Below are 288,358 nucleotides of genomic sequence, written 5' to 3' on the forward strand. Positions count from 1 at the left end.
ATTGTGAAATATCCATATTTCTCTACAATACGTTTTTTATTCCTAAATAACTAATAGGCAAACCCGCAGTATGTAGAAGAATTTACTAATGCATTAATCACACGTCCGTAGCAACTTGTTGGGGAGTTGAATGGCGGACAACAAACCACGTAACATATCTCTTCATCTTTCAAGCTATATGTAATCAATAGTAGGTGGAATTATTTCAGTAAAATTATTCCGTGTTTTATTATCATATGTGCAATGATACTGTCCATCATTATTGTTTTTATCCGACCCATCTCTTTTTTCATGATCTCTCGTTTATAAGAGGCAAGAGGCGGTTCCATTTTCAACTTCACTGTGTTGGTAGGGCGGCCTGACTACCGGTCGTTCAGTAAGAGCAGAGCGGGCCAAACACCCTCCACCAGAGGTGTCTCAGGGAATAATTATGAGTGCGATTGTACATCACAGACTGCAGACAGCAGCATTTTAACCAAAAAGAAAAAAAAAAGGGGGGGGAGACAAATGAATTATTTTTTGTCGGTCAGAGGTCATAAAAGGGTAAAATTCGTGCCGTATCTGTGACATGCAATAAACCTCACAGGAATTAGCGAGTGAGGATACATGTTTGGCACCAATAAGCAGCTGTCATCACCAGCATCATGGCAGTCTTTTTTCCTCTGATGAATAGAGAAGACTAGATAAAGAGATGGTGATATAAGAATTAAATTAATGCTGAAGAGAATTATAATGAAAAGTAATGGATAAGGAATGGCTTGGAAAAAATAAGACAACAGACACCCGGGTTGATGAAAAAAAAAAAAAAAGTGGAATATTAACAGACAGAAGGGAATAGAGCAAATGGCTAATACAGGATATGAAATACTGATCAAAAGAAGACGGCAGGAGAGAAAGAAACAGGTAGAAGAAAGGACGGAATAATGCAGCAGAGCAGGTGACTTAAGCTGACAGAGTCCAGGCAAGGATGTATAAATTCTTAGCATCTGTGGCCTTCTTCCAGTCTGTATAAGTGTGTGTGTGTGTGTGTGTGTGTGTGTGTGTGTGTGTTTTCGGTCGGTCTGTCATGACCACCATTCATCACAGCACAAGCAAAACCCACATTAGCCTTCAACGTTTGGCTTTTGCTCTCACTGGTTCTGTATACGGGAAGGGAGAAGAGGCTGGAGAGAATGAATACCTGAATGCTGAGGAAGGACTGTATACGCTCTGTTCTTAAAACAGAGACCTCAAGGCCACAGACGAGCAGTTTTTATTTGTGAAATGCGAAAAGAGCTGCTCAACCTCGTTCCTAAATGCACTCTAATGTCACATGCCATATTTCATGCCCACAACTTTTTCGTAAGTGTAAGAAAATACTATCTTGTATAAACTTTCGCTTATTAGTTTTTATATTACGGCCACCAAATCCTGTGTAGAAGTATGTATGCTGTGGGAAATAGCGTCTTTAACCCCGTCAACCCGGCGACGTAATCTATATCCATGCTACCTACAGACGATGCAGACGATACTGTTCAGCTTAGTAGAAAGTTTTCGTTCTGGGAGAGGTTAGAAGCAGCCTTCATTTGCCTCTTCAGTACGGGACCGGTTTCTTAAGTTACAGAAAACTGTCCTACGGTAGCAAGAATAAAATATAAAATACTTTATCGTAGTGAACAAGTTGAATGGGAACTGTGGGAACAAGGACGACTGACATAACCCTCTAGTTCCCTCATGATTTATATTAGTTTTGCAAAGAGTGTTGTTCGTTATAGAAGCACAGGGCTACTAAAGAGAACTAATAGGGACTGAATACTGTGGAAAAGCCCAGTTACTCTTCTTAGTAATTGAAGAGAAGCTGGGGAAGACTCTTGGCTCCGTGTGGTGAAAATGAGCAATGGGGAAACAGTGGCTCTGTGTTCTGATGCCTCTGGGAGCTGGTAGGAAGATGCTCTGTTAAAGTTTTGAGCGCTCTATAGTTCTCTCTACAAAATACCATGGACTGGGAGAGACTCTAGCTCTTCATGGTATTTCTGGGTTGGAGATGACTGTATAATATTGTATGTGGAATTAAAGTATTGTAGAGAGACTTAACGCTCTAAACAATGACCCTCGAATATGTAGATAAAGCTCTCTTTATGAACAGCCGTCAAGTAAAAAATCAATCAGAGGCTTATTATGTTACGAGTACGGGATCAAAAACTTATAATTCGTTTTATTCATGTCATCTTAGATCTGTGGGACTTAAAGAAAAAACTTTTAATATTTGGGTCTTCGAGCTAAATGACCCCCCCCAAAAAAAGGGGGGGGGCCCTCCAGACATTAGGATCGTTGTTCTGTGAGGGTTATAAACTACTGAGGGAGGCGTTTTGGACCATGTGTATGAGACACTAATAATGGAGTAACATTTTATATATATATATATATATATATATATATATATATATATATATATATATATATATATATATATATATATATATATATATATACTCCTATTCTTAATGCATCATCCACGATCATAAGTTATTACTCTGTGCGTTAACCACAGTCCTCCACCTCAATGCTAGGAAAAGCAAAACAAAAGTTTAAGTGCTGGCGTCTGCAGTTCCTCGTTATTTTGCCCTGGATACTCTCTGGCTGTTTCTTTTAGCGGTGTGTGCGTGCGTGCGTGCGTGTGTGTGTGTGTGTGTGTGTGTGTGTGTGTGTGTGTGTGTGTGTGTGTGTGTGTGTAACGTTTTTTTTTTTTTTTTTTTTAGTCCAGCCCTTCCTTCAACGTTAACATTTTCAGTGGGTAAGGAACACTTCACCTCATTTATATGGTAGCTTCTTTTCTGTCGTCTATTCATTCCAACAGATAATCCCAATCCTCATTAGGGAGATCTCTTGTTGGGAATGGTTTACAAGCGGCTTTTGTTCATCTCTTTACTAAAATAACGCCTCGTATAATGACAAACGATTTACTCAGTGTGGAAGACAGCCATTGTATTAATGAAGCTGAGAGCACTATGCCTGTCAGCGAGAGCTTGCACAGTCTTCTCTCTCTCTCTCTCTCTCTCTCTCTCTCCTTCTATCATCGTTATCAACATCATCATCACTACTAACATAATGTAGTTTATCTGATTTTCTTTCATCATCATTATCATCACAACCATCACCACCACTAACATACTGTATAGTCTACCTATTTTCCTTCATCATCATCATCATCATCATCACTAACACAGTCTAATTTCAAATGTCTCCTCAGTTGGATTTTTGCCATTTTTTACAGCCATCTTCATCATCCTGTCGCCATCATCGTCAGTATTTTCCTGGGTGTCCCCCCCTCCTCTTCTTTTTGCTACATCCTATTTCTCCTCACATAATTTATTGTCTGAGAGAGAGAGAGAGAGAGAGAGAGAGAGAGAGAGAGAGAGAGAGAGAGAGTCTTGGGTCGGGGTGTCCTTTGAACTTATAACAAGGCGTCTAAATATTCTCTGAGGCTTTCATTGTTGCTGAATTCATCACACTGCCATTTCTTCAACACTCCTTACTATGCCCTCACCCTCTTCCCTTCCTCTAGGACTTGCAGCTACGAGATGGAAAATGCGTATAAGGCATTCTTTGTGAATTTAAGTACTTTACTGTCCTGCTCTGATGAACTGTATACGTATCTGGGATGGAGTGAGACTTTGTAGACCATGAATACTCTCATAGTGAACGAGGAACTATATGAGGAAATGGAGTGAGAGATTCTGCAAAAAGGAGCATGACTGATCGAGGAATCAAAGTTCGAGAAAGGAAAAGATGGAATGAAAAGTTGCTAAAACTACGAGTAGTAAGGGAGAGTGATGTGTCGTGTTGGAAGAAGAAAAACAGGAATAAGTAGGTGGAGAGATATAACTGAGGATTCTAAGAAAAGTGCTGGTGTTTTCTATAAGGAGCAATCGTTCCTGAGCAGGGTGGGAGTGCTTGGAGGTGTGTCGGGGTCAACTTTTCCAGGATGCGGTACCAAACAACAGGCAAATATATACATAAACAGCAGTCATGGTAGCAGAGACAAATGTGTGAAGTCCGAGTTACCGGTCTTAAACGAGGCGCTAGGTGGAGGGCTGGGCGTCTCGGCAGACACCACTTTATGGAAATTTCCACGCCGTTTAAAGTAACGATCCATCGGTAGTTTTAAAGATTAAGGCTCTAAGCAACACTCACAGAAATAATTCGTCAATAGTTTTATAGCCTGAAACATTGCTTAAAGTAATTATTCATCAGTAGTTCTAAAGAATAAAACTCTTGTTAAAACAGTGGATCCGTCATTCAGTAATTTGATCTTGAGGCGCTCCAGCTCAGTAGAAGGAACAGGGAGTGTCATTAGGGCTTTGCAGTTGCTTACCTCGATCTAACAGTGTTGTAGATGAAAAGAGGAGGGGGGCCCTATCAGAATATTTAGAAGTTAGGGAGTCGCTATGATTGAAACTTTGAAAACCACTGTTCTATCCCATTCCCTAAAATTCTCTCTCCTTGCTTTTGTTCTTTTTTCCTCCTTTCCCGTCCGTCCCATTCCCTCCCTTGATCCCTCCATGCTTCTATTGCATTTCCTTCTTTGCTTCTGTCTTTCCATACCATTCTATCCCATACCCGTGCATCCTTCCTTCCCCTTCCATCTCTTGTCTGTCTATTCTCCTATCCTGTTTCTTCATTTCACTCCTCAGTCCTAATATCCTATTTCCTCCTTCGTCCTCTTCATCTCTTGCCTTCTCCATCCCGCTTTCAAATTCCCTTCCCCTTCCATCCTCCTACTTTATACCTTTATTTTCCTCTAGCCCTCTGTCCCAGTCCTACCTTTCCAGCTTTCTCCATCATCACCCCTCTCACTCCCTTTTTCCCCCCTGTCAGTGTCTTTAGCTTCAGTTCCCCTTGGATAACCCCACCACCTTACTATAACAACAGGTGTTAAGTCCTCCAGCATACCATTCACTTGGCCTGTGTTTAAACTAGTGACGTGTTTAGTGTTTCTTAGTGTACTCTAACACCCTTCTCTCTTCGCCTGACCGTTCTCTCTCTCTCTCTCTCTCTCTCTCTCTCTCTCTGTCTCTCTCTCTCTCTCTCTCTCTCTCTCTCTCACACACACACACACACACACACACACACACACACACACACACACACACACACACACACACACACACACACACACGTACTCCACTCCACACGTCACTGTGCATCAAGATGACACACCACCAATTAGGCTCCAACACCCACTGTCCATCCACCTTAATTTGTGGTGGAGATCTTGGGGGGTCGGGGGGATGGGAAGGGACGCAGGATTAGTGGGGGACTGACGGAGCCCGGGCACGCTGGAGGAGAGGGGATGGAGAGATGAGTGAGGAAAGATAGAGAAATTACAGGACTCAGTGAAGACAGGTAAGGAGGAGGAAGAGCAGTTGATGGGACGGGGTATGAAGGGGAGTAACGAGGATGAATATTGAGGAAAAAGGATGAATACAACAGAAAGGAGAGGAATGAAGATGAGAACTGATGGGAAGAAAAGTATTTAGAGAATACAGGTAATGAAAGAAGAAAATGATGGATGAAGAGGTGCGATGGGTGAGAGGGGATAGAGGGACTGGAAAGGAAAGTGAGAATGGATGAAAGAGGAAGAGGAAAAGGAGTGAGGACAGGTTAGAATACAATATTATAAAGAAATTAGATTAAATGAGAGTGAGAGACGGATGACAAACAAATGAAGAACCCTGGCATATAATATAAAATAGACGGATAATGAGGGGTGATGGGAAGGAAATTGAGGACCGTAATGAACGGCAAGGAAAGACTGATTGAGAGCTAACAGGAAAGTGATACGAATGCAAGGATAGTGATGGGACGGGAATGGATGGGTTAACTGAGACAGGGACAGAGAGACAGGCCATGGAGAATGCAACCACACTACAGTACCATAATGTACATAGTGGTTCTTTGCTTTCCAATGTATTTATTTATTTATTTATTTTTTGAGGAGGAAGGGTAACATGGAATCAGGGTTTATACTCGTACAAGGCAAGGAAGAACAAAGTGAAGGTAGGGGGCAGGAAGGAGACAGAGTTAACATAAAGGGATGGTATGAGTTCGTGACTATACCCTTTTTTTCCTTCTCTGTATTGGCCCAATGCATGAACGCTCTCAAAGGAAATATTGAGCCGAGATAAACCGAGATGACCGCGGAGCCGATCACGTATGTAAACAAAGATCTGAGGTTCTGGAGGGGAAGACTGCAATCCAGGGAGCTGATAACATAGTAGTGGATGACGGGGCCTCGAACCGAATAAGATCTGGAACACTGAGCCATGGAATGAAACAGAAAAGGATGGAAAAAGGATGTGACGTAAGAGAGACTGATGTAAGAGGTACCGTAAAACTGTTGACGAGAAACACAGCTAAGATGATAAAAGACCTCATCAGGAGATAACTGGGATAACACAGATGATTTTAACGAACTGAGGACGAACATAACAGATGACAATGAGACTGCCTGAAGCTAAGCACTGTGTGTGTGTGTGTGTGTGTGTGTGTGTGTGTGTGTGTGTGTGTGTGTGTGTGTGTGTGTGTGTGTGTGTGTGTGTGTGTGTGTGTGTGTGTGTGTGAGAGAGAAGGTGTGGATGGGTGTCGGTGGGTGTGGTTGGGGGTAGGTGGGTGTTAGAGGGTGTAGGATTGTGCACTGGAGCAAGTGGGTCTTTGAGGGTGCGGTGGGTGCGGTGGGTGTGACTGGGTGTGACTGGATGTTGGTGGATGTGAGTGGGTGCGACAGGGTGAGAGTGGGTGTAGAATTGCGTGGGAGCGAGTAGGTGAGTTTTTGGGTGTGGAGGTGTGGGAGGATGGTGGTGAGTGTGAATGGGTGTGGGTAGGTGTGGGTAGGTGCTGATGGATGCGAGAGGGTGTGTAAGGTCGTTGGTGGTGTAGGAGGGAATAGGAGAACGTGAGTGGATATGGGAGAGTGTGTAAAGGTGTAGGCTAGTGAGTGTAGGAGGAAAAGCGAACGTCTGGAAGGGTATGTGAGAGTCTTGAGGGTATGTTTGGGATGGTGATGTTGGGTACTGGTGGGAGTGGGAGGGAGTGGGTGGGTGTGAGATATTGTAGGTGGGTTTGAGAGAGTGTGTGTATGTGAATGAAGGAGGGTGTGAGTGGGCATGTTTGGATGTGGGAGTGTGTGGGTGAGTGTGGAAGAGTGGGTGGGTTTGTGGGCGGTGGGTGTGCGTGACTGGATGTAGATGGTTATGAGAGTGTGTGTGTGTGCGTGTGTGTGTGTGTGTGTGTGTGTGTGTGTGTGTGTGTGTGTGTGTGTGTGTGTGTGTGTGTGTGTGTGTGTGTGTGTGTGTGTGTGTGTGTGTGTGTGTGTGTGTGTGTGTGTGTTCTTACCTACCTAATTGTTCTTACCTAATTGTATCTTTACAGGAATGAGTCAAGCTCGTACTGTCCCGTGTCTTAAACCATATTTATCGTACATATCCTTAAATTTGTGAATTGTTTTGGCACACACTATTTCATTCGGTAGTGCATTCCACTGATCAATTGCTCTGTTTGGGAAACTGAATTTCCTCACGTCTTTATCACCTCTCATCTTATGCAGTTTTTTGCAGTGTCCTCTTGCTGATGCTTCCCCATATTTAATCATTTATGTCTTTTTTCTCCTCCCCTGATATGCATTTATATAGCATTATCATGTCACGTCTTTTCCTTCTCTCCTGTAGTGTTGGTAGATTCAGTTTATTTAGTCTTTCTTCGTAGCTTAGATCCCTTAAGCTTGGTATCCATCTTGTAGCGGTCCTTTGAACTTTTTCAATCTTGTCTATGTGTTTTTTGAGATGAGGACTCCAGACTACTGATGCATACTCCAGGGTTGGTCTGATGAATGATGTTATTATCCTTCTTAGCATGTCTTCATTTATGTATGTGAATGCTATTCTCATATTTGCAAGCAGTGTATACATGTTCCGTACCTTCTCACTGATGTGGTCAGCCGGAGATAGTCTGTTATTGATAATCACACCTAGGTCCTTCTCTCTTTCTGATGTGTGTAGGGTTTTATTTCCTAACGTATAATCCCAATCAGGTCTTTTTCCACTTTTACCAAACTTGATTACATGACACTTGTCCACATTGAATTCCATTTGCCATGTATTACTCCATTCATGAAGTTTATTTAATTCTTCTTGTAGCTCTTTACAAGAGTCTGTGTTAGTAATTCTCTTTCGTATTTTTGCATCATCTGCAAACATATTTAGATAGCTTTCATTTCCAGTGTTAATGTCTATGTCATTTATATACACTAAAAACATGATTGGTGCCAGCACTGAACCCTGTGGTACTCCACTAGTCACTTCTTTCCATGATGAGTAGTTTCCCTTTAGTACTGTTCTCATTTCTCTTTTTATAAGAAAATCTTGCATCCAACAAAACACTTTGCCTCGAATTCCTCCATGATGGTACAGATTCCATAAAAGTCTTTGGTGTGGTACTGTGTCAAATGCTTTCTTGAAATCTAAATAGATACTGTCCACCCATCCTTCTCTTTCCTGTATTGTGTCTGTTACTATGTCATAGTAGCTCAACAGATTAGTAACACATGATTTTCCTTTTCTGGAACCAAACTGTCGTTCTGTTATTGTGTTCTTCTAGATGATTTACCTAAGCTTTTCTTATAAGCTTCTCTAATACCTTGCTTACAACACTGGCAGGGATACTGGTCGGTAGTTGAGTGGATTTTGTCTATTCCCTTTCTTGAATAAAGGGACAATATTTGCTTTCTTCCAAATTCAGGTAGTTTACCTTGACTCAAGGATTTCTTGAAAATTAAAAATAATGGTTTACTTAACTCCTTTGCACATTCTCGTAGCACCCAACATGAAATTTCATCAGGACCATTTGCTTTTCCTCTGTCTAATTTACTTAACTCCTCCTGTATTACTTTTTCTGATGTTTGTATATCTGGTAGTATGTGTGGGCATGCATGTTCCACATAATCCCTCTCAAAATTTTTTTCTTCTGTAAAAACTGATTGGAAATTCTTATTTAGTGCTTCACAAATATCTTTCTCTTGTGTATAGGTGATTCCCTCGTCCGTAATGGATTGTATTATATCTTTTACTTTGGTTTTGCTTCCGATGTAGCGGTAAAATAGCTTCGGTTGATCACTACTTTTATTTATGATATCCTCCTCAAACTGTTTTTGGGCTTCCCTCCTTATTCTTGTATAATTGTTTCTTGCCTGTTTGTAATTATTATATGCCCTTTCACTATTGTGTCTTCCGTATCAATTCCACAACAAATCCCTTCTTTCTTTTGATTTTTTACATTCTGTATTGAACCATTTCTGTATTTTCTTATCTGCTTCTTTGTGCTATGGGATGTACTTCTGGACTCCGATGTCATAAAATTCACAGAATTTTTTATATACAGCATTTAAATCTTGTCCTCTAGGCTCATTTTCCCAATCAACTTCTAAGAAATACTTCTTTAGGTCATGATTATTTCCCTTTTTATAGTTTAGGCTCTTTTTGTAACTTTCATTGCTGTTAACTATGTCATATGCTATCCTGAAGTTGCAATTTAGTACTGCGTGGTCGCTTTTGCCGAGTGGAGGGTGATATATTAAACTGTCAATATCATTTTCTTGCCTGGTAAATATGAGATCTAGCATTGAAGGTACATCGAGTCCTCTTTTTCTGGTCGTTTCCCTTACATGTTGCATTAGGAAAAGCTCTTGCACTAGATCCAGGAGCTTTTGGTCCCAACAGCTTTCTTGGCTTATTATATCTAGAGTATTCCAATTTATATTTGTATTAAAATCTCCAGTTAGTATAATTCTTTCCGATTTCTCTTCCATTTTATGTAGTAATGATCTTAAATTCCGAATTGTACTCTCTGCCAGGTCCTCATATTCGTCTCTTTCCCATGTGTTTGATCTGGGTGGCATGTACAAATTGGCTACAATTACTTTCCCTTCAGATGTGTTGATCGCTACTGCAATCAGTTCTATTTGCGGGGGTATATCTAGTTTTATTTCATTGATTTATAGATTTTTCTTAGTTAATATTATAATTCCTCCTCCTTTTTTTAAGTTTCTATCTCTTCTCCATATATTATATTCCTCTAAGTTTAGTATCTATATAGATAGATAATTTAGTATGTCATTTGATATCCTTGGTGTTAATTTTGTTTCAGTTAGGCATATTATATGTGGTTCATTTTCTCTGACATAATCATTCATCTCTAATAATTTAGATACCATTCCATCCACATTTGAGTACATCAACTTAATCATCTTGTTTATATACTTGTCATGACGTGGTTCTATTACCTTCCTCCTTTTTATTCCCTCCTGGTTATGTACCACTTTCGTACCTGCAATCCTATTACTTTGTAAAAAAAAAAAAAAAAATGTGTTCTCTTCTGATTTTCCCTCATTTTTTGTTTTTGCTTCCTCCCTCTTCTCTTTCAGTAATTCCAGTTCCTCCTGTTTCAGGCATCTTTTTATCCATACATTTTTGAACTCCTCTTTTTCCATAAGAGTCTTTGCATTCTTTAGTACCTCCTCCACGGTGTTCTATCTATCTATCTATTGCCAGACACCTCAATCCCGTTTGGGGTGGCCACAAACAAATCGCCTCCAAGTCGCCCTGTCCCCGGCCATTTCACTGCCCTGCTCCCAACTCACACCCCCCTCTCTCATATACCTCTCCACCCCATCCCTCCATCTCATCCTCGGCCTCCCCCTCCCTCTTCCCCCCTCCACCTCACTCACATACACTCTCTTCGTCAGTCTTTCACCCTCCATCCTCTCCACATGGCCAAACCACCTCAGTGTGTTCCTCATAACGCTTCCTATCACATCCACATCCACACCACAACGCTCCTTTATATCCTCATTCGTCAGCCTGTCTCTCCACGTGCTTTTCTCGTATTTCCCTAACCTTTTGTGATCCTCTATGTCTTTACTACAGATGTCCTCTGATACTTCTTCCAATAGACTCATTACATTTGCCATCTCCTTTTTGTCTCTTGAGATCTTGTTTTTTACTTCTTCCTCTTCTATACCAGTGACTACTATAGATTTGTTGATATCTACTGAATCTCTGACTAACTTTGGATTGTTTTGGATTATTCTTTTCACTTCCTTTTTAATGCTTTTTTCTTCCACCCTTGTTTCTAAGTCTTTCTTTACTTTCACCATTTCAGCATACGTGGTTTCCACATCATTTTTGTAGCTTTGCACAGTTTCATTCACCTGTGTTATCTTCTCCTCAATATCACTCCTCTGGTTTATCAGACTGCTTACTTGCCTAATTGTCTCTGTATCATTTTTGAACTCTTCCATAATACTCTCATGGTTGACTACTGTACTTGCCATTTCACACATTTTCCTCCTAAGTGCACTCACTTCCACTGTTAATTCACATATGGTTGTGTCTTTCTTGTTGACCTCCCTTCCTAGTTTTCCTATTTCTTCCTTTTGCAAGTGCATCTGCTTCTTTATTTCATCAATCTCATTCTGGAAGGCCATCTCCAGTCTGTGTAAACACTCTACCAGTTTATTGTGGGTTTCCATTTCAACTAGTTCTTGGTAGAAATCATCATCCTGCTTTCTACCTTTATCCTTTTTCTTTTCCAAATTTGCTTTACTAAAGTATGTGGTCATTTTGCAATACCAAAATCACAGAGTACTTACATTCCCTGGGGCAGTTGTAGTCTAAACAAACAATCACCTGATTGAGCGCATTCTTTCGCTACTCGGTTCTCTTTTCTGTTTGAACAAGTCTTGTTTAAACTTCTTCTTATATATTTTTTTTAAATAATAAAAACCATTTAGTTTAATCTGGTACAGAGCTTGACTCATATAAAGATACTAATTTAGGTAGTGCCACTGGCCGTGGTGGCTCGGTATGGAGCGCAGTCGGCCTGCGTCTGCACTCCTTGGTGTCTCCTTGGTGTTGTGTGTGTGTGTGTGTGTGTGTATTTCAGTGTATGTGTTTGGGGGGGGGTCAATTCCTTGCCCTTGATGCTTTAGTGACAGGGGCAATGTGTGGGGATTAGCAATGTTAGGCAGGGGAGAGCTCGACTACTGAATTGGCGGAGGGGGGATGTTGGGAGGGTAGAGTCATAGGTGGTAGGGTAGGGTAGGGTAGGGTTGGGTGGGATAGGGTTATGTAGGGTAAGGTAGGTTAGGGTAAGGTAGGTTGCGGTAGGGTAGATTAGGGTAGGGTAGGGTAGGGTAAGGTTGGGTAGGGTAGGGTAGGGTAAGGTAGGGTAGGGTAGGGTTTGGCAGGGTAGAGTAAGGCTAGGTAGGATAGGGTTATATAGCGTAGAGTAGGGTAGGGATGGGAGGCGCAGGCTAGGCTAGGAGAGGATATGGATGAGATTGATAATGCAGGAAAGAGGCTGCGTAGAGACAGGTTACAGTAAGGGTAAGGTTGTTGCTTCTGGCCACTGAATTATTGGTATATGGAAGTATTCCAGAAAATCAGCAGAAAGATGAGTATTGACAGAGCTTCTAAAACCCTCTAGCATATAGTTAGTTATTTTGCCTATAGATGGTAAAAAAAATAATAATAATAAGAAATATCGTTGCTGCAGGGAAGTAAACGACCATTAGATCATTGTTAAATAGAAAACTGGAGAAATTATCTAGAAAAGGGCCTGTGAGCCCAGCAGTATGGCCAAAGCTTTGTAGAACTAGAGAAAATAGTTATATTTCTTGCTACTAAATGTTAGAAATTTTTACTAAACAGAAATTTATATTACATCTAACACAAACACGTTAATTTGAATATATTATCTCGGGCACTATTGTTTGGATTCCGTTCGTAAGTTCTATATATATATATCTATATATATATATATATATATATATATATATATATATATATATATATATAGATAGATAGATAGATAGATAGATAGATAGATAGATAGATAGATAGATAGATAGATTTACTAAAGCCGACTATATAGGTCAACTGATTTATACATACTCTTTCTTGTACAATAATACCTTTAAGTATGGTATTTGTTAATCATTATGCAGATTGTTAGGATGAAAATTTTATGTTTTTCGTTTATCTGGTTGGGTCATTACTGGAAGGGAAATATGGGAGAAGAACTGTGGTAACAATAAGGTGAGCGTTGGTTGTCTGTTATTTTGGCTAATTTTTCAACTTATTCCCAAAAAGAATATTAATCAGACTAGGACAGCAACGAAATTACTAATCTGTGAATGGCTAAACAATAGTCACTACATACGAGTATGCTGACGACGAAAAAAGAAGAAAAGAGGTAATATCCTCGACTGGCTGACACTTGTGTTCCTTTAAACCCTTCAACAGATGACTATTTAATAATTTTCTACCACAAGACGACTTAATGCAACTTAGGAATGATGTTTTGTAGAGAAAGTGCTAATTAAGGCTACTTATAACCTCTCCAGTATTACAAATCTGGAATAAATAAAAATGGTCCGAAAATATAATAGAGAAAACCATCGGACTGAAAAGGCTACACACCCATAACCTTATTTTGTTCTTTTTTCTCATGTATGCAGGTCTTTTGTGGAATCAGATACTAAATACGATTGAATTGGATTCCTGCAGTGTTAACTGCTAGCCATAATAGGTATTAAAAAAAACTTTGGTGGATGGAGGAGTAATTTGATGATATAATGAAGGCTGCCAATACAATATTTCTTATCTTGGCACAGATTTCCGTCCTTCTGATGCTTTTTTTTGGATACAGTGCTATGGTTCTACATCCTTTCCATTGCACTTTTTAGTGACTAGCATCATATTTTGGCAATCTTGAGTGAGGCAGGACCTCCTAAGTTTGCTGTTTTTTTTTTTTTTTTTTTTTTAATTTTCTGAGTGCTTTTTGCAGTTGTGATGTTTTTTTTTTAGGAAATCTTAGAGACACAGTACCATCTCTTAAAAATTATTTGTTTTATCTACCTTTGAACTGATTCAGTGACTTTAAAAATACGTTTCAAGTATGACGAGGATTTATTGATAAACAAGGAAAATATGATTACACACCGGATAGGTTGGTAATTCTTAAAGGGACATAGAACCATCTTACTTTGCTGTTTTCTTTCTTTCTTTTCTTTTTCTTTTTTTCTTTTTTTTTTTTTTAGCTCACCATGGGATTCATCGAGTATTTTCAGAGTGCGTTTTCGTTTCTTTTTCTTTTTTTTTCTTTTTTTCGTCTCTTTTTAGCAACGAAAAGCATTTATAGTTTTTCTTTACAATCCCTAACGACACCCAAGACAGACGGACGCCACCTTGTGGTGCGTGAAGCCATTTTTTCAATTACCCTTGTCAGTGTCTACTTATCCAACCCAAACTTAAATTTTCGTAACTTACGCAGCCCTATTCTAACCTAACATTTTATGCTTACCTAACCAAACCTTTGCTAACCTAACCTACCCGCTATGTAATCATAATTACTTTGTTTATTCATGGATCCTCATCATACTCGAAAATGCACTTCTGCACACCTTGACAAAGTCACTGAATTAGTTGAAAAGTAGTTCTTTTTCTTTTTATAATACATGTTTAAGAGGTGGTCCTACGTCTCCTTAAGGATTACCGATAGATTGGCATAAGATAGCCTAAGTTTGGTTAGGTTAGCATAAAACAGTAATATGACGACCTGTAAAATGAATGTAACTGATTCGATGACATATTTTACAAAAAAGAACTCAGAAAATCGGTCCCTACTATCGTTCTTAGGAGCACACTGGTTGCCTCACCCTGTGACCCTGATCTACACCTGACTGCTCTCAGAATCAAGTCACTTCATTCTTGGTTAACCTTCCAACGGATTTTACCAAAATCAATTCAAAGCTGTTTGTTTCTGGGCCGAATCTTTGATCCTGCCCTGTAATACTTACCTTTAACAGATTGTATTCATAATCAAATAACTTTATCCTTGCCAGACACTCAGCCCTTCCTCCACCTCAATCACATACGTCCTCCTACTCAATCTCTCACTTGACATTCTCTCCATATAGAAAAATCACCTAAATGGGCCACGCGTAAACGAGTATTAAATCAACATTTGAAGGCAAAAGCCATGGTTAAAAACACGAAATACTACCCTCATCCTAGCCCACCCACTGCGCAACACCTTCACCCCTGATAAAAGCCTGATAGCTCTATATTACGCCCCCGAGAATACCCTTCCTATAGTCGCGGCTCGCGACTCTGAGGTTGTTATTATCGTGCCCTGGCAACCTTTCATTCAAAAGTGCGTCTGATTTCGTGTATGAGACGCATGTGTTTCGTGTATAATATGTTCGTGTATAATAATATTCGTGCATAATATATTCGTGCATAATAATATGATTCGTGTATAATATGTCAAGAAATCAGACGCACTTTTGAATGACAGGTTGCCAGGGTACGATAATGACAACCTCAGAATCGTGTGCCGCGACTATTGTGTGATACATATCGTAGGAACTAAAGTGCTAAGGGACACCGTGTGGTGGAATTCTTTAAAGCAGAACCTGCATCAGACAAAATCTTGGGGGTAAAACGCTAAAAACTACTAAAATATTAAATTACATTCTATATTATACAGATTGTTATGTCCCCACCCCACACTGTCACATGCTCCAACAGCAGTAGTACAGTACAGGAAGGACATTGCCCAGTGAGCTGTTCTTCCTATGGTCAGCCTTTAGGTAAACAGTACACAGGATTAGCTCAGGCGACGTAAATAAAAACGCTTCTTACGTTCATTGTCTTTATTTTTCATATAATTACACTTAATGCTTGCCAGCTTCACTATTCTCACAAGCACTGGAGCTATACAAACTATACGAACTGCAATAACACTTAATGCTTGACAACACTTCACTCTTTTCACAGGTTCCGATGATATACAAACTTCAGTAACTCTTTACTATATGCCAACAACACTTCACTGTTTTCACAAGTACTGAAAATATACAAACTACACTGACATTGCACCGACACTCAAACTGTACTGAAAACCAACTGAACTTCACTCAAATTGAACTGAAACCCGAGTGAACTTACTCTTTTCTCTTCCCCGTCTTTATATAAGCTTGCATTACCCTAGAAACTTCTACATCATACAAGAACAACAGTTGCCAACTCAAAGATATCCAAAACATGCCAGAGTTTTCTTACATTACATAACACTGTAAATTATTTAGCATATAAACTTAAATAAAATGACATGATTTAACAACCAATCACAAATAAAACATCATAAAGGAAAAGAGCACAAAAATTAATGCATAACTTACGAAACAACTACGCTCACAAACAGCAGGCAAACTGACAACTCTGACTCGTACCGGAGCTACTGTACGGGAAACGTCAAGAAACATCTCGGCTGCCTAACTAGCAAATCTCGCTCTCAACAATATTAGTAGGAACGACAAGTGCATTAAAGAATGGTTGCTGTGGGAGCATGATGTGTGGAACTAAGTACCCTATGGGCTGTAGCAGTGTATGGTGTGGCAGTGTGAGGTATGGGAGTTGAATATAGGGAGTGTCTGTGAAGTGTGGGAGGTGAATATCGGGCACAGCAGTGTGAAGTATGGAATCTAAGAATGAGGTGTGGCAATGTAAGATATGGGAGCTAGGTACTGGATGTAGTAATGTGAACTACTGGAGTTGAGTATGGAGCACGTTAGTGTGAAGTGTGGTAACTGAATAAGGAAGGGTGGCAGTGTGAAGTAAGGGAGCTGAGTGTGAAGTGGCGATGTGACCATAAGGTGTGGAAGTATAATGTACGATAGTGTGAAAAGTGAGGGTTAAGTATGAGGTGTGATAGCGTGAGACGTGACCATAAACTGTGGCAGTGTAAGATGAAGCAATATGAGGTTTGTCCATTGGGTGTGGCAGTCTGATATTGCAGCGTAAACTGTGGTATGTGTGAAGTGGTGATAGGAGGTGTTGAGTTTAATATATGGTGTGATAGCTTAAAGTGCGACCATGTGACCGTGAGGTAATGTGTGCAGTGCAGTGTGAGATGTGACCATAAAATGAAGCATTGGATGGCGTGGCATTACAGTAAATGGTGTAGCAGTGTGAGGAAATGTGTCTTGTGACAGTGCAAAAGATGTGCATGGTGTTGTAATGTGAGGTGTGGCAATGTGATTTTTTTTTTCAGCAAAGGAGAAAAAAACAAAAACAGAAAGCATCTGCGGAACTGTGTGGTGTGGTGTGGTGTGATGTGGCTGTGTAAGGTGTGACAATATGAGATAAGACAGTGGGAAGTGTGGCAATGAGGTGTGGCAGTGTAAAGTGTGAAGCATGAGGGATGGCAGTGTGTGGTGTGGCAGTGAGTGGTGTGGCAGTGAGTGGTGTGGCAGTGTCAGCTGCGGCAGCGTGAGGTGTGGCAGTATGTGGTGTGGCAGAGTGTGGTGACTACGTGGTGTGGTGGTGTGAGGTCTGACAGTGTGGTGTCTTGGTGTGTGGTGTGGAGGTGTTTGAGTTGGCAGTGCGAGGTGTGGCAGTGTGTGGTGTGTCAGCATGGAATGTGATTGTGTACGGTGTGAGGTGCGGCTGTCTGCGATGTGTTGCGTGTGTGATAGTAAGAGGTGTAACGGTGTGAAGGGTGTGACAATGTGATATGACAGTGTGAGGTGTGAGAGTAAGAAGTATGGCAAGGTAAGATGGGGCAGTGTGTGTCGTGGCATTGTGTGGTGTGACAGTGTGAAGTCTGGCTGAGTGTGGTACAGGTATATGATGCGTGGCAGTGATGTGTATGTGTGCTATTGCTGTTATTGTTCTCTCTCATGTCGTGTTTCCTTCTTGTTTTTACATTTTTTTCTTAAATTTCACCTCCACTCGCCAATGTTATTCACGTTTACATTCCTTTTGTTTGTCCTCGTCCCACAATCTTCCTCTGTCATTTTTCTTTGTATCTCCTAAATTCTTTCCGTCACTGGGTCATCTAAACAGGCCCCATTTGCTATAAATCCCGGTGAGAGCGACGGACAGGCTATTATCCCGTATCAATGTCAGTGGCCACCTTCACTCCCCCGCTGAACAAAAGAGCTAATGGATGTCTGTTACCCGCATCTCTGGCGCATACCCCTTCAGTCACGAGCCTCTTAAAAATTTTACATAACTGAAAAAAAAAAAAAAAAAGCCTTGCCAATACAGATTTTAGCTTATTCCGATCTACTATCTTTTATAATATTCTTTTTGTAAATACAGTATCTTAATTACAAATCAGACGGTGCTTCTTACTTTTACATGAACTGGTGTAGCTTGCGTACAGAAAAAAAGACTGATATTTTACTGGTATAATTTTCGAGAAGCAAATACCATTCAACACCCCCCCACCTCCCTGGTCCAGTGCATGACGCTGAAGCTAAGAGAATGTTTTTGCCATAAATGTTGGCGGTGAGACTTGTCATTACGGTATTCCAAATTTGGACAAAGATTATCTTGTACATTTGAGATTACAGCAGTATAGTTAGAGCAATATTTTGTATATATACTGTAGTTATAATTATAGAAACAACCATACATATCGTAATCATTTTTATATAATGCACAGGGGACTCTTCTCACTTTTTTCTGTTAGTTTCATTTGGAAAGACTGGTGTGAGCCTTCTGCTATACTGTCATAGCCAAGAACGAGCCAACCAGCCAGCTGCATGTGTCGTAAATGCATATCATTATAATTTTCACACATCTCATATGAATAGTTAGATCTATGTGTCTTCGGATCGTAGGCCTATTCATGCTGATTTAGGAGGCAACACAGCACCTCTCCCTTTTTAACGTATTTCACAAATAACATTTTCATATATTCTTAAATACGTTGTCTTTGTCTTTTAAATAATGGCACAGCCTGCATAAGACATGGATGAATACTGAGGTGCAACATTTAAAAAATGAAAAGGAAGAGGTATCGTTAGTCTCCTGAAATCAAGGGAAAAGTCTGCATACAACGACTGGGGGTAAGAGAGATAACATACTTTGGTCCTCTTAGGTTTACGTCTCATCTGAGGAGTGTTACAGTGACTTTTTGAAACCAACAAGAATAAAGTCTCAGCACCACGGCAGAGGGATAGAAACAGGTCTGGTTAGCTTTACGTCCTGTCTGAGAAGGAGTAGTTTGCCTTTTAAACTGATGAGAATACAGTAGTCTCTATACCACGGTAGGAGGGCAGAGAGCTGGGTAACCATATAATTTGTCTGAGAAGTGTCGTAGGTGCAGGGTGGAATTTATCAGCATTAATTTGGTCAGCCCAGTCACGCTAAGAATGTCATGTAGGGGAAGGGTGGACAGGTAGATGGAAGGGTAGGGATGAGGGTAAGGCAGTGAGGGGGGGGGGAGAATAGGGGATGGCAAGGAATGTGAGGGAGAGAGAGAGAAATGGAGGAAAAAGAAAGAACGAAGCAAGAAGGAAAAAATGAGGGAGACGTAAGATAAACTACGGAGGAAAGACTAGAAAAGAAGAGTGAGGAGAGACTCTAGGGAGGAAGAACAAGGCTGAAATAGGAGAGAGGAAAAGAAAGACCGATTGAAATATACACAAAAAGAGAGATGACGTGACAAGAAAAATAAAAGTGAGTAAATGAAGTTAGAGAACACTGAAATCAATAATACAATAACGAAAATGTAAAACAATAACAAAAGGAATAAAACGGGATAAGAGATAACACAAGTAAAAAGTTTCCCTGAAAGAGACAGACGGTCTTCAGGGAGTGCATGGGGGTACACCAGGCACAGCTGCAATCATTAGTTCCTTTACACCGACTTGAAAGTTTCAAAACCAGAGGTCTTGTTAGCTCCTTCAGGTACGATGACTGAATTATATTTTCGACAGCAAACGATTTTCTTCAACACTGGAAAGCCCTCTTTTACCGACGGGGTTCATGAAAGATGTATCTACGTCTTCTGAACCCTCCAGTTTGAAGTCTCTCCTGAACGTGCTAATATCTTAAAGAGACTGCAGAAAAAAAAATAATAATCAATACTTTCGTTGAATTAAGTGGATCGCGAAGAGATTACAAGAATAAAAAAAAAATATTCTTTGAATTAAGTGGTTACACTAGCCATCGACATACACTGGTTAATATCTAGCTTCATTAGTTCACATACTTAGAAATGTAAGAGATGATAAAGCCTAGCGAGATCGTCATTATTATATACATGATAAACAAATGGGTTGGAATTCCCACACACGAGTGTGGAACCCTCAAGTGTAACATGGAACTGAGAGAGAGAGAGAGAGAGAGAGAGAGAGAGAGAGAGAGAGAGAGAGAGAGAGAGAGAGAGAGAGAGAGAGAGTTGGCCTGATGGGAAATGTCATAAGAAGCAACCCACTCTCCCCACTCCCGTCACTCCCTTTTTCTTTATATCTTCTCCTTCCTCTCCCGGTTTCTCTCCTCTTCCCTCCCTTCAGCACCTTTCCCCCGTCCCTTCTCCATTTCCTATCCTCCCGTTTCCAAATGTAGTTCCCCTTTATATTTCTCTTTCCTCCTTCATCCCTTGTAACACTTTCCGTCTCTCCCACAACTCATTCCCCCTCTCTCACTTCAGTCTCTCCCCTTGCTTCTCCTCCTACCCCTCTCCTCCATTCATAACTTAGGGGGGTCATCATACGAAGCTGCATAAAGGATATCAGAGGAATGTCACCAACGCTGTTAAAGTTCATCTTTAAAAAGGGGTTACAAACGGGCTTAAAAGCTCAAATATCGCTAGAACAACTGCTAACATGTCTAAAATGCCAGTGTAATATTAATATGTCTATACAGTAGTGCAGGAGTATTAAAATTCTAAAAATATCGAGGAATAACATAATAAGTGTACCCAATATCACATACACATCACTAAAATAATTTAAAAACAGAGTTTTATAACTACGCGTTGATTCTGCAGTACGGTGATCTACAATGCATACATAATTCGACAAAAATAGTAAAATATCACAAAAAGAATATCGAAAGAAAATGTCCAGAATATCGCTGACCTACTGATTACGCTGTTACAAGAACCTTAAAACAGTGATATATTCTAGTTCCAAAAACTATATATCGGCATGCTGTGTGAGATGGCTGCTTTTCAAAATGGTTCGTGTCTGCTTATCGAGGCTGTTTTTTGTTTGGCTCTGAAAGTGGAGATGAGGAACGTAAAGTGTTCCTTGTGCATTACGGAGGTTATTCTCTCGGGCATGGATGCATGCATTTCTTTCTCATATTCTTTCACTAATGCATGAAAGCCTTAGTTTAATCACGCTTGGTCTAATGCTGTCCACAACACGGAGAGGGCCTATAAAAGGTACCAGAGCCAACCCACTCCTGAATCACATCTTTTTTGTGTTTCTGCCAGGAATCGTGCTAAGACTCTTCTTTGTTGTGCTAAAAATAATTTCATCCGTACTAAATGCCCTCAACTCTCCAACTCGAATTCTTCCCGCTCCTTCTGGCACATTGCCAAAAACCTTTCTAACAACTTTACCTCATCATCCTTCCCTCCTCTTTTCTACTCTGATGGCTCTGTAGCTATTTCTTCTACTGATAAAGCAGATCTCTTCGCTCTGTCTTTCTCCTCCAATTCCACCTTAGACGATTCCAGTGCTGTTCCTCTATCACTTCCCCCTTCTGGCTTCATGGCTGACATTAAAACTTCTTCAGCCGATGTATTTTCTGCCATCACTGGCCTCAGTACTAACATTGCATATGGGCCTGATGGAGTCCCTCCTGTTGTCCTCAAGAACTGTGATTCTGTGCTTACACCCTGCCTATGTAAACTCTTTCACCTTTGTCAGTCAACTTGTACCTTTCCTTCTTGCTGGAAGTTTGCTCTCATTCAGCCAGTCCCAAAGAAGGGTGACCATTCCTTACCCTCTACTTGTCGTCCAATTACTTTATCATCCTGTGTCTCAAAAGTTATCGAGTCAATTCTTAATAGAAAAATTTTAAAGCATCTTTCCTATCACAACCTTCTTTCTGATCGTCAGTATGGGTTCTGTCAGCGATGCTCAACTGGCGTTATTCTCCCCTACCTTTCAGACTCCTGGTCATCCTCCTTTCGGGACTTTGGCGAAAGCTTCGCCATTGCACTTGACATCTCAAAGGCTTTCGATCGAGTGTGGCATAAATCTTTAATTTCCAAACTGCCCTCTTACGGTTTCTATCCTTGTATCTGTGCCTTCATCTATAGCTTCCTTTCTGGTCGTTCTATAGCTGCTGTTGTACATAGCCATAGTTCTTCTAGCTCTATCAACAATGGCGTTCGTCAGGGCTCTGTCCTACCACCAACTCTCTTCCTTTTATGCATCAATGACCTTCTAAGCTGTACATCTAACCCTATCCACTCGTACGCTGATGACTCCACCCTTCATCTTTCCATGCGGTTCCTGCAACGTCCATCTCAGCAGTTACTTCAATAAACAAGGAATGAGGCTATGGCACACCTAATGTCTGACTTGGCTCGTATCTCTGACTGAGGTAAAAGTAATCTTGTTGTTTTTAATGCATCAAAGATTCAGTTCTTACATCTATCAACCCGACAAAATCTTCCACAGGACTACCCACTAATGTTTAATAATATCCAACTCAATCCTACATCATTCCTGAACATGCTTGGGGTTTCATTCACTCAGGGCTTATCTTGGAAAGATCATATTACATCTCTTGTCTTTTGTTCCTTTGATTTCTTCATAGCTTAGTGATAGGAAAATAATAGTAAAAGTAGATGATGTATATTAAAATTTCCACTCAATTAACGCCAGCGTGCCGCAGGGATTAGTTCTGGCGCCAACCCTATTTCTGGTTCATATTAATGATCTCTTATCTGTCACCCACAATCCCATTCACTCATATGCAGATGACTCAATACTACATAGTTCATTCACACTCAGATCTCCATTTACAAAGTCTAATATCTCCACCTCTCAACTTAGTACAGCCATCTCCATAAATCAAGATCTATCTACAATCAGTGAATGGGGACAAAACAACCTTGTCTCTTTTAATGCTAGTAAAACTAAATATATACAGTTTACTAATAGACAGATATTGCCAGATTTGTACATTACCTTCAGTGCTACTAATATTCCCATCTCCAAAAGTATTGAAATTCTTGGCGTCTCACTTAACAGTGCCCTCAGCTGGACCTCTCATGTCAGATCACTTGCTAAAACCGCCTCAAAGAAACTTTGATTATTGTACAGATTCCGTAACTTCTTCACTGATGAGACGTTCGCTATAATTTAAGAGTCATGTGCGGTCTCAGCTTGAATATTGCTCACCCTCGTGGAATGGTTGTGGAGAGGTTGCATTAAGACAACTAGACAAAATTCAGAACAAAGCTGTTAGAATCATCAACAACTCTGCCATTACAAATATACTACCTCCCCTGCAAGTAAGAAGGAATGTTGCCTCCCTTGCATTATTTTACAGATATTTTTTTTGGCAAATGCTCAGACGAAGTTGCGTCCATGGTGCCACCTCTCCATGCCTTCCCTCGTGCTACACGGGCATCTGGTAGTGCTCATGGCTGGAATGTCACTCAGCCATATTGCAAAACTTCTGCCTATCAGAATTCTTTCATTCCCCGAACTGCATCTCTCTGGAACGCACTTCCCCAGAGTTGTTTCCCTCCAAATTTCAACCCACAGCTGTTCAAGTCTAATTGTTAAAGATATTTTATGAACAGAGGACACCAGTAATCTGGTGTATGGATTTTTTTTCTTATTTAATCATTTGTTTTTCCTTCCTCCATTCTATTATTTATTTAAAAAAAAAAAAAAACTGCACCCAAGAGACTAGGTGTGCCAAGCCAACTCTGTTCCTTCTTTACCCCTGCACAGTTGTTGACTTTATACACGGGTTTTATTCGTCCCTCTGTAGAGTACAATTCTCATGTGTGGGGAGGCTTCCCACATACAGCTCTTCTCAATGGGGTTGAGTCAAAGGCTTTTCGTCTCATTACCTCTCCTCCTTGTACTCGGTCCCTTCAACCTCTGTCTCTTCGCCGCACTGTTGCATCTTCATCTCTTTTCTATCGTTGCTTCCATGGTCACTGCTCCTCTGAACTGTCTGCTTGTATCCCTCCACTCTATGACCGGTGCATAGCACCCGTCTAGCAACAAGCCCTCATCCCTTTTGTGTCCAACTCTCTAATGCAGGAGTTAACTGTTACTCCCAGTCCTTCATTTATGCAACAGGTCAACTCTGGAACTGTCTCCTTCTGTCTGTATTTCCCACTTCCTATGATCTCCAGTCTTTCAAACGCAGTGTGTCCAGGCATCTCAAAATGAACGGATCTTGAATTTGACTCTCTTTGGTATTGTTTGTGTTTTTTCTTGGAACAGGTTGCGGGCTCCTGCCTTTGGTTACTTCTTCCTTGCATTAAAAAAAAAGTAGAAAAGCAAATAGGAGGAAGGTTACGATAATATGACACAACAGTAACAACAACAACAACGACATCAACAAAAGCAACAAAAGTAGTAAAGGCATAACAACACTAACAACAGTCCATCAGTTAACCTACTCTGGCAAAAGCGGTAGCTGTAGTATGAGAGTAACATATTTTCCTGAAGCAAAGGCACTGTAAACAACAAATGGACTTTTAAATTCTGCCCTAATAATGAAATCTAATGTCTCTGCCGTGGAGTCCCCAACCATTTAATCAGGTAAACAAGAACATTAACAAATCACCAACACAAATCACATCTCAATAACTAATCAGTGAGTCAACCATCAGAATGTACTCAATCATACTCACCTCAAACTGAAAGCGTTGAGAAGGTGTGAAGCTGCAGAGATGGTTCTAAAAAAAATAAATAAGTAAAATGAAAAGGATATTAGTAGTAAAATATACAGCATTGCAACCCCAGTTCCCTCCTTTCCGATAAGACACAGGCAGTATTTTCCATGATATACCACTAATAAACACTACCAAACTGTAGCAAGACTATAAAAAGGAAATAAGGAGGGAAGGGGAGTTAAGAAATAAACATGAAACGGAAAGGATTCGCTAACTTCGTCAGTGACAGACAATACGCACAAAGAAAATATTTAATTTACTAGGCTAACACCAAAACCGGTAAAGTATTAGCAAAATCATGAACTCAAACTAGATTAATCAAGAGTGTACCAATTCATATGGTAAGCATTTGCAACATGACAGTGGTTGATGTAACAGTGGGGATATCACCAACGTTAAATAAACCTTTATTAGTCACCACCGATACTAGCACAGACCCTCTCTCTCAAAGTAAGCGTTATCAGCAAAGGTATCCAAGTTTCGCTATAGGTATCGCGGTTAGCAATTCCACAACCTACGGGATACCGTTTCACTACCTGAACATTTCGTCACCAGCGAGTCTGGGAATGGCTATACAAGTATGCACTGCCTGGAAAAAAAATAACGAATCTGTATATTACACTTAGGTATTATATATCATTGCCTTCAAGAGGTACATGGGGAGATGTGTGAACTATTACAACACACTCATAAACCTTCACCCTGATGGGATATATTTCTTTCTTTCTTGTTACCTTCAGACTTTTTTTATTCAGCTCATGAGACTTTGCGGACCTGAGGAATTAGTTATAGCCTTCATTATCCTCTCTCAACTCTGTGATGTCGCCCATAGCTGAATAAAATCATCTGGAAGTACCAGGAATAAAATGAATATATATGCCGTCAGACTGAAGAGGTTAAAGCAGAATAGAATAATTAACCCGGCTTAGGTAATCTGGGGTCTCTCTGACCCCAGGATACCTTTCCTTGTGTATTTCATATATCAATATAAGGTCTAGGGCAGTGGTTCTTAAAATATTTCACCCCAGATACCCCCAGATTCAGTTGGGAGTCAACCCAATACCCCGTCTCTAATATTGTTACTCCTTCAGCTTTCAGTTTCCTGTTAAAAAAAGAGGAGAGAGAATGGCTATGTACAAACAGTTGAATTCTATAATGTCTTTTTAAATTTTCAACAGAATAACGTTTATACACAGATTAGTTAGTCGTAGTTACCATACACGGAATTGTTTTTTTTTTTTCAGGATACCTTTCCGGATACCTCCAAGAAGCCATTTCGACATCTCCTAGGGGTATCGAGGCACTACTTTAACCCCTGGTGTCCACATATGCTGTCCGAGGGTGTAGGTAGATCGTGACTAGGGCCATAAAGGCGGGTGTCCGCATATGCGGTCACCACCCCCTACCCCCACACCGCGACCCCCCACCACTACCCCCGCCGCCCCCCACCCCCCTACCACCCTTCACCCTCACCGTCCCCACCACCCCCACCCCCCACACCCCAACCACTTAACCACCCAACCCCCACCCCCCCACCCCCCACACCCCAACCACTTAACCACCAACCCCCACCACCCCATCCTCCGCCACCATCCTACCCCCACACCATCTTCCACCACCCCACCATCCTCCCCACAACCCCATACGACCCCACCCCTTACCTGCACCCCAACCCTCCCCCACCCAACCCTCTTACCCCCCCGAAACGCCCCCACCCCCATCCCACAAACCCCACCATCACCCCCCCACCCCCACCCCCACCACCCCAACCATCCCCCAACCCCCTACCCCACCCCACCACCAACCTACTCCCTCTCCACCCCCTCACGACCCCCCGCTACAAACCCCCCACCGTATCGCACCCGCCGATTATGCCCGTCTTGAACTTAAGTCAAAACATTCCGATGTCCGTCGGGCTAAGAACACCTGGTCCAGGGATTTGACATTCCCTCCACCTTCCTGACTAGCAGAGTCGGTTTATATGGTGATTAGGTCATTTCCGGATCTCGCTGTATTTTTGCTCCATCGGGCCTTTGGGGTCCCATTTACTCCAGATTAGATGATGTGTTACCCTTACATGGGCCTGAGAGGATGCACCAGTTTTTAGATACATGTGCTTCTATCTTCTTTAACATATTTTTTAAGCATTGGTTTCCACCGTGCTGTGGCAGAGGACGGGTAGAACATTTTTCAGTTTTAGTGTAGTAGCCTTAAATTTAAGTAGGCAGTAATTTTCTATGTTTTTATGTTTAATATTCCCTAAAATTATTTTTCTTAAGAAATTTCATAAATTTTGCACAAAAATGTTGCGAAAGAGTTATATAACTAGCGTACAAAGTGTTGTTTCAATAAAACAAGTATGAGTATTTTTGGCGAATTTTTAAAAATTGGGGTCAGCCAGACCCCGGATTACCTAAACAGGTCGTTTTTATTTAGGATTACCTAACCAGGGTTGGCTTTCTTCGTCTTCCTCTTCCTCCTCCTCTTCTTCTTCTTCACCTTATCTCTTAGGTTCTTGGAGGCGGTGGCTGAATCGGTAGAGAGGCGGCCTGCAGTCCTAATGGACCCACGTTCGAATCCCGGCTGGGGCAGGGAACAGTTTAAGGATTTGAATTTCATAAAAGCAGACTTTCCTGATCTACCAGATGACCCGCCGACATGTCGTAAAAGTACCCCCGCTAATACCAATACACCAGTCCTGTATGAGACAGCCCTAGCATGTATTCAATATCGACGGTGGGTGTTAGCGCCGAAGTGGTGACATGTGGAGATGTAGGAGGACTACTGGGCCCCAAGGAGGACTACTGGGACTTGGGAATAGGCCCTGAAGCCTTTGCCCAGAGTCGGACACGTTAAAAAAAAAAAAAATACACTTCACCGAGATCACTGCATCTAACGTCAGCAAGTCTGAGAGTTCAGTAGTTAAGCAGGCATATCCAAGAGACCCCAGCACAACAGATAGTTCTCCTCTGTGACTAAGCTATGTTTCTGCAGGAAGTACAAAAGACAGGGAAATATTCTACACTTTGCCTTCTCTGTTCTTCCTATAAATGACAACCTCAGTTACAACACGGAATTGATCTAACTCTGGTTGTGAATGAACGTCCATCGCTGCCAACGGTTCCGTCCTCTAAACAGCGATCAAAGCTCCAGCATTTCCTTCTGTATAAAGCAATGTACTGGGGGTTGTTGGTTCAGTAAAGATGGAATGTACTGTGCGTGGAAAACACAAGTTCAAACTGTATGCGTTCCAGGGAATAGCACTAAATATATGAATTCTTTTCACCAGATTTCCCGTACCGTACACTGGGCGCACCATTCCACCATGAAACAAACACATTGTTAAACTCTTCAATTAAGAGGCGTATTATCCACTTAATTTTTACTATCTCCACATAATTTTATTCAACTTGGGTAGGATTTCTCGTGCTGAAGGAGTTAATGAAGGCTCTTTATACAGCCTCATGTTCGAAAAATCTCTACGAAGAAGAATGAAAGCGTCTAAAAGCAGTAAAAATTATATATAAGATGTATCACCTTTTCATGGAGCTAAAGCCTTGCGTCAGTCTTGAATGAAATATTCCAAGCGTATACCAGCCTATCTGTCTATCTATTAGTCTATCTATCTCTCTCTCTCTATATATCTCTCTCACTGAATAAAACATAATATTTTCTGGGGAGCTGCAAGGCTTGGTGGATGAGTTTGGGAAAGTGTGTAAGAAACGGAATCTAAAGGTGAATGTAGGGATGAGTAAAGTGATGGTCTTTGAGAGAGGTGAAGTCGGTGAATGTACAGCGAGGTTGGATGGTGAGGAATTGGAAAATGTGAGTACGTTTAAGTACTAGGGTAGTGTGATGAGTAAGGATGGAGGTTTGGAGGGTGAAGTGCTTGAAAGGGTACAGCAGGGAAGAAAGGTTGCTGGTTCTTTGAAAGCAGTGATAAGAAACAGGGAAGTGAGCATGGAAGTGAAAAAGTTACTACATGACAGTATTGTGATACCAACTCTAACGTATGGAAATGAAGCTTGGACGTTGTTGGAAGGACACAAGTCAAGAGTGAGAGCAGTGGAAATGAGTTATTTAAGAGGAGCCTGTGGAGTTACATGGAGAGACAGGCTGGCGAATGAGGATATAAAGGAGCGTTGTGGTGTGGATGTGGATGTGATAGGAAGCGTTATGAGGAACACACTGAGGTAGTTTGGCCATGTTGAGAGGATGGAGGGTGAAAGACTGACGAAGAGAGTGTATGTGAGTGAGGTGGAGGGGGGAAGTGGGAGGGGGAGGCCGAGAATGAGATGGAGGGATGGGGTGGAGAGGTATATGAGAAAAGGGGGTGAGTTGGGAGCAGGGCAGTGAAATGGCGGGGGACAGGACGACTTGGAGGCGATTTGTTTGTGGCCACCCCAAACGGGATTGAGGCGTCTGGCAATAGATAGATATATAGTTATTTTCTGGGAGGTGGCGGTAGGGTGGTACACAAGGAAGTGAGGTGGGCTTTACTTAATTCTTGACTCTCAATCGGACTCGACAATTTTATTTAGATTTCAAGTTTCATAAAAATCACCCAGCTGTTTTCGAGGAGTTTGATAGCAGTCATCGACATACGTGGGAGATATGCTCAATCTAATTCTTACTGATACCTAGTCAATTGTCTCTGTATGCTTAGCTGTAAGTTCCATCCTGACATTTAAAAGTTTCGTGACAAAAGCTACCCACGACAGATGGAAGATACGTTGAATATTCCTGCATGATGTGAGTGTATGATCTGGGGAAAATGATACTTTTTTATGTTTCCTGAAGGTTGTGTGTGAAAAGCGGCAAAAAATGGCGTTCGAGCACAAGACCAGACTACCTTTGTGTAAAATATATTGCATATGATGATCGGCAATTATTTTGACCATCACTTAGCTTATTGTCACTGTGCTTCCTAGAGCCAGTAAATCAGACTATATATCCCAAACACGGTCAAACTCACCCAGCCTTACCATTATGTGTCCTAGGGGTCCGTCACAGCCACTGCACAATACACCATTATCAACCACTAATGCCCTCCAGGTTCACCACTGCTTATTATCCCAGCCACTAGTATGTAGAATTAAGAAGGCTGGGTACAAGTCGAGATGACAAAGGGCATACTAGACCATTAACACATATATGGTAATATAGTGGTAAGCTCCCCCCCCCCATCCTTCACCTCTCGCGCACAGTTCCTCCCCCCTTCCCCCACACCACTCTTTCATCTTTAATTCTCAAGACCATTCCTCCAACAAACTCTCTTCTCTTACATTTTCTAGCCCATTTTTCCCCTTTCGGTACCCTTCCTCCCTCACACTTTGCTACTGTACATCATATTTCACTGATGCTTTCTCTTCAGAGATAAATAGGTGGATTAATATGATAATGATTAGATGTCTCGATGGACTAATCAGGTACCCTAATACAAGGGAAGCCAGATGAGGTGAGCATCAGGAGGCAGTAACAGTAACAGTTATAGTCTTTCCGCCTCACCACATTACCTCAACACACAGAAGGGTTAGATTTATGTCTACTGACCCCAAAAGGGTGAACAAGGCAGATGGTATATTTTGGCTAAGTGGCAATCGTCCCCTACAACACAACCCTAACAATCTTTTACATCCAGGTTTCCAATTCTACGACTGGGACACCACCTTCAACAATCACAACAAAAACACAAGCACCACAGATCACTCCCATGTTTAAAAACTGCCCACCAACTGACGCCAACACCGCCACAACAACCTATCCCTGTACGAGTATGGTTACCGGTTCAGTCACAGAAGTTTGTGAATGCAGCATCCCCAGGCGGAAAGGTATAATACTGCAGCTGTTTTATTCGTTGTGATGCGGATAATAGTGCTATAAAGGATATAATAGCCAAGAAGATTACCACCATCCATGGACTCCTGCCTTATCTGGTATAAAAGTGCATTCGGTTCAGTGTCCGTGGCTAAGCAGCAAGCACCAGCCATTTTAGTGGGACACACGTTTTGAACTTTAGAGTTGAAGTTGAATTTTTAATGGTTTCATTCATCTGTTGATGAACAGAACAGCTGTGTCCCGTTTTAACACTCACTTTGATAGGTCTGATGCCAGAATCTGCCAGTCCCAACCAAACTGATTTCTATCCATCCATCCATCATCCAATCCTACATTGCCCCATGAGGAACGTAGGAGCCCGGGGCTAAGCAGTTGGTCCCGGCATTTAAGATGAGAGTGACCAGCCTCACTCATCCCTGAGTGGCATTACATGAACAATCAACCCCAACCATTCCTTGGATATAAACCTTCACCGGTTCACTCCGATTGGAGCGCAATTACTCACTAAACCACCAGGCGCCAAAATTTGGTTATATGGTTACCACCCAGCGTAGTAAATGGTTTCCTGGTGTACAGGAAGCCATTTGGCTTGTCACTCAGTGTAGAGTCACCCACAGGCAGAAGGAAGAGGAAAGAATGAAGGATAGAAAGACAGAGGAGGAAGTGTATAGTTACCCGTAGGCAGAAGGACAAGGAAAGAATGAAGTAAAGGAAGACAAGAGGATGGAAGGAAAGAAGGATGGAGGAGAGGAAAGGGCAGACACCCGACAGCAGCACTACATCGAGTGAGTGGATGGTGAGCGCCCCCACCTACCACAAAACAGATTTCTAAAGATTTCTAAATGTGTGTATATTCCGTAAATATACTTCCTCCTAAGGACACCAGACCTTTCCTCAAATTTACCTGCACTTACCTCTCCCTCGATCTTTGTTTTCTTCTTCTTCCCATCACCTCACTCCTTTTGTCTCACACTCTCTCCAAGTCAGTCTCTGACTCTTTGTATAACTGAACCATTCTTTTTTGGTATTTACAGGGTTAAAAATATCCCTGGCACCTCATCCTTAGCAATTAGTTTTCCATACTAATACTCAAAAATTCTCTTGTTACATTTATGCCTAAGATACCGATATTTCAAATAAATGACCTAATCCGAGAATGTAACTGTATTAGATGCAATAAAAAATGTTAAGGAAAAAACGTGAGGGATCCTGGTGAGTGCTGTGGAACCTGATAAATCCCACAAGACTACGATCATGTATGCTCACCACCACATTCCTCACCATCCCTTTGATGAGTCTATTACCTCTTCAGGATGATGTGACTTTAGAATGTTGTTAGTGTTACCGCGATACAATTGCTTTCAGCTTGTCAGAGACATCTCGCGTGCCGAAGAACTCCCTTCACATTCGTCAGCAAATTTTCATTGTTTGAACAATGATTCATCCCTAGTCACACAGATCACCAACCAACTACATCCTACCTATCCTAAGACTATGTAAGTTAAACATAAACAGCTGCAAAACTTAACAACGAAACAGTCAGCCATGGTTATTCTTTCACGTTTTGGTTTATAACAATAAGGAAAGTTTTAAGAGTAAGCGTGAATAACTTTAAGATCAAGTTTGAATAGTTTGTGTGTGTGTGTGTGTGTGTGTGTGTGTGTGTGTGTGTGTGTGTGTGTGTGTGAGAGAGAGAGAGAGAGAGAGAGAGAGAGAGAGAGGTTCGAAATGGCAATGTGATGAATTTCCGTACATAACACGTCTGTGAACGAGAAACTTTACACAAACGCCTGATAAACATAAGCACTTCATTATACTCTCTATGGCGTGCTGTATTTTTTGGTTTGTCTCCATGAAGGTGTATGTAACTTTACACAAACACCTGATAAACATAAGCACTTCATTATACTCTCTATGGCGTGCTGTATTTTTTGGTTTGTCTCCATGAAGGTGTATGTTAGCTCAGTGAGCGAGAGGGCTTTACACAAACGCTTAATATATAAAAGCAATTAAACATTCCCCCTCTGAAGCCAATTGTTTTAGTTGTCTCTGGAAGGCAAAAAGAGATGGCTTTACGTAAACACTTGATATAAAGAAGGAATTAAATACTATCCCTCTGACGTCTGCTCTTGTCACAGTTGTCTCTGAATAGTATTGTGCGGGCCAGGAAAATGAAAGGTCAAACTCCACAAAGTACTAACCCAGGAAAGTCAGCCCGTGGAGGAGTACATGATGGAGGGTGACATGGAGTAGGGTCAGGGAATTTTGGTATGCTGTGATGAGAGTTAAGGGTCCGTATTCTCGTCGGTTAAGGAAGCTTCCTTATGTCATAAAGACTTTGTAGTTACTTGTAGAGAAGTATATTTTAGACTTGTGGTCGAGCGGCTTTTATATCTTGTAGTAGTTTCCCCACCAGATGTCATGTAGTGACGGGAGAGGTAAAGAATAGTATGGGACTATTTTTATTTGTCTTAGAAATATTAAACAGGTCTCTCACATGGGAAGAGTATAAGTCCCGGTAGCTACCTCCCTGTCTCGCTATCTCTCTCTCTCTCTGTTCTAAGGCTAATCTCCGTCTCGACCTCCCTCTAGGGTCGCTTGTCTCCTTCTAAACTCTCTTTCCTAAAATCTGGTGTAGCAGGGGTGTGTCACGTATGTTCCTCATGGTTACCAGATCTTTGTTCACGAGAGGACTGCTGACAGCTAACTGCATCATCTCCTTACTGGCCGCTGTCGTCAGCTTTCCTCAGTGTTAAGAGTGTGTAAGCATGTTTAGCACTGCTCGATTCTCGCAGACACAACACCTTCTCATCATTTGACTTCCTGCTTCTATCTGTCTCTCTATCTATCTCTTTATCTATCTATCTATCTATTATGTAGTCCTACACTAACATCTTTTCCTAAGCGATTTACTTTACTTATTACACTTTACTGTCCTATTCCGTGTTATATAAATCCTTCAAACATCGCCATACTCTGCATAAACAACGTACAAAACAACAATAACCAGTCATATCCAAAATAAAATCGCAAAGGAAGAAGTGTTAGGGAGCTTCTTACACGACGACTGTAAGTGAAATGGTGGCTTTGTAGAGTCTATCGTGGATGAACTCTGGGATAAGGTTTGTGATAAGAGATAGATAAACAACATAAGGGAGGGAGGTTGACGGTGGTGCCACCAAGGACTGTGGTGTTGTGGTGAGCTGCTCTTTGATGGGATTTTGATGGGCCAGGCGGATGAATTACAGGACTGGCTACCACTGCAAGACAGATAGATAGACAGATAGACAGACAGGTACAGTAGGTAGGTAGGTAGGTATGCAGAGAGAGAGAGAGAGAGAGAGAGAGAGAGCAATAAAATCTTCCCTCCTCACAACATCGTCTCCTAATGCACAACCATACGCGAAACATCTACTGGCCACTTCCATGTTTGCACTGGTATCCACGTCCTACCAACACACCCACAACTCCCTACCCTTATTTGTAGCTTGTCTGCTTATGGAGATTTTACGAATGGGTAATGTGTGGGAAGAAAAATATTACCTTAACCTTTTTATAGCTGGTGCAGATAATGGCGCGACAAAAGAGTAAACAGGAAGGAAATGATCACCACTACTATTGTGACTCTTGCTTTTAGTGGTATAAATTTGGCTTTAGTATAATATTAGTTCGTCATTAAGAATCAACAGTCACTCCCTGCCAACTTAATTATCACTTTAAAGTGTCTGGCAGGAAATTATTTTCTTTAAGACCTCCGTTCGTATTCTTGTTAGTTGAGGAAGCTCCCTAATACCTCTTCCTTAGTGATTTATCTCTTGATATGGAGGGTTAATATCCTTTTGTACGTTACTTATGCAGAGTATGGCAATATAGGAAGGATTTGTGTAACACAGAAGAAGACATCAATATGTATGAAACAAACAAACAAACAACAACAACAAAAAAACGCTTAGGAAAAGGTGTTAGGGGGCTTCCTCAGTCGACGAGAATACGTGCCTTGGAGTTAAGCTTTACATTAGTTTCCCTCTTTGGTCAAGAACAAACGTGTAACGGGCGTGTGAAAATTCTTAGTACTTCTCCCCTCTGCGGTCTGTTTTGCACAGTACATATTGGCATTCTATTTCTATGCTATATTTATGCTCTATTTTGCTACAGCATAATTTCAATAGTCCCTTACAAACAGGAGAGGTGTTCATTACTATCACAGCAATGATAATACACATCCTCACACGATACACCACCCTTCCTCATGCAGTCACCCATCCTCTGCTTCAGCCTCAATCTTGGCTTCTGCTTACTTCTTCCTCGAACCTTACTATCTCCTGCTATTGCCTCAATTTTGTGTTCTGCTGTCTTTTTTCCTTCCACCTTATCATCATCTGCTACTCCTTCAGTCATGACTTTTCTAATCTCCTTCCTTTCGTCTTCCCACATTTTTCCAAGTCAATCGCCCATTCTCCATATCACCGAGGAAACTCAAGGTATTTCCATTATATTTCGCATCACATCGCTCACCAAACCGCATTGCTCACGGGCCCATTCACCTATGTATCTGTCCTCTTTTGTTGTTTGTCCAAAGGCAGCCCAATGGTCTAGAGATTTCTGTGGAGGAGCATTTCGAGAGCGGTGAAGTCAGTGAATATACAATGAGGTTGGATGAGGAGGAAATGGAAAATGTGAATGCGTTTAGTACTTGGGTAGTGTGATGAGTAAGGTTGGAAGTATAGAGGGTGAAGTACTTGAAAGGGCACAGCAAGGAAGAAAAGTTGCTGGTTCCTTGAAAGCGGTGATAAGAAACAGGGAAGTAAGCATGGAAGTGAAAAAGCTACTACATGACAGTATTGTGATACCAACTCTAACGTATGGAAGTGAAGCTTGGACCTTGTTGGAGGAACAGAAGTCAAGAGTGAGAGCAGTGGAAATGAGTTATCTGAGAGGAGCATGTGGAGTCACATGGAGAGACAAACTGAGGAATGAGGAAATGAAGGCGAGTTGTGGTGTGGATGTGGATGTGATAGGAAGCGTTAGGAGAAACACACTGAGGTGGTTTGGACATGTGGAGAGGATGGAGAGTGAGAGACTGACGAGGAGAGTATATGTGAGTGAGGCGGAGAGGGAGGGGGAGGCGAAGGATGAGATGGAGGGAGGGAGAGGAGAGGTACATGAGAGAGGGGTGTGTGAGCTGGGAGAAAGGCAATGAAATGGCGGGGGACAGGGCCACATAGAGGCGATTTGTTTCTGCCCATCCCTTATGGGATTAAGGCGTCTGGCAATAGATAGATAGATAGATAGATTATTTAGTTTTTTAGCATCAGTAATTTATTTCATCAGAGAGCAGCATTACTCTAAAAGACCTGAAGGTTATGTGTGTTCTTACCTAATTGTTGTTACCTAATTGTATCTTTACAGGAATGAGTCAAGCTCGTACTGTCCCGTGTCTTAAACCATATTTATCGTACATATCCTTAAATTTGTGAATTGTTTTGGCACACACTATTTCATTCGGTAGTGCATTCCATTGATCAATTGCTCTGTTTGGGAAACTGAATTTCCTTACGTCTTTATCACCTCTCTTCTTATGCAGTTTTTTGCAGTGTCCTCTTGCTGATGCTTCTCCATATGTTAAGTAATCTTTTATGTCTATTTTCTCCTTCCCTGATATGCACTTATATAGCATTATCATGTCACCTCTTTTCCTTCTCTCCTGTAGTGTTGGTAGATTCAGTTTATTTAGTCTTTCTTCGTAGCTTAGGTCCCTTAAGCTTGGTATCCATCTTGTAGCGGCCCTTTGAACTTTTTCAATCTTGTCTATATGCTTTTTGAGACGAGGACTCCAGACTACTGATGCATATTCCAGGGTTGGTCTAATGAATGATGTTATTATCCTTCTTAGCATGTCTTCATTTATGTATGTGAATGCTATTCTCACATTTGCAAGCAGTGTATACATGTTCCGTACCTTCTCGCTGATGTGGTCAGCCGGAGATAGTCTGTTATTGATAATCACACCTAGGTCTTTCTCTCTTTCTGATGTGTATAGGGTTTTATTTCCTAACTTATAATCCCAATCAGGTCTTTTTCCACTTTTACCAAACTTGATTACATGACACTTGTCCACATTGAATTCCATTTGCCATGTACTACTCCATTCATGAAGTTTATTTAATTCTTCTTGTAGCTCTTTACAAGAGTCTGTGTTAGTAATTCTCCTTTGTATTTTTGCATCATCTGCAAACATATTCAGATAGTTCTCATTTCCAGTGTTACTGTTTATATCATTTATATACACTAAAAACATGATTGGTGCCAGCACTGAACCCTGTGATACTCCACTAGTCACTTCTTTCCATTATGAGTAGTTTCCTCTTAGTACTGTTCTCATTTCTCTTTTTATGAGAAAGTCTTGCATCCAACAAAACAGTTTGCCTCGAATTCCTCCTTGATGGTACAGTTTCCATAATAGTCTTTGGTGTGGTACTGTGTCAAAAGCTTTCTTGAAATCTAAATAGATACTGTCCACCCATCCTTCCCTTTCCTGTATTGTGTTTGTTACTCTGTCATAGTAGCTCAACAGATTAGTAACACATGATTTTCCTTTTCTGAAACCAAACTGTCTTTCTGTTATCATACTGTGTTCTTCTAGATGATTTACCCAAGCTTTTCTTATAAGTTTTTCTAATACCTTGCTTACAACACTGGTCAGTGATACTGGTCAGTAGTTGAGTGGATTTTGTCTATTTCCTTTCTTGAATAAGGGGACAATATTTGCTTTTTCCAAATATCAGGTAGTTTACCTTGACTCAAGGATTTCTTGAAAATTAAAAATAATGGTTTACTTAACTCCTTTGCACATTCTCGTAATACCCAACATGAAATTTCATCAGGACCACTTGCTTTTCCTCTGTCTAATCTACTTAACTCCTCCTGTATTACTTTTTCTGCTATTTGTATATCTGGTAGTATGTGTGGACATGCGTGTTCCACATAGTCCCTCTCAAAATTTTTTTCTTCTGTAAAAACTAATTGGAAATTCTCATTTAGTGCTTCACAAATATCTTTCTCTTGTGTATAAGTGATTCCCTCGTCCGTAATGGATTGTATTATATCTTTTACTTTGGTTTTGCTTCTGATATAGCTGTAAAACAGCTTTAATTGATCACTACTTTTATTTATTATATCCTCCTCAAACTGTTTTTGGGCTTCCCTCCTTATTCTTGTATAGTCGTTTCTTGTCTGTTTGTAATTATTATACGCCCTTTCACTATTGTGTCTTCTGTATATATTCCACAACAAATCTCTTCTTTCTTTTGATTTTTTACATTCTGTATTGAACCATTTCTGTATTTTCTTATCTGCTTCTTTGTGCTGTGGGATGTACTTCTGGACTCCTATTTCATTAAATTCACAAAATTTTTTATATACAGCATTTAAATCTTGTCCTCTAAGCTCATTTTCCCAGTCAACTTTGGGGGATGAAGTACGTGAAAGGGTACAGCAGGGAAGAAAGGTTGTTGGTACACTGAAATCAGTGATGAGAAATAGGGAGGTGAGTATGGAAGTTAAGAAGTCACTGCATGATGGTATTGTGATCCCTACCCTGACGTATGGAAGCGAGGCGTGGACCTTGCAAGAGGGAAACAAGTCAAGAGTGAGAGCAGTCGAAATGAGTTACTTGAGAGGAGCATGTGGAGTGACGTGGAGGGACAGGTTGACGAATGAAGAAGTGAAGGAACGTTGTGGGGTAGATGTGGATGTGGTTGAAAAGATTAGGAGAAATACACTGAGGTGGTTTGGACATGTGGAGAGAATGGAGAATGAAAGACTGACTAAGAGGGTGTATGTAGGTGAGGTGGAGGGAGGGAGAGGGAGGGGTAGACCGAGGATGAGGTGGAGGGATGGAGTCGAGAGGTATATGAGGGAGGGGGGGGTGAGTTGGGGGGAGGGGAGTCAAATGGTGGGTGACAGAGTGACTTGGAGGCGTTTTGTCTGCGGCCACCCTTTGCGGGATTAGGGCGTCGGGCTATAGATAGATAGATAGAACTTCTAAGAAATACTTCTTTAGGTCTTGATAATTTCCCTTTTTATAGTTTAGGCTCTTTTTGTAACTGTCATAGCTGTTTACTATGTCATATGCTATCCTGAAGTTATAATTAAGTACTGCATGATCGCTTTTGCCGAGTGGAGGGTGATATATTAAACTGTCAATATCAATTTCTTGCCTAGTAAATATTAGATCTAGCACTGAAGGTACATCAAGTCCTCTTTTTCTGGTTGTTTCCCTCACATGTTGCATTAAGAAAAACTCTTGTACGAGATCCAGGAGCTTTTGGTCCCAACGGCTTTCTTGGCTATTTATATCTAGAGTATTCCAATCTATATTTGTATTGAAGTCCCCAGTTAGTGTGTGTGTGTGTGTATTGAAGTCCCCAGTTAGTGTGTGTGTGTGTGTGTATTGAAGTCCCCAGTTAGTGTGTGTGTGTGTGTGTGTGTGTGTGTGTGTGTGGAGGTGACCTAAAGAGGAACTAACTGCATTACGACACAGACAGAAACTTAGTCAAATGGAAGGAGTCAGGTGAGACAGGTCACTGGCAGAACTGCAGAGTTCAGTGAGGAAGCACTAGAGGTAAGGCACTGGGGCGTAAGGGAGACATATCACCTATGGGAAGTATAACACACTGGCTTTCTCAGAGATATGAAAGAGTCGTGCATGGCAGTGGTGAGACGATCCTAAAGGTGATACTGCCGCCCCTGCTCATAAAAACTCCTGGATTTGGGCCCATATCCTCGACGGGTAAGGAGGCTTCCTGGCACCTCTTCCTTAGCGATTTATTTTTGGATATGGCTCGTTAATAACCTTCTGCACGTTATTTATGCAGAGTATAGCGACATTAAAGGATGTATGCAACATAGAAGACGTGCAATAAGCTAAATAAATCACTAAGGAAAAGGTGTGAGAGAGTTTCCTTAACCGACGAGAATATGACTTGGTCACTGTCATATTCAAAGATTTCAAGAACAGGGTGTCATTTGCGTATCAGTCACAGTAGCTGACCTACCACGGATGTGAGGGGAGGGGGGAGGAGGAGAGAAGAACATTTTCTAATCGTACTGTGTGTTGGAGGGAACTTGTCACAATTAGCGATACGAGTTTATTTGAAATTAAATGGGCTGTTGAATATTTCTTTAGAATCAGTTGTGTCGGTGTGGAAATAAATACTGATCCTACATCTGGAAGTAATGAGTAAAGAATGACGACGACGACAACGATGATGATGATGATGATAAAGAATGACGACCACGACAGCGGTGATGATGATGATGAATGGATGAAATGTAGAGTTGGTGTAATATTTAGTGGAGAAGGAGGGATATACGTCTTATGACAGAAAAATCCCCATGAATATCAAGTTCCTGTGGACACACACACACACACACACACACACATAATTTGCTGTCATAGCATATATGTACTCTCTCTCTCTCTCTCTCTCTCTCTCTCTCTCTCTCTCGTCACGGGTGTTGGAGGGAAGCTGCCAGCGATATAAGACATGCCAGTTTAAAGGCTGAACAAAGAAGAGCATTAGAGGTGATGAAAGGAAGAGGGAATGAAATGTAGAAAGAGAGAAGAAGGCAGGATAGGGAACACAGGGAGAGAGAAGAAAGAAGAAGGGGGAGAGCACGGATAGAGTAGGACAGGGGAATGAAAAGCATCAAGAACGGTGATCGTAGACGAATGCAAAAATATTATGAAAGTGGTCAGCAGCTGTCAACTTCACCCACCTCTCATGTTCTTGAAGGACAAAGAAACACTCTCAATTGGTGGAGCCGCAGACACCAAGTTATCTAAATACCTTATCTGGCCTACGACTGCTTAACTGGCCGATTGATATTTTTGGATAACAAGGAAATGATAACATCGATATTAACAGTATGCGCGGGAGTAGGTGAGAATGAGAGGGCAAAAGGAGTATGTATTGCTGTGTGCAAGAGATGGAAGGCGAATATATAAGAGAGTAGGGATCCTTTCTCTCTGTGCGCAAGATATGGAAGGCGAATATAAGAGAGTAGGGTTCCTCTGTCTCAAGGATTGTGTGGGTAAGATGGAGAGAAATACTACAAATGTGTGTGTGTGTGTGTGTGTGTGTGTGTGTGTGTGTGTGTGTGTGTGTGTGTGTGTGTGTGTGTGTGTGTGTGTGTGTGTGTGTGTGTGTGTGTGTGTGTGTGTGAGCGCGGGCGCGCGCCAAAGCAAGATCGTGTAAGAAGAGTGAAAGAAGATTCCTGGGCAAATATGGAAGCGTGCATGGAAAAGTTTGAGGTGGATGAAAGAGTGTTCTTAACTAGAGATATTGATGGAAAAGTAGGGAATGTGAAGGTGGATGGAGTAATTGAAGAGTGCGTTTGCCTGCATGAGTGGATGAGAATGGCAGTGCTCTAGTGGCAATTTGTGCGGGGGGGGGGGGGGTTGGTGATTGCCAGTACCCTCTTTAGGCACAAAATGATACACAGGTATACGTGGCGAGTGATGAGATGGGTGAGTGGTGAATTGAATGAAAGAAAGGCAATGACTGATTATGTGTGTGTGGATGACAGAACGAGGTGTGTAATGGATGCAAGAGCATACAGAGGTTGGGGGTGTGGAATTTCTAACCACCACATGGTGGTGGTGAAAGTCATAGTTCAAATGAAATGGAGGAGTAGAAGAACGGAAGAACAGGAGGAAGTAGTCCGTACAAGGAGGGTAGAAAGGTTGCAAGAGGATGAGGAAAAAAGCAGAATATAAGAGAGATGTGGACGAGCGATTGGGTAGGTATGATTTGGAGCAGATGGGGAGGTAGAAGGTGTGTGTAAGATATTCACAAAAGAAATTTGTGCAGCAAGTGAGGTGGTGTGTGGGATGAAGTGAAGACGAAAGAGGGGGCAAGGAACAGCATGATGGAATGAAGAAGTGAGACAAGCTGTGGCACAAAAGAAAAAACTATACAGTGAGTCGATGGGAAGCATGGACGTGGAGGAAGATGAGAGATAGAAGTGAGTTATGTGAAAAGGGGAAGAAAGGGGTGAAAAGAATGGTATGAGAGAGTAAGAAGAGGGTGGATGAGGAATTTGGAAGGAATTTGAGTGTACAGTGGAGGGAATGTAATAAAATGTTCTGGAAGGAGGTCTGGAGAGTTAGACAGGGTGATAAACAAGTTAGTCGGGGAGTGAAAGAAAAAAGGGTAGACTGCTAGTGGAGAAGGGAGAAAAATTGAACAGACGGAGAGGCGAATTTAAGGAGCCGTTAAACATAGAGAATGAAAGTACTCCGAATAGAAGTGGCTGGGGAATTGCTGGGGGAAGGAAGGAGGTGAGATGAGAGGAAGAAACCAGAAGGATGGATGTAATGGATACAATGAAGAAAGGAAAAACGAGAAAGACCCAGGAAATGATGGAGTGTGTGGTGAAATGCTGTAGCACAGAGGAGAGATAGCTGTAGAATGGATATGTAAGATATGCAGATCGGCCTGGGAGGAAGGTATACTGAAAGTCAGGTATAATTATTCCTCTGTACAAAGGAAATCGGGAAAAAGAAGTGTGTGGTAATCATAAGGGCATTTGTCTTCTTAGTGTAATAGGAAAAATATATGGGTGGATACGTATTGAAAAGTTAGGGAAATTAGAGAGGAATTAGCTGGAGAAGAACAAGGAGGTTTTAGTAGGGGAAGAGGATGTGAAGATCAGATGTTCATCCTTAGGTCTCTATTGGAAAAGTTTCTGAAGATGAGAAAGAAGTTGTATGCGGCCTTCATGGATCTGGAGAAAGCATATGACACGGTGGATAGACAAGGGATGTGGAAAATTTTAAGAATAAGGAGTAAATGGGAAGTTGTTGAATGCCGTGAAGAGTACATATGATGGGGTTATGGCTGCAATGCGTGTGGATAGTTTACAAGAGAAATATTTGATACTGCTACAGGTACAATACTATCCCAGGGCCGTCGACGGGCAGAGTGCTCACGGGATTTCCCCCTGGCTCTGCAGCAGATTAAAATCAACTATAACAAATAACAATTATACCTACCAATTTGGACTCAACTGGATGCGATTTAATCGACCATAACAATAACAAACTATTCCTGCCAATTGATCTCCACTGAATGTGGCATATTTGTCCTATCTTTTCATGTATGTGTGTGTGTGTGTGTGTGTGTGTGTGTGTGTAAGAGAGAGAGAGAGAGAGAGAGAGAGAGAGAGAGAGAGAGAGAGAGAGAGAGAGAGAGAGAGATGAAGCACCAATATCTGCTCCCGTGGCCTTTCTCCAGCCTTGTCTTCTACCTCCCTCTCGCCACGGGGGGTAAAGAAATTATGACTGTTTTACTCTAACTTCAGCTAACATTACCGTCTCTTCATGAATGCTGAGTTGCAAGAATACATTAGCACTACAATATGAAATGCTATGGAGAAGAGGTAGAGCGGTAGCACTGTCTTTTTCGGCCACAGAGCTACGTAAAATGAAATGCAAAAGGACGAAACTCCGGGCCAGGACAGAATAAAAACAGTATTGTGAGCACGATAATATGTGGACACTCCTGCCCCTCTCACAGCTGACATGGTTTGGTCACTAAGCCCATTGTCGACGAGCCCCAGTACTGATGAATAGGAACCTGTTGAAGGGGACTCTGATCCTGACTGATTATTGCGGGAACCGAGAGAAAAAAATGGAGAACCTGAATAGAAAGAATTACGTGGATGATGATGAGCAGCAGGAGGAGGATGGCAAAAATAAGATAAGAATGATGAGACGAAAGGAGCTCAGAAAGCCGTTGAATCCTCAGACCGACCCTTTCGTGAATAGCTGAAGATGAGAACCATGTCCTTATCTCCACGCTCAGTCCCTGTGGCGACTTAAGCTTGAATTTTATTGTTATTTTTGTTTTTTTTCCCTACTACGTGAAGACACCTTTACTCAGCTGAAGAGCCTTTAAACGGAATGTATAAATAAAGCCTCTATTAACACTTTTTTTTTTTTTTAATATGAATAATAATATGAAGTAACTGCAGGAATACAGTAAAAATGACGTCCTCGGGCTGAAGATGTTAACCCTTGCCTGCTGCTTGACCCCCAGGAACAAAAGCACAAAGGCAGGTGATTGTGGGCGCCGTGACCCTCTACTCCACCCCACCCTGACCCGGCACTGTGATGGTGATGTTATCTGGTTATCAGGGTATCTCTCTCTCCCTCCCTCCCTCCCTCTCTCTCTCTCTTTCTCTCTCTCTCTCTCTCTCTCTCTCTCTCTCTCTCTCTCTCTCTCACACACACACACACACACACACACACACACACACACACACACACACACACGAGATAGAGGAATAAAAGGTACATGGAAATTAGCTAAATACCCCCAGGTGACAGCATAATGAAGAGGTTAGGGATACCTGGTAATGCAGGTGGTGACTGGAGGGCAGGTGGGGATAAGTTGGGAGAGGGGGAGGAGGATTAAGGATCTACTGCCTAGCCGCCCCTTAACCTCATCCTTTAGAAAGATCTCTTCTAGGATTAATAAATTTACCTTCGACGGTATTAAACCCTTCAATCCAATGTCGTACTTATTTGGTTTTTCTATCTGCCCACGATTTTATTCAGATTAGAGTCACCTTTCCTATCCTGGGAAATAAACACAGCCATCAAAAAATTCTTCACGGCAAAATATCTTCCCTAAGCAGAGTCAGCTCTGCTACGAGTAGCAATAACAAAACGAACAATACAAGATCGTACTGAAGGTATTGATGGCGATAGTTTATGTCCCTTCACGACATCAATATAGGTTTCAGTGGATGTATTAAGTGGATAAAGTGCTGAGTCTTTAAATACAGCCATAAGTTTTGGCGGTACTCACCCACGGTGCGTGCTGTCCAACCCTAAATCTTAAACCAGGTGATGAACGAATTATGTGCTACGTCAGTCACTTCTATATCTCTGTAAATTATCGTTCCTCACTCACAATGAGATAAGTGAGAGATTTGATGCGTGCTATATTGGTAGTAGGGTGGTAACGAGGGCATAATATGCAGCTTTAGAACCGCTTGCATCCTGCCCACCCAATCCCAGTGTTTGGTGAGCTATATCCTGCTAATGTGTCGCTATGCACTCCCTGTACTGGCTATAACCAACCCGTCTCTGGGTATGTCGGGGGTAATGAGGCCCCCGATAACAAACAGCTAAATTCTGCAGCCCCGCCCAACAACAAGAGACTCTTACGAAACCTAGAGGCTCACAGCAAACTCAGATACCACCGGGAGTAAAACAAATAAATAAATAACAATAGCACCCTTATCCCTAAAACCGTCCTCTGTAACACTCGCGAGTAGTTTCTCCTGGACTCTCGCTCCTGCTATGCAGTTTATGATAGAACCATCTCTTCCTCCTCCTCCCGAAGAAAGACTGCGCTTTGCCCATTCTGTGAGTGGGATGAACAAGTAACTGCTCCACGAGAAGCATTACATTGACGACAACATCCTCCTGCAGTCAAGCGTTTCTGGACCTCCAGTGTTCCCAGTCTACATCAGTGTCAAGAGTCACTTTATCCGATCAGTTCATAAATCAGTGTGGCGTTTGTTTTAGTGGGCGATGGTAACACTATTTACCCCTGTCAACTGGGACAACTGACCACCATTAATGTGGTTTCTTTCTTTTACCGCATGTTCACCTCCCCCAACCCACCTCCCAGTGCCAATAATCTTGAACGCATTTCAGCGAGATGGTATCTTGGAGCAGAAGTGAGATGGATGAAGGACTGTCGGTCAGGCTGTGGTTGAGGGCCTCACCTATGGCAATTGTTGACTAACTGGGATTCTTTTTTTTTTTTACACCACTTTAACATCTTTAGTCAAGTGCAGCCTGATTGTCACGAATTCGCAAATGTAATTATACAAATTCGTGACATTGTACTTTGGTAAGAAAACCACGAACTCTAGTGGAATGCCCACTGGCCATCACTCAGTTCAACCGTCCTCGTATCCACTTCGATCGGGATGGTTTTCAGAACATTTCACTGTTTCATAAGTGACCATTCTTATGCATGACATTAGTGCTTTCACTGAGCGATTTTATTGCATGTGTATATCGTTCGCCCTCTCTTCGTTGACCGATGAAGTTAGGCCACGCCTACTTCCGGCGAACACGGCCATCTCTTACCCCCCTGCTCAGTTTGAACTTAGTCAGCTTTGGACCACCTCAAGAATAAGATCGTTTGTGCCCAGCGTAGAGGGCAACGTCTCCGTTGTACAGCGATTTCCTGGATCTCCACCTAGGCGGTGATCGGCGAAGTGAGCTTAGCAGCGTTTAGCAGCGCTTGGTGTTTCAACATGCAGACGCCCAGTCTTTCATAGCTTCAGCCTCGTTCTCTCCACTGACCAGTATTTCCGTTCGTTTTCTAGGCTTTAGTCTGATTAGCCTTTGAATGAGCGAGTGAGTGTATTTCCTTTGTATTTGAATTCATGAGTCCCTCTGTGACCATGAATTCCCCTTTTGAATTCATTTTGAGGCTCATAAAACGTAAATTTATTTTATTGTAATCAATAAAAATACAGTTCTTTTCTTTGAGCTTAAAATAATTAGAATCGTGTTTTATTCCTCCACATTAAGCTTACTTTAGCTGCCGCTCCTAATTTGCACAAACTCTTTACATCATTCACAACTGGTATTTAAGCCAGTTCTTCCATATGTAAACTTAAATCCGTTGTGCCAGCCAGTAGTTAAGCACCGGCAAGAACCTGTCCATTATTATTATTATTAGTTACTGATTGTCGGGAGTGGAGTCACTTTCTCAAGAGGCTAACAGTACTAAAAATCAGCACTTGTGAGCGATTAGTCTCTGCTGTGTACTGTTGAGAAAGTTTATAAAATTCTCGTCCTTAGGGAATCGGCTAAGTAAGCCGGCATAAAGTAAAACTTACTACTTAATTTTCACAAGTCAGTTCCTTGTCTCTACTTTCAAGTAATATTTGGCATTTTTAATTCTCAAATTCACATCCCCCCGTGACACTAATTAACTTATGTATCTCTCACAACTCAGTCTCAGTGATGGAAAAGAAAAGGGAAGGATGCAGGACAGAGAGGAAAGGAAAGGTGGTATTCATCATCATCATCTTCATTCCCACAAACTCATGGGTGAGTACTAGAGATAAGAAAGGACGAGAAAACAGAAAAGAACGATCAGGCAGTGTCCAGTAAAAAAAAAAAAAAAAATGTAGAATAAACATCCACTCATAACTTCTGCCTTCGAATTTTTTGGTTAGTCACAACATGTAAGGATATAGCACACAACAGCATGTGTCTCAACTGATACGTCAGGGCAGCTGAGAGGGAATGAGGTGGGCGAAATGGTGCATACACTTGCAGTCAACAGATTTTCCAGGTAAATACTGAAGGTAAGGTAATAAAGGTATTAATGTTGTTCATTGTGCTGCCAGCCACACTCACTTCTCCACACAGTCAGGCCTTATCACCACCCAGCAGGACACTCGCACCCGCATCTTTCATGCTGCCGGCGTCGTTAATAGTAAAAACCAGTAATGAGGGGCGTGTTTTCTTCAGCTTTGTTAAAAATGCAGCAGCCATAAACCGATAATGATACGAGCATTATCTCCGGCATCATCGATTCCTATGGGTCGTTAGGGCATATAAACACGACTGCCTGAGGAAGGGGCCTCTGTTGATGCCGCCTTGTGCAGCTTGAATTAGGAAGCTGCCACACCACAACACATTAAACCACACTACACCACACACCCTGCTACAACACACCACCCTCTTACATTACATCACCCTCCCACACCAAACCACCCTTTCACACCACACCAGCCTTTCTCAAGACACACCAAGCCACGTAAAACCACACCATTCTTCCAAATCAGAACCAACACACCACACAAAACCTCAGCACCTCTCACATTATATCACAATAACACACCATCCTCACACAGCAACTCACATCACAATACACCACATTAAATCACATCCCCTTCCCATAACACATTATACACTGAATATAAAAATATAAAAACATCGTGAATCAATTATCTACTTTTTTTTTTTTTTTTTACCTCCGCCAAGGAAGTTATGTTTTTGGTTTGTTTGTCTGTCTGTCTGTAGCAGTATTACTCAAAAACTTATGAACGGCGTTTGCTGAAAATTTATGGAGGGGTAGGATATCGCCCAAGGTACAATCCATTAGATTTTGGTTGTGATATGGATCATCATCCAGATCCAGGAATTTTTTGTTTCTTTGTTCACACGGTATCTCCAAAAGTTCTCAATGAATTTCAATGAAATTTTGTGAATGGAGGAGCAATTGGCCAAGAAAAAATTGATTAAATTTTGGGGCGGATCCGGATCCGGATCCTACAATGGCATTAGCAGAGGTATGAGCTCTCTGAGTGCTTTCTTGTCTTTTTTTTTTTTTTTCCCCTGCCACAAGTGTTCACAAAGTTTGTTTATGAGAGTCATTAGAAAAACATCTCTAACTTTATGGCTGTTCATCACATTTCCATCCGCAGCTCAAGCCTTTGTTTGTCAAATTCTCTGTCACTCAGTTTTGCCACCCAGAATTACCACCTGAATAGTATTTATGCCTAACTACAGAAAATCGACGTGGTGGCGTAACAGTGTAAGTTACTGTCACCATTTAGTGATTAAGCTCAGCACAGGATACAAATACAAACACACATACTCCGCAGACACACAAAGTAATCTTACAAAGACACATAAAACATTCTAGTTGTTTGTGGAAGGAAGGAGTGTCCCCCCCACGACACTGGCCATCTACCCAAGCACCGAGAAGAGACCGTACGGCTCTTTCCATGCCGATGCTTTTTTTTTTTTTTTTTTTTTTTTTTTTAATGCCAGGAGCCCGCAAATATTCCTTCCAAGAAAAAATAAAAACAATACAAAAAAGAGCCAAATTCAAGATCCGTTCATTCCGAGATGCCTGGACACACTGCATCTGAAAGACTGGAGATCATAGGAAGTAGGAAATACATACAGAGGGAAAGAGTTCCGGAGTTGACCTGCTGCATAAATGAAGGACTGGAAGTAACGGTTAACTCTTGCATTAGAGAGCTGGGCAGAAAAGGGATGAGAGTTTGTTGCTAGACGGGTGCTACGCGCCCGTTGTAGAGGTAGAGGGATGCAAGCGAACAGAGGAGCGGTGACCATTGAAGTAGCGAAAAAAAAGAGATGAAGATGCAACAGTGCGAGGAAGAGACAGAGGTTGAAGGGAGCCGTAAGAGGAGGAGAGTTAATGAGACAAAAAGCCTTTGACTCCACCCTATTGAGATGAGCTGTGTGTGGGGAGCCTCCCCACACAATATCGGTGTTAAGTGACTCCAAGACTGGAACGTTTAGCCATTAAGTGTTGCACCATTAAAGAACCAAAAAATCAAGCCAGTGGAGAGGGAAACTTCCCTCCATCAGATGGAGATAAATCAGGCAGGCAAGGGAAGTATGGGGCATGGCTGAGCACAGCCGCTGACAGAAAATCTATGTCACCTCCTGGAGCTTGATGGCTACAAGAACTCTCTACCACTGGTACTATCAAGGGACTGGAAAGGCAGGCCTCACTGTGAGTAATGGTGGATGGTAAGAGGCGTGACAGGGGCAGAGTCAGATGTTGTAGCCCTGTATGGCCACCTCATCAACACGGCACACAACAGACGTACATGGTAACAACCACGGTTCTTGTATTAATACCCATTCACTCCTACTCCTTTTCATAACACCACGCCTCTCTCCCTAACATACTACACCGTTCCATCTCTTCAGTCCTTTTTAGCGCTTGGTAATAACTGCCCAGATGGTAAGGATATAAGAGACAACCAGTCTGGCGAACCTTCACTGATGGAACATCATTTAAGAAGAAAAGAAATAGCTTAAGGACACAGTCACTGAGACAACAAAATAAAAAATAAACTACTTTAACGTAATACTTAGAAAAATAAAAAGTATTTAACACAGAGTAAGAAACTGACCAACAAGCAAAATAATCTTGTGTAATATATATTTAACAAAAGCCTGATACACTGCTAAACAGTCATGGAAAAACAGTAGACAATGTTACAACAAAGTACGTTAAGATATAATACCAATCAAGTTACAGATCGAGTTGCAACTGTCACAAAGAAAACAAGAGCTATCCGAGATTGCAAACCTCCGCCAAGGCTGAAGTGCAAGCATTGTAGGCATTATTTATTGATTTAGAAGCAAAAATGTTGAAATTGTCACTATCCCGCAATGGTAAAGAATCCTTTAAAAAATTCCTGGATCCGGATGACGATCTGGTTCACCAACAAAATCTAACGGACTGTTCCTTGGGCCACACCCTACCCCAAAAAAAATTTCAGCAAAATCCGTTCATAACTTTTTGAGTAATCCTGCTAACAGACAAACAGACAAAAACCAACACTGGCAAAAACATAACCTCCTTGGCGGAGGTAAAAAATGCGAATTACCTGACACCAGCGACTGTTTAGCCGTCAAGTTACGTACAACAAATAGTTATTTCTATAATTTACTTCCTTACCAAAAGACCCTATCTACCAAACTGATTTAGCTGATTTATTGACCATCGAGGTAAAGTCGCCTGCCCTGAAGGCTGGAACATGGGATTTGGCGCTGCTCAGTACATCACCAGAAGAATTTAACCCCATTTAATTAAAAAGTGATGTGATCCTGCAAGGCACTGTTTTACATTTGTCAGTGTTGAGAAAGTTTGTGCCCTTATCAATATTATTAAAGCTGCTATACCTTTGTGTGTGTGTGTGTGTGTGTGTGTGTGTGTGTGTGTGTGTGTGTGTGTGTGTGTGTGTGTGTGTGTAAAGTGCAAGTCATGCAGCCAGAGGAAATTGGTGATGGATGGGTGGGTGGGTGGACAGGGGGAATGGGCGGAGCTGGTGGGTGGCTGTGTAAGTGGATGGGCAGGTGAAGTGGGTGAGTAGATGGGCAGGTAGGTTGGTAAGTGGGTTGTTGGGTGGGTGGTTAGGTTGGTGGGCAAGGAGGGTGAGCGCATGGGTTTGGAAGAAAAGATGTCTATTGGAGAACAGGTCCATGGCTAGAATAGGTTTATATGGGGAAATAGGTCCATGGGAGAATATGCCTTTGGGAAAATTTGTGTAAGTGGAAATATAGGTCCAGTGGCTTAAAAAAAAAAAAAATCCATGAGGGGCACAGATTCTTGGGTGGTATAGGCCCATTTGGGAATCTGGAGTTTTCCTTTAGCAGAAAAGTCTATTTGGGGTTTTGGTTTCCCCTTGTGGAAAAAATAGATCCACGAGGAAGAATAGTTTCATCTGGGAAATAAGTCCTTTAGGAAATACGTCCATGGAGGTAAAATATGTATATACATGAAGAAATCAGGTCATGATAAAATAGGTCCAGGAAGGGAAAATATGTCCCAAGGCAAAACAGGTCCCTGGGGGAAAATAGGTCTGTGGGAAAATAGGTCAGCAGAGTAAAAATAGGTTCATGGGACAAAATGGTTCCATGACAGACACAGGACCATGGGTGAAAGTAGGTACATAGGGAAAATTGATTCATGGGGGAAACAGGTCCATGGAGGAAAATATGTTCACTGGGAAAATTGGTACAAGGGGGAAAATTGGTCCACATTGGAAAAAAGAAACCCAATTGGTTCAATACGTGCAGGGAGAAGAATGGGTCCGTGGAGTGAAATCAGGCCAGTGGAAGAAAATAAGCTGGTAGGGAGATGACCCCTTGCCCCAGGGGTTGTGGGCTCGTGCATATTAAAACAATGTTACATTAAGGTGAAAGTATAACAACGAAACGTATAGAATATTAGTAGAACTGCATGTTATTTCTATAACAGCTCTAAGTGTCTGTATTTAATGCAGTGTGCCATTATGTGTGTGTGTGTGTGTGTGTGTGTGTGTGTGTGTGTGTGTGTGTGTGTGTGTGTGTGTGTGTGTGTGTGTGTGTGTGTGTGTGTGTATGTGTGTGTGTGTGTGTGTGTGTGTGTGTGTTTCACCTCTTTACCTTATCTAAATCACCAAGTCTCGTCCCACCTACATCGCCACCCCGCTACTTATCACACCCACACTAATGAAGTAAGTTTCAGTGTCAAGCGACCATGTATTGATATACCAAAAGCGACCATGTACTGCTATACCAGGGATTTCTCGTTACTGTAGGGGATGCCTTGAGCTTTAGTTAATTTCTTGAGTTCTAGCGGGTTTCTTGACCATCGTGGCAGATTATTATGAACGAGTTGGCGGATGTCTCTGGAGTTTTGACAGTGCACGTGTACGTAATGATTTTAAATTAGATGCACTTACTGAACGCAATGGTTTAAAATTAGAATGGTCTGGCGAAATTCACTCATGTTATGTGGACACCTTGATAACGTTGAGCGATATCCTCTTCTTTTGGGTGATTTTATTGATAGCTCCACCACAAGTTTTGCTTTCATATCCTCCTAACTATGCTGTCATCTAACTGTTGATCTACCTATCCTCATGGGTCCAACAGCATTACTTCACTACAGTTTCTTTGTTTTCTTCCATCTTATTTAATTCTTTCTTCCTGTCTACTGGCATAAGAGAATCGAGAGAGAGTCGATGAACGATGATGATGGATGTCGGAACTACATAAGGATATATCTAAAAAGGAAAAATAGAATGCAGGAGGAAAGTGTTGGATATAAAAATGGTGATGATAGGAGCTGTAATATCAGTGAAGGATTTGGGAACGGTAAGAAGGTAAAAGTAGAGAGGGTGGGGGGATAGGGTAGTGAGACGTTAGGAGGGGAAACAGGGAAATTAGATAACAGTGTGAATTTAAGGTAAGAAGGAAGAGGGATGAAGTACGGTAAGTGATAAGGTAAACAGTATGGACACCTTCATTACAGCCAAATAACACAAGCTTGTGACAAGAACACTCCGTCACCCTTGTGGCATCAGGACATGATGGTACACACACACACACACACACACACACACACACACACACACACACACACAAAACCTGTCAACCTGTCATGTGTGATTCGGTATTTATGATCATTAAATTGATTTATTCCGTTCTTATTCAGCGGTTCGTCTGTATTTCTTCTTTTCCTTAAAAACAAATGTTGGTATTCTCAGAGGTTAATTTCCTCTGTGTAGTTTACAGACGAATTTTGCTTGCATTTATCAAGTTTACCTTTTCACTACTATAAGATATATATCTTATATAGGTCTGGATAACGCTATGATTTCATTTACTGATTTAAAAGCCCATGAACAACTCAAGTCAATCAATATAAAAGGTACATGTCTACGCTCCAGGATCGTATAAAATAATTTCAGTGAAGTCATGAAAGATTAATAATTCTTTCCTCCTCCTTAAGTGAATCGTATTGAACGACAGGATAACCCGAATCTGACAATGTAAAACCTCACTGACAAGAAAATAAACCTACTCCCTTTTCTCTGTTTACAGCCCCACCGCTAACCTGGGAGGTGGTGTTCTTGGCATTAACCATGCTCCTCCCTCACCAGTATTTGCTGCCATAACACACATCTAGACACACGGCGAGTAAATGTGTATTCAGGTTGCTTGTATATGTGTCTGCCTGTGTTTTGGGTGACACGGTGTGTGTATGTGTGTGTGAGATCAGTGTTTGTCTGCCTGAGTGGCTCTGTGCAAATGCTTGTACAACGGTGTGGTCTTACGAGCTGTGATACTATGTGGTATGTGGAGGGGGATGGAGCGTGTGCGTGTACGTGCGTGCGTGTACCTAAAGTATGTTGTCTAGAGTTTCTCAGCCGTAGGTTACCTTAGGAAACTCTCTTAAACGCTGTTAGTTTCACCTGAGGAATTCCACAATGTCCATAAATGAGACACGAACCTACCGTGATCTTCATCTCGCTCCCTCCGAGAACAGAACCCAAAGTTATACCTTATCCAGTCACAGACAAAGAAAAACCTACCCCGTCACAAAATGAGACAAAAACTTAACATTTTTTACCTTGCTCTCTCCAGGATCAGACACTGAGCTAAATCTTACATCCTGGCAAAACTGAATCATTCTGTTTTGGCTTGCCTACACCCTTCAACACATAACGAATAACCTGTTTTTTTTTTCCTACATTTCAAAAACATTCGATACTGTATATTGCTTCATCGTCAGTACTTTATCCAGTCACAACCATCTTGGCAAAGCCCAATCATTTTACTGTTTTTGCATGACACTGTAGTCTTCTCTTTCCTTCTCTCTTGCACCCTTCACCAGTCGATACTACATGATAACCACCACAGAAAATAACTTGGTTAACTCTTATCTTGTTAATTACTTATTTGGGCTAAACGTGTATTAAGTGAAGTGTTGATGCTATTTTAGCAGCGATTCCTCGGACGACCAACGGATACTTTCTTTGTCAACAGAACTGGAATACTGTGGAAATCTTTGACTATTTATAAGAGGTCAGATCAGCTTACTACCTTAAATGGAAGATCTTAAACGATTATACTTATCAGAGAAATACCCCCAAACAATTGCAAACTACAAGACGAATGTGGCAAGAATATCACATACAACATTCTGGAGGGGCATGAACTGACTAGTCAGATCACCTGAATTACAGTAGGCTACTATCACAGACAAGGGAGTATGGCTGGTCATTATTAAATATCACACCATGCAGTAAAGCAGTAAGGTATCCAGTGTGTGGGATTGGTGGTGGTGGTGGTGGTGGTGGTGGGTGTGGGGGTTGGTGTCGTCGGAATGGTGTGTGGTGGATGAGGTAAAGTGAGGTGGTGGCAGTTCCCAGAAACGAAGTCAAGGGCCTTGCTTGACTGAGACAGAGTTTGAGTTTTCTGTCCGTTGATTTGTTCATTAGTCCGTCTATTTGCACTCAACAGCCCGCAGTTAAGGACCTACTTTGATGACTGAGGTATCAGATGAAACCTTCTGTGCCCTTTCGGAATGGTCAACATCAAGTCAACCCCAAGGTCACAGTGACCAAAAAGAGTCAGACAGTGCATAAAACGACATTTACAGTAGTATAGGCACAAAACTGGTACCGGTATCGTGGATAAGGGCATTCAAGATACAGTATTATAATTCTCTTTTCATAGTTTTGACAGAACCCATTGAAAATTGGCAAACTGGAAAAAAAATTTGTATATGAGACTTCGTCTTCGGGATATTAGCTGCAACATGCAGCAAGAATCTTAATGATAAGAAGTGGTGGTGCTGGTCATGGCAGCTATGGTGGTGCTTGTAGCACAGCTGGTAACGGCAAAATGTTAATGGTTGTGGTGACAATAATCAGAGTAGTATGTGGCAGTGGCGGTCAAGGTTGATCGATGGCAGTGGTACTCGTTGATGGTGGTACTGTGGACACACACACACACACACTGTTTACACAAGCCAGGGGGCTGAGGACAGTTGGACTATGAAAACGGGGGGGGGGGGGACTGTTTCAAGATGGACCGGTGTAACGAGCTGCTACGAGTTGTTCTCTCCTCAGAGTCTGCGAGTGAATGATTCGTACGTCTGGCACATATCTGGCGGCCGACGGCGCATGCGCATAGCAGGGGGGCCACTGAACTCGGAGGGGACAAAGTACAGTCAACAAGAGTTCCACCTGGACCACCTAGTCGCAGGATATGGCTAACGTGGCACAGCGCGTGTGTGTGTGTTCGTGTGTACAAACCCGAGAATTTTTCGAATCATCAAACTTCGTCTTCTTTGCTGTGTTATATTTTTATGTGGTCATTATATTATGCTGTGATACTGGCTAACAAATACTGTGTGATTGGGATAATGAGCTGTGGGCTATGCTATTTATAAAGTTTGATTTATATAAAATAATTCTTCTCTTGTCTTGTGTTAAGAATAATATAGTATTCTGTCCTTTTTTTCTTAGTCACTGTCTAGTCATCACTAGTTTTCTGTTACTTACCAAATATCCATTTCTATTATAGGTATTATCCTAATGTTTGAGATTATTCATTTCTTGTCTTTTGCTTGAGATTTTTGAGTAATTAAGTATTGGTATAAATTTATTTGATTGTGTTGAGTCATTTGCAAGTGAGTTTAAAGTTGTAATAATACCAGTACTTATTTTCCAATGACTGATTTATGTACAGTCGGGGAAGAAAGAAGCTGGACACAATTGGCGGCCTCTGGCAACAACTCCTATAGTAAACACGTACGTGGTAGTAGAAATGCATGAATGGAGGGGTCATGTTTGTATCGTAGTGTGTGATTGGTCAGCGCATTGCCGTCTGTCATTGCCATGTAGTCAAATATTGGAGAGGGTTTTGAGTATGAAAAGGCCGTGGTAGACATAATAGATATTCACCCTGTGTCATAGGACATGTAATATCTTAATTATTATAGAGAATTGGCAAGTTAGGTATATTTATTGATGTTACTGATATTTAGTGCATTGTGCAGCTGAAAGTATTTGTGGAGTCAAGAGCATCAGTCTTGAGTGTAGGTTCAGTACGAGACCGAAGCCTCAGATCCTTGAATAAATCATAATTGTTATCAAGAGAAATACATAATTTATTTGCGTGTTCGTATGAATGTTTTATTAATGATTATGTCACTGAAATATGACGTTGGTGCCGATAATCTTTGAATATATTATGCGTCAGTAAAACGTTCCTCCCATGAACGTGGACAGAGCTTCATTGAGCACCATCCCTTACCGTGTTGGGGGTGGGAGGAACCGTGTGCACACACATTATTTCTTATTTTCTTCATCCAACTCCTATTGAATTAAATACTATGCAGTTACTAAAGAGATGTTTGCTCGATCCATAATAACAAGAGACTGCTGCCCGATAAGACAGATATCTCTGATACACAAAGTATTCCTCTTAGGTGATGTCCGTCGCAGGTTTTCCCTCTTGAGTTGAGTTGGTGAGTTGGCAGGGTGAAGTATAGCCTTTTCAACGGCACTTCTGTCTTGAGTGTTTCGCCCTACAACCTCTAAACTAACCTTACACGAGCATCCCCTCCAAGCCAGCCTCACACTAACACTTTCCTCCCGCTTCTGTTCCCACACCTAGCCCAACCTTTCACATAATCGACATGTCAAGATGATTCCTAACATGCACGTTAAGTAATGATTTATTATCCCACAGTTTAAATCAAGGAGATTCTAATGAACTTTTTTTGGAGTGAGTGCATTTTCAAGTTAGTGGAAATGTCCACACTCATAGGTTACATGTTATTAGGTGATACCAGTTATACACACTATCATAATTCATTCAGAAGACCTGATGAATATGTTAGCGTTTTATCCTAGCTAACGCTACACGATTCTAGTTCAATTACAGGGCATCGTTGCATATTTTTGGTTAACTCTTTCGCAGCGAGTATTCTTCCGGTGATGTGTCTGGTGTCAGAGTAAATTACTAGTCACGTGCGGTAAAGCCCTAAGCACTAAATGAAACGTGACGTAAGCTTGAGAATGTTACTGAAATTACAATAATTTCATTTAGCACTCAGAATGTCTTTCCAAATAAAAAGTAAATTTGAGATGCTGTAAACTGAGTAAAAGTGACACACATGGATTACAGTATATTCAGTTTCACCTTAGGTGATTTCACTCGAATAACATAGAAAATCCTTTACATTCGAAGCATCTTCTCCATAATGTATTTTTAAGTATATACTTGAAATATCAAAAGTTTTAATATAGTAATATGCTTAACAGTAGACGATTTTGCTGATACCTTGGAATAATCCGCTTTGAATAAGGACCATCCAAAGAATAAAGGTGATAACGATAAGGTTCCCAACAGACTAGTATTTTCATTGATACAGTAACGAGCTACAAAATTATACATGACTTCTCTGTTTAGATTATTTTCTTGTAATCATTATTATTATTATTATTTTTTTTTGTAAATGGAAGTTACAGTCAACATCACCGCATTGCCACATGTATGATTCTGTTATTTATGTTAATGAAAATGTCGCGTATGGGTCTTTCAACATTTATTGTAATTCACTCATGATCGGTCACATTTTTTCATACAATAACAGGCTGAGGTAATTTGAAGTTAGCAAGTCTGCAGCACTCATCGAACAGACTGGAGGAGTGTGCGTCCACCATGTATCCCAGGACAGAACAGGCGCAGTAGAAGCGTTAAAAGGGTACACACGAGTAATTATTAAGAATTATTGCCTTCCTACACCGGCCGGATTGATAGTGTGATAAAAGTTGAGCAGCAGTTTGCAGGGAATTATGCGGATAACATGTAAGCAACAGATTTTTAAATATTCCACACAGTTATGGTGCCGAGCCATCAGTCCTCTGCACAAACTTTGGAATCATGCTCTACCTTTGTTATTACAACAGTGGTGTCCGATTTGTTATGGGGCGATATATCTCGAATTACAGTCTTATGACCTGTTTTAATCCGTCATGTAGCTACAGTTCATTTGTTGGCCTTCATTTGGATTCATCAGTATGGTAAAGGGGAAATTTATTCACATGTAAATTTGTGCTGTTCTGAATGACATAAAGGTTCCAGTTAACAATATTATAACATTGTTACCTCCGCCCTTCTCACTGACATCCTGCAGCCATATGGGAACAGAAGTCACGTACTTGAAAGCTAGTTCAAGCTTCCTCCTTAGGAATTTCCATTCTCTATGGGCGTGCAGCACTAGTTCACGTGATGTTCGTTCTTGTGCTGGCACCCACACATAAACAATAATTGTCCATATGTTTTCAGCTGAACTGAGATTGCGTGCTTTGCTTGGCCAGTCGAGAAGTTCCACATTCCTCTGATCTTGAAACCATCGTCTGACGTGTCTAGCCGTGTGTATGGGAGAGTTGTCCTATGCAAAGATGATGCTCTCAAGGTAGCGTAGAGTGTAAATCTGCACAGAAGGGAGCATTACTCTTCAAGTATTTCTGTGTATTTGTCTGCCGTTTGGCGACCCTCGATGTCAACCAGCTGACCTACCCCGTGCAAGAAGATCCAGCCCCTTAAGTCTCCAGTGACGTGATTGCTCCAGGCGACCTCGTAGAAGTTAGAGCTGGCATACCTGGTTCATGATTTTATGTTAATGGGCTATTCTGCTATTCTGTAAACAGCTATGATATATAAAAGATGAACAATAATAAATGGATGGACAGTCAGTAGGAGAGACTTTATTTAACAATCACGGTACACTACATGTTATAACATTGACTTGTTCTGTAGTTAAGAGACACAGAGAAGGGTAGGACATTGATGGAAAGATAAAGGCAGTGTGTGTGTGTGTGTGTGTGTGTGTGTGTGTGTGTGTGTGTGTGTGTGTTTTAAAGAGCACAATAATTGATAACCACTGACACTGGTTAGAATGTGACCAGTGACTTCATCTACAATAACATTATTCAATAATGTTCTTGAAGATGAAGACGAAGGAATAGGTGAATGACAAACCATATAACAGTTTGCAGCCTCAGCATTAAATATCTTAGTCATACACTCTTACCTTTCAGTATCTCTGCGCAAACAATGAAGTTTCCCATGTGATGTTAAACAGAAGGACTTTTCATCTCACCAAATGACATGCCCCCAGAAATTCAGTCTCCCGTCGGCATACCGTTGGGCAAAGCAAAGTTGGTGTTCCCTGTGTCACTTTCTCAGCTTTTCTTTGATTGTGGGCGTCCGATGTCGTATACCATAATCATGTGGTCTTTTCTTCATTGTCGATGAAGTTATGTCGAATCCCAGCTGTTCCCTGATGGCGACAGCATTCGTTAAGGGGTCTGCTGGTGCTGCTCCATGTATAGCTTCATCCTCGGTGTAGTTTCTTGGGGTGTCCTGACTTTTGTCGATCATCAAGACGTTCTTCCTCATCACAATTTCACCACTTATACACTGTTGTGCGATATATCCCTAGATCCCATGACATTTCTGAAGGTGTTAGGCCAGATTCGGTCATACCCTTAATGTGTCCGCGTTGAGCAATCTCAGTCGAATTCATTTTGACAGCTGGTGCTGCCAAGGTGCGTGGAGCTAATGTTGGCATACCACTAGGCGACGGTCAAACGATACCAAGGTTTCTAATATTATGTTTTTCGCAACATTAAGAGACATAAATGTTTCGAGTACTTTGCAATTAATAAAAGTTTGAAGAAAAAAAACTTTTCTAAATAATATGGCATGTATAATATTGTAGCACATTACTGTATCACTGAAAATACTTGTCTGTTGGGAACCTTATCGTTATCACCTTTATTCTTTGGATGGTCTTTATTCAAGGCGGATTGTTCCAAGGTATCAGCAAAATCGTCTACTGTTAAGCATATTACTATATTAAAACTTTTGATATTTCAAGTATATACTTAAAAATACATTATGGAGAAGATGCTTCGAATGTAAAGGATTTTGTATGTTATTCGAGTGAAATCACCTAAGGTGAAACTGAATATACTGTAATCCATGTGTGTCACTTTTACTCAGTTTACAGCATCACAAATTTACTTTTTATTTGGAAAGACATTGTGAATGCTAAATGAAATTATTGTAATTTCAGTAACATTCTCAAGCTTACGACACCTTTCATTTAGTGCTTCGGGCTTTACCGCACGTGACTAGTAATTTACTCTGACACCAGACACATCACCGGAAGAAAACTCGCAGCGAAAGAGTTAACCAAAAATATGCAACGATGCCCTGTAATTGAACTAGAATCGTGTAGCGTTAGCTAGGATAAAACGCTAACATATTCATCAGGTCTTCTAAGAGGAATACTTTGTGTATTAGAGATATCTGTCTTGGCAGCAGTCTCTTGTTATTATGAATCGAGCAAACATCTCTTTAGTAACTGCACAGTATTTTTTTCATTAGCAGTTGGATGAAGAAAATAAGAAACAATGTGTGTGCACATGGTTTCCCCAACCCACAACTTGGTAAGGGATGGTGCTCAATGAAGCTCTGTCCACGTTCATGGGAGGAACGTTTTACTGACGCATAATATATTCAAAGATTATCAGCACCAACGTCATATTTCAATGACATAATCATTAATAAAGCATTCATACGAACACGCAAATAAATTATGTATTTCTCTTGATAACAATTATGATTTATTCAAGGATCTGAGGCTTCGGTCTCGTACTGAACCTACACTCAAGACTGATGCTCTTGACTCCACAAATACTTTCAGCTGCACAATGCACTAAATATCAGTGACATCAATAAATATACCTAACTTGCCAATTCTCTATAATAATTAAGATATTACATGTCCTATGACACAGGGTGAATATCTATTATGTCTACCACGGCCTTTTCATACTCAAAACCCTCTCCAATATTTGACTACATGGCAATGACAGACGGCAATGCGCTGACCAATCACACACTACGATACAAACATGACCCCTCCATTCATGCATTTCCACTACCACCTACGTGTTTACTATAGGAGTTGTTGCCAGAGGCCGCCAATTGTGTCCAGCTTCTTTCTTCCCCGACTATACTTGTTTGAATGACATGAAAAAATGCGGGATTTGACAAGATGGCTGCCCTTTGAATCAACCTCCTCTCTGGTGTTCTCGGTTTAGCTTAAGTTTCGCCACTGTTTATCCGACATTTCTGGTGCCCAGACCCGGGAGCCTTTAGATGACGTCTGCTAGAAGGTATTTAGCCCGGATTAGTTGCGAGAAGAATGGAGAAATCGTTGGAAGACTTGGTAAAGAGGAGGACGGCTGCCAAAGGTTGGTTGACTCGAAGCATTACTGAGTTAAGAGAGTTATTAGATGACGAGTCTACCACTCAAGAGTTATTAGAAGCAGCCGTTAGTGATTTTGATAAGCGGCTAGCAAATTTAGATGATCTTCAGGCAGCAGTGGAGTTAGAAGACCCTGCTGAGTTAGAGGAAGACATAGAGAAAGCAGATAAAGTTAGAAGGGCAGCAAGAAAGGTTAGAGCTGAGGCTGCCAAAAGACTCAAGGATGCAACAAATGATAATAGCACTGTATCTACATCTAGTAAAGATAAGTCAGAAGTTAAATTACCCAGACTAGAGCTCCCTAAATTTTCTGGTGAACTGACAGATTGGCAGTCGTTTTGGGACAGATTTGAGGCTTTAGTGGACCAGAGTGAGCTGCCAGTTATCAGCAAATTCAGCTACCTGCAATCATTACTTCAAGGAGAAGCTCTATCAGTCATCCAGGGGATAGCACTTACCACTGCAAACTACACTGTGGCCTGTAATCTCCTCAAGGAAAGATTTGGCCGTCCAGAGAGGATAATATTTGCCCATGTCCAGGGTTTACTAAATGCCTCTTTAACACCCAGAGTGAAGGGAACCAGTTACGTCGATTCGTTGTGGAAGCTTCAAGATCAGCTACTGAGGCATGTGAGAAGTTTGGAAGGCCTCGGTATCAATGGTAACCAATACGGTGTGGTGTTGACTCCAGTTATCCTGTCTCGTCTTCCACAAGAAATACATTTGGAATGGTCGAGGGAAAGTTCCGGACATGAAGGCGACCTGGAGTGGCTCCTCGAGTTTCTGCAGAAGGAGATCCAGTGTCGTGAGAGGTCTGAAATTTTCAAGGAACTGTCCGTGGAGAAAGGCAACCCTCGGCGAGAAGATAGCGAAAGGAGGAAGATTGGTTCTGCTTCAGCCCTGCAGACTACATCCGAGGAAGGTTCACCGCAGTGTGTGTTCTGCCAGAAGCTACACAAGTCTGAGAAGTGCTGGCACATCTTGAGGTTGGACAGACATGGTCGAGAGGGGAAGGTTAGACAAGCTGATTTGTGTTTTAAGTGTCTTTCCAGGGGCCATGTTTCTAAAGGTTGTAAAGGTAAAGTTAAGTGCACTCAATGTAATGGGTCCCATAATGTTCTCTTCTGCAACAATGGTAAAACTAATTCAGAGACTCACAATAAACCTTCACTTAAACAAAATTCTAGTCAAAAGTCAGAAGGTCAATCTAATGATTCAGTCAGTATTGTTGAACATGTTAGTATTTCTCATGATCGAAGAATGAAAAAGTCTACTGTTTTGCAAACAGCCAAAGTCAAAGTTTGTTCAAGTAGTGGTAAGTCTGTTTTGGCCACTGTTATGTTTGATTTTGGAGCAGATACCACCTATGTGAGTCATAATTTTGTCAGAAGGGTTAAACCTAAATGGATCACTTCAAAATACACCTCCTACTCTGCTTTTGGTAATCAGAAATCACAAGACAGTAAAGAAAGGAATGTGTATGACTTGAATTTAGTTGACATTGAGGGTAATAACCATTCTGTACTTGCAGTTGAAGTTATGTCTATTTGTCCACCTTTGCGACGTCAGAGGCTGCCTGATGATGTTATGCAGTCTCTTTCACAGCTACAGTTGGCTGAGGACTATGGACGTGACCGTGACCTCACTTTAGATATGTTGGTTGGTGTTGATAATTATTGGAAATTCGTTTCGGCTGATAATGTTATCAGATTTGATGACTTAGTGGCCCATGAATCAGTATTTGGTTGGATTTTGTCTGGTTCATGTTTGAGCGGCCATGTGGAGAGTGTATCTCATCAAATGCTATGTATCAGTGCAACCAAAAATGTCAATGAGTCAGATTTGCATAAGTTTTGGAGTCTTGAAAGTGTGGGTATTTATACTGAGAAAGATAAACCACCTAAAGACCCTGTTTTGGACAAATTTGAGGACACAATTAAGTATGTTGATGACAGGTATGAGGTTGCTTTGCCTTGGATAAGTGATGAGGTAAAATTAAGTCTACTAAATAATGAGAAACATGCTAGAAAGAGATTGTTTGTACTTAACTATAAATTTGACAAAAACCCTGATCTGAAAGAAGAATATGACAAGGTATTTAAGAGTTATGAGCAGGATAACATTATTGTTGAGGTTCCTTTCTCTGAGTTAGAAAGTCCTTATCCCACTTACTATATGCCACATAGACCAGTAATTAGAGACAGTGTTTCCTCTAAAGTAAGGCCTGTTTTTGATGCTTCTGCAGCAGGACCTAATGGTGTTTCACTGAATGATTGTTTGGAATCTGGTCCCTCATTAATTCCTGATCTTGTAGAAATTTTAATAAGATTCAGAAGATGGAATATTGCCTTGACAGCAGACATTACTAAAGCCTTTTTGCAGATAAAGGTACAACGCCCTGATCAAGATGTTCACCGTTTTTTGTGGCAATGTGGTGACATAGTTCGTGTGATGAGATTTGTAAGGGTGCCCTTTGGTAACACTAGTAGTCCATTTTTATTGAATGCCACTATCAAACACCATTTAGACTCTTACCATAATTCTGTCACAGTACAAGAACTTAAGGAAAATTTATATGTTGATGATTGGCTCTCAGGAGCAGATACTGTAGAAGAAGCCTGCAAAATGTTTAGTGAAGCTAAAAGTATATTGTCCGATGCAGGCATGACTTTATCCAAATGGCACACTAACAATGATTTTTTGATTAATCAGCATGAACAGTTTGAACATGAGGTTGGTGTAACAAAATTGTTAGGAATGTACTGGAATCCCTCAGAAGATGTGTTTTCCTTTAAGGGTCTCAACTTGGATAATAAGTTTGATTTAAATTTCACTAAAAGAAATGTATTAAGTTTCATTGCTAGACTGTTTGATCCTCTTGGCTTAATTAGTCCTTTCACTATGTATGCTAAAAATTTGTTTCAAGAGATTTGGCGTCTAGGACTTGGCTGGGATGAAATTTTGCCTCATGAGTTGCAATATAAGTTTCAGTGCTGGATTAACAGCATTCAGTTAATTAAGAATTTTGAGATTGACAGATGCTATTTTCCAGGCCTATCTTTGAATTCAGTAACTGGCTTGGAAGTTCATGCTTTTAGTGATTCCTCTGAGAAAGGATATGGCTCTTGTATTTACTTGCGGATTCCTAAATTAGATAATCAATTTAATGTTTCCTTTGTTATGTCTAGAGCAAAAGTTGCTCCTATCAAGCGGGTTACCTTGCCACGGTTGGAATTACTTGGAGCTCTGTTAAGTGCTCGTCTCATTAACTTTGTGAAATCTGCCCTACATCTGAGTGATGATGTTAAGCTAATTTGTTGGACAGATTCTAAGATTGCTTTGTCTTGGATTAAGGGGAATCCTGCTAAGTGGAAAATGTTTGTTGCCAATAGAGTAACAGAAATCCAGACTTTAACATCTCCAAGTAAATGGTTCCATTGCCCTGGTGCAGATAATCCTGCTGATTTGCTTACTCGAGGTGTGACTGGTGATCAACTAATTTCAAATGACTTGTGGCTTCAAGGTCCAAAATGGTTATCTGATTCCTCAATGAACTTGTTTACTGAGATTATTGATGAGTATGAGACAAATGATGTTGATTTTTCCTGTGAAGAATTCAGGGGAGAAGGCCTGGTTATGACTGTTGTTGAGGAAGCCACAGCTGCCTTAGATTTTAATAAATGGAGTGATTTTACCAAGATCATGAATATTACTGCATGGGTTTTGAGATTCATTAACAATTCTAAACCCAAAAGTACTAAATTTTCAGGTCCTCTCACTTATAATTAATTGAGTAAAGCAAAGGACAAAATTTTCATCTGTGTTCAGAAAGAATTTTATGAGAAAGAAAGAAATGCTTTGTCACTAGGTAAACCACTCCCTAGAAATTCTTCACTGAGGAACCTTGATCCATTTTTAGATTCTGATGGATTGCTCAGAATTAAAGGTAGGTTACAGAATTCTGACCTGAGTTATGACAGCAAACACCCAATAATTATACCAAATTGTCATGTGGCCAAACTCATAATTCTGTTTCAACATAAATTTTTGAAGCATGCTGGTGTTTACACGCTTATGTCAACTGTTAGAAATTCTTACTGGATAATTGGATTAAGAAGACTTGCTAAAAGAGTTTGCAAAGAGTGTGTAGCTTGCAAAAGGTTTGACTCAAGGCCTTGTAACCAACCAGCACCCCCTTTGCCAGAATTGAGAGTTAAATCTACATTCCCTTTTGCTATAACTGGATTAGATTTTGCTGGCCCATTATTTGCAGTTGATAGTCCTTCAAATAAATTGTATATTTTATTATTTACCTGTGCTGTCACAAGATCTATCCACTTAGAATTGACAGACTCACTTTCAGTACCTGATTGTCTGTTGGCCATAAGGAGATTCTCCGCAAGGCGAGGTCTCCCTTCAGTGATTTACTCTGACAATGCCAAAACCTTTATAAGTGTAGCAAGTAAGCTTCAGCAGTATTTTAGTCTATTAAGCCCTGAATGGAAATTCATCGCTCCCAGGTCCCCATGGTGGGGAGGTTGGTGGGAACGGCTTGTAAGGTCTGTTAAATCAGCTCTTAAGAAATCTCTTGGTACTAAATGCTTGACTAAATGTGAACTTGAGACAATTTTGGTTGAAGTAGAAGCTTGTGTCAATTCTAGACCTCTTACATATGTCAATGAAGAACCAGATGTTGCTGACCCCTTGACACCCTCACATTTTCTGATTGGTCGAGTTGCGGGATTTCAGCCTCATGTTTCTGATAAACCTTTGGATATAAGTAACAAAAATTTAAGTGAAAGAGAAATTGTTCGTAAGAGACAACTCAACCAATTCTGGAAAATGTGGAGTGATGATTACTTAAAGAATTTGCCTCCTACTGTGAAGGGATTTAAGGCTAATTGTAACCTGAAGAGAGGTTCTGTAGTTTTAATTAGGGAAAATAATGTCCCTAGAATGAATTGGCCTCTGGGCATAATTACTGATTTATTTCCTGGCAGGGATGGTGTAGTAAGATGTGTAAAGGTACAAACTGCCAAGGGTATATTGTGTAGACCTGTTCAGAAGTTACATGACTTAGAGATTTTTTATGACATAAATTGTGATGATGATTTAAATTCACCAGCTACTCAAAAAAACTTTGCCCAAAACAGGGATGAAAACAGTGTTGAAGTGGCTGATGATGATGATGAAACTGAAAGTCATGAACAGGTGAAGGTATCTAGAAGAGGGCGTATGATAAAGCCTCGTACAGTACTGGATTTGTGATTTATAAACTATAGCTTTAAGAAAGAGGATAATTTTGTAGTTTTGTAATTTGTGGAACTGAAGAATAGTTCATTTTCTTTAACATAAAATACTGTAGTTTTCTAATTTGCTCAACTTTGGATAGGAGCTAAAGTGCTCCTATGGTGGGGAGTATGTTAAGAATAATATAGTATTCTGTCCTTTTTTTCTTAGTCACTGTCTAGTCATCACTAGTTTTCTGTTCATTCATTCATTCATTCATTGCCAGACGCCATGTATCCCAGACGGGGTGGCCAAGGGCTTAGAGTTAATTGTTTTACAGAGAGGGGCACTAATCCTCCACCAACCCCACTTGACGTAGGGATGCCAACAGCATCTGGTGTTCCCAGGCGGTCACCCATCCAAGTACTAACCAGACTGTTACTTACCAAATATCCATTTCTATTATAGGTATTATCCTAATGTTTGAGATTATTCATTTCTTGTCTTTTGCTTGAGATTTTTGAGTAATTAAGTATTGGTATAAATTTATTTGATTGTGCTGAGTCATTTGCAAGTGAGTTTAAAGTTGTAATAATAACAGTACTTATTTTCCAATGACTGATTTATGTACTTGTTTGAATGACATGAAAAAATGCGGGATTTGACAAGATGGCTGCCCTTTGAATCAACCTCCTCTCTGGTGTTCCCGGTTTAGCTTAAGTTTCGCCACTGTTTATCCGACATCTTGTAGCGTGAACCACGGTACAGGTTGAGCTGTGTTTCAGAAACATCGCGCCATTTATGGGTGAACTTGCTCACTGTTTCTGAACCACAGCTCAACCTGTATCGTGGTTCATGTTACAAGATAAAAGAATTATTTTATATAAATCAGACTTTATAAATAGCATAGTGCACAGCTCATTATACCAATCACACAGTATTTATTAGCCAATATCATAGCATAATACAATGACCCTATAATAATATAATACGGCAAAGAGGATGAAGCTTGATGATTCGAAAAATTCTCGAGCATGTACACAAGAACACTCACACACACACGCGCTGTTGCCACGTTAGCCATATCCCGCGACTAGTGGTCCAGGTGGAACTCTTGTTGACTGTACATCGTATACAGGTATGCACAACTCCTGGTAGGCCAGGGACGCATATGGCCGCCAAGGGATGCAACACTGACGTTTTTTTCCCAGACTGATGGCCGCGTGATTTAAAAAAAAAAAAAAAAAAAAAAAAAAAAAAAAAAGCATGTTGACCTTCTGATGACGATCGATAATCTTTATTCTTGCTACCGCAAAACGATTTTATTCAGCTCAGTACTCTCCCGACGTACAATGGTTAATCCTTTCAACACGTTAATGTCCCATTTTTTCTAACGACAGACTGTTTAATTTAATCTTGGGGCAGCTTCGCGTCGTACACACGTTAAGCGTCATGGACGGAGAAATTAAAGTGTGGAGACATATATAAGTTTAGGCTACTATTATCTGGAAACATTTTGGTAGGATGGTGGACACGGCAAGATTTAGGCTAACATGCTTTCGAAAATATGAAGCTTGTATACATTGTGGAGAAAGTGAGGAAAGGTGTAGACGAAGAAAGAAGAGAACTCAAGATGGGTCAGGGAGGAAGGAGATAACGAGTGAAAGAAGAGAGGGGTGTTTGAGGAAGAACAACTCTAACTGCGAAGCATGTTTATAATGTGGAGGAAGGATGTCCAGAGACAAAAAGGAAAGCGAGACGAAACAGAGAGGAAAGAGAAACGAAAATTACGAGACAAAAAGGTAATAACAGTGTAGGACACAAGCAGGCGAAGAGATGACATAAAACAGATTATGAAAGAGAGGAAGAGAAAGATGACTGATAGGTTGAAATGGAAGCAAGAGATAGGGAGGAAGGCGAAGGCATGGCAATCATGAGAGAGTGAAATGTGTAAAAGAAGGAAAGAGAGAAATGTGTGCAGCTGAAGCTCGAACTAAGAGGAAATTGAGAATGGGGTATTATTGGTATAGTAAGGATGGGAGAAGCAAAGACGAACGATAAAGTAGGACAAGGAAGAAGTAAGTAGCAGTTCAGAGAAGGAAGAAGTACTTGGGCAGAGTGTGAAGAGGATGATATAATTTAAGAATGTGCAAAATGTGAAGGAAATGTAATGTACGTGAGCACTACGAGCGAAGAGACAAACACTACTGTACCCATCTCAGTGTACCACATAACAAAACGCCTTCCACATCAGTGACACACACACACACACACACACACACACACACACACACACACACACACACACTCTCTCTCTCTCTCTCTCATCCAAAATTGACGTTATGTGCCATAATGATGATGTTACCAGTGTGGCAGTGATTTCTGCTTTATGTTTGTCGAGTCTGGTGATGTATCGGGTCGGCGTTAAGTACAGTATTAAGACCACACCGTCATCGGGTGCTGATAATGAGTATATTATGTAAAGGTGGCTGGATCGGGGGGTGCTGTACGTCACTGGACCAGACAACTGGGTCATAATTTATCCGGGTAATTGATCATTGTAGGTTGTGGTGCAAAATCAGATCTGCATGAGACACTGAAGAAGGCAGCCCACAATTTCCTCCCAAATCTAACCAAATGGAGCGTTTATACTGACGTCGGAATCGGTTTCTAATGTAGATTGTCCGGTCACGTAAGTCAGGACAAAAACTGGATAAAGCACACCCCGTTTCACGGATTCTCACTGTGGGCATTCCATTTATCACTTAACATTTTGTCTAGCGGTGAGAAGTGGCTTGTTTTTCTTGCCTTTATTTCAAGCTGCTGACACACCACAAAATATTAACAAATCTGATGTAGCAACCGCAAAGCAGCAGGTTGGAATGGTTAATGTCCTGCCAACGCCCCCTGCGTCCATTCAAGATCCACCAGTTATTAAATACTAAGTTTTTTTTAGTGCAAGCTGTGACCTTCTACGCTTCCTTCCAGCACCATTATACTGGTAGCCACCTTGCCCTCTTCACCTTCCCTTAATAATCTTTAGTAGAATCTCTGCCCACCATCATCCCCGTCACTTACACGGTCAGCACCACCCCGTCTAACACCATTATAGGCCGCCCTTAATGGACGGCTCATAAACACCATTAACGTTCTAGGTCTGCTTAACATCAGGTACCCTTACTTAGAGTAGTATTCCTGTCGAAAAAAGACGGCTGTCAGGCAATTAGCCACAAAAAGTCTTAGAACAGCCAGTCTCTGAGACTCACAAGAGCTTGGTCTCTGACAGTCCACTGCGTACCAGATCCTAAAACAGGGATCCTAAAACAAAAACTTTATTTTAACTTACACCAAGTATACATCGAATACTTTAACAGACACGAACAAATGTACCAGAGGCGTTATATGTCTGTGATTCAGTGAGAGGATGGAAGCAGATGACGGATGGAATAACCAAGCAAACCCACTTACACCTTACTGGCAAAGTGACCAGTCAAAATGAACAGTGTGGAAGTGAACGCAGTAATAATCATGTTCCCAGAAGCTTCTATGCTCAGTTTAAAGTGCATAGCATGATTTGCTTGGATCCTTATTTATATGAATTGCACAGTCTGGGTTGCAATGAGCTTTTACAAGTCTGAATGTATAGCTTAGGTTGCAATAAGCTGTTGAATTGTGTGAAGTGCACTGCTTGGGTAGCAATGAGTTCTTGCAAGTGCGAAGTGTACAGTACATTTTACAGTGGGATTCGGTGACACAGAGGGACCACTCTGATTCGAAAAAGAAGCCGGGCATTCATTGACTGATTCAAGATAATTACCGCAGTGTTATCTGCAAGTTTGTCACTTTCCATCGATTCTGAGATGATTTCAATAGCCAGTGGTTTCAGCAAAATTATGTTGCTTCTTGCTAAGTACTTGGGATACGAAATCTACTCCCTGAAATGATCGAGAGGCAGGATAATCTTATGTAAGAAAAACTATATCCGGCGTTCTTGCTGTATGAAACATATTAAGACATCCCTCCAACATTCAGCGTCTCATTGAAGGTGTTCGGAAGTTCATTCGATCCCTCTCATCTGTATCATGAGTGACACAGGATTTTGCTGTCAGATTGAATACGTTCCTCAAACGACGAACATATCATTAATACTTATACTTTATACTGTTACATATCCACTGTCATAAAGACTTTGTAGTTACTTGTAGAGAAGTATATTTTAGACTTGTGGTCGAGCGGCTTTTATATCTTGTAGTGACAGGAGAGGTAAAGAATAGTATGGGACTATTTTTATTTGTCTTGGAAATATTAAACACACGGAACGAGTATAAGTCCCGGGTAGCTACCTCCCTGTCTCGCTATCTCTCTCTCTCTCTGTTCTAAGGCTAATCTCCGTCTCGACCTCTCTCTAGGGTCGCTTGTCTCCTTCTAAACTCTCTTTCCTAAAAATCTGGTGTAGCAGGGGTGTGTCACGTATGTTCCTCATGGTTACCAGATCTTTCTTCACGAGAGGACTGCTGACAGCTAGCTGCATCATCTCCTTACTGGCCGCTGTCGTCAGCTTTCCTCCATGTAAGCATGTTTAGCACTGCTCGATTCTCGCAGACACAACACCTTCTCATCATTTGACTTCCTGCTTCTATCTGTCTCTCTATCTATCTATTTATCTATCTATCTATTATGTAGTCCTATATTTGCTCGGCCGCGCGAAAATGGCGTACCATCGACATTTAATAGTTATAACATATTAATACATACTACATACATTATAATGAACTTATAAGCTAATTAAGTGAAATACATAATATTGTAAAGTAACATAATTGTATGAATATTGTATACATATATTATTCATAGTAAATAGTGATTATTCAGTAATATTACATTTAAACAAGTTGTATACATATTTGAATAAATGCAATATAATTGTGCAATGGTAATACTGCTAAGTTATACATTACATATTTGAGTTATCACTTTAGTAATGTCTAATATTTCATCTAACTTGTATGATGATACTGGTAATATAGAATTGTGCTATAATTGTATGACATAATATTGTACTAACATTGTGGTACTACATAATTGTAACATTTTATGAATTGTTACTAAATATTGTGTTAATGCATAATTGTGTTGGCCTTATAATTGTAGTTACATTTTGTTAATGCAACTATTACGTAAGTGTCTTGGCCTTATAATTGTAGTTAAAGTTACATAAAAGTTACATCTTGTTAATGCAACTGTTACATAATTGGCAAAGTGTAACATAATGCAATCGTTTGTCGTTACATAATTGTTACATATCGTTTGTAGTTACAAAATTGTAGTTAAAGTTACATAAAAGTTACATCTTGTTAATGCAACTGTCACAGAAATGGTACATATTGTTTGTAGTATTGTTTGTAGTTACATAATTGTAATAAGTGTAACATAATTGTAATAACTTCAGTCCTAACATATGCTGCGGTCGATGATAGTGATGATGTGTCATGCCACTTGTTTGTGGAGACACAATTTGCTTTTTTTGTTTGTAGTTTATGTGGTATTTTGGCATATGTAGTAACACTTACACTTATTTTCATTTGTTTGTTATGTGATCTTACTCTATTTCTCTTTTTTCTTTCTTACTTTTCTTTCTTTCTTTCTTTTCTTTTTTATTTATTTATTTATTTTTTGTATGTATTGATTTTCCATAGTTTGTTTCTCATTGCTTGTGTACACTTTTTTCCATGTTGTTCATGGTTACATAATTACTGGCTAATTTCCTTGAGATACTTTGTTAAAGTTTAGTTTATATTACACAGATATTATTGAAAATGATATTATATAGTCCCATATTTTGTTGTTTTATATAAAAAATATATACACTATATACAGTATTAACTATACACACTGATTTGTTGTTCACCTGTACCTATCGTGAGTAATAAGTGTGTCAGCACTGTGTGGAAATCATTGTCTTCACGATTGTGTTGAAGATGTTCACTCTTGCTAACGGCATTTGTGTTGGCCATTTTTTTTTTTTCTAGTTTACCTTGTAACTTAATTTATATGTTTCCACTAGGTAGCTTTAATTAATAAATGTTTAATACAGTTCTTTTAATTGCTCACTGAGTAACTGTGATGGTATATTTTCTTTATCGCTTGTAGATGTACTAATGTATAGTTGTATGTATGAAACACGTATTTTATGTAGGTATAAATGGTAACACTCGTTGGTAGTAAATAAATGTTATAATAAATGAATGAATATATACAGTGTAGAATATTTATCGTTGGTGATTATTTAGTGTTTGAGTTATGCAGATAACTGAAGTAAGTATGTGTATTTAAGCTGTAACTATACAACACGTTTTATATGTTTGTGCAGAAGTTTATTGTCTATCACTGTGTATTGTATGAATGAAGTAACTATGTAACTCACTAATTTTTACCGTGGAGGAAAATGGTGTGAGTGGTGGTGCACGTGGTGATAGCGTTGTCCTTCGCGGGTTGATTGGCGTGTTGTCGTCTCAGCACATGGTGACGTCGGCTTCCCACACTGGTAGCTGTGGTGAGTGAATGAGTAGCGATGAGTAACTTGAGTGAAGACGAGTGAGTAAGATGAGTTGTGAATATGGACTTGGTGTTTGCTTCGTCGTCCTGACCTCTTCACACCTGCGTAAGCGGTGGGGGTTGGGTGGATGTAGCAGAGAGAGGAGGGTGAGGTCTGGTGGTTATGAGTTGTGAGTCGTCTCTCACTCTCCGTTTGTTTGTTTGTTTGTTTGTTTGTTTTCTTTCTTTCTTGATGTATTCTTGGTCCTTTTTTTCTTGTGATTTACTCGTTGTAGGATGAAGACTATTTGCACTGTAGGCTGTATTTTGTAGGATTCAATGTAGAACTGAAGCTAATCTTGTAGTCTCGGTTGCTTTTGTAGAAATTTGCTTTTAATTCGGAGACGATGTCCGCAGATTTGCTGGTTTGTCGTTAAGCTACTTGCAAGGCGTCGAGTGATCTCTTGACCTCTGCATCAGCGTAATGATCTGGGAGACGGAGGGGGCTGGATGGAGAGAATACTGTCAGGAGCTGATGTTGTTGGTTGTTTTCAATCTTGATATTTTGTAGTAATTTAATGTTGATTCGTAGACGAGGTTCGTATACGTTCGCTGCTACCAAATGTCATAAAGACTTTGTAGTTACTTGTAGAGAAGTATATTTTAGACTTGTGGTCGAGCGGCTTTTATATCTTGTAGTGACAGGAGAGGTAAAGAATAGTATGGGACTATTTTTATTTGTCTTGGAAATATTAAACACACGGAACGAGTATAAGTCCCGGGTAGCTACCTCCCTGTCTCGCTATCTCTCTCTCTCTCTGTTCTAAGGCTAATCTCCGTCTCGACCTCTCTCTAGGGTCGCTTGTCTCCTTCTAAACTCTCTTTCCTAAAAATCTGGTGTAGCAGGGGTGTGTCACGTATGTTCCTCATGGTTACCAGATCTTTCTTCACGAGAGGACTGCTGACAGCTAACTGCATCATCTCCTTACTGGCCGCTGTTGTCAGCTTTCCTCCGTGTAAGCATGTTTAGCACTGCTCGATTCTCGCAGACACAACACCTTCTCATCATTTGACTTCCTGCTTCTATCTGTCTCTCTATCTATCTATTTATCTATCTATCTATTATGTAGTCCTATACCACTACCACCATCATCGCCACCACCCACATCACTATCGTTACCCTCACTATTATCGCAACCACTTCCTTTTTGTATTTTTTTTTTTTTGTATATATAAATGCAGTTTCTAAGATACCGGTATGTACAGTATATGTAAATATTCGTATATATTACAAAATAAATGTGACTGGGTGACTGGCAGACTATCATCACTACCTCTGTCATCATCATCACATCCGTCATTGTCATCACTACCATCATCATTACTATCAACATTACCATCACTAATACAATCACTACTACTACTATCATCCCTATCATCACTACCAAAGACGCATATAAAAAGGGTAGACAAGCATTTCACACATTTCTCTCTTTCCACATCTTCATTTCTTCTGTCATTATCTTCCTACACATTTTTAAATTCCACACTGGGTACTGTAACCCGTGGTGTGTGTGTGTGTGTGTGTGTGTGTGTGTGTGTGTGTGTGTGAGAGAGAGAGGGGGGGGAGGGGAGGACTATTAGAGGAAACTGAAGATCTTTGATATTTACTGAAGCGGTACACATTACAGCTGATTTAGAGCAACCAGTCTACCTGTCTGCTGCCTCACACCTCTAAATAGGCGACAAAACAGCCAAACCCACCGTGTCTTTCAAAGCGTAGGTGTCAAAGGCTCAGCTATCGTTGTCCAAAACAATGATAGTAGTAGAGGAATTTAAGCTTCTGGTTGCATTTAACATGGCAGAAAACCAGCAGTTACATGTGGGTGATTCAAAATGATACGCGTAAGATATGGCCATAACTTTGATTCGAGCACTCTGTCACCATACCAACAAGGAATAGAATTTTTTGTTTACTTACTCAAGACTCCACCCTTAACGTCATTCCACCCTTCCTCCGACTGTTCAAATGCCTGACAAAATGTTGTTAAGACTGTCTACATGTTTTTTGAAACTGTGACCCTAAAACTGCTTTAGTCTGTGTGAATGCTGTACTGTCTGAAGTGAACCAGTTTAGACGCTAACGATCTGACAGTCATGAGTCTGTCTCATGTCACCGTTATCATACTGAAATCCTGCTCCATCTTACAGTCGGCTACCAGTCACGTTTCTGCTCACTCCATCTGTATGTTGTACTCGTCACCTGTATCTTACTCAAACGATCCCGCTCTGTTTCATTCGGGCAGATCCGAATATGACTGATGATGTGAAGGGAAAGTGCAATGACAAAGCTGTACCATTAACAGGAAAAAAACACACACACACACACACACACACACATCTACCAAGCTACCTATCAGTCCACCTATCTATCTGTCTATATCTATACCTATCTATCTATCTTTATATATATATATATATATATATATATATATATATATATATATATATATATATATATATATATACTCAGAGGAAGAACTATTCATATTTGTTAATTGTTACTATTTTGCCACTATAACCTGTCACTTAATTTGGTTTCCCCTTCTCCGCATTCCACAACGATTCCTCCATTGCCTGATGTCGCATCCTATAAGGCTTGATCTCGACAAAGGGTCTTCGGTCATTAGTATCCCTACCCAGTAACAACTCTCCCCACGACATACTATCCTCACTTGCATACTGTCGCACCTTATCTCACCACCTCGTTCTCTGTCTCCCTCTACTACCAAGTACAATTAGCAAAAGAGATATTATTCCAAATGGTTCAGTGGACTGGCGAGGAACGATATTTTTGAAGTATTGCTAAATAGAGATGTGCATTTTGAGTACAGGGCGAAATCTGTGTGCACCATTCATTAGGAAAGCTGGTATTAAATTGTCACGAATCAAATTCGCGACATTTTCCTTTTGTGAGAAACCACAAACTATTAGTGGAAAACTCACTGTGTATCATTCAGTTAACCGTTTCTCTCTCCATTTCGATGGTATACTTTTTTCAAAACATTCGTCACTGTTTCAAAAGTGACCGTTCTAATGCACGTCATTAAGTGCTCTACTGAGCGATATTATTGTTTCTATATTGTTTGCCCGTGCTTGCCTCAACCGTTGGCCACGCCTTCTTCCAGCTGGCCTGTGCATCCTACCACACGCATCGTATTTGAATCAGTCTTTTGTCTGTTGCGACGGAGTGTGGTTCTGTGCTCCAGTAGTAAGAGTGAGAGAGGTCATCTAGCACCCAGACTTCACTAGCCTACGTTCTCCAGGCTCCCACCCTTCCTTGGTGATACGCTACATTGACCTGTATTTCCTTTTCGTATTTTCCTAGGTTTAAGAGGTTAGCTTCTGAGTGAGCAAGTGAGTGCGATCTCTTTATTTTGAATTCACTTCGAGATGTAACGTTAAATTTATTTCTTTGTAATCAATAAATTTAACAGTTCTTTTTCTTTGAGCTTAATGTAATGTAACCTCGTGTTTCATTTCTCCATAATTAAGCTTATTTCCCTTATAGCTCCTTGCTTGCATAAAGGCTTTGCTATTCATAACTGGTACTTAGGCCAGTCTTGTTGTATTAAGCTTAAAATCCGTTGTGCCTTCTAGGAGTTAACGCATCAGCAAGAACCTGATGTCATTAATAGTATTAGTTATTTATTGTCAGGGGTGAAGTCACTTTCTCCAGAGGCTAACAGTACTAAAAACAGCAATTATGAGTAATTAGTCTCTGCGGTGTACTGTTGAGAAAGTTTATAAATTCTCATTCTGAGAGAATCGGCGAAGCAAGCCAGCATTAAGTAATCACTGCTTGATTTTAGCAAGATAATTCATTGTCACTGCTCTTCAGTATTACTGAACATTATCTTTTAACAATTGCTTTTATTTTATAAACCCCATGACAATTGCCGACCTCATTCCAGGATATTAACTCCTAGCTCTAAAGCCATCCACGAAACAATACTCACTCGTTCATATTTAGGTATTTATCATTAAAGTCTATAGGCACTACCTTACTGGTGATTATTGATTCATTTTTATTAATTTACATAATAGTTAGACAGTCAGTTGTTTGTTTAATTTTCTTTCTTTACCAGTTTCATTAGATAAAACTGGTCACCACTAACCTGTGCCTATATTCTTTATTTTTGATTATTCGCATCTCTCTTTGCAAAAAAAATCGCGGTCAGTACTGAGTCGCTAGTACTTAGATTGAGTTAGCATCATGTCGACCAGCATCTATGTACAGGAAGCCAAAGATATGGGTCTTACAGACCCAACTGAAATCAAGGAGTTCGTCCTCTCTCGGTTTAATTACGAACTGCAGCGCAAGAGTGATGCTCGTATAAAGTGTCGAATTCAGCGTGAGGAACGCGAAAAGGAGTGCAAATACGAGCGAAAACAGCGCGAACTCGACTTAGAACACGAGCGAGAACAGCGTGAGGAACGAGAGAGAGAGAACGTCAATACGAGTTACAACAAAGCGAGAGAGAACGAGAACACGAACGTGCCGAGCGAGAGGCACGCGAAAAACATGAATTTGAAGTTCTGAAGCTCAAGTGAGATTCCTTGGCTTCAGACACGTCTGGTGCAGTTGGCCCAAGCTCCACGAGCGTTCTCCCTGCACATGTCCTGGCGACCCCACGCATCAAGCTTCCTTCATACGAGGAAGGCGAGCGAATCGAGCCGTACATAGCTCATTTTGAGGACATGGCAGACATGTATCAACTGGATGAGGCAGCTAAGCAGCTCCAATTTCTTAGTTTATTTGAGGGCCCTGCCCTCGATATTCTCCACAGAATTCGTGGAGACAATCTCACGTATGAGATGATGAAAGCTGCACTCATTAAGGCATATGGTCTCACAGTAGACGACGCCAAAGTTCAGTTCTTGCGAGCTTGTCTCCAAGACAAGGAGACAGCTGTTCAGTTCCTCGACCATCTCACTGCTTACTTAGGTGAGTGGATGGAGAAAGATGAAACTCCTTCCACGTGTGAGGGGATAATTGACCTAATGCTGCGTACACAGCTAGAGAGGTCGTGGCCTGCTGAGCTCATAGCACAGCTTAAGATCTGCCAGGTGAAAGATGCCAGCCAAATGGTGGAAAAGGCTGATGCATATTTCACTGCATACGGGTATCAAACTCGTAAGCAAAACACCTGGAACAGCAGAAAATATACTGCCAAGTCTGGGAAGCCATCTCAGACTGAATCCCAGCACCAAGGCCGTTCTCAGAGTAATGGCCAAGGTCCAAGCAAACTGCAGAACGACCAGGGGCAAAATACACAGCAGCCTGCTTGGAAGCGGTACAACAAGCACCCCAAGCAGCAGCAGCAATACAAGGACAAGCCACATAACCCTCAGTCAGGTCAATCAGTGTATCGGAGGCAGGATGCAAACGCAGCCTTCATTCCATGACAAGCACACGGTGGTGCCATCTCTACCAATACAGGTACTTCCCAACAGTTCACGAGTCCCCCTTCGATCATGAACTCTTCTCCACAGGTGGTCAATGCTCCACCTCCTCAGATGGTGAGTATGACTCCTCAGACACCTAGTTCTCAGGGCGCCACGTTTGCTGCATCGGTTGTTCCGCAATCTCATGAATGACTGGCTGCTACCTCCTCAGACCCTTCCACCAGCAACACTGCCTTTCTTGTTCAGCCAGGGTTTGTGGGAGGTGTTTCTGTAAAGTTCCGAGGGATAATGGTTCCTCAGGTTGCTCTGTTAAGCAGAGTTTAGTTCGGCCTGATGAGTATACAGGTCGACAGATCCAAGTTAGACTTATTGATGGATCAGTGAGATTGTTCCCAGTTTAATTAGATAAAACTGGTCACCACTAACCTGTGCCTATATTCTTTATTTTTGATTATTCGCATCTCTCTTTGCAAAAAAAATCGCAGTCAGTACTGAGTCGCTAGTACTTAGATTGAGTTAGCATCATGTCGACCAGCATCTATGTACAGGAAGCCAAAGATATGGGTCTTACGGACCCAACTGAAATCAAGGAGTTCGTCCTCTCTCGGTTTAATTACGAACAGCAGCACGAGAGTGATGCTCGTGAAGAGCATCGAATTCAGCGTGAGGAACGCGAAAAGGAGTGCGAATATGAGCGAGAACAGCGCGAACACGAGCGAAAACAGAACGAACTCGATTTAGAACACAAGCGAGAACAGCGTGAGGAACGAGAGAGAGAACGTCAATACGAGTTACAACAAAGCAAGAGAGAACGAGAACACGAACGTGCCGAGCAAGAGGCACTCGAAAACATGAATTTGAAGTGCTGAAGCTCAAGCGAGATTCCTTGGCTTCAGACACGTCTGGTGCAGTTGGTCCAAGCTCCACGAGCCTTCTCCCTGCACATGTCCTGGCGACCCCACGCATCAAGCTTCCTTCATACAAGGAAGGCGAGCGAATCGAGCCGTACATAGCTTGTTCTGAGGAAATGGTAGACATGTATCAACTGGATGAGGCAGCTAAGCGGCTCCAATTTCTTAGTTTATTTGAGGGCCCTGCCCTCGATATTCTCCACAGAATTCGTGGAGACAATCTCACGTATGAGATGATGAAAGCTGCACTCATTAAGGCGTATGGTCTCACAGTAGACAACGCCAAATTTCAGTTTATGCGAGCTTGTCTCCAAGACAAGGAGACAGCTGTTCAGTTCCTCGACCATCTCACTGCTTACTTAGGTGAGTGGATGGAGAAAGATGAAACTCCTTCCACGTGTGAGGGGATAATTGACCTTATGCTGCGTACACAGCTAGAGAGGTCGTGGCCTGCTGAGCTCATAGCACAGCTTACGATCTGCCAGGTGAAAGATGCCAGCCAAATGATGGAAAAGGCTGACGCATATTTCACTGCATACGGGTATCAAACTCGTAAGCAAAACACCTGGAACAGCAGAAAAGATACTGCCAAGTCTGGGAAGCCGTATCAGACTGAATCCCAGCACCAAGGCCATTCTCAGAGTAATGGCCAAGGTCCAAGCAAACTGCAGAAGGACCAGGGGCAAAATACACAGCAGCCTGCTTGGATGCGGTACAACAAGCACCCCAACCAGCAGCAGTTCCCCAAGCAGCAGCAGCAATACAAGGACAAGCCACATACCCTCAGTCAGGTCAATCAGTGTATCGGAGGCAGGAGGCAAATGCAGCCTTCATTCCACGACAAGCACACGGTGGTGCCATCTCTACCAGTACAGGTACTTCCCAACAGTTCACGAGTCCCCCTCCGGTCATGAACTCTCCTCCACAGGTGGTCAATGCTCCACCTCCTCAGATGGTGAGTATGACTCCTCAGACACCTAGTTCTCAGGGCGCCACGTTTGCTGCATCGGTTGTTCCGCAATCTCATGAATGACTGGCTGCTACCTCCTCAGACCCTTCCACCAGCAACACTGCCTTTCTTGTTCAGCCAGGGTTTGTGGGAGGTGTTTCTGTAAATGTTCCGAGGGATAATGGTTCCTCAGGTTGCTCTGTTAAGCAGAGTTTAGTTCAGCCTGATGAGTATACAGGTCGACAGATCCAAGTTAGACTTATTGATGGATCAGTGAGATTGTTCCCTGAGGCACGTATCCAGGTGTCATCTCCATTTTTCACTGGCCTGACAGCTGCAGTTGTCATGCCAGAACCTTTATTTGACCTCATTGTAGGCAACATACCTGGCGTCAAAAATAGTTGCGCCGTAGATGTTGCTACTTAGACTTCGGCTGCTGCAGTAACAGGAGCCATGGCCAAGGCTCCAAATCCCCCCACTCCTTTGACCGTCGCAATGCCGCAAGATCTGATTCGTAGTCAAGATGTAGTCCAAGAGCAACAGACTGACTCAACACTTGCCTCAATGCGTAAGAAGCTGGAGGGTAAAGTGATTAAATATTCACGGGGAGGACAAGCCAGGTTCCTTCGTAAGCAAGGACGGCTGTACCGTGAGTCACAGACACTCCAGGGTGAGGTTCGACTGCAGTTTGTCGTTCCTACAAAGTATCGCCGAGCAGTGTTTGAATTAGGTCATTGTTCAGCGATGGGAGGTCACATGGGTCAAAAGAAGACCTCTGACCGCATCCATGCTGACTTTTTCTGGCCAGGAATGGGACAGGAAATAATGAGGCTCGTACGTTCCTGCGATGTATGTCAGCATACCACTGACCGGGGACGTGTCCGTCCTGCGCCATTGAAACCAATGTCCATAATCTCTGAACCGTTCGAGAGAGTAACAGTTGACATAGTTGGGCCAATCTCCCCTAGGGCTAGTGATGGATCAAAGTATATCCTCACTATTGTTGATTTCAGCACACGGTGGCCTGAAGCCGTGGCCCTTAAGAATATAGAGGTCGTCACTGTTGCTGAGGCATTAATTGAAGTGTTCTGTCATGTAGGTATCCCTAAGGTCTTAAGCGATCAGGGTTCGCAGTTCACTTCAGCAATGATGAATGAAGCGTTCAGGTTGCTGTCCATCCGAGGCTTACAGACTATGCCGTATCATCCCATGTGTAACGGGTTGTGTGAGAGGTTCAGTGGGACTCTCAAGAAGATGTTGAGGCGCATGACCGCCGAACAGCCAAAGGAATGGCCGCGGTTCATTGCTCCTCTTCTATTTGCTTATCGAGAAGCCCCACAGCATTCATTGAAATTCTCACCCTTTGAACTGGTGTATGGAAGGACGGTCCGGGGCCCACTTCAAGTTCTTCGTGAGTTATGGGACGATGAAGAACCCGACCCTGAAGTCAAGACCACCTACACCTACGTCCTTGATTTGGCTGACCTTCCCCAGTCGACGTGCGAGTTAGCTAAGGAAGAACTGATCAAGGCGCGTGAAGTTCAAAAGGCTTATTATGATAAGAAGGCAAGGCTTCGGAAGTTTAGTCCAGGCGATAAATGCTTGGTATTACTCCCCACTGCCCAGAACAAGTTGTTAGCACAGTGGAGGGGCCCATATGACATAGTTGAGAGCATCTCAGACCTCAACTATGTAACTCAGATGGGGAATCTTCGTAAGAGGTTCCACGTTAACATGTTGAAGGCTTATCACGAGTCAAACCCCGAGGAGGCTGGCCTACAAGTGGCTGATGACAGTGACCAGCCACTGGAAGGAACTGGGGCAGCTGCGGTGATCCCAGCTGATGACCATGATGATGAGCCCTTAACTGTTCAGTTTCACCAGGAGGAGACTGTTGGAGATGTCCTACTTAACCCTGACTTATCAGTAGGAGACCAAAATGCCTTAAGGTCACTGCTCTGTCAGTATGCTGATGTCTTCTCAGACCAACCTAGACTTGCAAAGATTGTGTGTCATAAAATTGAGTTGACCAGCAATGCTCCCGTAAAGGTTAAGCCATATCTGATTCCCATGCGACTACAGGACACAGTAGACAAGGAAATTGCCGACATGGAGACTGCAGGCATTATCGGAAAAGTCCTCATCTCCTTACTGTAGTCCGATGGTAGTAGTTCGCAAGAAAGATGGTGGAGTCAGGATTTGTGGCGATTATAGGAGGCTAAATGCAATCACCAAAGTGGATGCTGAGCCAATGGGTGACCATATTGCCATCTTCTCCAAGCTGGCAGGGTCACGATATTTCACGAACCTCGATCTAGCGAGAGGATTCTTCCAGATTCCCCTTCATCCTGAGAGTCGTCAGTTCACTGCCTTTGCTACTCCTAGGGGGTTGTACCAGTATAAAGTCCTACCGTTTGGACTTACCAATTCCCCAGCAGTATTTAATCGTGCCATGAGACAAGTGCTCCATGGTATCGTAGGAGTAGAAATGTTCGTTGACGATGTTCTCATTCATTCTGCCACGTTGGAGGAGCACCTCAGACTCTTGGAAGTCGTTTTCAGTAGACTCCAGAGTTTCAACATGACTGTGAAGCCTACCAAGTGTAAAACTGCGCACAGTGAGGTGGAGTTCCTCGGACATGTCGTTGGCAACAATCACTGCAGGTGTCAGGGTGATAAGATTAGAAAGGTTAAGGAAGCCCCAAGAACCATGACCAAGAAACAGGTTAGGGCATTCCTCGCCCTAGTGGGGTATTATAGAAGTTTTGTCCCCAACTTTGCCGTCATTGCTCAGCCGTTGTATGGGACGCTACAGAAACATGCTCCAAACACCATCGGATGGGGAGAAGCGCAAGAGAGATCTTTTGCCACCCTCAAGAATATGCTATCCAAGAAGCCTATCTTGCAGTTGCCTGATTCCAATAAACCTTTCATATTGCGCACTGATGCTTCACAAGATGCAGTAGGTGCCGTATTGATGCAGGAATCGGAAGGTGGAATCTTCCCAGTGGCATACCATAGCCGTAGTTTAAAACCCGCCGAGAGGAATTACAGTACTGTTGAGAAGGAACTTTTGGCTGTGGTTGATGGTGTTAAAAAATATTATTACTATTTGTTTGGGGCACCATTCACTCTGGAAACAGATCATATGCCACTCACTAGTCTTAGCACGACCAAGAAGGCTAATGCAAGATTGACACGCTGGACACTGTATTTACAGCAGTTTAACCTAGTTGTGAGATACATCAAGGGAAGTGATAACGTAGGTTCAGACCTGATGTCTCGCCTGCTAACTGCTGACTAACACGGGCAACTGTTGTATGCTGGGTTCTGTAAGATAGGCGTCCTCAGAGATCTGAGTAATCCAAGGACCAGCCTGGTTCCCAGTTAAAAGTGTAGACCTGACGTCTCACATGTTGGCCTCACAGGACACAGTATGTCCAGGGCCTGTACATACACGTGTTCAGTAGTTTAAGGGGGGAAAGTTTGAGAACCCGCAGAGGCGACCCGAGGCTGTGTCTGCAGACACACGAGCCCAAGTTTGCGTAAGGATTCTCAGCTGCCCCGATATTGTATATACATGTGTACTCTAGGCTAAAGGGGGGAAGTTTGAGGACCCGTGTGCAGTCCGAGGCTGTGTCTGCGGACACACGAGCCCGAGTTTGCACAAGGATTCTCAGCTCTCCGATATTAATATAAGTACTGTAGGTTAAGGGGGAAGTTCGAGAGAACCTCGTGGAGGCGACCCGAGGCTGTGTCTGTGGACACAGAGCCCGAGCTTGCACAGGGATTCTCAGCTCCCCGATATTAATATAGGCACTAGGTTAAGGCCCCCTCTGTGGCGGGGGGGACACAACCTGGCCGCACTATGGGGTGGTACTACTACTCTGCGGCCAGGTTGTGTTAGGAAGAATACTGCCACCATATTCCCTGCGTGTCGTAAAAGGCGACTGAAAGGGGCGGGGTGAAGGGACTAGGGACCCCCTCCTCTGTTTTTTAGTTCCTAAAAAGAGACAGGCCAGAGAAAGGGATGGGGGATGGAGTTATCCCCGTACCCTGAAGATTGGGTCTATGAATGTGCGTGGATGTAGTACGATTGAGGCTAAAGGGAGGAGATTGGGAGAATGTTTGTGAGAAGAAAGTTGGATGTGTTAGTTTTGAGTGAAACGAAGATGAAAGGGAAGGTGGAATCTATGTTTGGAAGTGTGAATGGAAGATTGTCAGGTGTTGATAGAGGGAGGGCAAGAGAAGGTGTGGCCTTGTTAGTGAGTCCGGAAGTACAGCAACGTGTGCTTGAATGGAAGGAGGTGTCATCGAGACTGATGTGGGTGAAAGCGAAATTTGAACGTGAGTTGTGGGTGTTTGTGAGTGCATATGGGCCTGGTAGTGAAAGGGATGAACAAGAGAGGGAGTCTTTCTGGAATGATGTTGATGAGTGTCTGCAGAGTTTTGGAGCGAATGTGAATGTGGTAATGATGGGAGATCTGAATGCTAGAGTGGGAAATGTAGCAGTTGAAGGCGTAGTTGGTATGCATGGTGTGCCTGGAAGAAATGAAAATGGGGAACAAATGATAGCGATGTGTGTTGAGCGAGAGATGGTGATTGGGAATACGCTGTTTGAGAAGAAAGATATTTATAAGTATACATGGGTGAGACAGGAGGGTGGAAGGGTTGTTGACAGAGCTTTGATGGACTATGTGGTTGTGTCTAGGAATGTAATAGGAAGATTGTTGGATGTGAGAGTTCTGAGAGGGGAGGGTGGAGGTATGTCTGACCACTACCTGGTGGAGGGAAAGTTAAGAGTAGGTAAGAGATGGGTGAGAGCTAGGAGGGTTGGGTGTGGCAGGGAGGTTTTGAAAGTGAGTGAGTTGGATAAAAGAGAGAAAAAGATAGAGTATCAGGAGAAATTGAAAGATAAGTGGAACGCAGTGAAAGATCAGAAAAATGGCAGCGTGGAGGAGGAATGGCAGTTGTTTAAGAGTGCTGTGGTGGGGCATGCAGAAGAGGTGTGTGGTGTGAGACGTGTGGGTGGTGGTGTAAGAAAAGGAAGTGAATGGTGGTGCGAGGAAGTAAGTATGGCTGTGGCTGAGAAGAGACGTGCATATGAAGTGTGGCTGCAGAGGAAGGATGAGATGTCACATGAAAGGTATAAGGAAAAGAGGAATAGAGCGAGAAGGGCTGTGCGTGATGCTAAAGTGGCAGCAGATGAGAGGTGGGGTAGGCGGCTGACAGAGAATTTTCAACAGAATAAGAAAATGTTTTGGAAGGAGGTGAAAAGGGTGCAAAAGGGAGAGTCTGGGAAGGAAGAACGAGTAAAATCAGAGGATGGAAGGATGTTAATTGAAATGGATGCAGTAAGGAAGAGATGGACAGAGTATTTTGAAAGATTGTTAAATGTAGAGGAGGAAAGGGTGGCTGAGATTGTGGCGGATGGAAGGGTGAAAGGAATAAATGTGTTGGGAGAGTTAAATGATTCTTTGATCACGAAGGAGGAAATGGAGAAGGCAGTAAAGGAGATGAAAACAGGGAAAGCTGCAGGTATGGATGGGTGTGCTGTGGAATGCCTGAAGGGTGGTGGAGTGACTATTGTTGACTGGTTAGTAAGATTGTTGAATGTGTGCTTTGAGAAAGGTATGGTGCCAATTGACTGGGCAAGTGCTTGTGTGGTCCCGTTGTATAAAGGCAAGGGTGATAAGTATGAATGTACTAGCTTTAGGGGTATAAATCTGTTGAGTGTTGTAGGTAAGGTGTATGGTAGAGTGTTAATTATGAGAGTTAGAGAGGGTACAGAGGGAGTGATTGGTGATGAGCAGTGTGGCTTTAGGAGAGGGAGGGGATGCGTTGATCAGGTGTTTGCTGTGAGACAAGTGTGTGAAAAGTATTTAGCGAAAGGCAAGGATGTATTTTGGGCGTTTATGGATTTAGAGAAAGCATATGATAGAATTGATAGGGAGGCTTTGTGGACTGTTTTAAGATTGTATGGACTTGATGGTAGGTTACTAAAAGGGGTGAAAAGTTTTTATGTAAATAGTAGAGCGTGTGTAAGAGTGGGAAATGCTGTGAGTGACTGGTTTCCCGTGAGAGTGGGGCTGCAACAGGGAGGTGTGATGTCGCCTTGGTTGTTTAATATTTACATGGATGGTGTTGTAAGGGAGGTGAATGCAAGAGTTTTAGGTGGAGGTCTGAATCTGGTGAATGTTGATGGTGGAGAGTGGAATCTGAAGCAGCTGCTGTTTGCAGATGATACTGCACTGGTGACTGATTCAAAGGAGAGATTGAGACAGTTGGTAGAGGAGTTTGGAAGGGTGTGTAAAAGGAGGAAATTGAAAGTAAATGAGAATAAGAGTAAAGTGATGAAGTGTACGAGGTTGATAGATGGTAGGGGGATGAATTTTGTTTTGAATGGTGAGTTGCTTGAGGAGGTAGATTGTTTTAAATATCTAGGGTCACATGTTGCTGTGGATGGAAGAATAGATGCAGAAGTGAAGTTTAGAATAAATGAAGTAGGAAAGGTGCTGGGAGGAATGAAGAAAGTGTTTAAATGTCGTTCGCTTAGAATGGATGTAAAGAGAAAGCTATATGAGGGTGTTGTGGTACCGACTGCATTATATAGGGCTGAAACATGGAATATGGGTGTAGCAGAGAGGAAAAGTTTGAATGTAATGGAGATGAGGTGTCTGAGGAGTATGTGTGGAGTGACGCGTATGGATCGGGTGCGACATGATGAAGTGCAAAGGAGAACTGGAGTTGTTCGGGAGATGGCTGGTAGAGTTGAGCAGAGGGTGTTGCGATGGTTTGGGCATATGGAGAGAATGGATAATGAGCGATTGGTGAAAAAGATAACTAGATCTGATGTGAGAGGTGTAAGGCTGAGAGGAAGACCACGAATAGGATAGATGGACAGTGTGAAGAGAGCGTTCGATGTGAGAGAGATGTCTGTTGAGCAAGGAAGAGTGGCTGTGCGCGACAGAAATAAATGGAGAGAAACTGTGAATGAATAAGTGATGACACAGCCCTGAGGGGATATTCTCCCGCATTTTGGTCTGATCAGCTAGTCAGGTCAGGTGTGGGTAAGGGGATGGGTCTGTTATGATGTGGCAGGGGTAAACCAGTTCTGCTGTCGGGCCCTGCTGCGGATGTCACTGATTGCATTGCGCAGTTGACCCTTGTGCGGTGTGGTGCGGTGAGGATCTGTCCGTTCTCCCCTTTGGGGCTAAGATGCGAATGAATGTGTTTGAATGGATGAGTAAATGGGGCGTGTGTCGTCCTGTCTTGGTTACCTCCCTTTCCTTGGGGGAAACAGCCTAGGTATATAGATAGATAGATAGAGGTTAAGGCAGAGGTTGAGGACCTGTGTGCAGTCCGAGGCTGTGTCTGAGGACACACGAGCCTGAGTTTGCATAATGATTCTCAACTTGCCGACACTAATCGTAAGTGTAGAGTTAAGTTTAACCAGTAAACTACATGAGTACTCGAGGCCAACGGCGTCCAGGAATTACGTTTCCTAGTTAATAATGTACCTAATAAATTAATGGCGACCTCGAATGTACGAAGCTTAGGCTGTCACTCGTATTTTTCAGCTAGAGTGTACCTTTCGTAGCATGTACTGATTGCTGGGCAGAGAGAGTAATTGTAATGTAATAAGAATTTTTGTCTCATTGACACTTTTGATGCTCCACCTTAATTGATTTTGCAGGTACAGTGATGGGTGTAGCAATTTTGCTGTGCGGGCCAGCTAATTGTCTGCCGCACGCGCTGCCTCTTCTCCTCTGTCTTCGTCGTCGCCATATTATTAATATTTACTATCATTTTACACGTAGGTACAGTTACGCTATTACTGTCACACCTACACCATGTATTACATACACAACACTACACAGCAATTAGTTGTCAGTGTAAATGTAGCGAACTTTCGCTCAGTTTGACCTGAGTACAGGATTTTCACCATCGTCACAGAGTTTTTTCCCTCACGCTTGCCGCTATTAACGTAAATACGAGGTTTTTACGCTCATTGGCGATAGTGATTTTCTCCTGTAGCAGGATAGCACACACACCACAATGTGAATCTTGTGTGACTGAGTTAGGATGTGTGTATATAAATATATCCACAAATTTTTTCCCATAAGCAAAAAATTTCATTTTGAAGGGGCTTAATGTCACGAATCAAATTCGCAACATTTTACTTTTGTGAGAAACCATGAACTATTATTGGAAAACTCACTGTGTATCGTTCAGTTAACCGTTTCTCTCTCCATTTCGATGGTATACTTTTTTCAAAACATTCGTCACTGTTTCAAAAGTGACCGTTCTAATGCACGTCATTAAGTGCTCTACTGAGCGATATTATTGTTTCTATATTGTTCGCCCCTGCTTGCCTCAACCGTTGGCCACACCTTCTTCCGGCTGGCCTGTGCATCCTACCACACGCATCGTATTTGAATCAGTCTTTTGTCTGTCGCAACGGAGTGTGGTTCTGTGCTCCAGTAGTGAGAGTGAGAGAGGTCATCTAGCACCCAAACTCCACTAGACTACAGTTCTCCAGGCTCCCACCCTTCCTTGGTGATACGCTACATTGACCTGTATTTCCTTTTCGTATTTTCCTAGGTTTAAGAGGTTAGCTTCTGAGTGAGTGAGTGAGTGCGATCTCTTGATTTTGAATTCACTTTGAGATGTAACGTTAAATTTATTCCTTTGTAATCAATAAATTTAACAGTTCTTTCTCTTTGAGCTTAATGTAATGTAAACTCGTGTTTCATTTCTCCATAATTAAGCTTATTTCCCTTATAGCTCCTAGCTTGCATAAACGCTTTGCTATTCACAACTGGTACTTAGGCCAGTCTTGTTGTATTAAGCTTAAAATCCGCTGTGCCTTCTAGGAGTTAACGCATCAGCAAGAACCTGATGTCATTAATAGTATTAGTTATTTATTGTCAGGGGTGAAGTCACTTTCTCCAGAGGCTAACAGTACTAATAAACAGCAATTATGAGTAATTAGTCTCTGCTGTGTACTGTTGAGAAAGTTTATAAATTCTCGTTCTGAGAGAATCGGCGAAGCAAGCCAGTATAAAGTAATCATTGCTTGATTTTAGCAAGACAATTCATTGTCCCTGCTCTTCAGTATTATTGAGAATTATCCTTTAATATTGTATTTATTTTATAAACCCCGTGACATAAATACTGTATAAAAATAATTAATCGTGCCTAATTTAAGCCGTTTCATCAAGTGGTACATAGTTTATGGAAATTATAATAACGATGCTAATTTTGTGAACACATTTTGAAGATGAACTAGTGATGGTCCACAAGAGATGAGGACCTTTGATAAGGATAGGCATTATCAACGTGCAGATCCCTCTGATATACAGAAGACTTACAGAGATCATAGTAAATACACCCAAACTTATACCATCATACCATTCTTCAGTGAAACAGCTCTAGAATATATTAAGTATGAATGGTGGTATTAATGACCAAACAGCGAGATGTGGTTAAGTGGCACCATTTGTCACGCGTAAGAGACTGCTGGACCTCAGAGATCAGTCTATGTATTTTTTTCTTATCAGTTAGACACAACAACAACAACAAAAACGCAGTTGTATGGTGTTTGTGCCGCGACCCCTAAGCCAGCCCAGGTCTCTCTATATCAACAGTGACGAGGCACAATACAAATCTCCGACGAACTGGGAGAGTTGCAGGTGATCCACTCCCAAAATATACGGATCACATAGCTTTATACCCTTTTACCTCGGTCCAGTCATCCTGCCATCTCTTCTTCACAATTAATTACTCACACTCCACAAGAAAAGAAAATAATTTTTCTGGGAAACAATTATGATGGCGCATCACTTACATATTTTATAAGCTCATCCTCCTTCATAAAATATTATAACCGTCCACTTCCCACAAAAACGCAGAAATAAAAAAATACTTATGCATGAAGGCAAACAGACACACAATCCAAACAAGTTAACAGACCTGCCTGTACCCCAACACAAATGCATACATACACACACATACAAAGACATAAAATTCCAAGCACAACCTAAACACCCCTCGATCGAAAATGGCACCTTTCATCTGGGATCAGTCTAAAACACCGAGAAACTCATCAAACAACACAAAGTAACCTGCCTCCACCTTCATAGCACAACACGACAAAATCCTCGTCCCATTCCCAAACTCCAAATCCCTCTCCCTCCCTCCACCTCTTCCTAAAACTCAGAGAGGGGGTTAGTCGGGATCGTGTTGGTTGAATGAACATACTGTGTCAACAAAAGGGCAACTCCGGGTCACAGAGATACCTTTGGCCACAGCTATACCTTTTTAAGTGCCTATTTTTTGTTTTCGAGCCCATGGAATCATCATTCTATGTGTGGGGAATAAGTGTGTGTGAAGAAAAAACGTGCGTGTAAACAGTGAGTACATGTGACCTAACATGGGTGAGTGCAGGTAAGTCTGTATATGAGCTATTATGCATACAAGAAAACCAAAAGTGAATGATCAGATATCTGTTTGCATCAACACACTAGTATATATAGAAAACTGTAACATATATTAGAAGGCCACCGCTAACAGTCGCCATCCCACCGGGGTGAAGTATGTAGCAGAAATTTCGGGTTGAACATTTACTCATACCGTCAACACCCACCAGCCTTCACTGCTCGCCCTTGATGAATTTCTCACAAATCATCCAAAAGAAAACCATACACCGAGAAGCACAATAATACCCACATGCTGGTGCTGGTCTAAGTTTTCCTTTCTACGATTGGGACATTGATGGATCAAGAAGGGGGTCACTAGTAATCAAGTTTTCTTCAACCATCACCGATTTACAGGTTGAAGCTCCAGCCAATAATGAACACAAATTCTTTTATTAGAAACACATAGTTATATACACATTTATCTGTCAGTCTACACACACACACACACACACACACACACACACACACACACACACACACACACACACACACACACACACACACACACACACACACTATAGTCGCGTTGCACGACTCTGAGGTTGTTATTATCGTACCCTGGCAACCTACCATTCAAAAGTGCGTCCGATTTTGTCTCATATTATACACGAATCATATTATTATTATTGGCCATGTGGAGAGGATGGAGGGTGAAAGACTGACGAAGAGAGTGTATGTGAGTGAGGTGGAGGGGGGAAGAGGAAGGGGGAGGCCGAGGATGAGATGGAGGGATGGGGTGGAGAGGTATATGAGAGAGGAGAGTGTGAGTTGGGAGCAGGGCAGTGAAATGGCGGGGGACAGGGCGACTTGGAGGCGATTTGTTTGTGGCCACCCGAAACGGGATTGAGGCATCTGGCAATAGATAGATAGATAGATATTATTGTGCACGAATATATAATACACGAATATTATTATACACGAACATATTATACACGAATCACATGTGTCTCATATTATACACGAAACCAGACGCACTTTTGAATGGTAGGTTGCCAGGGCACGATAATAACAACCTCAGAGTTGCGCGCCGCGACTTATAGTTGCGAGTTATCATGCTAGGGTCTCTAATGATCCTTGTCGTGTACAGCAGATTCTTTGTTATGCTCTAATCTCAGGGTTTGCAACCACACCGTTGGACTACGTGATCCTTTCATTTGGAGGTATTAGGTGCAAGTAATTCCTTTGGCGTACAATGGATTAACTCACTTTTTTCTTGTCACTTTTCCCTGCTTACCAACCTCCTTACCAATTGTACCTCCCTGGAAATTTCCATACCTGTCTCCTTTCATGCCCACTTCTCTTCTTTCCTAACTGCTTACCTACCTACCTCCCTGTCTACCTACCAGACTCCCAACCGACCTCCTTGCTAACTACTCTCCTCTGTGCCTATCTGCCAACCTGCCTCCTCTACTGTTTCCCTGTCCACTTTCCTACCGTTCTCTAACTATCTTCTTCCCTTCCTACCTCCACCACCTAGTGAGGCAGCGATACAGGTGCATATTTGAAGTCTTTTGCAATTTGCTAATTTCCAGTGGGTTGTATCTAAACCGTGATTAGCGCATATAAGTATTTTACTGGATTTGAACATCCTTTCCAAAGATATCACTGCTATACCTATGATCTTGTTAATCAAGAAAGTTGCTCATCTTCGAATTGACTTGAGGATGTAGACCGCTCCCGCAAGGGCACGACACCAAGCAGAGAGGATACATTTGACACCTCAGTTGTCAAAATCGGTCCATAACTGCGGTCTCTAGAGCGCAAATGAACAGACGGAAGCCTCTCATCCTGGCTCAGCTGCGCAAGGTCGTCAGCTTTGGTTCCGAGACTATAAGGTTTTAACACCGCGTTTTTTGTTGTTCCTCAGTTTTTAACTCTCTCTACTGTACTGTTCACCTTCAACTTCTCTTCATCATCTACTTTTTTTAAAATTGTAATTCTGCGTCTCTTTTATTCTCACTTTGTCTCCGATATTTCTCTCTTTTGATTCGCTCCTTTCTCAACGATTCTCCTTCTCTTCTGCCACTAATCTCTCTTTTTTTTTTTTTTTTCTTTTTTTTTTTTGGCCATCGGGTTTATCACTGACGCCATAAAGGCTGTACCATTAAAAGAAGCGACCACAAAATGATACTCTCAGATCTTGGCAAATCTGCTGTACACCTGCCAAGGTAACTGGAATACACGTCTTTTAAACCCGTTTCTAATGTATGATGCTGATTTTTTTTCTGCAAGCCAGTTCTGCCACATTTTTGGCTTAGATATGATATACAATACTCCAGAATACTTGGCAAGAAGAGACGGAGAATTGTGCTTTCCTATGCTCGTTCTGGGTGAGCAACAAAAGGGACAGTAGCAACGAAGCATGAACATAGTGGCTGCCCTCCTGGTGGGGACCATATACAGGGGGCGAGGACAGACTTGGGTGCAACTTATATATGGTATACTGTTTGTCTAAGTGAACTATGCTGAAGCGCGACCTATGGAGGGGTAAGCTGGGTAAGAGGTCCCTTCTAGGACCACAATCACAGATCAAGTCCCCAGTCAGACAGCCTGGCATTTGCGTCTCACCCTCAATAACCATGGTCTTAATTATCCCTGGATTTGGAGATAAGCGAAGAGGTGTTGCGGGAGGGTAATTACTGGCCCTAATGACCGTGCTTGCGCTTCACTGCCCTAATAAGTTACCGGTACAGCCACAATTAACTCATATATAGTGGATCAGCGCATGGATTTACGAGTAACAGCCGTGTGAGGTTGCGGCAATAACGGTAAAAATGGCCTTGTGTGGGCGCTGCGTGTTGTGCATTACTGACGGCCGTATTTTTGGTGTCATAGGAGGTTTCGTAACACCTCCTCCTTAACTACTTACTTTTCATATTGCACCTTAACTTTCTCCTTTATGCTGTTTATATCCTTTTATACGGTACAGGGTGATACTGAAGTGTAGGCTAATGTGCAGCATAAATCACAAAGGGAGCTGTGGTACAAAATCTCCACAACCACTTCGGATAAGACTGTGAATCTGAGTGCCGGAGTCTTGATGCTCTGGTGGACAGGACTGCATTACCCGGTAACTATTCCACACACCAAAGTGTAATCACGGCCGAGACGCATATTTACATGGGTATGAGTTCACACCCTTGTTTATGCCACTACGTACCCTACTGAAGCTACGGTATACTCCCTTTACTCTAACTTGGCCTAAATCTGCCATCTCTCCATCGTATATGCTGAGCTGTAGAAGTAGATTACCACCGGAATATGATGCCAGCCACAAGAAAGTGCTGTAGAAAGGATGTGAATGTCACAACCCTGTCTTTTTGCGCCACTGATCTACGTGTAATAGCCTGCAATAGAACGAAAATCTGTGCCAAGTTAAGGTGAAATTTCTATAGTTGAAGTTCGCTGTTGACCTGGATGACATATACAGACTCCCTCACTCACAGTCACTTCAGAAGAACAGTGTTTGTGTTACCGGCCTAAACTACCTTCGTGTGTCCCTAACAATGTAAGGTATCTGCTACCTGACCCTCTTCATAACTTCTGACCTTGTTTGACCTGACTCTTTGTGAATAATCGCGCTATAACATAACGGAAAATAAGGAGAGGAAACTTCAGAGCGAAACTGGGAACCGATAGCCAAAAATCATTTGTGCTGCCCAGTGTTAGTTCTCCCGCTTAGAGGCCAAGGGAATGAGAGCTGTAGCGACATCTCATATTTAAAAGTATGAAATGTCGGTACAACTCCGTTATGGTGAGGTGAGCAGCAAGTGCTACAGAGTGTATAATTAGATCAATTACTATTATTTTGTCTACAGCAAAACAGTTCAATCTAGTTTAGAAATGGACTCCTTCTGGTACTCAAGAGTAAAATAAATGATGATGACGATAATAATAATGATACATACATTAATGATAATAATAATAATAATAATAAATCTATCTATTGCCAGACGTCTTAATCCCATACGGGGTGCCACAAACAAATCGCCTCCACGTCGCCCTGTCTCCCGCCATTTCACTGCCATACTCCCAACTCACACACCCCTCCCTCATATACATCTCCACTCCATCCCTCCATCTCATCCTTGGCCTCCCCCTCCCTCTCTCCCCCTCCACCTCACTCACATACACTCTCCTTGTTAGTCTCTCACTCTCCATCCTCTCCACATGGCCAAACCACCTCAGTGTGTTTCTCCTAACGCCTCCTATCTCATACACATCCACACCACAACGCTCCTTTATATCCTCATTTGTCAGTCTGTCTCTCCATGTGACTCCACAGCCTCCTCTTAAATAACTCATTTCCACTGTTCTCACTCTTGACTTGTGGCCCACCAACAACGTCCAAGCTTCATTTCCATACGTTAGAGTTGGCATCACAATACTGTCATGTAGTTACTTTTTCAATACCATGCTCACTTCCTTGTTTCTTATCACTGCTTTCAAGGAACCAGCAACCTTCTTTCCATGTTGTACCCTTTCAAGCACTTCACCCTCCAAACTTCCATCCTTACTCATTACACTACCCAAGTACTTCAACGTACTCACATTTTCCATTTCCTTATCATCCAACCTCACTGTACATTCACTGACTTCACTTCTCTCAAAGACCATCGCTTTACTCTTCCTTACATTCACCTTTAGATTCCGTTTCTTATACACTCTTCCAAACTCGTCCACCAAGTCTTGGAGCTCCTCTTCGTCTTCACTTAACAACACTGTATCATCTGCAAATAACAGTACAGGGAGTTTCCAAATACTGCTCTCTCTCACTAGGACCACTCCAGCATCCGCTGCCCTACCTTGTGTATCTTTTATAACCACATCCATGTACAGATTGAACAAACATGGAGACAAGACACATCCCTGTTTCAACCCAACTTCAAATAGAAAAATTCACTCAGTTCACTATCCACACGCACTGCAGCCTTAGCACCCTCATACATACTCTTCACAGCATTCAAGAACTTCCCATAATAATAATAATAATAATAATAATAATAATAATAATAACAACTAATGACACTACTACTACTACTACTACTACTAATAATAATAATAATAATTATTATTATTTTAAATTAAAAGTTTCACAAACTCTTCCGGAATAAGAAATCTTATCTACTTTGCTTGTTGGAAAGTGATTGTATTCAGCTCTGGAGTGGCGTTAAGTCCTGCTGGAGGATAAGTAGTTATTGTATCAAATACTGCAATCCTTTAAGACAATCATCTGCTTTACCTGGCCATTCAAGAATGAACCCTGTGATAAGGCTTCTGATAGCAGATTACTAATGGCAAAAAGAATTAGTGGACCACCTGACCTCGCAAAAACTGGGCCTTCCAGAAACGAAGGCAAGAACCAAGTGAGCTCCAGTGTCCTGATATGATAATCCTGATATCAATAAGAGTAGTTCCTTCCCTTATGAATAATCCCACCTAGCCAAACCAAACAAAATTACGGGTATTAATCACTTAACCAGACAATTAGTTATCATACAGGGATCAGGGAGGAAAGACAAACCAGGGGATGGATCACTATCTGGCCCAGCATTGAAATCTTCCATATGGAGCGATAGATGATATTTTTGTAGCCACTGCCTTTAACTGGATATCCAAGTGGAACTCTGAACAAAGTAAAAGCAATGGCATTTCTGAAGAGCTCGACCGTATTTCAGTTTTGCCTCAGACTTATATGACTTTCGTGCTGAAATTAGAAGTGCAAAGAAGATGTGATGGTGTACAGTACAAAAGAACTCACAAAAAATTTTGTGGGTAAGTTGTGCTTGCCGTCATCAAAGGTTTTACGAGTACACAGCTTCGCCGGCTTTTCCAGAGGCTATATCTATCTATCTATCTAACTATATATATATATATATATATATATATATATATATATATATATATATATATATATATGTTCATAGATACTGTAGATAGATAGATAAATAGATAGATAGATAAAATAACTGATAACAAAAAAATAATCACAACTTTCCTCATGGCTCTTGACAAGACCACGTCACAAAAATCATGTCACAAGGTACTACCACAAGAACTACGAAGCTGCCAAACTTTATGTATAGTCGCCTGCATGAGTTCTTTTCCTCTCTGCCACGTACAGTTGCCAAACTTTCCACCTGGGCCACCCAGCCGCGAGAGGTGGGTAACGGATGCTGGCAACAGTGTATCTGTTTGTTTGTGTGTACATGCTTGACGAAAGTTCGGATCATCAATCTCTCTTCACCCGTAGTGAACCTCCGTCAAAGTTCATCCCATAGATGGCTGGGTACGGAGCTGGGTGGGGAGAAAAATGTCTCAGATGTAAGGCGGCTCTCCCATCGACTCAGCCAGTTGCATGAAACTGGTCACACGGAAAATTGTGTGCCACAGGTCGCGCTGACCAAAGCCAAATAAATTTGACTATAATAATTTTATAATAGGGCAATATATATAATATTTTGATAGATACATACACTATTATATATATACAATAATATATATTATACTATATTTACTTGGCCTTAGTCCGTGCAACCTGTGGCTGGCAACAGTTCCATGCAGCCGGTTTCCTGCAACTGGTCGAGCCGGTGGGAGAGATGCTTAAGGGTGGAGATTGGCATACATAGTGAAGGCCAGGGCAGGCGCCGGACGGGGGTTGGGGGGGCGGGTTACGTTATTCATACCGCCAGTGATAATAATTTCCGAACTAGTTTTTGAGGTCCATTAGCATTCTGCTAAATATTTGCATTCTTAACAATACTAAATATTTTATTTTCTATGTTGTTTTCACATTGTTATCACAGCATGTTAATGCACTATATACTGGAATCGCTCCAAGCCTTTCTCTCTCACTCTCTCCTTATATCAGCAATTCCATTTCACAGGGTTATCACTTGATACCATTATCAGTATAGGTTGAAGAGGAATGCTTTTACCTAACACGTACGTCCAGTTACAAGTACGATTACCTGCCATATTCACATCATGAATGGCACTGACAAATAAACATTAGGATGATGTTCAGACACTGTTAACGGATGCTTACTTCCTCGTTGGTAGTACTTCAGGCAGATGTTTTTATGTGTTCTGTGGTGTACCACGAAGAGGTAGGAGATTAAAATAATGTCACCTCGACAGGCAAAGAGTTTATGCATACTGTTGTTGAATGTGGCTATTATATCAGCTATGATAATGACTTACTGTATTATGTGTCATATGACTAAGGTCATTACAGCACACCTTTATAGTCCATTCATCTAACGAATGACTGTATTACACATTACAAGGAAAACTGACTGTGAGCGGTGCCGCTTATGTGTGAGGTCACACATTTACACGTTCATCGATTCTTCACCGAACAACATTATCTCACATTATAGCAATATGAAGACTCCACCTCTCCATCACAGTATGCAAAAGCTTCCAGTCATTTTAAGCACAAATGATATGGATTCATGAATAGTTGGGACATATGTATCACCACTGCCTGTGATATTACTTATGTGATTGGTAAATGGAACATAACGAACATGAAATTATCATTACAGGCTGGAACACTTTTTTTTTTTTTTTTTTTTTTTTTAATCCCACGAACCTAGACACTTTAGCTCCCGTCACCGAGGCCCGGGGTGCGAGGATATGTGATGTTGGTTGCTGACTGGTTGCTACTAAGACCTAGGTCATAAGATAAGGGCTTGGTGTTTAAAAGGAGAAACCCATCTTTTCTGACTGGGGTGGAACCGCGTCACACGGATCGGCTGGCGGAAACGTTAACTGTCACGTCACCAACAGTACTGTTTCACAAATTTAATATATTAACTAATAAAGCAATTGCCGTGTTTGCATTGCAAGCACAGTGATCCACGTAATGATTAAGTGATAAGCCATGGGTTTATCATGTAATAATGATAAAGAATACATTTATAAATATGTAATGTAAAGATGCGGTCTTTTAGATTTTTTTACTTATTGTTTTCAATACTCGCATTATCCAATACCTTCAAGAAGTTCCTTTGAAATTCTGTTGGCTAAAAATTGTCGACCGAATATTGGGATGAACTCTGAGATTCAGTACGGAACACAGGAGTTGATGATCCGAATTTTCGTCGAGCATGTACACACGAACAAACAGATACACTGTTGCCAGCACCTGTTGCCCACCTCTCGCGGCTGGGTGGCCAGGTGGAAAATTGGGCGTCTGTACATATTGCATTTGTGGCAACATCGAAACTTGTTACACAATAAATGGTTACTTACAACAAAGCCTGCATTAATGATCGTGTACATTCCACTTTATAAAATCAAGTAATACATGATACCCGCTTTACTAGCTATAAAACGGAATTCCGCTGGTAACTTTACATATACATGAGAACCATAAATGGGAAGCACAGCGGTGTAAGGCGCTAGTGGGTGTTAATGGCAGGTTGTTTGTGCATCAGTCCGAATCCCTAAGAGGTGTGTGGAGGTTTTGTGATCAGTAATGACAAAACAAGCGCAGGATTGTCACCTATCTCTGAATGATTTTAACTTCAACACCCAACCCTTAGAACCTACCCTTGCAAGAGGTAATACTGGTCTGGTTTGGTCATTATCACTGCAAACCACAACTCCACAGGCGAAATCTGCACTCCTTCAATTCCATGAAATAATTTATATGTTATCATTACTATTATTAGACAATTACAGGTATTTCTGCAGAGGGAAGGAAATAGTTACGAAATTTTGGTTGAGCCTTTTTTCCTAACTCGGCCACTACCAATAGTTTCATTAAAGTTGGCACGATCGTCTGGATGTAACACTAAACTACTAATAGGTCACAGGATTCAAGGGTTTAGGGTATCTAAATAAAAGCGTGTGGAAGTGGGTGAGTCCTTTTGCCTTGTGTGCTATGAGGCTTTCGTGTGTGTGTGTGGGGGGGGGTAAGTCTGTTACTGTGCTTACATGCTCGTACGTAAAATGTTCACAGAAGCTCTACCTGACAAAATCTCTCTCTCTCTCTCTCTCTCTCTCTCTCTCTCTCTCTCTCTCTCTGCAATCTGAAGGATAAAAGATGAGACAAATATTATAAACAGCAAGCTTCGAAAAGCAAGGAAGTGAAAAATATAAAGAAATACACAAAAAATAATATGTCAACAATCGGACTGAATTAGATCTGGCTGTGGCAGCATCAGAATTACTGGCACGTAGAAGGGAATGGTGGTGCGGTTCGCCAGTAAGAAACATGCAAATTACGGAATCATGTATTGCCGCCTCACCACAAATGCACAGTAAATGTAATTAACTCGGTAAATCCTGACGTTATTACAGACGTTTTAGAGGTGCAGATGTAGCGTTGCAACAGGCAGGATCAACCACCAGAACATCGCCGTAGCTATATTCATTTATCTATTTATCTTTTTTTTTTTTTTATGTGTTCGACTCTGGGCATAGGCTTCACAGCCTGCTACCAAAGCCCAGTAGTCCTCTTACATACCATGCACCTCTACATGTCACCACTTCCGTGCTAACACCCACCGTCCATATTGAATACACCCTAGGGCTGTCTCATACAGGACTGGTATATTAGTATTAGTGGGGGTATTTTTACGACATGTCGGCGGGTCTTCTGGTAGATCAGTAAATTATGACTTTATGAAATTCAAATCCTTAAACTGTTCCCTGCCCCAGCGGGGATTTGAATATGGGTCCGGCAGGACTGCAGGCCACCTTACTACCGATTGAGCCACCGCCTCCCCCATCTATCTATCCTTGTGTCTGTCTGCCTGTCTATTTATATCTATGTAAATGCACAAGGCACTGGCGGCATTACCAATGCATCTAAGGTGAGGTGAGAGGCAGAGAGGGTAAGATAGCGGAGGCGTGAAGAGTGAGATGACAGCGTACATGTAAGGTGAGAGGCGGGAGGGCTTGGGGGCAGTGGTGAAGTGTCAACCAAATCAATTACTGTGCCATCATCAAAAGTTCTTTCGAAGGCGTGGAGGCAGCCGGCATCAGTGTAGCAAGCAACATCACCAGACAAACGAGCATCTACAAGGGCAGGTTGCGGCGTGTATGATTTGACTCCTCTTGACCTGGTACACCAGGGCTATTTCTGGCGACTACGCTCATTTGTTTTATAATCTGGTCCTCCCATTATGATGCAAAGCAGTCGTTAATCCTGATAACATCTGGCATTTGGCATTTTCTTATACTTATTTCGACTGGCGGGTATATGAGCGGGGACGAATGGAAGCATACAAATCGTGAAACAGTTACTGTCAGCTATAACGTGGTCTTGTGTCCATACAGTATGTCAGTACGTTTCGTCCAGGGTGACCGTGATAATAACGTCCCAAAGCATTTCTACATCTCATCACGATCTACTCCCCTCCTGGGTGTGAGGGACGAGAATTGATGAAATCGTTCCTTCTGCTAAGCTGAGCTGGTTGTTGAGAGCATCTTCCTTTCTTCCTATGACACAAGTGAAATGCACTGCGGAAAAGGATCACATGATCGCTTCATTGATTCAGCAGCTGTGCAGGGGAAACACTAAATCAGACCCAGCCTCAACCGCAAAGAACTGGGTTTAGGATGGAAAGCAATGCAATATTTCCAAAAAAATCTGCAGAAAAGGTGGCGAAAAACATTAAAAGGATTGTGCTGCGTGTTGCTGGAGGGAGGGGGAGGTTACGTGGAAAAGTATGAAGAGTGGATAGGTACAATAGAGACTCAAAATCAATTTGGATTCTCGATCTGCCAGGAAAATATATATGTACATAATGGTAATAACAACAGGTGTGAGTTTGATTTCACTCATCAAGCGACGTGCCACACACTAATCACTGACACTGGTTATTTCGAGATTTCAAATTAGGGTGGCAGGGCAAGCAAGAAAACAAGCATACCGTATAAGGAGTTTGTTAACAGAGACCATGTTCCAAAGCTCAACCAGATGGCCATGACCAAAATGCCTATCAGTCTGTGCCACAAATGATAACATTACCCTTCCTCGTTTCAAGCTGCCCTCCTTCACGTATTTCTCCATTTTGAGTCATCCCTCTCCATCATCTTCATCGTTAATGATCAGGAGGGTGAGATGTATCCCGAGTGAGATCTGTGGCCATATATGAGGCAGTGAAGCCGGCAGGTGGTGAGGCTAGAGATGGTCACAGTGAAAAGTATGGGCACGTGGGATGTAGGGGCTGAGGGGTGTGAGATGGGTTGTTTGAGTTTGAATATGTTCAACGGTCTGAGATGTGCTGGTGGGAAATTAAGAGTGGGGATGATGTACATATTGTTACGGAACAGAGAGAGATAATGAACACTTCAAGTGAGAATACTAAAATCACTACTGTCCCGCAAAGTTCCAGGTTCAAAACAAAAGACTTAGGTAAAATTAAAAGTTAAAGTTTAATGCACAAACTAACAACTAAACATTTAGGACTCATAAGGATAATGTAATGGCAAAAACAGGTTAAATATATGGTTAACTGCAATAGCCTCTATTAACACGAATTTAGCAAGAACAAATTTATCTAAGTCAGCCCTGATAAAATGAGAAAACCGGATAATGCTCAGTTAATGCAAGATATAATATTATTACGGATACAAAATATTACTAACTCTGGCTGACATTAAAAACTTTACATGAATCACAAAAACTCTACCAGGCCCGCGAATCAATGCCTCAGGCTATACAGTACAAGAAAAATGGTAATAACACTTATACTCAAATTATACAGCAGCTAGATGGCTGGAGACTTCCTGAGCACTCACAATAATAATACACTATACAGGGGAGGACAGAGATGTGAACAAAATGAGGAGTAGATCTAAGTGGCAACTAATGCAGAGACTGAGCTCATTATATAGGGGGCCGGCTTGATTCAACTTGCAAGAAGGACGCGCAAATGAGGGCACAGAGGACGAAGAGTTGACACTCCCGCTCTGAACAACAGAAAGAACGACTTACTCTACTATAAGGGGGAGAAGGGGGAGTGAGGTAGAACACGCAAGCCTGGTCACTATGGAAGCCACGAGGCGAATCGTGATCAAACATGCAGCATACTGTACGTTAGAATTATACAAAGGATGATGAAATCATAGGCTATGTAACACCTCCCCACAAAGAAAAAGAAATTTACAAAGGAAATTTCTTATTACTCTAAAACAATCTGTCTAAAGTCTAGATAAGCAATCTGCAATAACATTTTCTTTCCCCTTGACATGTTGTATGTCTAATGAATACTCCTGAAGAAGTAGACTCCATCTTGTCAATCTCTGATTTTTATCTTTAAACTTACTAAGGTATAAATGATCGGTATAAATGACTATGGGGTCAAAACCAGAACACAAATAAAATGAAAAATGCTGAAAACCCAAAATCAAGGCCAAAAGCTCTTTCTCAATAGTTGAGTAGTTCTTTTGAGGTGGAGTGAACTTCTTGCTGTAATAAGATACAGGGTGTTCAATACCCTGATCATCCTCTTGCAGCAAAACAACCCCAGCTCCTGTATCACTTGCGTCAACAGCCATCTTAAAAGGCTTAGCAAAATTTGGAGTAGCAAGCACTGGCTGACTTAATAGGATAGCTTTAAGTTTACTGAAATTAGATTCACAGTTATCGGTCCAGACAAATTTAACTCCCTTTTTCAGTAGGTCTGTAGGTGGTGATACAAGAATTGAAAAGTTAAGAACAAATCTCCCGTAATAACCTACCATTCCCAAAAATCTTTGTAGCTCTTTCCTACTTTTAGGTCTGGGAAGATCACTTATAACCTGAACCTTAGCTCCTGGTGGTGCAACATGTCCATCACCAATTACGTACCCAAGGTACTGAACTTTAGCTTGACCAAACTCACACTTTGATAAATTAGCTACAAGATTAGCCTGAACCAAACGCTCAAGAAATTTACTGACATGGCATAGGTGATCTTTCCAATTGTCACTGAAGATTAATATATCATGAATATAAACAACACACCCTACCAAACCCTCTGTTGCAACATTCATGAGCTTCTGAAAAGCTGCTGGTGCATTCTTCATACCATATGGCATTACAGAACATGCAAAAGTCTTTCCTAGTGTTACAAAACATGAGATCTCCCTAGCACGTTCAGTCATAGGTACTTGCCAGTATCCCTTTAACAAATCAAACTTACTTATGTACCTAGCCTTTCCGATCTTGTCTATGCAATCTTCCACGCGAGGGAGAGGGTAAGTGTCTGTTTTGGTTATCTGATTAACACGTCTGTAGTCGATGCAAAGCCGCTGTGACCCACCTGGCTTAGGGACTAGAGTGACAGGAGAACTCCACTCACTCTGACAGGGCTCAATCATCTTGTGGTCCAACAGGTAGCTAAGGTCCTTCTGGATGAGAGGAACTTTCACTGGGTTCACATGGTAAGGAGGCAGTTTAATTGGCTTTGCGTCTCCAACATCGACATCATGCATCAACACAGTGGTTCTTCCTGGAGTGGCACGGAACACTTGCGGGTACTCCTGCAGTAATGCCGAAAACTCCTGCCTTTCCTCGGGAGCTAGATGAGAAAGCTTAGTCTGGAGATCATTCATGATATCAGGATTCTTCCCCAAACTATCACTCAGGCTCATACTGCATGGGAGAGCTTCACTTGCAGACTCGGGTGGAACAGCTACAGTGCAGACTGGGTTATTTTCGTCCCGCCTGTGATATAACTTTAGCATGTTGATGTGACAAAGTTACTTGTTCTTTCTACGATCTGGTGTGGCGATGACATAGTTGACATCACTGAGTTTCTTCTCCACGAAATAAGGACCACTAAACTTGGCTTGAAGAGGTTGCCTATGCACTAGTAGCAGAATCAAAACCTGATCTCCTGGCTGAAAGTGGCGTAACCTGGACTTCTTATCATACCAAGTCTTCATCTTCTCCTGAGCAGCTCCTAAATTCTCTCTCGCCAGCTGGAAAGCAGTGGACAGCCGTTCTTTGAAATTCATCACATACTCCAGCAGGTTGACGTCATCTTCCTCCGGCAGCCAGCATTCCTTGAGTAGCTTAAGGGGTCCTCTTACTTCATGGCCAAACAGTAGTTCAAAGGGTGAGAAGCCCAGTGATTCATTTGGAGATTCTCTTGCGGCAAATACAACGAATGGAAGACCTTTATCCCAGTCTTTCTGATGTTCCAAACAGTGTTTCCTGAGCATCGATTTGAGTGTTTGATGATATCTCTCCAACGCTCCTTGGGTTTGGGGATGGTAAGCTGAAGACGTGATCTGGGTGATGCCCAACTCTTTCAGAAACTGCTTGAACACATTTGACATGAAATTACTTCCCCGGTCTGACTGTACCTCCTTGGGCAGACCAAACTTGGTGAAGAACCCTAGCATTTCCTTAACCACGTTCTTTGCAGAGATATTTCTAAGTGGAATGGCTTCAGGATAAGGAGTAGCCATATCAATCAGGGTAAACACACAAGAAAATCCTGAAGAAGTCTTAGGAAGAGGGCCCACAATATCCACCAACACATGGGTGAATGGCACCTCAAAAGGAGGAATGGGAACTAGAGGTGCAACCTTTTCGGTCTGATTACACTTCCCCACAACTTGACAAGTGTGACAAGACTTACAATACCAGGAAACATCTCTGAAGGTACCTGGCCAGTAGAAGTGTTTCAAAATGCGTGCCACAGTCTTCCTCACTCCAAGGTGTCCTGCCAAACTGGAATCATGAGCCACTCTAATGATATCCTGCCTACAAACACAAGGGATGACAACTTGATGTACAACCTCCCATTCACAGTCGGCTGATGCTGTTGGGGGTCTCCACTTTCTCATAAGTACTCCTGACTTAATATAATAACAAGTAGAAGCACCAGCTGACTCTTCCTCACTGCAAGCAGAGTTAGCTAGACCTTTCAACTCAGGGTCAGCAACCTGCAACTCAACCAACTCTTGACAAGACAAATTATCAACAGTACGGGGTACTGCCTCATCTGGTGAGTGGTTCAAATTAGCAAGAAAAGTGTCAGCTAGGATAACATCATCATCATCATTATCCTCTAAGTCACCAGTAACTTTAGACTTAGCCCTAGTGACAGCACATGCAGAGAACACATCAGGGACATCACAATCCTGGGTCGCAGTCACAGGTTCACTAGACAACTGAGGAGCTGGACACACATGACTTCCACTAATATCATTTCCAAGTAAGAAAGTTACACCTGACATTGGGAGTGTCTCAACCAACCCAATCATAACGGAACCATTAACAAAACCAGACTCTAAATTCACTCTGCACAGAGGGACAGAGAAGTAATTATTCCCTACACCTTGTAAGATTACAGTTTCATCAGAGGAATTAACATTAGAGCCTAGAAGAAGGGTCAGAACAAGGGTTAGCATAAGGGATTGGCAAGCACCTGTGTCACGATATATTTTAACTGATTTCCTGTCATTACTGTCCAGACGACTGACAAAACCATCAGACAGGAAATTAGCACATGAACTCTTGAGAGTGTCACCCACGTTAATGCTCAAAAGAGGAGCTTCATCATGAGAATTTAATTTACCCCTCAAAGCAGGTTCAGTTAACTCGGTTAAAGAATTCTGGGAACTCTCAAGGGTGGACACTAGACCAATTGACTGAATATTTAAAGACTCCTTTTTGTTCACATCACGCTGTCTCCTGAAACATTTCTCCGTAGTATGACCAAGCTTACTACAATAAGTACATTTACTTTTCTGAAATCTAGAGGTGAAGCTGGTATTTACTTCCTGAGAAACATCATCTTTATTCTCTTTCCTGTTACCTGTACTCTGAGTAGAGGCAACGTACTTACTCTCAGCTTTCCTTTTTTCTTTAGAATATCTCTTGTGAGGGAGAACATATTCATCAGCTAAAACTGCAGCATCAATCAAATTATCTATTCTTTTCTCATCAAGATATAGGCTTACATCTTTATTAATACACCTTTTGAAGTCCTCCAGCAAAATCATCTGCTTAAATTTATCAAAATTAGAATTTACATTCTTAGAATTTAACCACTGCTCTAACAGATCTTCTTTGATTTTTGCATACTCAACATGGGATTGCTTATCTTGCTTATAAGTTGTCCTAAATTTTACCCTATAGGCTTCAGGAACAAGCTCATAGGCCTTAAGAATCAAGCTCTTAACTACATCATAATTATCAGCTTGATCCTGAGGCAAAGATGAATAAGTTATTTGAGCTTTACCAGTGAGAACACTCTGTAGGAGTACTGGCCAATACTTTTTGAGCCAATTAAAACCTGTAGCTACCCTCTTAAACAACTGAAAATACTTTGTTAAATCAGATTCATTAAAAGGAGGGACAAGTTTAACATTTTTAGCCACATCAAAATCATCAGAGCTAGATGATCCAGTTCCACCTTGTTTCATGCGATACTCATGGTCTGCCTGAATCCTAGCAAGTTCAATTTGTGCCTGAGCCTGTGCCTGTGCCTCCTGAATATGAGACTGAGACTCAGCCTCCTTAGCATTTGCCTGAAACTCAGCCTCCTTAGCATTTGCCTGAAACTCAGCCTCCTTAGCACGAGCTTGAAACTCAGCCTCCTTAGCACGAGCCTGAAACTCAGCCTCCTTAGCACGAGCCTGAAACTCAGCCTCCTTAGCACGAGCCTCCTGCAGGGCTAGCTGTAACTTAGCTATTTCAATCTGCGTTTGCTCATCTGGAGGAGTTACATTAAACAAGCTTTTATTAATCATGCCAGCAATTTGAGCTTTAGAATGATGAGAGCGAACAGCAATTTTGAATTGTTGAGCAACAAGCTTAAGTTCATTCTTTGTTCTGTTTTCTACATCACACACTGTTTGCACATTTGACAAAAAATCTTTGGCTTCATCAAGAGTAGTAATAGTAGACATCATCAATAAATCACAGTCACAAAATATCAAGCAATATCCTTATGATAATATCCTGAATATCCTGATAAGAGGTCGCCAAATTTATGTTATGGAACAGAGAGAGATAATGAACACTTCAAGTGAGAATACTAAAATCACTACTGTCCCGCAAAGTTCCAGGTTCAAAACAAAAGACTTAGGTAAAATTAAAAGTTAAAGTTTAATGCACAAACTAACAACTAAACATTCAGGACTCATAAGGATAATGTAATGGCAAAAACAGGTTAAATATATGGTTAACTGCAATAGCCTCTATTAACAAGAATTTAGCAAGAACAAATTTATCTAAGTCAGCCTTGATAAAATGAGAAAACAGGATAATGCTCAGTTAATGCAAGATATAATATTATTACGGATACAAAATATTACTAATTCTGGCTGACATTAAAAACTTTACATGAATCACAAAAACTCTACCAGGCCCGCGAATCAACGCCTCAGGCTATACAGTACTAGAAAAATGGTAATAACACTTATACTCAAATTATACAGCAGCTAGATGGCTGGAGACTTCCTGAGCACTCACAATAATAATACACTATACAGGGGAGGACAGAGATGTGAACAAAATGAGGAGTAGATCTAAGTGGCAACTAATGCAGAGACTGAGCTCAATATATAGGGGGCCGGCAGAGCTTGACTCAACTTGCAAGAAGGACGCGCAAATGAGGGCACAGAGGACGAAGAGTTGACACTCCTGCTCTGAACAACAGAAAGAGCGACTTACTCTACTATAAGGGGGAGAAGGGGGGAGTGAGGTAGAACACGCAAGGCTGGTCACTATTGAAGTCACGAGGTGAATCGTGATCAAACATGCAGCATACTGTACGTTAGAATTATACAAAGGATGATGAAATAATAGGCTATGTAACAATATGAAATAAATAAGGCGGGATGCGTAGGTATGTATGTATGTAACGTATGGATGTAGGAGGTAGTAAATGTAGGGATATGCAGGTATCAAGGAGAGAATGGTGAAGTAAGGATGTGTGAACAAATCAGTAACTGGGATGTGTGGTTATAGTTGACATAAGAAGACAGCTTAATCACACAAAAGCGAGTGATGTCGGAGGGAAGAAGGAGTATGTGTGAAGGTTAAAGTCGTGCAGATAAAATTGGTATGCTGGTACGCGGAAGGTATGGGCGGAGTGTACTCTTAATAATTTAAGCCTGTCAGGGCAAAGGTATACAGATAAAGATGTGTGAATTTATATGTGAATGTTTAAATAATTAGATATGAGTGAAGCATTGTTAAAAAGGAAGCTTGTAGACAGTGAAATAGTATAACAGATAAAAACATCTATCTGGTACGTAAGAGCCGGGGTGCATGGGCAAGGTTCCATGAAGTACAGTTAACTATACAGTAAACATACTGAGTGAATTGTGCAAAACTAAATATCTGTATAGGAAAATGTAGGTAGAGATGTGTCACTATGGATGTGTGGGCAGGAGTGTGTGGACAGGGAGTTGGAGATAATGGACTGTATGACTATGAGATTTATGAGTGACTATGACTTAGGAGAATGACAGACAAGTTTCAGAATTCCATGAATCCAGTAAGTTTTTGTGTGAGTATGATAAAGATCTGTCCACATTATCTGAGGTAGACCCACTGACAATTCCTTCACAATTCGCCGCCATATACGGTGTACGAGTAGGGGAGAGAGGTGAAAGGCCTCGACCTTGCCTCTCCATTCTTCATCCCACGTCATGCTGTCATTACTTACTATCATCTTTCACTCATTTAAAATTCCTTCGTATCTCTTCCCTCATCCGTTGCTTTTATTCCTTCAAACGACCTAAAATAAACAACGATGAACTACCAGTATTTCAAAATTAAAAATAAGTTTATATACTCGAGTGGAGAACAGGATATGAAAATTTAAAATGTGGTTATATCTTGACCTAATGATAAGAGCAAAGGTGGAGGGGGAGGGGGAGAGGGAAGGAAAATTGCGGCCGGCTGGTTTACACGATGCGGCCGCTGTCTCTGGCCACCATTACCACGAGACTACGAGAACTACGATAAGGACAGCAAAGAAAAATATTCACACAGACACACACACAGACACACACACACACACACACACACACACACACACACACACACACACACACACACAACCTCGTCAAGATAAGGTGCACTTTTTAATCTTATGTGGTATATAGGTTCGTTTAATCAATAATTAATAACAAGGATAAATGAGAGAGACCACGATTCACTTTCTAATCATAATGTGGTATATAAGTTCATTAAACCACTAATTACTAACAATGATAAATGTAAAGGTCCTGGTGTTGGTGGGTGTCCTGAATTATTAAAATTTTCTCCCTTTAATACTTCTAGACTCCTAAACGTCTCCGCAACAACTTCCCGCAACATGGAGTTGTTACCCACGGATCACCTTCCGTTGATATCCAAGAAGAATGTAGTGACATGAGTGTAGGCTAAAATTCAAATTGTATATATTCTTTTTTCAATTTCCATTACAAACACGGTATCCTTCTAATATTATGTAATTTTAGTTCTTGCCAGCTATGAGCGAAAGAATGTTTATGAAGAGACGAGAAGTGGGCACGTGACATGCAATGTGTGTGGTTGTATTTCCATCCATGGGGTAGGAGATGTAGTGAAGGTGGAGGGACGATACATTGCACAAAAATATATTCAAATACCGCAGGATTTCTTTCTACCTTTCCTACGAGAGAAATATTTCCTCTTCCCTTCTGGACCAGTCATCTTTGTCCAAGATCGTTGTCCTGTACACACAGCAGGAGCAGTTCAGGAATGGTTTAGTAGTCAAGAAAACCTGCAACTCCTAGCTTGGCCGAGCAAGGGTTGTGACTGCAACCCAATCGAAAATCTGGGGGACCATGGTTAACACATAGGAACCAGGACGAGAGAAAACGGCAGACCAGCTGATGGCCCACATTATGACTCAGTGGGAAACATTCCGAGGAAGCCACACATAGGAAGGAATAATGTGGCCAGCATGCCCGATAGGCTTCGAGAGATTGTGGAGAAGAAGGGTGGCTGGACTCATTATTGACTGCAATGTCTGTGTAAAACAATAAGCTAAGATGTATCAGCAGTGATATTATATTCCCTTACTTAATGTTGCAGTATGTTCTCACGCATTATCAACTGTCAGTATCACAGTGAGTAATATACTCGTGCCAATGACGTTAGCCCTTCAAGGTCTACTAAGAACTAGGGTACATTATACTGGCAAACACCGTAGGGGTTACAAAAATACAGAAATCTAAATTATGTGCAGTATCTGGTCGTGCTATTTTGACTAAAAATAAATAATGTCCGATTATAAATGCCCTAGCAATCGAAGATTAATGTAACAGTTATTCATGAACAAGCAAATATAGGATACTGCGGAATAAGAGTCAGTCCTAATCTCACTGGTAAATATTATAATAATCTACTGTAGGTCAAAAGATAAGGGATCATCAAGGCTTCAGAAATTGCAGTGTTTCTCAAGCAATGTCAAACACACTTGAAGAAACTTATATTATTGTGGGTATGGTCATACTATGCACAACTTACTGTAGTTGTTCTTTTTGGATTATCTGTTATGAAGTCAGATGCTTTTGCAACAATACCCTTTGCCGCTTGTTCGTTACAACTGTAATTAGTTTACCCGATTATTACCCTGTCAAACCTATGTAACATGCCACCACTTCCAACTGTCACCATTTATCAGAGTTCTAGCACTGTCGTTAAATAACAATTCCTGTATACTGTATGTCAACCTCAACACACAGATTGTGGTAGTATTCTGAGATATATTTGGAATCCCTAACTCAGTGTCGTTACCACTAAAAAGAGGCTGTTTTAGCTCATTCACATCGTAAACTTACGTTTTTAACAAATACGCTGGTGCCACATCTGTATTACATTGGTGCCACATTTATTCAGCCACGTCCCTCTGCCACCCCCCAACACCAACACCCCCTACATTTGCGCCAGACATCTCGCAACTACTCTCCCTCTCACTAGAAAATGATTCGAAGAAACTGAGTCGAGCTGCACAGGATTCACACTTAGGAAAAAGAGGATTGACAACACTGACTGTACCAGCTATAAGTGTCCGCGATAGTAAGAAGGGGGACTGCCAGGCCTAAGGGACCGGGCTGTTATGACTGTGCCCAGAGTCCTGGACATAGAAAAAATCTAAATCCTTTAATTAATAACGGGTATATTTGCATTATTCAGGGGTCTCAGTGTAGTGAATTACCCTTCATATCTTTGCCTCCATAAACAGAATTGGAAAAAATCGATGGAAGTTGCGGTGATACGAACAGCAAGAGCGAAAGAACGTATACAACATCACGCTACCTGGTTACATATCTACCTGGGCTTTCAACAGCAGAACGAGATACAAGTTAATATGGGATCGTTGGATCTGATATTACAAATGCCTTCAATATAGTAAAAAAAAAAAAAAACTTCATTACTTTTCTTCACGTAACGCTGTTAGTAATACCTTTGATACGTTAAAATCCTGCATCGCTGTTTCTCTTCGTCTATGTATGATGTGTTTCCATTCTACACTCTCCTGTGGGACTAGGTGTTAGCGGGACAGAAAAATTTGAAGCAAAACATAAGAAAGGAATGTAGTGAGGAAGACATACTGCAGGAAGGATTAGGGAAAAAAGGAGGGAGATAGGAAGAAGGTGAGGGATGGATGAAGGAAGTTGAGTGACGTGGAAGGTAGCAACTTGAGTATTCTGGAGGTGTGAGGGTGTGGGGCTTAACGAATGAAGGATGCAGTGTTGTGTACGCGGAGTAAGAGAGAAGGAAGGAAGACAAGAGAATGAAGGTAATAAGCGATATGAGGTGGATCATGGCTGGTTTATATTAAGGCGAAAATGGGGAAACAATGGAAGCGCGACTGAGGCAGTAAGGATAATAGAAGACTGACAAAACAAGGAACAAGTTATTAGGAAAATAAGGAAGGAAAAGACACAAGTTAAACAAAGTAAACGTGAGGGTAGACGAGGAAAAAAAAATGAAGGAACGAAGGGTTTGAGAAGGAGAGAAGTAAAAAAAAAAAAAAAAAAAATAAAAAAAAAAAAAAAGGAAAAAAAAAGAAAAGAAAGAAAAGCGTTTTAACTTCCACGTCAGGACTTCACTAAAAAATAGCTATATCTTCTGCCAATAATTAAAAAACATATTCTTATCGTAACAGTACATCAGAGTAAGAACGAAGGAAAAAAGTACATTGCAAGATCACGTTTCTCCCATCCTCCCTTTCTGTGATCGCCCTCTGCTACCCAAATCTATACTGGGAATTAGTTATGCCTCGTCACCTTATACTACGCCTATTTTTTTTACGAAACGCACGTCTTCCATCCTGACACACACACACACACACACACACACACACACACACACACACACACACACACACACACACACACACACACACACACACACACACACACACACACACACAAACACACAATAATGCAAGTTATAGTAACTCACAAATGGTCACGAATTAACTCCTATACACCTTAATTAAATGCACTTAATGAATCAAAAGAAACTAAGGCAATGCCTCCGTCTTTTGAGCTTCAATAAGTCCTCCATTTCTCACCACCCGAAGATTCACAAAATTCTTCCGAAGCGTGAAATTAGCTCTTCAGTCCTTCTACACAGTACAGTGGGGCACCAACTTTCGCTACAGCAGGATTCGCGGAATCCACTTTCGCGGCATGCACCAAATATTCCCTAACTTCCACTTTCGCTTGAAAAAAATCGATTTTCGCGCACAAATGTTGGGTTTGGGACAATATTTTGAACTTTGAATTTCCTGCACCGCCCGCCCACAACCCACCGCCATCTTGAATGACGTCATGTCAACACTCTGTCCACCCATTCCCGCCATTGTGTACGAGCGTGCTAGCTCCATTGTGTTGGATTCTCACGGTTCAATGGTTCAAGTCTGATTGGTGAAGTGTTCAATAAACGCATCCATGAAGGGTAGCAGGCTCTTATCACACGCTACCAGCAGAAGACTAAGGAAATAACGGAGGTGGAAGTACCATTGGAAGCCGAGGGGGCAGCCGACCATGGTGCTATCCCTACTGACAGTGCCATAGAGGAGCTTAACCTGGATGAAGATTTCGATGGATTTGTTCAAGAGAACCTAGCACAAAGGGAAATTCAGCACAGAGTGGAAGTGTTGCATCAAGTTGCATCTGAGGAGGCAGAGAGAGAGATTGGTAGCGAGGCAGCAAGAGGTGACGCCAATACGTCAGGCGTGGCTAAATAAGCCCGCCACGCGCCTCGGATATTTACCCCCAACATCCATTAAACACCTCAACCTGGTCTCTGTGGTATGTTTCTCCTCATATAATGTGTACTGTACAGTTTTTATTGTTTGTATCTCACAATGCAATGTACAATAGTGATTTGATGTACTGTATTGCAAGTGAAAATGAAAATCTGATGTTACTTTAGGATAACCGGGAACCAATTAGCCTTTTTGCCATAAAGACAATGCCCCAACTTTCGCTAATTCCACTTTCGCGCATTATTTTTGGACCCAATTAGGCGCGAAAATTGGTGCCCCACTGTATAACCGAATATCATCTCAACATACAGTATACAGAAAGAAGGTAACTGCACATAATGAAATTATGGTAATAAAATTCAAATTGGTGGCTAATGGAGAAGACACAAATCATGGGAAGATTATTTAAATCATGATATAACAAAAGTCCCACAAAAAGCCGCGTTTCCGCCCGTTTTATTTATGAAATGATCCTAGATATCGACAAGAATGTAAATGAAGATACTGTTAAATGTGTGTTTATGATACCAGGGTGAACATTAAACTGAGTCAGACACGCATTAGTAACATGAGGTTCTAAAGATTATTTGAAACTGGACAGAGGCCTAATGAAATTCACTGTAGATAAATATGAGTAAATATGTCACGGGACAGCAGAAATGCCCTTCAGAGGCATATGTGAATTAATTAAACAGTAAAATCATGATCAAAGGAAAGAGACAAAATGGAATAAGACTCACAACATTTATGACTAGAAAAATAGTTGCGCCGTAGATGTTGTTACTCAGACTTCGGCTGCTGCAGTAACATGAGCCATGGCCAAGGCTCCAAATCGCCCCACTCCGTTGACTGTCGCAACGCCGCAAGATCTGATTCGTAGTCAAGATGTTGTCCAAGAGCAACAGACTGACTCAACACTTGCCTCAGTGCATAAGAAGCTGGAGGGTAAAGTGATTAAATATTCACGGGGAGGACAAGCCTGGTTCCTTCATAAGCAAGGACGGCTGTACCATGAGTCACAGACACCCCAGGGTGAGGTTCGACTGCAGTTTGTCGTTCCTACAAAGTATCGCCGAGCAGTGTTTGAATTAGGTCATTGTTCAGCGATGGGAGGTCACATGGGTCAAAAGAAGACCTCTGACCGCATCCATGCTGACTTTTTCTGGCCAGGAATTGGACAGGAAATAACGAGGCTCGTACGTTCCTGCGATGTATGTCAGCGTACCACTGACCGGGGACGTGTCCGTACTGCGCCATTGAAACCAATGCCCATAATCTCTGAACCGTTCGAGAGAGTAGCAGTTGACATAGTTGGGCTAATCTCCCCTAGGGCTAGTGATGGATCAAAGTATATCCTCACTATTGTTGATTTCAGCACACGGTGGCCTGAAGCCGTGGCCCTTAAGAATATGGAGGCCGTCACTGTTGCTGAGGCATTAATTGAAGTGTTCTGTCGTGTAGGTATCCCTAAGGAAGTCTTAAGCGACCAGGGTTCGCAGTTCACTTCAGCAATGATGAATGAAGCGTTCAAGTTGCTGTCCATCCGAGGCTTACGGACTACGCCGTATCATCCCATGTGTAACGGGTTGTGTGAGAGGTTCAAAGGGACTCTCAAGATGATGTTGAGGCGCATGACCGCCGAACAGCCAAAGGAATGGCTGCGGTTCATTGCTCCTCTCCTATTTGCTTATCGAGAAGCCCCACAGCATTCATTGAAATTCTCACCCTTTGAACTGGTGTATGGAAGGACGGTCCGGGGCCCACTTCAAGTCCTTTGTGAGTTATGGGACGATGAAGAACCCAACCCTGAAGTCAAGACCACCTACGCCTACGTCCTTGATTTGGCTGACCGCCTCCAGTCGACGTGCGAGTTAGCTAAGGAAGAACTGATCAAGGCGTGTGAAGTTCAAAAGGCTTATTACGATAAGAAGGCAAGGCTTCGGAAGTTTAGTCCAGGCGATAAATGCTTGGTATTACTCCCCACTGCCCAGAACAAGTTGTTAGCACAGTGGAGGGGTCCATATGACATAGCTGAGCGCATCTCAGACCTCAACTATGTAATTCAGATGGGGAATCTTCGTAAGAGATTCCACGTAAACATGTTGAAGGCTTATCATGAGTCAAACCCCGAGGAGGCTGGCCTACAAATGGCTGATGACAGTGACCAGCCACTGGAAGGAACTGGGGCAGCCGCGGTGATCCCAGCTGATGACCATGATGAGCCCTTAACTGTTCAGTTTCACCAGGAGGAGACTGTCGGAGATGTCCTACTTAACCCTGACTTATCAGTAGGAGACCAAAAGGCCTTAAGGTCACTACCTGTCAGTATGCTGATGTCTTCTCAGACCAACCTAGACTTGCAAAGGTTGTGTGTCATAAAATTGAGTTGACCAGCAATGCTCCCATTAAGGTTAAGCCATATCCGATTCCCATGCGACTACAGGACGCAGTAGACAAGGAAATTGCCGACATAGAGACTGCAGGCATTATCGGAAAAGTCCTCATCTTCTTACTATAGTCCGATGGTAGTAGTTCGCAAGAAAGATGGTGGAGTCAGGATTTGTGGCGATTATAGGAGGCTAAATGCAATCACCAAAGTGGATGCTGAGCCAATGGGTGACCATATTGCCATCTTCTCCAAGCTGGCAGGGTCACGATATTTCACGAACCTCGATCTAGCGAAAGGATTCTTCCAGATTCCCCTTCATCCCGAGAATCGTCAATTCACTGCCTTTGCTACTCCTAGGGGGTTGTACCAGTATAAAGTCCTACCGTTTGGACTTACCAATTCCCTAGCAGTATTTAATCGTGTCGTGAGACAAGTGCTCCATGGTATCGTAGGAGTAGAAATATTCGTTGACGATGTTCTCATTCATTCTGCCACGCTGGAGGAGCACCTCAGACTCTTGGAAGTCGTTTTCAGTAGACTCCAGAGTTTCAACATGACTGTGAAGTCTACCAAGTGTAAAATTGCGCACAGTGAGTTGGAGTTCCTCAGACATGTCGTTGGCAACAATCACAGCAGGTGTCAGGGTGATAAGATTAGAAAGGTTAAGGAAGCCCCAAGACCCATGACCAAGAAACAGGTTAGGGCATTCCTCGGCCTAGTGGGGTATTATAGAAGTTTTGTCCCCAACTTTGCCCTCATTGCTCAGCCCTTGTATGAGATGCTACGGAAACATGCTCCAAACACCATCGGATGGGGAGAAGCGCAAGAGAGATCTTTTGCCACCCTCAAGAATATGCTATCCAAGAAGCCTATCTTGCAGTTGCCTGATTCCAATAAACCTTTCATATTGCGCACTGATGCTTCACAAGATGGAGTAGGTGCCGTATTGATGCAGGAATCGGAAGGTGTAATCTTCCCAGTGGCATACCACAGCCGTAGGTTAAAACCCGCCGAGAGGAATTACAGTACTGTTGAGAAGGAACTCTTGGCTGTGGTTGATGGCGTTAAAAAATATTATTACTCTTTGTTTGGGGCACCATTCACTCTGGAAACAGATCATATGCCATTCACTAGTCTTAGTACGACCAAGACGGCTAATGCAAGATTGACATGCTGGACACTGTATTTACAGCAGTTTAACCTTGTTGTGAGATACATCAAGGGAAGTGATAAGGTAGGTGCAGACCTGATGTCTCGCCTGCTAACTGCTGACTAACACAGGCAACTGTTGTATGCTGGGTTCCGTAAGATAGGCGTCCTCAGAGATTTGAGTAATCCAAGGACCGGCCTGGTTCCCAGTTAAAAGAGTAGACCTGACGTCTCACTTGTTGGCCTCACAGGACACAGTATGTCCAGGGCCTGTACATACACGTGTTCTGTAGTTTAAGGGGGGAAAGTTTGAGAACCCGCAGAGGTGACCCGAGGCTGTGTCTGTGGACACACGAGCCCAAGTTTGCGTAAGGATTCTCAGCTGCCCCGATATTGTATATACATGTGTACTCTAGGCTAAAGGGGGGAAGTTTGAGGACCCGTGTGCAGTTCGAGGCTGTGTCTGCGGACACACGAGCCCGAGTTTGCACATGGATTCTCAGCTCCCCGATATTAATATAAGTACTGTAGCTTAAGGGGGAAGTTCGAGAGAGAACCCCGCAGAGGCGACCTGAGGCTGTGTCTGCGGACACACGAGCCCGAGTTTACACAAGGATTCTCAGCTCCCTGATATTAATTTAAGTACTGTAGGTTAAGGGGGAAGTTTGAGAGAAGCCCGCAGAGGTGACCCGAGGCTCTGTCTGCGGACACACGAGCCCGAGCTTGCACAGGGATTCTCAGCTCCCCGATATTAATATAGGCACTAGTTTAAGGCCCCCCCTGTGGTGGGGGGGACACAACCTGGCCGCCTTATGGGATGGTACTACTACTCTGCGGCCAGGTTGTGTTAGGAAGAATACTGCCACCGTATTCCCTGCGTGTCATAAAAGGCGACTAAAAGGGGCGGGGTGAGGGGAATAGGGACCCCCTCCTCTGTTTTTTAGTTCCTAAAAAGAGACAGGCCAGAGAAAGGGATGGGGGATGGAGTTATCCCCGTACCCTGAAGATTGGGTCTATGAATGTGCGTGGATGTAGTATGATTGAGGCTAAAGGGAGGAGATTGGGAGAATGTTTGTGAGAAGAAAGTTGGATGTGTTAGTTTTGAGTGAAACGAAGATGAAAGGGAAGGGGGAATCTATGTTTGGAAGTGTGAATGGAAGATTGTCAGGTGTTGATAGAGGGAGGGCAAGAGAAGGTGTGGCCTTGTTAGTGAGTCCGGAAGTACAGCAATGTGTGATTGAATGGAAGGAGGTGTCATCGAGACTGATGTGGGTGAAAGCGAAATTTGAACGTGAGTTGTGGGTGTTTGTGAGTGCATATGGGCCTGGTTGTGAAAGGGATGAACAAGAGAGGGAGTCTTTCTGGAATGATGTTGATGAGTGTCTGCAGAGTTTTGGAGCGAATGTGAATATGGTAATGATGGGAGATCTGAATGCTAGAGTGGGAAATGTAGCAGTTGAAGGCGTAGTTGGTATGCATGGTGTGCCTGGAAGACATGAAAATGGGGAACAAATGATAGCGATGTGTGTTGAGCGAGAGATGGTGATTGCGAATACGCTGTTCGAGAAGAAAGATATTTATAAGTATACATGGGTGAGACAGGAGGGTGGAAGGGTTGTTGATAGAGATTTGATGGACTATGTGGTTGTGTCTAGGAATGTAATAGGAAGATTGTTGGATGTGAGAGTTCTGAGAGGGGAGGGTGGAGGTATGTCTGACCACTACCTGGTGGAGGGAAAGTTAAGAGTAGGTAAGAGATGGGTGAGAGCTAGGAGGGTTAGGTGTGGCAGGAAGGTTTTGAAAGTGAGTGAGTTGGATAATAGAGAGAAAAAGATAGAGTATCAGGAGAAATTGAAAGATAAGTGGAACGCAGTGAAAGATCGGAAAAATGGCAGCGTGGAGGAGGAATGGCAGTTGTTTAAGAGTGCTGTGGTGGGGCATGCAAAAGAGGTGTGTGGTGTGAGACGTGTGGGTGGTAGTGTAAGAAAAGGAAGTGAATGGTGGTGTGAGGAAGTAAGTATGGCTGTGGCTGAGAAGAGACGTGCATATGAAGTGTGGCTGCAGAGGAAGGATGAGATGTCACATGAAGGGTATAAGGAAAAGAGGAATAGAGCGAGAAGGGCTGTGCGTGATGCTAAAGTGGCAGCAGATGAGAGGTGGGGTAGGCGGCTGACAGAGAATTTTCAACAGAATAAGAAAATGTTTTGGAAGGAGGTGAAAAGGGTGCAAAAGGGAGAGTCTGGGAAGGAAGAACGAGTAAAATCAGAGGATGGAAGGATGTTAAATGAAATGGATGCAGCAAGGAAGAGATGGACAGAGTATTTTGAAAGATTGTTAAATGTAGAGGAGGAAAAGGGTGGCTGAGATTGTGGCGGATGGAAGGGGTGAAAGGAATAAATGTGTTGGGAGAGTTAAATGATTCTTTGATCACGAAGGAGGAAGTGGAGAAGGCAGTAAAGGAGACGAAAACAGGGAAAGCTGCAGGTATGGATGGGTGTGCTGTGGAATGCCTGAAGGGTGGTGGGGTGACTATTGTTGACTGGTTAGTAAGATTGTTGAATGTGTGCTTTGAGAAAGGTATGGTGCCAATTGACTGGGCAAGTGCTTGTGTGGTCCCGTTGTATAAAGGCAAGGGTGATAAGTATGAATGTACTAGCTTTAGGGGTATAAGTCTGTTGAGTGTTGTAGGTAAGGTGTATGGTAGAGTGTTAATTATGAGAGTTAGAGAGGGTACAGAGGGAGTGATTGGTGATGAGCAGTGTGGCTTTAGGAGAGGGAGGGGATGCGTTGATCAGGTGTTTGCTGTGAGACAAGTGTGTGAAAAGTATTTAGCGAAAGGCAAGGATGTGTTTTGGGCATTTATGGATTTAGGGAAAACGTATGATAGAATTGATAGGGAGGCTTTGTGGACTGTTTTAAGATTGTATGGACTTGATGGTAGGTTACTAAAAGGGGTGAAAAGTTTTTATGTAAATAGTAGAGCGTGTGTAAGAGTGGGAAATGCTGTGAGTGATTAGTTTCCCGTGAGAGTGGGGCTGCGACGGGGATGTGTGATGTCACCTTGGTTGTTTAATATTTACATGGATGGTGTTGTAAGGGAGGTGAATGCAAGAGTTTTAGGTGGAAGTCTGAGTCTGGTGAATGTTGATGGTGGAGAGTGGAATCTGAAGCAGCTGCTGTTTGCAGATGATACTGCACTGATGACTGATTCAGGGGAGAGATTGAGACAGTTGGTAGAGGAGTTTGGAAGGGTGTGTAAAAGGAGGAAATTGAAAGTAAATGAGAATAAGAGTAAAGTGATGAAGTGTACGAGGTTGACAGATGGTAGGGGGATGAATATTGTTTTGAATGGTGATTTGCTTGAGGAGGTAGATTGTTTTAAATATCTAGGGTCACATGTTGCTGTGGATGGAAGAATAGATGCAGAAGTGAAGTTTAGAATAAATGAAGTAGGAAAGGTGCTGGGAGGAATGAAAAAAGTGTTTAAATGTCGTTCGCTTAGAATGGATGTAAAGAGAAGGCTGTATGAGGGTGTTGTGGTGCCGACTGCATTATATGGGACTGAAACATGGAATATGGGTGTAGCAGAGAGGAAAAGTTTGAATGTAATGGAGATGAGGTGTCTGAGGAGTATGTGCGGAGTGACGCATATGGATCGGGTGCGAAATGATGAAGTGCGAAGGAGAACTGGAGTTGTTTGGGAGATGGCTGGTAGAGTTGAGCAGAGGGTGTTGCGATGGTTTGGGCATATGGAGAGAATGGATAATGAGCGATTGGTGAAAAAGATAACTAGATCTGATGTGAGAGGTGTAAGGTTGAGAAGAAGACCACGAATAGGATGGATGGACAGTGTGAAGAGAGTGTTCGATGCGAGAGGGATGTCTGTTGAGCAAGGAAGAGTGGCTGTGCGTGACAGAAATAAATGGAGAGAAACTGTGAATGAATAAGTGATGACGCAGGCCTGAGGGGATATTCTCCCGCATTTTGGTCTGATCAGCTAGTCAGGTCAGGTGTGGGTAAGGGGATGGGTCTGTTATGATGTGGCAGGGGTAAACCAGTTCTGCTGTCGGGCCCTGCTGCGGATGTCACTGATTGCATTGCGCAGTTGACCCTTGTGCGGTGTGGTGTGGTGAGGATCTGTCCGTTTTCCCCTTTGGGGCTAAGATGCGAATGAATGTGTTTGAATGGATGAGTAAATGGGGAGTGTGTCATCCTGTCTCGGCTACCTCCCTTTCCTTGGGGGAAGCAGCCTAGGTATATAGATAGATAGATAGAGGTTAAGGCAAAGGTTGAGGACCCGTGTGCAGTCCAAGGCTGTGTCTGAGGACACACGAGCCTGAGTTTGCATAAGGATTCTCAACTTGCCGACACTAATCGTAAGTGTAGAATTAAGTTTAACCAGTAAACTACACGAGTCCTCGAGACCAACGGCGTCCAGGGACTACGTTTCCTAGTTAATAATGTACCTAATAAATTAATGGCGACCTCGAATGTACGAAGCTTAGGCTGTCACTCGTATTTTTCAGCTAGAGCGTACCTTTCGTAGCATGTACTGATTGCTGGGCAGAGAGAGTAATTGTAATGTAATAAGAATTTTTGTCTCATTGACACTTTTGATGCTCAACCTTAATTGATTTTGTTGGTACAGCGATGGGTGTAGCAGTTTTGCTGTGCGGGCCAGCTGATTGTCTGCCGCACGCTGCCGCCTCTTCTCCTCTGCCTTCATCGTCGCCATATTATTAATATTTACTATCATTTTACACGTAGGTACAGTTACGCTACAACTATCACACCTACACGTGTATTACATACACCACGCTACACAACAATTTGTTGTCAGTGTAAATGTAGCAAACTTTTGCTCGTTTGACCTGAGTACAGGATTTTCACCGTCGTCACGGAGTTTTTTCCCTCAAGCTTGCCTCTATTAACATAAATATGAGGTTTTTACGCTCATTGGCGATAGTGATTTTCCCCTGTAGCAGGATAGCACACACACCACAATGTGAATCTTGTGTGACTGAGTTAGGATGTGTATATTGTTACATAGCCTATGATTTCATCATCCTTTGTGTAATTTTAACGCACAGTATGCTGCATGTTTGATCACGAGCGTGTTCTGCCTCAGTCCCACCCTTCAACCGTTATAGTAGAGTAAGTCGTTCTCTCTGTTGTCCAGAGCGGGATTGTCAACTCTATGTCCCCATGGCTTCATTTGCGCGTCCTTATTACAAGTTGTATCAAGCTCTCCTGGCTCCTATATAATGAGCTCAGTCTCTGCATCATTGCCACTTAGATCTGCTCCTCATTTTGTTCACATCTCTGTCCTCCCCTGTACAGATATTATTATTGTGAGTGCTCAAGAAGTCTCCAACCATCTAGCAGCTGTGTGTAATTTGAGTATAACTGTTGTTGTATTTTTTCTTGTACTGTATAGCATAAGTTTAATTTGTAGGCCTAGTGAAGTTTTTGTAATTCGTGTGGGGTTCTTTATGTCAGTCATTTTTGATAATAGTTTGTATCTGTAATTATTTATCTGGCATTCACTGAGTATTATCTGGTATCTCATTTTATCAGGGCTGACTTAGATAAAATTTACTCTTGCTAATTTCGTGTTAATGAAGGCTATTGCAGTTAACCATATATTTAACCTGTTTTTGCCATTACATTATCCTTATGAGTCCTGAATGTTTTGTTGTTAATTTAAGCATTAAACTTTAACTTGTAATTTTACCTAACTCTTTTGTTTTGAACCTGGAACTTTACGGGACAGTAGTGACTCTTCGTATTCTCACTTAAAGTGTACATTATCTTTCTCTGTTCCGTAACATAAATTTGGCGACCTCATATCAGGATATTCAGGATATTATCATAAGGATATTGTTTGATATTTTGTGACTGTGATATATTCATGATGGCTACTATTTCTACACTTGATGAAGCCAAAGATTTTTTGTCAAATGTGCAAACAGTGTGTGATATAGAAAACAGAACAAAGAATGAACTTAAGCTTGTTGCTCAACAATTGGGAATTGCAGTTCACTCTCATCATTCTAAAGATCAAATTGTTGGCATGATTAATAAAAGCTTGTTTAATGTAACTCCTCCAAATGAGCAAACGCAGATTGAATTAGCTAAGTTACAGCTAGCTCTGCAGGAGGGTAAGGCTAAGGAGGCGGAGTCTCGTGTTAAGGAAGCAAATGCTCGTATTGAAGAGGCACAGGTACAGGCTCAGGCACAAATTGAACTTGCCAGGATTCAGGCAGACCATGAGTATCGCATGAAACAAGGTGGAACTGGATCATCTAGCTCTGATGATTTTGATGTGGCTAAAAATGTTAAACTTGTCCCTCCTCTTAATGAATCTGATTTAACAAAGTATTTTCAGTTGTTTGAGAGGGTAGCTACAGGTTTTAATTGGCCTAAGGAGTATTGGCCAGTACTCCTTCAAACTGTTCTCACCGGTAAAGCTCAAGTAACTTATGCATCTTTGCCTCAGGATCAGTCTGATAATTATGATGTAGTTAAGAGCTTGATTCTTAAGGCCTATGAGCTTGTTCCTGAAGCTTATAGAGTAAAATTTAGGACAACTTATAAGCAAGATAAGCAATCCCATGTTGAGTATGCAAGAATCAAAGAAGATTTGTTAGAGCAGTGGTTAAATTCTAAGAATGTGGATTCTGATTTTGGTAAATTTAAGCAGATGATTTTGCTGGAGGATTTCAAAAGGTGTATTAGTAAAGATGTAAGCCTATATCTTGATGAGAAAAGAATAGATAATTTGTCTGATGCTGCAGTTTTAGCTGATGAGTATGTTCTCACTCACAAGAGATATTCTAGAGAAAAAGGGAAAGCTGAGAGTAAGTACGTTGCCTCTACTCAGAGTACAGGTAACAGGAAAGAGAATAAGGATGATGTTTCTCAGGAAGTAAATACCAGCTTCACCTCTAGATTTCAGAAAAGTAAATGTACTTATTGTAGTAAGCTTGGTCATACTACGGAGAGATGTTTCAGGAGACAGCGTGATGTGAACAAAAAGGAGTCTTTAAATATTCAGTCAATTGGTCTAGTGTCCACTCTTGAGAGTTCCCAGAATTCTTTAACTGAGTTAACTGAACCTGCTTTGAGGGGTAACTTAAATTCTCATGATGGAGCTCCTCTTTTGAGCAGTAACGTGGGTGACACTCTCAAGAGTTCATGTGCTAATTTCCTGTCTGATGGTTTTGTCAGTCCTCTGGACAGTAATGACAGGAAATCAGTTCAAATATATCGTGATACAGGTGCTTGCCAATCCCTTATGCTGACCAGTGTTCTAGGCTCTAATGTTAATTCCTCTGATGAAACTGTAATCTTACAAGGTGTAGGGAATAATTACTTCTCTGTCCCTCTGTGCAGAGTGAATTTAGAGTCTGGTTTTGTTAATGGTTCCGTTATGGTTGGGTTGGTTGAGACACTCCCAATGTCAGGTGTAACTTTTTTACTTGGAAATGATATTGGTGGAAGTCAAGTGTGTCCAGCTCCTCAGTTGTCTAGTGAGCCAGTGGCTGTGTCCCGGGATTGTGATGTCCCTGATGTGTTCCCTGCATGTGCTGTCACTAGGGCTAAGTCTAAAGTTACTGGTGATTTAGAGGATAATGATGATGATGATGTTATCCTAGCTGACACTTTTCTTGCTAATTTGGACCACTCACCAGATGAGGCAGTACCCCGTAGTGTTGATAATTTGTCTCGTCAAGAGTTGGTTGAGTTGCAGGTTGCTGACCCTGAGTTGAAAGGTCTAGCTAACTCTGCTTACAGTGAAGAAGAGTCAGCCGGTGCTTCTACTTGTTATTATGTAAAGTCAGGAGTACTTATGAGGAAGTGGAGACCCCCAACAGCATCAGCCGACTGTGAATGGGAGGTTGTACATCAAGTTGTCATCCCTCGTGTTTGTAGGCAGGATATCATTAGAGTGGCTCATGATTCCAGTTTGGCAGGACACCTTGGAGTGAGGAAGACTGTGGCACGCATTTTGAAACACTTCTACTGGCCAGGTATCTTCAGGGATGTTTCCTGGTATTGTAAGTCTTGTCACACCTGTCAAGTTGTGGGAAAGTGTAATCAGACCGAAAAGGTTGCACCTCTAGTTCCCATTCCTCCTTTTGAGGCGCCTTTCACCCGTGTGTTGGTGGATATTGTGGGCCCTCTTCCTAAGACTTCTTCAGGATTTTCTTATGTGTTGACCATGATTGATATGGCTACTCGTTATCCTGAAGCCATTCCACTTAGAAACATCTCAGCAAAGAACGTGGTTAAGGAAATGCTAGGGTTCTTCACAAAGTTTGGTGTGCCCAAGGAGGTACAGTCAGACCGGGGAAGTAATTTCATGTCAAACGTTTTCAAGCAGTCTCTGAAAGAGTTGGGCATCACCCAGATCACGTCTTCAGCTTACCATCCCCAGACCCAAGGAGTGTTGGAGAGATATCATCAAACACTCAAATCGATGCTCAAGAAATACTGTTTGGAACATCAGAAAGACTGGGATAAAGGTCTTCCATTCGTTGTGTTTGCTGCAAGAGAATCTCCAAATGAATCACTGGGCTTCTCACCTTTTGAACTACTGTTTGGCCATGAAGTAAGAGGACCCCTTAAGATACTCAAGGAATGCTGGCTGTCGGAGGAAGATGACGTCAACCTGCTGGAGTATGTGATGAAGTTCAAAGAACGGCTGTCCACTGCTTTACAGCTGGCGAGAGAGAATTTAGGAGCTGCTCAGGAGAAGATGAAGACTTGGTATGATAAGAAGTCCAGGTTACGCCACTTTCAGCCAGGAGATCAGGTTTTGATTCTGTTACCAGTTCATGGGCAACCTCTTCAAGCCAAGTTTAGTGGTCCTTATTTCGTGGAGAAGAAACTCAGTGATGTCAGCTATGTCATCGCCACACCAGATCGTAGAAAGAGCAAGCAACTATGTCACATCAACATGCTAAACTTATATCACAGGCGGGACGAAAATAATCCAGTCTGCACTGTAGCTGTTCCACCCGAGTCTGCAAGTGAAGCTCTCCCATGCAGTATGAGCCTGAGTGATAATTTGGGAAGAATCCTGATATCATGAATGATCTCCAGACTAAGCTTTCTCATCTACCACCCAAGGAAAGGCAGGAGTTTTCGGCATTACTGCAGGAGTACCCGCAAGTGTTCCGTGCCACTCCAGGAAGAACCACTGTGTTGATGCATGATGTCGATGTTGGAGACGCAAAGCCAATTAAATTGCCTCCTTACCGTGTGAACCCAGTGAAAGTTCCTCTCATCCAGAAGGAGCTTGGCTACCTGTTGGACCACAAGATGATTGAGCCCTGTCAGAGCGAGTGGAGTTCTCCTGTCACTCTAGTCCCTAAGCCAGGTGGGTCACAGAGGCTTTGCATCGACTACAGACGTGTTAATCAGATAACCAAAACAGACACTTACCCTCTCCCTCGTGTGGAAGATTGCATAGACAAGATCGGAAAGGCTAGGTACATAAGTAAGTTTGATCTGTTAAAGGGATACTGGCAAGTACCTATGACTGAACGTGCTAGGGAGATCTCATGTTTTGTAACATTAGGAAAGGCTTTTGCATGTTCAGTAATGCCGTATGGTATGAAGAATGCACCAGCCACATTTCAGAAGCTCATGAATGTTGTAACAGAGGGTTTGGCAGGGTGTGTTGTTTATATTGATGATGTATTAATCTTCAGTGACAACTGGAAAGATCACCTATGCCATGTCAGTAAATTTCTTGACCGTTTAGTTCATGCTAATCTTGTAGCTAATTTATCAAAGTGTGAGTTTGGTCAAGCTAAAGTTCAGTACCTTGGGTATGTAATTGGCGATGGACATGTTGCACCACCAGGAGCTAAGGTTCAGGTTATAAGTGATCTTCCCAGACCTAAAAGTAGGAAAGAGCTACAAAGATTTTTGGGAATGGTAGGTTATTACAGGAGATTTGTTCTTAACTTTTCTATTCTTGTATCACCACTTACAGACCTACTGAAAAAGGGAGTTGAATTTGTCTGGACCGATAACTGTGAATCCTCTTTCAACAAACTTAAAGCTATTCTATTAAGTCAGCCAGTGCTCGCTACTCCAAATTTTGCTAAGCCTTTTAAGATGGCTGTTGATGCAAGTGATACAGGAGCTGGGGCTGTTTTGCTGCAAGAGGATGATCAGGGTATTGAACATCCTGTATCTTATTACAGTAAGAAGTTCACTCCACCTCAAAAGAACTACTCAACTATTGAGAAAGAGCTTTTGGCCTTGATTTTGGGTTTACAGCATTTTTCATTTTATTTGTGTTCTGGTTTTGACCCCATAGTCATTTATACCGATCATAACCCACTGAAATTCCTTAGTAAGTTTAAAGATAAAAATCAGAGATTGACAAGATGGAGTCTACTTCTTCAGGAGTATTCATTAGACATACAACATGTCAAGGGGAAAGAAAATGTTATTGCAGATTGCTTATCCAGACTTTAGACAGATTGTTTTAGAGTAATAAGAAATTTCCTTTGTAAATTTCTTTTTTCTTTGTGGGGAGGTGTTACATAGCCTATGATTTCATCATCCTTTGTGTAATTTTAACGCACAGTATGCTGCATGTTTGATCACGAGCGTGTTCTGCCTCAGTCCCCCTCTTCTACCGTTATAGTAGAGTAAGTCGTTCTCTCTGTTGTCCAGAGCGGGATTGTCAACTCTATGTCCCCATGGCTTCATTTGCGCGTCCTTATTACAAGTTGTATCAAGCTCTCCTGGCTCCTATATAATGAGCTCAGTCTCTGCATCATTGCCACTTAGATCTGCTTCTCATTTTGTTCACATCTCTGTCCTCCCCTGTACAGATATTATTATTGTGAGTGCTCAAGAAGTCTCCAACCATCTAGCAGCTGTGTGTAATTTGAGTATAACTGTTGTTGTATTTTTTCTTGTACTGTATAGCATAAGTTTAATTTGTAGGCCTAGTGAAGTTTTTGTAATTCGTGTGGGGTTCTTTATGTCAGTCATTTTTGATAATAGTTTGTATCTGTAATTATTTATCTGGCATTCACTGAGTATTATCTGGTATCTCATTTTATCAGGGCTGACTTAGATAAAATTTACTCTTGCTAATTTCGTGTTAATAGAGGCTATTGCAGTTAACCATATATTTAACCTGTTTTTGCCATTACATTATCCTTATGAGTCCTGAATGTTTTGTTGTTAATTTAAGCATTAAACTTTAACTTGTAATTTTACCTAACTCTTTTGTTTTGAACCTGGAACTTTACGGGACAGTAGTGACTCTTCGTATTCTCACTTAAAGTGTACATTATCTTTCTCTGTTCCGTAACATAAATTTGGCGACCTCATATCAGGATATTCAGGATATTATCATAAGGATATTGTTTGATATTTTGTGACTGTGATATATTCATGATGGCTACTATTTCTACACTTGATGAAGCCAAAGATTTTTGTCAAATGTGCAAACAGTGTGTGATATAGAAAACAGAACAAAGAATGAACTTAAGCTTGTTGCTCAACAATTGGGAATTGCAGTTCACTCTCATCATTCTAAAGATCAAATTGTTGGCATGATTAATAAAAGCTTGTTTAATGTAACTCCTCCAAATGAGCAAACGCAGATTGAATTAGCTAAGTTACAGCTAGCTCTGCAGGAGGCTAAGGCTAAGGAGGCGGAGTCTCGTGTTAAGGAAGCAAATGCTCGTATTGAAGAGGCACAGGTACAGGCTCAGGCACAAATTGAACTTGCCAGGATTCAGGCAGACCATGAGTATCGCATGAAACAAGGTGGAACTGGATCATCTAGCTCTGATGATTTTGATGTGGCTAAAAATGTTAAACTTGTCCCTCCTCTTAATGAATCTGATTTAACAAAGTATTTTCAGTTGTTTGAGAGGGTAGCTACAGGTTTTAATTGGCCTAAGGAGTATTGGCCAGTACTCCTTCAAACTGTTCTCACCGGTAAAGCTCAAGTAACTTATGCATCTTTGCCTCAGGATCAGTCTGATAATTATGATGTAGTTAAGAGCTTGATTCTTAAGGCCTATGAGCTTGTTCCTGAAGCTTATAGAGTAAAATTTAGGACAACTTATAAGCAAGATAAGCAATCCCATGTTGAGTATGCAAGAATCAAAGAAGATTTGTTAGAGCAGTGGTTAAATTCTAAGAATGTGGATTCTGATTTTGGTAAATTTAAGCAGATGATTTTGCTGGAGGATTTCAAAAGGTGTATTAGTAAAGATGTAAGCCTATATCTTGATGAGAAAAGAATAGATAATTTGTCTGATGCTGCAGTTTTAGCTGATGAGTATGTTCTCACTCACAAGAGATATTCTAGAGAAAAAGGGAAAGCTGAGAGTAAGTACGTTGCCTCTACTCAGAGTACAGGTAACAGGAAAGAGAATAAGGATGATGTTTCTCAGGAAGTAAATACCAGCTTCACCTCTAGATTTCAGAAAAGTAAATGTACTTATTGTAGTAAGCTTGGTCATACTACGGAGAGATGTTTCAGGAGACAGCGTGATGTGAACAAAAAGGAGTCTTTAAATATTCAGTCAATTGGTCTAGTGTCCACTCTTGAGAGTTCCCAGAATTCTTTAACTGAGTTAACTGAACCTGCTTGGAGGGGTAACTTAAATTCTCATGATGGAGCTCCTCTTTTGAGCAGTAACGTGGGTGACACTCTCAAGAGTTCATGTGCTAATTTCCTGTCTGATGGTTTTGTCAGTCCTCTGGACAGTAATGACAGGAAATCAGTTCAAATATATCGTGATACAGGTGCTTGCCAATCCCTTATGCTGACCAGTGTTCTAGGCTCTAATGTTAATTCCTCTGATGAAACTGTAATCTTACAAGGTGTAGGGAATAATTACTTCTCTGTCCCTCTGTGCAGAGTGAATTTAGAGTCTGGTTTTGTTAATGGTTCCGTTATGGTTGGGTTGGTTGAGACACTCCCAATGTCAGGTGTAACTTTCTTACTTGGAAATGATATTGGTGGAAGTCAAGTGTGTCCAGCTCCTCAGTTGTCTAGTGAGCCAGTGGCTGTGTCCCGGGATTGTGATGTCCCTGATGTGTTCCCTGCATGTGCTGTCACTAGGGCTAAGTCTAAAGTTACTGGTGATTTAGAGGATAATGATGATGATGATGTTATCCTAGCTGACACTTTTCTTGCTAATTTGGACCACTCACCAGATGAGGCAGTACCCCGTAGTGTTGATAATTTGTCTCGTCAAGAGTTGGTTGAGTTGCAGGTTGCTGACCCTGAGTTGAAAGGTCTAGCTAACTCTGCTTACAGTGAAGAAGAGTCAGCCGGTGCTTCTACTTGTTATTATGTAAAGTCAGGAGTACTTATGAGGAAGTGGAGACCCCCAACAGCATCAGCCGACTGTGAATGGGAGGTTGTACATCAAGTTGTCATCCCTCGTGTTTGTAGGCAGGATATCATTAGAGTGGCTCATGATTCCAGTTTGGCAGGACACCTTGGAGTGAGGAAGACTGTGGCACGCATTTTGAAACACTTCTACTGGCCAGGTATCTTCAGGGATGTTTCCTGGTATTGTAAGTCTTGTCACACCTGTCAAGTTGTGGGAAAGTGTAATCAGACCGAAAAGGTTGCACCTCTAGTTCCCATTCCTCCTTTTGAGGCGCCTTTCACCCGTGTGTTGGTGGATATTGTGGGCCCTCTTCCTAAGACTTCTTCAGGATTTTCTTATGTGTTGACCATGATTGATATGGCTACTCGTTATCCTGAAGCCATTCCACTTAGAAACATCTCAGCAAAGAACGTGGTTAAGGAAATGCTAGGGTTCTTCACAAAGTTTGGTGTGCCCAAGGAGGTACAGTCAGACCGGGGAAGTAATTTCATGTCAAACGTTTTCAAGCAGTCTCTGAAAGAGTTGGGCATCACCCAGATCACGTCTTCAGCTTACCATCCCCAGACCCAAGGAGTGTTGGAGAGATATCATCAAACACTCAAATCGATGCTCAAGAAATACTGTTTGGAACATCAGAAAGACTGGGATAAAGGTCTTCCATTCGTTGTGTTTGCTGCAAGAGAATCTCCAAATGAATCACTGGGCTTCTCACCTTTTGAACTACTGTTTGGCCATGAAGTAAGAGGACCCCTTAAGATACTCAAGGAATGCTGGCTGTCGGAGGAAGATGACGTCAACCTGCTGGAGTATGTGATGAAGTTCAAAGAACGGCTGTCCACTGCTTTACAGCTGGCGAGAGAGAATTTAGGAGCTGCTCAGGAGAAGATGAAGACTTGGTATGATAAGAAGTCCAGGTTACGCCACTTTCAGCCAGGAGATCAGGTTTTGATTCTGTTACCAGTTCATGGGCAACCTCTTCAAGCCAAGTTTAGTGGTCCTTATTTCGTGGAGAAGAAACTCAGTGATGTCAGCTATGTCATCGCCACACCAGATCGTAGAAAGAGCAAGCAACTATGTCACATCAACATGCTAAACTTATATCACAGGCGGGACGAAAATAATCCAGTCTGCACTGTAGCTGTTCCACCCGAGTCTGCAAGTGAAGCTCTCCCATGCAGTATGAGCCTGAGTGATAGTTTGGGGAAGAATCCTGATATCATGAATGATCTCCAGACTAAGCTTTCTCATCTACCACCCAAGGAAAGGCAGGAGTTTTCGGCATTACTGCAGGAGTACCCGCAAGTGTTCCGTGCCACTCCAGGAAGAACCACTGTGTTGATGCATGATGTCGATGTTGGAGACGCAAAGCCAATTAAATTGCCTCCTTACCGTGTGAACCCAGTGAAAGTTCCTCTCATCCAGAAGGAGCTTGGCTACCTGTTGGACCACAAGATGATTGAGCCCTGTCAGAGCGAGTGGAGTTCTCCTGTCACTCTAGTCCCTAAGCCAGGTGGGTCACAGAGGCTTTGCATCGACTACAGACGTGTTAATCAGATAACCAAAACAGACACTTACCCTCTCCCTCGTGTGGAAGATTGCATAGACAAGATCGGAAAGGCTAGGCACATAAGTAAGTTTGATCTGTTAAAGGGATACTGGCAAGTACCTATGACTGAACGTGCTAGGGAGATCTCATGTTTTGTAACATTAGGAAAGGCTTTTGCATGTTCAGTAATGCCGTATGGTATGAAGAATGCACCAGCCACATTTCAGAAGCTCATGAATGTTGTAACAGAGGGTTTGGCAGGGTGTGTTGTTTATATTGATGATGTATTAATCTTCAGTGACAACTGGAAAGATCACCTATGCCATGTCAGTAAATTTCTTGACCGTTTAGTTCATGCTAATCTTGTAGCTAATTTATCAAAGTGTGAGTTTGGTCAAGCTAAAGTTCAGTACCTTGGGTATGTAATTGGTGATGGACATGTTGCACCACCAGGAGCTAAGGTTCAGGTTATAAGTGATCTTCCCAGACCTAAAAGTAGGAAAGAGCTACAAAGATTTTTGGGAATGGTAGGTTATTACAGGAGATTTGTTCTTAACTTTTCTATTCTTGTATCACCACTTACAGACCTACTGAAAAAGGGAGTTGAATTTGTCTGGACCGATAACTGTGAATCCTCTTTCAACAAACTTAAAGCTATTCTATTAAGTCAGCCAGTGCTCGCTACTCCAAATTTTGCTAAGCCTTTTAAGATGGCTGTTGATGCAAGTGAAACAGGAGCTGGGGCTGTTTTGCTGCAAGAGGATGATCAGGGTATTGAACATCCTGTATCTTATTACAGTAAGAAGTTCACTCCACCTCAAAAGAACTACTCAACTATTGAGAAAGAGCTTTTGGCCTTGATTTTGGGTTTACAGCATTTTTCATTTTTTTTGTGTTCTGGTTTTGACCCCATAGTCATTTATACCGATCATAACCCACTGAAATTCCTTAGTAAGTTTAAAGATAAAAATCAGAGATTGACAAGATGGAGTCTACTTCTTCAGGAGTATTCATTAGACATACAACATGTCAAGGGGAAAGAAAATGTTATTGCAGATTGCTTATCCAGACTTTAGACAGATTGTTTTAGAGTAATAAGAAATTTCCTTTGTAAATTTCTTTTTTCTTTGTGGGGAGGTGTTACATAGCCTATGATTTCATCATCCTTTGTGTAATTTTAACGCACAGTATGCTGCATGTTTGATCACGAGCGTGTTCTGCCTCAGTCCCACCCTTCTACCGTTATAGTAGAGTAAGTCGTTCTCTCTGTTGTCCAGAGCGGGATTGTCAACTCTATGTCCCCATGGCTTCATTTGCGCGTCCTTATTACAAGTTGTATCAAGCTCTCCTGGCTCCTATATAATGAGCTCAGTCTCTGCATCATTGCCACTTAGATCTGCTCCTCATTTTGTTCACATCTCTGTCCTCCCCTGTACAGATATTATTATTGTGAGTGCTCAAGAAGTCTCCAACCATCTAGCAGCTGTGTGTAATTTGAGTATAACTGTTGTTGTATTTTTTCTTGTACTGTATAGCATAAGTTTAATTTGTAGGCCTAGTGAAGTTTTTGTAATTCGTGTGGGGTTCTTTATGTCAGTCATTTTTGATAATAGTTTGTATCTGTAATTATTTATCTGGCATTCACTGAGTATTATCTGGTATCTCATTTTATCAGGGCTGACTTAGATAAAATTTACTCTTGCTAATTTCGTGTTAATAGAGGCTATTGCAGTTAACCATATATTTAACCTGTTTTTGCCATTACATTATCCTTATGAGTCCTGAATGTTTTGTTGTTAATTTAAGCATTAAACTTTAACTTGTAATTTTACCTAACTCTTTTGTTTTGAACCCGGAACTTTACGGGACAGTAGTGACTCTTCGTATTCTCACTTAAAGTGTACATTATCTTTCTCTGTTCCGTAACAATATATATATATATATATATATATATATATATATATATATATCCACAAATTTTTTCCCATAAGGAAAAAATTTCATTTTGAAGGAGCATAATGTCACGAATCAAATTCGCGACATTTTACTTTTGTGAGAAACCACGAACTATTAGTGGAAAACTCACTGTGTATCGTTCAGTTAACCTTTTCTCTCTCCATTTCGATGGTATACTTTTTCAAAACATTCGTCACTGTTTCAAAAGTGACCGTTCTAATGCACGTCATTAAGTGCTCTACTGAGCGATATTATTGTTTCTATATTGTTCGCCCCTGCTTGCCTCAACCGTTGGCCACGCCTTCTTCCGGCTGGCCTGTGCATCCTACCACACGCATCGTATTTGAATCAGTCTTTTGTCTGTCGCAACGGAGTGTGGTTCTGTGCTCCAGTAGTGAGAGTGAGAGAGGTCATCTAGCACCCAGACTTCACTAGACTACAGTTCTTCAGGCTCCCACCCTGCCTTGGTGATACGCTACATTGACCAGTCTTTCCTTTTTGCATTTTCCTAGGTTTAAGAGGTTAGCTTCTGAGTGAGCGAGTGAGTGCAATCTCTTTATTTTGAATTCACTTTGAGATGTAACGTTAAATTTATTCCTTTGTAATCAATAATTTTAACACTTCTTTTTCTTTGAGCTTAATGTATTGTAAACTTGTGTTTCATTTCTCCATAATTAAGCTAATTTCCTTTATACCTCCAAGCTTGCATAAACGCTTTGCCATTCATAACTGGTACTTAGGCCAGTCTTGTTGTATTGAGCTTAAAATCCGTTGTGCCTTCTAGGAGTTAACGCATCAGCAAGAACCTGATGTCATTAATAGTATTAGTTATTTATTGTCAGGGGTGAAGTCACTTTCTCCAGAGGCTAACAGTACTAATAAACAGCAATTGCGAGTAATTAGTCTCTGCTGTGTACTGTTGAGAAAGTTTATAAATTCTCGTTCTGAGAGAATTGGCGAATCAAGCCAGTATAAAGTAATCATTGCTTGATTTTAGCAAGACAATTCATTGTCCCTGCTCTTCAGTATTATTGAGAATTATCTTTTAATATTGTATTTATTTTATAAACCCCGTGACATAAACACTGTATAAAAATAATTAATCGTGCCTAATTTAAGCCGTTTCATCCAGTGGTACATAGTTTATGGAAATTATAATAACGATGCTAATTTTTTTAACACATTTTGAAGATGAACTAGTGATGGTCTACAAGAGATGATGACCTTTGATAAGGATAGGCATTACTAACGTGCAGATCCCTCTGATATACAGAAGACTTACAGAGATCATAGTAAATACACCCAAACTTATACCATCATACCTTTCTTCAGTGAAACAGCTCTAGCATATATTAAGTATGAATGGTGGTATTAATGACCAAACAGCGAGATGTGGTTAAGTGGCACCATTTGTCGCGCGTAAGAGACTGCTGGACCTCAGAGATCAGTCTATGTATTTTTTTCTTATCAGTTAGGCACAACAACAACAACAACAACAAAAAAGCAGTTGTATAGTGTTTGTGCCGCGACCCCTAAGCCAGCCCAGGTCTCTCTATATCAACAGTGACGAGGCACAATACAAATCTCCGACGAACTGGGAGAGTTGCAGGTGATCCATTCCCAAAATATACGGATCACATAGCTTTATACCTTTTTACCTCGGTCCAGTCATCCTGCCATCTCTTCATCACAATTTATTACTCACACTCCACAAGAAAAGAAAATAATTTTTCTGGGAAACAATTATGATGGCGCATCACTTACATATTTTATAAGCTCATTCTCCTTCATGAAATATTATAACCGTCCACTTCCCACAAAAACGCAGAAATAAAAAAATACTTATGCCTGAAGGCAAACAGACACACAATCCAAACAAGTTAACAGACCTTCCTGTACCCCCAACACAAATGCATACATACACACACATACACAGACATAAAATTCCAAGCACAACCTAAACACCCCTTGATCGAAAATGGCACCTTTCATCTTGGATCAGTCTAAAACACCGAGAAACTCATCAAACAACACAAAGCAACCTGCCTCCACCTTCATAGCACAACACGACAAAATCCTCGTCCCATTCCCAAACTCCAAATCCCTCTCCCTCCCTCCACCTCTTCCTAAAACTCAGAGAGGGGGTTAGTCGGGATCGTGTTGGTTGAATGAACATACTGTGTCAACAAAAGGGCAACTCCGGGTCACAGAGATACCTTTGACCACAGCTATACCTTTTTAAGTGCCTATTTTTTGTTTTCGAGCCCATGGAATCATCATTCTATGTGTGGGGAGTAAGTGTGTGTGAAGAAAAAGCATGCGTGTAAACAGTGAGTACATGTGACCTAACATGGGTGAGTGCAGGTAAGTCTGTATATGAGCTATTATGCATACAAGAAAACCTAAAGTGAATGATCAGATGACTGTTTGCATCAACACACTAGTATATATAGAAAACTGTATCATATATTAGAAGACCACCGCTAACAGTCAATCTAGTTTAGAAATGGCCTCCTTCTGGTACTCAAGAGTAAAATAAATGATGATGATGATAATAATAATGATATATACATTAATGATAATAATAATAATAATAATAATAATAATAATAAATCTATCTATTGCCAGACGTCTTAATCCCATACGGGGTGCCACAAACAAATCGCCTCCACGTCGCCCTGTCTCCCGCCATTTCACTGCCATACTCCCAACTCACACACCCCTCCCTCATATACGTCTCCACTCCATCCCTCCATCTCATCCTTGGCCTCCCCCTCCCTCTCTCCCCCTCCACCTCACTCACATACACTCTCCTTGTTAGTCTCTCACTCTCCATCCTCTCCACATGGCCAAACCACCTCAGTGTGTTTCTCCTAACGCCTCCTATCTCATACACATCCACACCACAACGCTCCTTTATATCCTCATTTGTCAGTCTGTCTCTCCATGTGACTCCACAGGCTCTTCTTAAATACCTAATTTCCACTGTTCTCACTCTTGACTTGTGTCCCACCAACAACGTCCAAGCTTCATTTCCATACGTTAGAGTTGGTATCACAATACTGTCATGTTGTTACTTTTTCAAAAACCATGCTCACTTCCCTGTTTCTTATCACTGCTTTCAAGGAACCAGCAACCTTCCTTCCATGTTGTACCCTTTAAAGCACTTCACCCTCAAACTTCCATCCTTACTCATTACACTACCCAAGTACTTCAACGTACTCACATTTTCCATTTCCTCATAATCCAACCTCACTGTACATTCACTGACTTCACTTCTCTCAAAGACCATCACTTTACTCTTCCCTACATTCACCTTTAGATTCCGTTTCTTATACACTCTTCCAAACTCATCCACCAAGTCTTGGAGCTCCTCTTCGTCTTCACTTAACAACACTGTATCATCTGCAAACAACAGTACAGGGAGTTTCCAAATACTGCTCTCTCTCACTAGAACCACTCCAGCATCCGCTGCCCTACCTTGCATATCTTTTATAACCACATCCATGTACAGATTGAACAAACATGGAGACAAGACACATCCCTGTTTCAACCCAACTTCAAATAGAAAAATTCACTCAGTTCACTATCCACACGCACTGCAGCCTTAGCACCCTCATACATACTCTTCACAGCATTCAAGAACTTCCCATAATAATAAAAATAATAATAATAATAACATAAATAATGACAACAACAACAACAACAACTACTACTACTACTACTACTAATTATTATTATTATTATTATAATTTTAAATTAAAAGTTTCACAAACTCTTCCGGAATAAGAAATCTTATCTACTTTGCTTGTTGGAAAGTGATTGTATTCAGCTCTGGAGTGGCGTTAAGTCCTGCTGGAGGATAAATAGTTATTGTATCAAATACTGCAATCCTTTAAGACAATCATCTGCTTTACCTGGCCACTCAAGAACGAACCCTGTGATAAGGCTTCTGATAGCAGATTACTAATGGCAAAAAGAATTATTGGACCACCTGACCTCGCAAAAACTGGGCCTTCCAGAAACGAAGGCAAGAACCAAGTGAGCTCCAGTGTCCTGATATGATAATCCTGATATCAATAAGAGTAGTTCCTTCCCTTAAGAATAATCCCACCTAGCCAAACCAAACAAAATTACGGGTATTAATCACTTAACCAGACAATTAGTTATCATACAGGGATCAGGGAGCAAAGACAAACCAGGGGATGGATCACTATCTGGCCCAGCATTGAAATCTTCCAAATGGAGCGCTAGATGATATTTTTGTAGCCACTGCCTTTAACTGGATATCCAAGTGGAACTATGAACAAAGTAAAAGCAATGGCATTTCTGAAGAGCTCGACCGTATTTCAGTTTTGCCTCAGACTTATATGACTTTCGTGCTGAAATTAGAAGTGCAAAGAAGATGTGATGGTGTACAGTACAAAAGAACTCACGAATAATTTTGTGGGTAAGTTGTGCTTACCGTCATCAAAGGTTTTACACAGCTTCGCCGGCTTTTCCAGAGGCTATATCTATCTATCTATCTAACTATATATATATATATATATATATATATATATATATATATATATATATATATATATATATATATATATATACATGTGCATAGATACAGTAGATAGATAGATAAAATAACTGATAACAAAACAAAAATAATCACAACTTTCCTCATGGCTCATGACAAGACCACGTCACAAAAATCATGTCACAAGGTACTACCACAGGAACTACGAAGCTGCCAAACTTTATGTATAGTCGCCTGCATGAGTTCTTTTCCTCTCTGCCACGTACAGTCGCCAAACTTTCCACCTGGGCCACCCAGCCGCGAGAGGTGAGTAACGGGTGCTGGCAACAGTGTATCTGTTTGTTTGTGTGTACATGCTCGACGAAAGTTCGTATCATCAATCTCTCTTCACCCGTAGTGAACCTCCGTCAAAGTTCATCCCATAGATGGCTGGGTACGGAGCTGGGTGGGGAGAAAAATGTCTTAGATGTAAGGCAGCTCTCCCATCGACTCAGCCAGTTGCATGAAACTGGTCACACGGAAAATTGTGTGCCACAGGTCGCGCTGACCAAAGCCAAATAAATTTGACTATATTAATTTTATAATAGGGCAATATATATAATATTTTGATAGATACATACACTATTATATATATACAATAATATATATTATACTATATTTACTTGGCCTTAGTCCGTGCAACCTGTGGCTGGCAACAATTCCATGCAGCCGGTTTCCTGCAACTGGTCGAGCCGGTGGGAGAGATGCTTAAGGGTGGAGCTTGGAATACATAGTGAAAGCCAGGGCAGGCGCCGGACGGGGGTTGGGGGGGCGGGTTACGTTATTCATACCGCCAGTGATAATAATTGCCGAACTAGTTTTTGAGGTCCATTAGCATTCTGCTAAATATTTGCATTCTTAACAACACTGAATATTTTATTTTCTATGTTATTTTCACATTGTTATCACAGCATGTTAATGCACTATATACTGGAATCGCTCCAAGCCTTTCTCTCTCACTCTTTCCTTATATCAGCAATTCCATTTCACAGGGTTATCACTTGATACCATTATCAGTATAGGTTGAAGAGGAATGCTTTTACCTAACACGTACGTCCAGTTACAAGTACGATTACCTGCCATATTCACATCATGAATGGCACTGACAAATAAACATTAGGATGATGTTCAGACACTGTTAACGGATGCTTACTTCCTCGTTGGTAGTACTTCAGGCAGATATTTTTATGTGTTCTGTGGTGTACCACGAAGAGGTAGGAGATTAAAATAATGTCACCTCGACAGGCAAAGAGGTTATGCATACTGTTGTCGAATGTGGCTATTATATCAGCTATGATAATGACTTACTGTATTATGTGTCATATGACTAAGGTCATTACAGCACACCTTTATAGTCCATTCATCTAACGAATGACTGTATTACACATTACAAGGAAAACTGACTGTGAGCGGTGCCGCTTATGTGTGAGGTCACACATTTACACGTTCATCGATTCTTCACCGAACAACATTATCTCACATTATAGCAATATGAAGACTCCACCTCTCCATCACAGTATGCGAAAGCTTCCAGTCATTTTAAGCACAAATGGTATGGATTCATGAATAGTTGGGACATATGTATCACCACTGCCTGTGATATTACTTATGTGATTGGTAAATGGAACATAACGAACATAAATTATCATTACAGGCTGGAACACTTTTTTTTTTTTTTTCTTTTTAATCCCACGAACCTAGACACTTTAGCTCCCGTCACCGAGGCCCGGGGTGCGAGGATATGTGATGTTGGTTGCTGACTGGTTGCTACTAAGACCTAGGTCATAAGATAAGGGCTTGGTGTTTAAAAGGAGAAACCCATCTTTTCTGACTGGGGTGGAACCGCGTCACACGGATCGGCTGGCGGAAACGTTAACTGTCACGTCACCAACAGTACTGTTTCACAAATTTAATATATTAACTAATAAAGCAATTGCCGTGTTTGCATTGCAAGCACAGTGATCCACGTAATGATTAAGTTATAAACCATGGGTTTATCATGTAATAATGATAAAGAATACATTTATAAATATGTAATGTAAAGATGCGGTCTTTTAGATTTTTTTACTTATTGTTTTCAATACTCGCATTATCCAATACCTTCAAGAAGTTCCTTTGAAATTCTATTGGCTAAAAATTGTCGACCGAATATTGGGATGAACTCTGACTGAGATTCACTACGGAACACAAGAGTTGATGATCCGAATTTTCGTCGAGCATGTACACACGAACAAACAGATACACTGTTACCAGCACCTGTTGCCCACCTCTCGCGGCTGGGTGGCCCAGGTGGAAAATTTGGCGACTGTACATACGAGTATTGCATTTGTGGCAACATCGAAACTTGTTACACAATAAATGGTTACTTACAACAAAGCCTCCATTAATGATCGTGTACATTCCACTTTATAAAATCAAGTAATGCATGATACCCGCTTTACTAGCTATAACACGGAACTCCGCTGGTAACTTTACATATACATGAGAACCATAAATGGGAAGCACAGCGGTGTAAGGCGCTAGTGGGTGTTAATGGCAGGATGTTTGTGCATCAGTTCGAATCCCTAAGAGGTGTGTGGAGGTTTTGTGATCAGTAATGACAAAACAAGCGCAGGATTGTCACCTATCTCTGAATGATTTTAACTACAACACAAACCCTTAGAACCTACCCTTGCAAGAGGTAATACTGGTCTCGTTTGGTCATTATCACTGCAAACCACAACTCCACAGGCGAAATCTGCACTCCTTCAATTCCATGAAATAATTTATATGTTATCATTACTATTATTAGACAATTACAGGTATTTCTGCAGAGGGAGGGAAATAGTTACGAAATTTTGGTTGAGCCTTTTTTCCTAACTCGGCCACTACCAATAGTTTCATTAAAGTTGGCACGATCGTCTGGATGTAACACTAAACTACTAATAGGTCACAGGATTCAAGGGTTTAGGGTATCTAAATAAAAGTGCGTGGAAGTGGGTGAGTCCTTTTGCCTTGTGTGCTATGAGGCTTTCGTGTGTGTGTGTGGGGGGGGGTAAGTCTGTTACTGTGCTTACATGCTCGTACGTAAAATGTTCACAGAAGCTCTACCTGACAAAATCTCTCTCTCTCTCTCTCTCTCTCTCTCTCTCTCTCTCTCTGCAATCTGAAGGATAAAAGATGAGACAAATATCATAAACAGCAAGCTTCGAAAAGCAAGGAAGTGAAAAATATAAAGAAATACACAAAAAATAAAATGTCAACAATCGGACTGAATTAGATCTGGCTGTGGCAGCATCAGAATTACTGGCACGTAGAAGGGAATAGTGGTGCGGTTCGCCAGTAAGAAACATGCAAATTACGGAATCATGTATTGCCGCCTCACCACAAATGCACAGTAAATGTAATTAACTCGGTAAATCCTGACGTTATTACAGACGTTTTAGAGGTGCAGATGTAGCGTTGCAAGAGGCAGGATCAACCACCAGAACATCGCCGTAGCTATATTCATTTATCTATTTATCTTTTTTTTTTTTTTTTATGTGTTCGACTCTGGGCATAGGCTTCACAGCCTGCTACCAAAGCCCAGTAGTCCTCTTACATACCATGCACCTCTACATGTCACCACTTCCGTGCTAACACCCACCGTCCATATTGAATACACCCTAGGGCTGTCTCATACAGGACTGGTATATTAGTATTAGTGGGGGTATTTTTACGACATGTCGGCGGGTCTTCTGGTAGATCAGTAAATTATGACTTTATGAAATTCAAATCCTTAAACTGTTCCCTGCCCCAGCGGGGATTTGAACATGGGTCCGGCAGGACTGCAGGCCACCTTACTACCGATTGAGCCACCGCCTCCCCCATCTATCTATCCTTGTGTCTGTCTGCCTGTCTATTTATATCTATGTAAATGCACAAGGCACTGGCGGCATTACCAGTGCATCTAAGGTGAGGTGAGAGGCAGAGAGGGTAAGACAGCGGAGGCGTGAAGAGTGAGATGACAGCGTACATGTAAGGTGAGAGGCGGGAGGGCTTGGGGGCAGTGGTGAAGTGTCAACCAAATCAATTACTGTGCCATCATCAAAAGTTCTTTCGAAGCCGTGGAGGCAGCCGGCATCAGTGTAGCAAGCAACATCACCAGACAAACGAGCATCTACAAGGGCAGGTTGCGGCGTGTATGATTTGACTCCTCTTGACTTGGTACACCAGGGCTATTTCTGGCGACTACGCTCATTTGTTTTATAATCTGGTCCCCCCATTATGATGCAAAGCAGTCGTTAATCCTGATAACATCTGGCATTTGGCATTTTCTTATACTTATTTCGACTGGCGGGTATATGAGCGGGGACGAATGGAAGCATACAAATCGTGAAACAGTTACTGTCAGCTATAACGTGGTCTTGTGTCCATACAGTATGTCAGTACGTTTCGTCCAGGGTGACCGTGATAATAACGTCCCAAAGCATTTCTACATCTCATCACGATCTACTCCCCTCCTGGGTGTGAGGGACGAGAATTGATGAAATCGTTCCTTCCGCTAAGCTGAGCTGGTTGTTGAGAGCATCTTCCTTTCTTCCTATGACACAAGTGAAATGCACTGCGGAAAAGGATCACATGATCGCTTCATTGATTCAGCAGCTGTGCAGGGGAAACACTAAATCAGACCCAGCCTCAACCGCAAAGAACTGGGTTTAGGATGGAAAGCAATGCAATATTTCCAAAAAAATCTGCAGAAAAGGTGGCGAAAAACATTAAAAGGATTGTGCTGCGTGTTGCTGGAGGGAGGGGGAGGTTACGTGGAAAAGTATGAAGAGTGGATAGGTACAATAGAGACTCAAAATCAACTTGGATTCTCGATCTGCCAGGAAAATATATATGTACATAATGGTAATAACAACAGGTGTGAGTTTGATTTCACTCATCAAGCGAGGTGCCACACACTAATCACTGACACTGGTTATTTCGAGATTTCAAATTAGGGTGGCAGGGCAAGCAAGAAAACAAGCATACCGTATAAGGAGTTTGTTAACAGAGACCATGTTCCAAAGCTCAACCAGATGGCCATGACCAAAATGCCTATCAGTCTGTGCCACAAATGATAACATTACCCTTCCTCGTTTCAAGCTGCCCTCCTTCACGTATTTCTCCATTTTGAGTCATCCCTCTCCATCATCTTCATCGTTAATGATCAGGAGGGTGAGATGTATCCCGAGTGAGATCTGTGGCCATATATGAGGCAGTGAAGCCGGCAGGTGGTGAGGTTAGAGATGGTCACAGTGAAAAGTATGGGCACGTGGGATGTAGGGACTGAGGGGTGTGAGATGGGTTGTTTGAGTTTGAATATGTTCAACGGTCTGAGATGTGCTGGTGGGAAATTAAGAGTGGGGATGATGTAGATATTGTTACGGAACAGAGAGAGATAATGAACACTTCAAGTGAGAATACTAAAATCACTACTGTCCCGCAAAGTTCCAGGTTCAAAACAAAAGACTTAGGTAAAATTAAAAGTTAAAGTTTAATGCACAAACTAACAACTAAACATTTAGGACTCATAAGGATAATGTAATGGCAAAAACAGGTTAAATATATGGTTAACTGCAATAGCCTCTATTAACACGAATTTAGCAAGAACAAATTTATCTAAGTCAGCCCTGATAAAATGAGAAAACCGGATAATGCTCAGTTAATGCAAGATATAATATTATTACGGATACAAAATATTACTAACTCTGGCTGACATTAAAAACTTTACATGAATCACAAAAACTCTACCAGGCCCGCGAATCAATGCCTCAGGCTATACAGTACAAGAAAAATGGTAATAACACTTATACTCAAATTATACAGCAGCTAGATGGCTGGAGACTTCCTGAGCACTCACAATAATAATACACTATACAGGGGAGGACAGAGATGTGAACAAAATGAGGAGTAGATCTAAGTGGCAACTAATGCAGAGACTGAGCTCATTATATAGGGGGCCGGCGTGATTCAACTTGCAAGAAGGACGCGCAAATGAGGGCACAGAGGACGAAGAGTTGACACTCCCGCTCTGAACAACAGAAAGAACGACTTACTCTACTATAAGGGGGAGAAGGGGGGAGTGAGGTAGAACACGCAAGCCTGGTCACTATGGAAGCCACGAGGCGAATCGTGATCAAACATGCAGCATACTGTACGTTAGAATTATACAAAGGATGATGAAATCATAGGCTATGTAACACCTCCCCACAAAGAAAAAGAAATTTACAAAGGAAATTTCTTATTACTCTAAAACAATCTGTCTAAAGTCTAGATAAGCAATCTGCAATAACATTTTCTTTCCCCTTGACATGTTGTATGTCTAATGAATACTCCTGAAGAAGTAGACTCCATCTTGTCAATCTCTGATTTTTATCTTTAAACTTACTAAGGAATTTCAGTGGGTTATGATCGGTATAAATGACTATGGGGTCAAAACCAGAACACAAATAAAATGAAAAATGCTGAAAACACAAAATCAAGGCCAAAAGCTCTTTCTCAATAGTTGAGTAGTTCTTTTGAGGTGGAGTGAACTTCTTGCTGTAATAAGATACAGGGTGTTCAATACCCTGATCATCCTCTTGCAGCAAAACAACCCCAGCTCCTGTGTCACTTGCGTCAACAGCCATCTTAAAAGGCTTAGCAAAATTTGGAGTAGCAAGCACTGGCTGACTTAATAGGATAGCTTTAAGTTTACTGAAATTAGATTCACAGTTATCGGTCCAGACAAATTTAACTCCCTTTTTCAGTAGGTCTGTAAGTGGTGATACAAGAATTGAAAAGTTAAGAACAAATCTCCCGTAATAACCTACCATTCCCAAAAATCTTTGTAGCTCTTTCCTACTTTTAGGTCTGGGAAGATCACTTATAACCTGAACCTTAGCTCCTGGTGGTGCAACATGTCCATCACCAATTACGTACCCAAGGTACTGAACTTTAGCTTGACCAAACTCACACTTTGATAAATTAGCTACAAGATTAGCCTGAACCAAACGCTCAAGAAATTTACTGACATGGCATAGGTGATCTTTCCAATTGTCACTGAAGAGTAATATATCATGAATATAAACAACACACCCTACCAAACCCTCTGTTACAACATTCATGAGCTTCTGAAAAGCTGCTGGTGCATTCTTCATACCATATGGCATTACAGAACATGCAAAAGTCTTTCCTAGTGTTACAAAACATGAGATCTCCCTAGCACGTTCAGTCATAGGTACTTGCCAGTATCCCTTTAACAAATCAAACTTACTTATGTACCTAGCCTTTCCGATCTTGTCTATGCAATCTTCCACGCGAGGGAGAGGGTAAGTGTCTGTTTTGGTTATCTGATTAACACGTCTGTAGTCGATGCAAAGCCGCTGTGACCCACCTGGCTTAGGGACTAGAGTGACAGGAGAACTCCACTCACTCTGACAGGGCTCAATCATCTTGTGGTCCAACAGGTAGCCAAGGTCCTTCTGGATGAGAGGAACTTTCACTGGGTTCACATGGTAAGGAGGCAGTTTAATTGGCTTTGCGTCTCCAACATCGACATCATGCATCAACACAGTGGTTCTTCCTGGAGTGGCACGGAACACTTGCGGGTACTCCTGCAGTAATGCCGAAAACTCCTGCCTTTCCTCGGGAGCTAGATGAGAAAGCTTAGTCTGGAGATCATTCATGATATCAGGATTCTTCCCCAAACTATCACTCAGGCTCATACTGCATGGGAGAGCTTCACTTGCAGACTCGGGTGGAACAGCTACAGTGCAGACTGGGTTATTTTCGTCCCGCCTGTGATATAACTTTAGCATGTTGATGTGACAAAGTTACTTGTTCTTTCTAGGATCTGGTGTGGCGATGACATAGTTGACATCGCTGAGTTTCTTCTCCACGAAATAAGGACCACTAAACTTGGCTTGAAGAGGTTGCCTATGCACTGGTAGCAGAATCAAAACCTGATCTCCTGGCTGAAAGTGGCGTAACCTGGACTTCTTATCATACCAAGTCTTCATCTTCTCCTGAGCAGCTCCTAAATTCTCTCTCGCCAGCTGTAAAGCAGTGGACAGCCGTTCCTTGAACTTCATCACATACTCCAGCAGGTTGACGTCATCTTCCTCCGGCAGCCAGCATTCCTTGAGTAGCTTAAGGGGTCCTCTTACTTCATGGCCAAACAGTAGTTCAAAGGGTGAGAAGCCCAGTGATTCATTTGGAGATTCTCTTGCGGCAAATACAACGAATGGAAGACCTTTATCCCAGTCTTTCTGATGTTCCAAACAGTATTTCCTGAGCATCGATTTGAGTGTTTGATGATATCTCTCCAACGCTCCTTGGGTTTGGGGATGGTAAGCTGAAGACGTGATCTGGGTGATGCCCAACTCTTTCAGAAACTGCTTGAACACATTTGACATGAAATTACTTCCCCGGTCTGACTGTACCTCCTTGGGCAGACCAAACTTGGTGAAGAACCCTAGCATTTCCTTAACCACGTTCTTTGCAGAGATATTTCTAAGTGGAATGGCTTCAGGATAAGGAGTAGCCATATCAATCAGGGTAAACACATAAGAAAATCCTGAAGAAGTCTTAGGAAGAGGGCCCACAATATCCACCAACACATGGGTGAATGGCACCTCAAAAGGAGGAATGGGAACTAGAGGTGCAACCTTTTCGGTCTGATTACACTTCCCCACAACTTGACAAGTGTGACAAGACTTACAATACCAGGAAACATCTCTGAAGGTACCTGGCCAGTAGAAGTGTTTCAAAATGCGTGCCACAGTCTTCCTCACTCTAAGGTGTCCTGCCAAACTGGAATCATGAGCCACTCTAATGATATCCTGCCTACAAACACAAGGGATGACAACTTGATGTACAACCTCCCATTCACAGTCGGCTGATGCTGTTGGGGGTCTCCACTTTCTCATAAGTACTCCTGACTTAATATAATAACAAGTAGAAGCACCAGCTGACTCTTCCTCACTGCAAGCAGAGTTAGCTAGACCTTTCAACTCAGGGTCAGCAACCTGCAACTCAACCAACTCTTGACAAGACAAATTATCAACAGTACGGGGTACTGCCTCATCTGGTGAGTGGTTCAAATTAGCAAGAAAAGTGTCAGCTAGGATAACATCATCATCATCATTATCCTCTAAGTCACCAGTAACTTTAGACTTAGCCCTAGTGACAGCACATGCAGAGAACACATCAGGGACATCACAATCCTGGGTCGCAGTCACAGGTTCACTAGACAACTGAGGAGCTGGACACACATGACTTCCACTAATATCATTTCCAAGTAAGAAAGTTACACCTGACATTGGGAGTGTCTCAACCAACCCAATCATAACGGAACCATTAACAAAACCAGACTCTAAATTCACTCTGCACAGAGGGACAGAGAAGTAATTATTCCCTACACCTTGTAAGATTACAGTTTCATCAGAGGAATTAACATTAGAGCCTAGAAGAAGGGTCAGAACAAGGGTTAGCATAAGGGATTGGCAAGCACCTGTGTCACGATATATTTTAACTGATTTCCTGTCATTACTGTCCAGACGACTGACAAAACCATCAGACAGGAAATTAGCACATGAACTCTTGAGAGTGTCACCCACGTTAATGCTCAAAAGAGGAGCTTCATCATGAGAATTTAATTTACCCCTCAAAGCAGGTTCAGTTAACTCGGTTAAAGAATTCTGGGAACTCTCAAGGGTGGACACTAGACCAATTGACTGAATATTTAAAGACTCCTTTTTGTTCACATCACGCTGTCTCCTGAAACATTTCTCCGTAGTATGACCAAGCTTACTACAATAAGTACATTTACTTTTCTGAAATCTAGAGGTGAAGCTGGTATTTACTTCCTGAGAAACATCATCTTTATTCTCTTTCCTGTTACCTGTACTCTGAGTAGAGGCAACGTACTTACTCTCAGCTTTCCTTTTTTCTTTAGAATATCTCTTGTGAGGGAGAACATATTCATCAGCTAAAACTGCAGCATCAATCAAATTATCTATTCTTTTCTCATCAAGATATAGGCTTACATCTTTATTAATACACCTTTTGAAGTCCTCCAGCAAAATCATCTGCTTAAATTTATCAAAATTAGGATTTACATTCTTAGAATTTAACCACTGCTCTAACAGATCTTCTTTGATTTTTGCATACTCAACATGGGATTGCTTATCTTGCTTATAAGTTGTCCTAAATTTTACCCTATAGGCTTCAGGAACAAGCTCATAGGCCTTAAGAATCAAGCTCTTAACTACATCATAATTATCAGCTTGATCCTGAGGCAAAGATGAATAAGTTATTTGAGCTTTACCAGTGAGAACACTCTGTAGGAGTACTGGCCAATACTTTTTGAGCCAATTAAAACCTGTAGCTACCCTCTTAAACAACTGAAAATACTTCGTTAAATCAGATTCATTAAAAGGAGGGACAAGTTTAACATTTTTAGCCACATCAAAATCATCAGAGCTAGATGATCCAGTTCCACCTTGTTTCATGCGATACTCATGGTCTGCCTGAATCCTAGCAAGTTCAATTTGTGCCTGAGCCTGTGCCTGTGCCTCCTGAATATGAGACTGAAACTCAGCCTCCTTAGCATTTGCCTGAAACTCAGCCTCCTTAGCACGAGCTTGAAACTCAGCCTCCTTAGCACTAGCCTGAAACTCAGCCTCCTTAGCACGAGCCTGAAACTCAGCCTCCTTAGCACGAGCCTCCTGCAGGGCTAGCTGTAACTTAGCTATTTCAATCTGCGTTTGCTCATCTGGAGGAGTTACATTAAACAAGCTTTTATTAATCATGCCAGCAATTTGAGCTTTAGAATGATGAGAGCGAACAGCAATTTTGAATTGTTGAGCAACAAGCTTAAGTTCATTCTTTGTTCTGTTTTCTACATCACACACTGTTTGCACATTTGACAAAAAATCTTTGGCTTCATCAAGAGTAGTAATAGTAGACATCATCAATAAATCACAGTCACAAAATATCAAGCAATATCCTTATGATAATATCCTGAATATCCTGATAAGAGGTCGCCAAATTTATGTTATGGAACAGAGAGATAATGAACACTTCAAGTGAGAATACTAAAATCACTACTGTCCCGCAAAGTTCCAGGTTCAAAACAAAAGACTTAGGTAAAATTAAAAGTTAAAGTTTAATGCACAAACTAACAACTAAACATTCAGGACTCATAAGGATAATGTAATGGCAAAAACAGGTTAAATATATGGTTAACTGCAATAGCCTCTATTAACAAGAATTTAGCAAGAACAAATTTATCTAAGTCAGCCTTGATAAAATGAGAAAACAGGATAATGCTCAGTTAATGCAAGATATAATATTATTACGGATACAAAATATTACTAATTCTGGCTGACATTAAAAACTTTACATGAATCACAAAAACTCTACCAGGCCCGCGAATCAACGCCTCAGGCTATACAGTACTAGAAAAATGGTAATAACACTTATACTCAAATTATACAGCAGCTAGATGGCTGGAGACTTCCTGAGCACTCACAATAATAATACACTATACAGGGGAGGACAGAGATGTGAACAAAATGAGGAGTAGATCTAAGTGGCAACTAATGCAGAGACTGAGCTCAATATATAGGGGGCCGGCAGAGCTTGATTCAACTTGCAAGAAGGACGCGCAAATGAGGGCACAGAGGACGAAGAGTTGACACTCCTGCTCTGAACAACAGAAAGAGCGACTTACTCTACTATAAGGGGGAGAAGGGGGGAGTGAGGTAGAACACGCAAGGCTGGTCACTATTGAAGTCACGAGGTGAATCGTGATCAAACATGCAGCATACTGTACGTTAGAATTATACAAAGGATGATGAAATAATAGGCTATGTAACAATATGAAATAAATAAGGCGGGATGCGTAGGTATGTATGTATGTAACGTATGGATGTAGGAGGTAGTAAATGTAGGGATATGCAGGTAGCATGGAGAGAATGGTGAAGTAAGGATGTGTGAACAAATCAGTAACTGGGATGTGTGGTTTTAGTTGACATAAGAAGACAGCTTAATCACACAAAAGCGAGTGATGTCGGAGGGAAGAAGGAGTATGTGTGAAGGTTAAAGTCGTGCAGATAAAATTGGTATGCTGGTACGCGGAAGGTATGGGCGGAGTGTACTCTTAATAATTTAAGCCTGTCAGGGCAAAGGTATACAGATAAAGATGTGTGAATTTATATGTGAATGTTTAAATAATTAGATATGAGTGAAGCATTGTTAAAAAGGAAGCTTGTAGACAGTGAAATAGTATAACAGATAAAAACATCTATCTGGTACGTAAGAGCCGGGGTGCATGGGCAAGGTTCCATGAAGTACAGTTAACTATACAGTAAACATACTGAGTGAATTGTGCAAAACTAAATATCTGTATAGGAAAATGTAGGTAGAGATGTGTCACTATGGATGTGTGGGCAGGAGTGTGTGGACAGGGAGTTGGAGATAATGGACTGTATGACTATGAGATTTATGAGTGACTATGACTTAGGAGAATGACAGACAAGTTTCAGAATTCCATGAATCCAGTAAGTTTTTGTGTGAGTATGATAAAGATCTGTCCACATTATCTGAGGTAGACCCACTGACAATTCCTTCACAATTCGCCGCCATATACGGTGTACGAGTAGGGGAGAGAGGTGAAAGGCCTCGACCTTGCCTCTCCATTCTTCATCCCACGTCATGCTGTCATTACTTACTATCATCTTTCACTCATTTAAAATTCCTTCGTATCTCTTCCCTCATCCGTTGCTTTTATTCCTTCAAACGACCTAAAATAAACAACGATGAACTACCAGTATTTCAAAATTAAAAATAAGTTTATATACTCGAGTGGAGAACAGGATATGAAAATTTAAAATGTGGTTATATCTTGACCTAATGATAAGAGCAAAGGTGGAGGGGGAGGGGGAGAGGGAAGGAAAATTGCGGCCGGCTGGTTTACACGATGCGGCCGCTGTCTCTGGCCACCATTACCACGAGACTACGAGAACTACGATAAGGACAGCAAAGAAAAATATTCACACAGACACACACACAGACACACACACACACACACACACACACACACACACACACACACACACACACACACACAACCTCGTCAAGATAAGGTGCACTTTTTAATCTTATGTGGTATATAGGTTCGTTTAATCAATAATTAATAACAAGGATAAATGAGAGAGACCACGATTCACTTTCTAATCATAATGTGGTATATAAGTTCATTAAACCACTAATTACTAACAATGATAAATGTAAAGGTCCTGGTGTTGGTGGGTGTCCTGAATTATTAAAATTTTCTCCCTTTAATACTTCTAGACTCCTAAACGTCTCCGCAACAACTTCCCGCAACATGGAGTTGTTACCCACGGATCACCTTCCGTTGATATCCAAGAAGAATGTAGTGACATGAGTGTAGGCTAAAATTCAAATTGTATATATTCTTTTTTCAATTTCCATTACAAACACGGTATCCTTCTAATATTATGTAATTTTAGTTCTTGCCAGCTATGAGCGAAAGAATGTTTATGAAGAGACGAGAAGTGGGCACGTGACATGCAATGTGTGTGGTTGTATTTCCATCCATGGGGTAGGAGATGTAGTGAAGGTGGAGGGACGATACATTGCACAAAAATATATTCAAATATCGCAGGATTTCTTTCTACCTTTCCTACGAGAGAAATATTTCCTCTTCCCTTCTGGACCAGTCATCTTTGTCCAAGATCGTTGTCCTGTACACACAGCAGGAGCAGTTCAGGAATGGTTTAGTAGTCAAGAAAACCTGCAACTCCTAGCTTGGCCGAGCAAGGGTTGTGACTGCAACCCAATCGAAAATCTGGGGGACCATGGTTAACACATAGGAACCAGGACGAGAGAAAACGGCAGACCAGCTGATGGCCCACATTATGACTCAGTGGGAAACATTCCGAGGGAAGCCACACATAGGAAGGAATAATGTGGCCAGCATGCCCGATAGGCTTCGAGAGATTGTGGAGAAGAAGGGTGGCTGGACTCATTATTGACTGCAATGTCTGTGTAAAACAATAAGCTAAGATGTATCAGCAGTGATATTATATTCCCTTACTTAATGTTGCAGTATGTTCTCACGCATTATCAACTGTCAGTATCACAGTGAGTAATATACTCGTGCCAATGACGTTAGCCCTTCAAGGTCTACTAAGAACTAGGGTACATTATACTGGCAAACACCGTAGGGGTTACAAAAATACAGAAATCTAAATTATGTGCAATATCTGGTCGTGCTATTTTGACTAAAAATAAATAATGTCCGATTATAAATGCCCTAGCAATCGAAGATTAATGTAACAGTTATTCATGAACAAGCAAATATAGGATACTGCGGAATAAGAGTCAGTCCTAATCTCACTGGTAAACATTATAATAATCTACTGTAGGTCAAAAGTTAAGGGATCATCAAGGCTTCAGAAATTGCAGTGTTTCTCAAGCAATGTCAAACACACTTGAAAAAACTTATATTATTGTGGGTATGGTCATACTATGCACAACTTACTGTAGTTGTTCTTTTTGGATTATCTGTTATGAAGTCAGATGCTTTTGCAACAATACCCTTTGCCGCTTGTTCGTTACAACTGTAATTAGTTTACCCGATTATTACCCTGTCAAACCTATGTAACATGCCACCACTTCCAACTGTCACCATTTATCAGAGTTCTAGCACTGTCGTTAAATAACAATTCCTGTATACTGTATGTCAACCTCAACACACAGATTGTGGTAGTATTCTGAGATATATTTGGAATCCCTAACTCAGTGTCGTTACCACTAAAAAGAGGCTGTTTTAGCTCATTCACATCGTAAACCTACGTTTTTAACAAATACGCTGGTGCCACATCTGTATTACATTGGTGCCACATTTATTCAGCCACGTCCCTCTGCCACCCCCAACACCAACACCCCCTACATTTGCGCCAGACATCTCGCAACTACTCTCCCTCTCACTAGAAAATGATTCGAAGAAACTGAGTCGAGCTGCACAGGATTCACACTTAGGAAAAAGAGGATTGACAACACTGACTGTACCAGCTATAAGTGTCCGCGATAGTAAGAAGGGGGACTGCCAGGCCTAAGGGACCGGGCTGTTATGACTGTGCCCAGAGTCCTGGACATAGAAAAAATCTAAATCCTTTAATTAATAACGGGTATATTTGCATTATTCAGGGGTCTCAGTGTAGTGAATTACCCTTCATATCTTTGCCTCCATAAACAGAATTGGAAAAAATCGATGGAAGTTGCGGTGATACGAACAGCAAGAGCGAAAGAACGTATACAACATCACGCTACCTGGTTACATATCTACCTGGGCTTTCAACAGCAGAACGAGATACAAGTTAATATGGGATCGTTGGATCTGATATTACAAATGCCTTCAATATAGTAAAAAAAAAAAAAAACTTCATTACTTTTCTTCACGTAACGCTGTTAGTAATACCTTTGATACGTTAAAATCCTGCATCGCTGTTTCTCTTCGTCTATGTATGATGTGTTTCCATTCTACACTCTCCTGTGGGACTAGGTGTTAGCGGGACAGAAAAATTTGAAGCAAAACATAAGAAAGGAATGTAGTGAGGAAGACATACTGCAGGAAGGATTAGGGAAAAAAGGAGGGAGATAGGAAGAAGGTGAGGGATGGATGAAGGAAGTTGAGTGACGTGGAAGGTAGCAACTTGAGTATTCTGGAGGTGTGAGGGTGTGGGGCTTAACGAATGAAGGATGCAGTGTTGTGTACGCGGAGTAAGAGAGAAGGAAGGAAGACAAGAGAATGAAGGTAATAAGCGATATGAGGTGGATCATGGCTGGTTTATATTAAGGCGAAAATGGGGAAACAATGGAAGTGCGACTGAGGCAGTAAGGATAATAGAAGACTGACAAAACAAGGAACAAGTTATTAGGAAAATAAGGAAGGAAAAGACACAAGTTAAACAAAGTAAACGTGAGGGTAGACGAGGAAAAAAAAATGAAGGAACGAAGGGTTTGAGAAGGAGAGAAGTAAAAAAAAAAAAAAAAAAAAAGGAAAAAAAAAAAAAAAGAAAGAAAAGCGTTTTAACTTCCACGTCAGGACTTCACTAAAAAATAGTTATATCTTCTGCCAATAATTAAAAAAAACATATTCTTATCGTAACAGTACATCAGAGTAAGAACGAAGGAAAAAAGTACATTGCAAGATCACGTTTCTCCCATCCTCCCTTTCTGTGATCGCCCTCTGCTGCCCAAATCTATACTGGGAATTAGTTATGCCTCGTCACCTTATACTACGCCTATTTTTTTTACGAAACGCACGTCTTCCATCCTCACACACACACACACACACACACACACACACACACACACACACACACACACACACACACACGCGCACGCACACACACACACACACACACACACACACACACACACACACACACACACACACAATAATGCAAGTTATAGTAACTCACAAATGGTCACGAATTAACTCCTATACACCTTAATTAAATGCACTTAATGAATCAAAAGAAACTAAGGCAATGCCTCCGTCTTTTGAGCTTCAATAAGTCCTCCATTTCTCACCACCCGAAGATTCACAAAATTCTTCCGAAGCGTGAAATTAGCTCTTCAGTCCTTCTACACAGTACAGTGGGGCACCAACTTTCGCTACAGCAGGATTCGCGGAATCCACTTTCGCGGCATGCACCAAATATTCCCTAACTTCCACTTTCGCTTGAAAAAAATCGATTTTCGCGCACAAATGTTGGGTTTGGGACAATATTTTGAACTTTGAATTTCCTGCACCGTCCGCCCACAACCCACCGCCATCTTGAATGACGTCATGTCAACACTCTGTCCACCCATTCCCGCCATTGTGTACGAGCGTGCTAGCTCCATTGTGTTGGATTCTCACGGTTCAATGGTTCAAGTCTGATTGGTGAAGTGTTCAATAAACGCATCCATGAAGGGCAGCAGGCTCTTATCACACGCTACCAGCAGAAGACTAAGGAAATAACGGAGGTGGAAGCACCATTGGAAGCCGAGGGGGCAGCCGACCATGGTGCTATCCCTACTGACAGTGCCATAGAGGAGCTTAACCTGGATGAAGATTTCGATGGATTTGTTCAAGAGAACCTAGCACAAAGGGAAATTCAGCACAGAGTGGAAGTGTTGCATCAAGTTGCATCTGAGGAGGCAGAGAGAGAGAGTGGTAGCGAGGCAGCAAGAGGTGACGCCAATACGTCTGGCGTGGCTAAATAAGCCCGCCACGCGCCTCGGATATTTACCCCCAACATCCATTAAACACCTCAACCTGGTCTCTGTGGTATGTTTCTCCTCATATAATGTGTACTGTACAGTTTTTATTGTTTGTATCTCACAATGCAATGTACAATAGTGATTTGATGTACTGTATTGCAAGTGAAAATGAAAATCTGATGTTACTTTAGGATAACCGGGAACCAATTAGCCTTTTTGCCATAAAGACAATGCCCCAACTTTCGCTAATTCCACTTTCGCGCATTATTTTTGGACCCAATTAGGCGCGAAAATTGGTGCCCCACTGTATAACCGAATATCATCTCAACATACAGTATACAGAAAGAAGGTAACTGCACATAATGAAATTATGGTAATAAAATTGAAATTGGTGGCTAATGGAGAAGACACAAATCATGGGAAGATTATTTAAATCATGATATAACAAAAGTCCCACAAAAAGCCGCGTTTCCGCCCGTTTTATTTATGAAATGATCCTAGATATCGACAAGAATGTAAATGAAGATACTGTTAAATGTGTGTTTATGATACCAGGGTGAACATTAAACTGAGTCAGACACGCATTAGTAACATGAGGTTCTAAAGATTATTTGAAACTGGACAGAGGCCTAATGAAATTCACTGTAGATAAATATGAGTAAATATGTCACGGGACAGTAGAAATGCCCTTCAGAGGCATATGTGAATTAATTAAACAGTAAAATCATGATCAAAGGAAAGAGACAAAATGGAATAAGACTCACAACATTTATGACTAGAAAAATAGTTGCGCCGTAGATGTTGTTACTCAGACTTCGGCTGCTGCAGTAACATGAGCCATGGCCAAGGCTCCAAATCGCCCCACTCCGTTGACTGTCGCAACGCCGCAAGATCTGATTCGTAGTCAAGATGTTGTCCAAGAGCAACAGACTGACTCAACACTTGCCTCAGTGCATAAGAAGCTGGAGGGTAAAGTGATTAAATATTCACGGGGAGGACAAGCCTGGTTCCTTCATAAGCAAGGACGGCTGTACCGTGAGTCACAGACACCCCAGGGTGAGGTTCGACTGCAGTTTGTCGTTCCTACAAAGTATCGCCGAGCAGTGTTTGAATTAGGTCATTGTTCAGCGATGGGAGGTCACATGGGTCAAAAGAAGACCTCTGACCGCATCCATGCTGACTTTTTCTGGCCAGGAATTGGACAGGAAATAACGAGGCTCGTACGTTCCTGCGATGTATGTCAGCGTACCACTGACCGGGGACGTGTCCGTACTGCGCCATTGAAACCAATGCCCATAATCTCTGAACCGTTCGAGAGAGTAGCAGTTGACATAGTTGGGCTAATCTCCCCTAGGGCTAGTGATGGATCAAAGTATATCCTCACTATTGTTGATTTCAGCACACGGTGGCCTGAAGCCGTGGCCCTTAAGAATATGGAGGCCGTCACTGTTGCTGAGGCATTAATTGAAGTGTTCTGTCGTGTAGGTATCCCTAAGGAAGTCTTAAGCGACCAGGGTTCGCAGTTCACTTCAGCAATGATGAATGAAGCGTTCAAGTTGCTGTCCATCCGAGGCTTACGGACTACGCCGTATCATCCCATGTGTAACGGGTTGTGTGAGAGGTTCAATGGGACTCTCAAGAAGATGTTGAGGCGCATGACCGCCGAACAGCCAAAGGAATGGCTGCGGTTCATTGCTCCTCTCCTATTTGCTTATCGAGAAGCCCCACAGCATTCATTGAAATTCTCACCCTTTGAACTGGTGTATGGAAGGACGGTCCGGGGCCCACTTCAAGTCCTTTGTGAGTTATGGGACGATGAAGAACCCAACCCTGAAGTCAAGACCACCTACGCCTACGTCCTTGATTTGGCTGACCGCCTCCAGTCGACGTGCGAGTTAGCTAAGGAAGAACTGATCAAGGCGTGTGAAGTTCAAAAGGCTTATTACGATAAGAAGGCAAGGCTTCGGAAGTTTAGTCCAGGCGATAAATGCTTGGTATTACTCCCCACTGCCCAGAACAAGTTGTTAGCACAGTGGAGGGGTCCATATGACATAGCTGAGCGCATCTCAGACCTCAACTATGTAATTCAGATGGGGAATCTTCGTAAGAGATTCCACGTAAACATGTTGAAGGCTTATCATGAGTCAAACCCCGAGGAGGCTGGCCTACAAATGGCTGATGACAGTGACCAGCCACTGGAAGGAACTGGGGCAGCCGCGGTGATCCCAGCTGATGACCATGATGAGCCCTTAACTGTTCAGTTTCACCAGGAGGAGACTGTCGGAGATGTCCTACTTAACCCTGACTTATCAGTAGGAGACCAAAAGGCCTTAAGGTCACTACCTGTCAGTATGCTGATGTCTTCTCAGACCAACCTAGACTTGCAAAGGTTGTGTGTCATAAAATTGAGTTGACCAGCAATGCTCCCATTAAGGTTAAGCCATATCCGATTCCCATGCGACTACAGGATGCAGTAGACAAGGAAATTGCCGACATAGAGACTGCAGGCATTATCGGAAAAGTCCTCATCTTCTTACTATAGTCCGATGGTAGTAGTTCGCAAGAAAGATGGTGGAGTCAGGATTTGTGGCGATTATAGGAGGCTAAATGCAATCACCAAAGTGGATGCTGAGCCAATGGGTGACCATATTGCCATCTTCTCCAAGCTGGCAGGGTCACGATATTTCACGATCCTCGATCTAGCGAAAGGATTCTTCCAGATTCCCCTTCATCCCGAGAGTCGTCAATTCACTGCCTTTGCTACTCCTAGGGGGTTGTACCAGTATAAAGTCCTACCGTTTGGACTTACCAATTCCCTAGCAGTATTTAATCGTGCCGTGAGACAAGTGCTCCATGGTATCGTAGGAGTAGAAATATTCGTTGACGATGTTCTCATTCATTCTGCCATGCTGGAGGAGCACCTCAGACTCTTGGAAGTCGTTTTCAGTAGACTCCAGAGTTTCAACATGACTGTGAAGTCTACCAAGTGTAAAATTGCGCACAGTGAGTTGGAGTTCCTCGGACATGTCGTTGGCAACAATCACAGCAGGTGTCAGGGTGATAAGATTAGAAAGGTTAAGGAAGCCCCAAGACCCATGACCAAGAAACAGGTTAGGGCATTCCTCGGCCTAGTGGGGTATTATAGAAGTTTTGTCCCCAACTTTGCCCTCATTGCTCAGCCCTTGTATGAGATGCTACGGAAACATGCTCCAAACACCATCGGATGGGGAGAAGCGCAAGAGAGATCTTTTGCCACCCTCAAGAATATGCTATCCAAGAAGCCTATCTTGCAGTTGCCTGATTCCAATAAACCTTTCATATTGCGCACTGATGCTTCACAAGATGGAGTAGGTGCCGTATTGATGCAGGAATCGGAAGGTGTAATCTTCCCAGTGGCATACCACAGCCGTAGGTTAAAACCCGCCGAGAGGAATTACAGTACTGTTGAGAAGGAACTCTTGGCTGTGGTTGATGGCGTTAAAAAATATTATTACTCTTTGTTTGGGGCACCATTCACTCTGGAAACAGATCATATGCCATTCACTAGTCTTAGTATGACCAAGACGGCTAATGCAAGATTGACATGCTGGACACTGTATTTACAGCAGTTTAACCTTGTTGTGAGATACATCAAGGGAAGTGATAAGGTAGGTGCAGACCTGATGTCTCGCCTGCTAACTGCTGACTAACACAGGCAACTGTTGTATGCTGGGTTCCGTAAGATAGGCGTCCTCAGAGATTTGAGTAATCCAAGGACCGGCCTGGTTCCCAGTTAAAAGAGTAGACCTGACGTCTCACTTGTTGGCCTCACAGGACACAGTATGTCCAGGGCCTGTACATACACGTGTTCCGTAGTTTAAGGGGGGAAAGTTTGAGAACCCGCAGAGGTGACCCGAGGCTGTGTCTGTGGACACACGAGCCCAAGTTTGCGTAAGGATTCTCAGCTGCCCCGATATTGTATATACATGTGTACTCTAGGCTAAAGGGGGGAAGTTTGAGGACCCGTGTGCAGTTCGAGGCTGTGTCTGCGGACACACGAGCCCGAGTTTGCACATGGATTCTCAGCTCCCCGATATTAATATAAGTACTGTAGCTTAAGGGGGAAGTTCGAGAGAGAACCCCGCAGAGGCGACCTGAGGCTGTGTCTGCGGACACACGAGCCCGAGTTTACACAAGGATTCTCAGCTCCCTGATATTAATATAAGTACTGTAGGTTAAGGGGGAAGTTTGAGAGAAGCCCGTGGAGGTGACCCGAGGCTCTGTCTGCGGACACACGAGCCCGAGCTTGCACAGGGATTCTCAGCTCCCCGATATTAATATAGGCACTAGGTTAAGGCCCCCCCTGTGGTGGGGGGAACACAACCTGGCCGCCTTATGGGATGGTACTACTACTCCGCGGCCAGGTTGTGTTAGGAAGAATACTGCCACCGTATTCCCTGCGTGTCATAAAAGGCGACTAAAAGGGGCGGGGTGAGGGGAATAGGGACCCCCTCCTCTGTTTTTTAGTTCCTAAAAAGAGACAGGCCAGAGAAAGGGATGGGGGATGGAGTTATCCCCGTACCCTGAAGATTGGGTCTATGAATGTGCGTGGATGTAGTATGATTGAGGCTAAAGGGAGGAGATTGGGAGAATGTTTGTGAGAAGAAAGTTGGATGTGTTAGTTTTGAGTGAAACGAAGATGAAAGGGAAGGGGGAATCTATGTTTGGAAGTGTGAATGGAAGATTGTCAGGTGTTGATAGAGGGAGGGCAAGAGAAGGTGTGGCCTTGTTAGTGAGTCCGGAAGTACAGCAATGTGTGATTGAATGGAAGGAGGTGTCATCGAGACTGATGTGGGTGAAAGCGAAATTTGAACGTGAGTTGTGGGTGTTTGTGAGTGCATATGGGCCTGGTTGTGAAAGGGATGAACAAGAGAGGGAGTCTTTCTGGAATGATGTTGATGAGTGTCTGCAGAGTTTTGGAGCGAATGTGAATATGGTAATGATGGGAGATCTGAATGCTAGAGTGGGAAATGTAGCAGTTGAAGGCGTAGTTGGTATGCATGGTGTGCCTGGAAGACATGAAAATGGGGAACAAATGATAGCGATGTGTGTTGAGCGAGAGATGGTGATTGGGAATACGCTGTTCGAGAAGAAAGATATTTATAAGTATACATGGGTGAGACAGGAGGGTGGAAGGGTTGTTGATAGAGATTTGATGGACTATGTGGTTGTGTCTAGGAATGTAATAGGAAGATTGTTGGATGTGAGAGTTCTGAGAGGGGAGGGTGGAGGTATGTCTGACCACTACCTGGTGGAGGGAAAGTTAAGAGTAGGTAAGAGATGGGTGAGAGCTAGGAGGGTTAGGTGTGGCAGGAAGGTTTTGAAAGTGAGTGAGTTGGATAATAGAGAGAAAAAGATAGAGTATCAGGAGAAATTGAAAGATAAGTGGAACGCAGTGAAAGATCGGAAAAATGGCAGCGTGGAGGAGGAATGGCAGTTGTTTAAGAGTGCTGTGGTGGGGCATGCAAAAGAGGTGTGTGGTGTGAGACGTGTGGGTGGTGGTGTAAGAAAAGGAAGTGAATGGTGGTGTGAGGAAGTAAGTATGGCTGTGGCTGAGAAGAGACGTGCATATGAAGTGTGGCTGCAGAGGAAGGATGAGATGTCACATGAAGGGTATAAGGAAAAGAGGAATAGAGCGAGAAGGGCTGTGCGTGATGCTAAAGTGGCAGCAGATGAGAGGTGGGGTAGGCGGCTGACAGAGAATTTTCAACAGAATAAGAAAATGTTTTGGAAGGAGGTGAAAAGGGTGCAAAAGGGAGAGTCTGGGAAGGAAGAACGAGTAAAATCAGAGGATGGAAGGATGTTAAATGAAATGGATGCAGCAAGGAAGAGATGGACAGAGTATTTTGAAAGATTGTTAAATGTAGAGGAGGAAAGGGTGGCTGAGATTGTGGCGGATGGAAGGGTGAAAGGAATAAATGTGTTGGGAGAGTTAAATGATTCTTTGATCACGAAGGAGGAAGTGGAGAAGGCAGTAAAGGAGACGAAAACAGGGAAAGCTGCAGGTATGGATGGGTGTGCTGTGGAATGCCTGAAGGGTGGTGGGGTGACTATTGTTGACTGGTTAGTAAGATTGTTGAATGTGTGCTTTGAGAAAGGTATGGTGCCAATTGACTGGGCAAGTGCTTGTGTGGTCCCGTTGTATAAAGGCAAGGGTGATAAGTATGAATGTACTAGCTTTAGGGGTATAAGTCTGTTGAGTGTTGTAGGTAAGGTGTATGGTAGAGTGTTAATTATGAGAGTTAGAGAGGGTACAGAGGGAGTGATTGGTGATGAGCAGTGTGGCTTTAGGAGAGGGAGGGGATGCGTTGATCAGGTGTTTGCTGTGAGACAAGTGTGTGAAAAGTATTTAGCGAAAGGCAAGGATGTGTTTTGGGCATTTATGAATTTAGAGAAAACGTATGATAGAATTGATAGGGAGGCTTTGTGGACTGTTTTAAGATTGTATGGACTTGATGGTAGGTTACTAAAAGGGGTGAAAAGTTTTTATGTAAATAGTAGAGCGTGTGTAAGAGTGGGAAATGCTGTGAGTGATTGGTTTCCCGTGAGAGTGGGGCTGCTACGGGGATGTGTGATGTCACCTTGGTTGTTTAATATTTACATGGATGGTGTTGTAAGGGAGGTGAATGCAAGAGTTTTAGGTGGAAGTCTGAGTCTGGTGAATGTTGATGGTGGAGAGTGGAATCTGAAGCAGCTGCTGTTTGCAGATGATACTGCACTGATGACTGATTCAGGGGAGAGATTGAGACAGTTGGTAGAGGAGTTTGGAAGGGTGTGTAAAAGGAGGAAATTGAAAGTAAATGAGAATAAGAGTAAAGTGATGAAGTGTATGAGGTTGACAGATGGTAGGGGGATGAATATTGTTTTGAATGGTGATTTGCTTGAGGAGGTAGATTGTTTTAAATATCTAGGGTCACATGTTGCTGTGGATGGAAGAATAGATGCAGAAGTGAAGTTTAGAATAAATGAAGTAGGAAAGGTGCTGGGAGGAATGAAAAAAGTGTTTAAATGTCGTTCGCTTAGAATGGATGTAAAGAGAAGGCTGTATGAGGGTGTTGTGGTGCCGACTGCATTATATGGGACTGAAACATGGAATATGGGTGTAGCAGAGAGGAAAAGTTTGAATGTAATGGAGATGAGGTGTCTGAGGAGTATGTGCGGAGTGACGCGTATGGATCGGGTGCGAAATGATGAAGTGCGAAGGAGAACTGGAGTTGTTTGGGAGATGGCTGGTAGAGTTGAGCAGAGGGTGTTGCGATGGTTTGGGCATATGGAGAGAATGGATAATGAGCGATTGGTGAAAAAGATAACTAGATCTGATGTGAGAGGTGTAAGGTTGAGAAGAAGACCACGAATAGGATGGATGGACAGTGTGAAGAGAGTGTTCGATGCGAGAGGGATGTCTGTTGAGCAAGGAAGAGTGGCTGTGCGTGACAGAAATAAATGGAGAGAAACTGTGAATGAATAAGTGATGACGCAGCCCTGAGGGGATATTCTCCCGCATTTTGGTCTGATCAGCTAGTCAGGTCAGGTGTGGGTAAGGGGATGGGTCTGTTATGATGTGGCAGGGGTAAACCAGTTCTGCTGTCGGGCCCTGCTGCGGATGTCACTGATTGCATTGCGCAGTTGACCCTTGTGCGGTGTGGTGTGGTGAGGATCTGTCCGTTTTCCCCTTTGGGGCTAAGATGCGAATGAATGTGTTTGAATGGATGAGTAAATGGGGAGTGTGTTATCCTGTCTCGGCTACCTCCCTTTCCTTGGGGGAAGCAGCCTAGGTATATAGATAGATAGATAGAGGTTAGGGCAAAGGTTGAGGACCCGTGTGCAGTCCAAGGCTGTGTCTGAGGACACACGAGCCTGAGTTTGCATAAGGATTCTCAACTTGCCGACACTAATCGTAAGTGTAGAATTAAGTTTAACCAGTAAACTACACGAGTCCTCGAGACCAACGGCGTCCAGGGACTACGTTTCCTAGTTAAAATTGTACCTAATAAATTAATGGCGACCTCGAATGTACGAAGCTTAGGCTGTCACTCGTATTTTTCAGCTAGAGCTTACCTTTCGTAGCATGTACTGATTGCTGGGCAGAGAGAGTAATTGTAATGTAATAAGAATTTTTGTCTCATTGACACTTTTGATGCTCCACCTTAATTGATTTTGTTGGTACAGCGATGGGTGTAGCAGTTTTGCTGTGCGGGCCAGCTGATTGTCTGCCGCACGCTGCCACCTCTTCTCCTCTGCCTTCATCGTCGCCATATTATTAATATTTACTATCATTTTACACGTAGGTACAGTTACGCTACAACTATCACACCTACACCGTGTATTACATACACCACGCTACACAACAATTAGTTGTCAGTGTAAATGTAGCAAACTTTTGCTCGTTTGACCTGAGTACAGGATTTTCACCGTCGTCACGGAGTTTTTTCCCTCAAGCTTGCCTCTAGTAACATAAATATGAGGTTTTTACGCTCATTGGCGATAGTGATTTTCCCCTGTAGCAGGATAGCACACACACCACAATGTGAATCTTGTGTGACTGAGTTAGGATGTGTATATTGTTACATAGCCTATGATTTCATCATCCTTTGTGTAATTTTAACGCACAGTATGCTGCATGTTTGATCACGAGCGTGTTCTGCCTCAGTCCCACCCTTCTACCGTTATAGTAGAGTAAGTCGTTCTCTCTGTTGTCCAGAGCGGGATTGTCAACTCTGTGTCCCCATGGCTTCATTTGCGCGTCCTTATTACAAGTTGTATCAAGCTCTCCTGGCTCCTATATAATGAGCTCAGTCTCTGCATCATTGCCACTTAGATCTGCTCCTCATTTTGTTCACATCTCTGTCCTCCCCTGTACAGATATTATTATTGTGAGTGCTCAAGAAGTCTCCAACCATCTAGCAGCTGTGTGTAATTTGAGTATAACTGTTGTTGTATTTTTTCTTGTACTGTATAGCATAAGTTTAATTTGTAGGCCTAGTGAAGTTTTTGTAATTCGTGTGGGGTTCTTTATGTCAGTCATTTTTGATAATAGTTTGTATCTGTAATTATTTATCTGGCATTCACTGAGTATTATCTGGTATCTCATTTTATCAGGGCTGACTTAGATAAAATTTACTCTTGCTAATTTCGTGTTAATAGAGGCTATTGCAGTTAACCATATATTTAACCTGTTTTTGCCATTACATTATCCTTATGAGTCCTGAATGTTTTGTTGTTAATTTAAGCATTAAACTTTAACTTGTAATTTTACCTAACTCTTTTGTTTTGAACCTGGAACTTTACGGGACAGTAGTGACTCTTCGTATTCTCACTTAAAGTGTACATTATCTTTCTCTGTTCCGTAACATAAATTTGGCGACCTCATATCAGGATATTCAGGATATTATCATAAGGATATTGTTTGATATTTTGTGACTGTGATATATTCATGATGGCTACTATTTCTACACTTGATGAAGCCAAAGATTTTTTGTCAAATGTGCAAACAGTGTGTGATATAGAAAACAGAACAAAGAATGAACTTAAGCTTGTTGCTCAACAATTGGGAATTGCAGTTCACTCTCATCATTCTAAAGATCAAATTGTTGGCATGATTAATAAAAGCTTGTTTAATGTAACTCCTCCAAATGAGCAAACGCAGATTGAATTAGCTAAGTTACAGCTAGCTCTGCAGGAGGCTAAGGCTAAGGAGGCGGAGTCTCGTGTTAAGGAAGCAAATGCTCGTATTGAAGAGGCACAGGTACAGGCTCAGGCACAAATTGAACTTGCCAGGATTCAGGCAGACCATGAGTATCGCATGAAACAAGGTGGAACTGGATCATCTAGCTCTGATGATTTTGATGTGGCTAAAAATGTTAAACTTGTCCCTCCTCTTAATGAATCTGATTTAACAAAGTATTTTCAGTTGTTTGAGAGGGTAGCTACAGGTTTTAATTGGCCTAAGGAGTATTGGCCAGTACTCCTTCAAACTGTTCTCACCGGTAAAGCTCAAGTAACTTATGCATCTTTGCCTCAGGATCAGTCTGATAATTATGATGTAGTTAAGAGCTTGATTCTTAAGGCCTATGAGCTTGTTCCTGAAGCTTATAGAGTAAAATTTAGGACAACTTATAAGCAAGATAAGCAATCCCATGTTGAGTATGCAAGAATCAAAGAAGATTTGTTAGAGCAGTGGTTAAATTCTAAGAATGTGGATTCTGATTTTGGTAAATTTAAGCAGATGATTTTGCTGGAGGATTTCAAAAGGTGTATTAGTAAAGATGTAAGCCTATATCTTGATGAGAAAAGAATAGATAATTTGTCTGATGCTGCAGTTTTAGCTGATGAGTATGTTCTCACTCACAAGAGATATTCTAGAGAAAAAGGGAAAGCTGAGAGTAAGTACGTTGCCTCTACTCAGAGTACAGGTAACAGGAAAGAGAATAAGGATGATGTTTCTCAGGAAGTAAATACCAGCTTCACCTCTAGATTTCAGAAAAGTAAATGTACTTATTGTAGTAAGCTTGGTCATACTACGGAGAGATGTTTCAGGAGACAGCGTGATGTGAACAAAAAGGAGTCTTTAAATATTCAGTCAATTGGTCTAGTGTCCACTCTTGAGAGTTCCCAGAATTCTTTAACTGAGTTAACTGAACCTGCTTTGAGGGGTAACTTAAATTCTCATGATGGAGCTCCTCTTTTGAGCAGTAACGTGGGTGACACTCTCAAGAGTTCATGTGCTAATTTCCTGTCTGATGGTTTTGTCAGTCCTCTGGACAGTAATGACAGGAAATCAGTTCAAATATATCGTGATACAGGTGCTTGCCAATCCCTTATGCTGACCAGTGTTCTAGGCTCTAATGTTAATTCCTCTGATGAAACTGTAATCTTACAAGGTGTAGGGAATAATTACTTCTCTGTCCCTCTGTGCAGAGTGAATTTAGAGTCTGGTTTTGTTAATGGTTCCGTTATGGTTGGGTTGGTTGAGACACTCCCAATGTCAGGTGTAACTTTCTTACTTGGAAATGATATTGGTGGAAGTCAAGTGTGTCCAGCTCCTCAGTTGTCTAGTGAGCCAGTGGCTGTGTCCCGGGATTGTGATGTCCCTGATGTGTTCCCTGCATGTGCTGTCACTAGGGCTAAGTCTAAAGTTACTGGTGATTTAGAGGATAATGATGATGATGATGTTATCCTAGCTGACACTTTTCTTGCTAATTTGGACCACTCACCAGATGAGGCAGTACCCCGTAGTGTTGATAATTTGTCTCGTCAAGAGTTGGTTGAGTTGCAGGTTGCTGACCCTGAGTTGAAAGGTCTAGCTAACTCTGCTTACAGTGAAGAAGAGTCAGCCGGTGCTTCTACTTGTTATTATGTAAAGTCAGGAGTACTTATGAGGAAGTGGAGACCCCCAACAGCATCAGCCGACTGTGAATGGGAGGTTGTACATCAAGTTGTCATCCCTCGTGTTTGTAGGCAGGATATCATTAGAGTGGCTCATGATTCCAGTTTGGCAGGACACCTTGGAGTGAGGAAGACTGTGGCACGCATTTTGAAACACTTCTACTGGCCAGGTATCTTCAGGGATGTTTCCTGGTATTGTAAGTCTTGTCACACCTGTCAAGTTGTGGGAAAGTGTAATCAGACCGAAAAGGTTGCACCTCTAGTTCCCATTCCTCCTTTTGAGGCGCCTTTCACCCGTGTGTTGGTGGATATTGTGGGCCCTCTTCCTAAGACTTCTTCAGGATTTTCTTATGTGTTGATCATGATTGATATGGCTACTCGTTATCCTGAAGCCATTCCACTTAGAAACATCTCAGCAAAGAACGTGGTTAAGGAAATGCTAGGGTTCTTCACAAAGTTTGGTGTGCCCAAGGAGGTACAGTCAGACCGGGGAAGTAATTTCATGTCAAACGTTTTCAAGCAGTCTCTGAAAGAGTTGGGCATCACCCAGATCACGTCTTCAGCTTACCATCCCCAGACCCAAGGAGTGTTGGAGAGATATCATCAAACACTCAAATCGATGCTCAAGAAATACTGTTTGGAACATCAGAAAGACTGGGATAAAGGTCTTCCATTCGTTGTGTTTGCTGCAAGAGAATCTCCAAATGAATCACTGGGCTTCTCACCTTTTGAACTACTGTTTGGCCATGAAGTAAGAGGACCCCTTAAGCTACTCAAGGAATGCTGGCTGTCGGAGGAAGATGACGTCAACCTGCTGGAGTATGTGATGAATTTCAAAGAACGGCTGTCCACTGCTTTACAGCTGGCGAGAGAGAATTTAGGAGCTGCTCAGGAGAAGATGAAGACTTGGTATGATAAGAAGTCCAGGTTACGCCACTTTCAGCCAGGAGATCAGGTTTTGATTCTGTTACCAGTTCATGGGCAACCTCTTCAAGCCAAGTTTAGTGGTCCTTATTTCGTGGAGAAGAAACTCAGTGATGTCAGCTATGTCATCGCCACACCAGATCGTAGAAAGAGCAAGCAACTATGTCACATCAACATGCTAAAGTTATATCACAGGCGGGACGAAAATAATCCAGTCTGCACTGTAGCTGTTCCACCCGAGTCTGCAAGTGAAGCTCTCCCATGCAGTATGAGCCTGAGTGATAGTTTGGGGAAGAATCCTGATATCATGAATGATCTCCAGACTAAGCTTTCTCATCTACCACCCAAGGAAAGGCAGGAGTTTTCGGCATTACTGCAGGAGTACCCGCAAGTGTTCCGTGCCACTCCAGGAAGAACCACTGTGTTGATGCATGATGTCGATGTTGGAGACGCAAAGCCAATTAAATTGCCTCCTTACCGTGTGAACCCAGTGAAAGTTCCTCTCATCCAGAAGGAGCTTGGCTACCTGTTGGACCACAAGATGATTGAGCCCTGTCAGAGCGAGTGGAGTTCTCCTGTCACTCTAGTCCCTAAGCCAGGTGGGTCACAGAGGCTTTGCATCGACTACAGACGTGTTAATCAGATAACCAAAACAGACACTTACCCTCTCCCTCGTGTGGAAGATTGCATAGACAAGATCGGAAAGGCTAGGTACATAAGTAAGTTTGATCTGTTAAAGGGATACTGGCAAGTACCTATGACTGAACGTGCTAGGGAGATCTCATGTTTTGTAACATTAGGAAAGGCTTTTGCATGTTCAGTAATGCCGTATGGTATGAAGAATGCACCAGCCACATTTCAGAAGCTCATGAATGTTGTAACAGAGGGTTTGGCAGGGTGTGTTGTTTATATTGATGATGTATTAATCTTCAGTGACAATTGGAAAGATCACCTATGCCATGTCAGTAAATTTCTTGACCGTTTAGTTCATGCTAATCTTGTAGCTAATTTATCAAAGTGTGAGTTTGGTCAAGCTAAAGTTCAGTACCTTGGGTATGTAATTGGTGATGGACATGTTGCACCACCAGGAGCTAAGGTTCAGGTTATAAGTGATCTTCCCAGACCTAAAAGTAGGAAAGAGCTACAAAGATTTTTGGGAATGGTAGGTTATTACAGGAGATTTGTTCTTAACTTTTCTATTCTTGTATCACCACTTACAGACCTACTGAAAAAGGGAGTTGAATTTGTCTGGACCGATAACTGTGAATCCTCTTTCAACAAACTTAAAGCTATTCTATTAAGTCAGCCAGTGCTCGCTACTCCAAATTTTGCTAAGCCTTTTAAGATGGCTGTTGATGCAAGTGATACAGGAGCTGGGGCTGTTTTGCTGCAAGAGGATGATCAGGGTATTGAACATCCTGTATCTTATTACAGTAAGAAGTTCACTCCACCTCAAAAGAACTACTCAACTATTGAGAAAGAGCTTTTGGCCTTGATTTTGGGTTTACAGCATTTTTCATTTTATTTGTGTTCTGGTTTTGACCCCATAGTCATTTATACCGATCATAACCCACTGAAATTCCTTAGTAAGTTTAAAGATAAAAATCAGAGATTGACAAGATGGAGTCTACTTCTTCAGGAGTATTCATTAGACATACAACATGTCAAGGGGAAAGAAAATGTTATTGCAGATTGCTTATCCAGACTTTAGACAGATTGTTTTAGAGTAATAAGAAATTTCCTTTGTAAATTTCTTTTTCTTTGTGGGGAGGTGTTACATAGCCTATGATTTCATCATCCTTTGTGTAATTTTAACGCACAGTATGCTGCATGTTTGATCACGAGCGTGTTCTGCCTCAGTCCCACCCTTCTACCGTTATAGTAGAGTAAGTCGTTCTCTCTGTTGTCCAGAGCGGGATTGTCAACTCTATGTCCCCATGGCTTCATTTGCGCGTCCTTATTACAAGTTGTATCAAGCTCTCCTGGCTCCTATATAATGAGCTCAGTCTCTGCATCATTGCCACTTAGATCTGCTCCTCATTTTGTTCACATCTCTGTCCTCCCCTGTACAGATATTATTATTGTGAGTGCTCAAGAAGTCTCCAACCATCTAGCAGCTGTGTGTAATTTGAGTATAACTGTTGTTGTATTTTTTCTTGTACTGTATAGCATAAGTTTAATTTGTAGGTCTAGTGAAGTTTTTGTAATTCGTGTGGGGTTCTTTATGTCAGTCATTTTTGATAATAGTTTGTATCTGTAATTATTTATCTGGCATTCACTGAGTATTATCTGGTATCTCATTTTATCAGGGCTGACTTAGATAAAATTTACTCTTGCTAATTTCGTGTTAATAGAGGCTATTGCAGTTAACCATATATTTAACCTGTTTTTGCCATTACATTATCCTTATGAGTCCTGAATGTTTTGTTGTTAATTTAAGCATTAAACTTTAACTTGTAATTTTACCTAACTCTTTTGTTTTGAACCTGGAACTTTACGGGACAGTAGTGACTCTTCGTATTCTCACTTAAAGTGTACATTATCTTTCTCTGTTCCGTAACAATATATATATATATATATATATATATATATATATATATATATATATATATATATATATATCCACAAATTTTTTCCCATAAGGAAAAAATTTCATTTTGAAGGAGCATAATGTCACGAATCAAATTCGCGACATTTTACTTTTGTGAGAAACCACGAACTATTAGTGGAAAACTCACTGTGTATCGTTCAGTTAACCTTTTCTCTCTCCATTTCGATGGTATACTTTTTTCAAAACATTCGTCACTGTTTCAAAAGTGACCGTTCTAATGCACGTCATTAAGTGCTCTACTGAGCGATATTATTGTTTCTATATTGTTCGCCCCTGCTTGCCTCAACCGTTGGCCACGCCTTCTTCCGGCTGGCCTGTGCATCCTACCACACGCATCGTATTTGAATCAGTCTTTTGTCTGTCGCAACGGAGTGTGGTTCTGTGCTCCAGTAGTGAGAGTGAGAGAGGTCATCTAGCACCCAGACTTCACTAGACTACAGTTCTTCAGGCTCCCACCCTGCCTTGGTGATACGCTACATTGACCAGTCTTTCCTTTTTGCATTTTCCTAGGTTTAAGAGGTTAGCTTCTGAGTGAGCGAGTGAGTGCAATCTCTTTATTTTGAATTCACTTTGAGATGTAACGTTAAATTTATTCCTTTGTAATCAATAATTTTAACACTTCTTTTTCTTTGAGCTTAATGTATTGTAAACTTGTGTTTCATTTCTCCATAATTAAGCTAATTTCCTTTATACCTCCAAGCTTGCATAAACGCTTTGCCATTCATAACTGGTACTTAGGCCAGTCTTGTTGTATTGAGCTTAAAATCCGTTGTGCCTTCTAGGAGTTAACGCATCAGCAAGAACCTGATGTCATTAATAGTATTAGTTATTTATTGTCAGGGGTGAAGTCACTTTCTCCAGAGGCTAACAGTACTAATAAACAGCAATTGCGAGTAATTAGTCTCTGCTGTGTACTGTTGAGAAAGTTTATAAATTCTCGTTCTGAGAGAATTGGCGAATCAAGCCAGTATAAAGTAATCATTGCTTGATTTTAGCAAGACAATTCATTGTCCCTGCTCTTCAGTATTATTGAGAATTATCTTTTAATATTGTATTTATTTTATAAACCCCGTGACATAAACACTGTATAAAAATAATTAATCGTGCCTAATTTAAGCCGTTTCATCCAGTGGTACATAGTTTATGGAAATTATAATAACGATGCTAATTTTGTTAACACATTTTGAAGATGAACTAGTGATGGTCCACAAGAGATGATGACCTTTGATAAGAATAGGCATTACTAACGTGCAGATCCCTCTGATATACAGAAGACTTACAGAGATCATAGTAAATACACCCAAACTTATACCATCATACCTTTCTTCAGTGAAACAGCTCTAGCATATATTAAGTATGAATGGTGGTATTAATGACCAAACAGCGAGATGTGGTTAAGTGGCACCATTTGTCGCGCGTAAGAGACTGCTGGACCTCAGAGATCAGTCTATGTATTTTTTTCTTATCAGTTAGGCACAACAACAACAACAACAACAAAAAAGCAGTTGTATAGTGTTTGTGCCGCGACCCCTAAGCCAGCCCAGGTCTCTCTATATCAACAGTGACGAGGCACAATACAAATCTCCGACGAACTGGGAGAGTTGCAGGTGATCCATTCCCAAAATATACGGATCACATAGCTTTATACCTTTTTACCTCGGTCCAGTCATCCTGCCATCTCTTCATCACAATTTATTACTCACACTCCACAAGAAAAGAAAATAATTTTTCTGGGAAACAATTATGATGGCGCATCACTTACATATTTTATAAGCTCATTCTCCTTCATGAAATATTATAACCGTCCACTTCCCACAAAAACGCAGAAATAAAAAAATACTTATGCCTGAAGGCAAACAGACACACAATCCAAACAAGTTAACAGACCTTCCTGTACCCCCAACACAAATGCATACATACACACACATACACAGACATAAAATTCCAAGCACAACCTAAACACCCCTTGATCGAAAATGGCACCTTTCATCTTGGATCAGTCTAAAACACCGAGAAACTCATCAAACAACACAAAGCAACCTGCCTCCACCTTCATAGCACAACACGACAAAATCCTCGTCCCATTCCCAAACTCCAAATCCCTCTCCCTCCCTCCACCTCTTCCTAAAACTCAGAGAGGGGGTTAGTCGGGATCGTGTTGGTTGAATGAACATACTGTGTCAACAAAAGGGCAACTCCGGGTCACAGAGATACCTTTGACCACAGCTATACCTTTTTAAGTGCCTATTTTTTGTTTTCGAGCCCATGGAATCATCATTCTATGTGTGGGGAGTAAGTGTGTGTGAAGAAAAAGCATGCGTGTAAACAGTGAGTACATGTGACCTAACATGGGTGAGTGCAGGTAAGTCTGTATATGAGCTATTATGCATACAAGAAAACCTAAAGTGAATGATCAGATGACTGTTTGCATCAACACAGTAGTATATATAGAAAACTGTATCATATATTAGAAGACCACCGCTAACAGTCAATCTAGTTTAGAAATGGCCTCCTTCTGGTACTCAAGAGTAAAATAAATGATGATGATGATAATAATAAATATATATATATTAATGATAATAATAATAATAATAATAATAATAATAATAAATCTATCTATTGCCAGACGTCTTAATCCCATACGGGGTGCCACAAACAAATCGCCTCCACGTCGCCCTGTCTCCCGCCATTTCACTGCCATACTCCCAACTCACACACCCCTCCCTCATATACGTCTCCACTCCATCCCTCCATCTCATCCTTGGCCTCCCCCTCCCTCTCTCCCCCTCCACCTCACTCACATACACTCTCCTTGTTAGTCTCTCACTCTCCATCCTCTCCACATGGCCAAACCACCTCAGTGTGTTTCTCCTAACGCCTCCTATCTCATACACATCCACACCACAACGCTCCTTTATATCCTCATTTGTCAGTCTGTCTCTCCATGTGACTCCACAGGCTCCTCTTAAATACCTAATTTCCACTGTTCTCACTCTTGACTTGTGTCCCACCAACAACGTCCAAGCTTCATTTCCATACGTTAGAGTTGGTATCACAATACTGTCATGTTGTTACTTTTTCAAAAACCATGCTCACTTCCCTGTTTCTTATCACTGCTTTCAAGGAACCAGCAACCTTCCTTCCATGTTGTACCCTTTAAAGCACTTCACCCTCAAACTTCCATCCTTACTCATTACACTACCCAAGTACTTCAACGTACTCACATTTTCCATTTCCTCATAATCCAACCTCACTGTACATTCACTGACTTCACTTCTCTCAAAGACCATCACTTTACTCTTCCCTACATTCACCTTTAGATTCCGTTTCTTATACACTCTTCCAAACTCATCCACCAAGTCTTGGAGCTCCTCTTCGTCTTCACTTAACAACACTGTATCATCTGCAAACAACAGTACAGGGAGTTTCCAAATACTGCTCTCTCTCACTAGAACCACTCCAGCATCCGCTGCCCTACCTTGCATATCTTTTATAACCACATCCATGTACAGATTGAACAAACATGGAGACAAGACACATCCCTGTTTCAACCCAACTTCAAATAGAAAAATTCACTCAGTTCACTATCCACACGCACTGCAGCCTTAGCACCCTCATACATACTCTTCACAGCATTCAAGAACTTCCCATAATAATAATAATAATAATAATAATAACATAAATAATGACAACAACAACAACAACAACTACTACTACTACTACTACTAATTATTATTATTATTATTATAATTTTAAATTAAAAGTTTCACAAACTCTTCCGGAATAAGAAATCTTATCTACTTTGCTTGTTGGAAAGTGATTGTATTCAGCTCTGGAGTGGCGTTAAGTCCTGCTGGAGGATAAATAGTTATTGTATCAAATACTGCAATCCTTTAAGACAATCATCTGCTTTACCTGGCCACTCAAGAACGAACCCTGTGATAAGGCTTCTGATAGCAGATTACTAATGGCAAAAAGAATTATTGGACCACCTGACCTCGCAAAAACTGGGCCTTCCAGAAACGAAGGCAAGAACCAAGTGAGCTCCAGTGTCCTGATATGATAATCCTGATATCAATAAGAGTAGTTCCTTCCCTTATGAATAATCCCACCTAGCCAAACCAAACAAAATTACGGGTATTAATCACTTAACCAGACAATTAGTTATCATACAGGGATCAGGGAGGAAAGACAAACCAGGGGATGGATCACTATCTGGCCCAGCATTGAAATCTTCCATATGGAGCGATAGATGATATTTTTGTAGCCACTGCCTTTAACTGGATATCCAAGTGGAACTATGAACAAAGTAAAAGCAATGGCATTTCTGAAGAGCTCGACCGTATTTCAGTTTTGCCTCAGACTTATCTGACTTTCGTGCTGAAATTAGAAGTGCAAAGAAGATGTGATGGTGTACAGTACAAAAGAACTCACGAATAATTTTGTGGGTAAGTTGTGCTTACCGTCATCAAAGGTTTTACACAGCTTCGCCGGCTTTTCCAGAGGCTATATCTATCTATCTATCTATCTAACTATATATATATATATATATATATATATATATATATATATATATATATATATATATATATATATATATACATGTGCATAGATACTGTAGATAGATAGATAAAATAACTGATAACAAAACAAAAATAATCACAACTTTCCTCATGGCTCATGACAAGACCACGTCACAAAAATCATGTCACAAGGTACTACCACAGGAACTACGAAGCTGCCAAACTTTATGTATAGTCGCCTGCATGAGTTCTTTTCCTCTCTGCCACGTACAGTCGCCAAACTTTCCACCTGGGCCACCCAGCCGCGAGAGGTGAGTAACGGGTGCTGGCAACAGTGTATCTGTTTGTTTGTGTGTACATGCTCGACGAAAGTTCGTATCATCAATCTCTCTTCACCCGTAGTGAACCTCCGTCAAAGTTCATCCCATAGATGGCTGGGTACGGAGCTGGGTGGGGAGAAAAATGTCTTAGATGTAAGGCAGCTCTCCCATCGACTCAGCCAGTTGCATGAAACTGGTCACACGGAAAATTGTGTGCCACAGGTCGCGCTGACCAAAGCCAAATAAATTTGACTATAATAATTTTATAATAGGGCAATATATATAATATTTTGATAGATACATACACTATTATATATATACAATAATATATATTATACTATATTTACTTGGCCTTAGTCCGTGCAACCTGTGGCTGGCAACAATTCCATGCAGCCGGTTTCCTGCAACTGGTCGAGCCGGTGGGAGAGATGCTTAAGGGTGGAGCTTGGAATACATAGTGAAAGCCAGGGCAGGCGCCGGACGGGGGTTGGGGGGCGGGTTACGTTATTCATACCGCCAGTGATAATAATTGCCGAACTAGTTTTTGAGGTCCATTAGCATTCTGCTAAATATTTGCATTCTTAACAACACTAAATATTTTATTTTCTATGTTATTTTCACATTGTTATCACAGCATGTTAATGCACTATATACTGGAATCGCTCCAAGCCTTTCTCTCTCACTCTTTCCTTATATCAGCAATTCCATTTCACAGGGTTATCACTTGATACCATTATCAGTATAGGTTGAAGAGGAATGCTTTTACCTAACACGTACGTCCAGTTACAAGTACGATTACCTGCCATATTCACATCATGAATGGCACTGACAAATAAACATTAGGATGATGTTCAGACACTGTTAACGGATGCTTACTTCCTCGTTGGTAGTACTTCAGGCAGATATTTTTATGTGTTCTGTGGTGTACCACGAAGAGGTAGGAGATTAAAATAATGTCACCTCGACAGGCAAAGAGGTTATGCATACTGTTGTCGAATGTGGCTATTATATCAGCTATGATAATGACTTACTGTATTATGTGTCATATGACTAAGGTCATTACAGCACACCTTTATAGTCCATTCATCTAACGAATGACTGTATTACACATTACAAGGAAAACTGACTGTGAGCGGTGCCGCTTATGTGTGAGGTCACACATTTACACGTTCATCGATTCTTCACCGAACAACATTATCTCACATTATAGCAATATGAAGACTCCACCTCTCCATCACAGTATGCGAAAGCTTCCAGTCATTTTAAGCACAAATGGTATGGATTCATGAATAGTTGGGACATATGTATCACCACTGCCTGTGACATTACTTATGTGATTGGTAAATGGAACATAACGAACATAAATTATCATTACAGGCTGGAACACTTTTTTTTTTTTTCTTTTTAATCCCACGAACCTAGACACTTTAGCTCCCGTCACCGAGGCCCGGGGTGCGAGGATATGTGATGTTGGTTGCTGACTGGTTGCTACTAAGACCTAGGTCATAAGATAAGGGCTTGGTGTTTAAAAGGAGAAACCCATCTTTTCTGACTGGGGTGGAACCGCGTCACACGGATCGGCTGGCGGAAATGTTAACTGTCACGTCACCAACAGTACTGTTTCACAAATTTAATATATTAACTAATAAAGCAATTGCCGTGTTTGCATTGCAAGCACAGTGATCCACGTAATGATTAAGTTATAAACCATGGGTTTATCATGTAATAATGATAAAGAATACATTTATAAATAAGTAATGTAAAGATGCGGTCTTTTAGATTTTTTTACTTATTGTTTTCAATACTCGCATTATCCAATACCTTCAAGAAGTTCCTTTGAAATTCTATTGGCTAAAAATTGTCGACCGAATATTGGGATGAACTCTGACTGAGATTCACTACAGAACACAAGAGTTGATGATCCGAATTTTCGTCGAGCATGTACACACGAACAAACAGATACACTGTTACCAGCACCTGTTGCCCACCTCTCGCGGCTGGGTGGCCCAGGTGGAAAATTTGGCGACTGTACATACGAGTATTGCATTTGTGGCAACATCGAAACTTGTTACACAATAAATGGTTACTTACAACAAAGCCTCCATTAATGATCGTGTACATTCCACTTTATAAAATCAAGTAATGCATGATACCCGCTTTACTAGCTATAAAACGGAATTCCGCTGGTAACTTTACATATACATGAGAACCATAAATGGGAAGCACAGCGGTGTAAGGCGCTAGTGGGTGTTAATGGCAGGATGTTTGTGCATCAGTTCGAATCCCTAAGAGGTGTGTGGAGGTTTTGTGATCAGTAATGACAAAACAAGCGCAGGATTGTCACCTATCTCTGAATGATTTTAACTACAACACCAACCCTTAGAACCTACCCTTGCAAGAGGTAATACTGGTCTCGTTTGGTCATTATCACTGCAAACCACAACTCCACAGGCGAAATCTGCACTCCTTCAATTCCATGAAATAATTTATATGTTATCATTACTATTATTAGACAATTACAGGTATTTCTGCAGAGGGAAGGAAATAGTTACGAAATTTTGGTTGAGCCTTTTTTCCTAACTCGGCCACTACCAATAGTTTCATTAAAGTTGGCACGATCGTCTGGATGTAACACTAAACTACTAATAGGTCACAGGATTCAAGGGTTTAGGGTATCTAAATAAAAGCGTGTGGAAGTGGGTGAGTCCTTTTGCCTTGTGTGCTATGAGGCTTTCGTGTGTGTGTGGGGGGGGGGGTAAGTCTGTTACTGTGCTTACATGCTCGTACATAAAATGTTCACAGAAGCTCTACCTGACAAAATCTCTCTCTCTCTCTCTCTCTCTCTCTCTCTCTCTCTCTCTCTCTCTCTCTCTCTCTCTGCCATCTGAAGGATAAAAGATGAGACAAATATCATAAACAGCAAGCTTCGAAAAGCAAGGAAGTGAAAAATATAAAGAAATACACAAAAAATAAAATGTCAACAATCGGACTGAATTAGATCTGGCTGTGGCAGCATCAGAATTACTGGCACGTAGAAGGGAATAGTGGTGCGGTTCGCCAGTAAGAAACATGCAAATTACGGAATCATGTATTGCCGCCTCACCACAAATGCACAGTAAATGTAATTAACTCGGTAAATCCTGACGTTATTACAGACGTTTTAGAGGTGCAGATGTAGCGTTGCAAGAGGCAGGATCAACCACCAGAACATCGCCGTAGCTATATTTATTTATCTATTTATTTATTTATTTTTTTTTTTTTTATATGTCCGACTCTGGGCATAGGCTTCACAGCCTGCTCCCACGACCCAGTAGTCCTCCTACATACCATGCACCTCTACATGTCACCACTTCGGTGCTAACATCCACCGTCCATATTGAATACACGCAAGGGCTGTCTCATACAGGACTGGTATATTGATATTAGTGGGGGTATTTTTACGACATGTCGGCGGGTCTTCTGGTAGATCAGTAAATTATGACTTTATGAAATTCAAATTTTTAAACTGTTCCCTGCCCCAGCGGGGATTTGAACATGGGTCCGGCAGGACTGCAGGCCACCTTACTACCGATTGAGCCACCGCCTCCCCCATCTATCTATCCTTGTGTCTATCTGCCTGTCTATTTATATCTATGTAAATGCACAAGGCACTGGCGACATTACCAATGCATCTAAGGTGAGGTGAGAGGCGGAGAGGGTAAGAGAGCGCAGGCGTGAAGAGTGAGATGACAGCGTATATGTAAGGTGAGAGGCGGGAGGGCTTGGGGGCAGTGGTGAAGTGTCAACCAAATCAATTACTGTGCCATCATCAAAAGTCGTTTCGAAGGCGTGGAGGCAGCCGGCATCAGTGTAGCAAGCAACATCACCAGACAAATGAGCATCTACAAGGGCAGGTTGTGGCGTGTATGATTTGACCCCTCTTGACCTAGTACACCAGGGCTATTTCTGGCGACTACGCTCATTTGTTTTATAATCTGGTCCCCCCATTATGATGCAAAGCAGTCGTTAATCCTGATAACATCTGGCATTTGGCATTTTCTTATACTTATTTCGACTGGCGGGTATATGAGCGGGGACGAATGGAAGCATACGAATCGTGAAACAGTTACTGTCAGCTATAACGTAGTCTTGTGTCCATATGTCAGTACGTTTCGTCCAGGGTGACCGTGATAATAACGTCCCAAAGCATTTCTACATCTCATCACGATCTACTCCCCTCCTGGGTGTGAGGGACGAGAATTGATGAAATCGTTCCTTCTACTAAGCTGAGCTGGTTGTTGAGAGCATCTTCCTTTCGGCCTATGACACAAGTGAAATGCACTGCAGAAAAGGATCACATGATCGCTTCATAGATTCAGCAGCTGTGCAGGGGAAACACTAAATCAGACCCAGACTCAACCGCAAAGAACTGGGTTTAGGATGGAAAGCAATGCAATATTTCCAAAAAAATCTGCAGAAAAGGTGGCGAAAAACATTAAAAGAATTGTGCTGCGTGTTGCTGGAGGGAGGGGGAGGTTATGTGGAAAAGTATGGAGAGTGGATAGGGACAATAGAGACTCAAAATCAACTTGGATTCTCGATCTGCCAGGAAAATATATATGTACATAATGGTAATAACAACAGGTGTGAGTTTGATTTCACTCATCAAGTGAGGTGCCACACACTAATCACTGACACTGGTTATTTCGAGGTTTCAAATTAGGGTGGCAGGGCAAGCAAGAAAACAAGCATACCGTATAAGGAGTTTGTTAACAGAGACCATGTTCCAAAGCTCAACCAGATGGCCATGACCAAAACGCCTATCAGTCTGTGCCACAAATGATAACATTACCCTTCCTCGTTTCAAGCTGCCCTCCTTCACGTATTTCTCCATTTTGAGTCATCCCTCTCCATCATCTTCATCGTTAATGATCAGGAGGGTGAGATGTATCCCGAGTGAGATCTGTGGCCATATGTGAGGCAGTGAAGCCGGCAGGTGGTGAGGCTAGAGATGGTCACAGTGAAAAGTATGGGCACGTGGGATGTAAGGGCTGGGGGGTGTGAGATGGGTTGTTTGAGTTTGAATATGTTCGACGGTCTGAGATGTGCTGGTGGGAAATTAAGAGTGGGGATGATGTAGATATTGTTACGGAACAGAGAGAGATAATGAACACTTCAAGAATCTAAAATCACTACTGTCCAGCAAAGTTCCAGGTTCAAAACAAAAGACTTCGGTAAAATTAAAAGTTAAAGTTTAATGCTCAAACTAACAACTAAACATTCAGGACTCATAAGGATAATGTAATGGCAAAAACAGGTTAAATATATGGTTAACTGCAATAGCCTCTATTAACACGAATTTAGCAAGAACAAACTTATCTAAGTCAGCCCTGATAAAATGAGAAAACCGGATAATGCTCAGTTAATGCAAGATATAATATTATTACGGACACAAAATAGTACTAACTCTGGCTGACATTAAAAACTTTATATGAATCACAAAAACCCTACCACGCCCGCGAATCAATGCCTCAGGCTATACAGTACAAGAAAAATGGTAATAACACTTATACTGAAATTATACAGCAGCTAGACGGTTGGAGCCTTCCTGAGCACTCACAATAATAATACACTATACAGGGGAGGACAGAGATGTGAACAAAATGAGGAGTAGATCTAAGTGGCAACTAATGCAGAGACTGAGCTCATTATATAGGGGGCCGGCAGAGCTTGATTCAACTTGCAAGAAGGACGCGCAAATGAGGGCACAGAGGACGAAGAGTTGACACTCCCACTCTGAACAACAGAAAGAACGACTTACTCTACTATAAGGGGGAGAAGAGGGGAGTGAGGTAGAACACGCAAGCCTGGTCACTATTGAAGCCACGAGGCGAATCGTGATCAAACATGCAGCATACTGTACGTTAGAATTATACAAAGGATGATGAAATCATAGGCTATGTAACACCTCCCCACAAAGAAAAAGAAATTTACAAAGGAAATCTCTTATTACTCTAAAACAATCTGTCTAAAGTCTAGATAAGCAATCTGCAATAACAAGTTCTTTCCCCTTGACATGTTGTATGTCTAATGAATACTCCTGAAGAAGTAGACTCCATCTTGTCAATCTCTGATTTTTATCTTTAAACTTACTAAGGAATTTCAGTGGGTTATGATCGGTATAAATGACTATGGGGTCAAAACCAGAACACAAATAAAATGAAAAATGCTGTAAACCCAAAATCAATGCCAAAAGCTCTTTCTCAATAGTTGAGTAGTTCTTTTGAGGTGGAGTGAACTTCTTACTGTAATAAGATACAGTGTGTTCAATACCCTGATCATCCTCTTGCAGCAAAATAGCCCCAGCTCCTGTATCACTTGCGTCAACAGCCATCTTAAAAGGCTTAGCAAAATTTGGAGTAGCGAGCACTGGCTGACTTAATAGGATAGCTTTAAGTTTACTGAAAGAGGATTCACAGTTATCGGTCCAGACAAATTTAACTCCCTTTTTCAGTAGGTCTGTAAGTGGTGATGCAAGAATTGAAAAGTTAAGAACAAATCTCCTGTAATAACCTACCATTCCCAAAAATCTTTGTAGCTCTTTCCTATTTTTAGGTCTGGGAAGATCACTTATAACCTGAACCTTAGCTCCTGGTGGTGCAACATGTCCATCACCAATTACGTACCCAAGGTACTGAACTTTAGCTTGACCAAACTCACACTTTGATAAATTAGCTACAAGATTAGCCTGAACCAAACGCTCAAGAAATTTACTGACATGGCATAGGTGATCTTTCCAATTGTCACTGAAGATTAATACATCATGAATATAAACAACACACCCTACCAAACCCTCTGTTGCAACATTCATGAGCTTCTGAAAAGCTGCTGGTGCATTCTTCATACCATATGGCATTACAGAACATGCAAAAGTCTTTCCTAGTGTTACAAAACGTGAGATCTCCCTAGCACGTTCAGTCATAGGTACTTGCCAGTATCCCTTTAACAAATCAAACTTACTTATGTACCTAGCCTTTCCGATCTTGTCTATGCGATCTTCCACACGAGGGAGAGGGTAAGTGTCTGTTTTGGTTATCTGATTAACACGTTCTTAGTCGATGCAAAGCCGCTGTGACCCACCTGGCTTAGGGACTAGAGTGACAGGAGAACTCCACTCGCTCTGACAGGGCTCAATCATCTTGTGGTCCAACAGGTAGCCAAGCTCCTTCTGGATGAGAGGAACTTTCACTGGGTTCACATGGTAAGGATGCAGTTTAATTGGCTTTGCGTCTCCAACATCGACATCATGCATCAACACAGTGGTTCTTCCTGGAGTAGCACGGAACACTTGCGGGTACTCCTGCAGTAATGCCGAAAACTCCTACCTTTCCTCAGGAGCTAGATGAGAAAGCTTAGTCTGGAGATCATTCATGATATCAGTATTCTTCCCCAAACTATCACTCAGGCTCATGCTGCATGGGAGAACTTCACTTGCAGACTCGGATGGAACAGCTACAGTGCAGATTGGGTTATTTTCGTCCCGCCTGTGATATAACTTTAGCATGTTGATGTGACGAAGTTGCTTGTTCTTTCTACGATCTGGTGTGGCGATGACATAGTTGACATCACTGAGTTTCTTCTCCACGAAATAAGGACCACTAAACTTGGCTTGAAGAGGTTGCCCATGCACTGGTAGCAGAATCAAAACCTGATCTCCTGGCTGAAAGTGGCATAACCTGGACTTCTTATCATACCAAGTCTTCATCTTCTCCTGAGCAGCTCCGAAATTCTCTCTCGCCAGTTGTAAAGCAGTGGACAGCCGTTCCTTGAACTTCATCACATACTCCAGGAGGTTGACGTCATCTTCCTCCGACAGCCAGCATTCCTTGAGTAGCTTAAGGGGTCCTCTTACTTCATGGCCAAACAGTAGTTCAAAGGGTGAGAAGCCCAGTGATTCATTTGGAGATTCTCTTGCGGCAAATACAAAGAATGGAAGACCTTTATCCCAGTCTTTCTGATGTTCCAAACAGTATTTCCTGAGCATCGATTTGAGTGTTTGATGATATCTCTCCAACGCTCCTTGGGTCTGGGGATGGTAAGCTGAAGACGTGATCTGGGTGATGCCCAACTCTTTCAGAGACTGCTTGAAAACATTTGACATGAAATTACTTCCCCGGTCTGACTGTACCTCCTTGGGCAGACCAAACTTGGTGAAGAACCCTAGCATTTCCTTAACCACGTTCTTTGCAGAGATATTTCTAAGTGGAATGGCTTCAGGATAACGAGTAGCCATATCAATCAGGGTCAACACAAGAAAATCCTGAAGAAGTCTTAGGAAGAGGGCCCACAATATCCACCAACACACAGGTGAATGGCGCCTCAAAAGGAGGAATGGGAACTAGAGGTGCAACCTTTTTCTCTGATTACACTTCCCCACAACTTGACAGGTGTGACAAGACTTACAATACCAGGAAACATCTCTGAAGATACCTGGCCAGTAGAAGTGTTTCAAAATGCGTTCCACAGTCTTCCTCACTCCAAGGTGTCCTGCCAAACTGGAATCATGAGCCACTCTAATGATATCCTGCCTACAAACACAAGGGATGACAACTTGATGTAGAACCTCCCATTCACAGTCGGCTGATGCTGTTGGGGGTCTCCACTTTCTCATAAGTACTCCTGACTTAATATAATAACAAGTAGAAGCACCACCTGACTCTTCCTCACTGCAAGCAGAGTTAGCTAGACCTTTCAACTCATGGTCAGCAACTTGCAACTCAACCAACTCTTGACGAGACAAATTATCAACACTACGGGGTACTGCCTCATCTGGTGAGTGGTCCAAAATAGCAAGAAAAGTGTCAGCTAGGATAACATCATCATCATCATTATCCTCTAAGTCACCAGTAACTTTAGACTTAGCCCTCGTGACAGCACATACAGAGAACACATCAGGGACATCACAATCCTGGGTTGCAGTCACTGGTTCACTAGACAACTGAGGAGCTGGACACACTTGACTTCCACCAATATCATTTCGAAGTAAGAAAGTTACACCTGACATTGGGAGTGTCTCAACCAACCCAACCATAACTGAACCATTAACAAAACCAGACTCTAAATTCACTCTGCACAGAGGGACAGAGAAGTAATTATTCCCTACACCTTGTAAGATTACAGTTTCATCAGAGGAATTAACATTAGAGCCTAGAACAAGGGTCAGCATAAGGGATTGGGAAGCACCTGTGTCACGATATATTTTAACTGATTTCCTGTCATTACTGTCCAGAGGACTGACAAAACCATCAGACAGGAAATTTGCACATGAACTCTTGAGAGTGTCACCCACGTTAATGCTCAAAAGAGGAGCTTCATCATGAGAATTTAATTTACCCCTCAAAGCAGGTTCAGTTAACTCGGTTAAAGAATTCTGGGAACTCTCAAGGGTGGACACTAGACCAATTGACTGAATATTTAAAGACTCCTTTTTGTTCACATCACGCTGTCTCCTGAAATATTTCTCCGCAGTATGACCAAGCTTACTAAAATAAGTACATTTACTTTTTTGAAATCTAGAGGTGAAGCTGGTATTTACTTCCTGAGAAACATCATCTTTATTCTCTTTCCTGTTACCTGTACTCTGAGTAGAGGCAACGTACTTACTCTCAGCTTCCTTTTTTCTTTAGAATATCTCTTGTGAGTGAGAACATATTCATCAGCTAAAACTGCAGCATCAGACAAATTATCTATTCTTTTCTCATCAAGATATAGGCTTACATCTTTATTAATACACCTTTTGAAGTCCTCCAGCAAAATCATCTGCTTAAATTTATCAAAATTAGATTTTACATTCTTAGAATTTAACCACTGCTCTAACAGATCTTATTTGATTTTTGCATACTCAACATGGGATTGCTTATCTTGCTTATAAGTGGTCCTAAATTTTACTCTATAGGCTTCAGGAACAAGCTCATAGGCCTTAAGAATCAAGCTCTTAACTACATCATAATTATCAGATTGATCCTGAGGCAAAGATGCATAAGTTACTTGAGCTTTACCAGTGAGAACACTCTGTAGGAGTACTGGCCAATACTGAGCCAATTAAAACCTGTAGCTACCATCTCAAACAACTGAAAATACTTCGTTAAATCAGATTCATCAAAAGGAGGGACAAGTTTAACATTTTTAGCCACATCAAAATCATCAGATCTAGATGATCCAGTTCCACCTTGTTTCATGCGATACTCATGGTCTGCCTGAATCCTAGCAAGTTCAATTTGTGCCTGAACCTGTGCCTGTGCCTGTGCCTCCTGAATATGAGCCTGAGACTCAGCCTCCTTAGCATTTGCCTGAAACTCAGCCTCCTTAGCATGAGCCTGAAACTGAGCCTCCTTAGCACGGGCCTCCTGCAGGGCTAGCTGTAACTTAGCTATTTCAATCCGAGTTTGCTCATCTGGAGGAGTTACATTAAACAAGCTTTTATTAATCATGCCAGCAATTTGAGCTTTAGAATGATGAGAGCGAACAGCAATTCCCAATTGTTGAGCAACAAGCTTAAGTTCATTCTTTGTTCTGCTTTCTACATCACACACTGTTTGCACATTTGACAAAAAAATCTTTGGCTTCATCAAGAGTAGTAAGAGTAGACATCATGAATAAATCACAGTCACAAAATATCAAGCAATATCCTTATGATAATATCCTGAATATCCTGATAAGAGGTCGCCAAATTTATGTTACGGAACAGAGAGAGAGAATGAACACTTCAAGTGAGAATACTAAAATCACTACTGTCCCGCAAAGTTCCAGGTTCAAAACAAAAGACTTTGGTAAAATTAAAAGTTAAAGTTTAATGCACAAACTAACAACTAAACATTCAGGACTCATAAGGATAATGTAATGGCAAAAACAGGTTAAATATATAGTTAACTGCAATAGCCTCTATTAACACGAATTTAGCAAGAACAAACTTATCTAAGTCAGCCCTGATAAAATGAGAAAACAGGATAATGCTCAGTTAATGCAAGATACAATATTATTACGGATACAAAATATTACTAACTCGGGCTGACATTAAATACTTTACATGAATCACAAAAACCCTACCAGGCCCACGAATCAACGCCTCAGGCTATACAGTACAAGAAAAATGGTAATAACACTTATACTCAAATTATACAGCAGCTAGATGGCTGGAGACTTCCTGAGCACTCACAAGAATAATACACTATACAGGGGAGGACAGAGATGTGAACAAAATGAGGAGTAGATCTAAGTGGCAACTAATGCAGAGACTGAGCTCATTATATAGGGGACCGGCAGAGCTTGATTCAACTTGCAAGAAGGACGCGCAAATGAGGGCACAGAGGACGAAGAGTTGACACTCCTGCTCTGAACAACAGAAAGAACGACTTACTCACTATAAGGGGGAGAAGGGGGGAGTGAGGTAGAACATGCAAGCCTGGTCACTATGGAAGTCACGAGGCGAATCTCCATCAAACATGCAGCATACTGTACGTTAGAATTATACAAAGGATGATGAAATCATAGGCTATGCAACAATATGAAATAAATAAGGCGGGATGCGTAGGTAGGTATGTATGTAACGTATGGATGTAGGAGGTAGTAAATGTAGGGATATGCAGGTAGCAAGGAGAGAATGGTGAAGTAAGGATGTGTGAACAAATCAGTAACTGGGATGTGTGGTTATAGTTGACATAAGAAGACAGCTTAATCACACAAAAGCGAGTGATGTCGGAGGGAAGAAGGAGGATGTGTGAAGGTTAAAGTCGTGCAGATAAAATTGGTATGCGGGTACACGGAAGGTATGGGCGGAGTGTACTCTTAAAAATTTAAGCCTGTCAGGGCAAAGGTATACAGATAAAGATGTGTGAATTTATATGTGAATGTTTCAATAATTAGATATGACTGAAGCATTGTTAAAAAGGAAGCTTGTAGACAGTGAAATAGTATAACAGATAAAAACATCTATCTGGTACGTAAGAGCCGGGGTGCATGGGCAAGGCTCCATGAAGTACACTAGGATACCATAGTTTCTAGCCCGCCCAGCTCTGGCAGTGGTTAAGACCAGTACCCTTATTGAACGGCGGCCCACAGTGATGATTAAGCGTGGTGGTGGGAGTGGGCAACTCAGTCACAAATGATTGTGAAACATTTGAGGTTCTCGAATCCTGTCCCAACCCACCTGAACCGAGCTGTAGTACTGGTGGCTGCTGCCTTACCTCTGTATCATTCTGACTACTGAAGCCTCACTGACAGTAAGTATGAAAAACATCCTTTTATTTTATTTAACTCTGCACAATAATTATGGAGATTGTTTGTATGCTTACAACTTTGATCGTATACGTCACACGTAGTTTTGATGTATGCCATTAAGTATGTGATTAAGAATTATTACTCTAATGCATACCTATTCCCTTTTAACATCCACCAACTTCCGTATATCCACAACAGTGGAGTAACAAAGATATATTCCTGTATTGTTGTGTCAATATTGTTCAATTTCCTCTTTCTACGTGTTAGGTGTGACGTAATGCAGAAAATGAAGTAGCCCTGAATTTAAATGTATATTTGCCATTCTAGGTATGGAACAGCAGCCACGACGTAGCTTGCGACCACCACGAACCAGAGCTAACCGACCTGAAGTGATAACACGTCGCTCTAAGATTATTGCTTATCACGAAGTTGGTAAGGGGATAAGAGATATAAGTCGCCTACTGGGCATGTCCAGAGATTCTGTTCGGCTATGGGTGAGGAGATACGAGGAGGAGGGTCACGTGTTGACAAGGCTCAGATTCGGACAGCCTCGTGTCACAACACCTGATGAAGACGATGCAATACGGAGGGAAGCAGAAAGACAACCTTTAACAACGGCAGTTAATATCACACGGAATGTGGGGCTACGCTGTCATCCTATCACTGTGAGGCGGCGACTGAAGGAAGCCGGTCTTAATTGTTTCATTCCTGCACGCAAAGAGACGTTAAGTGACGTTCACAGAGAAGCTCGACTAAGGTTTGCGCGGGCTTACTTAAATAATGGAATTGACTTTTGGAGGTCTGTGATTTTCACTGACGAAAAGACTTTTTCATCTGTCTCAGCTCTTGGTCGACAGTGTTGGCGTTTAAGAAAAACATGATATGCAACCCGTAATATCCATGAAACATCGAGAAGCGGACGTGTATCAGTATCCCTCCATGGGTGGATGTGGTGGGGGGGGGTGTAGGAGAGCTAACAACCATTGAGGGTCATTTGGATGGAAAGCAGTATATCAATATTCTTGAAACCTCCTTCCTCCCTTCGGTGCGGGCGTATGCCATTCCCCACCCTCGACCCATTTATATGGTGCAAGACCTCTCTCCCATCCACACATGCAGGGTAGCAAGGAGGTGGTTTGCTTCTCATCCAGAGATAATTTTGTTGGATTGGTCGCCTAGAGGGGCGGACTGTAATCCAATAGAAAATTTGTGGGCATATATGGTTCAGGAGTGGCATGTTGAAATGAAAACCAAAAGAGAAGTAGAAAGGAAAAAACGGAAGTGTGGGCGGGATTGAGGAACCGGCCAAACGTGTGTAGTAGTTTAGTAGACTCCTTACAGAGCAGACTACAGGAGGTAATAGATGCTGCCGGGGGTTGGACGCATTACTAAAAAGGTGAACATGCTCGAGTTGCAAGCAGAAGACTAAGTATAATTAGGATTGAAAATATATTATTTTGGCCAAACCTAAAATAATGTAGGCTGTACATAATTTCGCAGCCTTCAAGAAGATATATAATTTTAGACGTAAAAATGAGCCTGTTTTGTATGCATTGAGGGAATTCATAAAATGAATAGTTTGTTGGGTTTGGAATGTGGTATTTGTGTATTCTTTCAGTATCTATACGTGCAATCATTAGTAGATGGCATTAGTATAGTTGTTTTTAAGCAGTCAGATCTTTATTTTTACTTTTCATTTGCATATGCATTTCCCGAAGACGCAGTTGAGTGTCAGCTATAATTGTTATATTATTTGGCTTGTGAAGAGTAAATTATTTGAGGTAGCAGGAAGTTTATTGTAAATAATACTATTTATTGTGGTAAACGTATAATAGATATATAAAACACACACAAATGGAATTTTATTATTATGAGAGAATACAGTATATTAATGAATGAGATAGTATTTGATATAATATTGAAAAAAAATATAGAATACCATGTAATCATGTAAATGACATGAGTTATAAGGTGATATGAAAACAAAATATATAGCATAAAGTGCAATCAGAGAGAGAGAGAGAGGGGGGACACTCGATCGTGAGTTGAATTTGAATCCCTCAAATGCTTCAGACTATATTCGCGGCTGTGTTGCCCTCTCTCAACCCCCATGAACCATCACTGTGGGCCGCCGTTCAGTAACGGTACTGGTCTCGACAATTGTCAGCCCGGGGTGGGCTAGAATCTATGGTATCCGAGTGTACAGTTAACTATACAGTAAACATACTGAGCGAATTGTGCAAAACTAAATATCTGTATAGGAAAATGTAGGTAGAGATGTGTCACTAGGGATGTGTGGGCAGGAGTGTGTGGACAGGAGTGTGTGGACAGGGAGTTGGAGATAATGGACTGTATGACTATGAGATTTATGAGTGACTATGACTTAGGAGAATGACAGACAAGTTTCAGAATTCCATGAATCCAGTAAGTTTTTGTGTGAGTATGATAAAGATCTGTCCACATTATCTGAGGTAGACCCACTGACAATTCCTTCACAATTCGCCGCCATATACGGTGTACGAGTAGGGGAGAGAGGTGAAAGGCCTCGACCTTGCCTCTCCATTCTTCATCCCACGTCATGCTGTCATTACTTACTATCTTTCACTCATTTAAAATTCCTTCGTATCTCTTCCCTCATCCGTTGCTTTTATTCCTTCAAGCGACCTAAAATAAACAACGATGAACTAACAGTATTTCAAAATTAAAAATAAGTTTATATACTCGAGTGGAGAACAGGATATGAAAATTTAAAATGTGGTTATATCTTGACCTAATGATAAGAGCAAAGGTGGAGGGGGAGGGGGAGAGGGAAGGAAAATTGCGGCCGGCTGGTTTACACGATGCGGCCGCTGTCTCTGGCCACCATTACCACGAGACTACGAGAACTACGATAAGGACAGCAAAGAAAAATATTCACACAGACACACACACAGACACACACACACACACACACACACACACACACACACACAGACACACACACACACACACACACACAACCTCGTCAAGATAAGGTGCACTTTTTAATCTTATGTGGTATATACGTTCGTTTAATCAATAATTAATAACAAGGATAAATGAGAGAGACCACGATTCACTTTCTAATCATAATGTGGTATATAAGTTCATTAAACCACTAATTACTAACAATGATAAATGTAAAGGTCCTGGTGTTGGTGGGTGTCCTGAATTATTAAAATTTTCTCCCTTTAATACTTCTAGACTCCTAAACGTCTCCGCAACAACTTCCCGCAACATGGAGTTGTTACCCACGGATCACCTTCCGTTGATATCCAAGAAGAATGTAGTGACATGAGTGTAGGCTAAAATTCAAATTGTATATATTCTTTTTTCAATTTCCATTACAAACACGGTATCCTTCTAATATTATGTAATTTTAGTTCTTGCCAGCTATGAGCGAAAGAATGTTTATGAAGAGACGAGAAGTGGGCACGTGACATGCAATGTGTGTGGTTGTATTTCCATCCATGGGGTAGGAGATGTAGTGAAGGTGGAGGGACGATACATTGCACAAAAATATATTCAAATACCGCAGGATTTCTTTCTACCTTTCCTACGAGAGAAATATTTCCCCTTCCCTTCTGGACCAGTCATCTTTGTCCAAGATCGTTGTCCTGTACACACAGCAGGAGCAGTTCAGGAATGGTTTAGTAGTCAAGAAAACCTGCAACTCCTAGCTTGGTCGAGCAAGGGTTGTGACTGCAACCCAATCGAAAATCTGGGGGACCATGGTTAACACATAGGAACCAGGACGAGAGAAAACGGCAGACCAGCTGATGGCCCACATTATGACTCAGTGGGAAACATTCCGAGGGAAGCCACACATAGGAAGGAATAATGTGGCCAGCATGCCCGATAGGCTTCGAGAGATTGTGGAGAAGAAGGGTGGCTGGACTCATTATTGACTGCAATGTCTGTGTAAAACAATAAGCTAAGATGTATCAGCAGTGATATTATATTCCCTTACTTAATGTTGCAGTATGTTCTCATGCATTATCAACTGTCAGTATCACAGTGAGTAATATACTAGTGCCAATGACGTTAGCCCTTCAAGGTCTACTAAGAACTAGGGTACATTATACTGGCAAACACCGTAGGGGTTACAAAAATACAGAAATCTAAATTATGTGCAGTATCTGGTCGTGCTATTTTGACTAAAAATAAATAATGTCCGATTATAAATGCCCTAGCAATCGAAGATTAATGTAACAGTTATTCATGAACAAGCAAATATAGGATACTGCGGAATAAGAGTCAGTCCTAATCTCACTGGTAAACATTATAATAATCTACTGTAGGTCAAAAGATAAGGGATCATCAAGGCTTCAGAAATTGCAGTGTTTCTCAAGCAATGTCAAACACACTTGAAGAAACTTATATTATTGTGGGTATGGTCATACTATGCACAAATTACTGTAGTTGTTCTTTTTGGATTATCTGTTATAAAGTCAGATGCTTTTGCAACAATACCCTTTGCCGCTTGTTCGTTACAACTGTAATTAGTTTACCCGATTATTACCCTGTCAAACCTATGTAACATGCCACCACTTCCAACTGTCACCATTTATCAGAGTTCTAGCACTGTCGTTAAATGACAGTTCCTGTATACTGTATGTCACCCTCAACACAAAGATTGTGGTAGTATTCTGAGATATATTTGGAATCCCTAACTCAGTGTCGTTACCACTAAAAAGAGGCTGTTTTAGCTCATTCACATCGTAAACCTACGTTTTTAACAAATACGCTGGTGCCACATCTGTATTTCATTGGTGCCACATTTATTCAGCCACGTCCCTCTGCCACCCCCCAACACCAACACCCCCTACATTTGCGCCAGACATCTCGCAACTACTCTCCCTCTCACTAGAAAATGATTCGAAGAAACTGAGTCGAGCTGCACAGGATTCACACTTAGGAAAAAGAGGATTGACAACACTGACTGTACCAGCTATAAGTGTCCGCGATAGTAAGAAGGGGGACTGCCAGGCCTAAGGGACCGGGCTGTTATGACTGTGCCCAGAGTCCTGGACATAGAAAAAATCTAAATCCTTTAATTAATAACGGGTATATTTGCATTATTCAGGGGACTCAGTGTAGTGAATTACCCTTCATATCTTTGCCTCCATAAACAGAATTGGAAAAAATCGATGGAAGTTGCGGTGATACGAACAGCAAGAGCGAAAGAACGTATACATCACGCTACCTGGTTACATATCTACCTGGGCCTTCAACAGCAGAACGAGATACAAGTTAATATGGGATCGTTGGATCTGATATTACAAATGCCTTCAATATAGTAAAAAAAAAAAAAAACTTCATTACTTTTCTTCACGTAACGCTGTTAGTAATACCTTTGATACGTTAAAATCCTGCATCGCTGTTTCTCTTCGTCTATGTATGATGTGTTTCCATTCTACACTCTCCTGTGGGACTAGGTGTTAGCGGGACAGAAAAATTTGAAGCAAAACATAAGAAAGGAATGTAGTGAGGAAGACATACTGCAGGAAGGATTAGGGAAAAAAGGAGGGAGATAGGAAGAAGGTGAGGGATGGATGAAGGAAGTTGAGTGACGTGGAAGGTAGCAACTTGAGTATTCTGGAGGTGTGAGGGTGTGGGGCTTAACGAATGAAGGATGCAGTGTTGTGTACGCGAAGTAAGAGAGAAGGAAGGAAGACAAGAGAATGAAGGTAATAAGCGATATGAGGTGGATCATGGCTGGTTTATATTAAGGCGAAAATGGGGAAACAATGGAAGTGCGACTGAGGCAGTAAGGATAATAGAAGACTGACAAAACAAGGAACAAGTTATTAGGAAAATAAGGAAGGAAAAGACACAACTTAAACAAAGTAAACGTGAGGGTAGACGAGGAAAAAAAAATGAAGGAACGAAGGGTTTGAGAAGGAGAGAAGTAAAAAAAAAAAAAAAAAAAGGAAAAAAAAAAAAAAGAAAGAAAAGCGTTTTAACTTCCACGTCAGGACTTCACTAAAAAATAGCTATATCTTCTGCCAATAATTAAAAAAAACATATTCTTATCGTAACAGTACATCAGAGTAAGAACGAAGGAAAAAAGTACATTGCAAGATCACGTTTCTCCCATCCTCCCTTTCTGTGATCGCCCTCTGCTGCCCAAATCTATACTGGGAATTAGTTATGCCTCGTCACCTTATACTACGCCAATTTTTTTTACGAAACGCACGTCTTCCATCCTGACACACACACACACACACACACACACACACACACACACACACACACACACACACACACACACACACACACACACACACACACACACACACACACACACACACACACACACACACACACACACACACACACACACACACACTAATGCAAGTTATAGTAACTCACAAATGGTCACAAATTAACTCCTATACACCTTAATTAAATGCACTTAATGAATCAAAAGAAACTAAGGCAATGCCTCCGTCTTTTGAGCTTCAATAAGTCCTCCATTTCTCATCACCCGAAGATTCACAAAATTCTTCCGAAGCGTGGAATTAGCTCTTCAGTCCTTCTACACAGTATAACCGAATATCATCTCAACATACAGTATACAGAAAGAAGGTAACTGCACATAATGAAATTATGGTAATAAAATTGAAATTGGTGGCTAATGGAGAAGACACAAATCATGGGAAGATTATTTAAATCATGATGTAACAAAAGTCCCACAAAAAGCCGCGTTTCCGCCCGTTTTATTTATGAAATGATCCCAGATATCGACAAGAATGTAAATGAAGATACTGTTAAATGTGTGTTTATGATACCAGGGTGAACATTAAACTGAGTCAGACACGCATTAGTAACATGAGGTTCTAAAGATTATTTGAAACTGGACAGAGGCCTAATGAAATTCACAATAGATAAAAATGAGTAAATATGTCACGGGACAGCAGAAATGCCCTTCAGAGGCATATGTGAATTAATTAAACAGTAAAATCATGATCAAAGGAAAGAGACAAAATGGAATAAGACTCACAACATTTATGACTAGAAATACGATGAAAAACTATTAAATTCCATCATAAGATTTTTTTTTTTTAATTTGTCTGACTCTGGTCATAGGCTTCGCAGCCTGCTGCCAAGGCCCAGTAGTTCTACATACCATACACCTCTGCTTGTTACCACTTCTGCGCTAACACTCACCGTCCATACTGAATATATGTTACGGCTGTTTCAATACAGGAGTGGTGTATTGATATTAGCGGAGGTATTTTTACGACATGGCGGGTCTTCTGGTTGATCAGTAAAGTCTGATTTTATGAAATTCAAATTCTTAAACTGTTCCTGCCCCAGAGGGGATTTGAACCTGGGTCCAATAGAACTGCAGGCCACCTCTCTACCGATTGAGCCACCACCTCCCCCGATGCAAGGGGAAATACGAATGTATAGGGTTAACCTGGTCACACGCTACGCCAGGAACAGGAGCATTATCAAAATCATCCACTGTGGAAATAGAGGCATAACTGTGAGCAAATGGCTCAGATAACAAAAGTGCCGCATGAATGAAAAGGTGGAAGGAAAAGGAAGGCCGAAAAAGTGTTGGAGAGATTTCGTCCAGATAAAGATAACGAAAAATTATCAACTTACAAGACGAGAAATAGTAAAATGAAAGCAACAGACGAGAGTCCAGACTACCATTTGGATCCATCAAAGAAACTCTCTTAAGTTTACAAGTGAGTTACGTTGGAGTTTTACGGTGCTTGGTATTGTTATGTTCGTTAGTGTCACCATTGTGGTTGGAGCGAGGACAGGAGGACATCACTTCCCTCTTCTATCCCTTTCCCTCGTCTTTCCTCTATCCCCTCCACCTCCACCCCCACTATCCCCTCCCCCTCTTTACACCCACGCCACAATACCCACAGCCAAAAAGACAATCAGTAAACCTCTCACGCCAGACTGTAGCTCGGGTACCGCCACATAATCACCACCGTTATACTTCCTTCACTCAGGGCTGATTGGGTAAAGAAGAAACTGGAGCAATAGATTAGATAAGAGAAGATGGATTAAAAAAAAAAAAAAAAAGAGGAATAGATAGCAAAAAAGAAAAAAGCAACATCCAGTCAGCAAATTCGGTAGTAAAAAACACACTCAGATGAAACCAATACTACCCTCTATCAGAAGAAAGGCAGACTAAAATAGTGTAGAAGTTTCAATGGCGATAAGATTAAGTACGGCGTGCTTCCTTCACCTGCAAGAAATCGTTTGGTTATACTCAGAAAAAAAATCTGAGCGTCCCCTCCCCCAACTGTGTGTGTGTGTGTGTGTGTGTGTGTGTGTGTGTGTGTGTGTGTGTGTGTGTGTGTGTGTGTGTGTGTGTGTGTGTGTGTGTGTGTGTGTGTGTGTGTGTGTGTGTGTAACTTCACAGCTGCTTTACTGTATATAAATACTTGTTGCTTTTTCACCGCATTTCCAGATGTAGTAATATAAAAACCACGAAAACTGTGAGAAGGCTTCAAAGTACCCTTACCTGACAAATAAGGATGTCCCGCCCCCCCCCTCTCTCTCTCTTCAAGCCTACAAAAAACCCTAAATCTCCCCCTCCTACAACACCTTGCAATTCATCTTACCCCATCTTTCCTCCAACTATCCTTTCTCCTCGCCTACCAACCTTCCTCCTTCTCTTCTCCAACATATCTTCACCCTTCTCTTACCTCCATCCCATACTCCCTCTATCGTATCTCCACTCTTTCATCCAGGTGCTAATCTCTCCAGGCACCCATTTCCGTCTCCCCCAAAGTACCAAACTTCCTCCCTCTCCCCATCTGTCTCTACCTCCCCCCTCTATTGCCCTTGTAACCCGCCCTCCACCCCCACGGACTCGTCCAGCCCGGGGCCAGAGTTGAGCGGTGACCATCTACGGATAAATGCCGGGCGAATCTCATATGGTGTTACTATGTACCTCCCCAGCCATAGCTCACTGGCGGCCACACCATCCCTGTCCCGCACCTCACCTCACCCCACCCAGTAACGTGGAGCTGGTTTGCTGTGGGTGGGTGGGTGTGGGTGTTTCTTGAGATTGTGGGTGTGGCTTGGCGGTTGTGAACAGATGGAAGGTGTGGTTGTTTACAGTATGGTTGCAAGAGGCTGTTGAAAACATGAAAATACCCTAGGACCTTTGGTGGTCTGGATGGTTTTTAAGTGGCTGTGTGAGTGGCTTGTTGGTGTTTTATGGGTGGCGTCAGGTTTTTTATGGGCGGGATAATGTGGCTGTGTGGATGGATGGGTGAACGGGGAAGGGACGGGTGAATGGGGAAGGGACGGGTGAGCGGGAGGGAATGGCAGGGTGCGTGGTTAGGTGGTGGCGATAATGTTAGCTAAAACGCAGAACAGGTGAATAGCAGGAAAGGGGAGAGAATGTGGGGAGGAAGATGGAGAGAAAATGTGAGAAGGAAGTGGGAGAAAGAATGTGAGAAAGAAGAGGGAGAAAGAATGTGAGAAAGAAGAGGAAGAAAGAATGTGAGAAAGAAGAGGGAGAAAGAATATGTGGAGGTATAGGAGATTGTGTGAAGCAGGGGTATAATATGTGAGAAGGATGAGAACATGTGCTCTTGAGGAGGAGGAGCAGCAGCAGCAGCGCGGGAACTTGAGAAAGGGGAGGGCGGAACTAAAAGAGGAAGAGGGGCAGAGAATATGAATTAAAGAAAAAAAAGAGAGAGAGAGAAAGAGAGGGGCGAATAACAAGGGGAAATAAAGCACAGCAAACAGAGAAATGAGATAAATGATATGTATACAAGAATGCAAACAACGACGAGCATATCGGCTCTCTCGAGGTTGTTTGTTGGAGAGGAGATAAAGATTATGGAATCGGTTCTATGAGATGAAGATAAGGATAGTAAAGCAAGGAGGCTTCCGCTACCTACTAAACATAAAAGGACAAAGAAAAAAATTAAAAAGATAAAAGACGAAATGCACGGAACAAACCTGGAATGAGATGGAGGAGGAGGAAGAGGAGGAGGAGGATAGAAGAATTAAGAACTAGAGTGGATGGGTGGAGAGAGAATCGGGAGAAGCTAGAAAGTGCAGGTGAGATGAGGCGTGAGGAGAGGAAAAACGGAGAGAGGGGCAGGGGAAAGCTACTGCCCCTCCCACCATCACCTCCCTTCTGTCAGTCCCCATGCAAATCAGCAACACCTGTGCCTGAACACCCACCTGGTAATGACTGGACAACTTTAACAACCAAGGCCTGGAGTCCCTCACGGCCACACATACAATTAAACACTGCCTTATATGCAAGTGAGATACACAGCCTACCTTAAAAGCAGATAGCCTTCATCGCCTTCTCGTGCCGCCCCTGATACAACACAAGTTAGCTACGGTCTCGGAGCTGACTGTTTTAGTAATATCTGTAATGATGGTAATCACTTTGTTATTTAGAAACAAGAGAACCTGCTTGATCAATTTCCATCCTGATAAAAATAAGAATCCATCGAAAAAAGGCCTTTTTATACAATATTCATGAATATTCCAGGATGATATTGAAATGAAACTAACTAAAAATACGAACAAGAAGCCTCGGACCAGGACTGACCGAAAGGTGAAGAATAAGGACCGAACAAAGGCCATGATACGGATGGCGACGTGGAATGTAAGGGGTGCAAAGGATGAGGTGAAAGAGAGGGACATTGTCCAGGGGCTTCAGGGTGCGAAAGTGGATGTATGTGGATTAACTGAAACTAAATGGGGAGGTGAGAGTGTAACACAATGGGAGTATGGATGGGGTATGTGTGCGGGAATAGATGAGAATGAGAGGGCAAAAGAAGGAGTGTGCATTGTGGTGAGTAACAAATGGAAGGAGAATATAAGAAAGTATGGATCATTTGGCTCAAGGATTGTGTGGGCAAGACTGAAAGTTGGACTACAAATGTGGGCGATTGTGTGCGTGTATACGCCAACACAAGATCGTGCAAGCAGAGTGAGAGAAGAGTTCTGGACAAATGTGGAAGCGTGCATGGAAAAGCTTGAAAGAAATGAGAGTGTTTTTGATTGGCGATATGAATGGTAAAGAAGGGAATGTGAACATGAATGGAGTAGTTGGTGAGTGAGGTGTGCCTGCTGAGATAGATGAGAATGGCAGCCCTTTAACGGACATTTGTGCTGGAAGGGGGTTGGTCATAGCCAATACCCTCTTCCAGCACAAAATGATCCATAGGTATACATGGCGAATGTTGAGAAGAGTGGGTGGTGAACTGAATGGACAGATGGCAATGATTGATTATGTGTCTGTGGATGAAAGGATGCGAAGGTGTGTAATGGATGCAAGCGCATATACAGGTTGGGGGAGTGGAATTTCTGACCACCACTTGGTGGTGGTGAGAATCAAGGTCCAAGTGAAATGGAGAAACAGAAGAAGGGAAGGACATGAGAAAGTACTATATGCAAGGAGGGTGGAAAAGTTACAAATGGATGAGAAAAAGGCAAAATATAAGAGAGAAGTGGAGGAGTGACGGTAAATATGGATTGGAGCAGATGGGGGACGTGGAAGGTGTGTGCAAGATATTCACAGAAGAAATCTGTGCAGCATGTGAGGTGTTTTGTGGGGTGAAAAGATGAACGGGGGTGCAAGGAACAGCTTAGTGGAATGAAGAGGTGAGAGAGGCAGTGGCACAAAAGAAGAAAGCATGTAATGAGTGAATGAGAAACAAGGGCGTGAAAGAAGTTGAGAGACGGAAGAGCTATGTGTAGAGAGGAAGAGAAAGGTGAAAAGATTAGTAAGAGAAAGAGAGTGGATGAGGAATTTGGAAGGAATTTCAGTGTAAAGTGGAGGGAATGTAAGAAAATGTTCTGAAAAGAGGTAAAGAAAGTTAGACAGGGTGGCAATGAAGTTAGTCGGGGAGTGAAAGATAAAAATGGTAGATTACTAGTTGAGACGAGAGAAAAAGTGAGTAGATGAAGAGAACACTTTAAGGAACTGTTGAACTAAAGAATGAATGTAATGTGGTTATAAGTGACTGGGGAATGGCTGGGAGAAGGAGGGATGTGAGAAGAGAGGAAGAAATCAGTAGGATAGAAGTTGTGGATGCAATGAAGAAAGTCAAAATGGGAAAAGCCCCAGGAATTGATGGAATGTGTGGTGAAATGCCGAAGCATGGGGGAGAGCTAGTAGTAGAATGGATGTGGAAGATGTGCAGATTGGCCTGGGAGGAAAGCAGAGTCCCGGAGGATTGAAAGTCAGGTATAGTTATTCCCTTGTACAAAGGAAAAGGGGGAAAAAATGTGTAGTAATCATAGGGGCATTTGTCTTCTTAGTGTAATAGGAAAAGTATTTGGTAGGATAGTTATTGACAGAGTCAGGGAATTAACAGAGGAATTAGTTGGAGAAGAACAGGGAGGTTTTAGGAAGGGAAGAGGTTGTGTAGATCAGATATTCATTCTTAGATCTTTAGTAGAAAAGTTTCTAAGGTAAAGAAGTTGTATGTGGCGTTCATGGATTTGGAGAAAGCATATGACAGGGTGGATAGACAATGATTGTGGAACGTATTAAGAATGTATGGAGTAGATGGGAAGTTGTTGAATGCTGTGAAGAGTATGTATGAGGATGCTAAGGCTGCAGTGCATGTGGATAGTGAACTGAGTAAATTTTTCTACTTGAAGGTTGGATTGAAACAGGGATGTGTTATGTCTCCATGGTTGTTCAACCTGTATATGGATGGGGTTATAAAAGAGATACAAGGTAGGGCACTGGTTGTTGGAACGGCCCTAATGAGAGAGGGCATAGTCTGGAAACTCCCTGTACTGTTGTTTGCAGTTGATACTGTGTTGTTAAGTGAAGATGAAAGGGATCTGCAAGGCTTGGTGGATGAGTTTGGGAGAGTGTGTAAAAAACGGAATCTAAAGGTGAATGTAGGGAGTAGTAAAGTTATGGTCTTTCAGAGAAGTGAAGTCAGTGAATGTACAGTGAGGTTGGATGAGGAGGAAATGGAAAATGTGAGTGCTTATAAGTGCTTGGGTTGTGCAATGAGTAAGGATGGAAGTTTGGAGGGTGAAGTGCTTGAAAGGGTACGACAAGGAAGAAAGGTTGCTGGTTTCTTGAAAGCAGTGGTAAGAAACAGGGAAGTGAGCATGGAAGTGAAAAAGTTACTACATGACAGTATTGTGATACCAACTCTAACGTAAGGAAGTGAAGCTTGGACCTTGTTGGAGAGACGGAAGTCAAGGATGAGAGCAGTGGAAATGAGTTATTTGAGAGGAGCCTGTGAAGTCACATGGAGAGACAGACTGACAAATAAAGATGTGAAGAAGCATTGTGGTGTGGATGTGGATGTGATAGGAAGCGTTAGGAGAAGCACGCTGAGGTGGTTTGACCATGTGGAGAGGATGGAGAGTGAGAGACTAACGAGGAGAGTGTATGTAAGTGAGGTAGAGGGGGGAGAGGGAGAGGGAGGCCAAGGATGAGATGCAGGGATGGAGTGGAGAGGTATACGAGGGAGGGGTGTGTGAGCAGGGAGGAGGGCAGTGAAATGGTGGGAGACAGGGCGACATGGAGGCGATTTGTTTGTGGCCATCCCTTACGGGATTAAGACGTCTGGCAATAGATAGATAGATAATGAAATGCAAGCGGTATGAATGCAGGCAGGAACACCCGTCTCTTCTCACAGCTCATTAAAACCTCATTCAGTAAACTCGTTGCAGATACACTCATTACAAAATGTACGGTGAAGTCCGATGGATGTGGAACTAAACAGTACGAGTCCTACACTCTTGGTAAGCACATGCTGACTTTATAACGACATATTACAAGCTCTGTCACTCATACTCCATGTCATACCGTACTGCAGTAAAGAGAATCTTGTAGAGTGTGACAAGATGTCTTCTTTGTTTGATAATATTTTCCAGCCTATAATCATTAACCCATTAAGTACGAGATCAAAATAACCAATCTCAGTGGTACTTGCCCGGGCGACCGAAGCCACTCCCAGGTACTCAAGCCCCGTGAGGGGCCGAGGGTGTTTGTGGTGGTTTGGGCCCCATGCTGTCCTCCTCTTCGACAGCCTGTGGGGGGTAGACCCACAACAAAGACGCCACCGCTCCATCATGGAGAGTGGTCAAAACCCTAGGTTCTGATCACCTCCCAATCATCATCACTACCAAAGCCAGAATCACCCCAGCTGGCCACAAACAAACATACACTAATTATAAGAGATCCAACTGGGAGGCCTTTGTAACTGAAACAGAACAACATTTCGAAACACTAAACAGTACATCCATCACAAACATCAACACCGCTGTGCACATTTTCAATACAATTACACAAAACGCAGACAAAAGACACATCCCTAGAGGCAACAGAAAGAGACACAACCCTAACTTCTCATCAGAAATTCAAGACCTCATCAGACAACGGGACACATTGCGATACTCCCCAACACCCTAAACACAAGACACCGTACAACAAATACAAGAACTAAACACTCAAATCAACAATAAAATATCAGAACAGCACACACTAAACTGGAAAAATTTCCTCCAAACACTTGACCACAAAACATACATCAGCAAACTCTACAAAACACCAAACAGCATCACACTTTCCAACAGGAACACCACACAATCACATGCTGCCATCACAACAACAGACACCATACCCTCAAACAAACAACAAGCAAACACTCTCATCAATCATTTTTCACAAGTCAGCCATCTAAACCCCCATCCCGAAGACAGATGTATCATCCGACGTAAGAGACAGTTCCCCACAGACCCCGACTACGCACCTTTCACTTACAACCAGATGAAGCACATCATTAACAACCTCAAGCACTCATCTGCCTGTGGACCAGACGACATACGCAACATTCACCTTAAACACCTTGGACCACAAGGCATACAAGCACTCACCAACATATCAAACTACAGCTACTCACACAGCATAATACCCAACATCTAGAAGCATGGCATTATCATCACTATCCCTAAACCCAACAAATACCCCACGTTACCCTCCTCACACTGCCCCATCACAGTCCTCTGCACCCCCTCTAAAGTCACTGAACGACTGGTACTACAACTAGTCACACCTCACATTCCCCTAGCCCAGTCACAACATGGCTTTAGGCCACTGCACTCCACAAACACCCTTCTTACAGACCTTACACAGAGAGTTTTCGATGGCATGAATTCAGCTAGGCCACCACACAGAACACTCCTAATCACACTAGACATCAGCAAAGCTTTTGATGCCATCCCCCGCCACAACCTCAGAAACAAAATAACACAAATATGCACAATAACACAAAAAGATGGCTGGCAAACTACTTAGCAGGCAGATGTGCACACGTAACATTTGCCGGTCAGTCTTCTACCATCAGAAACTTCACAAACGGCGTCCCCCAAGGATCTGTTTTGTCCCAGACACTCTTTAACCTATATATGCATGACATACCCACATACCACACACCACAGATACACATAGCTTCCTATGCAGATGATATAACACTTACATGTATGCACCAAAATGCAAACACAGCTGCACACATCACTCAACCTACCTTACCTCAACACACTACACGAATGGTTCACAACAAACAGGCTCAAAATAGCCCCAGCCAAATCTACAGTGACCCTTCTCACAAACTGGACAGAGAACACAGCCACATCCCACACCTCACCATAAACAATACTCCCCTACCACACACACACACACACACACACACACACACACACACACACACAATCCTTGGTGTAACATACAATACATCAATGTCATTTAAACAACACATCACAAACATTAAAAATAAAATAACACCAAGACTCAATGCTTTGAGGTCACTTGCCCATACAACATTCGGACACAACAAAGAAACCACCAGCACAGTATATAAACAATACATACGTTCAGTGATGAATTATGCAAGCCCTGCCTAGGCTTCAAACCTCACCAAAACACACTACAACACTCAACAGACCATACAGAACAAGGCCCTAAAAATAATCACAGGCTGCACAGCTACTACACCCACAGACCACCTGCATCAAGAAACCAAAGTCCTCAAAGTCAAGGATCACCTAGACATGAGAGGCACCCAGTTTCTTCCAGCAGCCTCCACAAACCCACAACATCCACTATATTACGTGGCAGCACATCCACCCACACCAAGGTACATAAAAACAACACCCAGCACACGATACCATACACAAATACTATCATCTTTCCCCCCTCGCCCACCTCAGACCAGCTTCCAGAAGCATATCCACACTCAGATCACTCACCACTCCATTCACTCACTTAAAGACAACACACAGCTGCATGCACGGCCTCCTGACATCCACCCTTCTGAATCCTATCTCCCTCATGAGGCCAGGGTCCACCTGGCCAGGCTGAGATGTGGGCACCATCCAGCCCTCTTAAGCTACCAGAAGAGGCTGGATGACTCCGTCACTGATGCCTGTCCAGGATGCAACACAGCACCCCATACTATTAAGCACATTATGGAAGACTGCATTGCACACAATCACCTATGCCAACAACACAACATACACTCTTTGAGAGCTCTGTGGGAAAGCCCGATCTCGGCCATGGCCTTCCTAAGGGACTCGGGGCTGTTCAGCCAGACTGCCTAGGGAACAACTACTACTACTACTACCAATCTCAGTAAAATCCTACAGAGATGGCGAGAATAGCATAAGAAAGAGATCATTGTACTGAAATCGATAATGGGGACAATTTTCAAACCAGTGAGGCTAATCGATTTTTTTTATTTTTTTGTGCTATACATAACTGTTTGAGAGTAGTTAGAATAACAAACAAAAAGGGTAACCGTACTATACTCTGTTTTAATTTTTTTGTGTGTGACTCTGGGCATAGGCTTCACAGCCTGCTACCAAAGCCCAGTAGTCCTCTTACATACCATACACCTCTACATGTCACTTCTTCGATGCTAACACCCATCGTCCATATTAAATAAATGCTAGGGCTGTCTCATACAGGACTGGTGTATTGGTATTGGGGGGGGGGGTATTTTTACGACATGTCAGCGGGTCTTCTGGTAGATCAGTAAAGTCTGATTTTATGAAATTCAAATCCACAAACTGATCCCTGCCCCAACAGGGATTTGAACCTGGGTCCGGTAGGACTGCAGGCCACCTCTCTACCGACTAAGTACATTCACTTTACCTTGGCATAAAACTGCCATCTCCTCATCTTGAATACTGAACTGTAATAAGATATAAACAGTAGATTATCATGCAAGTCACGAAGTGCCATGGATTGGATGTACGAGTACAGCCATAGTAGTGTCATTTTCTGCCACAGGGCTACGCTACGTGAAATAAGCTGCAAAAGGATGAAACTCTGGGCCAAATTAAAAAGACTTATAACACCATATGCATCAATTTCCTATAGTGACTGTCTTAGTCCACTCTTCTTAGATTTACTGTAAACCAGTTCCCCTTCCAACTCTCCTCACATTTTCTTCTCCTCCTTACTCCCCTCCCCTGCCATCCCCCCTCCCCTCTCCAAGGCAGCAGGAGGGCCCCGGTTACAGCAGGGTGTCAAGCCAGACTCGCTGGACTGGTCAATTACTTGTTGACCAACCAAAAGCAGAAGTGATGCCATTCCTTGGGATTTTTCCCAAGATCTTGGGATTTTTTCATGAAAATGTCAGAGATCTTGGGATATTTCCATGAAAATGCCAGAGATCTTGGGATTTGGGGGGATTCTAGAATTTTCACTTTTTTCAAATTTAAATTTGCCTCTATAAAAAATCTAGCATTTGTATATCATCAGTTTTACTGAAAATGCCAGATATAGGTCAGCAAGACCAGTGGAGGGATTTACTGTATGCAAGGAAATCACTCAAGAGCATGAATGCTGCAGTGACATCATTCTGGCTGGAACTACGGACGGTTAAGGATTGTAAAAATTAACCCAAATTTAAACTCCTCTCACAGAGTGTAGTCTGTTAGCTCTGCCCCATTCCTCAGCATGTGCTGAGAAGATATTTTCCCAGCACAACATAATTAAACAGACTGCTCATATCGACTGTTGCTAATTGCCTTCTTCCAAAACAAACAATATCTCGTGAGGAGGTGACTTGTTATCAGTGGGAACCATTAACATCACATATTAAAAATTTACGGAGTGGGTTGATTGATTGATTGATTGATTGCGAATAATTAAAATCTGGCGGCGCAACTGGCAGGGTCATATGCCGCCGGATGACAAAGTCAAACACACAGCAAAATAAAAAGTGCATATTCAAATTAAAATTAATATCTGTTAGTAGGAATAAACCATTGAAAATAATAAAAAAAAAAACAGTTTATAAAATATCAATTACTTATAAAAGTGGAAGAAGGCCTGCCTCATGAAGAAAACTAAAAATATCACTAAAATCGCTAGAGGCTTCACCAAGCATCGAGGACAAACAGTAGGCACCATCTGCGCCTTTATGCCTATGGAGGAATCTCTGACGGTGGTCCCCCAGACTCAGACACTCGACCAACAAGTGACGGACAGCAAGGGGAACAAGGCAGTCATCACAGTACAGTTGAGATTCACCATTCATCAGGAACCCATGTGTAAGCCACGAATGCCCAATGCAAAGTCTAGCAAGAGCCACCTCCAATTGCCGAGACATAGAGGGAAGAACCCTTGGCACAACCACTCTCTGAAAGATTTCTTTTAGTTTATTGTAAGAAACAACATCCCAGTGTCTCAGCCAACACATACGAATTGCGTACCACAAGTAAGGTGTTACATCAGAAGCAGGATGTGATTGATTGATTGATTGATTGCGAATAATTAAAATCTGGCGGCGCAACTGGCAGGGTCATATGCCGCCGGATGACAAAGTAAAACACACAGCAAAATAAAAAGTGCATATTCAAATTAAAATTAATATCTGTTAGTAGGAATAAACCATTGAAAATAATAAAAAAAAAAACAGTTTATAAAATATCAATTACTTATAAAAGTGGAAGAAGGCCTGCCTCATGAAGAAAACTAAAAATATCACTAAAATCGCTAGAGGCTTCACCAAGCATCGAGGACAAACAGTAGGCACCATCTGCGCCTTTATGCCTATGGAGGAATCTCTGACGGTGGTCCCCCAGACTCAGACACTCGACCAACAAGTGACGGACAGCAAGGGGAACAAGGCAGTCATCACAGTACAGTTGAGATTCACCATTCATCAGGAACCCATGTGTAAGCCACGAATGCCCAATGCAAAGTCTAGCAAGAGCCACCTCCAATTGCCGAGACATAGAGGGAAGAACCCTTGGCACAACCACTCTCTGAAAGATTTCTTTTAGTTTATTGTAAGAAACAACATCCCAGTGTCTCAGCCAACACATACGAATTGCGTACCACAAGTAAGGTGTTACATCAGAAGCAGGATGTGGGTAGTCGGTAGGGGGCTGTTGATAAGATGCAGATTTAGCTAAAGTATCTGCCCTCTCATTGCCCACCACACCAACATGTACGGGTACCCAACAGAAGTCTACACGGCGGCCACGACGGCAGAGAAGAAAAAGCCACTCTAATATTGATAAAATCAATGGATGGGATGCATTAAAAGACTCCAGTGCAGACAAAGCACTACATGAGTCACTAAAAATCACAAAAAAGGATTGGGGGAGAGTAAAAATAATTTTAACAGCATATAAAATTGTAGTCAGTTCCGCCGTATACACTGAAGTAATGCCAGGAAGGCTACCGCCCCTACTAAAGGAAGGGAAGACGACACCAAATCCTACTCCAGTATCAGTCTTAGACCCGTCAGTATAGACGGGGACAGAACCCTCATGAACGGAGGCATGTTCTAAAAAAAGGGAAAGTGACACCTGAGAGGGAAGTGAGCCCTTTTTTTCAACAACGGACCTACAGAATGTCACGTGAGAAAGCAGCCAAGAACCCACCCTTGGGATCCGATGTGGACAAATTGCCAGTCTCGGAACAGAGAGGGCTAACATAACAGATCGGACCCTGTAACCAAATGGCTTTGGGAAATTAGGACGGGTGTCAAAAACAGAAGATCGGGAATCCTGGGAGACAATGGCACAAGAAACTGAGTCTGGAATGCAGTGAAGACGATACCAACACCTCATCATTAGCAACTGGCGTTGCAAATCCAAGGGGAGTACACCAGCATCCACCAATAAACTTGGAATCAGAGATGATCTGAATGCTCCGGTTGCCAGACGTGCACCAGCATGATGCACAGAATTTAACAACCGGAGACGGGGATCTGTTGCAGAGGAGTAGACCTCACACCCATATTCAAGTTTAGGAAGAATGAGAGACCTGTGCAAGAGGAGGAGGGTCTGACGGTCAGCACCCCAAGAGGTATGAGCTAAAACCCTCAAAAGACTTAAAGCTTTAAGATAGCCGCCTTAACAGAACGAATATGAGGAACCCAGGTTAGTCGTCTATTAAACAGAAGACCTAGAAACCGCATCTCATCCACACAGGATGTTCTCCTACCATAGAGATACAAGTCAGGGTCTGGGTGAACCCCTCGAAGACGACAAAAATGCATAGCCACTGTCTTTGTTGAAGAAAAATGGAAACAGCGAGTTTCTGCCCAGTCAGAAATTCGATTTAGAGCCAGCTGCAACTTCCTCTCTATCAGAGCCATTCTAGATGCAGTGAGGGAAATCGAGAGGTCATCGACATATAGTGATCCTCGAACACCGTCAGGAAGTACACTAATGACACTGTTAATGGCTACAGCAAACAGAGTAACACTAAGGATACTCCCCTGTGGTACTCCATCTTCTAGTGCTCGGGCAGAAGAAAGCACTCCTCCCACTCGCACCCTTAAAATTCGGTTAGATAAAAATTTTTGAATAAAAATAGGCAAGTGTCCACAAAGACCAAACTCATGAAGAGAGAGTAAAATACCATGACGCCAGGCAGTGTCATATGCCTTCTCCAGATCGAAGAAGACAGTGACCTGGTGTTGGTTACTGAAGAAAGCCTCACAGACAGAAGATTCCAAGGACAGCAGTGCATCGGAGGTAGATCGCATTTTTCAAAAACCATACTGGGCAGGGGATAAGAAGTCACCTCTCTCTAAAAACCACACAAGCCTAACATTGACCATCTTTTCCAAAACTTTACATATACAAGACGTCAAAGAAATAGGCCGATAATTTGTCAGCTGTAGGTGGTCCTTATCTGGTTTGGGGATGGGGATAACTACAGCAACACCCAACAAGCTGGAAACTCCCCGGGACACCAGATCTTATTAAACAGTGAAAGCAAAAACAACAGGGACTCATCAGACAAGTGGTGTAAAAAGGCATAAGGAATATCATCATAACCAGGAGAGGAATCATGGCACTGCAACAGAGCTGCCTGGAGTTCAGAAATTGAAAATGGAACATTCTAAGGCTCTCCTCCAGCAGAGGCAAAACTGAGACCACAAGACTCTAGGCGCCAACGGTGGCAAGCCGAAGGCATATCTGCATCCTTCTTTGACACACCGGGAAAATGATCAGCAAGCAACTCTGCAACAGCAAGTGGATCAGCCACAGTTCCACCTGCTGCAGATAAAACAGGAAGGGAGGGAACAGTAAATTTTCCTGAAATTTTCCTTACCCAGTTCCACACCTGGGTGATGGAAGTCCTCGAATTAATGGAGGAAACATAACCCTTCCAGGATGAACGCCTGGCCTCCTTTAAAACCCGCCTCATATGAGCTCGTGCCCTCTGAAACACCACCAAATACTGAGGATCCCCACGATGATGAAGTCGAGAGAAGGTGACTCGTTTGACTCTCACTGCGGAACTGCACTCAGAGTTCCACCAAGGAACCGGACGTTTAGGAAACTGACCCTTTGTTCTTGGAATAGATAACAGAGCTCCTGAGTGCAACACGGTATTGAAATATGACACAGCCTCAGTAAGACAGCCAAACTCGTTGACAGAAAGGGAAATGGAACTTAATTCCCTGAAACTTGGCCAGTCAGCCTTATCCAGAAACCAGAGAGGAAGACGTGGCTGAGGTCCACCAGCACTAGCAGTTAAAAGTAATGGAAAATGGTCGCTGCCATAGGCAACACATCCTAGGTAAAATCTAAAACAGCATCTGCTGAGCATAAAGACAAATCAATTGCAGTAAAAGTTTCGGTCTGACTATGGAAATAAGTCATTTTATTGGCACTGGAAATGCCTAACTCCTCATCTTCCACTAAAGAGGCCAGCATTACACCCCGAGGGTTGGCCTCACTGTTTCCCCATAGCAGATGGTGACCATTCATATCTCCTAGTAACAGAAAGGGAGAAGGAAGGTCATGAATAAGGTGTTCCAGATCCTTTCAACAGTAGCACTTGGAGGAAGATAAAGACTGCAAACTGTATACTGCTGACGTAAAAACATCCGGACAGCGACAGCCTGCAGGGGAGTGGAGATGTCCAGATGATTGTAAGGAATATCCTTGTGAAGGAAGATAGCAGCACCTCCATGATGACCTTGGCCTGGCACAGAATCAGAATAAAAGGCATGGTACCCAGAAGGACCGGAAGGAACAGTATCATCCACCATGGTCTCCTGGATACACATGCACAGAGGAGTAAATTGAGAAACCAGATGACACAATTCCTCGTAGTTGGCACGTAAACCCCGACAGTTCCACTGGATGATGGAACCCATAGTGGAGAAATGATTAAGTGCAGGACTGTACACCTGATAAGCGAGCGGGTTTCGATTGATGCTTATGAAGGCCCCTGACAGGAGCCTGTCCAGCACCAGGAACCCACACCCTCTGTCGAACATTCATAGGTAAACGAGAGGCTGAGGAAGTAAGTTTTACAACACTCCCTCTTGGAGTGGACATACCAGTTTGTTTGGAAGGTGGCTTGGAGGATGTTTTTGAAGGTGTAGGACGGCCAATTCTCCCATCAGAAGCCCCAGAAGTGGAAGTAGAGTCCACAGGACTCGAATCATTTGAGGGGGACATCCTATGCTGTAGATCTGAAGCACCAGCAAGTTGTCCAACAACCTCCCCAGGTGAGGACCGGACCAGCAGTGAACCATTAGCTTCAGCTGTCACCTGGCTAGATTCCTCTGCCTGCTGGGCAGAGGGAAAAGGAGAGGGGTCGACACAAGGGTTGACAACAGAGACCTTAGGTGGCTGGTCTTCATGCTCAGAGGACTCTGACGAACAACGGTGACGTTTGCCAGGTACAGATGGATCCTCGGTCATACTGGGTAAGACAGGAGAAGGAGTACGGTCAACGTGGACATCTGTCACCACCACAGAAGTGTGCAAGCAGTCAGCCACTGCAGTGGTGGCAGAAACGGTTGGAGGAGCAGTTGGGCAAACATCATTCTCAGAATCAGTACTAATCATGGGGACAGCATCCTGCAAATCACAAGTTGAAGGAGTGGGTACTGGCATGGTTCGAGGCTGCCTCTGAGATACAGGGCAACGCACTGACGTTCCAGAAAGGACAGATGCATCAGTAGTCCCTGGCTGAAAGAAGAGAGTCTGGGCTCTCCTTTTTGCTTCAGGAAATGAAGCCCTCTCATGTGTACAAATGGTCAAAATCTCCTTTTCCTGGCAGTATTTCAGAGAGTTTTTTGAAGAAACAGCATGAGGACCTCCACAGTGATAGCATTTAAGGGGACCTTTACAATCACTGGTATGGCTTGGTCCTCCACAGGAGACACAGACACCAGGAAGGCCAGCCTGTGCACGGCGACAAAATTTGCTGACATGTCCTTACCCCTGACTGTGGAAACACTGCCTTGGGGTGGGCACATATGGCTTCACCGGAAGTGACAGCCAAGCCAGCTTCACAGAGGTAGGTAGGGTTAACCTCTCAAAAGTCAAGAAGAGGGTCGGAGTTGGGATCAGGACGCCATCAATTTTTTCTGCAGTCACTCAACACATATCACACCATGAGAACTAAGCTTCTCCAACAGCCACGCCTCTGGGTATCAAAGGAGGTCACGGGAAAAAATGACTCCTTTACACCTGTTAAAAGTAGCATGGGGAGCACAATCAACTGCAGCACCAGAGATAGACTTCAGCACCTGTAAACGGGAGCTCTCCTCTGGGGAGGACACCTCAATAAGGATGTTTCCATCCCCTTGGGAACAGACTTTAGGTTCCCTGCCGTAAGCCGAGACAATGGCACGGTGTAGAACAAATATGTCAAAATCCAGCATTGTCCCTTTCGTAGAAGGTTTCATAACCAGATATTTTGCATATTTCTCCGGTACCATATCGTCTGCGCCAAACCCCAGAGCCGAATCAACCCGATGGGATCTCCTCCTAGTCCTAGTTGTACGCTGGGGCAGAGAAGGAGAGTCCCTAGGGGCCTGAAAAGGCTCCAGAGTGGCAATGAGGGAGGTGCAGTCCAAAGAGTGTCCAGGGGCCGATGCAGTATCGTCACCAGATGTATTTTTATTATAAGCCATGAAACAAACAAAAAACTTCATTCCCCCACCCCTTCACCCACCATGGAGGCCAACAAGGGGAAGTCATATGCCAGGGATAACACCACTGGCAACTCCAGAGGTAGCAGGAGAGTATACGCGGGTAACCACCGGGGGACCTGGGCCAGGGTGACTCCAGGACGATAGGAGCCACCAGGACCCCCAGTGCCCACTTGACCCTAGCCAACGCATGACCAGCCGATTGACCTGGTCAGGCCCAACCAGGCCACCCGTCTAGCCAGAATAAGGGACCAAAGGGGTGTATTGCTAGCTGCAGGGAGCATCGTGCAGCATTGCTCAACCCCCAGGACTCCCGTCTCCTAGCATTACGGGACGCCACGCACGGCAAACGCGTGGGGAGACAACAGTCCCTCCCAAGATGGCAAATGGGCAGGGACTAACATCACCAGCAGGCCGCCTCCACCAGCGATGTAGGGGGTGCTTGGTCCACGAGGCTGACAAATGCCGAACCCTACAAAGGTAGGCATGCCTCCAAAGTAGGTGGCACCGCCAACCACGATTCAAGTCCTGCCACCACGTCAAGACGACCCCCCTCAGCGGGGTTACGGAGTGGGAAGTGTCATCAACTCTACGTTGAGAGAGAAGCTGCCAGGAAAAAGGAAGGCATGGCAACTCTGCCCCTAGGCGATGTGGAGGATGCCAGTGATGACGACGAACCACTCCAAGTTTTTCACCAATAATTCCTGTTTCTTTTGGGTAAGTTTAATGATTGTATATTATATCTTGGGATTTTTTTGTATATCTTGGGATTTTTCAGAGGACAATCTTGGGATTTTTCAATTTTTTGAGTGGGACAACAGTTGAAAGAACCACCTGCCTGCTACACTACGTCTCTCTCTCTCTCTCTCTCTCTCTCTCTCTCCACCATTGCTGGTATTTGTTTCCCATGCAGTTAACCTAATAAGAGGTCAGAAAAGCCTCATTTGTCCGGGCTACGTTAACACTATGCTGGGCGCTAAGCGTCATAACATAAGTCATTACATTGTCCATAAGGTAAAATTCCTAAGCATCATTTAGACAGTCAGTGTTTGTGTTTGTAATGCAATAACAGGGTGAACCTGTATCTGGGAACACACACACACACACACACACACACACACACACACACACACACACACACAGTCTCTCTCTCTCTCTCTCTCTCTCTCTCTCTCTCTCTCACACACACACACACACACACACACACACACACACACACAGTTACTGACCTCCACCTGACTTGGCGTTTTTTTTTTCTTTTTTTGTGAAACGTGTCGCATTTCCCGCCACATACCGTAATATTCACGAACTGGAGGATAGGCTGTGCTATAAACATTTACGAAATTCAGAAATAATAGCAACTGCCATTAAGTGGCCCTCGCTATTACTACTACTACTAATGCTAAAGCCTTACACACACCGAGATACAAAGTCTAGAGACAGTCGAGCCACTATGTATTTCGCCTAAACCAGGGTACCTTATGTAACGACCCCATCTAGCTCCAATTCTAATGTAGCCAGGAGTGAGGGGAAAAACCAAAACATTCCTTGGCTCTTATCTAAGGGCAGGGACACTTTTAATCAATGTCCTTACTCCATACGATTTTCAAGTATAGTGACTTTTCTATCTAAAGTAGGTTTACGTTACAATTCATTAAAAAAAAAAAAATTGATCAAAAATCAGGAAATGGTCTGATGTGGGAGAAAAAATGTCCTCCAGCTTGAGCCTCATCCTTAGGACACATGAGCCTAGGTTCGGTGCTGTTTCAGCATCGTGTCATCGTTTGGGGGCCAAAAAATGGTGTAAGGTTGGCCTTTTGATAACAGATACTTGTTCTCCGGCCCAAAACCCTTGAACCCAGATTTTCGATTTCCACATGAGATATGTGTTAGAGGAGGCAGAGAACAACCCCCAGATTCGTTTTTGAGTCAATTCGGCCACGGTTAAGGGAATTATCTAATTTTTTCAACTCTGATTACTAATATCTCGGCTTCGGTAAGACTTGGGAAAATAAGACTACTATCATTCGAAAGAGCGTCCTTGGCATTACTTGTTCTCAAAGTTTCACTTCTCTGCTGCATCTTTTTCTGACATGTCACATATGTTGACAGATTTTTTTTTCTGTCATAATATACGAACGAGGTTAGTCTCAGGTAATGTAGCAAAAAAATTGATACAGGCCACTTTGCTACATTAGATGAGATCTTCAGAATGTTGAAACAGCTAAAAAAAAAAAAAAAAAAAACAGCTAGGGAAACTCAGTATGCAAAATTAGGGGGGGGGGGTCCACTCCTTGGTGTTTTTTTGATACAAGTTAAATTAACACTTTCTTTCATTGCGCCCACACCATTGATCCGTTTTGCACCATTTTTTAACAGGTGATTTGTGCTAGGGAGATCTATCTCCTGTATGAAGGGTTACATTCAATTCCAAATGTTGTGGGAACAGGAGCAATGGAAAGTTTGTCTAAACCTTGTGATACGTTGCATTAGATTTGAAGAAGACTGTCAACATTGGAGACATCTGACTTCTCTTGTCTGAAATGACAGACAAAAACTGCACTGATAGAACTCAGTGAGATAAAGCCATTGGTGGTAATTTTAAGCTTGGGAGAGCATTCTCATAAGAAGGAGTGGTGCTTTCATAATAATGTAACTGTGAAATCTGTCAACTTTGATTTCATCTAATGTAGCAAATTTGAACAAAGGGATTTAATCCCCGAGCTAGGCAACTATGGCCATATAGCCCCGCTAGGTTACAGGAGCACGCTACCACTCCCGGCACGGCAGTCCCGGGCAAGGCTCGAACTCGCAAATTTGAACAGGTTCAGGTCATCTTCCCATCTATGTAATGTAGCAGCTTGAACAAGGGTAGGCACCTAATGTAGCATCATGAATTAGGTGAAGGAAACTAATGTAGCAATGTGAATCAGGTAAAGTCAACTAATGCAACAATAAACAATGTTTATGCAACTAATGTAGCATCATGAATCAGGTTAGACATCTAATGTAGCAATTAGACATCTAATGTAGCATGAACAAGGTTAGACACCAAAATGAACCAGGTTAGTCCCATGTAATGTAACATGTCATCTAATGTAGCATGAACATATTTAGACTAAAAATATACTTGAAACTTTCCTTTGTTTCATTATTTTTCAGACATTCGTTTGAGACTTGACACTATTTATGGACAAGGTAAAGTCCAAGTGTGGTCTAATTCGGTGCACAAATAACTGAGAAAATTGGAAAAAACACTTTTGTTCAAATCTTCAACTTGCAGGTGTGCAGTAATTGTCAATATAATGAGGTAAAAATTTTTGTGTCTCAGGACTTTGATGCATGGTTGTGGGGAGTGCAGACGAGTTTTCCTTTGAGTTCTCCTCTAGCTCTCGGGGCTGCATCACCAGCATTAGTATTGTAAATAGAGCGAATAAAAGTTAGGTTACCTAGTACTAATTTTCCTCCCAAGCCTATTTGAGATATAGTAGGTGTCTATATCTACTTACTGAGATTGCCTTTGCTTACTCACCTCTGGAGTGTACCCTCTACTGATCGCTCTGGGGTGTGAGTTACACACAGGCGCGTCCTCCTGAGAGTGGTTTGAGAGGGTAATCTCAGACTAGGTGTGTCTTTCCCAGGTACTTTGTCCCTTGCTCGTTTTTCTCTTTCTTCCCACTTTCCCCGCGAGGGAGAAGTGGTAACTATGGCAGACGCCCCTACTGCCTCCCCCCCCCCTGACAACAATAGTCCTACTGTGACTGACCGTCCCCAGACTGACGGACGCCAGACTCGAGCCCAACTTGATGTTCCAGTAGGAAATGCGACCTAAGTGACAATTCGTGCTCTAGGTTCCACTCCCCTGTCCAGCCTCAATCCCTTCCTTATCAAGAAGGTGATTGACCACTGTGCGGGAGAGGTGGAACAAGTAAAAAAAACTTGCAAATGGAGACCTCTTAGTAAAGATTCTCAACTCCTCTCAGGTTAAAGACTTGCTGAAGCTGCGCAAGCTTCACTGCCATGATGTCGAGGCCAAGATCCCAACATCCATGAATTCCTGCAAGGGTGTTATCACTTGCAGGGATCTCATGGTGATGAGTGAGGAAGAGATCATACAGGAACTTGCTCAGCAAGATGTCATTCATGCCCATTTTATAACTCGACTCCAGGAAGGCATAAGGACGAAGACAGCCACAGTAATCTTGACATTTGGAAAAGTATCTCTCCCTATTATTGTCAAAGTAGGATATGAAATTATCAATGTCAGACCTTACATTCCCAATCCCCTTCATTGTGGAAAATGTCAGCTTTATGGACACCATGAAAAGACTTGTTGGGCTTCCAACTTCGTGTGTGGCAAGTGCGCGGCTGTAGGTCACTCTGCTGACAACTGTACAACCGAGACTGAGTGCTTCTTTCACTGCAAGGACGCTCACTCCACTTCCTCAAGGGCTTGTCCCAAGTGGAAGGAGGAGAAGGAAGTCTGCACAGTGAAAGTGACAGAGGGCATTTCCTTCTAGGATGCTAGGAAGAAGGTGAAAGAGTTCCATGCAACTCCCAAGCCTAATATCTCCTATGCATCGGCGGTTGTGTCCCGTCCCATGATGTGCACCGTGGAGACAAAGACTGATCTTACATTTGCTCCCCATGTCTCACGCACTACCTCTCAGTCTCCCCCTCCTGTACGCTCCAACTCTCTTACAGATATCCTCATAGCTACCTCCTACTGTCAGGCTGCCGCTGCTCCTTCGCAGTCTGTGTGGCCAAATCAAAGTCCAACATGTCTGATAAGATTAATTTGACCACACTCACCAAGCCGGCACGTCCTCATGTCCTTCCCGCTCATGGTCCAGCAAGGGAGAAAAAGAATAGCTCTTCCTCAGTGGAGTCTGGGAGCCTTGTCATTGACGAAAATATGAAGGTCTCCATGAACAAGCACCGGGAAAGGTGCCCCGGTAGCCACTCGCCTGATCGCGGGGGTCATAAAAAAAACTAAGCGTACTGGCCACCCTCGTAAATCTTAAACCGCTGCACTCACTCTATTACAGTGGAATTGTAGAGGTGTTGGGAATAAGTTACAAAATATAGCAATCTTGCTGTCAATACGCAGGCCAGACGTTGTTTGTTTACAGGAGACGTGCCTGGATGATCATCCTGATCCTCCACAGTTCCAACACTACCACTCGTATAGAAGATATGAAGTCACAAAGTTGCCATATACACACACAAATCACACCCACAAACGGAAGTGATTCTAAATTCTACTCTGGAAGCTGTCGTGTGCAGAGTAAAATTTAATAACACGTATCTGTCTATTAGCTCTCTGTACTGTCCTCCACATGGTCTCATTGATAGTGATACTTTAAATTCACTATTTGAACATCTGCCTGGAAATAAGTTAGTGTTGGGGGACTTTAACGCCCATCACTATCAGTGGGGTAGCTTGTGGATCGATGGTCATGTGGAGCAAGTAGCCGACCTAATACAACAGCCCAACCTCTGTCTTCTGAACGATGGTAGAGCGACTCATGTAGATGATCGTACTGGTAACTTTTCAGCCATTGACTTATCTTTGGCCTCCCCTGGTATACATCAAGATTTCTCATGGGACCCTTATGACGACTCCTTGGGAAGTGATCATTTACCCATCTGTCTTTCTTATACACAAGACATCGTTTCGGACCCCCCACCTCCAAAATTTAACTATAAGAAAGCATATTGGGGATCCTTCTCAAGGATCGCCAATTTAGATATATCTGGGGAGACCATAGATGTTAAGGTCAAAAATATAACCAAATCCATATTACACGCAGCTGAGGCTGCTATTCCCAAGACTTCTACAGTTCATGGGAAGCACAGAGCACATTGGTGGACGCTGGATTGCCAACAAGCATTAAGGAAACGCAATAGGAGATACAGGATTTTTGACAGTCAGCCTACAGAGGAAAATTTTATTGCATACAAACAGGCACGGGCTGAGGCAAGGAGAATAATAAGAAGGTCCAAACGTGACTCCTGGCGGTCCTTTGTGTCCACGGTGACTCATACAACACCATTAAGTAATGTCTGGTCCACTATAATATTAAATAATAAAGGCCCATACTTCCCGGTCACCACCCTGCAGGTGAACAATACCATCTATAACGAGCCCGTGGACGTTGCTAACATCCTCGCCAGGAGTTTTTCTCGTGTAAGTAGCTCAGCCACTTATGATCCGCGTTTTCAACATCAAAAACGCATGGCTGAGCTATAGATCATAGACTTTGCCACAGAAAACATAGACTCCCCATACAACCAAGAGTTTATGCTAGATGAACTGCTCCTTGCCCTTAAATCCTGTAAAGACAACAGCCCTGGACCAGACGTATGGTATGATCCAGCATCTTAATCAGGACAACCTGATTAAGATGTTAGCATTGTACAATGAGATTTGGGTGTCTCAAACGTTCCCAAACTCATGGCACTTTGCGCATGTCATACCAATACCCAAAGAGGCTGGTCGTCTTATGAATCCCACTTCATTTCGCCCTATTGTGTTGACTTCTTGTCTATGTAAGGTCATGGAAAGTATGGTTATTAACAGGCTTCTTTTTGTTTTAGAGTCGAAGAATTTGTTAAATGATCAACAATGTGGTTCCATAAATACAGATGTTCACTACATCATTTAATGAATTTGGAGCATTGTATTGCAGAGGCATTTGCCAATAAAGATTTCATGATAGGAGTGTTCTTGGAGATCCATAAGCCTATGACATGACATGGCGACACGGTATACTAATGAAGCTCTATGCTTATGGTTTAAGAGGAAATTTGCCTATTTTTATTTCAAATTTTTTAAGGGACAGGCCCGTAGCGTAACATCGGATATATTTACCTAGGAAAACGGGGTGCCGCAGGGAAGTGTGCTTAGTCCCACTTTGTTTAGTATTATGATCAATGATATTCTGTCATCAGCTCCCATCCCGAGGAATCTTAAATACTCGCACTACGCTGACGATTGTGCAATATGGCACTCTTCCCATAATGCCCAATTTTCGGCTGGGCAGATTCAAGCAGCCCTTGACTTCATTCACCAATTGGCCTTGCAGTGGGGATTTAAGTTTTCCGTCCCTAAGTGTGCCGCTGTAGTCCTCACTAATCGTAATGTACCTAATTTGTGTTTAACTTTGGATAATCAGGCGGTACCTTTTCAAAATTCTGTAAAGTTTTTGAGAATACATTTTGATCGTCGTTTGAACTTCAAAATTCATGTTAATAAATTGCTTGCTTGTTGTGATAAACCGTTAAATGTCCTCAAGTACCTAGCAGGTACTACATGGGGTGCCAACAGAAAATCTTTATTAATGATGTATAAGTCCCTTATTCGATCGAAGCTAGACTATGGCGCACAGGTGTATGGCTCAGCATCCGATGCCATGCTGAAAGGATTGGATGTGTTGCAGAATAAATGTTTGCAAATGTCTTGGAGCCATCCGGTGTACCCGTGTAGCTCGTATGGAAGTGGAGGCGAATGTGCCTCCCCTCCGTATTAGCCGTGACCACCTGGCTTGGTCCTATGGACTTCAGAACATTGAGGAAAAGTAATATCGGCAATGTGGCCTGTATCCCCCTGCGTCAATACCACCATCTTCTGCAGGGGGTGTGTTGGCCACTTGCCATTCGCCTCCACTTACTAACTCAGGGGCTTGGCATGGACCTCAGTGACTGTAACAAGCTGGTGTTTAAAAATATAGTGCCTTGGGAGCCACCTGGCTTTACTGTTGATGTATCATGGCTCCCAGCACCAAAGGCCAAGGCGCCGGAGGCGGAGGTCCACCACTTGTTTCATAACATCATCATTCGTCACTTGGGGTCCCACCAATTGTACACCGACGGCTCCAAGTCGAGTGAATGTGTGGGTGCTAGTGTATGGTCGACTGAATGTGCCCTCAGGTATCGGTTGCCGACTCATACATCTGTGTTTACCTCCGAACTTTTTGCTATTGACAAAGCAATAGACTATGCTCTAAATTCTCTGCATGACTCGTCATATTTTCAGCCTCAAAGTCAGCCCTTCAGGCAATCGCATCTTGCACTACGGATTCATGCAACAAGTCATTCACGCTGATCTGGGTGCCTGGTCATTGTCGCATCTACAGCAATGAGCAGGCTGACTTGCAAAGTCGGCTGCAGAGCTCAAGGAGACTTGGGACGTTCCTCGTGATCTACGGTCGAGTCTCTCTCTCTGAAAGAAATCAATAAATCTTCTGTGGCAAGGTCAGTGGACCAGATGAAATATTCGAACGTGTAAGCCGTACCTGGGTGACTGGGCCACTGCCAACCATCCCAGTCGCCTGGAAGAAAAAGTGTTGGCACGATTACGGCTTAATGCCATCATGCTTATGCACATGAAACCTTATAGGGAAAAACGATTCCCACCGCACTGTGACATTTGTGATGCGGTGTTATCTATCAGTCATATCATCCTGCACTGTCAGCGATTTATTCGTGAACGCGCTTCACTTATAAATACCAGATAACTCAGTGATTTGAAAAATTTGTGAAGAAATTGCAGTTTTGGGGGAAAGTGTTGTAGCTGCAGTAGAAGAATATGGTGACAATGTGGAATCAGTGACTTAGAAGTGATATGTTAAATAAATAGGTGAATGAAACCACGATAAGTGCCCTTATTTTCTGGTGTGTAATCTCCTTTTTCCCTGAAACTTTTCCCTGGAGAGCTTTATTAATTATATATCCATCCATCATCCAATCCTACGTTGCCCCATGAGGAGCGTAGGAGCCCGGGGCTAGGCAGTTAGTCCTGGCATTTAAGATGAGAGTGACCAACCTCACTCATCCCTGAGTGGCATTACATGAGCAATAAACCCCAACCACCCCTTGGATATAAACCTTCACCGGCTCAATCCGATTGGAGCACAATAATTACCCACTAAACCACCAGGCACCAAAGTTTGGTTATATGGTTACCACCCAGCGTGGTAAATGGTTTCCTGGTGTATAGGAAACCATTTGGCTTGTCACTCAGTGCAGAGTCACCCACAGGCAGAAGGAAGAGGAAAGAATGAAGGAATGAAAGAGAAGAGGGAGTGTAAAGTCACCCGTGGGCAGAAAGACGAGGAAAGAATGAAGGAAAAGACAGAAGATGGGAGGAAAGAAGGATGGAGGAGAGGACAGGGCAGACACCCGAGAGCAGCACTACATTGAGTGAGTGGATGATGAGCGCCCCCACCTACCACAAAGTATATATATATATATATATATATATATATATATATATATATAACTTCCCCTGTCATAGGATGCTACCCCAAATAGAGATGGCAATATCCAGAAAAATTAGGAAGGAAATAACCAAGGAACATCAGCAAAAATGACTCACGAATCCACTACTTCGTTTACTATCTTCATACTCTTGCTACTTATTATCTATGAGCATTTTAGTCATTCCAATGTATTAGCCATTGTCCACTTCAGTACCTGGAATTATAATAGCACTGCCATAACAAACTATACAACAGATATTAAAAAAAAAAAAAATGTTTAAACACATCCTAACCATGTCAGCTGAATTTGTGTGGACTATGGAGATTTCAAACCACTGGAGTTTTCGTCACCCACTGACCAGTGAATTGTTTAAAGATAATGGTAAGTAAATCACACATATTAAAAGAAATCATAATTTTTTTTTCACATAATAAAAAAGAGTGTCATGACCATCATCTGATGAGGTGAACCATAGAACAACAATCGCGAAACCGAGTTTAACTGCCCCAAAAGTAAACAAACAGCCGAGTAAGAGGATTGCTAAAGAAACTGAGGTTAGAGAAAAGTTACACGCTAGGTACGCTGAACAAAAAGAAAGGGTCCAAGGGCCGTATTCATCACAGCGGCCTTCCCCTTTCACAAGAATCCGTTCCCAAGCTCCAAGACAAATCACTACTGTGAGGCGTTCCTAGGAGTTATTTATCATAGTCTTGCGAACGCCTGCCAAGGGTGAAACCCTCCTATCTTGCGATCGGTGAAGGAACGCTAACGTTAGGATGGACACGAACGCTATTTTAATACAAACTATGTGTTGGGGTTGTTTTTGGCATGATTATACAATAGGAAAATAAACTTATCGAAAATTTAGTAAGAGTTTGATTATAATTGCAATTTAATATAACATATTACAAATTTTCCAAAGTATTTATTTTTTTGTCCACGGCCGAAAACAAAACGAACAACAACACACCGCCAACTCAAAGACTCTTCCTTCGCATGAGACCACAGCAACAGCATCGGTGTGTTTTGAAAAATAATGGAGTCCCTCACAGATAACACCGAGTATAATAAAGAAATGGCGCGAGTCAGTCCAAAGACACCCAGGTTCAAGAGGGGTGCCAACTGGACCTCGGAAATGGAACTGTATCTGCTTCAACTAGTGGAGCAGAATAAACATGTGGTTGAGAGTAAAAGGTATGTTGTCACATTTTGCGATGCAGTTGTAATGATAATGTTTGAGATATTTCTCAAGATTTCTGAAGTTTCTCCAAGAAAACTACACAGAATGTGAGCCACAGTGCATAGATCCTGAGTTGCCTGTTAGTGTCTCCATGGAGAATGTAAAATTAACAAGCTTTACAAATGAAGTCAGAGCTGGCCGTGGATTTGGATTTAAGGAGACCGTAAAATTAGGCACATTTTACAGTTATGACCCTAGGCTTGACATATGGATGGTTGTGAATTTGGTTCCACAGAGTGTAATATTGTAGTTAACCACCAATAAAAATACAGGCCTGCCTTGCCAGAGAGATCATTATGAAGTTGGATACATGAAGAGTGTAATCACACATGTACAAATAATACTGTGGTGCATACTATGAATTTTGATCCATGCACAGCATAGTAGTAAGAGTCATACTTGGTAATACAGCCATAGAGATGGCTGGTGTTGAATACGAAGTAAAAGTATTTATATCGGTTTTTAGGTTTAAAAAAAAAAAAAGTACTATAAACAAAAATTTTATCACAGTTTGGTGTCATGATAAGTGCCCTCCCCCCCCTTTTTTTTATTTTTTTTTTAAGTAGGTTTAAGTAGGCTTTTCTTATGCAGTTCAATATTTTGAGCATTTCGCTTACCTTACTGTCAAAGTGGTATATATTTGATACTGATTTCCCCATTTTCCAAACTAGCTTCATCAGAATTTTGCTATCATTATGCATTTACTATAATCGTTATCGATGAAAATTGTTTCAATCAATTTACCCTGTTTCATTCTTTGCTTACAGGTTCAGCAATGAGGGCACAGCTCAGAGGATTACCAGAACCTGGATCTCGATAGCAGACACGTTAAATGCAACCTTCACAGGCCGCGCACCGCTTGATAAAGCAGCGGTGCAAAAAAAAAAAAAAATGGTGGCAGTTAAAAAAGAAAGGGAAGGATGAGATTCAGAATATTAGAACAGTAACCTGCAAGACTGGTAAGATGTTTTTTTTATGCTATGGCATGTTACATAATATAAAAATTTCACGACTATTTTGCTCGGTTGTTAATGATTACCTAACTCAGCTGAGTCATATTGGCAAGGGAGGTTAAGCTAAACAGCTGGATGTTAAGAACTGAAGAACTGGCCCAAATGAGGCAGCTTCATTTCCTCTCCCCTACATACAACTTAAAGTCATCCCTTTCCACCCTCTTCTGTTTCCAAGATAGTTCATAGCCAAGCTTTAGTAATACCCAGACATAACCTACATTTCTGCCTCTGCAGACCTACACTATTCATATTAAAACTTTTCATCAATAAGACTCCCTCTCTTACTTATATATAAACTTTGTGTGTGTTTATGTGTGTGTGTGTGTGTGTGTGTGTGTGTGTGTGTGTGTGTGTGTGTGATTGTCATATTATACATTTTTTCAGGTGGTGGTCCTGCTCCTCCACCCCCTCAGTGCTGTTGCAGAAGCAGTGATGGCAATCCTAGGCACAGGAAATAAATCATTATCAGGGGTCAGTCTTCCCCCTCTCAGGGATTCGTCGTTTGATATGATATGTGTGTTGTTTTGTCATTTACAATATGCTAAGCAGTACCACAAATTAGTGGAAATGCTCTATGTTCATGGGCACTTCAACTAGGAGCACTGGAGAAATCATTCACGTGTGTTGTGGAAGGTTGGATGAGGACAAAGGAAAGGGGGCAACATGTGTTAGCATGAAGTTAAACAACTGGTGCAAGAAAAAAGATAACTACCCTGACTTAAATTGCAGTAGAACACTGAGAATGAGAGAAGGTTATATGTAAAATGATATGATGGTACAGAATATAGGTGTGTCCTAAGCCTACCCAGTTAAAATGATAATCTAATGTATCTAATGAAGGTAATGTATTTATTTGTAGAATACAGTTTTCATGGTTGTTCTTTTGGTTTCAGTCAAAATGCTTCAGCATCATCGTCAGAGCCAGTGGAAGCGACACTGATGACAGGGATCCAGCACCATAACAACGTGACCACAATAACTTTCCCGGCTCCACACGACGTCCCTGGCAGAAGTACTTCACCAGTACTACTGCCATCACTTCAGCTGGAGCCTCGGGCTACTGGTTCACCTATGCCCTCTCTCCTTTCTGCCCATGCTCTTCCGTCCTCTAATCGTACGAGGCTGGGGAAGGAAGAGCATGAGGAGGAGGTGCGTAGACTGGAGCTTGAACTTTTAAGGGCTAGGTGCATTAAGGAGCAGAAGATGGCAGCCGCCTAAGAAGCCAAGCAACGAGTTTATGAAGCCCAGCTGGAGGCAGAGGGCATCTAAGAGAACGGCTGAGGCTGACATAAACCTTAAGGAATTAACCTTATATAGGGAGCACCCACCATCCACTCACTCGCTACTCTCGGGTGTCTGCCCTTTCCTTTCCTTCCTCCATTCCTTCCCTCCTCTTCTGTCTTTACTTCATTCTTTCCACGTCCTTCTACCTACGGGTGACTTTACACTCCCTCTTTTGTCTTTTTGTCCTTTCTTTCCTCTTCCTTCTGCCTGTGGGTGACTCAACACTGACTGGGGTTATTTCTCATGTAATGCCACTCAGGGATGAGTAAGGCTGGTCATTCTCATCATAAATGTCAGGACCAACTTGCCTAGCCCCAGGCTCCTGCGTTCCTCATGGGGCAACGTAGGATTGGATGATGGATGGACTAATCATTACCGTTATCAGCATCCACACTTTTCCCAGGCCATGGTGAGATGAGGTAGGCTAGCTCTAAGTCAGGAAAAAATTAACAGAATGAGAGTCTAGTCAAAATACAGTGCAATCACTTCTTTGGACACCACCAAAGACAATCAATAAACTTTAAAAAAAGTTCCTCAGTTGTGTTTTCTGAATACCTATTTATACCCCACGTATTGTATCCAGCAGATACATGACCCTGTAACAATCACTGCCAAAATATTTTCCAGATCAATACCGGTAAGTGTATCTGAAACATGGTGAGCTTTACAATAAGTGATAATCACATTCAAATTAGTGAGGTGAGGAGGAAGTGTGGGAACAGGTAATTGAAATAATGATCAGGGCAAGATATACGGTAATCAAGTGGTGTGGCGAGATGGAGAAAACCGATGACAATATCAGAAGGAGAAAGTATTGCTCCAGTGTCACTGGTTATTATGCTTCCATTATCACATTCCTTGCCATTTTAACACAGACATTTTCCCACATTTTTCAAGAACCACCCTTATATTCATAACAAGCAACATTGTACATAATAACATGCTCAGTATGACTCCTTATAACCCGTCTCTTTTTCCTCGTAGACCAATTACTGTACAGTATATGTGTGCATCTTGATGCTTCTCCTGTGAGTTAAAAATCAACAAGCTCATTTCCTGACATCCCATTCACATCACTAACCTGAAAAAGTTAAGTTTTGTTTTCCCAATTTCCATTTACATCCCTAGTAATGTTTCAAGTATGTACATGACCCCGTTACTCAATGCATGGCTATGCTAATGGGTAAATTATGGGTGGAAAAAGACTTCAGAAAGTTCTAAATTTATTAATGAAAAGGTTACACAATAAATGCTGAGATATTACTGTTCAAGTGGAATCACAAATATTCTGGGGAAGGATTCCAAATGATCATCAAGTGTACCAGCTGTGTTTGAAACCTGGCAAACTTTACAATGTGAATGATAGTAATCAAAGTAACACTAATGAGGTAAGGAGGAAGTGCGATTACAGGTAATTTAATATGAGTAGGCAAAGACGAAATCAAGTGGTGTGGTCATACGAAGATGAATGATGACAGAATTACAAAGAGAAGGCATTAACCAAGAGACATGAGGACCAAAGAAGAAATGTAGAGAGGAAGGCAAGAGTGAGGTTGAGAAAATTAGTGTACGGAGCAGGGTGATTATCTGTTTGTTGAACATGCTTAACTAAAATGGCTGATGGTAATCATATCCCGTGTATGTCGTCCATCTTCGACAAGTACCCCTTCGCCTGGTTGGAACAAATTGTACATCTCTTTGTTGTCCTGCTCCTGAAGATTGTCTTCCTTATCAAATGGGATATTCCTCTGCTTGCAGATATTGAATAGGATTCCACATGCCATAATAACAAATGTAGTCTTCTCAGGGCTGAGGCGTATTTCTCCATGGAGGACATGGAATCTACGCTTCAATTGCCCAATGTCTCTTTCCACCACGCTTCTAGTTTGCTTATGTGCCCTTGAAAAAAACAAAACAGGGCATATTTTAGTGTTTGTTTTGCAAACTAATTATATATACATGTAGAGAGTACTGCTTTGGGGCCTAGTCCTTTATTGCTACTGATGAGCTTAGAAGGACTATACTGTATATAGTACAGTACTGAGCCCTAAGCTGCAGTTTGACACCTTGAATATCCTTTTCAAGTTTTTGTTCATAACTATACCAGTATGGTATCTTTTCATTCTAAGGTGGGTAATGTTAACTTGGGTGAGGTGAGGGTGAAATGCCTGGATATGGTAATCTAAAATGCAACCGGATCTCCTCTTAAAAATGAACAAGCACTGCTTTTTAAATGCTTTGCACCATTCTTAAAAGACATAAAGCATAGCAAAACTTGAAAATGCACTTGAAAAATACTCAGAATTCCATGAATGACTAAGGCAATGAGAAAAAATATAAAAAATGGAAAATATTGTGTTCCACTGTCCTAAAAGGTTTATGGTTAGCATTTTATTAGGTTAGAATGTGAAGTTCCACACAGAAATTCATTTTAAAAAGTTTACAGTATGAGAATAATTTATCTATCATGGACTGCTATTTATTCTACATTGCATCAAAATTTCTTGTGCATGGGTAAAAAATACTCAAATTGGTGACTGTCTCATTCATATATACAGTACTTTACTAATAAACTCGGCCCAAGGGCAGAAAATGAATAAATTAAACAATTTCAAAATACTGAAAATTAAGTATCTCTGACATTCGTACCCAAAGATTTGTTTTAAAACATTCCCAGCCATAAGTCATATCATTACAGAATTAGGTGCCAAAGGCAAAGCCCACTGGAGTGCACAAAAATAATAATATTGCTACTGCAAATAATTACCTGTTATAGGCTTCTTGATGTGCACCTTGAGGTCTTCGGTATGGAGTCATTAACCAGCGTTTGACTGGATAGCCACTATCCCCCACGAGATAACATCCATAGGGTACTATATTGTTCTCAAAACCATGGTAGATTCCACTGTTCCTTAAAATTCTTGAATCATGAGTTGAGCCAGGCCAGTTTGCCACTAAATTTATTGGTTCATAATTTGCATTAAACACAACCTGAACATTTATACTATGAAAACCTTTTCTGTTTATGTACACTTCTTCATACTCCCTTGGTGACACCATCCGGATGTGGGTACCGTCAATTGCACCCACAACGCCGGGGTATCCTGCAATCTCATGGAACTCTGCTTGGCTTCTTCTAATATCTCTAACATCCGTTGGGAAACGAATAAATCTTATTATTATTTCCGGTGTTACTAGAGCTTCAAGTGTCTGTGTGATCACTCGGCTGATTGTTGGTTGTGAAAGGCCAAAATCGTCTGCGTTGCATTGCTGCATTTTGCCAGTCGCCAAATAACGAAGGGTCAATGCACTTTCATTTCCGGGGAGACAGCGTTACTTCGACGTGTGCGGTTGGTTATCTCATTTCTCACCAAGTCTGTCACAAACACAATGCCTTTCCTGTCTAAACGGTATCTTTTCCTTAACTCTTCGTCATCATATTCATTGAGGAAGCCTCTCCTTGGTCGAAAATTCCTTGGTTGACGGATGCGCAGGTCCAATGTATCGTGGCCGATTCGCCTCTTGTGAACGACTCTGAAGTTCTTAAAAGTGCCCCGGACAGCTAGCAGAGTTCCCTCACCGTTGTGAACGGTTCAGCGCGTTAGGAGCGCTTCACAAGCTTGATAAATAACTCTTACGATCGTTCATAATTTTGTGAAAGGTTCACTGGCTTGCGAATTCACAGGGACCCTTATGAATGTTCACAGCTAATGATAAATACCGCTCCAGGCATTAATCAAAGAGGCAATTAGTGATCATGAAAGGAAAGTACCAAGAGAAATCAGAGAAAGGAAAAATAATAGTGAAACAAGTTAAAAGGCAAAGAGTTAAGGAGGGAAAAAGAAACAGAGTTGTACAGTGCAGAGTGAGACAAACTAAATAGTAAGCAGGCAGGCCAAGAGCTGGAACAGTTTTGGAAAAGTGTATACCAAAAGCACGATAACAATATAGCTAAAGTATGGAATGAGGAGAAGAACTTTAAAAAGAACAGAAATAAACGTTGATGATACAGAGTTAGGAGGGATGCTTTCCTTTCCTGACACAGTAAGAGAACATATGGATATGGGAATGGAGATAGTAACAGAGGCAAAGCCAATGGACAAGCCAATTATTAGACTAGAGGAGGTAAACAGATGTTTGCAGAACTTAAAGAACAAGAAGGCAGCAGGCCCTGATGAAATTAAACCGGAATGCTATAAAGTGCTATTAAGAAGTCAGGATTGTATGACAAAAATAACAATGTTTAAGTAAAATAATTGATGAGGGGGAGTTACCAGATAACTGGAAAAATTCTAAAACAATTATGATACCAAAGGTGCCTAAACCAACTGCAAAAGATCTTGGACCGATAGCCCTTACAATATAATATTTTCATTAATTTAATAAAGGAGAAAGTGGAACAGCAGCTCAAAATCAATAAGCTAGACAGTGAAATGCAGGCAGGCTTCACAACGGGTAGAAGGGTGGAGGACAATCTGCTAATCTTAAAATATTGTATAGACACGAGCTGGGTAAATAAAACACCTTTCATCATTGCAGCCGTGGATTTCTCAAAAGCATACGACTCCATTAAAAGAGAAAATTATAGAGGCACTAAAGGAAGTAAAGGTCGATGAGAATATAACAGACAGCATCAGTAGAATATACCATGGAGACAAAACAATGATAAATTTAAGCAAAGACATAAAATATGAGAAATCACTAGTGGAAACAGGCAGGGATGCACAGGATCAACAACACTTTTCAAATTAATAACTTTCGTGATATTAAACCACCTTGAAAGTGCAGGCCTTGGCTATAAGATAACAGAGTTGAAATCAACACCTTGTTTTTTGCTGATGATGGCCTACAATTCTCACAGTCAATGACAGGCCAAAGCTAATATTAGAAGGTTAATAAATATTAGTAAAACCTGTGGACTTGAAATAAAGCAAAAAGTAAATTTATTATATTCAATATGAAGGAGGAACCAACAGAAATAGAGGGTATAGAAGTGGTAAATTCAATTAAGTATTTGGGAGTAACAATAGTGGATTCTAAAGACTGCTTTAAGGAACATAAAAGAACACATCATTACGAAAGCACAAAGATTAGCAAACTTAACCTACTCTGTTATGGCTAGGAGCTGCAATAAAATTCTAATTGGTAAAACTTTTTGGAAGAGCCTAGCATTCCCTGGGGTTCTATATGCTGCAGGAGTACCGGTAAGTGATTTTAATAAAGAAGAAATAGACAAACTACAGAAAATAGAAAATGGGGTGTACAGAACAATGCTGGAAGGTAATATGAGCACTGCAGTAGGCTGCCTGAGGGGTGAAGTAGAAGCCTCACTAATGGAAACAAAATAAAGGGAAGAAGTAATGCACTATTAATTGAAATTATAGAAGAACTGAGGGAAAGAAAGAGCAAGTGCATGAGGGAATGTGAGAGTGCACTAAAAGATCTTGACCTAAATACAGAAGAGTTAAAAAATATAACAAAAGATGAACTAATCAGGAAAATATATGATGAGGACAAAGAAAGATGGAAAAAAAGACATGGAAAACAAATCAGGCTTAGCAGTATATAAAAAATGGAAGAAAGAATTAGGTGTAGATGAAATATATGATAATACACCAGCCTCCATAATTCTGTTGAAATGCAGATCTAATACACTAAATTTAGCAAATAGAAATAGATTCAAGGGAACTGAGACAAAATGGCCAATGTGTAATGCACAGACAGAAGACTTGGTACATTTTTTATTAGACTGCACAGGATATATGGAAGAAAGAACACAACTGGTAGAATTACAACAGCCATATATAAAGGAAAGAATTAGTATACTTGGGAACCTCCCATTTAATACAAGTGATATTGAAAAAAAGAAATTAATTATATTCAAATGCTGGAAAAAAAAGAGAAAGGAAAGTGAAAGAGCTCAGAAATTCAGGCGACTGATTATGGCTTACACGTAGTAAGAGAAGAGGAGGTGTGACCACAGAAAGGCACAGAAGAAAAAGAGAAAGAATTCGTTTAGAGGTGCCGTTGTAAAGGCAACACCTCAACAACACATCACACATGTCAGACGACCATACAGAGCTTTTCTGTGATATTCTGATTATTTTATGGTCTTGTATATAGATATTTGAACAAATTCCCAATATCCCAAACTTGAGCTCAAATATCTTTGTGTGCTGGTGCAGCCCCTTGTTTCAGGATGCAGGGCTATTTTTAAGGTAATTTTTGTGGAAAAAAGGTGCGTCCTATGACACTGGAAGCATATATATATATATATATATATATATATATATATATATATATATATATATATATATATATATATATATATATATATATATATTGTTACGTCCCAGTCCCCACACTGCCACAGGCTCCAACAGCAGTAGTACAGTACAGGTAGGACGTTGCCCACCGAGTTGTTCTTCTTACGGTCAGCCTTTAGGTGTGCAGTACACAAGATCAGCTGAGGCGAAAATAAACACTGGCTCCTTAAAGTTCACTCTCTTTATTTTCCAAATAATTCCACTTAATGCTTTTCAACTTCACTGTTCTCACAAGCACTGGAGCTATACACACTTTATAGATTGCAGTTACACTTAATGTTTAAAAACACTTCACAGTTAGTACACTTAATGCTTGCTAACACTTTACTTATTACACAAGTCCTGAAAAACTTCACTGTCTTCTCAAGTTCCACTGATATACAAACTTCAATAACCCGTCACTGCTTTCACAAGTACTAAATAAATACAACCTTCGCCAAAACTGACTGCACCTCACTCAAACTGACTTGACACCCGACTAAACTCCAAACTGACTAACTAAGCTCTTTCCCATCCTTATATAAGCTTGCATTGTTCTAGAAACGTCCACTTCTCCAACATTCTAGGACATACTGTCTTGCATCAGCCCCTAGCAACAACAGTTACCAACTACGAGACATCAAAACATGCTAGAGTTCTCACATTACATAACACTCAATCATTAACCATACGAACTTAAATTACATAATTTAACAAGCAATTACTTAAATAAAACATTATAAAGAATGAGCATAAAAATAAATGTTAAACTTACGAAATAACTACACTTATAAACACCAGACAAACTGGCAACTCTGACGACTCGTACCGAAACTTACGGAACCAGAAACGTCTCGAAGGTATGAGACTACCTAACTGACAAATCCACCTTCATAACACTACCCCCTCCCTAGTTCTTTGTCGTCCCGACAATACTACATAGTATATACAAACATAAACATAAACCCTAATTCTAATGAAACATTTAACTATACACAATCTAGTTAAGATGCTTAGCATCGGCCCTAAGGGCCTTATCCGGTCCAATATGACGACGACGACAAGGGACTATATATATCGTACGAGGAACAATAGGCAACCAGTCCCTCTTAGCAGTGACTAGCGCAGCATGAGCTCCGTACCAACGAAGACGACCCCCTCACCCCCCGTCTCTCCCTCTCTAGTGCTCGCCGAGGGACAAACAAGCCATCGACGTACGTCTCTTCCAGTTCCATCTGAACAAACAAATACGCGACGGGACAACTCCTTACGCACCTCTGGCAACTCATCCGAGGAACATAAAGGCTGCAACCCTACACAAGTACCTCATTCTGCATTCGGACAGAATTCAGGAAACAGCCTACAAAATACACTACAACATCAAACATGGCAGACCTCTTAACACCGGAATCGACACCCATGAAGAGGCCTCGTCAGCAGGAGGACGAGGACGAGGACTCGCAGCAGGGGGCACCGAGTCAACACAACCATAGAGTCCGGCGTGACGCAACAGACACCATAGACAAACTAGGTAAGAACGACTTAGAAATGAATGACGACTAGCCCTCTACCATGAGTTGGACGCGACGACTAGCTAGTTGTCACGTCCAACACTTTTCAGCGCTAGTCGCGTTGTCACGTCCAACAAGCTATCTACCCCTAGTCGTCACTTATATCTAAGTCGCTTTCTCTCTTTCGTTAACAGAGTATGCAGCCGGATCGACTGAAGGGAAGACCTTCGACAACAGTCTATTCGATTGTAGACTCCTACCTGACAAATACAGAACAGTTACATTCATGACCACAGCACGCAAACAAGCGGCCGGAGACGCCTATAACATTACACTCCTCTCTAGTAACCTATACACCTTCCGAGATCACGAGATACCCTTTTACACAGTCAACTGTGACGAGACGAAAGAAGAGTACAAGTTCTGGGCAGGACGAGCAAACGTAGCCACCATCGTAGAGGCAGGCTATAGAATCTCGTACACAGCAGGCAGACACGTGAGAGACACAAAGCTAGGCAATACGGACATCAAACAAAAACAGAGCGGAGACATCAGACTCTTTCACACCATGGCGCAATCGGTTACCTCTATCACAGCTAAAGCAACCCATTAATATCACTCCCTAGTGATATAGAAAGTATTAAACATTTATAATACTTTGGAGTGGTATCTATGGTCACTGCTAATATCAACACTGAAGAAGGACTCGAACAACCGACTACCAGACACCGACTTGGAAATAAATAGCGACTAGACCTCTACCATGAGTTGGACGCGACGACTGGCCTAGTTGTCACGTCCAACACATTTTCAAGCTAATCGCGTTGTCGCGTCCAACAAGCTATCTACCCCTAGTCGTCACTTATATCTAAGTCGCTTTCTCTCTTTCGTTAACAGAGTATGGAGCCGGATCGACTGAAGGGAAGACCTTCGACAACAGTCTATTCGACTGTAGACTCCTACCTGATAAATACAGAACAGTTACATTCATGACCACAGCACGCAAACAATCAGCCGGAAACGCCTATAACATTACACTCCTCTCTAGTAAGCTATACACCTTCCGAGATCACGAAATACCCTTCTACACAACCAACTGTGACGAGACATGCGAAGAGTACAAATTCTGGGCAGGACGAGCAGACGTAGCTACCATCGTAGAGGCAGGCTATAGAGTCTCTTACACAGCAGGCAGACACGTCAGAGACACCAAGCTAGGAAACACAGACATCAAACAAAAACAGAGTGGAGACATCAGACTCTTTCACACCATGGCGCAATCAACCACCTCTATCACATCCAAACCAGACGCAGAAAAAACACATTCACATTTCACATCACAAACCATGAACACCAATACGTACAACCAACTCATGCAACAACCGAAAGGACTAAAAACAGTAGGAGACACATACACAAGAACCTTCCACAGTCTAAGGTCTTACGCTCCACACGTACAAGACTTAGGCTACCACAAAGAATCAGAACAGTCCGCACTCTCACCAACACCAGCTCTCCTTCCAACTATGGATCCTTCCTATGACACAGAGGCTATCGGATACAACACTGCTACACAACCTAAACACCAACAACTACCACAAGGGACGATCTCAACCAAATACAGTCACTACAACGTAGCTTATCCAGCCAACATCATCTTCTTCCACAAACAAGCAAACAGCCTACAAAATACACTACAACATCAAACATGGCAGACCTCTTAACACCGGAATCGACACCCATGAAGAGGCCTCGTCAGCAGGAGGACGAGGACGAGGACTCGCAGCAGGGGGCACCGAGTCAACACAACCATAGAGTCCGGCGTGACGCAACAGACACCATAGACAAACTAGGTAAGAACGACTTAGAAATGAATGACGACTAGACCTCTACCATGAGTTGGACGCGACGACTAGCTAGTTGTCACGTCCAACACATTTTCAAGCTAGTCGCATTGTCGCGTCCAAGCTATCTACCCCTAGTCGTCACTTATATCTAAGTCGCTTTCTCTCTTTCGTTAACAGAGTATGCAGCCGGATCGACTGAAGGGAAGACCTTCGACAACAGTCTATTCGACTGTAGACTCCTACCTGATAAATACAGAACAGTTACATTCATGACCACAGCACGCAAACAATCAGCCGGAAACGCCTATAACATTACACTCCTCTCTAGTAAGCTATACACCTTCCGAGATCACGAAATACCCTTCTACACAAAGGACTACTTGGCAGCAGGGGGCACCCGAAGGTCAACACAACCATAGAGTCCGGCGATGACAGCAACAGACACCATAGACAAACTAGAGTAAGAAACACGACTTAGAAATGAATGACGACTAGACCTCTACCATGAGTTGGACGCGACGACTAGCTAGTTGTCACGTCCAACACATTTTCAAGCTAGTCGCGTTGTCGCGTCCAACAAGCTATCTACTCCTAGTCGTCACTTATATCTAAGTCGCTTTCTCTCTTTCGTTAACAGAGTATGCAGCCGGATCGACTGAAGGGAAAGAGCAGCAGCTAAAGCAGCAGACACAGGATTCCAATACAATATATCAGGTTCATACGGAGTCTACTAAGTCAGTCCTAAACTCTATCAACAGACTACCTGAACAACGTCCTACAGTCCAACAGAATCTACTCACTCCTCGACCTGCAAGACAACAAGACTGTCCAAGTGCTAGACGTACTGGAAAACACAACGAGAGACAGAAGAGATGCTCCTATCCTACTCGTCCAAGAAAATCATCTTCGCAAGAAGTACTACGCCAACGCTTGCTTCCTATTGTTACTCACCACTTCAGCCAAGCCACTTCTTAATCTAGACATTACTATTAAGGAAGCTCTGCAGCAGCAGAAAGTATTCATTAAGTTCCATAGACAGGATAAGGAATTTACTATAGTCAATGTACTCACTGTATTAGACTTAGAGAAACAACAACTGCAGTCTCAAAATAAGATTGTGAAAAAGGCGAAGGGTAAATAAAGGACACTCTAAAATAAGGATACTCTAAAATAAGGACACTCTAAAATAAGGATTACTATATAATAATTACTTATAATACTTAACCGGTGCAATATGGCGACGACGACAAGGGACTATATATATCGTACGAGGAACAATATGCAACCAGTCCCTCTTAGCAGTGACTAGCGCAGCATGAGCTCCGTACCAACCTCTCCCTCTCTAGTGCTCGCCGAGGACATCCTCTACAATGACATCGACAACAAATCCTACCAAGAAATTGAAGACGGATACTTCGCTATCCGAACTGCATACCCACATTGGCGCCCTACAAGACACAACTTCCCCCAGAGAGACGGATACTGGGACGAGTGCGCACAGCCCCTCGAACGCGAAGTCCCGGCCCACACGGGCCCTGTCAACATCCCCTTGTGGCTTCACCATTTTGAGCAATGTTCCGTAAGTACCCCTTTATTTTTTTTTTTAATTATAAGACAGTGAAGTGAATACAGTGAAGTAACGTACGACTAGACCTGGTCAGTGAGTTGGACGCGACGACTAGCTAGTTGTTACGTCCAATAAGTTTTCGAGCTAGTCGCGTTGTCACGTCCAATAAGTGTTCACCCTAAGTCGAGTCTTTTCGTCCATTCCAGGGACATCTCTCACCTAGTCGGGAGGGGTCCGGACATAGACGCGGGGGAACAACCCCTCTTCGATCACTTCCAGAACGGAAACATGGACATCCGGAATACGCTGATGGAATTCAGCAAGACAATAACGATGTTCAAGAACCTAACCTGGAAGGGAAAACGAGTGGATCAAGTGGTACACGACCTCCTATCGAAAATGATGACACTCATCCACGAACTCAAGACCAGAATCCCAGACATGGGGGAGGACAACAAGATAACTTTCTTTAGACCTACTCCTATGGGCACGCTAAGCGTCTTACTCAGCCCAAAAAAAAAGGTTCCCCCCCCGGAGGGGGGACCCTCGTACGAGGAACAATAAGGAAGTAGGCCTATTGTGCGACTCTGTCGCTTTGAGTAATACCTGAGTAACGTACGACTAGGCCTGGTTGGTGAGTTGGACGTAACAACTAGCTAGTCGTCGCGTCCAACTCATGGTAGAGGTCTAGTCGTCGTTCATATCGAAGTCACTGGTAGTCGGTTGTTGTAGTCGTTCTTCAGTGTTGATATTAGCAGTGACCATAGATACCACTCCAAAGTATTATAAATGTTTTGTACTTTCTATAACACTAGGGAGTGATATTAATGGGTTGCTTTATTATACTGGTGATTACATAGTGGTTGTTTAATAACTAGAGTTTATAATATAGTTATTAATAATAATAAAATTAAAATATATAACAACTAGTCGTTCTATTTTAAATTATAATACAACAACTAGTATTATAAGTAATTATTATATAGTAATCCTTATTTTAGAGTGTCCTTATTTTAGAGTGTCCTTATTTTAGAGTGTCCTTTATTTACCCTTCACCTTTTTCACAATCTTATTTTGAGACTGCAGTTGTTGTTTCTCTAAGTCTAATACAGTGAGTACATTGACTATAGTAAATTCCTTATCTTGTCTATGGAACTTAATGAATACTTTCTGCTGCTGCAGAGCTTCCTTAATAGTAATGTCTAGATTAACAAGTGGCTTGGCTGAAGCGGTGAGTAACGTGAGGAAGCAAGCGTTGGCGTAGTACTTCTTGCGAAGATGATCTTCTTGGACGAGTAGGATAGGAGCATCTCTTCCGTCTCTCGTTGTGTTTTCCAGTACGTCTAGGACTTGGACAGTCTTGTTGTCTTGCAGGTCGAGGAGTGAGTAGATTCTGTTGGACTGTAGGACGTTGTTCAGGTAGTCTGTTGATAGAGATTAGGACTGACTTAGTAGACTCCGTATGAACCTGATATGTTGTATTGGAATCCTGTGTGTGCTGCTTTAGCTGCTGCTCTTTCCCTTCAGTCGATCCGGCTGCATACTCTGTTAACGAAAGAGAGAAAGCGACTTAGATATAAGTGACGACTAGGGGTAGATAGCTTGTTGGACGCGACAACGCGACTAGCTTGAAAATGTGTTGGACGTGACAACTAGCTAGTCGTCGCGTCCAACTCATGGTAGAGGTCGATCCGGCTGCATACTCTGTTAACGAAAGAGAAAGCGACTTTGATATAAGTGACGACTAGGGGTAGATAGCTTGTTGGATCGACAACGCGACTAGCTTGAAATAGTGTTGGACGTGACAACTAGCTAGTCGTTGCGTCCAACTCATGACTGAGGTCTAGTCGTCATTCATATCCGAGCCGTTCTTGCCTAGTTTGTCTATGGTGTCTGTTGCATCACGCCGGACTCTATGGTTGTGCTGGCTCGGTGCCCCCCTGCTCTGAGTCCTCGTCCTCGTCCTCCTGACGGCCTCTTCTTGGGTGTTGTTTCGGAGTCAAGAGGTCTGCCATGTTTGATGTTGTAGTGTATTTTGTAGGCTGTTTCCTGGATTCTGTCCGAATGCAGAATGAGGTACTTGTGCAGGGTTGCAGCCTTTATGTTCCTCGGATGAGTTGCCAGAGGTGCGTAAGGAGTTGTCCCGTCGCGTATTTGTTTGTTGAGGTTGAACTGGAAGAGACGTACCTCGAATGGCTTGTTTGTCAGGTCCGTCTAGCATCTGTGTCAGTGATGTGTTGCTAGTGAGGAATAAGGAATACGAGGAATCTCTTCGTAATGTGCGTTCTTCACGTCTGTTTCCAGTTTTCTCCTCCAGTGCGTTCTTGTATAGTTGTATGTTGGTGATGCTGATGATCGGTTCTTCAGACAGGACACATGTTGATTCAGGTAGACGACTGAGTATGAATCGATCGCCTTCGCTGGTTTTGCTATGGGTACTGGTCGATGTCGATGAGCATGTTCATGATCATGGTTTTGCCTGTGTTTGGACGTCCTTGGATGAGGGAAGCCGTTGCGTTTTGCGTCCATTTTGTCGAAGATGTAGATGAATGAGCCGAAGAAGATCCACTTGTTGATGTTGTTGGCTTGCAGGATGGTGTTGATGTAGTTGATGTCTTGTTCTTCCTCTGACGTCAGAGCTATACGTTCTGAGTCTGTCGTGTTGGTTTCACGTCTGAGCCGTTGGAGATAGGGCGTGGCCCTGTCTCTCTCCAGTTTGTCTTTGTGCCAGATGTGGAAGATGGTTGAGAGGTGTGATTTGTATTGATTTCCGTAGAGTTTGAAGAGCATGGCTAAGTCGTTGCTTGGTATGCGGCGGAGTTGTGCTAAGTTGTGTGGATTGTATTTGTCCAGGATGTTGTAGATGGTGTTGTAGGTGTTTTCGTAAGTTTGTGTCTTGCTGTTGTCGCGTAGCTCTTGTTCCAGTTGTCGTACTTCTCGTTTTTGTTGCATGAGTTGTTGGCACAGTGTGAGGGATTCGTCTGATCCCAGTGGTGGAGTTGCGTATGTTTGGTAGTCGCTTAGGAAGGTGTCGAAGGCGTTGATTCCATCTCCAACTTTAGTGTAGTTCTGGAGACCGTAACGGCAGAGATATGAAAAGAACCTCCTTCGATTGGTCCGATAGCCTCTGTGTCATAGGAAGGATCCATAGTTGGAAGGAGAGCTGGTGTTGGTGAGAGTGCGGACTCTTCTGATTCTTTGTGGTAGCCTAAGTCTCGTACGTGCCGAGTGTAAGACCTTAGACTGTGGAAGGTTCTTGTGTATGTGTCTCCTACTGTTTTTAGTCCTTTTGGTTGTTGCGTGAGTTGGTTGTACGTATTGGTGTTCATGGTTTGTGATGTGAAATGTGAATGTGTTTTTTCTGCGTCCGGTTTGGATGTGATATAGGTGGTTGATTGCGCCATGGTGTGAAAGAGTCTGATGTCTCCACTCTGTTTTTGTTTGATGTCTGTGTTTCCTAGCTTGGTGTCTCTGATGTGTCTGCCTGCTGTGTAAGAGACTCTATAGCCTGCCTCTACGATGGTAGCTACGTCTGCTCGTCCTGCCCAGAATTTCTACTCTTCGCATGTCTCGTCACAGTTGGTTGTGTAGATGGGTATTTCGTGATCTCGGAAGGTGTATAGCTTACTAGAGAGGAGTGTAATGTTATAGGCGTTTCCGGCTGATTGTTTGCGTGCTGTGGTCATGAATGTAAGTGTTCTGTATTTATCAGGTAGGAGTCTAAAGTCGAATAGACTGTTGTCGAAGGTCTTCCCTTCAGTCGATCCGGCTGCATACTCTGTTAACGAAAGAGAGAAAGCGACTTAGATATAAGTGACGACTAGGGGTAGATAGCTTGTTGGACGCGACAACGCGACTAGCTTGAAAATGTGTTGGACGTGACAAGTAGCTAGTCGTCGCGTCCAACTCATGGTAGAGGTCTAGTCGTCATTCATTTCCAAGTTGCTGTCTGGTAGTCGGTTGTTGTAGTTGTTCTTCAGTGATGATATTAGCAGTGACCATATATACCACTGCAAAGTATTATAAATGTTTTGTACTTTCTATAACACTAGGGAGTGATATTAATGGGTTGCTTTATTATACTGGTGATTACATAGTGGTTGTTTAATAACTAGAGTTTATAATATAGTTATTAATAATAATAAAATTAAAATATATAACAACTAGTACACTTATTTTTAATTTATATAAGGCGACTACTATTATGAGTAATCCTTATAGTAAGTCTTATTATAGAGAGTACTTTATTTACCCTTCACCTTTTTTACAATCTTATTTTGAGACTGCAGTTGTTGTTTCTCTGCGTGCTGTGGTCATGAATGTAACTGTTATGTATTTGTCAGGTAGGAGTCTACAGTCGAATAGACTGTTGTCGAAGGTCTTCCCTTCAGTCGATCCGTCTGCATACTCTGTTAACGAAAGAGAGAAAGTGACTTAGATTCAAGTGACGACTAAAGGTTTTCAGAGTATTGGACGTGACAACGCGACTAGCGCTGAAAACTTATTGGACGTGACGACTAGCTAGTTGTCACGTCCAACTCACCACACACGCCTAGTCGTACGTTACTTAAGTGCCGCTAAAAGCGACGGAGTCGCGCTATAGGCCTAGCTGCATATTGTTCTTCGTACAATATATATAGTCCATAGTCGTCGTCGTCATATTGGACCGGATAAGGCCCTTAGGGCCGATGCTAAGCATCTTAACCGGTCCAATATGACGACGACGACTATGGACTATATATATTGTACGAAGAACAATATGCAGCTAGGCCTATAGCGCGACTCCGTCGCTTTTAGCGGCACTTAAGTAACGTACGACTAGGCGTGTGTGGTGAGTTGGACGTGACAACTAGCTAGTCGTCACGTCCAATAAGTTTTCAGCGTTAGTCGCGTTGTCACGTCCAATACTCTGAAAACCTCTAGTCGTCACTTGAATCCAAGTCACTTTCTCTCTTTCGTTAACAGAGTATGCAGCCGGATCGACTGAAGGGAAGACCTTCGACCACAGTCTATTCGACTGTAGACTCCTACCTGACAAATACAGAACAGTTACATTCATGACCACAGCACGCAGAGAAACAACAACTGCAGTCTCAAAATAAGATTGTAAAAAAGGTGAAGGGTAAATAAAGTACTCCCTATAATAAGACTTACTATAAGGATTACTCATAATAGTAGTCGCCTTATATAAATTAAAAATAAATTAATGCTAGTTGTTATATATTTTAATTTTATTATTATTAATAACTATATTATAAACTCTAGTTATTAAACAACCACTATGTAATCACCAGTATAATAAAGCAACCCATTAATATCACTCCCTAGTGTTATAGAAAGTACAAAACATTTATAATACTTTGCAGTGGTATCTATGGTCACTGCTAATATCAACACTGAAGAACAACTACAACAACCGACTACCAGACAGCAACTTGGAAATGAATGACGACTAGACCTCTACCATGAGTTGGACGCGACGACTAGCTAGTTGTCACGTCCAACACATTTTCAAGCTAGTCGCCTTGTCGCGTCCAACAAGCTATCTACCCCTACTCGTCACTTATATCTAAGTCGCTTTCTCTCTTTCGTTAACAGAGTATGCAGCCGGATCGACTGAAGGGAAGACCTTCGACAACAGTCTATTCGACTGTAGACTCCTACCTGATAAATACAGAACACTTACATTCATGACCACAGCACGCAAACAATCAGCCGGAAACGCCTATAACATTACACTCCTCTCTAGTAAGCTATACACCTTCCGAGATCACGAAATACCCTTCTACACAACCAACTGTGACGAGACATGCGAAGAGTACAAATTCTGGGCAGGACGAGCAGACGTAGCTAGCATCGTAGAGGCAGGCTATAGAGTCTTTTACACAGCAGGCAGACACATCAGAGACACCAAGCTAGGAAACACAGACATCAAACAAAAAACAGAGTCGAGACATCAGACTCTTTCACACCATGGCGCAATCAACCACCTATCTCACATCCTAACCGTACGACTAAAATACACATTCACATTTCACATCACAAACCATGAACACCAATACGTACAACCAACTCACGCAACAACCAAAAGGACTAAAAACAGTAGGAGACACATACACAAGAACCTTCCACAGTCTAAGGTCTTACACTCCACACGTACGAGACTTAGGCTACCACAAAGAATCAGAAGAGTCCGCACTCTCACCAACACCAGCTCTCCTTCCAACTATGGATCCTTCCTATGACACAGAGGCTATCGGACCAATCGAAGGAGGTTCTTTTCATATCTCTGCCGTTACGGTCTCCAGAACTACACTAAAGTTGGAGATGGAATCAACGCCTTCGACACCTTCCTAAGCGACTACCAAACATACGCAACTCCACCACTGGGATCAGACGAATCCCTCACACTGTGCCAACAACTCATGCAACAAAAACGAGAAGTACGACAACTGGAACAAGAGCTACGCGACAACAGCAAGACACAAACTTACGAAAACACCTACAACACCATCTACAACATCCTGGACAAATACAATCCACACAACTTAGCACAACTCCGCCGCATACCAAGCAACGACTTAGCCATGCTCTTCAAACTCTACGGAAATCAATACAAATCACACCTCTCAACCATCTTCCACATCTGGCACAAAGACAAACTGGAGAGAGACAGGGCCACGCCCTATCTCCAACGGCTCAGACGTGAAACCAACACGACAGACTCAGAACGTATAGCTCTGACGTCAGAGGAAGAACAAGACATCAACTACATCAACACCATCCTGCAAGCCAACAACATCAACAAGTGGATCTTCTTCGGCTCATTCATCTACATCTTCGACAAAATGGACGCAAAACGCAACGGCTTCCTCATCCAAGGACGTCCAAACACAGGCAAAACCATGATCATGAACATGCTCATCGACATCATGAACCCGGTACGTATAGCCAAAACCAGCGAAGGCGATCGATTCATACTCAGTCGTCTACCTGAATCAACATGTGTCCTGTACGAAGAACCGATCATCAGCATCACCAACATACAACTATACAAGAACGCACTGGGAGGAGAAAAACTGGAAACAGACGTGAAGAACGCACATTACGAAGAGATTCCTCGTATTCCTTGGTTCCTCACTAGCAACACATCACTGACACAGATGCTAGACGGACCTGACAAACAAGCCATCGACGTACGTCTCTTCCAGTTCAACCTCAACAAACAAATACGCGACGGGACAACTCCTTACGCACCTCTGGCAACTCATCCGAGGAACATAAAGGCTGCAACCCTGCACAAGTACCTCATTCTGCATTCGGACAGAATCCAGGAAACAGCCTACAAAATACACTACAACATCAAACATGGCAGACCTCTTGACTCCGGAATCAACACCCATGAAGAGGCCCCGTCAGGAGGACGAGGACGAGGACTCGCAGCAGGGGGCACCGAGCCAGCACAACCATAGAGTCCGGCGTGATGCAACAGACACCATAGACAAACTAGGCAAGAACGGCTCGGATATGAATGACGACTAGACCTCAGTCATGAGTTGGACGCAACGACTAGCTAGTTGTCACGTCCAACACTATTTCAAGCTAGTCGAGTTGTTACGTTCAACTCACCAACCACCCCTAGTCGTCACTTATATCTAAGTCGCTTTCTCTTTTTTGTTGACAGAATATGCAGCCGGGTCCACTGAGGGCAAGACCTTCGACAACACTCTATTCGACTGTAGACTCCTACCTGATAAATACAGAACAGTTACATTCATGACCACAGCACGCAAACAATCAGCCGGAAGCGCTTATAACATCACACTCATATCTAACAAACTATACACTTTCCGAGATCACGAGATACCCTTCTACACAACCAACTGTGACGAGACATGCGAAGAGTACAAATTCTGGGCAGGACGAGCAGACGTAGCCACCATCGTAGAGGCAGGCTATAGAGTCTCATACACAGCAGGCAGACACGTCAGAGACGCCAAACTAGGAAACACAGACATCAAACAAAAACAGAGTGGAGACATCAGACTCTTTCACACCATGGCGCAATCAACCACCTCTATCACATCCAAACCAGACGCAGAAAAAACACATTCACATTTCACATCACAAACCATGAACACCAATACGTACAACGAACTCATGCAACAACCGAAAGGACTAAAAACAGTAGGAGACACATACACCAGAACTTTCCACAGTCTACGCTCTTACTCTCCACATGTACAAGACTTAGGCTACCACAAACAATCAGAAACATCTACACTCTCAGCAACACCAGCTCTTCTCCCAACTATGGATCCTTCCTATGACACAGAGGCTATCGGATACAACACTGCTACACAACCTAAACACCAACAACTACCACAAGGGACGATCTCAACCAAATACAGTCACTACAACGTAGCTTATCCAGCCAACATCATCTTCTTCCACAAACAAGCAGGCGATCAGGCCACATCAGAAACACCTAGAGTAGAAGAATGTGACATAGAAATAACTAAATGGCTAACAGTCAAATTCGAACTCGCACGTATCAGACAACCCTTTCACAATCCTTCACTAGTCAATAGAAACTTACATCCTCTACCAAGAGCAGCACCTAAAGCAACAGACCAGGGATTCCAATACAACATATCAGGTTCATACGGAGTCTACTAAGTCACTCCTAATCTCTATCAACAGACTACCTGAACAACGTCCTACAGTCCAACAGAATCTACTCACTCATCGACCTGCAAGACAACAAGACTGTCCAAGTGTTAGACGTACTGGAAAACACAACGAGAGACGGAAGAGATGCTCCTATCCTACTCGTCCAAGAAGATCATCTTCGCAAGAAGTACTACGCCAACGCTTGCTTCCTCACGTTACTCACCGCTTCAGCCAAGCAACTTGTTAATCTAGACATTACTATTAAGGAAGCTCTGCAGCAGCAGAAAGTATTCATTAAGTTCCATAGACAAGATAAGGAATTTACTATAGTCAATGTACTCACTGTATTAGACTTAGAGAAACAACAACTGCAGTCTCAAAATAAGATTGTGAAAAAGGTGAAGGGTAAATAAAGGACACTTTAAAATAAGGACACTCTAAAATAAGGATTACTATATAATAATTACTTATAATACTAGTTGTTGTATTATAATTTAAAATAGAACGACTAGTTGTTATATATTTTAATTTTATTATTATTAATAACTATATTATAAACTCTAGTTATTAAACAACCACTACGTAATCACCAGTATAATAAAGCAACCCATTAATATCACTCCCTAGTGTTATACAAAGTACAAAACATTTATAATACTTTGGAGTGGTATCTATGGTCACTGCTAATATCAACACTGAAGACCCAGCGACTTCGATATGAATGACGACTAGACCTCAGCCACGAGTTCAACGCAACGACTAGCTAGTTGTCACTTCCAACTCGCCACATAGCCCTAGTCGTACATTACTTAGGCCTTACTAAAAGCGACAGAGTCGCGCTATAGGCCTAGTTCCTATTGTTCCTCGTACGAGGGTCCCCCCCTGGGGGGGGAAACTTTTTTTTGGGGCTGAGTAAGACGCTTAGCGTCGGGCCTAAGGCCCTTACTCAGCCCAAAAAAAAAGGTTCCCCCCCGGAGGGGGGACCCTCGTACGAGGAACAATAAGGAACTAGGCCTATAGCGCGACTCTGTCGCTTTTAGTAAGGCCTAAGTAATGTACGACTAGGGCTATGTGGCGAGTTGGAAGTGACAACTAGCTAGTCGTTGCGTTGAACTCGTGGCTGAGGTCTAGTCGTCATTCATATCGAAGTCGCTGGGTCTTCAGTGTTGATATTAGCAGTGACCATAGATACCACTCCAAAGTATTATAACGACTAGGGCTATGTGGCGAGTTGGAAGTGACAACTAGCTAGTCGTTGCGTTGAACTCGTGGCTGAGGTCTGGTCGTCATTCATATCGAAGTCGCTGGGTCTTCATTGTTAATATTAGCAGTGACCATAGATACCACTCCAAAGTATTATAAATGTTTTGTACTTTGTATAACACTAGGGAGTGATATTAATGGGTTGCTTTATTATACTGGTGATTACATAGTGGTTGTTTAATAACTAGAGTTTATAATATAGTTATTAATAATAATAAAATTAAAATATATAACAACTAGTCGTTCTATTTTAAATTATAATACAACAACTAGTATTATAAGTAATTATTATATAGTAATCCTTATTTTAGAGTGTCCTTATTTTAAAGTGTCCTTTATTTACCCTTCACCTTTTTCACAATCTTATTTTGAGACTGCAGTTGTTGTTTCTCTAAGTCTAATACAGTGAGTACATTGACTATAGTAAATTCCTTATCTTGTCTATGGAACTTAATGAATACTTTCTGCTGCTGCAGAGCTTCCTTAATAGTAATGTCTAGATTAACAAGTGGCTTGGCTGAAGCGGTGAGTAACGTGAGGAAGCAAGCGTTGGCGTAGTACTTCTTGCGAAGGTGATCTTCTTGGACGAGTAGGATAGGAGCATCTCTTCCGTCTCTCGTTGTGTTTTCCAGTACGTCTAGGACTTGGACAGTCTTGTTGTCTTGCAGGTCGAGGAGTGAGTAGATTCTGTTGGACTGTAGGACGTTGTTCAGGTAGTCTGTTGATAGAGATTAGGACTGACTTAGTAGACTCCGTATGAACCTGATATGTTGTATTGGAATCCTGTGTGTGCTGCTTTAGCTGCTGCTCTTTCCCTTCAGTCGATCCGGCTGCATACTCTGTTAACGAAAGAGAGAAAGCGACTTAGATATAAGTGACGACTAGGGGTAGATAGCTTGTTGGACGCGACAACGCGACTAGCTTGAAAATGTGTTGGACGTGACAACTAGCTAGTCGTCGCGTCCAACTCATGGTAGAGGTCGATCCGGCTGCATACTCTGTTAACGAAAGAGAGAAAGCGACTTAGATATAAGTGACGACTAGGGGTAGATAGCTTGTTGGACGCGACAACGCGACTAGCTTGAAATAGTGTTGGACGTGACAACTAGCTAGTCGTTGCGTCCAACTCATGACTGAGGTCTAGTCGTCATTCATATCCGAGCCGTTCTTACCTAGTTTGTCTATGGTGTCTGTTGCGTCACGCCGGACTCTATGGTTGTGCTGGCTCGGTGCCCCCTGCTGCGAGTCCTCGTCCTCGTCCTCCTGACGGGGCCTCTTCATGGGTGTTGATTCCGGAGTCAAGAGGTCTGCCATGTTTGATGTTGTAGTGTATTTTGTAGGCTGTTTCCTGGATTCTGTCCGAATGCAGAATGAGGTACTTGTGCAGGGTTGCAGCCTTTATGTTCCTCGGATGAGTTGCCAGAGGTGCGTAAGGAGTTGTCCCGTCGCGTATTTGTTTGTTGAGGTTGAACTGGAAGAGACGTACGTCGATGGCTTGTTTGTCAGGTCCGTCTAGCATCTGTGTCAGTGATGTGTTGCTAGTGAGGAACCAAGGAATACGAGGAATCTCTTCGTAATGTGCGTTCTTCACGTCTGTTTCCAGTTTTTCTCCTCCCAGTGCGTTCTTGTATAGTTGTATGTTGGTGATGCTGATGATCGGTTCTTCGTACAGGACACATGTTGATTCAGGTAGACGACTGAGTATGAATCGATCGCCTTCGCTGGTTTTGGCTATACGTACCGGGTTCATGATGTCGATGAGCATGTTCATGATTATGGTTTTGCCTGTGTTTGGACGTCCTTGGATGAGGAAGCCGTTGCGTTTTGCGTCCATTTTGTCGAAGATGTAGATGAATGAGCCGAAGAAGATCCACTTGTTGATGTTGTTGGCTTGCAGGATGGTGTTGATGTAGTTGATGTCTTGTTCTTCCTCTGACGTCAGAGCTATACGTTCTGAGTCTGTCGTGTTGGTTTCACGTCTGAGCCGTTGGAGATAGGGCGTGGCCCTGTCTCTCTCCAGTTTGTCTTTGTGCCAGATGTGGAAGATGGTTGAGAGGTGTGATTTGTATTGATTTCCGTAGAGTTTGAAGAGCATGGCTAAGTCGTTGCTTGGTATGCGGTGGAGTTGTGCTAAGTTGTGTGGATTGTATTTGTCCAGGATGTTGTAGATGGTGTTGTAGGTGTTTTCGTAAGTTTGTGTCTTGCTGTTGTCGCGTAGCTCTTGTTCCAGTTGTCGTACTTCTCGTTTTTGTTGCATGAGTTGTTGGCACAGTGTGAGGGATTCGTCTGATCCCAGTGGTGGAGTTGCGTATGTTTGGTAGTCGCTTAGGAAGGTGTCGAAGGCGTTGATTCCATCTCCAACTTTAGTGTAGTTCTGGAGACCGTAACGGCAGAGATATGAAAAGAACCTCCTTCGATTGGATACTTCTTGGAGAGTGTCAGTAGCCTCTGAAGTTTCTGAGCTTGATGCACCAAAGTCGTTGAGGATTCGGGTGAGGCGCTTGGCTTTGTTGGTGATGTCCGAGCTGAAGATGAAGTGGCGGTGCTCGTACTGGGTGTCTGGCCCGTGTGTGATGTAGACATATGAGGGTCTTCTTCCATGTCGTCTAGTAGTTGCTGGACGTCGCTTGGTGTGGATGATGAAGGTGTAGAGGTTGCCGTCCCAGTACCTGTTGTTGGTAAATTCGTCTGTTTCTTGCCCATCATGACCTGGTGACGTTGTTGTGCTTGTTCCTGTTGGTTTTTGACTGGGTTCAGTCTCCATTGTGTTGTTCTCTCGGGGTCCATTTCCCCGGTTAGTTGATGTACCAGAAGTGGAGGGTTGTTGATCGTTGGCATTGGTTGAAAGCGTTCTTCGAAGAAGGAAGCTTCCGTCCGTCTCGCTAGTATCACGATGTTCATGAATTGGTTGTTGTTCCAGTTCTTCGGCTTGTAGGTCTGGTCCAGGTTCATTCCCGGATAGTATAGGTTGATCTGCGTGCATAGTGAAGTCGAGTTTTCTTTGTACCTTACGAGGAGGTTCATCACGTCTTGGCGTATCTTGCGACTGCTGATGTTGATCATGGATAGCTTCAGTGTGTCCGTCTGGTCGTGTTCGTGTTCCAGGATGATGGTTGGGTTTAGATTTCTTAGGGGCTCCGGGACATTCTCTATGGTTAAGTTCTCCAGTCCCTCCAGTAGTTCCGACAGTGCTAGCCATGCTTGTCCTTTTGACTCCAGTAGTATTTCTATGAGTCTTCCCGTCATTCATCTCTTGTTGTCCAGTGTGGTTTCCTCTTGGGCTTTTCTTCTTTTTTCCTGGACTTTCTGCATGCTGACTTTTTCGATTCTTGTTTGTGTTGACTCTGGTTGGTGTCGTTGCCCTGCGTCGGTTCCTTCTCCGCTTGGTCCCGGGACTGGCTGCTGAGGTTGGGCTGGTGGTATGCCGAACCTCGGTTGAGTTTTGTCCCGAGGGTCCACTGGTTGAGGATGTCTGCTGATCGGTGTGTGTATGCCCTCCGGTGCTCTGAGTTCCACTCTCGGTCTGATGATCGGATCGAATTCCGTCTTCTGTACGTTTGGGGCTCTTCCTACCGTCCATTCTAAGAGTCCCGTCTTTGCCCAGCCGTACTTGTACATGAATTCTGTCGGGTTGACGCTCTGGAATCTGTACCTCTGCCAGTCCTCGTCCGAGACCCACACTACGTATCGATCCCCGTGCCGTTGGGATGATGGGTCCTCTGCTTCGAGTTCCGGTCCCAGTGGATGTACTTGCGGTATGTCGTTGATCGGTATTGGCAGTTGAGATGCTTTCCGTGCCCATAGGAGTAGGTCTAAAGAAAGTTGTGATATCTTGTTGTCCTCCCCCATGTCTGGGATTCTGGTCTTGAGTTCGTGGATGAGTGTCATCATTTTCGATAGGAGGTCGTGTACCACTTGATCCACTCGTTTTCCCTTCCAGGTTAGGTTCTTGAACATCGTTATTGTCTTGTTGAATTCGATCAGCGTGTTCCGGATGTCCATGTATCGGTTCTGGAAGTGATCGAACAGGGGTTGCTCCCCCGCGTCTATGTCCGGACCCCTCCCGACTAGGTGAGAGATGTCCCTGGAATGGACGAAAAGACTCGACTTAGGGTGAACACTTATTGGACGTGACAACTAGCTAGTCGTCGCGTTCACCTCGCTGATCAGGGCTAGTCGTACGTTACTTCACTGTATTCACTTCACTGTCTTATAATTAAAAAAAAAAATAAAAGAGTACTTACAGAACATTGCTCAAAATGGTAAAGCCACCAGGGGATGTTGACAGGGTCCGTGTGGGCCGGGACTTCGAGTTCGAGGGGCTGTGCGCACTCGTCCCAGTATCCGTCTCTCGGGGGGAAGTTGTGTCTTGTAGGTTTCCAATGTGGGTATGCAGTTCGGATAGCGAAGTATCCGTTTTCAATTTCTTGGTGGGATTTGTTGTCGATGTCATTGTAGAGGATATCCTCGGCGAGCACGAGAGAGGGTGAGGTTGGTACGGAGCTCATGCTGCGCTAGTCACTGCTAAGAGGGACTGGCTGCATATTGTTCGTCGTACAATATATATAGTCCCTAGTCGTCGTCGCCATATTGGACCGGATAAGGCCCTTAGGGCCGATGCTAAGCATCTTAACCGGTCCAATATGACGACGACGACTATGGACTATATATATTGTACGAAGAACAATATGCAGCTAGGCCTATAGCGCGACTCCGTCGCTTTTAGCGGCACTTAAGTAACGTACGACTAGGCGTGTGTGGTGAGTTGGACGTGACAACTAGCTAGTCGTCACGTCCAATAAGTTTTCAGCGCTAGTCGCGTTGTCACGTCCAATACTCTGAAAACCTCTAGTCGTCACTTGAATCCAAGTCACTTTCTCTCTTTCGTTAACAGAGTATGCAGCCGGATCGACTGAAGGGAAGACCTTCGACCACAGTCTATTCGACTGTAGACTCCTACCTGACAAATACAGAACAGTTACATTCATGACCACAGCACGCAGAGAAACAACAACTGCAGTCTCAAAATAAGATTGTAAAAAAGGTGAAGGGTAAATAAAGTACTCTCTATAATAAGACTTACTATAAGGATTACTCATAATAGTAGTCGCCTTATATAAATTAAAAATAAGTGTACTAGTTGTTATATATTTTAATTTTATTATTATTAATAACTATATTATAAACTCTAGTTATTAAACAACCACTATGTAATCACCAGTATAATAAAGCAACCCATTAATATCACTCCCTAGTGTTATAGAAAGTACAAAACATTTATAATACTTTGCAGTGGTATCTATGGTCACTGCTAATATCAACACTGAAGAACAACTACAACAACCGACTACCAGACAGCAACTTGGAAATGAATGACGACTAGACCTCTACCATGAGTTGGACGCGACAACTAGCTAGTTGTCACGTCCAACACATTTTCAAGCTAGTCGCCTTGTCGCGTCCAACAAGCTATCTACCCCTACTCGTCACTTATATCTAAGTCGCTTTCTCACTTTCGTTAACAGAGTATGCAGCCGGATCGACTGAAGGGAAGACCTTCGACAACAGTCTATTCGACTGAAGACTCCTACCTGATAAATACAGAACACTTACATTCATGAACACTGCACGCAAACAATCAGCCGGAAACGCCTATAACATTACACTCCTCTCTAGTAAGCTATACACCTTCCGAGATCACGAAATACCCTTCTACACAACCAACTGTGACGAGACATGCGAAGAGTACAAATTCTGGGCAGGACGAGCAGACGTAGCTAGCATCGTAGAGGCAGGCTATAGAGTCTTTTACACAGCAGGCAGACACATCAGAGACACCAAGCTAGGAAACACAGACATCAAACAAAAACAGAGTCGAGACATCAGACTCTTTCACACCATGGCGCAATCAACCACCTATATCACATCCAAACCGGACGCAGAAAAAACACATTCACATTTCACATCACAAACCATGAACACCAATACGTACAACCAACTCACGCAACAACCAAAAGGACTAAAAACAGTAGGAGACACATACACAAGAACCTTCCACAGTCTAATGTCTTACACTCCACACGTACGAGACTTAGGCTACCACAAAGAATCAGAAGAGTCCGCACTCTCACCAACACCAGCTCTCCTTCCAACTATGGATCCTTCCTATGACACAGAGGCTATCGGACCAATCGAAGGAGGTTCTTTTCATATCTCTGCCGTTACGGTCTCCAAAACTACACTAAACTTGGAGATGGAATCCACGCCTTCGACACCTTCCTAAACGACTACCAAACATACGCAACTCCACCACTGGGATCAGACGAATCCCTCACACTCTGCCAACAACTCATACAACAGAAAAGAGAAGTACGACAACTGGAACAAGAGCTACGCGACAACAGCAAGACACAAACTTACGAAAACACCTACAACACCATCTACAACATCCTGGACAAATACAATCCACACAACTTAGCACAACTCCGCCGCATACCAAGCAACGACTTAGCCATGCTCTTCAAACTCTACGGAAATCAATACAAATCACACCTCTCAACCATCTTCCACATCTGGCACAAAGACAAACTGGAGAGAGACAGGGCCACGCCCTATCTCCAACGGCTCAGACGTGAAACCAACACGACAGACTCAGAACGTATAGCTCTGACGTCAGAGGAAGAACAAGACATCAACTACATCAACACCATCCTGCAAGCCAACAACATCAACAAGTGGATCTTCTTCGGCTCATTCATCTACATCTTCGACAAAATGGACGCAAAACGCAACGGCTTCCTCATCCAAGGACGTCCAAACACAGGCAAAACCATGATCATGAACATGCTCATCGACATCATGAACCCGGTACGTATAGCCAAAACCAGCGAAGGCGATCGATTCATACTCAGTCGTCTACCTGAATCAACATGTGTCCTGTACGAAGAACCGATCATCAGCATCACCAACATACAACTATACAAGAACGCACTGGGAGGAGAAAAACTGGAAACAGACGTGAAGAACGCATATTACGAAGAGATTCCTCGTATTCCTTGGTTCCTCACTAGCAACACATCACTGACACAGATGCTAGACGGACCTGACAAACAAGCCATCGAGGTACGTCTCTTCCAGTTCAACCTCAACAAACAAATACGCGACGGGACAACTCCTTACGCACCTCTGGCAACTCATCCGAGGAACATAAAGGCTGCAACCCTGCACAAGTACCTCATTCTGCATTCGGACAGAATCCAGGAAACAGCCTACAAAATACACTACAACATCAAACATGGCAGACCTCTTGACTCCGGAATCAACACCCATGAAGAGGCCCCGTCAGGAGGACGAGGACGAGGACTCGCAGCAGGGGGCACCGAGCCAGCACAACCATAGAGTCCGGCGTGACGCAACAGACACCATAGACAAACTAGGTAAGAACGGCTCGGATATGAATGACGACTAGACCTCAGTCATGAGTTGGACGCAACGACTAGCTAGTTGTCACGTCCAACACTATTTCAAGCTAGTCGAGTTGTTACGTTCAACTCACCAACCACCCCTAGTCGTCACTTATATCTAAGTCGCTTTCTCTTTTTTGTTGACAGAATATGCAGCCGGGTCCACTGAGGGCAAGACCTTCGACAATACTCTATTCGACTGTAGACTCCTACCTGATAAATACAGAACAGTTACATTCATGACCACAGCACGCAAACAATCAGCCGGAAGCGCTTATAACATCACACTCATATCTAACAAACTATACACTTTCCGAGATCACGAGATACCCTTCTACACAACCAACTGTGACGAGACATGCGAAGAGTACAAATTCTGGGCAGGACAAGCAGACGTAGCCACCATCGTAGAGGCAGGCTATAGAGTCTCATACACAGCAGGCAGACACGTCAGAGACGCCAAACTAGGAAACACAGACATCAAACAAAAACAGAGTGGAGACATCAGACTCTTTCACACCATGGCGCAATCAACCACCTCTATCACATCCAAACCAGACGCAGAAAAAACACATTCACATTTCACATCACAAACCATGAACACCAATACGTACAACGAACTCATGCAACAACCGAAAGGACTAAAAACAGTAGGAGACACATACACCAGAACTTTCCACAGTCTACGCTCTTACTCTCCACATGTACAAGACTTAGGCTACCACAAACAATCAGAAACATCTACACTCTCAGCAACACCAGCTCTTCTCCCAACTATGGATCCTTCCTATGACACAGAGGCTATCGGATACAACACTGCTACACAACCTAAACACCAACAACTACCACAAGGGACTATCTCAACCAAATACAGTCACTATAACGTAGCCTATCCAGCCAACATCATCTTCTTCCACAAACAGGCAGGCGATCAGGCCACAGCAGAAACACCTAGAGTAGAAGAATGTGACATAGAAATAACTAAATGGCTAACAGTCAAATTCGAACTCGCACGTATCAGACAACCCTTTCACAATCCTTCACTAGTCAATAGAAACTTACATCCTCTACCAAGAGCAGCAGCTAAAGCAGCAGACACAGGATTCCAATACAACATATCAGGTTCATACGGAGTCTACTAAGTCAGTCCTAATCTCTATCAACAGACTACCTGAACAACGTCCTACAGTCCAACAGAATCTACTCACTCATCGACCTGCAAGACAACAAGACTGTCCAAGTCCTAGACGTACTGGAAAACACAACGAGAGACGGAAGAGATGCTCCTATCCTACTCGTCCAAGAAGATCATCTTCGCAAGAAGTACTACGCCAACGCTTGCTTCCTCACGTTACTCACCGCTTCAGCCAAGCCACTTGTTAATCTAGACATTACTATTAAGGAAGCTCTGCAGCAGCAGAAAGTATTCATTAAGTTCCATAGACAAGATAAGGAATTTACTATAGTCAATGTACTCACTGTATTAGACTTAGAGAAACAACAACTGCAGTCTCAAAATAAGATTGTGAAAAAGGTGAAGGGTAAATAAAGGACACTTTAAAATAAGGACACTCTAAAATAAGGATTACTATATAATAATTACTTATAATACTAGTTGTTGTATTATAATTCAAAATAGAACGACTAGTTGTTATATATTTTAATTTTATTATTATTAATAACTATACTATAAACTCTAGTTATTAAACAACCACTATGTAATCACCAGTATAATAAAGCAACCCATTAATATCACTCCCTAGTGTTATACAAAGTACAAAACATTTATAATACTTTGGAGTGGTATCTATTGTCACTGCTAATATCAACACTGAAGACCCAGCGACTTCGATATGAATGACGACTAGACCTCAGCCACGAGTTCAACGCAACGACTAGCTAGTTGTCACTTCCAACTCGCCACATAGCCCTAGTCGTACATTACTTAGGCCTTACTAAAAGCGACAGAGTCGCGCTATAGGCCTAGTTCCTTATTGTTCCTCGTACGAGGGTCCCCCCTCCGGGGGGGGAACCTTTTTTTTTGGGCTGAGTAAGACGCTTAGCGTCGGGCCTAAGGCCCTTACTCAGCCCAAAAAAAAAGGTTCCCCCCCCGGAGGGGGGACCCTCGTACGAGGAACAATAAGGAAGTAGGCCTATTGTGCGACTCTGTCGCTTTGAGTAATACCTGAGTAACGTACGACTAGGGCTATGTGGCGAGTTGGAAGTGACAACTAGCTAGTCGTTGCGTTGAACTCGTGGCTGAGGTCTAGTCGTCATTCATATCGAAGTCGCTGGGTCTTCAGTGTTGATATTAGCAGTGACCATAGATACCACTCCAAAGTATTATAACGACTAGGGCTATGTGGCGAGTTGGAAGTGACAACTAGCTAGTCGTTGCGTTGAACTCGTGGCTGAGGTCTAGTCGTCATTCATATCGAAGTCGCTGGGTCTTCAGTGTTGATATTAGCAGTGACCATAGATACCACTCCAAAGTATTATAAATGTTTTGTACTTTGTATAACACTAGGGAGTGATATTAATGGGTTGCTTTATTATACTGGTGATTACATAGTGGTTGTTTAATAACTAAAGTTTATAATATAGTTATTAATAATAATAAAATTAAAATATATAACAACTAGTCGTTCTATTTTAAATTATAATACAACAACTAGTATTATAAGTAATTATTATATAGTAATCCTTATTTTAGAGTGTCCTTATTTTAAAGTGTCCTTTATTTACCCTTCACCTTTTTCACAATCTTATTTTGAGACTGCAGTTGTTGTTTCTCTAAGTCTAATACAGTCAGTACATTGACGATAGTAAATTCCTTATCTTGTCTATGGAACTTAATGAATACTTTCTGCTGCTGCAGAGCTTCCTTAATAGTAATGTCTAGATTAACAAGTGGCTTGGCTGAAGCGGTGAGTAACGTGAGGAAGCAAGCGTTGGCGTAGTACTTCTTGCGAAGGTGATCTTCTTGGACGAGTAGGATAGGAGCATCTCTTCCGTCTCTCGTTGTGTTTTCCAGTACGTCTAGGACTTGGACAGTCTTGTTGTCTTGCAGGTCGAGGAGTGAGTAGATTCTGTTGGACTGTAGGACGTTGTTCAGGTAGTCTGTTGATAGAGATTAGGACTGACTTAGTAGACTCCGTATGAACCTGATATGTTGTATTGGAATCCTGTGTGTGCTGCTTTAGCTGCTGCTCTTTCCCTTCAGTCGATCCGGCTGCATACTCTGTTAACGAAAGAGAGAAAGCGACTTAGATATAAGTGACGACAAGGGGTAGATAGCTTGTTGGACGCGACAACGCGACTAGCTTGAAAATGTGTTGGACGTGATAACTAGCTAGTCGTCGCGTCCAACTCATGGTAGAGGTCGATCCGGCTGCATACTCTGTTAACGAAAGAGAGAAAGCGACTAAGATATAAGTGACGACTAGGGGTAGATAGCTTGTTGGACGCGACAACGCGACTAGCTTGAAATAGTGTTGGACGTGACAACTAGCTAGTCGTTGCGTCCAACTCATGACTGAGGTCTAGTCGTCATTCATATCCGAGCCGTTCTTACCTAGTTTGTCTATGGTGTCTGTTGCGTCACGCCGGACTCTATGGTTGTGCTGGCTCGGTGCCCCCTGCTGCGAGTCCTCGTCCTCGTCCTCCTGACGGGGCCTCTTCATGGGTGTTGATTCCGGAGTCAAGAGGTCTGCCATGTTTGATGTTGTAGTGTATTTTGTAGGCTGTTTCCTGGATTCTGTCCGAATGCAGAATGAGGTACTTGTGCAGGGTTGCAGCCTTTATGTTCCTCGGATGAGTTGGCAGATGTGCGTAAGGAGTTGTCCCGTCGCGTATTTGTTTGTTGAGGTTGAACTGGAAGAGACGTACGTCGATGGCTTGTTTGTCAGGTCCGTCTAGCATCTGTGTCAGTGATGTGTTGCTAGTGAGGAACCAAGGAATACGAGGAATCTCTTCGTAATGTGCGTTCTTCACGTCTGTTTCCAGTTTTTCTCCTCCCAGTGCGTTCTTGTATAGTTGTATGTTGGTGATGCTGATGATCAGTTCTTCGTACAGGACACATGTTGATTCAGGTAGACGACTGAGTATGAATCGATCGCCTTCGCTGGTTTTGGCTATACGTACCGGGTTCATGATGTCGATGAGCATGTTCATGATCATGGTTTTGCCTGTGTTTGGACGTCCTTGGATGAGGAAGCCGTTGCGTTTTGCGTCCATTTTGTCGAAGATGTAGATGAATGAGCCGAAGAAGATCCACTTGTTGATGTTGTTGGCTTGCAGGATGGTGTTGATGTAGTTGATGTCTTGTTCTTCCTCTGACGTCAGAGCTATACGTTCTGAGTCTGTCGTGTTGGTTTCACGTCTGAGCCGTTGGAGATAGGGCGTGGCCCTGTCTCTCTCCAGTTTGTCTTTGTGCCAGATGTGGAAGATGGTTGAGAGGTGTGATTTGTATTGATTTCCGTAGAGTTTGAAGAGCATGGCTAAGTCGTTGCTTGGTATGCGGCGGAGTTGTGCTAAGTTGTGTGGATTGTATTTGTCCAGGATGTTGTAGATGGTGTTGTAGGTGTTTTCGTAAGTTTGTGTCTTGCTGTTGTCGCGTAGCTCTTGTTCCAGTTGTCGTACTTCTCGTTTTTGTTGCATGAGTTGTTGGCACAGTGTGAGGGATTCGTCTGATCCCAGTGGTGGAGTTGCGTATGTTTGGTAGTCGCTTAGGAAGGTGTCGAAGGCGTTGATTCCATCTCCAACTTTAGTGTAGTTCTGGAGACCGTAACGGCAGAGATATGAAAAGAACCTCCTTCGATTGGATACTTCTTGGAGAGTGTCAGTAGCCTCTGAAGTTTCTGAGCTTGATGCACCAAAGTCGTTGAGGATTCGGGTGAGGCGCTTGGCTTTGTTGGTGATGTCCGAGCTGAAGATGAAGTGGCGGTGCTCGTACTGGGTGTCTGGCCCGTGTGTGATGTAGACATATGAGGGTCTTCTTCCATGTCGTCTAGTAGTTGCTGGACGTCGCTTGGTGTGGATGATGAAGGTGTAGAGGTTGCCGTCCCAGTACCTGTTCCTGCTAAATTCGTCTGTTTCTTGCCCATCATGACCTGGTGACGTTGTTGCATTTGTTCCTGTTGGTTTTTGACTGGGTTGAGTTTCCATTGTGTTGTCCTGTCGGGGTTCATTTCGCCGGTCAGTTGATGCACTAGAAGTGGTGGGTTGTTGATGGTTGGCATCGGTTGATAGCGTTCTTCGAAGAAGGAAGCTTCCGTCCGTCTCGCTAGTATCACGATGTTCATAAATTGGTTGTTGTTCCAGTTCTTCGGCTTGTAAGTCTGGTCCAGGTTCATTCCCGGATAGTATAGGTTGATCTGAGTGCATAGTGAAGTCGAGTTTTCTTTGTACCTTACGAGGAGGTTGATCACGTCTTGGCGTATCTTGCGACTGCTGATGTTGATCATGGATAGCTTCAGTGTGTCCGTCTGGTCGTGTTCGTGTTCCAGGATGATGGTTGGGTTTAGATTTCTTAGGGGCTCCGGGACATTCTCTATGGTTAGGTTCTCCAGTCCCTCCAGCAGCTCCGACAGTGCTAGCCATGCTTGTCCTTTTGACTCCAGTAGTATTTCTATCAGTCTTCCCGTCATTTGTCTCTTGTTGTCCAGTGTGGTTTCCTGTTGGGCTTTTCTTCTTTTTTCCTGGACTTTCTGCATGCTGACTTTTTCGATTCTTGTTGGTGTTGACTCGGGTTGGTGTCGTTGCCTTGCGTCGGTTCCTCCTCCGCTTGGTCCCGGGACTGGCTGCTGAGGTTGGGCTGGTGGTATGCCGAACCTCGGTAGGGTTTTGTCCCGAGGGTCCACTGGTTGTGGATGTCTGCTGATCGGTGTGTGTATCCCCTCCGGTGCTCTGAGTTCCACTCTCGGTCTGATGATCGGATCGAATTCCGTCTTCTGTACGTTTGGGGCTTTTCCTACCGTCCATTCTAAGAGTCCCGTCTTGGCCCAGCCGTACTTGTACATGAATTCTGTTGGGTTGACGCTCTGGAATCTGTACCTCTGCCAGTCCTCGTCCGAGACCCACACTACGTATCGATCCCCGTGCCGTTGGGATGATGGGTCCTCTGCCTCGAGTTCCGGTCCCAGTGGATGGATTTCCGGTATGTCGTTGATCGGTATCGGAAGTTGGGATGCTTTCCGTGCCCATAGGAGCAGGTCTAAAGAAAGTTGTGATATCTTGTTGTCCTCCCCCATGTCTGGGATTCTGCTTTTGAGTTCGTGGATGAGTGTCATCATTTTCGATAGGAGGTCGTGTACCACTTGATCCACTCGTTTCCCCTTCCAGGTTAGGTTCTTGAACATCGTTATTGTCTTGCTGAATTCGATCAGCGTGTTCCGGATGTCCATGTATCGGTTCTGGAAGTGATCGAACAGGGGTTGCTCCCCTGCGTCTATGTCCGGACCCCTCCCGACTAGGTGAGAGATGTCCCTGGAATGGACGAAAAGACTCGACTTAGGGTGAACACTTATTGGACGTGACAACTAGCTAGTCGTCGCGTTCAACTCGCTGATCAGGGCTAGTCGTACGTTACTTCACTGTATTCACTTCACTGTCTTATAATTAAAAAAAAAAATAAAAGAGTACTTACGGAACATTGCTCAAAATGGTAAAGCCACCAGGGGATGTTGACAGGGTCCGTGTGGGCCGGGACTTCGAGTTCGAGGGGCTGTGCGCACTCGTCCCAGTATCCGTCTCTCGGGGGGAAGTTGTGTCTTGTAGGTTTCCAATGTGGGTATGCAGTTCGGATAGCGAAGTATCCGTTTTCAATTTCTTGGTGGGATTTGTTGTCGATGTCATTGTAGAGGATATCCTCGGCGAGCACGAGAGAGGGTGAGGTTGGTACGGAGCTCATGCTGCGCTAGTCACTGCTAAGAGGGACTGGCTGCATATTGTTCGTCGTACAATATATATAGTCCCTAGTCGTCGTCGCCATATTGGACCGGATAAGGCCCTTAGGGCCGATGCTAAGCATCTTAGCCGGTCCAATATGACGACGACGACTATGGACTATATATATTGTACGAAGAACAATATGCAGCTAGGCCTATAGCGCGACTCCGTCGCTTTTAGCGGCACTTAAGTAACGTACGATTAGGCGTGTGTGGTGAGTTGGACGTGACAACTAGCTAGTCGTCACGTCCAATAAGTTTTCAGCGCTAGTCGCGTTGTCACGTCCAATACTCTGAAAACCTCTAGTCGTCACTTGAATCCAAGTCACTTTCTCTCTTTCGTTAACAGAGTATGCAGCCGGATCGACTGAAGGGAAGACCTTCGACCACAGTCTATTCGACTGTAGACTCCTACCTGACAAATACAGAACAGTTACATTCATGACCACAGCACGCAGAGAAACAACAACTGCAGTCTCAAAATAAGATTGTAAAAAAGGTGAAGGGTAAATAAAGTACTCTCTATAATAAGACTTACTATAAGGATTACTCATAATAGTAGTCGCCTTATATAAATTAAAAATAAGTGTACTAGTTGTTATATATTTTAATTTTATTATTATTAATAACTATATTATAAACTCTAGTTATTAAACAACCACTATGTAATCACCAGTATAATAAAGCAACCCATTAATATCACTCCCTAGTGTTATAGAAAGTACAAAACATTTATAATACTTTCCAGTGGTATCTATGGTCACTGCTAATATCAACACTGAAGAACGACTACAACAAAAGACTACCAGACAGCAACTTGGAAATGAATGACGACTAGACCTCTACCATGAGTTGGACGCGACGACTAGCTAGTTGTCACGTCCAACACATTTTCAAGCTAGTCGCGTTGTCGCGTCCAACAAGCTATCTACCCCTACTCGTCACTTATATCTAAGTCGCTTTCTCTCTTTCGTTAACAGAGTATGCAGCCGGATCGACTGAAGGGAAGACCTTCGACAACAGTCTATTCGACTGTAGACTCCTACCTGATAAATACAGAACACTTACATTCATGACCACAGCACGCAAACAATCAGCCGGAAACGCCTATAACATTACACTCCTCTCTAGTAAGCTATACACCTTCCGAGATCACGAAATACCCTTCTACACAACCAACTGTGACGAGACATGCGAAGAGTACAAATTCTGGGCAGGACGAGCAGACGTAGCTAGCATCGTAGAGGCAGGCTATAGAGTCTTTTACACAGCAGGCAGACACATCAGAGACACCAAGCTAGGAAACACAGACATCAAACAAAAACAGAGTGGAGACATCAGACTCTTTCACACCATGGCGCAATCAACCACCTATATCACATCCAAGCCGGACGCACAAAAAACACATTCACATTTCACATCACAAACCATGAACACCAATACGTACAACCAACTCACGCAACAACCAAAAAGACTAAAAACAGTAGGAGACACATACACAAGAACCTTCCACAGTGTAATGTCTTACACTCCACACGTACGAGACTTAGGCTACCACAAAGAATCAGAAGAGTCCGCACTCTCACCAACACCAGCTCTCCTTCCAACTATGGATCCTTCCTATGACACAGAGGCTATCGGACCAATCGAAGGAGGTTCTTTTCATATCTCTGCCGTTACGGTCTCCAAAACTACACTAAACTTGGAGATGGAATCCACGCCTTCGACACCTTCCTAAACGACTACCAAACATACGCAACTCCACCACTGGGATCAGACGAATCCCTCACACTCTGCCAACAACTCATACAACAGAAAAGAGAAGTACGACAACTGGAACAAGAGCTACGCGACAACAGCAAGACACAAACTTACGAAAACACCTACAACACCATCTACAACATCCTGGACAAATACAATCCACACAACTTAGCACAACTCCGCCGCATACCAAGCAACGACTTAGCCATGCTCTTCAAACTCTACGGAAATCAATACAAATCACACCTCTCAACCATCTTCCACATCTGGCACAAAGACAAACTGGAGAGAGACAGGGCCACGCCCTATCTCCAACGGCTCAGACGTGAAACCAACACGACAGACTCAGAACGTATAGCTCTGACGTCAGAGGAAGAACAAGACATCAACTACATCAACACCATCCTGCAAGCCAACAACATCAACAAGTGGATCTTCTTTGGCTCATTCATCTACATCTTCGACAAAATGGACGCAAAACGCAACGGCTTCCTCATCCAAGGACGTCCAAACACAGGCAAAACTATGATCATGAACATGCTCATCGACATCATGAACCCGGTACGTATCGCCAAAACCAGCGAGGGCGATCGATTCATACTCAGTCGTCTACCTGAATCAACATGTGTCCTGTACGAAGAGCCGATCATCACCATCACCAACATACAACTATACAAGAACGCACTGGGAGGAGAAAAACTGGAAACAGACGTGAAGAACACACATTACGAAGAGATTCCTCGCATCCCTTGGTTCCTCACTAGCAACACATCACTGACACAAATGCTAGACGGACCGGACAAACAAGCCATCGACGTACGTCTCTTCCAGTTCAACCTGAACAAACAAATCCGCGACGGGACAACTCCTTACGCACCTCTGGCAACTCATCCGAGGAACATAAAGGCTGCAACCCTGCACAAGTACCTCATTCTGCATTCGGACAGAATCCAGGAAACAGCCTACAAAATACACTACAACATCAAGCATGGCAGACCTCTTGACTCCGGAATCGACCCCCATGAAGAGGCCCCGTCAGGAGGAGCAGGAGGACGAGGACTCGCAGCAGGGGGGAGCGCCGAGCCAGCACAACCATAGAGTTAGGCGTGACGCAACAGACACCATTGACAAATTAGGTAAGTAAGAAGTATGACTCATATACGAATAACGACTAGACATTACTCACGAGTTCAACGCAACAACTAGCTAGTTGTCACGTCCAACACTCTCTCAGGCTAGTCGAGTTGTTACGTCCCACTATCACAACATCCCTAGTCGTCACTTATATCTAAGTCGCTTCTCTCTTTTTCATTGACAGAATACGCAGCCGGATCCACTGAGGGCAAGACCTTCGACAACACTCTCTTTGACTGTAGACTCCTACCTGATAAATACAGAACAGTTACATTCATGACTACAGCACGAAAACAATCAGCCGGAAACGCTTATAATATCACACTCCTCTCTACTAACCTCTACACTTTCCGAGATCACGAACTACCCTTCTACACCACTAACTGTGACGAAACATGCGAAGAGTACAAATTCTGGGCAGGACGAGCAGACGTAGCCACTATCGTAGAGGCAGGCTACAGAGTCTCCTACACAGCAGGCAGACACATCAGAGACGCCAAACTAGGAAACACAGACATCAAACAAAAACAGAGCGGAGACATCAGACTCTTTCACACCATGGCGCAATCGGTTACCTCTATCACAGCTAAACCTGACGCTGAAAAAATACACTCACACTTCACATCACAAACCATGAACACCAATACGTACAACGAACTCATGCAACAACCGAAAGGACTCAAAACAGTAGGAGACACATACACAAGAACTTTCCACAGTCTACGGTCTTACTCTCCACACGTACAAGACTTAGACTACCACAAGGCATCAGAAACTTCAACACTCTCACCAACACCAGCTCTACTACCGACTATGGATCCTGCCTATGACACAGCAGCTATCGGGTACAACACAACAACACAACCTAAACACCAACAACTACCACAAGGCACACTCACAACGAAATATAGTCACTACAACGTAGCTTATCCAGCCAACATCATCTTCTTCCACAAACAGGCAGGCGATCAGGCCACATCAGACACACCAAGGGTAGAGGAGTGTGACATAGAAATTACTAAATGGATGACAGTCAAATTCGAACTCAAACAAATCAGACAACCCTTTCACAATCCTTCACTAGTCAATAGAAACTTACATCCTCTACCAAGAGCAGCAGCTAAAGCAGCAGACCAGGGATTCCAATACAAAATATCAGGTTCATACGGAGTCTACTAAGTCACTCCTAATCTCTATCAACAGACTACCTGAACAACGTCCTACAGTCCAACAGAATCTACTCACTCATCGACCTGCAAGACAACAAGACTGTCCAAGTGCTAGACGTACTGGAAAACACAACGAGAGACGGAAGAGATGCTCCAATTCTACTCGTCCAAGAAGATCACCTTCGCAAGAAGTACTACGCCAACGCTTGCTTCCTCACGTTACTCACCGCTTCAGCCAAGCCACTTGTTAATCTAGACATTACTATTAAGGAAGCTCTGCAGCAGCAGAAAGTATTCATTAAGTTCCATAGACAAGATAAGGAATTTACTATAGTCAATGTACTCACTGTATTAGACTTAGAGAAACAACAACTGCAGTCTCAAAATAAGATTGTGAAAAAGGTCAAGGGTAAATAAAGGACACTTTAAAATAAGGACACTCTAAAATAAGGATTACTATATAATAATTACTTATAATACTAGTTGTTGTATTATAATTTAAAATAGAACGACTAGTTGTTATATATTTTAATTTTATTATTATTAATAACTATATTATAAACTCTAGTTATTAAACAACCACTATGTAATCACCAGTATAATAAAGCAACCCATTAATATCACTCCCTAGTGTTATACAAAGTACAAAACATTTATAATACTTTGGAGTGGTATCTATGGTCACTGCTAATATCAACACTGAAGACCCAGCGACTTCGATATGAATGACGACTAGACCTCAGCCACGAGTTCAACGCAACGACTAGCTAGTTGTCACTTCCAACTCGCCACATAGCCCTAGTCGTACATTACTTAGGCCTTACTAAAAGCGACAGAGTCGCGCTATAGGCCTAGTTCCTTATTGTTCCTCGTACGAGGGTCCCCCCTCCGGGGGGGGAACCTTTTTTTTTGGGCTGAGTAAGATGCTTAGCGTCGGCCCTAAGGGCCTTATCCGGTCCAATATGACGACGACGACAAGGGACTATATATATCGTACGACGAACAATAAGCAACCAGTCCCTCTTAGCAGTGACTAGCGCAGCATGAGCTCCATACCAACGAAGACGACCCCCTCACCCCCCGTCTCTCCCTCTCTAGTGCTCGCCGAGGGACAAACAAGCCATCGACGTACGTCTCTTCCAGTTCCATCTGAACAAACAAATACGCGACGGGACAACTCCTTACGCACCTCTGGCAACTCATCCGAGGAACATAAAGGCTGCAACCCTACACAAGTACCTCATTCTGCATTCGGACAGAATTCAGGAAACAGCCTACAAAATACACTACAACATCAAACATGGCAGACCTCTTAACACCGGAATCGACACCCATGAAGAGGCCTCGTCAGCAGGAGGACGAGGACGAGGACTCGCAGCAGGGGGCACCGAGTCAACACAACCATAGAGTCCGGCGTGACGCAACAGACACCATAGACAAACTAGGTAAGAGCGACTTAGAAGTGAATGACGACTAGACCTCTACCATGAGTTGGACGCGACGACTAGCTAGTTGTCACGTCCAACACTTTTCAGCGCTAGTCGCGTTGTCACGTCCAACAAGCTATCTACCCCTAGTCGTCACTTATATCTAAGTCGCTTTCAAGAAGATCTGTATTAGACTTAGAGAAACAACAACTGCAGTCTCAAAATAAGATTGTGAAAAAGGTGAAGGGTAAATAAAGGACACTCTAAAATAAGGACACTCTAAAATAAGGATTACTATATAATAATTACTTATAATACTAGTTGTTGTATTATAATTTAAAATAGAACAACTAGTTGTTATATATTTTAATTTTATTATTATTAATAACTATATTATAAACTCTAGTTATTAAACAACCACTATGTAATCACCAGTATAATAAAGCAACCCATTAATATCACTCCCTAGTATTATAGAAAGTACAAAACATTTATAATACTTTGGAGTGGTATCTATGGTCACTGCTAATATCAACACTGAAGAACGACTACAACAACCGACTACCAGACACCGACTTAGAAATGAATGACGACTAGACCTCTACCATGAGTTGGACGCGACGACTAGCTAGTTGTCACGTCCAACACATTTTCAAGCTAGTCGCGTTGTCGCGTCCAACAAGCTATCTACCCCTAGTCGTCACTTATATCTAAGTCGCTTTCAAGAAGATCTGTATTAGACTTAGAGAAACAACAACTGCAGTCTCAAAATAAGATTGTGAAAAAGGTGAAGGGTAAATAAAGGACACTCTAAAATAAGGACACTCTAAAATAAGGATTACTATATAATAATTACTTATAATACTAGTTGTTGTATTATAATTTAAAATAGAACAACTAGTTGTTATATATTTTAATTTTATTATTATTAATAACTATATTATAAACTCTAGTTATTAAACAACCACTATGTAATCACCAGTATAATAAAGCAACCCATTAATATCACTCCCTAGTATTATAGAAAGTACAAAACATTTATAATACTTTGGAGTGGTATCTATGGTCACTGCTAATATCAACACTGAAGAACGACTACAACAACCGACTACCAGACACCGACTTGGAAATGAATAACGACTAGACCTCTACCATGAGTTGGACGCGACGACTAGCTAGTTGTCACGTCCAACACATTTTCAAGCTAGTCGCGTTGTCGCGTCCAACAAGCTATCTACCCCTAGTCGTCACTTATATCTAAGTCGCTTTCTCTCTTTCGTTAACAGAGTATGCAGCCGGATCGACTGAAGGGAAGACCTTCGACAACAGTCTATTCGACTGTAGACTCCTACCTGATAAATACAGAACAGTTACATTCATGACCACAGCACGCAAACAATCAGCCGGAAACGCCTATAACATTACACTCCTCTCTAGTAAGCTATACACCTTCCGAGATCACGAAATACCCTTCTACACAACCAACTGTGACGAGACATGCGAAGAGTACAAATTCTGGGCAGGACGAGCAGACGTAGCTACCATCGTAGAGGCAGGCTATAGAGTCTCTTACACAGCAGGCAGACACGTCAGAGACACCAAGCTAGGAAACACAGACATCAAACAAAAACAGAGTGGAGACATCAGACTCTTTCACACCATGGCGCAATCAACCACCTCTATCACAAATAAAGCAACCCATTAATATCACTCCCTAGTGTTATAGAAAGTACAAAACATTTATAATACTTTGGAGTGGTATCTATGGTCACTGCTAATATCAACACTGAAGAACGACTACAACAACCGACTACCAGACACCGACTTAGAAATGAATGACGACTAGACCTCTACCATGAGTTGGACGCGACGACTAGCTAGTTGTCACGTCCAACACATTTTCAAGCTAGTCGCGTTGTCGCGTCCAACAAGCTATCTACCCCTAGTCGTCACTTATATCTAAGTCGCTTTCTCTCTTTCGTTAACAGAGTATGCAGCCGGATCGACTGAAGGGAAGACCTTCGACAACAGTCTATTCGACTGTAGACTCCTACCTGATAAATACAGAACAGTTACATTCATGACCACAGCACGCAAACAATCAGCCGGAAACGCCTATAACATTACACTCCTCTCTAGTAAGCTATACACCTTCCGAGATCACGAAATACCCTTCTACACAAAGGACTCGCAGCAGGGGGCACCGAGTCAACACAACCATAGAGTCCGGCGTGACGCAACAGACACCATAGACAAACTAGGTAAGAACGACTTAGAAATGAATGACGACTAGACCTCTACCATGAGTTGGACGCGACGACTAGCTAGTTGTCACGTCCAACACATTTTCAAGCTAGTCGCGTTGTCGCGTCCAACAAGCTATCTACCCCTAGTCGTCACTTATATCTAAGTCGCTTTCTCTCTTTCGTTAACAGAGTATGCAGCCGGATCGACTGAAGGGAAAGAGCAGCAGCTAAAGCAGCAGACACAGGATTCCAATACAACATATCAGGTTCATACGGAGTCTACTAAGTCAGTCCTAATCTCTATCAACAGACTACCTGAACAACGTCCTACAGTCCAACAGAATCTACTCACTCCTCGACCTGCAAGACAACAAGACTGTCCAAGTCCTAGACGTACTGGAAAACACAACGAGAGACGGAAGAGATGCTCCTATCCTACTCGTCCAAGAAGATCATCTTCGCAAGAAGTACTACGCCAACGCTTGCTTCCTCACGTTACTCACCGCTTCAGCCAAGCCACTTGTTAATCTAGACATTACTATTAAGGAAGCTCTGCAGCAGCAGAAAGTATTCATTAAGTTCCATAGACAGGATAAGGAATTTACTATAGTCAATGTACTCACTGTATTAGACTTAGAGAAACAACAACTGCAGTCTCAAAATAAGATTGTGAAAAAGGTGAAGGGTAAATAAAGGACACTCTAAAATAAGGACACTCTAAAATAAGGATTACTATATAATAATTACTTATAATACTAGTTGTTGTATTATAATTTAAAATAGAACGACTAGTTGTTATATATTTTAATTTTATTATTATTAATAACTATATTATAAACTCTAGTTATTAAACAACCACTATGTAATCACCAGTATAATAAAGCAACCCATTAATATCACTCCCTAGTGTTATAGAAAGTACAAAACATTTATAATACTTTGGAGTGGTATCTATGGTCACTGCTAATATCAACACTGAAGAACGACTACAACAACCGACTACCAGACACCGACTTGGAAATGAATAACGACTAGACCTCTACCATGAGTTGGACGCGACGACTAGCTAGTTGTTACGTCCAACTCACCAACCAGGCCTAGTCGTACGTTACTCAGGTATTACTCAAAGCCAGACACCGACTTGGAAATGAATGACGACTAGACCTCTACCATGAGTTGGACGCGACGACTAGCTAGTTGTTACGTCCAACTCACCAACCAGGCCTAGTCGTACGTTACTCAGGTATTACTCAAAGCGACAGAGTCGCACAATAGGCCTACTTCCTTATTGTGCTTCCGACGATGTCCTTGCTCCTCCACACAGTCCACTCCTCCTGGAAGGTCTTGGTCCTCTTCTTCACACAGCACACACTACAGGTCCGACACCACTGTTCAACATCCTGACGCATGCCAATCCAGTAGAACTTGTGTCGAAGCCGGCTTCCCAGGTGCCCACTAGTGGTCTGGTTATAGGACTTATCCAAGATCTCAGACCTCATCTTCTTCAGAACCACCAGTTGCCAACACTCGCTGAGGCCATTGGGCGTCTCCCACTGACGCTCCAGTAGTCCACTGCAACGAAGAAGGTCCCACTGACTCCACCAGCTTCCGGTCGCAGGGCCCAACCTGGAAACTCCTCCCCATGATGGTCGCACTGCACTCCGCTGCAGCCACTCCAGCACCGATTGCAAATCTGCACCCTCCATCTTCATCCTACCCAGGTCTTCTCCGTCCGACACCGGCCCCATCACTACAGTACAGCAGCATTTCTTCCTGTGATTCCCATTCCTACTACACTGCATGTCGTCTGTCCTTCTGTCTTCTCGCTCACTATTCATCAAGGTTCTTTTGCATTTCTTCAGTGGTGGGTCTTCTGCAGCCTTCTTCTTATCATCCCAACCATTCTGATCCGCAAGTAACTCAAACTGTGCATGGTAAGCTTCCCAAGGTACACTACCATCACTTTCTTGAGGTTTCTTCTTAACTGAATCCCCATTATAGCCATGCACTTCATTGGTTTGGGGCCTAATAACTGAGGCATCATAATTAAGTCCAGGACTTACAACTCCTGCATTCTGATTATTCAGCCCTGTAATGCCATCTGCAGATGCCCAGGATCCGTCAAGATTCACCATACACTGTCCATTCCCTTCATACGCTCCCTGTACACTAACCTGAGGCTCAGCAGTGCAATATTTCTCTACGGCCTCAAATTTCTAACTAATTATCTTCTCATGATTGACTACATGCTTCAACTGGTTATCTACATGCTGTCTGCACTCCATCACTATTTCCTCACTAATTGACTTCAACTGGTCGTCTACATGATCTGCATTCTGTCACTATTCCCTCGCTAATCTTCACCTGATTTTCCACATGCTGTCTGCACTCTGTCACTAGTCCTTCGCTAATCTTCAGCTGGTTTTCCACATGCTGTTTGCACTCCGTCACTATTTCCTCATTAACTGTCTTCAATTGTTCATCTACATGCTGTTTACACTCTGTCACATTATTGCTTACCTCATACTTCTGCTGCTCTAGCTCGGCATCTACTTCCTCCTTAAGCTGTTGCTGTTCTTCCTTGATTTCCCCCATGAATGCATCTAGCTGCCCTTGCATCCTCGGTTGTACTTTCTTCTGTTGTTCCTCTGATGCCTCATGAAGTTGCTCATATCGTTCTTTTTGTTCTTCACATTGTGCCTCAAGTTGTTCCCTTTGTGCCTTCACTAGTAGAGTTCGTGCCTCTATTAGTTCTTTGAGTTCTTTCTCTCCTTCAATCATTGCCAGTAGTTGGACACTTCGTGCTTCTAATAGCTACATGATTGCAACCAATGTCACATTGTCTTCCTGCCCTGCTCGGCCTCTTGTCTGGACACCTTGCTCCATGTCGAAGATTAGACTCACTGCAGCCCTGAAATAATAATCCACACTCCTGACACCAGTGTTACGTCCCAAGTCCCCACACTGCCACAGGCTCCAACTGCAGTAGTACAGTACAGGAAGGACGTTGCCCACTGAGTTGTTGTTCTTATGGTCAGCCTTTAGGTGTGCAGTATACAAGATCAGCTGAGGCGAAAATAAACACTGGCTCCTTAAAGTTCACTGTCTTTATTTTCCAAATAATACCAATTAATGCTTTTCAACTTCACTGTTTTCACAAGCACTGGAGCTATACACACTTTATAGATTGCAGTTACACTTAATGTTTAACAACACTTCACAGTTAGTACACTTAATGCTTGCTAACACTTCACTTACTACACAAGTACTGAAAATAATCTTCACTGACAGTAATTACACTTAATACACTTCACTGTCTTCTCAAGTTCCACTGATATTCAAACTTCAATAACCCGTCACTGTTTGGCACTGTTTTCACAAGTACTAAAAATATACAACCTTCGCCAAAACTGACTGCACTTCACTCAAACTGACTTGACATCCGACTAAATTCCAAACTGACTGACTAAGTTCTTCCCCATCCTTATATAAGCTTGCATTGTTCTAGAAACGTCCACTTCTCCAACATTCTAAGACATACTGTCTTGCATCAGCCCCTATCAACAGCAATTATCAACTATGAGACATCAAAACATGCTAGAGTTCTCACATTACATAACACTCTAAATCATTAACCATACGAACTTAAATTACATAATTTAACAAGGAATTACTTAAATATATCATTATAAAGAATGAACATAAAAATAAATGTTTAACTTACGAAATAACTACACTTATAAACACCAGACAAACTGGCAACTCTGACGACTCGTACCGAACCTTACGGAACCAGAAACGTCTCGAAGGTACGAGACTACCTAACTGGCAAATCCACCTTTATAACAATATATATCACTAATAACTGAAGATGTCAAGAACTTGGCAAAGGATTTCACACCAGAAATAAAGGCTTTTACATAAGAATTGTGTAGTGAATGTAAAGTGAATTTTTTTTATGTAGAATGTGATAAAATTCTCGATTAAAAAAAAAAAAAAACAGTTCGGTGAGTTGTGACAAATTAGAACGTGTGCATTCGTTTCTGTGTGTGATAACTTTGGAAAAAAAAAAAAAAAAGATAATTGTTTTTATGTTTATGATTCTCTTTCCCTTGATGGAAAGTGTAGTGAATGAAAAATGTTCAACTTTATCTGTGAAGGGAATGGAACCTCAAATCAAGTGCAATTAGATATACTTCTGTTCACTGAGTGTAAGAAAAATTTCAAACAACTGAGCATTATTGGAATGTATAAAAATAAAAGAAATTAACAGTGCCAGTTAGCGATATAAAACTTGTGTGCGAGTAGGAAATCAGCCATTAATCGACCAAAATATTTTTGGCCTAGTTTTACTTTGAAAATATATGACCACTAAGATATAAGTTATCAAATAGTATATCATGCCAACAATGTTTTGGTAGGATTAATAGCTGATAACTCTTGCTTGTGATTTCACCTAAGTATAAATGCAGTTCACTCTAGTATTGTGTTGGGAAAAATAAAAATAGTTTGTATGAGTACTGAAAAAACTGATCTTTGTTCTAATGGAGCACATCTCTCCCATATCTCCCTTCCAAGAGGCAGCCCAGCAGTGAAATCTTTGCAGACTGCTGTCTGAGGTATTGGTGAGTACCCCAAGAAGTGACTTCTTAAAACATGTTTTTCATAGAACAAAACTGAGCCTTTCAAGGCAACATAGTATAATGTGAAGTTAAAAAATGAGGTATATACTAAGACTTATTTGTACATCTACTTTATATACTTTTATAGCAATAAACTTTTCATTCAACACTTATGTTGTAAATATGATGGTGCAGGAGATGGGTTACGTTAGGTTAGGATAAATCTGGTTGTTATCCTAAAATTGGTTACAGTAGCCTGAAATAAGTTAGGATAAAAAAGACTGGGTTGAATTACCAAAAATTATGTTAGGTTAGGGTAAATGAGCACTGATAAACGGTAATTTTTGACGAAAAATGGCATTCTATGATGGCATTCGTCAGTCTCCGCACACAGGTTAGGATAAGTTCGGTTAGGTTAGCATAAAATTGGTTAGGTTAGTCAATAATGGGTTAGGTAAGGTTAGGATAAATAAGTTTGGGTTGTTACAAATATTTAGGTTAGGTTTGGATAAGTAGGCACCGCAAGGGTAATAATTAAGAATTGTATTATAAGAAAATGAAAAACAGTTTTCAGTGCCAGGTATTAAAATGCAATGATGATCTGATGCTGCCCGAGGCCCATAAACTCCTGGGTTTATGGGCCTTGATGCTGCCACAGGCCCACAGAGCTTCATAGTTTGGACTACGAGCAAAGAACAGTACCTCTTTCATTATATACATTAACGTATATTATTACCCGTAGCGCTGACTGAACGTTCTATATTTACATGCTTAACATACAAAAGTGGTTAATAAATGTCAATTTTAGGATCATGCCATGGTTGTTCAATCTGTACATGGATGGGGTAATAAAAGAGGTACAAGGTAGGGTAGTGGATGTTGGAGTGGCCCTGGTGAGAGAGGATAGTGTTTGGAAACTCCCTGTACTGTTGTTTGCAGATGATACTGTGTTGTTGAGTGAAGACGAAGGGGAGCTGCAAGGCTTGGTGGATGAGTTTGGGAGAGTGTGTAAGAAACGGAATCTAAAGGTGAATGTAGGGAAGAGTAAAGTGATGGTCTTTGAGAGAGGTGAAGTCAGTGAATGTACAGCGAGGTTGGATGGTGAGGAATTGGAAAAGGTGAGTACGTTTAAGTACTTGGGTAGTGTGATGAGTAAGGATGGAGGTTTGGAGGGTGAAGTGCTTGAAAGGGTACAGCAGGGAAGAAAGGTTGCTGGTTCTTTGAAAGCAGTGATAAGAAACAGGGAAGTGAGCATGGAAGTGAAAAAGTTACTACATGACAGTATTGTGATACCAACTCTAACGTACGGAAGTGAAGCTTGGACGTTGTTGGAAGGACACAAGTCAAGAGTGAGAGCCGTGGAAATGAGTTATTTAAGAGGAGCCTGTGGAGTCACATGGAGAGACAGGCTGACGAATGAGGATATAAAGGAGCGTTGTGGTGTTGATGTGGATGTGATAGGAAGCGTTATGAGGAACACACTGAGGTGGTTTGGCCATGTGGAGAGGATGGAGGGTGAAAGACTGACGAAGAGAGTGTATGTGAGTGAGGTGGAGGGGGAAAGAGGGAGGGGGAGGCCGAGGATGAGATGGAGAGATGGGGTGGAGAGGTATATGAGAGAGGGGGGTTTGAGTTGGGAGCAGGGGAGTGAAATGGCGGGGGACAGGGCGACTTGGAGGCGATTTGTTTGTGGCCACCCCAAACGGGATTGAGGCGTCTGGCAATAGATAGATAGATAGATAGGATCATGCCTACTGTTAACTATTATAAAAAATGACAGTGCATGTCACCACAAACGGCAGGGACGGGCACGAGCTTGACCTACTGCTCCAGTGCTCGGTAAGGTACAGCCGGCGTGTTTTAATAACCATCTGTTCAGTTCCATACAATGTGTGCATTGCATTTTTAGCAAGTTAAAATATTTTTTATATAAATTATTTATATTATTCTATGCTTTATGGAGGTACAGAGTTACTTTGTTATAATAAAATATAGGGTTTGCGAAAGCCATATGCCACAGAGCTACATACTAGAGTCGCGCGGGGGCCCCTGAGGTGTCGCTACCAGAAGTGAGTTGGCGGCCATCTTACTATGACCACTTGCCCCGTCGGTCAGAGAGCGCTCAGCTTTTGTAGGTAAGTTGCCTGTCTCATTTCTCAGCCTTTTTTTTTTTTTTTTTTTTTTTGTTACATGGGATATTTACTACGTCGCAGTGATATACAAATACTCATTAAATGCTTCCTTAAGCGATATTTTGATGAATGACTACCAGAAATCATATTAATTCTGTTTAATAAAAGAAGTAAGTACAGGTACACAGAGCAAATTTTTAAACATCAAAGTATCCTACTACTGTATATAAAATTCCCGAATCTTTAAATCAGTCTTTTATGGTTTTCCTGCACTGATTCTATAGTAATGTTGAGTACTGATTATATAGGTACGTATTTTAAAGTAAGAATATTGCCTAATTTTAAATATTGTTATTCTCGGTGTGGTGCGAGATGCCACACTGCGCTGCCTGGACGTGTCGCAATCACTCGGATCTTCACGGGAAGAAAAATGGCAAATCTTTTCACTCGTAATGTGTTTCATTATAACTAACATGATCTCGTCGGTACAATTTGATATATACTGGACAAAATAAGTTAGGGATCCTGGGCATTTTGGTTTGCTAAGGTTGTGGGGAATAATGTGTAGTGAAATACCACATATGTATGGACTGAACACACATTTTGTGACTTGACTCCGGTTCACTGTATGCTTCACCACGATTTGCACGTGCTCATGAGCCGCACGATACAAATGTGGTAAACTCTGGGTAGTAGTGTGACGCAGACAGTCAGTCGGCAGACATCACCACGTTATTGTGAAGGTGAACAGCGATTGAATATGACTTTAGTAAAGGCATGCCACCACAAAGACGTCATTTACAGGCAAATGAGCGCAATCAAGCAGTCGGAATGCTTCAGGCTGGACAAAACAAGCGTGATGTTGCTTTCCATTTCGGTGTGTCCCAGAGTGTCATCTCTAGACTCTGAACACGATTTCAGGGGACTGGTACAGTCAATGAGAGGCCTAGGAGTGGCAGACCCCGTGCCACAACGCAACGCCAAGACCGGTACATCGTCACGTTGGCCCGGAGACAGCGGTTTCAACCTGCTCCAAGACTGACTACTCAGTTTAATGTTTCCACAGGCCTGCACATTACGCCCCAGACTTTGAGAAACAGACTGCATGCTGCTAATCTCAGGGCTTACAGGCCAGTACTGCGTCCCAGACTTCTCCCACATCATCGACAACGACGCTTGGAATTCGCACGTCAACATGTGAATTGGGATAGACGACGTTGGGAGCCGGTACTGTTCACAGATGAGTCCCGATTCTGCCTGGACTTCCACGATGGTCGTAGGCGTGTGTGGAGAGAGGCCAGACAGAGATACAGCCAGGCATTGGTGGCTGAACACAATCGGTTTGGGGGCGGCTCTGTGATGATTTGGGGTGGGATCTCTCTGAGGGGTCACACTGACATGGTAGCCATCAGGAACGGCACACTGACTGCTCTCCGGTACAGGGATGAAATTCTTCACCCAGTCGTCAGGTTGTTTGCAGGTGCAATAGGACCTGATTTCATTCTCATGGACGATAACGCCCGTCCCCATCGTGCTCGTGTGGTTCAGGAGTACCTGCAGAGGGAAGGTATCGAGCGTATGGAGTGGCCTGCTGTCTCACCGGACCTGAATCCCATCGAGCATGTGTGGGATCATCTTCAGCATCAACTTTCCCAGCGTCCAAACCACCCACAGACCCATGATGACCTTGAGAACGCGCTGAGAGAGGAATGGAACAATCTCCCACAACAGAACATTGTGAATCTCATCATGAGTATGCAACGCCGATGCCAGGCTGTTCTGAGAGCAAACGGAGGTCACACCGAGTATTGATGAGCCTCTGGGTCAGTTTTGGACATGTTCTGTGAAGGTCAAGTTGTCTTTCATGCCAGAGATCTTCACGTCATTCAGTGACATGTTTTTTTGTGAACTATGACCAACAAATCAATAAATGAATTCGGAAGTTCTGATTAACTATTGATGAAAAATGATGTCAGCGTTTGCGTTTCATATATTCTGCCATGTACGTACAAAGGTTTAGTTTGAATCACTGACATAGTCCATGATCCCTAACTTATTTTGTCCAGTATATAATTAACGTCATTTCATATATATTCATGAGTCTGTATTTGGCATTAAGAATTGGACAAACGAATAAGAAATCAACATTATACAGTATTTACCCACCAAGCTATATAGCTCTTTACACATACCATGACATGGCTTGAAGCTTATTTTAATTATGCCATATTACTTATGCTACAAGCCCTACAAGGTGAAACTGGCTGCACAGACACTAAGTTCTAGTGTAGCTGATGCATTGCTTTTTTTGTAGGGATTCATTACATCTCCCACAGTGCAGTGATTATCAGGGTACAATTAATTTTTTGAAAACTTCTGATAAACTTTTCGAGAATTCAAGAAACAAATTTGCAAGAGGGATGAAAGCAGCACTGAAGCCTCATACAGAAGCTGAGTCTAAGGCCTTCTTGTCTGATGCTTATGAATATTTCAAGTCTATTAAGAACTCTGAGGATAAACTAATAATCAAAACTTCCAGAAAGACGCCCTTCATAGGATTCCTGGCTGCAGTTAAGAGCACGTGGCACTTTATAAACAGTATGTTGGACAAGACAAACCACTACAGTACCTTTTAACATACAAACTGTCATAAGACCACCTAGAACTGTTTTTCTGTGCCATTCGTGCATATGGAGGCTTTAGCAGCAACTCTGCAGCCCTACAGTTTATGTCAGCCTACAAGAGACTCCTTTTGCGACATGAGATCAGGTCAACAAAAGGGAATGTCTCTGCGCAAGAAATCACGAAAGTCCTCACATCAGCTACAACAAGCAGCATTTTGAAGAGGGCCTTAGAGGATAAAACAGAAGACATTGTGGTTGCTAGGCGATATGAACTGATTCCTCGTAGTCCTGCACAAGATCATGATTATGCAGACTGCCCAAGTTTTTCAGATCTATCTGCTTATAAAGAGGCTGCAGTTAGTTACATTAACGGGTACGTGGTGAGGATGGTAAAAAGAAACATTGCATGTACAGAGTGTGTGTCTGCATTAACAACCAATCTTGCAGAAACAAAGGACATTGATGAAAGTTATGCATTAAGGATGAAGGTGGTTTGATAAAGCCATCCAGATATGCGAAAATCTGTAGAGCAAGTGAGAAAATCATTCAGAAAATGCTGAAAACTAATGGGAAACTGTTGTATCACATGCCAAGATTTCCATCTGCAGTTGCATACTCTGTTTTAAAAGAATTTGGTACCACTGCTTTTCCAACATGATTCACCTCTGATTGAGAACCTGGTGACAACATTTTTTTCTTTGATTAAAGCAGTGGTATTTGCATATTGTAAAATACGTATGCATCATATGGCAAAAAAAAAAAAAAAAGTTCAGAAATAAAAAGTCATTATGTTAGGAAAACACTGTCCAAGTTGATATTGTTTAAGAACCAGTAAATCTTTTTCATACATGATTTATGAATAAAATGCTAAGGTTTTTTAGTAATTGTATTGTGTGTGTGTGTGTGTGTGTGTGTGTGTGTGTGTGTGTGTGTGAGAAGGAGAGAGGGAGGGAGGTTAACTGGCTTATACTCTGGCTCAATAAACTATTGGAATAATTTTGTATCATTATCCAACCATATTCCACAGGCTACAATGCCAACCGTATTCCACAGGCTACAATTCTAAACTACAAGAAACGCCGGTAAATGTGGATAGAAATCACCGTAAACGTTTGTAACGGGAGTTCAAGGTGCGCGCCAGAGTGCGTGCCAGTGGTCACACTAAGATGGCTGCCGGGCAAGGCTCGCTAGTGGTGACATCCCTCACCCGCCTTAGAACACAGGGACGTGCACTCTATATGTATAACTCTGTGTATCATGCCCCCCGTAAAGAAATATTGGAACAATCCCTACAAATTGAGGGAAGTCTTTCTCTACTTAGCTTTTAGCATACCATTTTGATATAGGGCCCTCAGGAAAGGCCCTACGTGAGCTGTAGGCATAAAGCCGTTAGCCATTTTGCAGGTGATAAGTTTTTAAAAAGATTTTGGTTCCACGACACATCGGCTTTTCTCCCCTTTTCCCTCCCACTGTGTGCTCCAAAATAGTGTATTCATAGCTTATTTTCACCACCCAAACATTTTTAACTTTTCCCTGAAGTCCAATTCATTTTGAGGCTGTAAGTGCATATGTACGAGGAGGATGGAAAGGTTTAAAGAAAAAACACAGAATATAATGGAGAAGTGTAGGAACAATTGGGTCAATATGGATTGGAGCAGATAGGGGATGTAGGAATATGGAATGAAACAAACCTGAAATTTAGAGACCTAAACCAGATGGGAGGCTTGGAAAAAATATCCCAATATTAGGACAAGGGACTGACATTAATATGGGAGAAGGGGATAGGAGCTGTGAACAAGGCACTGAAATGCCATTGGACAGGGCAACATGGAGGCGATTTGTTTGTGGCCATTTCTTACAGGATAGAGTCATCAGCAGTAGTTAGATACTGGTAGATATTCTTGTTTTGGAACTGTTAGATACTGATAGATATTCTTGTTTTGGAACCAATTAATTTAGGTAGATCTGGGTGATTCGATGAGACATAATGAGCATGAAGACAGTGGTTGGGGAGAGAGTAGACAGAAGGAATGGGTGTGCCAGTATGGATATGCAAACAGGTAGACAATACAGAGTTGGAACAGGTGAGGAATAAGTAGAGGTGTGGGTTGTGAAATGAAATAATATAGGTTTCAGATACGATTTACTTTCCTCAGTATAGCAGGGGAGGGCAATGATGGTTCAGACTTAAAAAAAAAAAAAAAAAAAACATAATTCAGGTTTAAGCAGTAGAGTAACCTGGTTTATGTTAAAATGTTGCCAACTTATTTGGCTCTTTAGGCTGATAATATGAAACTCCTAGCTCTTCAGCTTTCAGCTATAGTAAACACAAGTGACAAAATCATCCAAACCACTGCCCTCACCTAAATGTTTGCAGAAAATGGCGGCTATGTTCTAGGTTAGATACCAGGTAAAGGCACATAAGAAGGTTTGCTTCGCAAAGCAGTAACGCATTTTTCGTTTGACACACATTGTCATTTTATATTTTTATTTTTCGGTCACCTTTTGACATCGGCGTATCGGTTCATACTGAATGAATTTTTTTCTCGTTTGGAAAGATTGCCAGCGAAGCCCAGCTAACCAAGACTTCCAGCAGCACAAGGACAGCCAACTGACTTGTAGGTGGGGTAAAAAAAAAAAAAAAAGTGTTTTTTTCCTATGATGCAGATGTTCAGAACTTAATTGAGGTATCTCCGGGAACAGATTTTCATTTCTGAGAATAGATCACATCTTGGTTCATGTTGAAACGACCTAAAGCCTTGTACAGCCTATTTTAGTAGTCTCATGCATACATTCAAGCCAGAAATCTTGGTTTTTAGTAAATGTTTATGTAAGTAAAGGATATGCATATGTTCTTGTCCATATGTCTTTTTCTTGAGGGGCTGGGGGAATTTGTGTGATGAACCAATATTTGTCCTTTATTTTACAACGGCTTCCACCTACCCGATCACTGTCTACTGCCATAGAGGGAGATCTTGAGGTAGCAGTCACATTTTATTCAATTTTACATTACTGGACAGTTGCAGTTAAATACTGGAACATAACCCTTAGTAAATACTGGAACATGACCCTTCATCAATCTTGGTTTTATGCAATATTGGCTAGGGTGAGAATTAACAAGTCAGCTTTGTTGATAGATTACAATATCTGTAACCTGTAATTTTATTGTTGCCTCCTCTTCACCCCGCCCCTCAACCTCTACAAAGAGGAAGCACGTTGCTGGCCAAGCTAAGAAAACCATTGGAAAAGACATGAAAAAGTTACTGTGCCTGTACGAGGAGGAGAAGAGAGTGAAAGAGCGAGCAGCAGAAGAAATACAGGGAATCCAAGAGGCCAGTGAGAAAGAGGCCAAGATGCTGATGGCCATGAGGAGATCGATGAAGGCAAGAGCCAACCAGGCTACAAAAAAATAGTGCGACAAGGAGATGACTGAAAAAGAGCAGCGGTGGGAGAAAACAAGTCAACTGCCCCTTCCCCACTTGTACTTCCCAGGTGGTCAACCTTCGCCAGCACATCAGAGCTATGCACCCTGCTCTGGAGAAGGAGGAAGTCAAGGCACTAGTTCAGCGGGCTCTCGGGAAGGAAAAGCAGTAGGAGGGACCTGACCAAGAAGTGGGGGAAGACAGTGGAGGAAGGGCAGAAAGGGAGGGTGATGTGAGTAATGGGGACACTGGGGAACAACCCTGCAAATCTGCTGAGGCTGAGCGTCTGTCATTCCCATTGCTGCAGTCCTATGCAAAAAAGATCCAAAGAAATATTCAGTCATCTGTGCCCAAAAAAGAAGTTGAGTGCCATCTGTGTGATAAGGTGAGCATATTATTCTTTAAAGAAATGGTGGACAATATTTTTCAGAGAGTGGTAAGCATAATATTCTGTGGTGAGATAGGTGACTGTGTAAACCATTATCATTCTAATATTAACCCATAAAATGACCTATCACCTCTTTTCAGGTCATCCGCCAGATCGAACACCATTTGGCAAAAGTGCAGGGGATGTCACGGGGCACACTGCAGTTTTATAAACACAGCGATCTTATGAGGAAGAAGAGGGGACCACAGGGCCGGAAGCGCCTCCCATACATCGGAGGGAAGAATAGCCTTTTGGGCAAGAATTTAGAACAATTCAAAAAATTCTTAGAGAGTGCCGATGGGGGACGACACAGGCCCCTGATTGGGAGGTCGGGCAAGGATCAGTTCTACTCAACGCACTGTGTCTGCAATTAAATCAGACAGACATAACCACAGCAGAACTACTTAGCAACTATTCTTCATTATCGAGCGAGGGAGGCTTCCTGCATGCATCGAAGGGTCTCAGAAAATCGTCCACCTTAATGCGTTATATTCAGAGCTTTGTGCTCTATTTGCACTTCATAAGTTTTACATGTGATGATGAGGTGCTAGAGCATTAAAAGCAAAAATCATTGCCCAGAACTGGTAATATATAAATATATGTATAATCTTTCTCTCACTCTCTTTACATATATATATATATATATATATATATATATATATATATATATATATATGTATATATCCCTACGTGTCACGTGGGTTGGTGGAGGATTAGTGCCCCTCCCTATAAAACAAATAACTCTAAGCCCTTGGCCACCCCGTTTGGGATTATGGCATCTGGCAATGAATGAAAAAATGAATATATATATATATATATATATATATATATATATATATATATATATATATTTATAGTGTGTGTGTGTGTGTGTGTGTGTGTGTGTGTACAAAATCTGATATAGTGTTTTATACTGAAGCCAAACATAAATACTTCGTCATTCTAAGAATATTAACTTTTTAAAAATACTGCTTGGACAGGATAAAATCACAGACGAGAGGAGGGTCCTGAGGCTGCCTCACTGGCAGCTAGAAAACAAAAAGTTATGCCGGCGTCGGAATACTGGGCGTTCTTCAAGAGCTCGTACTACAAAAAGCTTCTGAGGGAGGCAGTGCAAGAGGGTGACGAGTTGGTGACAGTGGGGAGGGCATCCCTCCTCCGCAATCTCCTCATGGTGGCAGCGGCACTGAAGGAGCTTATAACCTTTTCCCTTCTGGAGGCCTCCTCGCCCACTGAGACAGAGGAGGAGGGAATGGTGGCATGAGTACTTTGTATGGACGATTTCCTTAAAATATTACATATGAGTAAACAAACAGTGGTGAGACTGAGCATTATCTTATTAATGGTTATTGCACATGATTTGGTATCATTCCTTGATGGATATTCTTTTTTCAGCTACCTCGTCTCAGAACACAAGATGGCACATAGTGGCAGTCAGTGCTATCTTGTGTTCTCAAAGGAAGAAAAGACTGCACTGACATCGCACTTGACAAAGTACAGGAAACTCCTGACACTTGGTAACGCTGAATGGGAGCAGGACCCAATTTTTCCAGTGACAGTGCTGATGGCCACGGGGAAGGTGGATCTTGACGGGCCGCGTTTGCGCCTCTCGTTCACCGGGGTGAATAAAATCCTGGGAAGGACCTTTAAGTCTGCCTGCCCATAGATCAAGAAAACATTGTCCTCAAGAGTGGCACGATACAGCGTAAGGACCAACATCACCCTCATGGGTGTCACTCATGAGTAGTTAGATGACATTTCAGCTGCCATGTCGCACACCCTGGGGACAGCGGAGAATACTACAATCAAGCAGTGCAACTCCCACGGATCATGAAGGGGATGAAGGTCATTGCCAAAACGCAGGAAGAAGACTCTTCTCGTCAAGAAGGTGCTGCTTCTGGCAAGTCATCGGATGCCACCCACTATGACCCACCCCCCATGAACGTCTCAGAAGACCTTTTTGTTAGTATTTTTTGTCTGACTATGAATTATATTACTACATACATTTGAGCTTAAAGTGTTTATTATGAAGACCTTTTTGTTAGTATTTTTTGTCTGACTATGAATTATATTGCTACATACATTTGTGCTTAAAATGTTTATTATGAAATTACTTTCAGGCTAAGCCAATTAAATTTTATTCCTTCAGCCATCCGACAGTGAGGAACCTGCGGGAGTTGCCGAACCCCTTTTCCCTGCCCAGGCCACCAGGGAGACAGTGATGACCTGGCCTCAGAGAGGGGCCCTAGTCCACCTCTCACGTTTACATGGCCAACTGAGAGACCAGGAGAGCCAGCCTCTCCAGCTCCCATGGTGAATGATTTTATACTGTGTTCAGTGGTTTGCAAAATACAGACAAATCTTGTGCTTGGATACAGCAAATAATCAATCACCTCTCCTTTAAGAAATACCCACCATGAAAGCACCATCCACAGTCTCTCATGTAGAATAGGGGACTGAGTACTAACATGATTCTGTTGCATTTGCTTATGTCTAATTTCATTTACCCCTTTCTTCCATCCACAGCCCTCGCCTCATCTGTCACCATTACCAGCAATGGAGGGAGGACCACAAGACCCCAGCCCACCAGCAGTGTGGGTCAGCCCCAAAGCACCAGCTACACCAAAGGCAGAAATGGAGTTCCTGCCAGAGGGCTGGGGAGTCTGCCTCCTCATTGCACTCTGTGAGTATTCTGTATTTTTTAATTAATCGATTTCATTCCATGTGATTTCACCAACCCCTCCTTTGCACCCACAGCCCTCGCCTCAGCCGGAAGGACCTGTGTTGATGGAGGGAGGACCACAAGACCCCGGCCCAGCAGCAGTAGGGGTCAGCCCCGAAGTGCCAGCTGCCCCACAGGCAGAAATGGAGATCCTGCCAGAGGACTGGGGAGAATCTGCCTCCCCATCGCACTCAGTGAGTTTTCTAAATTTTTTAATTGAAATAATGATATTTATCGACTTGGATTTCTTTCTCCGTAATTTCACTAACTTCTCTCTTGCACCCACAGCCCTCGCCTCAGCTGGAAGACCCTGTGTTGATGGAGGGAGGACCACAAGACCCCGGCCCAGCTGCAGCAGAGGTAAGCCCCGAAGTGCCAGCTGCCCCACAGGCAGAATTGGAGATCCTGCCAGAGGGCCAGGGAGAGTCTGCCTCCCCATTGCACTCAGTGAGTTTTCTAAACTTTTTTTAGCTGAATCAACCCCTTAACTCAGGCATGTCGGAGGTGGTCCGTGCACCTCACGCGGGGATATACGCCCTCAGACTGACTTTTTAAAAATATTTGCCAAAAATCAGTTATTAGTCGTAGAATATTATAATTAAATATGCATATGGCACATAGGTTCAGCTTTCTTCTGGGATGTTTGTTGAGCCTTCGTCGATTGCTGTAGGACTTGTGGAGACTTCTGAAGTTGGGTAACGAAGTCTCCACTTTACACTTCCTGACACCCCTTAATATGATTACCACAGCCTTATATTATCACTAGAAACACTATTCTATGATTTTCAAGTAGTTTGGAATCCATACACAAAAAAAAAAAACACTGTGAAAGCAATGTAAATTATAAGCGCGTACCAGCTTCCCACCCGCGTTTGTTCCCCGCTGGTATACTGTCATTTATTATTCATTAACACAGTCACACTTTATATTCCTAGTACATTATTACATATATATATATATACAGTATTTATCTATAAGTTTCCTTCAGTAATAGTAGATTATTTTCACTCCAGGCATTAACTTTCTCGTTCAGTGAACTAGCGCAGAGAGCAAAGCTTTCACTGTCATTACTCCAAGTATTTGTACTCATATTCTTATATTAGTAATTATTTACATTTCTATTTTATTTACACTATGCTATACACTGTCACTTCCAGTAACTAAGGGCTCCTTTCCCTTGGAGCCAGGATGAACTTGGGACATTGAAGTACTCGTAGTTTATCCCCATTTCCTCCACTGGCTCATCACATGATTCACCAGAAAGATTGTAGTCACTGTCCATCATCATCATGGATAAATTAGCCAGCTCACACTCCACAGCAGAGTCACTTAGTCCTTTACCCCTTCCCACACGAGGTTTAGTAGGGGTAGAGGTCACAGGGCCCTCTGGAAGCGACGGAAATGGAGAGGAGCGAGTGCTAGTGCTTTCATCTCAAGAGACAACATTGAACTGAATGACGAGGTGATTATGGGGCCGCCAAGGGCTGACAACGCCAGCAAGGTGACAGCTGCTAATTTATATGCTGTGAAATGATTGGCAGAAAATCTAGACAATACATAACAAATTAGGCAGTTCCAGGTGAAAGTAAATATCACTTAGGCTTCTCCCTTCCTTTCTTATAAACTGTATATTTTTATTATGAGAACAGGTCATACAGCATATTTTAAAGGAAAATAAACAGAGAAAATTAGCGAACGAGTGCACGTGGGGTGTTGCCAGGTGATAATTAGCCAATTCCAGGTGTATGGCACTATCAATTAACTTTTTTCTTTTTTATATACCGGTATATTATTTTGTATAAGATTAAAGCATAGGGCTCATTACAATGGATGAAATGAATGGAAAAATCCGGGCAAGATTTGCCTAGTGTGGCACAGCTGGGACAGGAGGGAGGAGAGGGTTATGGAGGGGAGGTAGGGAGCGGAGTCAAAAACGGGAAGAAATGGCTAAATTGTCATCAATGGATGGGAGTACAGATGACAATAGCACACTGACTATTGTTAGACACTGGCAGTACTGACAGATGATACAAGCAACCACTTCAAAACCCAGGCGAATTCAAAATAACACAATCGCAAAATAGACGCCCCACGGTATGATCCATTGCACCCGAGCGTCACGAAAGTGACTCCCTGCAGTTAAGGGGTTAATGATATTTATGGACTTGGATTTCTTTCCACGTAATTTCACTAACTTCTCCCTTGCACCCACAGCCCTCGCCTCAGCCAGAAGACCCTGTGTTGCCGGAGGGAGGACTACAAGACCCCAGCCCAGCAGCAGCAGGGGTCAGCCCCGAAGTGCCAGCTGCCCCACAGGCAGAAATGGAGATCCTGCCAAAGGACCGGGGAGAGTCTGCCTCCCCATTGCACTCAGTGAGTTTTCTCTATATTTTGAATAGATTTACTAAAAATTTTTGTTTGATTTTCTTTCATCTATATTTCATTTACCCCTCTTATCATCGACAGCTCCCTACCCCATTATCAGTGAGATGGATGATGGAACAGGACTGAGGAGAGCCATCAAACTTGGTGGTACAATCTACTACTTATTTTCCCTCTCCCTGTCTCCATCAGAGAGTTATCTAACCAATTATGTTCTCTCTTCCTGAAAATCTTGATCATGTCCATACACCAGCCTCAATAGCTCTCAATTTTTTTTTCAAGACCGGCCTTCAGCACTTGATTCAGCAATGCCACCACCACAGGAGGTGCCAATAAAAACGTCACCAACCATTTCCACAATAAGTATTGCATCATCTCTGGTGCAAGGGCACAGTTCAACTGCTTCAGAGTTTGTGAGTTACTCTCTGTTGCTATTTAAACAATTGGTCTGTTTAATGATTTTTGGTTATATGTTACTTGCTTTTTGGAAATGATCGTTTACTAACTTGATCACTTTTCTCTTTTTCTTTCTTTTCAGTCCGAGTCCTACGCTTCAGCCAGCAATCCTCTGTAAGTTTTTCCCTCCAGTCTTGTCTGGATAATATCAAAGGAACAAAGATATATTACATTTACCAATTAAATTTATTTCGACTCAAATTTCTTCATTACAGGTGTCAGGTGAACCGTCAAGAAGGCGGCCGAAAATGTCCTTGAGTGATTCCCACATGAACATCCTAACACGGACAGTGAAAACAATGGTTAAAACCATGAGAAGAGGAGAATATGAGGAAAGCAAAAAAGGATCCATTGACATTGTTGTAATTAGAAAACTCCTGAACAATTCAGAATTTGATATATATACACACAATTTCTTCAGATATAAAGTTAGAAAAATTATGCAAATACTAAAGTGCCTCAGTAAGAGTTAATGGGAATGGATCCCTCTTCATGGCCTTAAGTCTAATATTTCCCCTAAGTCTATCACTTTCTTTTTCTG

The 288,358-nt window shown here is 42.3% G+C and overlaps 2 protein-coding genes and 1 pseudogene across 2 annotated transcripts; all 3 read left to right on the forward strand.

Annotated features, from left to right (window-relative positions):
• Nucleotides 1-61,277: 61,277 nt before the first annotated feature.
• Nucleotides 61,278-180,470, forward strand: LOC145403575 (uncharacterized). Its single transcript, XM_080275256.1, has 4 exons — nt 61,278-62,354; nt 62,790-63,295; nt 156,098-156,228; nt 180,373-180,470. Exons 1-4 carry the CDS (start codon nt 61,278-61,280, stop codon nt 180,468-180,470), a joined length of 1,812 nt encoding a protein of 603 aa, XP_080131382.1.
• Nucleotides 180,471-188,811: 8,341 nt separating this feature from the next.
• Nucleotides 188,812-189,352, forward strand: LOC145403585 (uncharacterized; annotated as a pseudogene).
• Nucleotides 189,353-240,466: 51,114 nt separating this feature from the next.
• On the forward strand, nt 240,467-244,419 carry LOC145403607 (uncharacterized). Its single transcript, XM_080275286.1, has 2 exons — nt 240,467-240,525; nt 243,198-244,419. The coding sequence occupies exons 1-2, from the start codon at nt 240,467-240,469 to the stop codon at nt 244,417-244,419; spliced, it is 1,281 nt and encodes a 426-aa protein (XP_080131412.1).
• The last annotated feature ends 43,939 nt before the right edge of the window (nt 244,420-288,358 follow it).

The sequence above is a fragment of the Coenobita brevimanus genome, chromosome 7 (assembly GCF_032717465.1).
Source record: "Coenobita brevimanus isolate Jiangsu-jjx chromosome 7, ASM3271746v2, whole genome shotgun sequence".
NCBI classification, from domain to species: Eukaryota; Metazoa; Arthropoda; class Malacostraca; order Decapoda; family Coenobitidae; genus Coenobita; species Coenobita brevimanus.

Coding starts and splice junctions, on each gene's coding strand:
- LOC145403575 (XM_080275256.1), top strand. CDS start 61,278: ATGGAGAAATCGTTGGAAGACTTGGTAAAGAGGAGGACGGCTGCCAAA. Junction 62,355..62,789: donor GACATGGTCGAGAGGGGAAG/GTTAGACAAGCT, acceptor TTTGGTAATCAG/AAATCACAAGACAGTAAAGA. Junction 63,296..156,097: donor ATTAAGTATGTTGATGACAG/GTATGAGGTTGC, acceptor CAATGGTTCAAG/TCTGATTGGTGAAGTGTTCA.
- LOC145403607 (XM_080275286.1), top strand. CDS start 240,467: ATGGTAGCTACGTCTGCTCGTCCTGCCCAGAATTTCTACTCTTCGCAT. Junction 240,526..243,197: donor TCTTCGCATGTCTCGTCACA/GTTGGTTGTGTA, acceptor CCTATGACACAG/AGGCTATCGGACCAATCGAA.